This window comes from Myotis myotis, unplaced genomic scaffold (assembly GCF_014108235.1).
Source record: "Myotis myotis isolate mMyoMyo1 unplaced genomic scaffold, mMyoMyo1.p scaffold_m19_p_19, whole genome shotgun sequence".
NCBI classification, from domain to species: domain Eukaryota; kingdom Metazoa; phylum Chordata; class Mammalia; order Chiroptera; family Vespertilionidae; genus Myotis; species Myotis myotis.
The window spans coordinates 12,541,830-12,798,663 of NW_023416323.1; the positions used below are offsets into that span (position 1 = coordinate 12,541,830).

The following is a 256,834-nucleotide window of genomic DNA, read 5'->3' on the forward strand; positions in this document are numbered from 1 at the left end:
AGCAGCCGTGGGAACCTCCTGGGTGACCCACAGCTGTGAAGGATGCTTTGCTGCTTCCAGAGGAGGAGCAGGGAGGAACTGGCCAGGCAGGGGAGGAGCGGGATCGTCCTTTCGCCCTCATTTTGAGCCAGAGATTGGCGATGCTTCAGAGAAGCAAGGACTGTGCACATTTCCCCATTCCTCCTACCTGGGAAGCATTCATCGTGGTGGCTGCTCAGGAGAAGCAGGGACATCTGTGGGCTCTGGGGCTCAAGATGGGTTCATCCTGAAACCCTCAGGGCAAGACAACGCAGGCTGATGCTCGTGTGTGCAGCCTTCTGCCGTGTCTGCTTCCCACCCAGGCTCCCAACTCCAGCCCCCAGGGCCCCCAAGAACACAGGAGTTCAGGCGCACCTATGTACCCACATGAGGCACCACCTTTATCCTTAGAGATTCAAATTCAGGGCACGTTTGGAAGGTAGCATCATTTAAGGTGACTTAGAGGAAATGAGGTTTACACAATGGCTGAGAATTATTTGCTGCCCATCCTGTTTTCTACCCATTTAACACCTGGAATAGTAGAAGCCAAAAGGTTAGTCATTGATCCAGGTGGGGATCCACTAGGGCTCTGAGGGCGATGCCTCTGTTTTTCATTTAACAAACGTTTGCTGAGCCCATCCTGGGCAGGGATGGCCCCACTCCCACCCCGCACCTCTAGGGCCCACGGGGGCAGGGAGGAGCAGGTGGTCATGGCCAGGATGCAGTTTTGTCACCGGCATTCATTTGCCAGGCTCTTCTCAGATCACCCAGGCTGCCCAGCCCTCTGCACCCACCTCCAGTCCCCTTCCCAAGGGACAGTTACAAAATCCCCAGGGCCTCCAGCGCCCTGCACTCGGATCTCCACACCCTGTTCCCGAGTGTCACTTCTGTGGATACTTCCTTCAGCATCAGACTCCACGTCAGGCGCAGAGCGAGCAAGACACGCTGCCCCCACCTCCGCCCCCCCGCCCCCCTCCGCCCAGCCCGGCCAGCACACACAGAAATGTCTGCACCTCGCAATTTACAAAAGTGGATAGAGGTTCCATGTTTAAAAAAAAAAAAGGAAGAAAAATGGGCTAAATCATATTTATCTCAGGCAACCCTCTTTACCGCCAGTTTAAGCACAGTAAACCCATTTTGGGAGTATGCTCAGAAGCATAAACTTTATTTCACAGCATCATATAATCCCCTGTAATAGAAAACCAGTAATGAGGATGCTAGCAGCAGGTGCAAAAGGCAGTTTTACATCAATAGAAAATTCAATTCTAATTAATCTTTCTACAAGCAACATAACTGAGTCTTCACAGGGACCACCAGACTTACCCCCACCCCCACCTCACTGTTCCCATCAATGAGCATGTCTTGTCCACTGCTGTGCTGGAATTTGTCTGGAAACAAAAGGAAAAGCAGTGCTGATACCATCTCAGGCGAGGTGGGTTTGCAGCTGAGTCTCTTTATTTCCATCACCAAGTTATTACTGACATCCAAGGCGCTGAGCGAAGTCTCCAAGGCCTTCCCTGGGTATGTAAATAGCATCCTGCTTTGTTATTTATTTCCTAGCTCTCCTCTTTCCTCCCTTGCCCGCAGGGTTTCTGTTGTGTGTGTGTGCTGTTTTTTTCTCCAAGACATCACAAGGGTCACATCTCTCTTTGCTATCACAGTGCTCTCCACTTCCGCAGCATGAGAAAGAATTATGAGGCGGGCAAGTGCCCGTGTCCTCCGCGTGGGTGTTTGTCTTGTCGGCATCCCCTCCTCCCAGGTTGAGGTGATTTTTCATGCATGGGTGACAGCCAGTTTAAAATCAATCACTGTGAAGCCACAAGAAAATGCACAGGATTCATAAACTCCCAATATTGCCTCCTCTGATCTATTTCCTTCATCGCTTTCTTCTCCCGACATTAAACTGTGATCATCCTTAATGTTGAGCAAAGTTGCATCAGCCTAATGTTTCAGTCCAGCTCCGTTCATTAAAATGCTCGCTCTGTGCAGATTTCCACTAGGCTCTCCTCCCAGCAAGCAAGAGCCCTCAGGCACAGTAAGACTTGGGTTTTCTCTTCACACCCACCATGAACAAGAAGCCAAACAGAGAAGGGAGGGAGGAGGGCAGGGGCACTGCCCACAAGCCAGAGAGAGGAACCTGCAACCTCAGAGCCCCCTTGAAGCAGAGCTCACGATCCCATCACCAGAATGAGCCCCGGGGTGAGTGGGTTCCCACCTGATTCAGAGTTTGAGGCCTGCCCTGGATGCTTTGGAAAACTCTGGACCTTGTATTGCCAGAAGTAGATCCGAGCCCTGGCTGGGTAGCTCAGTGGTTAGACCAAGGCTATGGGTTTGATCCCTGGTCAGGGCACATACAAGAATCAACAAATGAATGCATAAATAAGTGTAATAACAAATCTCTCTCTCTCTCTCTCTCTCTCTCTCTCTCTCTCATCAATAGATAAATAACTTTTTTTAAAAAAGAAGTAAGTAGAACTGGGTTTCTGCCCTGCTCAGGTGAAGCCATGAGCACTGCCGGTGAGGCTCTGAGCATCGTCAGGTGTGGTAGGAGCAGTCACCTGTATCACCTCCAGAGACCCTTTGCCAATTACCAAATCAAAGTCTCCATCAGGAATCCAGGGCTGGGCTTGGGCAGAAAATCAGGGTTTATCTCCTGTCTACCGTTGTGCTTGGGCCTTGGTGTCCCAGAGCCACGGGCACTTGCGCTGCTTCCACGGTGAATGAAGATGATGAGGGGCAGCAGAAGCCCAGCAGAACCAGAGTGGGGCTCAGGAATGGGGTCCAGAGAGGCTCCTCACCACTAGGGCCTGGGCTCCTAGGGGAGGTTGGGCTCTCAGATGCAGAGGGCTCTCTGCTAGGGCTTGTCCTCCCCTGGTGTTGCTTTCCCTTGAGAGCTTTAAGGTGTTCCTGATTCCCCAGTCAAGCCCTCATTTTAAACCCAGTCCCCACTACCCAAACTCCTCACAGCCCTGCCAGCCCCCATCAACCTGCTTCCCCCTCTGCCACACAGGGCTGGCCCTCCTCTTCTGGCCAGTTGGCTGCCCGCCCACTCCTTGTTGCCACTGTTGCTCTGGGCTTCTCCTCTGTAGTCTCTAGATTTGGGCTCAACATCTGGCCACCTCTTGCTCTTCTGCTGCTATAATGGACAGGGAGGGTAGGAAGGAAGTCTGAATGGGCACTCGGGGGATGCTGGTGAGGACTGGAGAGGTACTGGGTCGCCATCTCCTGGGCCTGCTTCCCATTCTCACACCACACCCCCAAGGTCCAGCCATCCCCACTAATTTGGAGATGGCCACTGTGGTCCCAGACCAGGGGTGGGCAAACTTTTTGACTCGAGGGCCACAATGGGTTCTTAAACTGGACCGGAGGGCCGGAACAAAAGCATGGATGGAGTGTTTGTGTGAACTAATATAAATTCAAAGTAAACATCATTACATAAAAGGGTACGGTCTTTTTTTTTTAGTTTTATTCATTTCAAACGGGCCGGATCCAGCCCGCGGGCCGTAGTTTGCCCACGGCTGTCCCAGACACTTAGGTGGCTGAGACAAGGATGGTCAGACAACAGAGGAGGCGAGTGTGAGAACCTTGACCACAAAAGGAGATAGTGTAACCTCAGAGTGTAACCCACAGATGGGTTACACTAACGGCAGAGGCCACAGCCACAGGCCTGAAATCTTGAGTTTCTATGGATTGCTATGTATGTTGCATCCAACAACCAATAACAAAACAAAACCCTGTCCCCAGTTGGAAGTGTAACTGAGAGTGGAGACAATCTACGGAGGGAGACAGGAAGGCTGGAGACTGCCCTCAGGCCAGCCGCCACCCGGGGCTGCCCGGTGCTGCTGCACTTGAACCTCTTTGGGAGAAGCATGAGCCTTGTTCCTGGTGTGCTCCCCACGCTGCACAGGCCCCAGGGTTTTAAGACCTTCTCAGGGACAGACCTGGTGTGGCTCATCACAGAGGCATCAGAAGACACTCCCACATGGCTCCCATCCTCGTCACCTCCCGTTTGACGACTCACAAGGACTTAACTGGTCATCCTGTCTGGGTCTCACCTCCCTGTGACCTATCCTCCACCGAGGTCGGAGCTGTGCTTCCAGAACACAACCTGACCACCCCAGTCTGATGTCCACCACCTACCAAGTCCAATCCATAATTCTCACCCCAGATTTAAGACCAACTTCTTTCTGAGGACCATTTTCTAGACACTTCACTGCTTTCCTCCTGCAAACTCCCTTTCCCGCTGTTCTGCTGGATTGCCTCCCCTTCTACTCCTCAATACCCTCTCACACCTGCTGCCGCCTGTAATCCAATGTTGTTCTAAGAGTCTTTGCCTGAGCAATAAATCAAGAAAAAATATACATATAATGATGGAAAAAATAGAAAAAGGGTAATTATTTGAAGATTATATGCTTTGCAAAAAAATAAATACACAAAATAAAATAAAACCTGCCTTGGCTGGGTGGCTAAGTTGATTGGAGTATCATTCCATACCCTAAAGGGTTGTGGGTTTGATTCCAGTCAGGGCACATACCTAGGTTGTGGGTTTGATCCCCAGTTGGAGCGTGTACTGGAGGCAACCAATCGATGTTTCTCTCACATTGATGTTTCTCTCTCTCTCCCTTTCAAATCAACAAAAACATATCCTCAGGTGAGAATTAAAAATAAAAGATAAAAGCCATTGGAACATCATCAACAACAAAAGAACTCACAGCCATAGTTTTCCTGTATACAAACAGTAACTTAAACATAATGAAAAAGAATCCATTTACCATAGCAACTAAAAATATAAAATATCCAGGGATAAGCTAAAAGAAATCTGCAATACCTATAAGAAAAAAAAATCTATAAAACTGTATTGTGAGACACAAAATAAGAGCTTAATAAATGAAGAAATATGTTGTGGCATAGGAAGACTTAGTAATAACAATATTTCAATTCTCCCTAAATTAATCTATAAATGTAACTCCAATAAAAACCCCAGCAGGATTTAGAGAGAAGAACCTGATAAAATTCAATTGGAAGAATTCCAAATGACCAAGATGAACTAAGAAGCTTTTTTTAATAAGAACAATGAAGGTAGTCTTGGTTTACTGGAGATTAAAAGAGAATATAAAGGCTACTTATTAAAAATAGAAACAGACTAATAAAACAACAGAATAAAAAAGAGCCCCGAATGGATCCTTGCATGTAGAGATATTTGGGGTTACTAAGAACAATAATGATACTTACTGAGTACTTCCCACGTGCCAGTGCCCTGGCCAGGCACTTTACATATGTTAAGTCATTTAATCCTGACAACAACCCTGTGAGGTAGGTTACTCTTAAAGTCTCAAGTTACAGATTAGGAAACTAGAGCGTGAAGGGGTTAAATAACTTACCCAAGAGCAAACACCATCATATGATAGTGACAGATACCGTCCAGTGTAGGAAGAATAGCCTATAAATGCATGCCATTGGGATAAAAGGAAGAAAATGGTGTTAGACTTCCTATCTCACACCATGCACAAAGTTGAATCCCAGATATGGGAAAGATTTTAAAGTAAGAAGACTCAAGAGTACTAGATGCTCATAGCAGCAATATTCACAACAGCCAAAAGGTGAAAACAACCCAAATGTCCACCGTTGATAAATGGATAAACAAAATGTGGCTTGTCCATATCATGGAATATTATTCAGCCATAAAAAGGAATGAGGCAAAATAGTAAAAGGAAAAAAAAAAAAAGGAATGAGGCCCTGGCTGATTTGGCTTAGTGGATAGAGTGTCAGCCCGAAGACTAAAAGGTTGCAGGTTCGATTCTGGTTAAGGGCACATACCTCGGTTGTAGGCTCAATTCCTGGCCATGGTCAGGGAACATGCAGGAGGCAACCAAGCGATGTCTCTCTCACATTGATGTTTCTCTCTCTTTGTCTCTTCCCCCCTCCCTTCCACTCTCTCTAATATCCTCCGGTGAGGATTAACAACAAGAAAAGGAATGAGGTACTGATAGTAATACCTGCTGTGCTGTTGGTGAACCTGGGAAACGTCATGCTGAGTGAAAGAAGCCAGACACAAACGCCACATGTTGAATAATTCCATGTGTATGAAGTGTCCCGAACAGGCAATCTATAGAAATAAGAAGCAGTGGTCTCCAGGGCTGAGAGCAGAGAGAGTTAGGGAGTGACTGCTCAGTGGATCTGGGTTTTATTTAGGGATTATGAAAATGGGTTTGAACCAGATAGAGATGAAGGTTTCCCAACATTGTGAATATACTAAATGGCATGGATTTGTATATTTCAAAAAAGGACTAAAAGACACTGCAGAGGAATTTTAACATCTTGTGGTTGATTATTACAATAATGGCCTCCAACGGATCGCATCCTCCTGTGCCTGTGCACCTTTGCAGCGTGACTGGTGTTCTTTCCATCTCCCACCCCTTGTAACTTGCTTTGGCCAACGTAGTGCAGGGAAGTGACACTGGCCTGTCCTGGAGCCTCTGCCATAAGAGATGTTGCAGCTTCCACTTTACCCTCTCGTAGCCCTGAGACCATCACGCCAGGTGGGACAGTCTAGCTTCTGGGAGGATGAGAGTGTATGTGGTGGAGAACCGAGACATCCCAGCCAAAAGCCAGGACCAGCTGCCAGCTTTAGCTGCATGAGTGATCCCAGGTGAGACCAGCAGTAAAACCACCCAGAGAATCATCAAAAATAATAGTGGTTAATGTTTTAAGTCACTGCTTTGGAGTGGAGTGTTGTGCAGCAAAAATAAATGATACATTTAGGCTAAGGAAAACTTTCAATAAGAAAAAGATGAAAAAATAACTGCAATCAACTCCAAAAGAAATGCAAATTCACAACAAACATTAAAAGACATTCAACTTTAATGATCATCAGAAATATATATTAAAACAATATGCTTCTGATCTTTTGTATTTGCAAAGAGTAAAACAGGAGATTTACCAATGCTGATGGGCAGGTGGACACTGGAACTTTCATACTCTGTTTAGACAGATTCTGAGACGAATGTAGCAGTATGCACACACTATTATAACATGATTCAGATTTTGGAATTTATCATAAGGAAATCATCAAACAGCTTTATATAGTATGTGAGGAAGGATGTTCATCATAGGCCCATGATAAAACAATGCATCCTCAAAAAATTAAAAATGGAACTTCCATTTGACCCAGCAATCCCACTCCTGGGAATATATCCTAAAAACCCCAAAACACCAATCAGAAAGAATATATGCACCCTTATGTTCATAGCAGCATTATTTACAGTAGCTAAGATTTGGAAACAGCCCAAGTGCCCATCAGTAGATGAATGGACAAAAAAAGCTGTGGGACATTTACACTATGGAATACTATGCAGCAGTGAAAAAGAGGGACCTCTTACCCTTTGGGACAGCATGGATGGACCAGGAAAATATTATGCTAAGTGAAATAAGCCAAACTAAGAAAGAAAAATATCACATGATCTCACTTATTTATGGAATCTAATGAGCAAAATGAATTGACCAACAAAATAAGACCCCAAGCATGGAGGCAAGGAACAGACTGACATACCTCAAAGTGGGGGTGGGGGGGACAAGAAGAGATAAACCAAAGAACTTATATACTTACTAGAGGCCTGGTGCACAAAATTTGTGCACTCGGGGAGGTGGGGAGTCCCTTAGCCTGGCCTGCGTCCTCTTGCAGTCCCGGAGCCCTTGGGGGTTGTCCAACTGCTGCGGAGGCAGGAGAGGCTCCCACCACCACCGCTGCACTTGCCAGCTGTGAGCCCGGCTTCTGGCTGAGTGGCGCTCCCCCTGTGGGAGCGCACTGACCACCAGGGGGCAGCTCCTGCATTGAGCGTCTGCCCTTTGGTGTTCAGTGAGCATCATAGTGACTGGTCGTTCCGTTGTTCTGTCAATTTGCATATTAGCCTTTTATTATATAGGGCTAGTGGCCCAGTGCACAAAATTCGTGCATGGGGAGGGGGTGTTCCTCAGCCTGCCCTGCACCCTCTCCAATCTGGGACCCCTCGAAGGATGTCCTACTGCCGGTTTACAGGGCTCAGGCCTAAACCAGCAGTCGGACATCCCTCTCACAATCCGGGACTGCTGGCTCCTAACCACTCACCTGCCTGCCTGCCTGCCTGATTTCCCCTAACCACTCTGCCTGCCAGCCTGCTTTCCCCCAAATGCCCCCTTGCCAGCCTGATCACCCCCAACTGCCCCCTTGCTGGCCTGCTTACCCCCACCTTCCCTCCCACTGTTCTGCTGGCCCCCAACTGCCCCCTGCTGGCCTGCTCACTCCAAACTGCCCCCACCCCCGCTGTCCTAATCACTTCCAACTGCCCCCTGCTGGCCTGCTCACTCCAAACTGCCCCCCCACACTGTCCTAATCACCTCCAACTGATGGCCTGCTTGCCCCCAACTGGCCCCCCTGCTGGTCTGCTTACCCCCAATGGCCCCGCCCTCCACCAGCCTGATCACCCACAACTGCTCTCCCCTCTTGGCCTCTAATCACCTCTACCTTGGCCCCGCCACCATGGCTTTGTCCAGAAGAACGTCCGGAAGGTCTCCTGGAAGGTCTCCCAGTCTAATTAGCATATTACCCTTTTATTAGTATAAATAGAGGCCTGGTGTATGAGAGGGGGCCAACTGGTTTGTCCTGAAGGGTGTCCTGGATCAGGATGGGGGTTCCCTTGGGGCATGGGGCAGCCTAGGTGAGGGGCTGAGGGCTGTTTGCAGGCTGGCCAGAGCCCCTTCAGGGTGGGGGTCCCCGCTGGGGTGCCTGGCCAGCCTGGGTGAGTGGCTGATGGCTGTCTGTCAGCTGGCCATGGCCCCGGGCAACCCAGGCTCCCAGACCCTCCTTGAGCTGAGGCCACAGTGGCTGGAAGCAGGTATTTGGGATTTATTTATCTTCTATAATTGAAACTTTGTAGCCTTGAGAGGAGCCCACAGCTAGCCTGGGCAGGCAGGAAGCTTGGCTTCCTCCATCACCAGGGGCAACCCAAGCCTCCTGTTTGCTCCAGCTCCATGGCCATCACCATCTTGGTTGGGTTTATTTGCATACTCGCCACTGATTGGCTGATGGGCGTGGCTGGTGGTGTAGCAGAGGTATGGTCAATTTGCATGTGTCTCTTTTATTAGATAAGACTAGAGGCTTAGTGCACGAAAATTTGTGCACTCGGGGGGGAGGGGGGGTCTCTTAGCCTGGCCTGTGCCCTCTCACAGTCTGGGACCCCTCAGGGGATGACCACCTGCTGGCTTAGGCCCTCTCCCTGGGGGATTGGGCCTAAGCTGGCAATCACACATCCCTCTGGCAGTCCGGCAGCCCTCGGGGGATGTCCACTTGCCAGCAGGGAGCAGGCCTAAACTGCAGTCGGACATCCTTAGCGCTGCTGAGAAGGCAGGAGAGGCTCCCACCACCACTGCTGTACTGGCAGCCATCAGCCTGACTTGTGGGTGAGCAGAGCTCCTCCCATGTGAGAGCGCCCTGACCACCAGAGGGCAGCTCCTGCATTGAGCGTCTGCCCCCTGGTGGTCAGTGTGTGTCATAGTGACCAGTCATTCCCAGTCCTTCTGCTGTTAGGGTCAGTTTTCATATTACCCTTTAAGTATATAGGATAGAGGCCTGGTGCATGGGTGGGGCCAGCTGGTTTGCCCTGAAGGGTGTCCCGGATGAGGGTGGAGGTCCCGCTTGGGTGCCTGGCCAGCCTGGATGAGGGGATGATGGCTGTTTGCAGCTGGTCACACCCCTTCAGGGTGGGGGTCCCCACTGGGGTGCCTGGCCAGTCTGGGTGAGGGGCTGAGGGCCATTTTCAGGCTGGCGGGCAACTGAAGCTCCCAGCCTCCTCTTTTTTTCTATTTTTTTTTTTTTATTCTGGGATTTATTTACCTTCTATAGCTGTCACTGGAGCTGAGAGCCGGCTCCAGCTCTGAGACCCGGCTCCAGCTCTGAGGCTATGGCTGGCTGAAGGCAGGTTTCTGGAGCTTGTTTAGCTTCTATAATTGCAACATTTTTTCTTAGACTGCAGCTCAGAGGCCGGCAGCGGCAAGCGGGGAACATTGGCTTCCTCCATCACTGGAGCAAGCAAGCCTCCTGTTCACTTCAGCTGCCTGGCTGCCGACTGCCATCTTGGTTGGCAGTTAATTTGCATATCGCCCTGATTAGCCAATGGGAAGGGTAGCGAAGTTATGGTTAATTACCATGTTTGTCTATTATTAGATAGGATATGCATAGCCCATGGACATGGGCAATAGGGTTGTGAAAATCTGGGTGTGGGTGGGTAGGGGCTGGGAGGAGAGGGGAAATGGGGGGAGATGGAAGATATCTATAATACTATCAACAATAAAAATATATTAAAAATTAAATAAGTAAATATATAAATATTTAAAAAGCAATTCAGATGCCAATTAATGGAGATACATAAAGCAAAGGATATTGATAAGGGACAAAGCAGGTTGCAGAGCAAAGTGCACATAGTATGATCCATTTTTGTAAATACATATGCAGGGGAGTGTTGCTAACCACTGTCCCAGCTGAGGGGGAGGGGCTTGGTTGTGGGATGTGAATTAGGAAGCTCAACGGGGGCTGCAGATCCCAGGGATCTCTGCACCAGCCTCATCCAACCCCAGCTGACAGTTTCACTCTCATCTGCCTGATTACTGAATTTTATTTGTAAGTTGGCTCAGAACTTGATGGGGAGAGAAGGGGATTGTTTATTGCTCACCTCAAATGCCAACAAGCCCCTCATCTTCCCTCATTCTCTCACAATAGGCCTGATTTGATGAGCCATTCAGCCCATCATTTAGTAACCAAAAACCTGGTTACCCTTTCTTTTCTCAAGGCCAGGAAGGGCGTCATGTGCAAACCTTCCCAGAGGAGAGATGAAATATTTGCATTCTGTCTCTCTAAGGCAACAAGGAAAAAAAAAGGAAAAGGGATCAAATAATTTAGATTCTCCAATAAAGTAGGCTGAGCATTTATATTCTGCTACCACATATATACAAAACTTACTATAAATACAGAGAAAAAAAGACTGAACCTGAAACCGGACAACCAATGGGTCCAGGCTGCCTGTCACTACTTGAGCCAATTAAGCAGAGACGGGGTTGGATCCTGTATGAGTGTTTATTCTAAAAATGCCTACAGCCTGGGAGAGCAGGTCATCCACGGCGGAAATATGCCCTGCCTCTGCCCATAAGCCAGCTGCTTATGGGGTAGAGGGACAAAGATTACGTGGGAGAGTAGGAATACTAGTCTAGCAGGTTCTTAATGCGTCCCCTCTTCAGGGCAAACTCACCACTGTCCATGGGATGTGTTATCACTCAGCCTTCAGGTGGCACCATGGGAGTCAGGTACAGGTGGACCCCAAGGAGAGGGGCTGAGGTAGAACCCAGGGAACAACAGAGCTGAGGCCATTGGGACGGCCCACCTCCAGGGAGTGGGGGTTCTGGGGACTGTTCCCGCAGAGCTGCCTGGAGAAGCCTGGTGGGGGGAACACTAAAGGTGAAAGAGAAGCCCTTTATGAGGGGCACTGCAGCCTGTGGCTTGTTCCCCCGGAGCTTTGCTGTGGGAGGAGGAGGTTTGAGGGGGCGGTCAGCAGGCCTGAGGGAAGCAGGCTTCGGTGGGTGACTGTGCCTCTCTGGGCTGCGCAGGCCTCCGGCAGCTTTACCCTCTCGAGAAGGCTCCCCACGGAGGGCGGGAGGGCCTGGACCCAGCAGCAGGCTCCTTCCCTTGCCAGCTCCTGGGTCAGCAGAGCAGAGAGAGGCACCCAGGAAGGCCAGCCTGGCGGGGGTAAGAGAGGAGGGCTGCCCGGAGGGGTTCTGGCAGGAGGTCTGTAGGCACCACACTCCCATCCCGGTCACCTCAACTGCTGTTGCTTTTAAACAAATTGTCCAGAGCGTGGGAAATGGCAGAGCGGTGTGGGGAGCTAGGAGCCATGGACCACCGGGTTAGGTATAGTGTGCCCCCACCCCTTTGCAGATGAGGTTATGGCTGAGGACAGACAGGTGGTGGTGGGAAAGCAGGCCAGGGCAGGGCAGGGTGAGGCTGCCCAGGGAGGGCCACGCCTCCTGCACTGCTGTGGTCCAGCTGGGGGATGGGGTGGGCAGCAAGGGCTGTCCTGTGCTGCCACCATTCTCCACTCTGCCCAACACTGGGCTGAGCTTTGGTGCCTCAGGAGGACGTAAGACTTAGGTCTGGTTGCCAGGATACGGCACGGCCCTGCCTAAGCATCCCCGGAAAGCCTGGTTCCCTGGAATACCCCTGACCAGGCCAGAGTGATGGGCCGAGCTTCCCTGTCAGCTGAGCAGACAGTTTTTAACAAATTGTCCTCAGCAAGATCGACAGCTTGGCCACATGAGGAGGTCTGGGGAGGGTCCAGGCACCTGGTGCTGGGGGCAGAGGGGTATGGATGTGCGCGCCCCTCCCCACCCCCCATCAGTGCAGCGCTGGAGAGGCTGTCAGCCAGCCCAGCCCTCATTGTTCTTTCAGAACAGCCCCAGGACACAGTCCTGACTCTGAATGGATGTGCCGCCCCTCAGCACCCCGAGGCCTGCGGGAGCTGGGTGGCAGGAGCCAAGCGTTATGGATTGCGTCCCAAGCCGGGAAGGACAACTAACAACAGAGCTCTGCTCACACTGGTATTGATCCTGACCCTGCAGACACACTTGTGGAAGGAGGGTTTCCTGCCGCACAGACCCTGAAGGTTTCAATGACAAAGAGCATCTCAGAACTGCGTGTGCTCCCCCACTGCCCTGTCCTTCCGCTGGGCACGGGGGCGGCTACTCAGCAGTCACAGCTGGTGTGTTTGGGGTTCGGGCCCAGGTCCCAAGCAAAAGGGGTTCCATAGAGGATGTGGGAGTCAGGGCAGGGGTTTGCATCCCATAGGAGAGCTCTAGTGACCCAGCCCAGGGGGTGCCAGCGCATGGGTCCTGTCTCGGCGGGAGGAGGGAAGGACACGACACCAGCTGTGTGGCTGGGTTTCTGATGACGGCTGCAAGGCTGACTCGATCAAGGGAGAATATTCAGGATGTGGATGTGATTCTGCTCTCAGTGACTCCTGGCTCCCCTGCACTGACTAGGGCAGCTGTGTTTTCTGGAAGGGAGTCCTGGTGAGGCAAGGGCAGGGGGTGGGTGTGCAGAGGTTCCTCCTAAAGAGAAAACTGTTTCCAGTGACCTTCAGGGCTTCATTCGGGGAACCTTGCGCACATGGAGAAGGCTGTGTCTGCCCAGTGGGTGGGCGTGGGGAGAAGGGGCAGGCAGATTCTAAAGAAGGCAAAGCCCTGAGATGCGGCATCCAGAGGACGGGCCCAAGACGATGATTCAGATGGAGGTGGACCCGGAGCCAGGAGAAAAGCCAGCCCACCAGGTCCAAGAAGGAGCCCGAGCTGCCGAGTGCGTGCTGGCCTTTGTCTGCTTTTGTCGTCCTGGACTTCGTCCTCTGGAGTCCTAAGGGGAAGGCCATGTGTCCACACTTGGGCTGGCGTGGGAGCCAGTGTGGCCAGGCCAGTGTCACTGGGTGTCACTTCAGGGCAGGGCTCCCTTCAGTCCAGTGCTAGAGGTCCGCGCTCTTCACAGAGGCTGGCCGTTTCCCTGGAACCTCCACTGCCCTCTCCCGGCAGCCCCCTGGGCAGCTTGCAGACCACTCCAATATGGGCCGCATGAATGTGCCACCCAAAGATACAGGAGCTGGCCAGGAGCGCTGAGCCTTCCCGCAGGCCGCTCTGTCCATGGGCCAGCCACCTGGGAGGCAGCACCTCACCGGAACAGCTGCGTAGACAGAGGCTTCAGGGAGGCCAAGTGGACCAAAGCTGGGCCCTGGCCACCCCAGAAAGAGGGATTAGATCCCAGATGCCCACCCAGGGATATGGTACATGCTGCAGAGGACATGGGAGAAAAATGCAAAAATGCCGCTCTCCACACTACGAGCTTAGGCTAAGGCTGCAGGGACAGGACAAGCGTCTTCCAACTGCGATGCTTGGCCCACGTGGGAATGAGACCCTCTTCAGGGGCTGCAAGGGCAGCCAAAGTCCTTTGTCCACTATTCTTGGTGAATGAGACACAACTCCTTACCCCTGAAGCTTTTGAGCATGGGCTTCCACCAGGAGCCTACCCAGGAGCCATGTGGGACAGTTGAGATTTAAGTCGGCGCACTCTCGCAGAAATCATTAATCTTAGTGTTCAGCTGGCCACACTGCATGGCTCCCGTGTATAGACACACGAGCCTGGGGATGGCCGCAGTCAGGACAGAGCTCTGCGGCCATCACATCCTCGGACCACCCAAGTCTGAGTGCGCAGGCTTGTCATTCTTGCGCTTATCAATGTCAAGGGAGGAACGCGTGATAGAGAAGAAAATGCTGCTTCAAACCACTGCTCTCTTCTGGGAGGATGCAGCCTGGTGAAGGGAAGGTGATCATTCCAGGGTCTCTGTTGTTTTTTCCTCAGAGGGTCTCTTTGTTCTGTCCCAGCTGACCTTCCCAAGAGTGTGCACGTGCACGCACACCTGCATATATACATGCACACATGCATATGTACACATAAGTGCACATACCCATACACATATGCACACATACATGACGTGGTGGGCCTGGAACCAGCTTTGGGAATGGGAGTTGGGACTCCTAGGGGCATCCACCTCTGGGACAGGTGGATGACCAGGCCAGAACGGGGAGCTCAGGCCTGATGTGAAGAACAGCAGGTCTGATAAGCGGCCCCCTCCTCAAAGGTCCACAAATGCTCAGGCTTTGACTTTGTTTGCCTGGATGACACGGAGAGGCTGGGAAGGTGGGCTGTGATAGTAAATCACAGAGACATGCTGGAGAGCAGGGAACAAGAATTCAGCAGAGGCAGCAGCCAGAGCCTGAAGCGCCACGAGAATATAATTCATCGCCCCTCTCACATGCTCGGATTTGCAGAAATTGCAGGAGAATTATTAGACATTCTGTTGAATGTGAAATATTATCTAGATCATAAGGAGCATTTGTTAGGTTTTAATATGGCTTTGTTTCATTTGTAAATGTTGTTATCAAAGCAATGCATGCACATAGTTCAAAAAGTCTAATGTTACCCCCAAAAATTTTAATGAAAAATAGTTCAACTTCCCTACTTCCCAGTCTTGCTCTCAGAGACACTTTTAGCTCCTGTGCCTGCTCCCACCACTGACCTCCATGTTTCCAGGCTACATTCACAACCACTGCCCTTTCTTCAGTCACCACTTCTGTCATTCGATATTGATACCACACCATACGAATGACTTCCTGGCTTTCCTAGGATGCCCCCTGCCTACTTCTTTTCTACCGTCCCCACCACACTTCTGGGAGATAGAACCTGGTAAAGGAGAGATGGTCATTCTAGGGTCTTATAGTTCTCAGAGGGGCTGCTTTGTTCTGTCCCAGCTGACCCTCCTGTGTGTACATATGGTCAGTGTTCATGTTGTTATGACTATGAAACTATCGTTCATTGTTGAGTTAAGAAGCATAACATCTTTCATCTTCTTTCTTGTGCAACCTTGTTTTCCCCCCTCTAAAGTTAGTAATTGCTTCACTTTTTCTTTGCCTGGTTTTCAATATTCTTTTCATTAATTTTTTCCAAATGTTTTAAAATCTCTGCCACAAGTTTGTCAAATATCCACTGAGTGGCCAGATTATTATGACCGGCCAGATTATTATGACCACCCCATCAGTACTTCGTTGGGCCACCTTTTGCCTTCAATACTGCGGCAATTCTTTTTGACACTGACTCAAGAAGAATCGCCGCAGTATTAAGAGTTGCTGCAGTATTGAAGGCAAAAAGTGGCCTAACGAAGTACTGATGGGGTGGTCATAATAATCTGGCCGGTCATAATAACCTGGCCACTCCATATATATATATATATATATATATATATATATATATATATATATATATATATATATATATTCATCACCTGAAAATATGCTTATTGATTTTAGAGAGGAGGGGAAGGGAGAAAGAGAGAGAGAAACATTGATGTGAGAGAGAACATCAATTGGTTGCCTCTGTACATGCCCCAACCGGGGATTGAACCTGCAACCTTTTGGTATACAGGATGATGCTCCAACCAACCGAGCCACACGGGCCGGGTAACAGTATTTTTTTGATAGACTCTACCTTCACAAATCCCAAACTGCACCAAGGCATTGTCGTGAACACATGGAAGCAACATGGGGTATTTTAAATTTTAGAGGGAAACAGTGATAGTTGACTAGCTGCTTTTCTCTTACTGCTTTCAAATTTTTCTCTTTGTCTTTGGGTTTTAGCAATTTGAGTATGCCTCAGTGTGGATGGATCTCTTTGTGTTTACCTTGCTTAGAATTAGTTGAGCTTCCTAGATGTTTATATTATGTCTTTAATCAGATTTGGAAGTTTTCACCACTATTTCTTCAGATTATTTCTTTTCTGCTTCTTATTTTGTGATTTCTGTGATTTATATGTTGTCATATTGATGGTGTCCCATAGGTCCCCCGGGTTCTATTCATTTTGCTTTATTATTTTTTTCTTTTGCTTCTCAGGGTGGATAATTTGAATGGTCTTATCTTTAAGTTTGTGGATCCTTTTTTCTGCCTACTCACATCTGCTGCTGAACCCCTCCTGTGAGTTTTTGTTTCAGTTATTGTTTTCCAGCTCCAAAATTTTTATTTGGTTTCTTTTTATAATTTTTCTTTATTGATACTCTAGTTTTTTAGACATCATTTTCCTGACTTTCTTTAGCTCTTTCCCATGATTTCCTTCGGCTTATTGTTTACATTAAAGACAGTCGGTTTAGAGTCTCTGATAAAGGAAGGGCCTCTCTTCCTCAGGGAAGGTTTCTGTCAGGTTTTCTTCTTTGAACAGGCCACACTTTCCCGTTTTGTTTTGTTGTTTTGTATGTTTTGTATTTTTTGTTGTTTTTGTTAAGAACAGTTCCTTCTGAATATTATGTTGTGATAACAGGGAAGTCTATTTCTCCCACTTCCAGTATTATTATTTTTGTGTGTTGAGGGCAGGGGCCATCTATTTGTGAGTTCTCTAAACTATTTCTTCCAAGTGTGCATTCCTGGTTGCATGTGGTTACTAAAGCTTCTGTTCCTTTGTCTCTGTAGTCAGTGAGTGACCTTACAAAGATTCCCTTAAATACCTGGGGGCGGGGAGTATTGTCTCTTCAAATTCCCTCATGGTGGGGAAGCTGCTTCAGCGCATGGGATTTCAAACAGTGACTGGCCTCTGTGCCAGCCCCTCAGTGATCAAAAACAGCGACCGGCAATCAAAACACACAGTCTTGGTTTTTGCAGTACAAGGTCTCTATTGCCTGCCTACCCTGGCACCAGCAAGCCACACCAGGAACATGGGTTGGCACCAGCAAGCCACACCAGGAACATGGGCTGCCACCCCCATCACTGCCTGCCATGGGCTGGTGGCTGAGCATGGTAGCCACTATGCAAAACATGAGATTTTACCAAAATTTATCAGCCTCTTCATCAAGCTTCTCCTTGGACACTGCAGGTTTTCAGCTGCACTCCAGAGTTCTAAGAGCATTGCTTTAGGCAGCGCCTGCCAGCTCTATAGTAGTTTGGATGGGAGGACAGATTTCTGTAGCTTCCTACTCTGCATTTTGCCGTGACATCGCCCAGTTTTTAATTGCCCTACGTCCTCACTCCCAGCCCGGCTACAACTGAGCCTGCGTGGCCTGTGCTCGGTGGACTCCCGCGCAGCAATGTCTCCCTCCAAGGCACCCAGTGTTATTTTCCCTGCTGTGCCAGTCCAATTGCCCACTTCCCTCACTTTACACCTTCCAAGACTCACTGAAATTCTTCACTGCATTATTCCTTCATGTATGTTTGTTGGTTTATACCTCTTGTAATTGCTTCCCTTCCGCAGTGGCAGGTTTGGGATGGGGGAGAGATAATGCCAAGGGCAGGCCACTGGTTTCACAGAACCTCTAGGCTTAGCTACTGTTAAACATCAGGCTTCGGCGCCTGGCAGCACCGGTACCACTTGACTGTCATGTTGTTCCCCTAAGTGTTGGCTAGCATGGTCAGGAGAAATGATGGGGCAGAAAGTCTGCCAGGTTTCCCCACCAGTGTGGCTACCAGTGGTCGGCAAACTCATTAGTCAACAGAACCAAATATCAACAGTACAACGATTGAAATTTCTTTTGAGAGCCAAATTTTTTTAAATTAAATTACATAGGTAGGTACATTGTTATTAACTTAATTAGGGTACTCCTAAGGCTTAGGAAGAGCCACGCTCAAGGGGCCAAAGAGCCGCATGTGGCTCTCGAGCCGCAGTTTGCCGACCACGGCCAATGGCTGAGTAATGTTCACCCTGGGTTCAGTCGAGGGGAAGATGAGTCAGTGTGGGATGTCTGGGGCTCCCGGGCCCAGGAGGAAGCACTGAGCTCTGAGCATTTCATAACCCGTGCCTGCGGAATTACAAAGCGGCCTGCTGCTGCAGCTCTGTTGAGTCCAACCCTCCTTGAACTGAACGCATGAGTAACAGACACCTCCGATGCTGGGAGGGAGCCTGAGCCCTCAGGGTTCAAGGTGGGCCCCTCCTCTGAGCTGGGCTCGGCCCCCACGTGCTTTCTCATGTCTCACTGCAATTGGGTGTCAATAAGACTCGAGAGCTGAGGAGACGGGACTCCTTTTTCTATTCTTGGTGTTTAATATTGAGCTTCAGCCCAGCTCACGATTGCAGCTGCTGTCAAAGGACCTACAGGAAAATCCGCTTTTATTGAAGCTGAAAAGGTCAGTTTTCTTGGACGTCTCCATGGTGAAAATAATAAATGCAGCACATTCATACGCTGTATGATATTTAGGCTCGCCAGCTGGAATGACCCTTGGGAAAAGGTACCTGAGATTTTGATTATATTTCTCGTCCTTCTGGGTGACAGTTGCCACAGAGGACACTGGCTGGCGGGTGATTTCCCGGATCATAGGCTAGGTAGGTGGTCAGGGACTGGGCAACCCTGCCAGGCCACATCTGGGTGAGTTCCCAGTGGTTGCCAGCTCAGGAGAGCAGGTGACCCATTGGGTCTAAAATGTGAGCCAACAGCTGTTGAGGGTTTGTCTCATTGATGGATCTGCATTTGCAGAGGATGGGTCTCTCTCCTCTGTCTCTCCAAACCCCAGTTCCAGAAAAGGACCCTGTCTGGGAAGCCTGAATGCTGAGCTTATGGGCACTGCCATCCTCTGCTTCCTGAGGACAATCCTACTTTCCGGGGCAGCTGAGCAGCCCAAGGGCAGGGCAGGGCTAAGGGAAGGGCAAGTATATCTCACATGAGATTAACCAATGGTGCAGAGCAGGGACCAGAGGGATAATCTAGAAGGCAGAGAGTGAGACTGAAATGGCAGGATAAGACTCCACCCAAGGAGGGTAGGACGATAGGGATGCAGGGAGAAAAATCTAAGGCCAGCCTGGTATTTATGTCTCTGTTGGTGCAAGCCACGGCTCTGATTGGGCCTGCTGAGTGGCCACAGGCAGCCGTACAACCTGAGCTTCGGTTTCCCGGCCTGTGAAATGGGCTCACACACCATTGTGAGGGCACCTGTGGAGAGAAGTGCTCCGCAGATGGACCAGCTGTTAGTCCTGCCCAGTGGGCTACCTCCCCCTTTGCCTCTGGCCCAGCAGCTCCATGAGCTGTCTATACTCCTGTCCTCTCCTACTCCCCTCCCAACACTCCTTGGCCCACTAGGTCAGGCTGCAGTGTCACAGCCACACCCTGGCTGTTTTCTCCACAATTGGCAGGTTTCACTCACCTAATCACCAAATCCCTTGGCTACCCCCCAGTTCCCAGCCCCCTTCACCTCCTCCAGCATTGAGGAAGGAAGAGGAAACAGAGCTTAAATGACTTAACTATCCAAAAAAGATCCCTTAAGCCCAATAATAACCTGTAACTGCAGGCCCTTCCCTCAGCTAAGCTCCAACAGGCCATTAAGAATGGAACAGGTCTCCAGTGCGGGCCGTGAGTTCCTGTGCCACTGTGGTGGGCTGCCTGGGCTGCGTCCTATGCCCAGTGGGCAATCTCTCCAGCCCTTAGCGTGGTCTGTTTCTGGGACAGCTGTGATGTCAGCGGATCAGAGGGCCAGCATCGGGGAGGCAGGTTAGACATGTGCCCTGCCCTCTCTCCTCTGTCATCGATAGGGAAGAATGTGGCTTTGGGTAACTCTGTGGTCAACGAGATAGTTGTTCCTGGATCAGGAAGCAGGTCACCTGCATGCACATATACAAACACTAACTTACACACACACACTTGTGTACACACACCTGCACAGACATGCACATGTGCACACTTACATGAATGTACACACAGGCACCATACAGACCTCCACAGACACCCGGGCATTGGGGCACCTTCTCTGCTGCAGGGCCCCTGAGGCTGTCCTGGGCCTGGCTGGCCCTTCCTATTGTCTCTGGGGAAGTCTGCGGCGAAACCCACCTGGAGACCCTTAGATGCCCTCGCACCCCCACCAGAGCCCTCCAAACCTAGCCCAGGCTGCCCCAGGGGCAGTGCTGTTATTGAGTTTTTCATTTTCTTCCCTTCACCAAGGGGACCTCAGCACCCTGAGCCACCTGAGGGTATGTGCTCTGTGCGTAGTCTATGGGATTCATTTGAGAGGCTCTAGTGGTTGTGTCTGACTATCGATTCCAGAGTGTCAGACTTTATTTAAAAACTCAGTCTGGTCTAGGCATGGATGCTCTGGTGAGTGCACGCACACACACATACTCACACACAAGTCCTCAAATGCATGAAGAACACACATTTACACAAGCATGCACGCCCATGCACAAGAGAGACACGCACCAACACATGTACACATGCTCTCACAGACATAAACATGCCATACTCATTTTCACTCACACACGTACACCAAGCACATACAGCATATACAGTCATACACGTGCACACAGAAGCACACACAAAGTGCACACACACAAACTCATGCAGTATGTCCTTGAATAACATTTTGTTCGACGCCGTTTCATTATAACATTAATGAGATGCTGTGAGAACTTACCTCTTGTTGATACCAGTTACCTAGGGTAAAACTGGTTTTGTTGTACGTCATTTCACCACAGTTCCAAGACCTATCGATGACGTTAAGTGAGGACATACCGTGCAGAGACATGGACATTGGTAAACTCGTGCACAGAGAGAAGCCTGCGTGCACACGGTACAGTGGGGCAGGCCTCCAGGAGAGACTTGCGATTCCTACCCCATCTTCTTTTGCCTCCTTGTTCCGGGATGGGGCCTTGGCTGAATGGACAGGAGGCACTCGGCCTGGCTGACCTCCAAGAGAAGAGAAGCAGAAAACACTGACTCCACCTCCTATTTTCACGTGCCTTCCCACTGGGCCGCCTCTCTGACCCCTTCAGAGTTGCCTCCGTGACTAAACCCCAGCTCAGAGCTGCAGCAGTGCCCTCGGGGATCAGTGCAGTGGCCTGACGCTCCACCTCACTCACCCAACAACAGCATGTGCTCAAAGACCCTCTTCCTCTTACAGACCTCGAGGTGGGGGGTGCCTGCTCCAAACCCCTAAGCACCCGTCCAGGCTGGCGTGGGTGATGCCTTCACTGATGTCCCCTCCCTCACCAGGCAGAGCCAGCCCCATCCTCTGCTGTCCCTGAGCTGGGTGACCACTGTCCTTGTCACACTGTCATCTAGTGGGGCCCAGTTGTCTCTGCCATACACATTAGGTCACTCTTGGAGGCACAGGCAATATCCTCCCTGTCGGAACGTGCCAGGAGCCTGGCTCGCAGCAATCCCGCCATAAATACCTGCAGGTGGAAGGAAGACCAAACGATGCATCAATGGTGCCAAGTCAAGTCAGTTCTGTTCCATGTGGAGATGAGGACCTAGGCCAGCGAGAGAGCTCTCCCTCTCAGCTAGACTGTTCTTAAGTTCAGCTGTGTCCCCAGAGGGAAAAGACTGCAGAGGGCCCATGAAGGACATGCCATCTCTCAGGCCCACCAATCAGCAAAGGACGCCTTCCCAGAGAAAATCCATTTCCTAAGTGACAGGGGAAGTCAACCAGATGCGCTGTATTCAAATCTGTATGGATTACAGGTCACTGCATCCAAACTTTGTATTCTCATCCAGCTGTGGTTCAGGTGACATTGCTAGTCACCCAGAGCAGACATGTCGCTCTGAAGGGAAATGTTCAATGACCACAGAGAAGAAATGAGTCCCCCAGTGGCCGCTCTGGCAGGAGGATGTATGTCTCAGTTTCCATTTCCATAGGTGAGCCTGTGTCCAGTGGTCACCTGCCAATGCAAATGTCCCTAATTCATCCTTATCCCCTGACCCCTGCTGAGGTCAACCTCCCTTACCCCACCTCCGTTCCCTAAGAGCAACTCATCCCAGTCTTAGCTGGGCCTTTTGCCTTTTAAAGACACTTCGGATATTTTGGTTCTTGACTTTCCACATTTATCATTAAAACAATTATCAGCTAAAAGTGCCCCGCTCCCTAAAACAATGCAATCAGATGACAGGAACATACTCGAGGTTATAAATAACTTCCTTTCTCCCCGCTACTGTTTGCAGTGCTATATAAATCTTTAGGTGTGCGAGTTTCATCATTACTAATGTGCTCTAAAATGTAATAAAACTTTTCTCATTAAAAGAGCCAGCCAATCAAAATAAGCACCTCACAGACCCTCAGACGGAGCTGCGGTATTTGCATTGCAGAACAACTATAATTTTATTCATGGACTGGCATAGCTGCAGCCCATCAGTAATTAAACATGGAACAGCTGTCACTCTGCAGCATCCAAGGCAAACCGGGTGGGATAATGAGCCCCTGTCCCTGGGCCCCACGCAGGGTTCTGTCGCCGGAGGAGAGGGCTGCCACAGGGAGGGGCCGGTGCGGGCAGGGTTGCCATGCGTGTAGTAGGACGGCTGGGCCTGGGCTCAGGGCTGTCCCTGATCGCCCACTCCAGACTGCCCTCCTTAATTCTGAGGGAAGAGGGTTGCTGATATTTGATGGACCACATGGCACCCGGTGAAGATGCGCTGGGGTGGGGACACTTCCACTTGTCTCTTCTGTGTTGTTTGAAATAGCTTACCAAGCCAGCAGGTGCTATTTTTTGTCATCGAGGGAGTTAATTTGCAAGAAGGGTCTGGTGCCGAATGCTCCTGCTAGACTCCCGAAGACTCTGGCCAATATCCCCATTTTGCAGATGAGGACTTTGGAGAGGTGGAAAGGCACTGTGGCTGGGGCAGTCATTGGTGAGAACCCAGTGTTGACTGGGAGTTCAAAGATCTGGGTTGGGACCCGCACAGCCCACAGTGTGACCTGGGGCAGCTGCAGCCACCCCTGGGCCTCAGTTTCCTCTTCTGAACAGGGAGTGGGGGTGGGGTGGGGTGCGGTGGGGTCTTTAGGGCTGTCAGCACAGATGTCCTGGGAGCAGAACCTTCCTGGGGCACGGCCTGGGGTGGACCTATTTCTCTCCTGTGGAGCCCAGATGGGGAGCAAGGCAGTGTTCCTGTCTGTCGTCTGTCCGGTCCGCTAGCAGCCCCACCTGGACTCCCCTTGCACCCCTCTAACCCCCAGTCTGACGACAGCTTCTCTGGACACCTCTGAGGGTCTCTCCCTGCCCTCCTCCCTCTCACACTCCCTCCCTCCCTCTTTCTTCTCTGCATTTCCAGGTTGTCTGTGCACCCCCCACCATCGGGGGACAAAGACTTGTCCCCTGCTCTACTCAGGAAGGGGAGGCCTGTAAGCCAGACCCAGAGGCAGAGGTGCCTCCATCCCCTGCACCCTGAGCCCCAGGAGCTCGGCTCTGCCAGAGGCTCCCAGGCCCGCTTGTCTCCCTGTGACTGGGAGGATTTTGTGTCATGTCGGGCCTGGGGTCCTCTGCACCTTCATGTCTGAGCTATGAGGGTGGCTGGATTTTCACAGTCATCGGTGGCACATAAGGGTTGATGCCAGGAAAGAATGTTTGAAATCAGGGACCTTGGTGAGGCCCCTGGGCCGGGTGGATAGAATGTCCCACGGGGTAGGTGTGCCCAATATTCACAAGGACCAGGATGCTGGATATGACCTACCTGTCAGGCTGGGCACCCTGAGGACTGCGGAGAATAAGGATGCCCAGGAGCAGGCGGCCCCCGGCGGATGTTGCACAGTGCTGGGATGTGCAGCTGCTGTGTGGGCACCTGGGGGCATGTGTGTGTGTCCACCGAACGGTGCAGTCAGAAGGGCCGGGACCTCTGGGACCCAATGCTTCTGTTCCCTTCTCCAGGCAGTGGGCCCACAGGATAAGCTGGGAGTGGAGGCTGTCACTCCCACCAGGTAGACAGTGGACTTTCCTCGCGGCTCACTGCCATTTAAGATCGAGATGGTTTGAGTTCAGCAAAGAGAAGGCTTTCTTAGAGAAGGGAAGCAAGGCTCCCGCAACTTTGACAGGCGTGGCCTCCCAGGGGGAAAGGCTGCTGTGGGAGTGGACACCTGCCCGCAGCGGGTGGGAGCTTAGGTTTACTTCTGGCCTGTGGTACCGGGTGGTGTTGTGGGGTTGGTGGGTGCGAAGACCGAGATCCTGCTTGGCTCCAGAGGCAGGGCCCAGGGGCTAGCAGTGCAGTGGGTGGGAATGCAGGGCATCCGTCAGTCCCGTGGGGAGCTGGGAGATGCTGAGGAGGAAGGGAGCCAGGTCGGTGTCTCCAGTGACCCCGGGCCCCGGCTGAGCAGCCAGTCATGTTAGGCCCACGCAGGAGAGGCCTGATGGAGAAGGCAACGGGGCACTGCCAAGCCAGCAGAAAAACTGCTCCTGCCTCCTGTGGATGAATGTCCCCCTGGGCTGCAATGCCCCCTCATAGCTCCTCCCGTCTCCTAGTACTGGTGACAAGCATCCATGCTCCATGATGCCGCTGACAACAGCCACGCTGACTATTCATGGGGGCCCTGTGCTCAGTGCTGTGCCCGGCTCATCTCCATGCGTCCTCGTCACAAACCCACGAGGTGGGAGCTGTCCTTGTCTTTCTTTACAGAAGTGATGTCTATTAGAACACTTCGGTCACAAGGACTTAGCCCACCTCAAACAGACTTAAGCAAACATGGGGCCACTGGTTTGAGTATTCAAAAACTCTGGGGATCGGGGCAGGTGTTATTTTTTGTGTCACATGCTTAGCTCTGAACCCATCACCACAGCTGGGGGATGCAGTGCTCTGATTGGCCCTCCCCAGAGCAGGTGGGCAGTCGGCTGCTCCAGAAGCTGGAGGACAAAGAGTGGGGGGTCCCAGAGAAAAAGGGGGTGACCACAAGGCAGATGACTCGGTGGGGGGCAATGCAGGCTCCAGGGAGCGCCTCTCTGCTTCCCTACGGTGCTCTGGGGCAGGGCTGGCATGCCTGTCCCCAAACCTTTACTCCTGGAGGCCCTGGCTGTCACCTGGAGGCCCTGCTGTGGTCCAGTTTTGGGGGCCTGTTCTGTCAGCATTGCAGCAGTGCCTGCTCTCAGTTCTGAGGAGGTGCCGGGTGGGGTCCTCTAGCACAGGCCCTCTGAGCTCCAGCCCTGGGGACCCCATCGAACGGCCACTGCACTTACATGACTTAAATATAGGGAATGTAATTATTTTTTAAAATATACCAATAAAATTGTCTCTGATTATTTTAGTCACAATACAAATAGCTTCAATTAAAGCAGAAATAGGGCATGGGTTTATAGCTACCATGAATCTAAGAGTAACCTCGGTTCTGAGGTGGAAAAGCCTGCATCTCCCATCCAGGCCTGCCATGAATCCTGTGGCAAAATGTCCCCAATTCCAGTGGGGACTGCAGGCCGGAGGGAGGGAGGGAGAAGGGATACTCCCTGAGTTGCCCGTGCAAGGCCCCAACTCCAACAGCCCGTCCCAGGCCTGTTTGGGAGAGGGGTGGTCTCCAGGCCACAGGAAGGCTGGGTGTGGGGTGGGGGACACTGACCCACTCACGGGTACACACCCCTCCCTGCAGCCCTGGTGTCTGTCTGCTGAGACACCCAGGGCCTGGAGCAGCCCCACTCTGCTCCTCTCTCCCAGGCTCTCAGGGGCCTTTGGCTCTGGTCTGGCTCCCTAACCCTCACAGCCAGCCCGATACCCAGGTTCCCCTTTATAAGAGGGCAGTGTTCACCTGCCAAGAAAGGCAGCCCTTGTGGAGAGACCCAGGCCCAGAAACCCAGCCAACCCCCCACATTACAGGTGGGGAAATGAGAAAGCAAGGGGCAGGATGGTCCAGGGTCACACAACAATAGGGGTGGCAGGCCAGAGGGCTCCCGGTTCCAGGAGGCCACAGGAGGGGGTGAGGGCAGAGGGAATCAGCCACTCCTGCGTGGAGGCCAGGCCCTAACCGCCTTCCCTGCCCTGCCCTCACCCCTCCTCCTCCCCAGGGCATCTGACTACACTGAGAGCCCATTCCAGCCTGTCCTGGCAAAGCAGACCTCCCCAGGCAGCCATCCTCACAGGTCTGTGAGCCGGGCTCAGCCATGGTCCCAGCACTGGACCCTCAGCCATTCTCCTCAGGGACTCGCCTTCCCGGTGTGGATCCAGAACACGCCGCCTGCGATGGGTGACCCAGGCGGCACCGTGGCTGGAGCAGGGTGGGGGCCTGTCTGACACGGGGGGGACTTCACGGCTGCTCAGCCCGTCCATTCCTGCCTTTTCTGGTGAACTTGAGCATTTTTCTATCACACTCCAATGAAAAGGTTTGGGGGACTTTAAAAAGTGGAATTGCAAGGAAAACAGATAAACTTGGAGACAAGCGTTCCTCTCTAACCAGACTTGTCTCTTTGTCCTTTTTAATGTTTTAGAGTTTTCTTCGTCTAAGTCTTACATGCGTCGTGTTCAGTTTATACAACAGTTTCTTGTGAATGAGGCCCCTTCTCATTCATTTTCAGTCGCTAGTCACTGGTAAGCTATAGACTTCTCTTGGCAAATCTTCCATCAGAATCCTTTTCCAAACTTTCTCAGTGGTGCTAATTGCTGTGTGGGTAACTCTTTTGGATTTTGTAGGTAAACATAAACATGTTATCTGCCAGGAATGATAATACTGTCTCTTCTTTTCTAAACTCTGCACTGCTTTTTAAAAAAACTTCCAGGCTTACTGTGTTGGCCAAGTACCTTGTTTAAAACTTGAGGATAGAGGAGCCACCTCCGTTTCTCAGTGAGGCCCAGAGATGGAGTTCAGTGCCCAGCAGCGCTGTGGTGCTCCTGTCGTTAGCATGCCCACAATCCCAAAGGTCTTGCATTTCCCTGACTCTCTCTTCCCACTCAGGGCCTCCAGGGCCAGGCTGGGGGTGAAGGCAGCCAGTCCCACCTCCTCTGAGGGTCTCCTTGTGCTGGGGGCTGCACGGGATGTTTTCTTGCCTTTGTCCCCAGGAGTCCCTTCCTGAAGGCCCTTAGCCCCTGGGCACCGCCGCACTGATAAACCCATTCCTGACTTAAGGACCCTCTGGGCCGTCTCCTTGCTGGGCTCCAGGGGGAAACCCAGCTGGCTCCTCCCCTGTGCTGCCAGGGTGGGTCCTGACCCAGACCTGGCCAGTGAGAGGACCTCATTCCCTTACCACCCTGATGGGTTCAGTGATTGATAGAAACTTCCATCCTGTGTCTCAGCCCTACAGCGTAGTCCCACCTCCCAGCAGTGCCATCAGCCCCTCCACCCAGCATAGCATGCGTTAACCAGCAGCACCGGCCGCTCCCCATCCCGATTGTGCAAGGAGAGCAGATGTGGATGGGGGTGGAGACATCCACAGTGCAGTGAGGTCCCAGCACACATGGTTTAGGAATTGGGGGCAGGGGTTGCTGGGCTCAAAGGTGAGAGTGGCCCCTCCTGCTTGGCTTTGTGGTGGGAGGAGGCACCTTGGGGAATGGCCGCCCAGGCGTGTGAAAGGAGCACTGGCCACCTGAGTTCCGGGTCCAGCCAGGACAGGATTTGAGGTTGGACAAGAGAGGATACAGGCTGCGGCAGATGGGGGATTGGGCAGGGAAGCCAAAGATAATGGGCTCCAACTCTATCTGAAGGGGCTAAGGCTGAGGCGCGCGGGGGGGGGGGGGGGGGGGGGGGGGCGGGGCGGTTCTCAGCGTGCCCGTGGGATTCACCACTACTTCTAAAGTAGCCGCGTTTTCATTTGACCAGTTAGGAATCTGAGGTTAAGTCAGATCAGATTTGGCTCCTCCCCACCCAAGACAGCCCACCCTACAGTGGCTTTGGCCTGGCCTCCAGGCCAGGGGAGGGTACAGTCCAAGGGCAATTTCCACTCAGACAAATCATCATCGTGGAATTGCATCCCATGCGAGTGATATTAAGAGGAAAGTTGTACAATTTTTAATTTGGGGGAGCCCTTGGGACCTGCCACAGGCCCAGTGTTCTGACTAGTGCAGGTCTGAGAAGCCCAGCATTGTCCGTGGAGGACAGGGACAGCAGGCAGAAGCTCCCAAGGCAGACCCAGGGATGGGCCTCAGGAGGGCCTGGTGAGGGGTATCAAGGTCCCACGTAGGACTGACTGGAGAGGCCTGTGCCTGAGGCCGACCAGAGAGAGGCCGGCACAGTCTGGTCAGCTGGCTGGGCAGCTCAGGTTTAACACCCAGAAAACAGGGCGTCGTTCCACTATGATTTACTCCAGATGGGTGATCATTGAGTTAGGACTCCAGGCAGGTATGTATTCTGAAACCTGAGGGAGAGAAACATTGAGTCCAGGAGGCCCCATTTTGCATGGAGCACTTCTCTACGCCTGGTCAATTCTATAGCCAAAGCACTTTTGTCCCCTGGAGGGAGTTAGGATGGATTTGAACTAACCAGGAAGTTCTTTGATTGCTATTTTAAAACTTCTCTCTGTACCTGGCCTGACATAATAATTGCCTGCCCGTGATTTATCTCAGGCAGATTATGAGCAATGATAGGGTTTAGGGTGATAATTGAGTGTATCAGACACCTCACCTCCTCCCTCATGTTCAAGCTGAAGCCATGTGGTTTTCCCTCTAGGCCACTGGTGTTCCCGGCCGTCCTGCCAAGAGTGAGTTATGGAAGGAGACGGGCATTTTGCATTGAGTCCTGTCAGCTCCACCCCGCACCCTGCTGTGGTCGGCTGATGGGTGCTGTTGAGCTCGGTCTTGGCCCTGCACTTGGTAAGTCAGCCTTTTGCAGGAGACTTACAGCCCAAACGCTGAGCTAGACTTCTGCTCGTGCCTTCACCAAGCATTTCCTGGGCTCCTACTGTGTGTCCAGCACAGTTCTGGGGACACATCCACAAACCAGACAGAAAGAGCCCTGGCCTCAGGGATGTGGAGGGGCATAGCTCCACAGACACACATCAAATCAACAGAAAAGGAACTGCAGAAGAGACACGTGCTACCTAGAAAGTGCAACTGGCTCAGAAGGTGTGTATTCTGAAATCAGGCTCAATCCCTAGTGATGGACATGCAGGCGGCAGCCGATCGATGATTCTCTCTCATCATTGATGTTTCTCTCTCTCTCCCCCTCTCCCTTCCTTTCTAAAACCAACACAAATATTAAAACAAAACAAAACACATTTTTAAATAAAAATAAAGCTGGAGTGCCTCTCACTCTTTCCAGGCCCCATGTCTGTCCAGGGCCACCCAGGGCCATCTGTCTGCCATCACAGAGGTTCCTCCTCATTTCTACCTGTCCTCTTGTCCTCACACAGCATCAAGAGGCAATTGGTGGCTGCCTTTTCAACCCTAACTGTCAGCTCCATTACTGTCCAGAAAAGCTTCCAATTGCAAAATGCCCCTCTGAAAGCCGGCAGTGGAAGTGAGCCCAAGCAGCCAGCCTGGAGGAGCGGGAAGGCTAGGAGGAGCGGGCCAGCAAGGGCGGCACCGAGGGGTGGGGGGATGGGAAGGAGGCTGATGGGCATGGAGTGAGGGGAAAGTGGAGGACATGAGCTCAGAGATTGGCAGTGGTGGGGGTGGAGGATCCTGCTCAGTCCCTGTTAGAGTCTCCTGCAGCCCCCATCTGCTCGGACAGAAAGCCCTCTGGGATGGGCCGGTGGTGCTGTCAATAGAAAGCCCTGGGTGTGAGCGCAGGAGTGAGCATCAGCGCTATCAGCGCCCCCTGGAGGTAGGGCAGCTACATCATTGCAGGGCGCAGTACAAAAGGCCCCTTGTTCAATGAGCAGGGCAAACTCTTCCTTTCTCCCACAGTCTCTCCCTCCACGTGCTGTGATAATTTTATTTGCTTTTTAATGCCATCCTCCCTTGGGCATGGGGGATACTTGTGGGGTGAGTGCAACCCTCACAGACACCCAGGCACCACTCTACAACTCAGTGCTCAACCGAAGCTCCCATTGCCTGTGCTCAGCCCCCTCCCCACGCCCCTCCAGCAGGGAGGGTGGCAGCAGGGGGATGGGGAGCAGGTGGCTGGGAGCCCATTCTGCGAGGTGGGGAGGTGGTGGAAGGTGACACTACAAGCCCCAGCACATGTTCCACTGTCCCTTACAAAACACAAGTTCAAAGATAAAAATTATGAATTTCAAGATGAGGACTGCGGAAATTCAATCCCAAACACAGGTCCCGGGGTCTGTTCTGAGCCTGGGGGATAGAGAGTGGGGATGGGGGGCTTCGCCACTGTCCTGGTTCAACACTTGTAAAAGCTGGCCCTGCCTGGAAGTCTTTATAAATTTCTAATGCCTGAGCCCCACACAGACCAATTTTGGGGGTGAGATCCTGGCATCATGGTTTTTTAAGTGTGAAGCTAGGGTTGAGAACCACAATACCGGCCTGCTGCACGTGAGTGTTGGGGAAGCTACGGAGCAGTGGGGGGCTGAAGTAAAATCTAGTCAGGCCCCTCCAGTTGAGGGAGGCAGACCAGCCGTGCAGCCACTGCAATGGGGTGGCCTGGGGTACTAAAACCCCAGGGCTTGCTGGCTGTTCCATGGAATTAGGGAGAGGGCTGAGGAGAGGGATCAGCATGGACTTCTGAGCTTCAGGACTGAGCAGTGGGGTGGAGGGTGGGCCCCTGTGCTGAAAGGGAAAGCTGGGGTAGGCGCAGTGAGAAGACAGCCTGGGAATGGAGGAATCAAGTCACCAGGCGTCTGAGCTCCTCTTGGAGAGGAGTTCATTTTCCACGTGTAGGACACAAGGTGGGAGCAAAAGGTTTGGCTTCCTCAGTTCCGAAAAAACCAATTGGAAGCTTTTCTGGACAGTAATGGAGCTGACAGTTAGGGTTGAAAAGGCAGCCACCAAATTGCCTCTTGATGCTGTGTGAGGGCAAGAGGACAGGTAGAAATGAGGAGGAACCTCTGTGATGGCAGACAGATGGCCCTGGGTGGCCCTGGACAGACATGGGGCCTGGAAAGAGTGAGAGGCACTCCAGCTTTATTTTTTTTTTAAATATATTTTATTGATTTTTTATAGAGAGGAAGGGAGAGAGATAGAGAGTCAGAAACATCGATGAGAGAGAAACATCGATCAGCTGCCTCCTGCACATCCCCTACTGGGGATGTGCCCGCAACCCAGGTACATGCCCTTGACCGGAATCGAACCTAGGACCTTTCAGTCCGCAGGCCGACGCTCTATCCACTGAGCCAAACCGGTCTCGGCCCAGCTTTATTTTTATTTAAAAATGTGTTTTGTTTTGTTTTAATATTTGTGTTGGTTTTAGAAAGGAAGGGAGAGGGAGAGGGAGAGAGAGAGAAACCTCAATGATGAGAGAGAATCATCGATCTTCTGACTCCTGCATGCCCCCCACTGGGGATCAAGCCTGAAACCCTAGCACGTGCCCTGACTGGGAATCGAACCGTGACCTCCTGGTTCATTGGTCGACACTCAACCATTGGTGCAAGGACCACAGGCCAAGGGGTAGAGTGGGAGTAGGTGCATTTCTCAATGAGGTCTCAGACCTGGACTCTGCCCTGCTTCTGCCACTGGCTTCCTGTGTGCCCTTAGGAGAGACCTCATCAGCTCAGCTTGGCCTCAGTGTATTTATCCATAAAATGGGCATCATGCCTTCTCTGTTCCAGGGTTCTCAGAGCTGTGGTGAGGGCTGGGAAAACCCTGGGATCAAGCACTGCTGGGCTTGGGCCAGATGCTGGCTGGCTGGGTTTAGCCACATGCTTCCACTTTCCATCAGCCCTTCAGGGAAGGATAGAAAAGCACAAAGAATAATCTCCAACATCCTGGCTCTAAAAGCTGGGGAGTTGGTGGTTGTACCATCTGTCAGGGTGAGGAAGTATGGTTAGAGGCGGCAAAACCTGAAGTCCAAGTCAGGACACTCTAGGGACTGGGCAGCCTAGGGCTCTGTCTGGTCAGCATCTTCCTTCTGCATCCTCTTCCGGGGGAAGACCCCTCCCTGCGGAGCTCCAGAGGGAAACCCAGCTGGCCCCTCCCCTTTGCTCCCTGATGAGACCTGACCCAGACCTGAGCAGTGAGAGGACCTCATTCCCTTACCACCCTGATTGGTTCAGTGATGGGCACGTGACCCACGCCAGTCCTCCCTGGGGCTTTGTGGGATAAAGTCCTCTCTTTCTCTGGGATTACAAACTGGTATGTGAAAGTAGTATGGCTGTCTCGGCTGCCATAAGAAGCCAGCCAGAAAATGAAGCCAATAAGAGAAGAAAGCCAAGCCACAAAAGGGAGGTGGATGCCTGATAACACCGTGTGGTCCCCTGGATCCAGCTGTACCTGAAGCAGCGGTAAATGCCCGGTGCTGTCGTGGGCGCTGTGAAAACAGACACGCTTGAAATCCGTACAGCTTTGGGGCTGGCAGGTTGACCAAGAGCGTGTTTCCCTTGGCTGTGACTCCAACAGGAGTCTGTCAACTGGCTCTTGGCGAGGGATGAGAGCCGCACAGCAGATGGTGTCCATGAGGGAAGTGTTAAGGAAAATGCAGAGACAATCTTCACGTGTGCATTTTGTCTATCGATCCTCAGCAGAAACTGAGGGCACTGTGTTAAGATGTGGTTGGTAAAAACAGCTCTGTGTGAAAGCCGAGAAATGAAGTGCTGTGAGTAACTTGCCGGCAATCTGAGGTGAGGCGAGGGAAGTGGGGCTCGGAGGATCTGCGAATGCTCGGCTTCTCGCCCCCAGAGCAGCCTCCTCTGAATGCCAATTATCCTGGCTGTGCTCTTGACAAAAGCAGCGTGGTTGGTGATTTTTAAATGTTTGTCCTTTTAATAACAATGGCAATAAAAGCACTCTAACAAACATTTGGAAACAGAAGACTATCCCTTACAGTCCCACACCCCTAACACAACCATTGTTAGAATATTTGGGGAACGGAATGGCAGCGTCTGTGGTGTGGGTGATGAGTCCGTGCAATGTGTTCATTATTCCATTCTCGGCTCACCCGGGGCCATGACCAGCCCCAGAGGTGAGGGTGAGGTGGTAGGGACTTACTCTTTTTTTAAAAAATATGTTTTTGTATTAATTTCAGAGAGGAAGGGAGAGGGAGAGAGATAGAAACATCCATCATGAGAGAGAATCATTGATCGGCTGCCTCCTGCACGCCCCCAGCTGGGGATCGAGCCTGCAACCCGGGTGAGTGACCAAGAATCAAACTGTGACCTCCTGGTTCATAGGTCGACACTCAACCGCTGAGCCACGCCGGGCCAGGCGAGAGCAACACTGAAGCCAGAAAAACCAGGCTGGACTCCTGCCCTATCGTTTAAGAACTATGTGATTCTAGGCAAGCTTCTTAGCTTCTCTGAGCCTCAGTTTCTTCATCTATAAAAGGGGGAAAATGATGGTACCTGTTCCATTGGTACATTATGAAGCTGAAATGAGGTAGAGCTGAGCAAATATGGTTCTCTCCTCAGCCTCTTGCCTTAGCCACTGCATAAGAACAGCCATACACCCCTGATCCTGCCTGGGCTCCTTGTCCTAAATCCTCCATTGAGACCCTGAAGCACCAGTGACGTATTGGGAGGGGGACACACCTCCACACAGGAAAGGCTGCAAGTATCGGTGTGGGGTGGGGTGGGGTGGGGTGGACTTGTTTGTACTCTCTCCCTGCCCATGATGGATCTGGGGTCAACGCAAGTGTCTTGGGAATGAATCCCCTGTTTCCTCCCACATCGTCCCTGCCTCATAGGCTTCTTTGAAGGCAAGTCCCCTGATGGACATCGCACACCTTCAAGAGTCCTTGCTGTGAAGGCTCACAGCCCACCCTGTTACCAGAGGAACTGGATTCCCATGGTGTCTCATTGCATCTTCTCTGTGCCCAGTCACCATATGTCGTCTGTCACTGTTTGCAGGGAACTAGGTGAATGGGGGAAGAAGCAATTTCCATGCAGCCACGGTGAACACATGACCATCTGGGCAGTGCAGGGACTTACTTCCCAAATCTGCCGTGTGCCCAGGTGAGACCCTCCCCTCCTCAGGACACCTAGCCCCTCATTCCACACAGTCATGTGCTGGGACAGGCAGAGCACGCCAGGACCCTGAGATGCAGACAGGAGGTGCTGCAGCTCATACTCAGCCCCAGAGCTAGGGCTGCAGGAAGGCTGGGGCTCATTTCTGCCAAGAGGGGGCCTGCTTGCCCGAGGCCGCACAGCGAGCTGGGGGGCAGAACGAGGCCTTGACTAGATCTCCTGTCTCTGAGCTGAGTGCTCATGGTTGGGGAGGAGTTGACAAAGGCTGGAGGGTGTGTCTGTCAGAATGGGGGTCTCAGGTTCTCCATCCTAGGCCCTTCCACACTTTTGAGACCTTCCCTGCCCAACCCTGTCCCCTGGATCTGTCTTGTTATCTTGGAGATGCCAGCATGAGCACCAGAAACAGGGGTGGGTGCCTGCCCAGCCTGGTGTAGTGGCTTGAATGGTGGTCCTACCAAAATATGTCCACTGGGACAGAGACAGAAGGGGGTCATGCCACCATAAGCCAAGGAGTGCCCAGGGCTTCCGGCAGCCACCAGAAGCGACGCAGGGCGTGGAATTATCCCCTCAGAACCTCAGGAGGAACCAACGCACACGGCTCCATTCTGGATTTCTGGCCTCCAAACATGAAAGAATAAATGTCTGTTGTTTTAAGCCACCCAGTGTGTGGCAATTTGTTACAGCAGCCCTAGGAAGTCAGTCCACCTGGGAGCCCACCTAGGGGCAGGGGCTGGCGCGGTGGCAGGCCTGGCCAAGAACAGCACCCTAGGCAGGCAGGTGGCAGATGCTCCCTGGAGAGGGGGGATGAGCATTCACATCCTGACTGCCTTTCACTCAAACACAGATGCTGGAGGAGGTGAGAGAACAAAGCCGGACACCAGCTAAAAGCAGTAAAGTCAGATCTTATTTAGTAACCACCGCAGCAGGACAAAGACGTGGGTGTAGAACTGAGCTCAACTCTGAGTTGAGGTGGCAGGACCTTTTAAAGGGCGAATGAGGGAGTAGGGAGGGGAGTGAACAGGGGCCGGAGCAGAGTCAGGGAAGCAAAAGCTGCAGAAGTGGGGGTGGTCAGTGTGAGGAGGCCAGTTGGCTACCTGGGCTGTGGAAGCAGGCTCCTACCCTCCCCCAGAGCCAGGAAGATGGTGGCGGGGGGGGGGGGGGGAGGGGAAGGAGCTAGATTCAGGTGTTTATTGAACAAATAGTACATTTTTGGCAACCCTGAGCCCACAGTAAAAACTTCAGGGGGCTGTCACCAGTGTGGGGAAGAAGGAAATTGTTTGTGCTGAGTCAGGTCCTACAGGGCAGCGTGGAGGCCAGTTGAGGAGAAGCTCAGAGGAGCCTGAGTTGGTCAGAGAGAGTGTCTGTCAGGGAGAAGGAGGCAGGTTGGAGTCCCGCAGTCCTAGGCTGCAGTTCTGGTGGGGAAGATGGATAAGCCCACGGCCTCCAGGAGAGTGTGGGGTGAGGAAAGTGCAAGCACAGTGAGCACACAGAGGAGGGCCACCTAAGCAGACAGGAAGCGGCCCATCAGGGAAGGAGGGCCATCCTGAAGGTGGTGGAGGAGGAGGTGGCAGAGGGGGTTGCCTGGGGAGCAGCAAGCAGAAGAGCAGCATCAGGAGTGTGGAAGTGGAGGGGGCACCGGCATTGGAAGATGGCCCAGAGCTGACAAAAGAAGGCGGGTGGAGTGGTACCCAAGTTTGGGGCCGGATACCCAGAGCCCGGCCAGCCTGGAGGGATGGGGGGGGGGGGGGCAGATATGATATGTGAGGAGCACTCTAGGTGATACTAAGATGCAGCCCTGCTTGAGACCTCACTGCTTTAGCCCAGGGGTAATGTGGCATTCCAGAAGGGCTGCGAGCAGGGACAAGATCAGATCTTGTATTTAAAGGACCACTGGGCAGAAGCTGGGATAACTTTGTTAAAGTTTCTAGCAATAGCCCAGCGTGAAAGAGAGGGAGCCTGGTTCGTGACAGTGGGTGTGGGAGAAGGTGGGGGAGTTCAGAGACATCCAGGGGAGAACTGGCAGCAATTGGCGACAGATGGCATGCTCCTGTGAAGGTGAGATTTCTGTGTGGACAGTTGGCTGCAAGGTCACTGAGATGGGAATGACAATGGCGGGCAAGTAGTGACTCCTTGAGGGTGTTTGTCTTGCCAGTGATACCTGGGAGGTGCCACTGGGTCATACAGAAATGGAGCCAAGGGCTGAATCTGACCTGGAGACGAAGCTGCTGCCAGCACGGAAGCAGCAGTGAGAGGGTGGGGGGTCTGAGACAGAGCCCTGCGGGGGGGGGGGGGTCCCATTATTTGAGGATGGACCAACTGTCAGCAGTTGAAGGACTGGCTAGAGAGTCAGGAGGAAGGTCAGGGGAGGGCGGGCCGGTGGGAAGCAAGGCAAGAGAGAGTTTCAAGAAGGGAAGACTGGCCCTGGCCGGTGTGGCTCAGTTGGTTGAGTGTCGCCCTGTGCCCCGAAAGGTCATTGGTTCCATCTCCAGTCAGGGCACATACCCAGGTTGTGGGTTCGATCCCCCCACCCAATAGGTCAGGAGTTGGTAAATTTGTTCTGAAAAGGGTTAGGTAATAAATATTTTAGGCTTGCAGGCCCTGTGGTATCTGTTGCAATTTGTGGGGGAGAAAATTTTTTACTCTACCCTTCTAGATTCTTCCAGCTGGTTAATAATTAAGTTGGCATGAGGCAGATTAACAAGAGAAAATAACCACATTTGATTACATACGGATTTACAGGAACCCCACATACATGAGAGAGTCAGAGACAGAAAGGAAAATGAAGTGTATGTGGCATTCTGAGCTAAGGATGCCCAGAGGGGAGGCACCTGGCTTCAGAGGGGGATAAGAAGAGTAGATGGTCAGTAATTAGACACTTGCCCTGCCAGATAGATAGGCCATGACAAGTTATTTTTGGTAATAACTCTTATAAGCCAGGCCCCCAATTTAGATTCTTCAAGGAAGAGGTAAAAGTTTCTCTTGGGCCCGCAGGGTCTCAATTGCTTTCAACTCAAAATAATCCACATGCTGCCCAGCCAGCATGGCTCAGTGGTTGAGTATCAACCTATGAACAAGAAGGCCACGGTTCGATTCCCGGTCAGGGCACATGCCCAGGTTGCAGGCTCAATTCCAAGTGTAGGACTTGCAGGAGGCAGCCAATCAGTGATTCTCTCTCATCATTGATGTTTCTCTCTCTCTCTCCCTCTCCTTTCCTCTCTGAAATCTATAAGAATATAGTAAAAATTACTCAGATCTTGAACAACATAGACGCTCTTCCGCATCTGGCTGATCTCATGCAACATCATGCTTCTGAGATCCATCCGCCTGGTGGTGTGGATTCCATGGTATGAGAACACCTCTTTATTTATCCAATCTATCACAGATGGGCATTCCGGTAGTTTCAGTTTGGGACTTTTCTGACGAGTGTATCTCTAAGCGGCCTTGTCCATGTCTGCCAGTTACAGATGCTCATATTTCTGCTGGGTGCACACCCAGGAGTAGGGTTGCTGGGTCATGAGCACTCTGGGCATTCAGTTCAGTCTTTGGGAAAATCGCAATTTTATCTCCAGATCTCAGAGCTCGATATTTAGGGCTGGACTGACCATCATTTCACAGTGGAAGTGCCAGAGGCAGGAGCTTCTGTACAAGGACCCTTAAGGTTGCAAATGAATGGCTTCCTTTCCGGGTTTCATGAGCCATCCAGGTTGGATGTGAAGATCCAGACAGGGTTTGGGGTGAGTGGGGAAGGGATAAAGAAGACGAGGGGGCATGGCCAGTGGGCAGCCTTCAGGGGGCAGGGGCAGAGTTGAGGGATAGGAACGCAGTGTGGAACTGGGTTCCATCTTCATTGTGGGGATTCTGACTCGGTCGGCTGGAGTGAAGCTAGGGTCTAACTGGCCAGTGCAGACCACACACCCACTGGAAACAATGCATCAAGGCTGGGCTCTTGGTTGCAACAACAAAAATGGAGTTGAGCAAATGAACACTGAAAAAGGGTATCACTGGAAGGATGTGAAGCAGTCTTCAGAGCCTGCTGACACCCAGCTGGGGAGAAACCCAGGAGGGCAGCCTGGCCAAGAGGCCCCACGGGTACTCCCTCCCTTAGCAGCCTGCTTGGCTGTCTGCCCATCTCTGAAAGCAGCTCTCCGTCAATCTTTTCTAGCTTGAGCTGGACCCTCAGCAGGGCAATGGCCTGCACACTCAGCAGCCTTCACAAGTGAAAGGGTTTGGGGCTCAAGGCAGCCACAGCGATAGGATGGGGATGGGGTGGGAAATGCCCTGCACCTGCTCTAGAAGGGGCTACACTGGGCAGGATGGACACTCCCCAGTGGATGATGGCCAGTGACTCCTCGCCACATCCTTTCTCTCCAGTGGCCCAGAGTCTGCAGCCAGCACCAGGGCACCAGAAACAGGGGTCCCAAGTGAGCTGTTGGCTGAGCTCCCTGGATCCAGCAGAATAGAGACTAGGCCCCTGTCTAGTCTGCTCGCCTGCTCTCCTCAACACCAGTTTGGGCAGTGTCCCTGCTTGCTGTGGTCACGGTTGGCATTTTCTCACTCAGCCTCTCAGCTCCTTTGGGGTCTTTTAGGCCAGAGCACAGTGTTTGGAGGCCCCTGAGCCATCCAGAAGGAAGAGGAGACATGCCAGGCCCCTAGCAAGTCCCCAGCAGCCCCCTGGGAGCTCCGGGGTCTCCAGGAGGAGGGGGGAAGCAGGTTGGCTTGGGGCTGCAGTGGAGCAGCTTCCCTTCCCTCCCCCAGCGGACTGGGCCACTCCCCTCACTTCCCTTCCCCAGGCTGGAGCTCAGGTGCTGGGAGCAATCTCGGAATCCATGGAAACCACAGAGGAGGCTGGAAATTCAGAGGGAGGAGGAGACTGAATGCCTTCTTGCAAATCCTGAGGAGGGGGAGGGGGACATTCCCTTCCGTGATGAGTAAAAGCTTTAAACACCATTTCCCTCTCACTGGCAGCCGCTCCACCTGAGGATTTGCTTCCATTTCTCTCCAGGGCTGTAGATGAGGGAGGAGTTGCTCTGGGAGGGACTAACTGACTGTGGAGTGGGGACAAGGGTCAGGGTAGAGTGAGAGGAAGTGGAGGACAGAGGTTGTGGGGACTGCAAGTCAGGTAGTGGTTGGTGTGTGAAGTTGGGGGTTAGGGGTCAGGGTTCAAGAGTGCATGTTGGCAGAGCTGGAGTTGTAGGGCTCTGGGTCTGGGAGTTGGGAGATGGGGGTCAGTAGTGGAGAGAGGGTGGGTTTGGGAGGCAGGAGGCAGGAACTGGGGAGTCGGGGGTGGGGGTAGAGGCGGGGGTGGGCTTGCCCACACAGGCTCTGGGTTCCCATGAACTAGGGTCGTCCCCCGACCCAACACCCAACTGTCCTCCTGGCCCTGCCCTGGAACACTCTGTGTGTGGTCCTCCTAATTAACAACCAGGCCTTTTCCTGCAAAACACAAACCACCCAGCCATGGTCCCCGTGGATCTAGGACATTCCTTTTAACTGGTCTCACAGCAGTGAGCTGACGAGGGTTCACGCACCGCTGAATGCACAGGTGGCTTCGGCTTTCACCGGCACAGAGAAGCTGCTCCTCCTGGTCCCAGGGCTCCCTCCAGTGCAGGTGCAGGTGATGAGAAGTGCAATTACTGCTCCGAAGGCTTCGTTGTACATTTTTTGGGTTTATAGATATTTCCAAAGTGCTTTCCAAAGTAAATGTTCCCCTTTATTTCCCCAAAGCCTTCTACCATTTGGCTTTCACTCAGCAAGCTTTCACTCAGTGTGAATCTTTGGGTGGGAGTGATGGCTAACAGGCTCTCGGGCCAGCGGGGCTGGAGCTCCGTGGGTACCACGGTCCCCTGGGCCAGCCAGTGAGCTCTCTGACTGGCTGCAAGGAGGGCAGAAGGAGTTGGCCTCAGGGAAGTAGGGTGGAAAGGGTCTTGGGCATGAAGGCCCTCACTGAGGAGAAGGAGGGTGTGTGCTAGCACTCAGGACAGATGCCCAGCGCGCAGTTTCATCCCTGGAGAGGCAGCTGACAGGGCCTGGCCTAGTCGTGTGAATAAGCTGAAGGCACTAGAGAAGTTGGGCTGCCGTGGTGGCTGCCCACACAATGAACCCAGAACCTGGCTACACACCACATGCAGCTGTGTGGGCTGAGGTGTCTGAGCTGCCGGGAGCCGGTCCATCCTTGCTGTTTCAAGGGACCTGGCATATATGGCATACTGTTCTTAATATGTTTGCTCACCTTCTTGGCACTATGTGTTTTAACCAAGGTCACCTCTCTGAGAAAGGTTGTTTCCCCAGGTAGGGATTTTCCCCTGAAGTTAGGGAGGGAATAAAACCCCTTAACTAAGTGCCAGGTGGGTAATTAATCACTTTAACTACAAACAATCATGCTTAAGCTACATAATCTTTACTCACTGGAATAGAGATAAGAAACGCCCTAACCTTTGGAATAGAGATTGATAGGATTGGAATCAACTGGTATAAATACAGATGTAACAAGACAACAGGACACAGAACCTAGACACAGAACCTAGAGACAGAAGAACTTCGCTGGAGAGAACATGGCAAAAGATCCTGGACAGAAACTGGTCACAGAACCTGGAGACAGAACCTAGCGAGAGAACCTGGCTGAAGATCCTAGAGACAGAACCTGGATATAACATGGCAAGAGAACCTGACTAGAACCTGGTGACTGAACCTGGCTGGAGAACCTGGACAGAACCTGATTGGAGAACCTAGCAAGGGAACATGGCTACAGAACCTGGCTGGAGAACCTGGAGAACCTAGCAAGAGAACATGGATACAGAACCTGGCTGGAGAACCTGGAGAACCTAGCAAGAGAACATGGACACAGAACCTGGCTGGAGATCCTAACCAGAACTTGGCTAGAGATCCGGGCTAGGCTGCTGATCAACTGAACGCTGCCTCTGTGTCGTTCCTTCTTCGCCGACTCCGTCCACACCTTTGGGGACCCCTGGACCTGCTGGGGTTGGACCTCAGCACTGAGCCACACCTCAGCCCACCAAACCAAGATCTCCAAGGGCCGGGCTGTATATGCTTGCCCCTCACTGTACCCCCACACCCAACCCCAACCCATAACCACATAGAAGAACTTGGAGCTTGCTCCTCTGCTGGGTGGGCCTTCCCTTGAGGCCTGGAACCTCCTTAGATAGGACCCTTAAGTTCACATAACAAGTGTAATTTGACAGCGGGACAAATTATACCCTTGGTGACAGCCAGGTCCAAAGATAAAAAGGGGTTTCTGAGCCACCAGTTCCGCAGCCTGGAGTTCAGGGGACATCCATCAAGATTCCGCATGCTCTTCTTGGCTCGGTTGCGGCCTCCTCCCTCAAGCAGAGGAGGTGCTGGTGGAGGTTTTGGTCTCTTCACCTCCCAGTTCCCTGCGAAGGCCTGGTGCCCACCCTTACCGGCACTGGCCCTGAGGCTCTGCGCAGCCCCTGTCAGCTGCCAGCCTTACCGGGAGGAAACAGGGAGACATCTTGCATGGGGCAGATGCCTTGTGTGGGGCGGACGCCTGGTCCTGCAGGCGAATCCGTGGTCTGGGACCTGAGATGAGTTGCTTCTTCGGAGGGTCCTTGTGCAGAAGCTCCTGCCCCTGGCATTTCCACTGTGAAATGATGGTCATTAAAGTCTCCCTCCAGCCCTAGATATCGATCTCCGAGATTTGGAGATAAAATTGTGATTTTCCCAAAGACTGAACTGAATGCCCAAAAGGATGAAGAAGGGAGTGAGACCCTGAGGCTCACCACGCTGTGGGTGAACCAGTGAACTTGGCATCTCATTCAGAGATCATGCTACTGTCTGGACTGAGCACAGCAGTGGCAACTTCTTGGGTGTCTATTAACCTTTTAAAAAGATGCTTCGGATGCAATGGGCAGCACTGGGAAGTGGGGTGGGGCTCAGTGCGGACAGTCCCAGCCTTGGACGTGGGCAGGTGTCTCTGCAGCAGCTCGGTGAGGTGTTTGCTCTGGGAGGAGCGGTGCTCTACTCTAGATCTATGCTCGGTTTGGTCTGCTCCAGCAAGGCCAGCCTGGGGGTGAACTCCCACCAACTGTCGCCTTTAGTCACCAACCCAGGCCACCCGGTACAAACCCATGCTGTATGCACCCCATGCCAGCCTTGCTGTGGGGCATGACAGTGCAGGCCAAGTCCCCTGGTCAGGCTTGTGGGCTTTTAGTGAATACAAACCTATATCAACATGATCATTTGGATTTAATTGGCTCCAGTCCCATCTGTATTACAGGGGCCTTGAAAGTCTCTTCCAGGTACTCCCGGGGCTCCCCAGAGTGATTCTTGCAGAAGCTCACAGTCTTCCCACTTCCTGCGCTACAAGTCTGCTGCCCAGCACGCCCCCTGGGGCCTCACTTCTCTGCACCACTGCTGCCCAGCCTCCAGCAACAGCACAGCTGTGAGCGTGTGGTGGGGCTGCCTCCGGGGGCCCCATGGCAGCGCAACCACACAGTGCTGAGGCAGAATCAAGGTCCCTACAGCCTTCTCGGAGCTGACGAGCTGACGTCAAGTTGTGCTCCTGGCAGAGGTGAGGTGACGGTCACACTTTCTCCCAGGGAAGAAGATGCTGGCACCCTACATCTCCCCAATTCCTTGTGAAAATAGCTGTGGGGGAGGAAGAGACTGTCCTCCACGCTCCCGGGTCCTTTCGCTGCTCTAATAGTTAAGTCGACATGAGACAGATTAACAAGAGAAAATAACCAAATTTAGTTTTATGCGTGCTTACGGGAACCCACATACATGAGAGGTCCAGAGACAGAAAGAGAAAATGATGTACATACGCCTTAGCTAAGGCTGAGGTGAGGCACGCTGGGGCTTCAGAGGGAAGGACGGTCATTCGCAGGACGATAAGAAGAGCAGATGTTCAGTAATTAGGAACTTGTCCGTCCTATAGGCAGGCCATAAAAAGTTATTTCTGGTAATAACTCTTTTTATGGGCAAGGTCCCTAATTAAATTCTTTAAGGGAGCGGTAAAACTTGCTCAGGAGCCTGCAGGGGCTCCATTTCTTTCAGCTCAAAATAATTCAGATGCCCAAGTGGCACATGTTGGGGAGGCCTGTTCTGGACCCCTTCCCAGCCCCTATGGCGCCTGTCCTCAGCCTCCTCTCTGGGGAGGAAGGTCTCCTCTCTCTGCTCCGCATCAGCTTTGATAACCTGGCACAACAAACCAGCCAAGGTAATGGTCCAAACAGCCATTTATATAGCTCAGGGTTCTGAGGGCCTACCCAGCTGTCTCTGCTGGACCCAGGTTGGCTGAAACCTGATATTCTAGGTCTGTCTCGCCTGTGTGTCTGCTGGTTGGCAGGCTGTTGAACAGGTGTCGGACACTCTGGCAAGTTAGCTAGGGCATCTTCACATGGGCAGGGAGCCCAAGAGTGGCCAGAGGGTCAGCCCAGGGCATGAACACCTCCCAGGACCTTTGCTTTTGCTAATGTCCCACTATCCGAAGTGAGTCTCGTGGCCAGCCAGATTCAAGGGCTGGTGGAAAAGACTCCTCTTCTGAATGGGAAGGGCTACAGCATCACAAAGCAAGGATGTGGGCACGGCAAGGACCAGAAATTGCAGTCACTTTTGTGATCTATTCTATGTCCCTTACCCCTCTCACAAACCTCCTTGCAGCTCTACATTTGCCTGGCGTGTCAGCCCATGTGCAAGGATCGCAGCTGGCTCGAGGCGGAGTCCTCTGGAAGGCAGTGAGCACTGACCACTTGGGCGTGGGGTTGTGGGCCCACCCCTTTCTGTGGAAGTTGCTCTGCAGGTGGGCAGGGCTGAGAGTGAGCTCACAGGGCATCTCGGTCATCATCACACCTTGGGGATAAGGGTGTTGGTTCTTCCTGCTGCCTTACTTCTCATAGGACCGCTGAAGTAAGGACGACGGCACAGGAGCCAGGGGCTGTGCTGAGTGCCTCATGGGGCACCCCATCTGCTCTTCTCACCACGGTCGGTGGGCGGTTTCAGGGAGGGCTGAAAGCATCCTCCTGGCAATGCTACCCTGACACGACCTCACGAGAGGGGCAGCTGTGAATGTCTGCGGGAACATCAGAGATGCTCGGTACTTGGAGCTGGGCAGGGGAGAGCCCATCCCCGGGGAGATTTCTTTCCAGGACATGAGCCTCGGAACCAGATTCCCCTGCCCCAGACCTTTGCACTCACACTTTGGATATTAGGAATATCTTTCTTTCTTTCTTTCTTTTTTATCAAGATCTTGAAATGTGGTAATAAAGTTACTCCAATGAATAGCCCTGCACAACATGGGAAATGTAATAAAGGTGAAAGCAATAAAAGGTGGGGAGAGGAGCCGCTCTGCACCAATATGACCATGACTTGTAAGAAATAAAAGTAATTATCACCTGCCCAACCTGGCCAGCCCACTCCACGTGCGCAGAAGAAAACCATTTCAGAACCTTATTTCCTATATTGAATGTCAATAATTGGATATATTTATAAGTCTCTCTGGAAGAAAACAGCTTGTGACTTCAAGATGAGAAAACAGTCTTCCAAACAGTGAAAAACAATATATTCCCCATTTTCACACACACACAAAGAGCTTGTTTCGCTGATGTTTTTAAGGTGCTGTTGGAATGATTTGCCTTTCCGAAGCCACCGTGCCATTTCTCATCTTGAATTGCCTCGCAGACCCTGGCAAAGCACTCAACGGGGACCACTTCATCTGAGGCGGCGACGGGTGCTTCCTAGGGAGGCCCCTCAGCTGCTGCCGCCTCCTTCCTGCAGGACGATGGGCCAGGGAAGAAGGGCAGGGGGAGAATGATGTGCTGTGGGCTCCTCGGGGGCCTGACGGATGGTGGTGACAGCTGTGGTGTGGTCCTGGAGGAAAGAGCAGGCCACGCTGGCCTCAGGAGTGGGAGGGCGATGGCTGCCGCTGCGGACACTGCAAACGCTGAAGGAGGCATCTGCAGAACCGTGATGGAGAGGCAGCCTCCGGGCACTTCATTCCCATCACACTCCTTCCTTCCCCACCCAGGATGAGGTCAGGCTAGATTCTAGCCACTAGAATATGCCACCTGCCCCCACCTTACAACCGCACACCCACACCCCTCTATCTTTCTGTTCAGCCTATTTGGTGCTGGTTTTCTTAGCCCAGTCTTGTTCTCAGCAAAAGCAAAAAAGCGATCACAGAAACCCCAAATGACACTCCCTGTGGGGTTTCACCACCCAAGCCTGGGGCCCCCATGTGGTTGGTGCAGAGTCTTGCTGGCTCTTTCCAGATCTCTCCTCCAACCCTCTTGAGGCCCCCTCCCCTCTAGACATGGGCCTGGATTCCATGCTTTCCTGCCTAGAATTTCTCAGGAACGCCCTGCTCATCACAGTAAGAAATAGTATAGGCACCCCTGCTATCGGCCTTCCCAGATGGGGGCTCCTTGGGAACAACCCCTGCTGTAGGCCCTCCCAGATGAGGGCTCCTCTTCCTCTTCTGTCCCTAGATCTCTAGGGTAGGGTCTAGACCCCACCCCCTCCCTGTGCGGCCAGTCACAGGGTGGTTTCATGAGCGACAGCTCGGGGCCAGGGCAGAGCAGGCATCCAGGCCACCTCCAGTGTGGTCCCACAGAGCCTTCCCGCAGGCCAGTGTACTTGGTGTGCAGCAGAAGATGGCTGGGCCCATGTCATGGCTCTTCTGGGGACACCCCTAAACGGCCCCAAGGGCGGCTCATGAGTCAGAGTCTGGCTGGTCATCACCTCTGGGCCTGCCATCTCCGGGCACCGGTTGTCAGCCCTGTCCAGGGAGCTGCAAGAGCAGGTGGCCAGATTGAGAGGGGGAAGCGGAGCAGGGAAGCCTGGCAGGACACAGTGTCGCAGAGACACAGGGAGCTGCATTTCCACGGGGCCTCTGGCGGGGGCAGGGCACTACCCGGAAAGTTATGATACTCTGGCTGCAGGGTCCGCTGAGCACAAACATCTCCCAGCCATTTGTGGGTCACTAGAGGGGAGACTGTTTCAGCCACGGGCCTGTGACCTCGGAGGTATCGCCGCATGAGGCCCGAGTATGCTGCCTGCCGCTCTCCTGTGGATTTACACACTCCCGCTCCAACTCTCTAAAATCAATCTTCCCCCAACTGCCTTCTGGCTCCCAGCAGTGTCCAGGGTCTGCCCTGCATGAATAACTATGCAATCTCCTACTCCCAGGGCCACTTCTCCTGGTGCCCCTGCCAGAGCTCTGATGGGGAGGGCGGAAGGGTTGTGGGCAGCCTCTGTGCCAGGCTCTTTAACACTGGCAGGAACGGCCCCTGGTCCAGAGGGGCCGGAGGGCAGGCGGCCTGGGCAGGGCCTTCCTATTATTGCTCACAAACAAGAGTGCTCTGCTCAGTTGGTAGGTGCCCTCCCACTTTATTTTGTGGATGTTTAGAATAATTACTTCTTTCTCACATTAATAAATACTCAGAGCTGGCAATTAGCTTAATTTTGACATATTTTATGTAAAAAAATGTCAGAGGGGCTGTGATTATCTCCCGAGCAGTTTTTCCTTCCATAAAGTGAGCATTCTGCTCACTCTTGGTTATTTTTTAAAAGTGTCTCTCATTAGGGAATCAAGTCTCTTTAGGTGAAGGTAGAACATCTGCTTAATGGGAGGCTCAAGTTCTTGGGGACCCAGGGCCAGCAGTGGGGTATAGGGCCTTGTGCCTCTGGTTTCCTCCCTTGACACTGGCGGATAGACCCGCTCTGGGGTCCTGCCTGGAGGACAGGGACCCCTGAGAATTGCTATGTGTAGTGGAAAGGGGGAAGCAGGATGGGGAGCCCTTCTTCCATCCCCTCTCCGTGATCTTATCTGGGTCTGTCTGGAAAGGCCACCTTCCTCCTGACAGCTTTGGCCTCTTCGGCTGTGCCCTGGGCTAAAGGTGCCTGGGTGTTTGCTCAGGAAATTCTCAGGCAGTCCCATGAGGTGGGTCCCATTAGCTCCCACCCGACAGGTGAGGAAACCAGGGATGGTATTGAGATTTGAAGCAGCCGTGTGGTGCTACCCACTCTGCATATGGTCTGGCTCGATTCCTCTCCCTATCTCAGGGGACTGCTCTCTTCCCATCGTCGGGGGGACAAACAGCAGCTGCTTCTCCATCTCATAGGCCCTGGTGCCCTCCACCCCCCAGCCCAGCCATGGAGACCCGCATTCTTGTCTTGATAAAGAAACAAGAGACAGCCCACACTCAAGCCCTTCAACTAGAAGCTACTTTCAGCTTTGAATTGGCTGGGGGTTGGAGTTAGGAGTCCAGGGACATGTGCTGGGACCCACCTCCTGTCCACACACACTTGCACACCATCCTATGGCACAGGACCCCAGCAATGGGCCCCTTTCCTTCACAGAGCCAGTGTGGGCCACTACTCAGGGGTGTGACTAATAGCATGAACTTGGCCCCTGTGTGAACTCAGGCTAGTTACCAACCTCTCTGGGCCTCGGTAAAATGGCATTCAGGACGGAGCCTACTTCACAGGGCTGTTATGAGGATTCAATGAGCTAACAGTTGCAAAGGATTGGGGCACAGTAAGCTGGCAGTAGTTGTTAATATTACTGTTGCTCTAAGGCAGCAGTTCTCAACCTGTGGGTTGCCAACCTGTGGGTCGCGACCCCTTTGAGGGTCGAACGACTCTTTCACAGGGGTCGCCTAAGACCATCGGAAAACACATATATAATTACATATGGTTTTTGTGATTAATCACTATGCTTTAATTATGTTCAATTTGTAACAATGAAAATACATCCTGCATATCAGATATTTACATGACGGTTCATAACAGTAGCAAAATTACAGTTATGAAGTAGCAACGAAAATAATTTTATGGTTGGGGGTTACCACAACATGAGGAACTGTATTAAAGGGTCGCGGCATTAGGAAGGTTGAGAACCACTGCTCTAAGGCACCTGCAGCCCAGGTAGCTCTCCTGGAACACCTACTTCCCACCCCCCTCCCTGGGACCCCTCCGCCCAGCTTTCGGGAGGACCCTGCACCTAACACCAGTGTCCAGCAAAGCAGAGGAGAATGCCCTCTAGTAGCGTCTCCCTCCTGAACTGTACCCTCTACGTGCCTACTTCTCCCCAGAGACCCGCATTGGCCTTCCTGCTCCAGGTCCTCCTTCATCCTGCAGTTGAGGAAGCTTGGAAAGTTCCTACCAGACATAAAGCCCAGCCCCATATTCAAAGCCGGGCAGGATCTGAGCCTTGCTCTTACCTCTGAGGCCACCCTCTCATTCCCACACCCTCTCTCCTGGACACTGAACTTTTCTGTTATTCCAATCGCCCGGGCTTTTGTCCAAGCCATTTCCTTTCGTAAGCAATAGCTGTCACCTCTGGCCCACCCCTAGCTTGGGTCAGGGGCTTCCTACTAGGTGTCCTTCCCAGGGCGGGCAGAGACTCCAGGTCTGGGGCTGCTGAATCAAGGCATCCCCGCCCCCCAGACACGCCCGCCCGCTGGAAAGGCCTCCGCCCGCTTCGGCCCCGCCCCTCGCTTGCAGCCAGAAGCCAATGAGCAGAGAGATGCTCCTCGCCTCAGGGCTCCGCCTCCCGGGGTTCCATGGGGACCCGCGCTGGAGGGGGCGGGTCAAGGGCTCCGGCTCCCCCAGCCCCGCCCAGGCCCCGCCCAGGCTCCGCCCCCCGCAGCGGGACCGGTCGGGCCTCAGCTGATGCCGCACTTCACGTGACGCCGGAGCGGAGTGAACATGGCGACTGCCAGCAGGTGAGTGCGGTTCCAGTGCCCGCCTTGCCCGGCGGCGCGGGGGCTCGGGGCTCCTGGCTGCACAGTGGTGACAGCCCCCGCCGGGCGTTCTGGGTGGCGGCGCGCAGCGCGTGTTCGCTCGGGGAGGCGCGCCCCGCCCTCAGAGTCCCTGGCGGCGCTGTGCCCGCAGCTCCGCTGCCCGCTCCCCTTGGGTCCTCGGGGCAGGGGGTGGGGGGCCTTCGTCCCATTGTGCGGCCGAGGTGGGGGCTCGGTTGGACGCGCGCGTTCACGGCCCAGACCTTCCGATGGGAAGGCGGCGCGTTGCCAGGGCGCCAGGGCCCCGGGCGCTCGGGGAGGAGGCAGTATTTGAGATGGGGGCACTTGCCCACTTCCTTCAGGGCCCAAATGTCCCCTCTTTAGAGAAGCCTTCCCAAAGCACCTGTTCTACTAAAGTATACAGTACATATATTTTTATGTTTCTTGTCTTCCCATTTAGAATGTAAGGTCAGGGCCTTTCTCTGGTTCACTCCTGGGCATCACTAGTGCGCGGTGCATTGCGCACACAGTAGGTGCTTCATAAATTCTGCTGCATGAAAGAATGAGTGAGTGGTGTTAGTGGGGGAAAGTATGGACAGACCGGGTCACACTGAAGCGTTGGTGATAGTGTCCCAGGTAAGGGAACATTTGAGCAAAGGTTGAGAGACAAAGGTTGAGAGTTCAGAGTGTTCCCGGGACAGGAGTGAGGGGTGTGAGTCTCCATGCTGGAGGGTGTGGTGCCCAAGAGGCTTCTCCAGACTTTGTCCTGAGGGCTTGGAGCCCTTCAGGTGTTTTAATCTGCTCATGTCTGCTTTTTAGATGCTCACTGCCTTGGGCTGTGTGTGAGTTCAGGGGGAGGACAGCATGTGGGCCTGGTGGTGCTGGGGCCAGGAGGGGCAGTGGTAGAAGAGGGAGGACTGCCCCAGATGCAAGGCTGGGTGCTGAGATCAGAATGGAGGAACTGGGAGACCGAGTGCATCTTTATTTTGGGGAGGTGGGGAGAATGACAACAGAAAGTGGCCCCCTCTATTGGCCTCCAAGGTTGGAAGAGTAAGCTGCTGTATTCCAGGAATAGTACTGAGCCTACCCTTAGGTGTTCACGCACCACTGGGGCAGGTGGACACATGGGACTCTGTCATCCATCTGCCTGCCTCTGGTCTTGGTGTGTGCCATGGAGGGGCATGGGTCTGAGAAAAGGGGGACTTCCTCTAAATTGTCCAACAGGCCGATCCACTCTCCGGGAGGCTCTTAGTAATTGAGGAAAGGAGTTGTGGGTGGGAGAGGGACATCATTTTGAGTAGGATGAAGAAATATCTTCAATTCTTTAACTGAGTGGCTCCCAGGGATCTGATGCCCAGAGAACCTTTGCCCAGAGAGAAGTAGCAGGTGAGCTTCCCGGGGTGTGTACCTGTTGGGTCATAGGTCACACTGGAGTCAGCATTCTTCTGGAGAGAAAGTATCTGGAGGAGTCAGGTTGTAGATCAAATCTCGTTCCCACCCTGATATGGACCATATACTCCTGGAGAGGAGGCATCAGGCTGACCCTGGGCTAGGGTAGGGGTGGGTCTGTGTACTGGCCACTGAGTGCCCCTTGCCCTCCCCAGCCCTTCCCAGGCCTGGTCCAGACTCCACACAGCCCTCTCCCAGTTGTTTCTGCTTAGCCCCCTGGCCCTCCTGTAGAGAGAGGGAGACTGAGTGGGAGCTGTTGACCAGCTGCCTAGAGGCCCCTCTCACCAGGTGAGCAGGCTGGCCTGGCTGACAGCCAGCCAGTGGGCTTGGTGCCAGGCCTGTGCTAGATGCTGAGGGCGAGGGAACAGACTGGTCCTTGGCAGTGTGGCTCCATCCAGAAGTGGTGACATATTCTAGGGCAAGAATCTTGTCCTAAACTGTGCCGTGGACTGCGTGGGCATCAGAGAGACCTTTGCACCCTCCTCAGCATGATGTTTTTAAATGCATGAAGTAAAATGCAGAGGATTACAAGGAAAACCAGTTATAGTGAAATACAGTTATCAACATGTTAAAAAATAAATTTGTGTTATAGTAATATATACTTCTTTATCAACACATTAAATAATAAAAGCAACAGGTCCAATACCCACCTTAATTTTGAAGTAGTGAGAGCAAAAGTGATATTTTGAGATACCATGACATCAATGATATATGAAAATACCTGTGATTTTTGTTGGTGACAGTCATACACTACTGATGCTATTGTGGTTAGTTGCTTACATTAAGAAAATTTGAGAGGTTAGAGCAAATAAACATAATTTTTTTCCCATCCAAGTAAATGGAGTCCTAAAATTCTATTGGTGAATTCCCAGGGGTCCATGAGCCTTGAGTAAGAACCCCTCAAGCAGGTAGCCATTGAGGGCAAAGGAAGAGGTGGCTCAGAACCGATTTTGGGAATGGGTACAGTTGGGGGGTAGGGAACTGGTTGCAAGAGCAGGAGGATCACCCTTTCCTGGGGCTGCCCCAATCCTGGCCACTGGCCGCTTCCTGGGCCCTGGTGGTCAGTCCGCAGGTTGTGTGCTGGCCTGTGGGGGCCAGAGCTTATTCTGTGGAGGTGTTTGATGCCCGGGAGCCACTGTCTGCCAGCCCCTGCCAGCTCCCCTGGGCACTGCCTGTGCCCTCGGCTGCCTGCAGAAAAGTATACCTATGCTGGGACTTCAGGATGACCTGGCTCTTGCCTTTTGAATTCCGGGTGCCTGTTAGAAGTTCCAGCAGAAACCAGTTGGAGATGTTTTATGAGTGCTGCCTTTGCTGAACTTGCAGAGAAAAGTCACCTGCGTTGGCTCTGGGCCCAACATTCTCTCCGGTGGTTTGGTTTATGCCATGAGGAATCAAAGGGCATGTCTCTATAAACCTTGATTCTGGGGGTGCCCTGCCGTAATGAATGCCTACAGCTCAGCAGCCTGCCTGCTGGCTCAGGCCGGGCTGCCTTCCCTGAGCTGCACAGGATCGGGCAGTATTGTAGGTTCTTGCAGTAGCAGCAGAACTCACAGAGGTGCCTTATCGAGTTTTTTATCTCAACCTGGGCTGCTTGGCCCTCGTGCCAGAAGGCCATAGTCTGGATTCCTTGGGGGGTTTAGGCCTCTCAGAAGGTTCTAGACTAGAGGAAGCCCAGCCCTTCTAAGAGCCTTCCAGGTGGGGGTGTGGTGGCAGGCCCAGTGGTGGGATGGAGCTGGCACCTGGTGTGTTTGAGGAGGGAACTGAGTCAGAGGGGCCAGGAGTGGTGGAGGATGAGGTGGGTGGCACTGGGCTCTGCAGGCTGAGGTTGGGATTTTCAGCCAGTTCTGCTGTTGAGGCCTCTTGGATCTGGGCACCTTTGGCGGGGCATCTATGGCAGTGCCTCAGTGTCATTCCCTTGGTGTTGCTGGGGTATCTGTAAAGATGAGGTTCTTCTCTGTGCCCACCCCACTCCATGGGCTTTGCTGAGTGGGGGAAAGAGTATGCGGGACCCTGGGGGACACTGCAGGGATGCTGACGGCTGCACTTTCAGTTCCTGACAGTGTGGCCAGCTGGGATGCAGGCATTATGACAGTCTCCTCTGCCCTCTCATCCTTGTGGCTGAGCCTGACAGGAAATGGTCTTACTTACTGGGAGCCTTAGCCCCTTGTGTCCACCCTTCTGGGAGCGGATGGAGGGGAGGAGACAAGGGAGAGGGGAGGGAGGCTGTAGTCCTGTCAGCATATGTAAGCTGTGCATGGCCCTCCACCCATCCCAGCCTGGCGGGGCCCCAGGGTTCTGCTTCCTGCCCTGCTGAGGCTGAGGCTGATGTGGCAACTTCTGATCTGCACAGCTTTGTGTGTGTGTGTGTGTGTGTGTGTGTGTGTGTGTGTGTGTGTTCCCATGTTGTGACTATTGTTTACTCAGCAAATAACTATTGAGCACTTGCTGTGTGCCAAGCAGGGTGCCAAGTACTGGGCATAGTAGTGAGCAGAGCAGACCGGGTCTCTGTTTTCACAGGGTGTACAGTGGGCAGAGGCAGACCTCACCGATGAGCCTCAGTGAACACAGGCTGCATGTGTGTTAGCAGGGGAATGTGTCCTTGCAGCTGGGGACCTGGCTGAGCCTTCCTCAGGGGTGACTGAAGAGAGTGCAGTGCAGGGTCGGTTTATAGAGCTGTGGGCAGGTTAAGGGAATCGGCGGAGAAAGGGGAGGGAAGCTGGTCAGGAACCATCAAAGGCTGTGCTATAGGAAGGGCAGCCTGACAGGACTGTGGCCCTGTGTGAAGGGCCTGCCAGCCGTCACAGTTCCAGACTCCGCCAGGGAGGGGGCTGGGAGTGGATTCTCTGTTCTCCCCGTCTCCTCACCTACTGTCGTCTCCTCCTTCCTGCTCCCTCGGTGCCTCTCCCTGGCTGGACCCACCTGGATGCCAGAGGCATGGAGAAGCTTGCTGATGAAGAGTCCTCAGGCATTCCCTGGACTCAGAGCTGGGAGAGTGGAGGAAGCCCAGCTCATATTGGGGGGGGGGGGGGGGGAGGGGAGCGGGGGTTGGACAGGGGAGGGATGCCAGGGAAGACTGTCCTGAGAAGGTGGCATTGGAGCCAAGACGTGAGGAGTGTTTCCGCCTCTGAGGGTCCCACTGTCCATGAGTGGGTCTGCCTTGGGCTGGCCAGTAGCCTGTGGGTTCTTGCCGTCGTGCAGGAGAGATTTCACAGCACGAGTCCAGGTGATTTTGAGAGCACGTTTATTAAAGCTGGGGACACTGGCACCAGGAAGGGCTTAGGATAGAAGAAGCAACAGGAGAGCCTAGGCGGGGCTGCTTGGCCTGCTCCCAGGAGGGAGAGAGGACCCTGAGACCTTTGTTTTGAGGGATTTTAAAGATTAGAAGGTTAGGGGAGGTCTTAAGGAAGGATCTCAATAGAATATTCATTCGCTTTTCCAGGTGTAGCCTTTCAAAGTCATGGTCTCCACTAATTGGTTGTTGCAGCTGGTCCTGGCCTGTGCCCTGGTTTTGCAGCTTTTCTGGGCCTGGAGCTGAAATACAACTGAGGCCTAGATGTTACCTGTAGGGAGGTGACCTTCTGTACCTGCTGTAAGTCGCTCTGCAGTTTGTTCAGCATCTGTCTCCGTTTCCCTTTCCGCTTGTCCTGGCTCACTGCCCTGTCTCACCACAGCCAGGTGAGTGCATGAGGTGCCCGCTGCCTTCCTGAAACCGAGAGAAGTTCCATGTGCCTGGCTTGGCTCTCTCTCATGCCGTTGCAGGCAGAGCCCTCACTCTCACCTCAGCTCAGGCCTGCGCTCTCGCTTGCTGGACCTCCACACCCACCCTCCCCCAGCCCCCTAGGCCCAGCCCATCTGCTGGGGCTGCCCTTCCTTCCTGCACTTAGGCATTCAGCACTCTCAGGTGCTAGAAGAAGGCAAGGTCCCTGCCCTCCTGGAGCTTATATTTTACCTGGGGGGCCAACAGCCCAGTAAACATGTGATGTTAGGCAGTGGCACATGCTCTAGAGAGGAATGAAGCGAGTAGGGGATACGGTTTAGGTGGGTTTTTGGAAAAGCTTCTGGGAAGAGGGGCATCTCTTCTGGGAAAATGAGGGCGTGAGCACTGGGAACAGCAGCGCAAAGGCCCTTGCGGGGTAGGGAGTGTGCTGGTGTTCAGGGAAGAGTGAGAATGCCTTGCAGGCAGACTTTGGGTGTTGGTTCTCAGCTCCTCAAAGCTGGGGATTAAGCTTGACTGTGTTCCGAGTGCACCCGAAAGCAGGAGGCTTGAGCAGGGGCGTGCCTGCTCAGATTTGCATTTTTGAAGGGCCCCTGTGGGTGGTGCACACCAGGCTTCGGGGGACTCTGGGACTGAGAGCTGTTGAGAGTTCCATGCAGTGGTCCAGGTGGAAGATGGGTTCCAGCATGGAGGGCGAGCGGAGGATGGAGGGAGCCTGGTGTGGCTGGAGCTGGAGCTGGGCAGGGTTTCAGCAGAGAGTGTGGCCCTCAGTGTGCTGGGCACCCAGAGGCCTGTGGGTGCTGCAGTGCAGGGAGGAGCTGGGCTGAGCCCTGATGGAGCGCCATGAGAGAGCATGGGTGGCCAGGACATGGGGATGGTGGGCTTAGGTGACTTCAGAGGATGTTTACTGCACAGGGGAGAGAACTAGACTGCTGGAGGAGCATGGGGGTCAAGGGAAGGGCTTTTATTTATTTCTTTTAAAGGCAGGTGAGGTTCCTGTGTGTCTGGATGCCGAGAACGCTCCTGAGAGGGGAGAATTGATGCTGGAGCAGTGCAGGGGATAGGCATCGAGGTGGGCAGCCACGCCAAGTGGAGGAGCTGTGGGAGCAGGAGTGGGGAGTGTCCAGAGGCAGGTGGGGTTTGGGGAGTGGGTGCTGGGAGGATAAACTGTGTTTCTCAATGAAAATGGAAGCCAGTGTGGGGGATAGAGGTGGGGGTACACACCCACCTGCCCTGCCAAGCCTGGCTCCTCCCAGCCCCAGTGAGTCTCAGCAGCCAATCCCTTGCTGGCTGCTCTCCTGAAGGTCAACACCCCTGGGGCTGCCACTCCCAGGCCCATCTTGTCATGGTTCCCCGTGGTCACTCAGCACACACTCCTGGGCCTGGCGCTGGGTGTCCTGGGGGTGTGTGTGTGTGGGGGGGTGTATCCTGAGTGTGTGTGTGTGTGTGGGGGGGGTGTATCCTGAGTGTCTGTGTGTGTGTGTGTGGGGGGGGTGTCCTGAATGTGTGTGTGTGTCCTGAATGTGTGTGTGTGGGGGGTATCCTGAGTATGTGTGTTGGGGGGAGGGGTTGTCCTGGGGGTGTGTGTATGGGGGTGCTGGGTGTCCTGGGTGTGTGTGTAGGGGGGGTTGTCCTGGGTGTGCATGTGGGGGGTGGGTGTGAGTGTGTGTGTGTGTGTGTGTATGTGTGAGGAACGGCCAGCCCGGCTGCAGGTCTGATTTGCAGAGAAGATGGCAGCATGCAGGCGCCTGGGCAGGGACGCAGTGTTGTTTGGGCCAGATCGTGTGGCTTTAGGCATGGATGTAAGGTCCTTGAGGGCAGGAATTGAGTATGCTGCCAAACCATTGCAGGCTTTCCCTCCCTGCGCCTCACCTGCCCTGGTGACATCACCCCATGTGGTCCAGTGCTCGGGGGGCAGCAGGGGAGGCTGCGGTTGAAAAGCCCCTGTGGTCTCGCGAGGCCGGTGAGGAGCCTTGTGCTAACGGGGTCCCATGTCAGGCTTACCCCTCTGGTCACCTCAGACAACCGCGGTGGCCGTGCTTGGCGGTGCTAACAGGCCTGTGTGGCTGTGTGTGCTCTTGTCTTTGCAGACCTTGGTTTTGGCTGGGGAACGAAACCCTGAAGGTGCCTCTGGCCCTCTTTGCCCTGAACAGACAGCGCCTATGTGAGCGTCTGCGAAAGAACCCGGCTGTGCAGGCTGGCTCTGTTGTGCTGCTGCAGGGTGGGGAGGAGACGCAGCGCTACTGCACGGACACCGGGGTCCTCTTCCGTCAGGTGAGCCCACCCCTGCAGCTCCCCCACTCCAGGCCTCCGGTGGCTGCCTTCCTCCTCCAGCATCCAGCCTCGAGGGTCTTGGGGAGCTTTGTTTCCTGAGGGACCCTGAGAGGCTCTCTGAAGGTAGGCCTGGGCCTGGGCGCCAAGGAAGCCTGCATTCCTGGGGCAGAGCTGTGACCAGCCAGTCTCAGCTCTCTCAGGTCAGAGTACCGAAGGATAATATTCCCGGGGGAGCAAGCAGGCTAGCTTCACGGAGGAGGCAGCGTTTGGTGTGGTTGCTGGAGGCCAGGGTGAATTCTGACAGGTGGTGCTGGGGGTGGGTGTTCCAGGTTGGGGGATGGTGTCCATAGGAGTGGGTGACAGAAGGTGGGCTGGGCAGCTTCCCAGGGCCAGAGAGAGGTGCAGATGGGGGGGCTCAGTCCCTTCTGCCTGCAGCAGGGAGGACGGGGCTGCAGAGGTCAGGGAGGAGGCTTGTGAGCAGTGTGCTGAGCAGGAGCCAGAGGCCCAGGCATTCTTCCCAGCTTGGCCAGTGCTGACCCTGAGACCCTCACCTGGGAAGTGGTCCAGGAGCTCCTTGAGGTTCTGGAAACCTGTGGGGTGGCAGGTGGCCCAGCTGCAGGAAGCCAGTCTGGATGTGGAGGCATTGGCTGAGAATCGCTGACATCACCCAGTTCCCAGGAGTAGGAGCAAGGACACTCAACAGAGGAGCTCACTGAGAAAACCAGGGAGGCCCTGAGCTGGCCCCACTCTCGTTGATCCTAGCATTGCAGCTACTTCACAGATGAGGAAATCAAGGCTCCAGGAGTGAAGCTGGGATTAATTAGAACCCCATCTCCAAACTCCAAGTCTAGTGCTTTCTTCTCCCTGCCATGCCCAGAGCTGGGGCCTGACACACTGGGAACTCCAGGACCTCCCTAGGGACAAGCAGAGCCTAAGGGACAGACCACCCAGCACCCAGGGGCCTACGGGACAAGACCACCCAGCATCCAGGGGCCTAAGGGACATGGCCACCAGCATCCAGGGGCCTAAGGGACATGGCCACCCAGCAGCCAGGGGCCTAAGGGACATGGCCACCCAGCAGCCAGGGGCCTAAGGGACATGGCCACCAGCATCCAGGGTCCTAGGGACATGGCCGCCCAGCAGCCAGGGGCCTAAGGGACATGGCCATCCAGCATCCAGGGGCCTAAGGGATATGGCCACCAGCATCCAGGGGCCTAAGGGATATGACCATCCAGCAGCCAGGTCGGGGAGGAGGCAGGGGAACGTGAAGGGAGCTGAGTGTGGAGAGGAGGTGGCAAGGCCTGGCCTCCCCAGCTGGACTGTCCACTGCACAGGGCACAGACTGGCTGAGATCCGCTTCCGGGAGCGATGACAGTGTTTTTACCGAAAGCGCCTCCTGCTGGAAGGCTTCCCTCTGTCTCCTTGTTCTTGTAGTCACAAGCCTGCAGTGCCCTGGTTGCTAGACATGGAGGTCTAAATTTTTTTCTGACTTGTCTTGATGCCTCTTGAAGTTTACATGTTCTGTGGTTTAAAAACTGATCTCCTAAATTCAGCTGTTGGCTCCATCACTGACGTTCTGCAAGGTTAATTTTAGAAGAGTTCCTCCTCCACTTGCTATACCTTTCTGCCGATATTTTAGCTCAGTGTTTATTGCTAAACACGGAAGTCAGCAGCAGCCCCGGGGGTGGGAGAAGGAAGTAAGAAGTCCTAAGTGGAGGCATCCATTTCCGTGCAGATGTCCAGACTGGGGTCTAAGGCACAGTGGCATCTTGCCTGCTTGCGGCATTGAGGCTGCAGAGATTCCGGTGGCAGAGGGGCATGTGCAGGGCTGAGCTGGACCTGTAGTGCTCATGGGTACCCTCTGCCCTATCAAGGGCCAAGGGGTGTGGCCAGTGAGGTGGGGGTACAGATGGGCCTGGGGCATGTGTGTGAAACATATCATCAGAAAAGGCTCAAAGCAGTGCCAGAGGAGCCAGCCAGGCTGCCCCCTGCCAAACCCTGGAAGGAAGAGATAGGCAGCCCGAAGCCGGAGTGGGGGCAGAGAGCTGAGATGGAGGGTTGTGTGAGGCTGGGGGCCAGTCTTCGAGGGCGGCCAGCCTGAGGCAGGTGCCCCAGCTCCCTTGATCCTCGTGTTTCTGTCCTGCTGACTGGGTAACCATGGTCCTCGTTCCTGCCACAGGAGTCCTTCTTTCACTGGGCATTCGGAGTCACTGAGCCCGGCTGCTACGGCGTGATTGACATCGACACCGGGAAGTCGACACTGTTTGTGCCAAGGCTTCCTGCCAGCCATGCCACCTGGATGGGCAAGTAAGGAGCAGTCTGGGTGATGTCACTGTGCCCACTGAGGCCGGCTGGCCAGGGGTGGGGGTGCAGGGCCCTCTTGTGGATTGCAAGGAGGGGAAGAGTAGCAAAGGGTTGGGGGGTTAGTGGTCAGGCCTGTTGACAGCCTGCTCTGGGCCAGAACCCTGCACCCTCGGTTGGGAAGGGGTGTCAGCGCCAGAGCCATAACTGTGGTCTCTTTTGTTTAGAGATACTGCTTATTAATCTTAAAATTCTGGATTCCCGGTTTTGTTAAGGTGCCTGAGGCTCTGGCTCAGTGGACCAGCACTCCTGCATGGCTTCTGTGGAAGGTGGCCCCGCAGTGGGTGTGGTGGGAGTTGGCTCCAGTCAGAGAGGACAACCTAGGGCCCTTCTCTGAGGCCCAGCACTAACAGCAGGGCATTACTGGATGCCTGCTGTGTGCCCGCCTCTTGGCTAAGTTCCAAGGGCCACAGATGTGTAACCTGCCTTAGCCAGCTCACCTGAGACGGGGTAGCAGTGTGTGAGAAGCGCGGGAGCAGAGGCCTGGGCCTTGCTGAGACACCCCTCCCCCATCACCCATGGCCCCTGCCAGCCCAGGGCCCTGTCCGTGTCCACCTCTCTCGGCAGCCATCCCTCTCAGCAGTGGTGCTGAGGCAGAAGCTGTACTTAACCGGGGACACTTGAGGTGATCAGAGGATCCCGCTAAATGGTTAGTAACCACCTTCCAGCCTGTCATTTCTGCCTGGAGAGTGATTATTGTGGGCTAATGTATAAATTGCAGCCTTCACTGCCGCGTGTCCCTGAACGCTCATTACCAGGTGCGCAGGCCTGTCTGTGGCTGGTTTGAATGACAAGGCACTTGGCTGCTGCAGGGACATGCTCTGTGCAGAGGGCCAGGGCAGGCCCCTCTGCACGCCTCTGCTTCACGTGCCGCCCTTCCCCACCAGCCCTTCAGTGCCAGCCCCATAGCCTCCTTTGCTGGCCTGGCAGGTGCCTCCTCTGCTGCCTTGAGCTGAGGGTTCGCCTCATGAGCTGGTAACAGTTCTGCTCTGAGCCCGCTTGGCGGGATGCCTGGCCCTGGGCCTTCGATTGTGCTGTAAAGACTCAGCTCCAAGCAGAATTGGCAGTGAGAGAGAAGCGGGTAGGCTTTTCCTGGCAGCGTGTTTACCTGGCTTGGCCCTGGGGAAGGAGTGGACATGCCCAATCTCGTTGGCCTTTGTGGTGGATGGCTGGGCAACCACTTAAGTTTTGCCCTTTCAGACGTCCCTGGGCAGATGACATAAACGTTTCCCTGCTTTTTCATGTGTTGGGCGGAGGGGGCACTGGAAGGTCTGCTGCCTTCTTCCCAGAGGGAGGGGCAGGGCACTGGGCATGGCTGAGCAGGGCCCAGTGAGAGCCCACGCACTGCCCCAGCCCTGGGTGGGGTGTGGAGGGGGACTTGGAGGAGGCCTCTGAGGTAGACTGCCTGCCTTACCAGAGTGAGTCTTGTGCCGGCAGAGAAATGGGCCTCAGGTTTGGCCTGGAGCAGGCTCTCCTCAGTCCATCGGGCACTCTCCTGCTAGCTCAGCAGACCCAGGCAGGCCACGCACGTGCTCCTGGGAAGGCGGCTCTGGCCTCACCCAGCTCTTGCCTCCCCCTGGTGTTGTGACCTCCACGGTCAACCTTTACTCCGCTCCTGGCAGAATCCCTACGGCTGCCTGCTTTAGAGAGGAAATGGGGTGGGCCTGTGCAGTCCACGGCCTGTCTTGCTGGAAGCCTGCTGGCGGCTGAGTGTGGTCTCTCCGCAGCGCAGGCCTGGCCACTGCAGGGCGTCTGATTTCTTATCTGTGGAACTGCGACAGCACCACTGGTGAGGCCTGTCACTGTGGAGGTGGTTACACTTGTGACCCTGAAACGAGGTGGTGAGGACGCCAGGAACAGACCCTTTATAATTTCCAGAAATGGCCACTCCCTGTGGAGAGGTGGAGTCTTCTCCCTCCTGCTTGACTCGGGTCAGGACCTGGTGGCTGCCTTGAGGCGGGAATGTGGCAGGGTCACCGTGTGGCCCCTGAAGCTGACTGTCAAGTGAACTGTGGCTTCTGCCTGGTTCTCGTTCGTGGGACACTTGCCCTGGACACAGCTGCTGTGCTGTGAGGAAGCCCAAACTCGCCCCTGTGGAGAGGAGCAGAGGCACCTCCCACCAGAGCCGTGACTCCAAGCCCAGCCCCCGAGTCCTCCTCTGAGGTCCCAGGCCCTGTGGAGCCATGCGCCTCTCTGGGCTCTGCCATGAGTTCATGAGCGAAGTGCATGTGTTTGTGCTCCCCCACATGCCGGGGCGTTTGTGCCGAAGCCCTGGTGCCTGGGACAGTCTTGGTGAGGAGTTTCCTGGTGGGAGCTTGGGTCTGGTCTCCTCAGAGGGTTCTCCCGGAGCCCTTCCTGCACCTTGAGGGGATCACAGAGCTGAAGCCTCAGCCCCTCTTCCCAGTGACACGTCCAGGATTAGCCGGGGCCCCTGTGCCTGGTGGCGCCCATGCCCTCAGCCTCCCTGTGGCCCTGCCTCTTGGCTCCTCCATGCAGTGTGGGCATGGATAGTGGTGGAAGGCCGGCCTGACCAGGGTTTCTGTCTGGATGTGGGGAGGGCTCTGAGTGCCTCTCCTCATCTGTCTGCCTCTTTACACAGAAGTCGTAAAGACTTCTGTCCTGGAGGGAGGGCATCCCCCAGGCTTGTGGGAGGAGAAACCTGGACCCAGCCTTCCAGTGGGAAGCCTGAGGGAATCTCACCGCAGCCACCAACTGGGGGCCACGGACACTTGACTGGAGGGTTTATGCCCAGGACCTGATTGGTCAGGGGACAGCTATTAGCAGTTGGCTCTTCCGGAGGGTAATCTTCAGTGAAACAGGAATAATGTTCTGTGTGTGGCCATGGCTGGGTTTCAGAGCCACTGTTACAAGTTCTCCTTTAGTCTGCCCTGCTTTGTGTATTGCGGACATAGAGGCTTGGCTGGCCTTTGAGGGTACAAAGGGTCTGCAGGGTGGGTCCGCCTGTCAGACAGCTCCGTGTGCACACTGGGCAGCCAGACGGAGCACGGTGGTCCCAAGGGTGTTCGGCTCTGGTGCAGAGCTCAGCCTTGTCTCCTGCAGGCCTGGCTCCCCACAGTGGCCTTCTCTTCCTCTGCTCTGGCCGTCTCCTGGCCCTCCTGTCCTGCGCGTTGGGGAGAGAAGGCATGATTGAAACAGGGCACCACTAAGGGCTTGCTTGTTTGGAGCTGCAGCTGGGGAGAGGCCGATCTGATGTGCGGCCGTTTCCAGGCGCTCTCATACTCAGTAGAGCTCGGGAGGTGTGAGGCTGATGGGATTACCTGCCCTTTGCAATCAAAGCCCACCAGACGGAACGTTTGACCTTCAGCTCCTCAGCTTCCTTTTGAGCCTCTATCTGATGGCTTTTGAAAATCCATCTGGCAGATAAAGTTGCCCAGGGAAACAACACCCCCATCTGCAGATCTGCCACTTCCTGCATAAACAGCCTGTCCTGTTGTCTGGCCACAGGCGTTGAGGGGCATGTGGGCAGCCTGGTGCTGGGTCTGTTCCTCACCCCAAGCCTTTTTTGGGACAGGAGTGTGGTAGTTTCAAATTTGTTTTTATGTGGAGTCTGCTTACATGGGTCTGTGCCTTTCTGATGCGAGAGTGTTCCCATCATTTTTGTCAGAGTCAGGCTTAGCTGACAGCAGCTTTAACTGGTGGCATATCGGGTTCTCGGAAAAGGCAGAAAAAGCACCCTGGACAGTGTCAGCACCCACAGAGGGTAAGTGACTTTGGGCAAGTTGGGGGACCCTCCTAGAGCCTTTGCAACTTGGTTGCGTTCTGCTCCTGTTGGGAACCTGGGGCTTTGAGCTCAGGACAGTGAGCCTGGCTTGGGGTTTCTAGGGAGGAGGCACTGCCCAGGGTGTGGTGTGAGCGAATGTCTCCAGGCCTGAGGCTCTGAGCACTGCTCTTTTGAGATGGGAACTGATGTGTGTGTGTGTGTGTGTGTGTTTTGTATGTATGCCTATGTGGTGTGTGTGCATGTACAGTGTGGGTGGTGAGGTGTGTGTGTGTATATAGTAGGGGTGGTGTGTGTGTGCATGGGGGGTGTGTGTGTGTAGTGGGGTGGTGTGTGTGCATGAGGGTGGGGGTGTGTGTAGTGTGGTGGTGTGTGTGCATGAGGGTGGGGGTGTGTGTAGTGGGGTGGTGTGTGTGCATGAGGGTGGGGGGGTGTGTAGTGGGGTGGTGTGTGTGCACAGGAGTGGAGGGGTGGGGTGAGGGTGGGTGATGTGTGTGTATGGTGGTGCATGTGGTTTCGTTGTGTATGATATCTGTAGTTGTATGTTGGTTTTTCACAGCCACTTCCCCCCACCCTGTACACACACCTGGGTCACAAGGATCAAAGCTGCTTCAGCCTGACTGATGGCTTTGCTCTGTCTTCAAGGGAGAGTGTGGGGCACTGATGGCGGTGCAGGTCTTCGTGAGGAGGGTTGAGGGAGTTCCTCTGGCTCTTACTCCCAGTGGTTTGGAGGAGCCTGGTCCCGGCAGCCTGAGGCCTGGCCAGGGGTTTGCCAGGATCCTCTCCATGGCCCCCCTACTGATCACAGGCATCATTTTGATTAGCCCTCCCTCTGGAGCCTGGGCCTTCCCCCTGGAGCCTGGGCCCTCCCCCTGGAGCCAGGGCTCTCCACCTGGAGCCTGGGCCCTCCCCCTGGAGCCAGGGCTCTCCTCCTGGATGCCTCGGCTCTCCCTGTCCCGCTCTCTGAGGAATGCTGCCTGTGGTCCACTCACAGGCATGGTCACCAGGAGCAGGTGCACGCATGGCTTCGGAGAGGTCTGCTTTTCTCTGACAAGCTGATGGGATCTTGAAAAGGTGCTGCCTGCCAGTCCAGAGCAGGTGCTTCCTGTGCAGAGGGCAGAGGGAAAGCAGCAGCACTGTCTGCCGCTGAAGGCAGGCTCTAGTCTAGGCATTGAGAATTGATGGTAACTGCTCTAACTTCGAGGTTATTTTTTTATTAACCGCATGCAGGTGATCAGCTAGCCAACCAACCTGCGCTCAGGAATGTCATTCTCTAGAACAGGGGTCCTCAAACTACGGCCCGCGGGCCACATGCAAATACAAATATTGTATTTGTTCCCGTTTTGTTTTTTTACTTCAAAATAAGATATGTGCAGTGTGCATAGGAATTTGTTCATAGTTTTTTTTTAAACTATAGTCCGGCCCTCCAACGGTCTGAGGGACAGTGAACTGGCCCCCTGTTTAAAAAGTTTGAGGACCCCTGCTCTAGAAGTTGAACCATGGGCATTAATGTTGTCTCCTTCCTGCTGGAGGCCTGCACAGGTGGTGGCACTCGCTGCATCAGCCTTGACCCTGGGATCTGGGAAAGGCCTCCCGTCACTCCAGCTGCTGGCAGAGGCCTGCACGGCATTCCCTGGACACTGGCTGCACCTGGATGCAGGGCCTCCTTTGAGTGGGACACTCCTCTCTCCGGCAATTAGAAGGGACAGTGTCTGGGGTGGGCCGGCTTCCCTGCCGAGCCACCCTTTTCTAGTCCAGTTGCTTCTGTTTGGATCTCCCATGAGCTGCATGAGCTGCCTTCTGGACCCAAACTCCAGATAGCAGGGTGCAGGCCATCTGTGTGGCCACCGCCAGCTGGCCCTCAGCGGGCTTATAGCTGCCCAGTGACCTCTCCGGCCAGCTCTGCGGGGCTCGCGTGGATGTGCCACTCCTCCCGACAGCCCCACCAAGTCTTGGCTGCCAAGCCTCCCCTCACTGGCTTGACATGGTGACCTGGCACACTTATTCCTCAGGGTGATATTTAAGTGGTTTTTTACTATAATTAGCTCTAAAACATGAAAAATAGTACTATTCAAACTTAATTATCTTTGCCCTTTAGAGAAGAATAATGTGCAAAGTGCCAGAAAAGATGCTTACAGCCTTTCAGGTTGTATTTGTCAAATGGGTCTTCCTGTGGAGAGCCAGGCCTATCGATAGTTGGGGTTTTGGGCTCTTGAAGCCCATGTGTGCTCTGGACTGTGTCATCCAGCTCTTGAGAAGGACAGAGGGCATCTGGTGGGGTGACACCTGCACTTCCTCCCAGACATCAGGATGGCAGCGGCAGGCTCTCCCGTGGGCTGGCTGGCCCTTGGTGCTCCTTAGCTTCTGTGGCAAGTGGAATGACTTGTGGTTGGTAGGTGAAGGGTGGATAGTTGAGCACACAATCCTGGGAGAGCCTGCCATGTGCTCACCTTCCTTTTGCCCCTTACTTCCCCCCACCTACTCTGGTTCCGCATTGTTACAGCCTTGACCAAAGGATGAGTGCACAGAAATGTCAAGTCTTCTGAGGCCTGACCACCAAGACTCCCAGGCACATTTCCTGGGCGTCCCTCTGCTGAGGGGCTTGGGTGAGCTAGGAGGATTAGGGTCCCCGTAGGGATTGGGGGTGAGAGTCACCCTAACACCAAGGTGCTTGTCTTAGGGAGCATTGAGGCTGGTCTTGAAAGCAGGTCCGTGGCACTTCCCCAGTCTTTTGGGAGTTTGCGTTTGATGCTGTCACAGCTGGAGGTGATTAAGTGGCGAACCCAGAGGTGGTTTGGGGACTTTCTGAGGACACAGATTGTTAGTCCTGGGGCTGGGACTGGAGCCAGAGCAGTGAGTGGGTGATTGGTGACGCTGCCAATGGCGCAGCCTCTTGTGCGGCCTCTTGCGCTCCTGGTGTGCACTTCTGCACACGTCTGCAGCTCCAGCTCTGCGGAGAGCGTCACTCACCCCTGAGTAGCAAGGGGTCAGCCAGCTGTCTGGTAAGCTTGGAGCTGGGGCCTCCAGTGCCCCAGCAAGTGCTTGTCGTCAGTTCCTGCTGTAGGTGGTGCTGATGGAGGCACCGGGCTCTGGCCACTTAACTTTGAGTCCTGGCTCAACTGTGAAAGCTAGTGTGCCTGCCTGGATTGTGCAAATTTAATCAGCAGTAGGAGCTTGACACCCATTGCCCACTTTAGAGAATCCAAAGGGAAATGAAGCAAATAGTGTTCAGGGGCCCTGAGCAGCCCATTGCAGCGAGACCATCGTCTCCTCGGCCCAGCTTGCTGCGTGTGGCTGTGGGCTCCCTGCTGCTGGTCCCTGAGGCCACCTGTCCATCTCAGGTCCTCACTCTGTGCTTTGTGATTACAGTCTGGGCTGGGATGCTTGCTTGGGTAGAGAGGGAAGTGGTGCAGGGCTCAGAGAGGGGAGGGATTCTGCTTCCTGGGTAGTGATGTCTGAGTGTGTCTCAAAGGCACATGGAGCCCCCTCTTCGAGGTGGCCACCTCCGAGTCCTGAAGTGCCCTCCCTGCCCTGTCCCCTCTGAGCCTGCCCAGCACCCCTGTCATCTACTCACCCTTGAGAGCCCAGGAAGCACAGTCTGAAAACCATCTGCTGTTTTCCTTTGAGGACTCTTTTGGCTCTAACACTTGGTGGCTAGAATACCATGCGATCCTAGGCAGGACCCGTGCTGATGTGGTGCCTGGGCGTGGGATGGTGCATGCGTCATTAGACTTGGTTTTCAGCACCCCCCGCCCCCCTCCATGTCTAGTGCTTCTTCTCATGAGAGCCTTGTCACAGGCAGTGACAGTGACTCATCCCCTGACCTAGAAGCTGGGGTGGCGTGGTGTTTGCCGGGACCTGCCCAGAGCAGCCGTGACCAGGAGTCCTCTGTGAGGTGGGCAAGGGCTGCCCAGCCTCCTCTGTTCTCTGTGTTCTCACTGGCTGACGTCTCAGGGCTGATGAGTAAGCTTGAACGTTTCTCATCACAGTGAGTAATGCTGATATTGACTTCTGTAAGATGCTAAATCTTTAACTTTCCTTCAAAGAGGCTCAGTGGGGCCTGGGAGGCAGCTTGCTTCATGCCCCAAAGGGTGGGAGTGCTGGCTGGTGGGCTTATTCCAGGCGGCCAGGGTGCGGACTCGCAGGAGGAGCAGAGGTCGACTGGGTAAGGTTGAGGGGTCAGGTGTGGTTCAGCAGTGACTTTGTGGCCCAGTACTTTGCCCCTGAATCTGTGATGGGCAGACCCATCTGGTGTCAGGTGCCAGTGGACTAGGGATGGGCCAGGGCTTCATAACCTGGGGTTGGGGGCAAGGAGGTGCCCAAACCCTGACCCTGGTGTTCCTTGTTTTTGTCTTTGAGGATCCACCCCAAGGAGCACTTCCAGGAGAAGTATGCCGTGGACAACGTCCAGTACACAGACGAGGTCAGTAGCCGCCGCCTCCTCTCTGAGCAACTCAGGGCTTCAGTTACCCCTTTGCCCTGGATTTCCTCCTCTCCCACTGCCGCAGCCTAGTGGATGTCTAGGATGCCACCACTCGACCGCTAGCCCTTCGGCAGTGCCCCCATTTGGAGAGAGCAGGTGGGAAACATGTACCTCAGATCTCCCAGGAGACATGCCCCTCCTTTGCAGGGCAGTGCCCTGACTCAGTGATGGAGCTGAGCTGCATGTGGGAGGATGTCACTGGCAAAGTCTGATCTATGTGCCCTCCTGGCTTGGCCTGGGCCTTCCTGTCACTCCAGCCCACACTGGCACCCTCCCCTGGCTCCTGGGACCAGGTGTGGTCATGGTGGACACTGGTGGTGTTCTGGTCTGTACCCTGCCCTTGACTGTCTGTATTTGTCACTAAGGCCTGGTTCTTTCCCCTGGCTTTACTGTCACGCTCTTTGCCTTCCCAGTCAGGGTTCTGTGGGCATCAGAGCTGGTTGAGACCCAGGGCTGAAGTCAGCAGCCAGGGGCAGGGTCTGGTGAAGAAGGTGACCGCATGGGTGAATCATCACCAGGGTGTGATGGTGCCTGACCAGAAGGGCCTCGGTGAAGCAGCGAAGCTCACATCCATAGGGCTGCGGGGGCCTGCTCTGACAGCGCTCTGCCTGGTTGGATTGTGGAAAGGGGGACTTTTGATGGATCTTTATGTTATGTCATGTGTTTTCAATGCCAAATTATCCAGGAGTGACTCTTAGCATCTAAAGCAGCGGTTCTCAACCTGTGGGTCGCGAACAATGAAAATACATTCTGCTTATCAGATACTTACATTACGATTCATAACAGTAGCAAAATTACAGTTATGAAGTAGCAACGAAAATAATTTTATGTTTGGGGATCACCACAACATAAGGAACTGTATTAAAGGGTCATGGCATTAGGAAGGTTGAGAAGAGTCTGTTAATACTCCCGTGACCTGATGTATTGATCTCTTTGGATATAGAATCTAAAGTAGCCTGAACATTTATTTGTATGCCCTTAACAAGGTCATTGCCACTTACCTTGTGTTTCCAAGTGCTAGAGAAGGAGGGACCTGCTCATCCTGCTCAGCCCTGGGTCTCAACCAGCTCTGATACACCCTCCCCTTTGGCATCTGATTCCCTCCTGCCTCCATCAAGTGCATCTTAACATTACTGCCTTTTGGGAACTTGACCTTCCAGGTCTCCTCAGTGCGAAACCTGGAGGGGCAGCCTGAGACGGCTCCTGGGACTCAGCCCACCGCGTCGGAGCCTCTGTGCCTCAGCCTTCCCAGCTGCCGTCAGGCATCTTGTGACTGGGGGGAACTCAGCCTCATTCATGCTGTCATTTCTGAGGAGAAAAGAGAACTGGCCTCCAAACACAGTAAAACAGGGGAGGTCTTGAGGGTCAGAACAGGAAAGCCCGTAATGACAGTGTAGAATCACAGCCCGCAGCTCAGCTCACGGAGTCTGTATTTGTGAAGCAGGACCTTACACGAGGGCTTTGGTGGAGTCCAGGGAATGGGCCCTCCTTCAGGCTCAGGCGCCTTCACAGCACCCCATCATTGTTGCCGGTTCTCAGTTTGGTCACACTGTTGCTGCTGTGGTGCCATTGGACACGAGGGCTAATGTGGACCGTGAGACAGGTCTTCACTCCAGGGTGGCACCTTCAGCTTCAGTATTGCCAGCTCCTACAGATCCCCTCGTTCCCCTCCCGCCCCACCTGTCCCATGGTGGGCCACGGCTCTCACCCCATCACAGGGAGGAGGCCGAGGCCGAGGCTCAGAGGTGAGAAGGGCCTCATCCACGGCCCTACAGCTGGGGCAGCAGAGTTGGGATGTGGCCCTAGGACTTTTGGACATCTGAGGCCTGGCCCTTCGCCTCTGCATTTGCCCTGTCAGAAATGAGAGGGTGCTGCAGGACACGTCTACGGAGGTGATGCAGGTTGTCAGGTGCCTTTGATTCTCTGGCTCAACATGGAGTCTGACAAAAATGCAGGCTGCTGGATGGACTGAGACACCTGGGCCGAGGCACTGGAGGCCCCAGGCCTGCTTCACCGTGGAAGGTGACAGGAAGCCTTCTGCTGGGGCTGGGCCAGGTCTCCGGTGCTCAGGCCCATGGAACTTCAGGCAGCCTTGGTCTGTGACCAGCCCCAGCCGGGAAGCAGCTGACACTTGTCTCCTGCAAGAGGACAGGAAGGCCCCAGCCCCAGGCATGACTGGTCACCTGATAGCAAGTATAACATGCAGGTGTCTGACGTTGCGAACCTGGCTGTCTAGTTCCCTTCATCCCCATGATGATCCTGAGTTTCATAATTGAGAAGGTAGAGCGAATGGTGGTTCCTTTGAGAAGGGGGCACTCAGGAGAACCCTGAGGCTCTTCGAGGCATTGCTGTTGAGGTGCTGTGCAAAGGCTGGTATTCATGATGGGGTGGGAGCTGGCGAGGCGGAGGGCACATGGAACCCTTGTTCTTCTTAATGGCTGCGGGCAGATGTTGGGAGGCACGAGGGTCACCGGCTCCGATGCAGGCAGGATGGATGTAAGAGAATCCACTGTGGTAGCACAGCGATGGATGCTGCCTCGGTGTGGAGAGGCATCAGGGAGGGGTGGGGTCTATGGCGGGACCTCTGCCGAGGCAGCTGCTGTGTGGAACTGCTGGCCCAGCCTTGTTAGATACTCTGATTGTTCAAGAGTAGCTGCAAATAAATCCATATTGTTTGTGATCTTTCCTGATGCTTAAATTTTAGAAACAAATTCAAAATTTAAATGCATTGCCAGCCAATGTTGTGCACCCCTGTTTCAGACTGACATGAAAAAGTTCATTCAGGTGCTTACATTCTTGTGGTGACGCCCAGATCCCCGGAGCAGTGTGGGCTTTGTGATTGTCCAGCCCCCTTTTCTGGCTCACCCGTGAAGAATGGCCTGCAGGGCTGGTTGGAGCTCTGGACATGAGGGCATGTGAGGTGTCCACAGGGAGCCTTTGATTGTCAGCAGGGGAGGACCCTTGTCCATGGGGCTCTGATGAGATCTGTGTGTGCTCTCCACCTCGACCTGCTGGAGAGGCCAGGCTGCCTGGGAAATCGATGTGGCACTGGTCTGTGAGACCCGATGGGTCCCTGGTGACCACACTCCATGGAAATGAGGCCCTGTGCTCGGCTAGTGTGGCTCAGTGGTTGAGCATTGACCTATGAATCAGGAGGTCATGGTTCGATTCCCAGTCAGGGCACATGCCCAGGTTGCGGGCTTAATTCCCAGTGTGGGACTTGCAGGAGGCAGGTGATCAATGATTCTCTCTTGTTGATGTTTTTATCTCTCTGTCCCTAACATCAACAAAAACGTATTTTTTAAAAAAGAAAATATATTATTAAAAAAAGAAGAAATGAGGCCCTGTGTTGACAGAGCTGTGCTGTCCTGTGTGCCCAAGCAGCATTTCAAGCCGGTAACACATAGCCGTGTCATGTCCCCTTAATTTTTGAGGCATGGAATCAGGCTGTGTTGATGAGAGTGTAGCACTAATGGGTCTCCACAGGGAAGGGGAAAGGCAGATGGAACTGCTAGGCTGGGGGAGGTTTGGCAGCCGCAGAGGTAACCAGGACCCACTCAAGCAATTGTGATCAATAGACCATGTGGCCCTGCCAGGACTAGCAGGCACCCGCCTCCTCTGTGGGCCGAGCGAGACTCGCCTGCACGTCCGTCCGGCGGCACTGAGAGGGCTGCTTTCTCCTCCGTTGCTCAGCAGCACATCCTGAGTTGTTGCTAAGAGAAAAAGCATCAGCTTACACACTTGTTATCCTACCCCTTTCTCCCAAGGACAGTAGCACATGCATCCCCAAGTGCCCGCTGCTATAATTGACAAGATGTTCTGTGCTGATGAATGGAGACCCTTCACCAAGGTGACAGCACACCCAGGGCTCAAAGCGAGGCTCTCCCTTTTAATGAACCCCTCCCCCCACACACTCCAGGAGGGCCTGGGGAGTAGCAGGGACTGCGCCAGGCCGATCCTTTGTGCAGCAGAGGCTCTCTGAGCCGTTACTGAGTCAATGAGGGGGTGCCAGGGAGATGGAGCCTCAGGCACTGCTGGTGGGAGGTGGTTGGTTCAGTCTGGAGGGCATCTGGCGTTGAGCATCAGAAATCTTGACAAAGTATATGGCTTTTCATCTAGAAGTTTCACTGGGTTGGATTTGTTTGTTTGTTTTAAGGAAATAAAATGTTTACGGAATTTATCTAAGGAAATAAAGGCTCATGTACAAGGATGCGCACCAGGGCATTATTTATCATAGTTAATCCTTAGAAATAATTTGTGTCCAACAGAAGAATGAATGACTTATGCCATATCTGGTAAGAGAATATTTCACAGCTGTAGGTTTAGCTCTGGGCGCTACTCTTTTTTAACTGGAAACCTGGGCAGGTAGTCGAACCTGTAAGCCTTTCTCATTGGTGAAGTCTGGATGTCTGCAGCACCGGCTCATGGTGGTTAAATGAGACGACGTCTGAAGTGCCGGCACAGGCATGACCAAGGGCTCACTGGACATTCACCATCCCCAGTGGTAGTGACCATAAAACCGCGGGCTTGGAGAATATTTAATGATGGGGAATAAGCGAAGCGTGTAACTTCGTATGATCCAAATGTCATTACAGATCTCTGTTTTTATGTGCAGAGATAAAAGGTCTCTGGGGATGGGATTGTAGATGTGTTTTATGTTTTTATAGTTTTCAGTATCTTCCAGGTTTTCCCTGTGAGCCTCTCAGTATTAAAAAGCACATATATACACATGTCAAAACTATCAAAATGTGCACTTTAAATATGTGCAGTGTAGAATATGTCAGTGACAGCTCAGTAAAGCTGTAAAACAACAAACAGCAGATCCTCCTCACTCTCACCCTATGTCGGGCACTAAAGCATTTCGGGTGGGTATGTGGGGAGGGGCAAGGGCTGCAGAGAGGAGAATGTTCTCTGCCCTGGGGGCCCAGATCCAGTGGGGGCTGCAGTAGCTAAGGCTCGGAGCAGACTGAGGGGTGGGGGACCAGGAGAGGAAGAAGGTGCTCCCACCAGGGTGGTTGGCACCTCTGGTTGCAGACATCATGGCTAAGGCAGCATGATGGGCACTTGGCCAAGGGAATGATGACGATCAGTGGGGCCAGAGAGGAGGGAGTGAATGAACCTGCCTGGGGGCAGGGGCCCCAGCCCTGAGTATGAATTGATGAAGTGGCTGAGATGGAGGAAGGCATGGCAGGCAGAGGCGAGAGCCCTAGGAAGGCATGGAGAGAGGAGTTGACATGGTGTGCTCATTCAAGGGGTTGGGGTAGGAAGCAAGCAGCACACAGGGCATGAGGTCTGAGTGGGCCATGGTGGAGGGATACAGATCGGGGATGCAGGCCAGGGAATGGGAGAGGATTGGGGATGGCTGACATCCCACAGGCTGGGGGACTGATGAGGGGCAGGAAGGAAAGTGTCTAGTGTCTGCCCTGGGACGGGAGGCTAGCGGGGCCAGTGCCTAAGACGTTGCCATACAGGTCTTTCGGGAGGGACTAGTCAGATGAGCGGAGGCACTGGCCTTGGAGGGTGGGCGGGTCTGGCTGCTTGGAGCCCAGAATCCTTGTGGAGCCTGGAGGCAGGATGGTATGGGGGGAAGTGTGCCTGGCTTAGGTTTGAATTCCTCTCTGCCACTTTACAGCTGTGTGGCTTTCAGAAGCCCCTTCTTCCCTGTGAGCCCCAGCTTCCTCGTCTGCTGGCTGGGGGCCACAGCAGCAGCTCCTGTTCAGGGATCTGCTCGGTACACCTGAGCTGTCCCTGGGTAACGGTGGTGTATCATCTCCGTCCCTCCTTGGTTGCTCTAAAGTGGATTTTTCTTTCTGACCTTTCAGATCGCCAGTGTGCTGACCTCACAGAGTCCCTCGGTCCTCCTCACTTTGGTAAGTGTCCAGGGTCTGGGCGTGTTTGGGCGCAGGAAGGGGTTTTAGGGAGCCACCTGCCCCTGCAGAGGTCGAGGATTGAGAACCTGAGAGGAACGATCCACAGTGATAACTAATGACACCTTCTCAGTCTGAACAGAAAGACACGTCCAGGACCACATCCTCGATTCTCCGGTCTCCCTGGGATGTGCTGGGATGTGAGGCCACTGTGGACAGCACACCATACCCACCCCAAGGCTTAAACCCCAGCTAGAGGATGTGTTGTGTTAGGCTGAGCTCCTGGGATTTGTGGATGGAGAATATCAATTTGCTTCCATCCTATGTCTCCTCTCTTGTTAAAAGAATTTGAAGAACACACCATGGTATCTGCCTGTGAGGACACTGGGCGATGGGCCATCGGATTTTGAACCCGGGCACTGAGTGACCAATGGCCGGCCGCAGCCTGGGGCGGCCAGGCTGCACGGTGACCGCTGCTGCCGTTGTAGCCTGTGGGGCGCTCGGGCTGTGCGAGGGCGCAGGGAAGGAGGCTGCTTCCTTGTGCTTCTTTGGCCTTGGGGGGCTGTAGGCATGAAAAGTGTATAACTCTTCTTTCCTCCCAGAGTGACCCTTCTCTCCTTTGTTAATTGATTTTTACAGAAATAGCTTTTCTTGGTTATTTTTGGTAGCACTTCCTGGGGTCTCTCTTTCTCGCTCTGCTGTCTGGATGGCTGAGAAGGAAGGTTGTGTTAGATGACTGTGGTCGGATGGTCCAGTGTGTTTCATTGGAGGGATCCATTAGACACTGACCTGCCTCTCCAGGGATGGCACGTTTCTCTAAATCTTTTGTTTTGTCTTTGCTCCTGTCCAAGTTCCACTTGGAGTGTCCTCACAGCGAGGGAAAGGAGAGGACTGTACCAGCATCTCTGGAAGGGCTGGATTCGACAGTGCTCTTAGCACAGTCAGTGGGGAGCATTGGTGTGCGTGTGTGCATGAGATGGGGCTAGCATGGGATAGCAGGTTGGGGTAGAGGGTGGTCTTAGTCCCCGCTCTTGCCACCCACCCCCCTCAGCTGAGCGGCCTGAACTGGTGTCTGCAAAGAGCGCTGACAGAGGAGGCCTGTTTTCTCTGCTTTTCAAGATGCTGCAGAAGGAGGGCCTGCCTTGGGTCGGGGTCTAGCTTGGCGTTAACCTGAAATGCAGGGAGGAATGGCTTCACCAGACTGGGGTGCGAGCTCCAGGTTCTTCCCTAGTCTGAGCCTGGTTCTGAGCCTGGCTGGAGGAGGCAGGCCTTCAGTGCAGGCTGTGGGGTGCCATGCAGCCCTGTGTGACGCATCTGTGCCCTCACTCTCCTTCTCTCTCCCCAGCGCGGCGTCAACACCGACAGCGGCAGTGTCTGCAGGGAGGCCTCCTTCGAGGGCATCAGCAAGTGAGTCCTGGGGCCCGGGAACTACTTCCTCCATCCTCCACAGCTCACATCTTCGCCAGCAGGCCCTTACCAGTCTACAAACTAGACACGAAATACACAAACAGGAGGAGGCCCTGGGGGGTCAGACTGGACACTTTGATGAAATGCTTAGAAAATAATTTGCCTAAACTCACTTCAACTTTGTTGAATCCCATTCCCTGGCCTGCATCCCCGATCTGCATCCCTCCACCATGGCCCACTCAGGCCTCATGCCCCTGTGTGCTGCTTGCTTCCTACCCCAGCCCCTTGAATGAACACACCATGTCAACTCCTCTCTCCATGCCTTCCTAGGGCTCTCGCCTCTGCCTGCCATGCCTTCCCCCATCTCAGCCACTTCATCAATTCATACTCAGGGCTGAGGCCCCTGCCCCCAGGCAGGTTCATTCACTCTCTCCTTCAACTTTTACTTTAAGGAACAGATGCCACTTCTCTGTTGAGCTCTATAGTGAGAGTGCAGGCCCGCTGAGTGCCTGGGGAGCACTGGCCGCGGTGTAGAGCCCTGGCCGCGGTGTACGCACAGGCAGGCCCCCACTTGTGCACCTGCTTTCCCTCTAAGCCAGTGATGGCGAACCTATGACACGCGTATCAGAGGTGACACGCGAACTCATTTTTTTGGTTGATTTTTCTTTGTTAAATGGCATTTAAATATATAAAATAAATATCAAAAATATAAGTCTTTGTTTTACTATGGTTGCAAATATCAAAACATTTCTATATGTGACACGGCACCAGAGTTAAGTTAAGGTTTTTCAAAATGCTGACAGGCTGAGCTCAAAAGGTTCGCCATCACTGCTCTAGGATCTGCTCTGAGCTCGTGGTCTTTGTTCTTATCTGCCCACTTTCCTCACTACTGGCCTCTGACTTCTCCGAGTCTGGCTGGCAATAACTCCCCCATGTCTCCTGCTGCCCTCGCCCTAGGTCTGGACCGCCTTACCTGCCCTCACGCCTCATTCGAGCTCCAGGCCTAGTCCCCTGTTTCCCCTTCTAGGTCTCTCCAGGCAGGAGGGCAGATTTTAGGCACACAGTGCAGCACCTCACCCTCCTCACCACTCTCACGCTGTGAACACGGAGGTGCCGGGTCTCTGGGCTGGGGTTGGCTGGCCCTGGGGGTCTGTGGGGTCTGTGTTGCTAGCCCAAGGCTACAGCAGACAAGCCCTTGGGGTGCGCACCTGCTCCTCCAGGCTGCTGTGCCTTGATCACAGCCCCTCCCCCACCACACTGCACTGCCACGTCCTCGGTCGTCCTTTGGTGGACTGAGGCAATGACAGAGGAAGTGCCTTATAATTATGTATGAGCCTGAGCCACGGGAATTTGTGTGTATGTGTGATTTCTGGGTGATTAGGAAGGATTATGAGCTCATAAATATGCAAGACTCCCCTCTCTCCCCCCACATAAGAGAGATGGGGCAGGGGGAGCAGGTGTCAGGTTTGCTTCTTTTCATCGCTCAAATCTCCGCATCCTCTTGGGAGTTTTCCCAGAGCAACCATATCTCCCACGCTGGCAGCAATTAGCTCAGCTCGTTGAAATGCTGGCCATGGAGATGCTGTCTTTCCTAGGGCCTTGGAGGGCGTGTGTGTCGCAGGGCATAACCCGCTGCCACCTGTCCTAAGTCAGGCCTCCGCTGGTCACTCCAGCACTGCCAGGTGCCAGTGCTCAGCGTCCTGCTCACCTGCCTCCACCTACACCAGGGGATGGCTCTGTGGTCCCATGGGCCGGCCCCTCCAGCCTCTGCTTCATTCTCTGCTTTGCAGGGAGGGCCCTGAGCTAGGAGGAGGGAGCCCTGATGGCCCCTTGCTGGCCAGCTCTGTGACCTTAGCAGAAATTGTCCTCTGAGCCTTGGCTTCGCCATGTGTGGCATGCTTAGACCTGTCGGGATAAAATGAGATCCACTCATCTGGAGCCTAGCGTGGAGCTGGTGTTCGGTAAATGGTCACTCGTGAGCAGACCCCATCAAGTCCCGTTGCCCCTCTGAGCCGCGTCTCAGTCTCTCTGTGCAGTGGGCCAGGGAGACTTGAGGATGGCTGATTACAGAACTCTGGGTGTGGGTGAGCTGTGGGGCTTCGGGCTGTGTGTCTTTGCTTGCCCTCCAGAGGTTTCTGCTGCAGATAATGCCTGCTCAGCACCGCAGAACAGGTCTGGTGGGTGGTGTGGCAGGCCTGGTTCTTGGGGTAGCTCAGGATGTAGCCCCTGAGAGCGGAGCACTGCTGGCTGCTCCCTAAGGTTTCCCGGAGAGAGGTGGGTTGCGGTGGAGGCTCAGGGACATTATCACTGTCATCCTTACCCCCCTGGCAGTCGTCCCGCTGTGAACCCAACCTCTCCCTCCATGAGCAGACCCCAGCTTCTGTTTCCTGTTCCTCCCCGAGTCTCTGCAGCCCCTGCCAAGAGCCCAGAGGATCCTGTACTTGGTCAGCACCACCGACATGGTCAGCATTTGGGAGGCTTTTTAGAGAACCAGGGGCTGCTCTAACTTTGCACATTTTCCCCCAGGAGCTGGGGGGTCCCTCTCCAACCCATGATCCTGTCCAGAGGGGGGCTGACAATGAGGTGCTTCCCAGGCCCCTCACTGCTGAGCATGGCATTCCTTACCATACCCATGAGTGGGGCTCAGTTTCCTGGCCTGGCTGATGTATTGCATGTGAGAGCCTTCCTGTGTGTCTCTCTGCTTTGGGGTCCTTTGGCCTGCTTGTGGTTCTCCCTCCCCTCCTGTCCCCTGGGGGCTTGTCCCCTATGCCTCCCTCTGGGCCTCCCATCCTACTGTGCAGTGTAGTTCACCCCACTACACGTCCATGGGCACTGACCCCGGCCCAGCCTCTGCCTCCAGCCGCCCACAGTGCTTTCCCTGCAGTCACATATGTTTTCCTGGGACATAGTACAGCCCAGCCCCCTGCCTTCCACCCACACTGGCTGTTGGCACCTTGACTCTGCCACTTCCTGGCCTCAGTGCCAGCCTGGGGAGGCTCTTGTCCTTCAGGGCTACTGCAGTTCAGTGGAGCTCACCTGTCTGCCCTCAGCAGCTCCAGCTGTTGGTGGGGATAATTATAGCCTGATTCCTAAGCAAGAGGAATCTTGCTGTTGTCCTACTTTCTAGTGCTCAACTGCTTTTTATCACCAGTGCTTCTTGCTGCCCTAATGAAGTGCCTTATTCCTGGAATTGTGGGGTGTGGCCCTTTTGAACTTTCCTGCAACACATCCCATCTTGGATCCTGATTGACCTGCTTTAGCAGAAGTTCAGGTATGCCCTCTCAGTTTGTGCTGATGGCCGTCCCAGGCTGCCTTCAACCTTTGGCCTGGGAGAGGAGGGAGCTTGGCAGAACAATGGTCTCACCATCCACTTATGCCCAATCCTCTGGGTCCTACTCCAGCTGGGTGAGCAGCCCGTGACCCCTCCAAGTGTGGCCTCTCGGGGTTGGCCGCTCAAGTCTGTCACACTGTGGCTCAGTGTTGGTAGGGCTGTGGGTTTGTTCCTGGGAGACCTCAGAGCTCCCTCCCCCTTCCCAGATCAGGGCCAGGCCTGCTGCCCGCAACAGGGAGTGTGCCAGGTCTTGCAGTGGTGGAGTTGGTAGAGGACCAGGAGCAAGGGGAACAGGGAGCCAGAGATGGGGTAGGGATGGTGGATGTGCACTAGGGTCTCCCCATGGCCTGGGCTCCCTAGACTCAAGGGGTGTGGCTTTGTCCTCCCTGGGGAGCCAGGGTGAAGGGAGAGGTGGGGATGGTCTGCCAGGCCTCTGGCTGAGTTTGGGCTCTGGCCCAGGCCCTGGATTGGAGCAGGAACAGTTCCCGTAAGAGGTGTGGAAGCAGCAGGCTCCTCTGTGGGCTGTGACCAGAGGATGGGGTCAGTCTCATGGTCAGGTCCTGGTAAGGGCATGGCCGGACTGGGCTGGGGCTGGGTGAGGCGCAGCTGAGATGGAGGGACAGCTCTGCAGTCAGGAGGACACGAGGCTTCTTCCTGTGGGCTTTGGCCACCACAGCTGCCTGAAGGGTTGGCCCTGCAGCCTGGGGGCAAAGTCAGACTTGCTAGATCTGTGTCCGCCTGAGGAAGTGGACTTTTGAGCCAATTGTTCTGAGAGAGATGCTGGCTGGGAAGGGAAAGGGGAGGTCTGTGGGGGCCCAGGTGGCCTTAGCCAAGGGTCACTCATACATCACATTCATATAGCTTAATGGGGAACGTTCCTGACAGGAGAGCTCCCCTGAAACCAGGCCGAGGGTGTGCCCAGGAGCCAGGGGTGGGGTGGGGTGTGAGGTACAGAGGGCTCTGTTTCATACTGTTGCCCGACAGGAATATGGTTGATACTTGACATCAGTTGCTTAGTCAGGATCTACTTATTTCTTATCTTTTGGCATTTACTTAAATTGCTTTGCATATTTGAAGACCATCAGTTACAAATTAATTCCATTAAATAGCAGTTAAATATGAAATTGGTGGATTTGGGGATTATTATTTCAGGAATATTAATATTTAAAGATGTGAATTTTGCAAACCACGAAGTAGAGGGACATTATTAAAACATGGCAATTACAGCAAAATACTGGTCTGTGGCGTGGGGACCTTGGCTTTCTGGTTACTGTTAACTTGTGTATCAAGTTAGTATTTGGGATTGGGCTTCTAGTTACGGCCCTTGGAATCTCCAGAGAGAGATCCTGCAGGGACAAGCACCTGCCTCAGCCCCTAGGAGGGGCGGGAGTGGGGGCTCTTCCAGGGCTGGCTTTCCAGGCAGGCCTCGCTGTCCTCCTTGGTTAGAAACGGCAGGAGGAGGCCGGCAGCTGGGGCAGGGGTGTGTGGGCCCACGCTACTTACCCTGCATCACCCAGCCCGCAGGTGGAGCCCACCGGGGAATTAGCCTGTGCTAGGACACGCCCCCCACCCCACCCCACCCGCTCAGGCACTGGTGGGTTTGTGTGTTTTTTTTACACAATTACATGCTCATCATAGAAAATGCTAACTAGCACAGTGGCAAAAGCAAGGAATATCTGAATTTCATAGCCCTGACTTAAAGCCTGTCAGCATTGTGGTGAATGTTTTTTGAACCCTTCTGTGTGTGTCTGAGTGTGTTTCTCTGTCTTGGTGTTTTGTTTCTGTGTGTGCATTTGTGTGAGTGTATGTGTTTCTGCACGTGTATATATTTGGGTGTGGATCTTTGTGTGTTAGTCTAAGTGTATGTCTGGGTGTGTGCGTCTGGGCGTGTATCCATGTCTCTTGAGTGTATGTGCCTGAGTCTGTGTGCATGTATGTGTTTGTGTTTGTGAATATACACCTGTGTGCATTTGTGTGTCTCTGAGTGTGTGTCTGTTGTATACACATCTGTGTGTGTCTGTGTGGCCTCTTCTCTAAGTATACTGCCTTTGTGTGAGTTCATCTTGTCTGTCATGTTAGCTGTGTTTGTTTATGTGCTGGGTCACTTTGCTGCTTGGGGGTATGTGGGTGGATGTGTGTATACGCACGTACATTTGTACAGCGAAATTTTACTGGTGCGTTTGGCTGTTGAGGAGATAGGCCATTGCTTTTCCTAATGTCAAAGTGACATTTGGCGAAATGGGAGGCAGAGTCTGTGTTGTCGTCTTGATTTATGTCATCTGCTGCTCTCTCTGTTCTTCACGCTGAAACATGTTGGCTGCCTGTGTTCTCTGATATTTCACAAGTAGGGCTTTGATTCTACAACGTTTTGGTTGACTTTGAATTAAGTAGTCTTACATGCTTATTAGGAATCCAAAAGCTTTGGCCATCTACCCGCCCATACCCCTTCTCTCTTTTCTCCCCTGTCCCTAAGCGTTCTCATCGGGCTTGGCCAGGAGTGGGTGTGACAGCCTCACAACATGGCAGTAGATCGTTGTTTTTAAACACCAGTAACGAGGCCGTGGAGAGTCCCTGGTTGGTCATAGCCTGCATGCCCTGTGTGTGATATCCTGACCCAAGAAGCCACAGGGCTGAGGACGCAGGGGGTTGAGGGCTTGCCAAGCGCTCTCTGCTGAGGCCTGTCACATGTCGTGCGCTCTCAGCTGTCTCCTGATAGCTTGAGCTGCGGATTGCACAGGACAGTGTCAGGGATATGCCAATCTGATCCTTCTCTCTCCTGAGGTCCCCTTTTCAATAATGTTCATCCCAGCAAAAAACAACTTTTGGCTTTATAGATTTTTCTTTACTGTATATTTGCTTTTTATTTCATTAATTTCTGTTCTTTTTAATTTTCTTCTCATTTCTTTAGGTTTATTTGTTCTTTAGCTTCTTGAGAAAGAAGAAGGGGACATTCTTATGATGGGAACTTAGGTCATGCTTTTCAGTGTTCTTTTCCACTAAATACATTTAGAGCTATACATTTTCCTCTAAGCACTGTTTTAGTTGCATCTCACTTGTTATATTTTATGTTTTTATTTTCTAATTCCATTATTTCTTCTTTGAACAGTGGCTTAATTTCCAAACAATTTGGGATTTTATATTCTTTTTGTTACTGGTTTCTAGTTTAATTCTACTGTAATTGGTAAACATGTTCAGGATTTTAATACTTTGAAGTTTATTAAAACTTCCAGCATATGATCATTAAGATAAATGTTTCTTGGGTACTTGAAGAGAGCATGTTGTTAGCTGTAGTGCTCTGTATATGTCAGTTAAGTCAGGTTGATTAATTGTAATTATTCATATTTTCTGCATCTTTCTTGATTTCTCTGCTTGTTCTATCACCACAAGAGGTATGAGAAAATGTCAAACTGTGCTTTATGAATTTATTTCTTTTCTCATTCTGTCAATTTTATAAATGGACTTTATTGAAATAAAATGTACATGTAAGATTCATTATATACGTAACTCATAAGTTTAAAAGAACAGCTTTATTGGGATACAATTTACATACATTACAATTGACCTGTTAAAGTGTACAGTTAAATGGCTTCTGTATATTTACGGATTTGTGCAGTTATCATCACAATCAATTTTAGAATATTTTCATCATCCAAAAAGAAATCCTACCCACTAGGAAGTCATTTCCCATTCCCCTAGCAACCACTAATCTACTTTCTGTCTCCATGGATTTGCCCACTCTAGCATTTGATAAAAATGGAATCGTGCAATATGTGGCCTTTGTATCTGGCTTCTTTCATTTAGCATGTTTTCAGAGTTCATTCATGTTGTAGCATGAATCAGTTTTGCTCATTTTTATAGCTGAAAAAATATTCTAGTCTATAGATATATACCATATTATGTTTGAATGTTTATCAGTTGGTGAACTCTTGGTTGCTTCCACCTTTTAGCTGTTAAGAATAATGCTGCTGTGGACATTGATATACAAGTTTTTGTGTGAACATATGCATTCAATTCCTTTGTATATATTCCTAGGAATGGAATTTCTGAGACTTATGGTGACTCTGTGTTAAATTTGTTGAGGAATTGTTAAACTAGCTTACATTCCCTCACCAACACTTGTTATTATCTTTCTTTTTTATTGTAGCCATGTAAGTGGCTGTGCAGTAGTATCTCATGGTTTTTATTTGTGTTTTCTTGATAGCTAACAATGAGCATCTTTTCTTGTACTTATTTGCCATATGCATATCTCCTTTAGAGAAATGTCTATTTAGATCCTTTACCCATTTTTAAATTGTGTTGTAATTTTATTGTTGTACTAAAGGCCCAGATTCGTACACAGGTGGGGTCCCTCGGCCTGGCCTGCGCCCTCTCACAATCTGGGACCCCTCGGGGGATGTCGGAGAGCAGGTTTCGGCCTGATCCCTGCAGGTGGGGTCCCTCAGCCTGGCCTGTGGGGATGGGGCCAAAAACAGTAGTCCGACATTCCCCGAGGGGTTCCAGATTGCGAGAGGGCTCAGGCTAGGCCGAGGGACCCCACTGGTGTACCGAACCTCTAGTATGCATATAAGATCTTTGGTTAATCTTTTCCTACCCTACCCTCTCCCTGCTTCCCTCTGAGATTCATCAGTCTGTTCCATGTTTCCATGCCTGTGCATTGAGCAACTGACCCCTGGTGGTCAGTGCGTGTCATAGCTACCAGTTGAATGGTCAAATGGTCGGACACAGCATATTAGCCTTTTACATATATATAGATCATAAAAGTTCTGTATATGTTCTGGATACTACACCTGCACAGTTTGTGAAAAATTTCTTTCATTCTATGCATTGTTTTTTCACTTTCTTGACATGTCCTTTGTTACACAAGGTTTTATGAAGTTCAGTTTATCTCTTTTTCTTCAGCTAATTGTACATTAGGTGTCATTGTCTAAGAAACTGTTGCCTAATACAAGGCTATAAAGATTTATACCCATGTTTTTTTCTTAAGAGTTTTATAGTTTTAGCTCTTACATTCAGGACTTTGGTCTAGTTGGATTTACCTTTTGTATATAATATGAGGTAGTGATCCAGTTTCATTCCTTTTTGTGTGGATATCCAGTTGTTTCAGCAACATTTGTTTAAAAGATGATCTTTTCCCCTATTGCATTTTCTTGGTAACCTTGTCAAAAATCAATTGACCAAGATCAAATGTTATATAATTCCACTGACATGAAATAGTCCAGTTCATAGAGACATACAATAGAACAGTGGTTACCAGCAGCTGGGGGGAACGAGGAATGGGGTGTTGGTGTTTAATGGGTACAGAGTTTCAGTATGAGATGTGGGAAAAGTTCTGGAGAAGGATAGTGGTGATGGTTGCACTGGTGTTTGTTGTACAACAGCGTGAATGTACTTAATGCCATTGAACTGTACACTTAAAAATGCATAGGGAATGTAGTCAATAATATTGTAATAACTATGTATGGTGCCAGTACCACCCTGTCTTTATAGTTAATAAAGCTTTACAGTTAAGCTTTACAGTAAGTTTTTAAGTCAGAAAGTGCAAATTCTCCAACTTTATTTCTCTTTTTCAAGATTTTTTTGGCCCCTTGAGTTTCCACATAAATTTTAGGATCAGTTTTTCAATTTTTGTAAAAAAGTGAGCTGAGATTTTGGTAGGAATTGCATTAAATCTGTAGATCAATTTGGAGGGTATTGTCATCATTAAAAAAATTAATTCCTCCAATCCATGAATATGGGATGCTTTTCCATTTATTTAGACCTTCTTTAATTTTTTGAATGGTTCACAATTTAGTGTATGAGTCTTGAACTTCTTTGTTAAATTTAATCCTAAGTAACAAATTTTTATGCTATTGTAAATGGAATTGTTTTCTTAATTTCATTTCCAGATTATTTATTGCTAGTTTATAGAAATATAACTGATTTTTAATGTTGATCATCTATCTTGTAAACTTGCTGAACTTGTTTACTAGCTTTAATAGGTGGTTTTTATGGTGTATGTGTGTGTGTGTGTTTGTATTGCTTAGATTTTCTAAGATCATATCATCTACAGAAATAGTTTAACTTCTTTCTGTCCAGTCTTAATACCCTTTATTTCGTTTTCTTGCCTGATTGCCCTGGCTAGAATACCTAGTAAAGTATTTAATAGAAATGGAGAGAGAGGACATCTTGCCCTATTCCTCATTTTAGGGGAGAGCTTTAAGTCTTTGACCATCAAGTATGATATTAGCTATGAGTTTTTTGTAGGTACACTTTAATCAGGTTGCAGAAGTTCCCTTCTCTTCCCAGTTCATTGAGTTTTTGTTGTTTGTTATATATATATATTTTATTGATTTCAGAGAGGAAGGGAGAGGGAGAGAGATACAAATACCAATGATGAGAATCATTGATTAGCTGCCTCCTGCACACCACCCCCCTCCCAGTGGGGATTGAGCCCACAACCTGGGCATGTGCCCTGACCAGGAATTGAACCATGATCTCCTGTTTCATAGGTCGACACTCAAACACTGAGCACGCTGGCTGGGCTGTGAGACTTTTAATTACTAATTCATTCTCTTTACCTGGTATAGGTCTATTTAGATTTTTTTTTTATTTCTTCTGTCAGTTAAGTTAGTCATAGTATACCCTCTTTTATTACTTATTTCCATAATTTGAGCCTTCTCTTTGTTTCTTTGTCAGTTTTGTTGATCTTTTTCAACGAACCAACTTTTTATTTTCTCTGTTGGTTTTTCTATTCTCTACTCTACTTTTGCTCTAATCTTTATTATTTTGTTTTTTTGTCTTGCGTTGGGTTTAGTTTGTTCTTTTTTAGTTTCTTAAGATAGAAGGCTAGGTCATTGATTTGAGATAACTTTCTTCCTTTTTAATGTAGGCATTTACAGCTATAAATTTCTCTCTAACCACTGTGTTAGCAACTAATAATACACTTTGGTATGTTGTATTTTTGTTTCCATTTGTTTCATAGTATTTTTAGTTCCCTTTGTGATTTCTTCATTGACCTATTTATTGGTCCACATTTAGGAGTGTATAATTTGATTCTCACATACCTGTAAATTTTCCTTCTGTTATTGATTTCTAGTTTCATTCCAGTGTGGTCGGAGGACATACTTAGTATGATTTCAATCCTTTTAATTTTGTTGGAAGTTATTTTATGGCCTAACATATGGTCTGTTCTGTAGAATGTTCCATGAGCACTTGAGAAAATGGATTATGCTTTTGGATAGTCTGTTAGGACTAATTGGTTTATAATGTTGTTCAAGTCTTCTGTTTCCTTGTTGATCTTCTATCTAGTTGTTCTATTCATTACCACAAAGTATTAAAGTCTCCAAGTATTATAAATTATCCATTTTTCATTCATTTCTGTCAAGTTTTAATTCATCTATCTTGGAGAGATGTTGTTAGGTGCATATATGTTTATAATTATTATATCTACTTCATGAATTTTCCATTTTATCAATATAAATGTTCTTTCATTGTGTGTAGTAAAAGGCTTATTTTGTCTGATGTCTTTTTTGGTTTCTGTTTGCATGATACAGATGCAACTTGACTTACAATGGGGTTAAATCCTGGTAAACCAGTATAAGTTGAAAATACATCTAATACACTAACCTACTGAACAACATACTGGTAGCTTAGTCTATCTTAAATGTGCTCAGACCACTTACAGTAGCCTAAAATTGGGCAGTTGTCTTGAGTTTTATCTCAAAAAGTAATTGCCTTTCTCCTTTTCTTCTCATCAGGAAGCAGTAGACACAGATGTGGGTTTTGTAGACATGATGGGGGGCAAAACCACAAAACACAATTTCCAAAAAACAATGGCAACACAGTACACTGTCGAGTATCAATTGTTTACCCTTGTGATCATGTGGCTGACCAGGAGCTGTGACTCACTACCAATGCCCAGCATCATGAGAGATATTGTACTGCATGTCAGTAGCCTGGGGAAAGATCAACATTCAGAATTTGAAATACAGTTTCTACTGAATGCTTATTGCTTTCACACTGTCATAAAGTCGAAAAATCATGCCAAACCATTGAAACTTGGGGACCATATGTATATCTTTTCCCATCCTTTCACTGATTTGTCTTTGAATCTATAGCCTCTTTAGCTCTTTACCGCATCTATTGTGAGGATGAAGATCATTCTCAGCAGTCAGACTGTCGACATTTCAGAAAACGTGGACATCACTCTGAAGGGGGGACACTCAGTTATTGTAAAGGGTCCCGAGGCACCCTTCAGAAGGACTGCAATCACATCAGTGCAGAACTCAGCCTCCCTGGAATGAAAAAGAAGAGGCTCTGTGTTGACAAATGGTGAAGTAGAATGGCTACTGTGCACTATCTGCAGTCATGTACAGAGCATTACCAATGGTGTTATACTGGGTTTCTGGTACAAGATGAGGTCTGTGTGCAGCCATGTCCCCATTAACATGATTATTCCAGAGATTGGTTCTTTTGTTGAAATCAGAAATTTCTTGGGCAAAAAATACATCTACAGGGTTTGGATGAGGTTAGGTGTTTCTTGTTCAGTATGTTAAGCCCAGAAGATGAGTTAATTCTTGAAGGAAATGACATTGAACTTGTATCAAATTCAGCTGCTTTGATTCAGCAAGCCAGAACAATTAAAAAAGGGTATCAGAAAATTTTGGGATGGTATCTATGTTTCTGAAAAAGGAACAGTTCAGCAGTCTGATGAATATAGAGATCTAAGTTGTCTAGCTATAGAAATAGCAAGGTGATCGTTCCTCAGACTTATCTGTGATATTTTAAAGATGCAGTAAGAAGCCATATATTGGGGGGAGGGGGATAATAAAATATGTCTCTTTAGAGCATGTAGTTGGTTCATATTTATTTTTATCCATTCTGCCAATCCATGCCTTTTAATGGGATAATCTAATCCATTTACATCTAAAGTAATTACTGATAAGGAAGGGCTTTCTTCTGCTACTTTGTTATTTTTTTCTGTATGTCATATGTTATTTTGTCCCTCAGCTTCTTCGCTGCTACTTTCTTTTGTATTTATTTGATTTTTTTGGTAGTATATGGTTTTGATTTCTTTCTCATCTCCTTTTCTGTATGTTTTAGTTATTTTCTCAGTTGTTACCCAGGAGATTACAAATGACTTCTTAAACTTATAAGTAACAATCTAGTTTGCATTAATGTCAACTTAATTTCAATAGTATATAAAAACTTTGCTCCTATATACTTCCATTTCCCCCTTCGTTTGTGCTGTTATTGCATACAGATTACATCTCTGTATATTTTGTGCTTATCAACACAGATTTACAATTATTACTTTATGTAGTTGTCTTTTAAGTTAGATAGGAGAAGAAAAGGTATAAAAAGAAAAAAAATTCATTTATACTGTCTTTATACTTGTTCATGTAACTACCTTTACCAGTGCTCTTTTTTACTTCATGTTGATTTATATTACTCTCTATTATCCTTTCATTACATTTTGAAAGGTTTCCTTTAGTATTTCTTGTAGGGTAGGTCTCCTAGCAATGAATTCTCTTGGTTTTGTTCATCTGAGACTGTTTTAATTTCTGCTTCATTTTTGAAGCACAGCTTTGCTGAACATAGAATCTTGGTTGACAGTTTTTTCTTTCAGCATTTTGCATATGTCATCCCACTGCCTTCTGACCTCTGTAGTTTCTGATAAGAAAGCAGTCACCAATCTTTTTTTTTAAAAAAAAATATATTTTTATTGATTTCAGAGAGGAAGGGAGAGGGAAAGAAAGAGAGAAATATTAGTGATGAGAGATAATCATTGATCGGCTGCCTCCTGCATGCCCCCTACTGGGGATTGAGCCCGCAACCCAAGCATCTACCCTGACTAGGAATTGAACCATGACCTTCTGGTTCATAGGTCGACACTCAACCACTGAGCCATGCTGGCTGGGCAGCAGCCACCAATTTATTGAAGATTCCCTGTATGTGATGAATTACTTTTCTCTTGCTACTTTTAAGATTCTCTCTTTGTCTTTTGTCAGTTTGATTATGATGTGTCTAGGTGTGGAGCTCTTTGAATTTATCCTATTTGGAGTTCATTTAGCTTTATGCATGTGTAGATTAATGTTTTTCATTAAATTGGCAAAGTTTTGGGTCATTATATTTTTCAAATATTCTGCTCCTTTCTCCGTTTCTTCTGAGACACCCTTTATGCGTGTATTGCTGTACTTGGTAGAAGAAGCTAAACTGTCTGCCTAGCAAGGATGGAAGATGGCAGCTTGTTTCCCAACTGATTGCACTACATGTCTGCTGCAGGAATATGGGCCTTATATGGGCCAGCGAGTCATTAAATTAAAGTTTGGGGCCCCCTTTTGGTCATGTATTGAATGAGGTATTTCTTGCTGGGAGATGATAGACCATTGCACTAATGAACTTGATTTGCTTTTCCTCTGTAGGTTCAATGTCAACAACACCATTCTTCATCCGGAGATTGTGGAATGGTAAGTACAACCTGTGGCTACCTTGACTGTTCATTGTGCTCAGCTCAGGAAGGTGAGAGCCCCTGCTCTTCCTGCTACTCCAAGTCAGAGAGCCCAGCAGACAAGCCAGTTCCCAGATCTTCTCTCAGAGTCTTATGTCTTCTGTCTTCTTTGGTTTTTTGTTTGTTTGTCAGTTGGTTGTTTTTTTGAAAGAGCATGAGTCCTTTGAATGTCAATTAAATTTCACTTATCTTTTCCTTTATTTTCAGTCTTTTGAAGCTCCTACTAAAAATAAGCCAACCGTTTGTAGCTCAGTTAAAGTAGATAGTGAAAAGACTAAAAATAAATATCTTACATATGATCAGAAAGGTAAACATGTTTTCCTCATGTCATGCATCTATCTTGAGTAGTTGGCATCCTATTATACCTACTTTCTTCCCTTGGTGATGTTGGCAGCCTCTACCTGCAGCATAACTGGTTTCTGGCAGGTCAAAGCAGGACAAGCTTCCTCAGGTTGGGCATTGCCTTTGTGGACTCTGGAAGTGGCCCTCCAACCCTAACCCTACCCTAACCCTGTGCCATTAGTTTTCTTCCTAACCGTCAAGTTGCTCTTCGATAGCACCAAAATGTTTTTATTTGCTACATGTCTGCACTCACTCTGAATGTAGGAGAGTAGTAAGGCAGGGCCTTTGCCACCTCATCACCTGACTGGGAGGTGTGTAGACTCCTCACGTCTGATCCTAAGGCCGTATGGTCACCTTTCCTCATCTGTTTGGGAGGGCTTTCTCACCTAGTCTTGGAGCTTGGGAACGCTGTGGTTGGTGAGGTTGGGGAAGCATGGAGCAGGGGAGGAGAGAACTTGTTCAAAGGCTGGAGATGAGAAAGGGAAATCGCCTTGCGTGTCCCACGTAGAGCCACACACTGGACAAGTGCTTGGAGGGTGGTTGGAGAGTTGGGCAGGGGCTGGGTCGGCTGTGGTGCCAACTTGGACTTCGTCTTGAGAGAAATGGGAACCAAGGGAAACCTTTGACATATTTAAGCAGAATGGTAGGATCAGGTTTGCATTCTAAAAAATCATTTTGGCTTCAGGCTGGAGACTCAATTGTAGGGCAAGGGTGGGGACAGGTTGCCAGATAAGAAGCTATTGCAGGTTCTAGGTGGCAGTGGAGGGTGGTGGGACAGAGTTGAGAGGTAAAGCGTCAGTCAAGGGGAATGTTCCCGAGAGGAATCTACTGTGACAGTTGCGTGAGGGGGAAGTTGAAAGTGACTCTGGGTTTTTGTCCTGAACAGCTGGAGACTAAAGATGGTGATGGCTAGGAGGGGCAGGTTCTGTGGCGTGTGTTGATTTTGAGTCAGGGGCCAGTGATTGGGTTGGAGGTGAAGGCCTGAGGGCTGTTGGCAGGCATCACTACTGATCCTGGAGGAGCTGGAAGGCAGGCCTGCCAGCTTAGTGCTGTCAGCAGCCCTGGCCCAGTGCTTGTCATGGCCACACATTCTGAGGGTGGGGCCTGTGTTCTTCAAGTACATGGCCACCTCTTGTTTTTATAAAGTAACAAATGCCTGGCTCGTCTCTAGCCCCCAGTTGACAGAAGAATAAATCCTGGATACTCGGGAATGGGCCGAGTCCACTCACGTTCTACATGTGGCGTTCCCTCATGGCTGCTTACAGTCGATGCTTTAGAGACGATGGCTGAAAGGCATGCTCCAGCATCTCCTAAGGGATAAGTCATTAGTTCATCACTTTGGAACAAACACTTTAATTCTAGTGACATTTCCAAGGCTCTGAAGTGGATTCTGCGTTCATAAGAATACCTCCCAACTTTATTAAAGCCAGCGGCAGAAAGGACTCATTTGGCATTTGATGGCAGTAGAACCATTTTAGAAATGTCACATCGTCCTCACTGCCGCAGGGGTGGGTTTTCATTGTGTGGGTGCTGGCCTCTGTAGGGACTGCAGTCATGCTCAGTGCGAGCCCGGCAGTCAGGATCATTGCCCTCCTAGTCATGAAGGAAGGAGTCTCCGTGGGAGGGGGGCAGGCCCCTCATTTGCAGGAGAGAGGGGCCTTTTCTGAACTTTAAATTATGACTCATTGATGTATCTTTGGGCCCCTGGGTCCTGAATGTTTTTAACACAGTCTGTCTCTAGGCCCCGTAGAGAGAAGCTGTCTGGGGTAACGGATAAACCACCCAATCGGGCAGATACAACCTCTAACCCCAGCCCACTTTGCTTGGAAAGTCACTTAATATTCGGAGCCTCCGCTTCCTCCTTTGTAAGATGGGGGTGGAGGGGTTCCTAACTCCCAGTGTGGGAGGGGCCTCAGCCTCTTCTTCCGTAACATGGGGATGGAGGAGCTCCTAACTCCCAGTGTGGGAGGGGCCTCAGCCTCTTCTTCTGTAACATGGGGATGGAGGAGCTCCTAACTCCCAGTGTGGGTGTGTCTTAGAGCATCGGACTGCCCTCACTAAGTATCACCTCGTAAACAACAGGAATTTATTGCTCCCAGTTCTGGAAGCTGGAAGTCCAAGATCAAGGTGCGGACTGGCGTGGTGTCTGGTGAGGATCCACTTCCTGGTCCAGACATGGCCGTCTTCTCTCTGTGTCCTCACATGGCAGAGGGGACAGGGAGCTCTCTGGGGCCTCTTTTGTAAAGGCACCCAACCCCATCCATGAGGGCTCTGTTCTGATGACCTGATCATCTTCCAAGGGTCCTGCTTCCTATAGCAAGACATAGGAGATTAGATTTCAGCAGGAATTTCGGAGGGAGACAAATATTCAGTCTAAAGCACTGAGTATCAGTTTCCTCCTACAAAGCAGATGTGGTTTTCCTTGCTGGGTGGCTGAAGAGTCCAGTGAGAGCATAAGTGCTGTCACCTTTAGAGACTTCCTGTGTGCAAGATATTCTGCTAAGCCAGTGGTTCTCAACCTTCTGGCCCTTTAAATACAGTTCCTCATGTTGTGACCCAACCATAAAATTATTTTCATTGCTACTTCATAACTAACGTTGCTACTGTTATGAGTCATAATGTAAATATCTGATATGCAGGATGGTCTTAGGCGACCCCTATAAAAGGGTCGTTCAACCGCCAAAGAGGTCACGACCCATAGGTTGAGAACCGCTGTGCTAAGCCCTTGACATGTCACCTTATTTAAAGAGCTATTTTGTATATGTTATAAGGTAGTTCTCTGAGAATCTCCATGCTACAGATGAGAAAACACTTGATTTGCCCAAGAAAAAGCCAGGAGCTGGGCCCAGGCGCTGGCCCTTGCAGCTCTGAGGAGCACCTGTCGGGCGGGGGCCTACCTGTGTGCCAGCTTTTCTCTCAATGCACTCTTGGACATGCAGGGCTGTCAGAGCCCCAAAACAAGTCTTGTGTGAGGCCATGGACTAGGGGTGGTGGAAGGACAGGGCCTGTCAGCTAGCACCATGCCTCCTGCCACAACAGGCACCCCAGCTCCTGCTTAGCCACTGGGCTGGGCTTTGGGATCCCCCGGAGGCTGTCTGACTGGGAGGCAGCGAGCAGCCTCTGCCCGTGCTCCCGAGCTTCCTTTCTCATTTTGTTTGGGTGCCATTCATTTCCTCTTGGTGACTGCTTTATTGTTTTCCATTCTCTCAAGCAGCGCCTTTTTGATTTCCTGTAAATCCCTCTATAATCATACTCTTCCCCACAAACATGAGATCATAACTGATAATGTCTCTTCTTGTGCTGGGTATTGCAGTTTGAATGTGGAGGTCAAAAGTTGAAACTTAATAAGAGCAGGCATCTCACTTCCATAATTTAGGTTGTGTTTCTCTTTTCTTGTTCTGCAGATGATGAAATTGATCTGTAGGTAGGCTGGGAAATGAAAGGAGATGCTTTTGTACTGTCTGATAGCACCGTGCTTGAATCTGAGTTAAGTTCCCCCAGAAGCATCACAGGAGAGCTAGCATGTCAGCAAGTGCCGTGCGCCTCCTTGGTTTTGAAGTGAGACTGTGAAATTGAGTCATAGGCCGGTTTTAGAACTGGTGATTACACCGAGCAAAGGTGTCTTGTGTGCATTAATCAGGCAGTGGGGTAACAGATCTATTTGTACCCCGTTTCTGTGTTCCAGAGATGGTGAGGTTCAGGGGCAGAGCACACCAGGATCCTGCATCCCAAATTAGAAAAGGCACGTAGGTGATGACCTAGATTCTCGATACATATGTGAAAACTATTTCAGTAAGAATACTTTTTGCTGTTTTTGTCTCCAAACATATACTAGTAGGCATTCAACCCAAAGTTAATAAACCCAAGGAAAGTGGGATCCTAAGCACAGTGAGAACTTGAGATATGGTGTGCCAGAAGGCAGGAGCCGGGCTGTGGGAACATCAGGGCCTGGTCCCGGGCGCCTCCCCTGCATGTGGCCCACGTCTGCCTGGCCCCACTCTGGTCCTAGACACGCTGGGCTCACAGCTGCACTGAGCCATCACTACTTCATGGCTCTGGTTTCTCTGAGAAGACTCATTCATTGAGCCTCTTGGAGATTTGTAATTCCAGCCAGCTCTTTCTTTGCTGTCCCTGCTGCTGTTCTGGAATTTTACCCTTTGCATCTCTAGGGGTGGAAGGAATGGTCTTGGGGGTCCTGTGGAATTGAATTCCCACCCACCTCTCCCACAGAACCATCCCCCATACATTCATCTGCAGGAGAGACGGAATTCCTGTCCTTTCCGGTGGGTTTTGTTGAACACTGTGGCACTCTGATGCTTAGAAACTGATTTTTGGAAATACTTCAGCTCATCTTGCTACCGTTTTCCTCCATGGGGCATTCAGACCTCAGTTAATTGATGTCTTCATCCTGGGTTTAATGTCCAGAGGCAGCTTTGTGACCTGTGAATATTTAAGGGGGGAGGGGGCGGGCTGACTGCACAAATGAATCTCTGCCTAGTCCAGTTTTTGTCGTTTCAGGCCTGAGTCTTGGCCCTGCTGCCTTGTACTTGAGCAGCCCCTGGGAGCGGTGATGCTCACTGGCATGGCCAGGAGCTGGGGGCTGTGCACGAGTGCCTGTCTCCACACACAGCAGGACCTCCTCTTGCTGGGGAAGAGCCCCCCTGCCTGCTGTCTGACCTCTTAGGTGGCATCTGTGAGGTCTTGTCTAGAGCCTCGATCCTCGATGCTTCATGGAGGAGGTGACCTTCTCCTCTCTTAGGGATAGAAACCTTGCAGATCACATTTCTAACCGTGACTTGCCCATCCTTTGGGGCTGAGTGTGACACTAAGCATCCCTCACTCCAGAGGCCACTGGGCCTGCAGGGCGGGACCATGGTGCAGTCCCCCTGCCCTTCCCTTGTTGTGCTCAGGACTAATGGAAGTTGCCTCATCAGGTTCAGGGCAGGGACTTTCTCCTCAAGATGGGGAGAAACTGCAGAATGCCGGAAAGCCCTGTTCGCTGCAGTAATCTGAAAAGTTTCCGGTGCTTGTGTCATGGAGATACTGGGCCAGGCTGATATGCCTGGCGCCGGGGGCGACATCAGGCCCAGAGTGCCCTGTGGGCCGGTGGGAGAGCCTGTGCAAGCAGATGGCTATTTTCAGGGCCTTTAAAACCTGGATTAAATGGACCAGGCCAGGGCTCGGCCAGGCCAGTCTCTGGAGAACTACTTTTGTGGGATAATTTGCCCTGGTTCAATTTGATTTTTTTTTTTTAACATGACCAGAAAATCAGTCCTCTAAAGAAAAAGAAAAAGAAAACCAGTCCCGAGAAAATCAGCTAGAGGCCTGGCTTGTCATCTTCCCCAGAGTGGAATTGGAGGAGAAAGCGGGGCTGTGGTCCTCGGCCTCAAATGCCTGAATCTCTGCCAGGAAGAGAGTGGTTTGGACTCTGCCTCCCTTCTCCCTGGGCTGACTGTGAGCTTCTCCTTGCTCGGTGCTCAGGCGGCGGGGAGAGGCCAGTGGAGAGGCCAGTGGAGGGTCTGTGAGGTGGGCTCCTGGGGTCGAACCCTGGGGCTGCTCTTTCCGACCTCTGTGGCTGGGGATGAGGCGGTGGTGGTGGGAGTCTGGGCTGCTGTGCCTCGTCCTGCTCAGGGCATGCAGCACACTGACCTCCCACACTGACCTGGTGTACCCCCCTGGGGAGGCCTTCTTTTCATTTGAAAGGAGGCCATTATCACCTTGCTGAAAGGAAGGTGTTTCCAGCTTTGGTGCAATGCCCAGAGACTATTTCTAAGCAGTTACTGTGTCTGCTCTAGGCCAGGCACTGTTCTGGTCCTGGGCTGCCTCTGGGGAGGAGACTCAAGTGAAGAAGAGATTACAAGTGTGATTGCTTACGGAGGATTCCTATAGAGTCCCGTGGTTCTCAACCTTGGCTGCACATTAGAATCACCTGGGAATCTTTTTAAAATTCTGATTTCTGGGCCTCATCCTCCGGAAATTCTGTTTCTTTGTTATGGGGTGGGGCCACAACATTAGTAACAAAGAAACAATTTCCGGAGGATGAGGCCCAGAAATCAGGATTTTAAAAAGATTCCCAGGTGATTCTAATGTGCAACCAAGGTTGAGAACCACTGGTCTAGACGGACTGGGAACAGAGAGAGCCGCTTAGCCTGTATGGGGGATGGAGGGAGCCCTCCTCCACCTTGAGAAAAGTGCCTTTCTGTGGGAGCTGGAGAATGAAAGGTCACCGAAAAGGCACTGGCAAGCTCCAGGCAGAGGCGCCCTCTGTGGGGGAGCGGGGGTGGGGGCTGGAGAGCCTCAGGAGTCACCTTGTAGTTTTAACTTCATCCTGAGGACATCTAGAGGGCACTGAAGATTTTGAGCAAGGAAAAGCAAGGTCAGGTTTGCATTTTCTAAAGCTCTGCCCTGTCGGGGAGCAGACAGCCTGGAGGCTTGAAGGCCAGCAGAGGCAGGAGAGGTTGTGCAGGCTGGAGGGAGTGAGGTCTGGATGGAGAGAAACGAGGGTCTGAGAGAGGTGGTGGTGGTGGATTGACAGTCTGTGGTCATCAGCTGGATGTGGGAGCAATGAACAGACCAGAGGGAGGTGTCTGGGAGGATGTTGGTTAAGTTTTAAGCAGCAGGGGCTGGCAGAGCTGTGATTGAGATGGGGCACATGGATGGGTGGGAGTCTCTGTCACTGAGCTGGAGGCGCCTGGGGGACCTGTGCCAGAGGTGCTGTAGGAGCTGGGAGAGGGGAGGGCCTGTCAGGGACAGGAGGAGGGGTGCCAGGGGAGGCACTTCCTCTGGAGTCACTGATGCCTCTGGGTTTGGCAGCTGGGGTGAGAGGGCAGCTGGCAGAGCGTGGGGCAGGGCAGAGGGAGAAGAGGGGCGGGGAAGAGGAGGGGAGGAGATGAGGAAGAGGTTCCAGATAAGCCAAAAGCTGCTCCCACTCCTCTCCCAAGGCAAGCACTGTTTTTGTTCCCTTTCCAGAACTGTGGCTGGGTAGTGGGGGGTGGGGGGGGTAAAGCTTGGCGAGAGGAGGAGGAAGTAAGCGGGTGGTCATGGAGCTTTCAGTAATAGGGACCAGGTGGATGGAGGGGTTGAGGCTGGGAGCTGAGCCCAGGTGTGTGTGGGAGGAGGGGCTGAGCCTCACCTGGAAGAGGACAGGCCTTCCCTTGTGAGAGGGGAGGGAGGAGGGCATGAAGGGGCAGGGGAAGGGTTGGTTGTTTGAATAAGAGGTGAAAGTGTACCCAACTGCTGGCTTCTGTGTTCTCCGAGTAGATGAGCTCATTCATCTTCTGAGAAGGGGAGGGAGACCTTGAGCTGGGGAGGGGAGAGATCTTAGCAAGGTGGAGAACGTTAGAGTAGGCCTCCTGCATGCCCCCTTGCAGCTCATGGCAGAATTGGGGCCAGGTGGAGGCTGTGGGGCTGGAGACAGAGCTACTGTGCCATCCACTCCCAGACAGGATTTCCCTGCAGCCCCTGTGGTCCTGGAGCAGCACTCACAGGCACGGGCTCTGGTTTGACTCTCACGGAGGTTTGGCTACGCCTGTGTGGGTAGGTGGGCACAAGGCCTAGAGGTCTAAATTGTTGGCTGGAAGGATGGACCAGGGATCTATGCTGAATACAGAGGCACTTACCAGTTCCTCCGGCTGGTGCGCGCAGGGCAGCAGTGGGGAACAATACACCAGGGCTGCTGGGTCATCCTGTGAGTGGGTTTGGATCTCAGGAGCCGAGCTGCTCACCCGAGTCCTGTCCATGGCTCTGGACCCTCACCCTCCGGAGCACAGGAACATGCGTCCTGTTCCCCAGGCGGGGTGCTCCCAGCAGCCCGGTGCAGGCACCTTTATGATGGTAAAGAGCAGACTTTTAGGTTCAGTGTCTGCCCCTCCAGGAAGAAAGCAGGTCCATTTGGAAGAAGCTTCAGTGGGCTTGGGGTTGGCCTTTGCTCCATTTCTCTCTGGCTCTGCTGCTCTTGAGGGCGTTGAGTGTGTTCCCTTTGAAAGAGGCAGAGGTGGCTTTGTTGCAGGTGGTCACCCTGAGTCAGAGTGCAGGTGGCCATGAGGGATGGCTGAGGACTCCGCTCCTCATGACTGGCCCAGCTGCCACTCTGATGCCCGGAGCTGCGGTTGCTTGTGTGACATGGTGGAGGTAGAAAGCAAGCATTTGTTTAGCTTCTCTGTGTGAGTCTTACTTAGGGATGAGATTGATTGCAAAGACCAGAAACCTAACCATATTTGGGCAAATGAATATGAGTTTATTGTGAGGACTCCCTGGAGTCCAGTTGCAGGGAGTGCATTGGGTCTCTCGTGGTCAGCAGGGTCTCTTGGTTGCGCCTCCTCCTCCACATGTACCCTCTCCCTTTCTGTCTCCCCTTGTCTGCTCCTCGTCCTGCTTCTCTCTGCAGACCGCTCTTCCCACACTCACTCCTGCCCCATGCCGCCCCTCCCGCCCTGCCCCAGTCTCGGGCGGGTCTGACCCACATGGTATTTCTGGGCTGCCGGGAAGGAGAGACCTCTTCAGCCAGCTGGGCAGAGCCCTGGGAGGCACACACTGAAGATTCAGGTCTAACAGCCTCGCCGTGTAGATTTTTCCTCATTTTTATGGATGAGGAAACTGGGTCTCTGGGCTTCTTCTACCACCCACAGCAGCTTCCAGATCTTGGAACTAGAAACGCTTGCATACCCGAGGCTGGCATTAGGTGAGGACGGGCAATGCTTAGTGTAGCTTTCCCTCCTGCAGTTTAGTGACCCACCCAGCCGCCAGGCAGCCCATTTGCAGCCTAACTGGGCATGACCTGGCCCTGTGATCCTTCCCAGGTTGTGCGGTTGTGGCAGCCCCAGGTCTCCCTGGAGGGGTCCAGCCAGCTCCTGCTGAAAGTCACTGACTCTCCCTCTGTTTTTTCCCTCCCTGAAGCCGGGTCTTTAAGACGGACATGGAGCTGGAGGTTTTACGCTACACCAATAGGATCTCCAGCGAGGCCCACCGGGAGGTAAGCAGGGCCCCGCTTGTCGGAATGCTGTCTGGTTGGGCTGGGCGAGCTGCATTGCTCTGTGTGAGGCCAGAGGGCGGCGTCAAGATGGACCGTCTCAGGGCAGCTGCAGTCCCGAGTGCCAGTGGAGCAGGCAGGAAATGTCGCTTCAGCCAGTCTCTTTTCTGTTCCCCAGTGGGGACAGGGCAGGGAAGCAGAGGTTAAGGCACCCACCCCCGAGAATTTACCAGCAAGAAGTCCTCACGTCCTGGGGGCCGGGGCTTTCCCTCCTGGTATTCCTAAAGGCCCAGCTCCTTTCAAAGAATCTTTTGTTCTCTCGGGTCCAAGCACACTTATTACTGTCCTCCGTTAACCATCCTCACAGGTCCTTTTCCAGTTTGCATATGGTAAACTTTCATTCTTTCTTACGGATGGCCAAGTAATGTTCCACTGTAAAAATGCACCACAACTTTGTTAGCCACTCATCTATTGATGGGCACTGGGTTGCTTCCATGTCTTGTAAATAACGCTGCAATGAACGTGGGGGCGCGTATATTCTTTTAATGGCAGTTAAACAAAGGAAGCCTTGTAGGTTAGTCCCCGTAGCTCTCTGAGTGTTACATGTTCACAGATGTCCTGATCAAATCTTACCTGCCATCAGCCCACTGCAGATCTGTGCTGGGTATTGATCGGCTTCCGAGTGGAGGTGCGCCAGAGTGGTTAAATAAGCTGTGTAGCTTTTGGAGCTTTAAAAACGTTCTGATTTATCCCATTTTTGCACCATTGTGTGCACATAACGTTCTTTTCTTTTTTTGAAGAAGAGATTCTTTTGAAAAAGTGCTGTCCCGTGTTTATCAGGCGGTGCCACTTCTCTCCTTAATACAAATGTCTTTGCTTAATATCCACCCTCCAGGTGATGAAAGCTGTAAAAGTGGGAATGAAAGAATATGAGCTGGAAAGGTAAGCTGCTGTGTCTCTCTGGGTAAAGATTAAAATGTAAAAACAGTAATTTATGTTCCCTGAGCAAATAGCAGATGAGGTGCCTCAGCGCCGCGGCAGATTGAATGGGGACTATGAGCAGGGCTTGGGCACCGTGGGCAGAGGCCTTCTCCGACTGTGGCCACTTTGCTGGCACTTGGTAGAGTGTTTGATGGTAATGGTCTGTGATTACTTCTGAGGCTGCTTTAGTGCCTCATCATTTCACTCCCTGGACTTTGTTTGTGCAATTTGTAGGAAACTTTACCAAAGAGCTGCTATTGTGACTCTGAAGGGCCCTGTGAAACAGCCTGTCATTTATGTGTAAACACGGTCATTATGTCTGCTGCTAGGACAATGGGGTCTCAGGATGGCTAAGTGGCTCATAAAGTGTTCAGAAGAGCTCCACTGGCCTTGGCCTGCCTGTGCAGTGCGGGCATCCTGGGCTGCCCCGCCATGTGGGTGTGGCCTGCCCAGTCCTCACCTGCTCCAGGGCCCGGGCTCAGCATGCTGCTGCCAGTGGCATGAGGAATCCCTTGGTCAGACCCGAACTGCTCCAAGGGCTCCTTCCACCCATGTCCTGGGTCACCCACCAGTGACTGTACCAACTGGAAGCTCCCCTGGGCAGAGGGAGGGAGAAGCTGCCATTCCCCCCCACACCCATCACATAGTAGGAAGTCCACGTTTCCCCCTCTGTGACATAGTAGGAAATCCATGTTTCATTTCTGCCCCAGTTCCTGGCACAGAGCTTCTAAAACCCTCAGAATTCCCCCAGTGACAGAGTCTGTTGTTCATAACTAGAAGCCCAGTGCACGAATTTGTGCATAGGTGGGGTCCAGCTGGCCCAACCCAATGGGGCTGATCGGGGCCAGGCCAGCTGGGGGGAGGGGCCACCCAGCCCCGCCCTCAGTCGGGGTTGGGGGGGCTGATTGGGAGTGGGGCCGGTCAAGGGGAAGGGGCCACAGGCGGTTGGGGGGTACCGATCGGGGCCTCCATCGGCCAGTTGGCCACCGCAGTGCACATCATAGGTACCAGTTGTTCGGGCCGTTCCTTCATTCCAGTTGCTTGGCTTTTATATAGATAAGCCCCTTTCAGCCACACCTGAGTTTATGCTAATGAAGTGCTGGTGACTGGGAGAGAGGCTGGAGATTGAGTTCTGACCAGTGATTTTTTTCAGTTGTGCCTCCGTATGGAACCTCTATAAAAACTTTGACCCACAGGGTTGGTGAATGCAGTGGAGATGCTGGGAGGAGTGCTCCTAGAGGGCATCTAAGCGCCACACCCCTTGCCCCATACCTTGCCCTGTGCATCAGTTCCATCTGGCTCATCCTGAGTTGTAATCTTTATAAGAAAGTGGTAATAGTACCTGAAGCGCTTCCCTGAGTTCTGTGAGCCATTCTGGCAAATTATCAACCCAAAGAGGAGGTCATTGGAACCCCAGATTTAAAGCCAATGAGTCAGAAGTACTAGAGGCCTGGACTTGTTATGTCTGAAGCGGGGATATACTTGTGGGATTGAGATCTTAACTCTGGCAGTTAGCGTCAGAAGTAAGGGGTAGGACACCAGTTGGTGCCCACAGAGAATTAGAGAGCGGGTGGTTGGAAAACCCACACATTTGGTGTCAGAAGTGTTGTGAGTACAGAAAAAAGAGTATTACCTTTTACCCTCGGCCCCTGTCCCGATCCTGGACTGCCCTTTCCTACCTGGCCTTAGAGCTTGGCGCTGCCTCCCCTTGCCCACCTTGCAGGGCCCAAGTCTGCCTGGGGCACCCTCAGGGCCTGTGCTGCTTCCATGTCCCCCTCCCAGCCTTTCTGGCCTGCCCGCTTTGTCAGTACTGGATGAGGGCGAGGTGCAAACGGAGTCAGTGGTGGACAGCAAGGGCATTAATGGTCACCATCACATGGCTTGGGAGTATGTGTCTTTTTCAAAGTCTAACCCTGAAAGGAGTCCTGAGCAGGGAACCTCTGGGTTTTTCCCCTCTTCCCCCTGGGGGGATGGAGCAAGTGCTTCGTCGGGGACCCAGGAGGATGGGGAAGGGCAGGCAGAGCGCCAGCCTTGGCCTCCCTGCGGTCTGCTGCAGTGCAGTATCTGCTCAGGATTCCCAGCGTCCTCACCCCCAAGGATCTGGGCAGGAAGAGGTCCGCCCGCTACCAGGGAAGCGGGGTGGGGGGGGGGGGGGCGCGCAGGGGTCTCTGAGATTGGCACTGTCCCAGGAATCTGGTCTCATCTTTATTGGCCTATAGTGACCCACAGCTGATGCCCCAGTGTGGAACCCTGCCGTCCACTGCAGCTGGCCGCCGTGTGCCCTATGCTGCAGGGAGCTGAGCTCCAGAGGTGACTCTTAGGAGGAGCCTGAGCTTTCTCCCGCACCGTGTCCCAGAGCCCAACCCCGCTGCAGCCAGACAGGCCTGCATGTGAGCTCTGGGTCAGGGGCCTGTGGGAATACTTCTTCCAACTCCTTACCCTCCACCCCCTCAAGGTAATGCCAGTCTTTTTTTTTTTACTTTTTAGTAGGAAACGGCAAATACTGCTGCCGCCCCCAGAATAGTGTAATGAACCTCAAAGTTCCCTCCAGGATTTTTGTTTAGTTTAGTTTTGTTGGAATATTTGAGACCAAATCCCAGGTATGTCATTTCTCCTGTAAATGCATCAGTGGGCGGCTCAGTTGATGACGATATATTTTTCCTTTACATAACCACCTTGTCATTATCACATCTAACTACGTTAGCAGCAGATCCTCAATATTACCAATATCTAGTCCATATTGGGCCAAAACTATCTTTTTTTGAGTTGGTTTGTTCAAGTCAGGATCCTAAGTCTGTGAGTTGCATTTGGCTGTTGTTTGAAGGCTGGCTGTTGTTTGAAGGAGGGTCTCTTTTAAGGCCAAGCCCTGGGAGAATACTTTGTCTTCAAACCGCTCAGCCTCTACCCCCTCCCCCATTCCTGGACTCAACTCACTGCTGCTGCCTCTGGACCCAGGGCAGCTTTCAGAGAAATGAGATCGTGGCCAAAAGCAGCTGCCCTGAGGTGCTGTGTGGCATTAGTTCAGCCCGATGTGCAGGTGTGTGCACCGAGGTGACCTGCTGTGCCTGTGCCCAGCTGTGGCCGGTCATGGGCGACACCGAGGGGAAGCAGTGCCTGCCCTCAGCTACGATCTGAGGGTCCCTGAGAGCTGAGAGCAGGGGGCTCCCGGGGTAGAGGGTGGGTGGAGTTGGGGACTGCTCTGGGGAAAAGCTGAAGTAGACATGATAAGAGCAAGAGACAGAGACTGTTCCTGAAGGACAGGTGGGTGGGGTGACCTTTTCAGACAGAGGTGTCACCCCCTGAAGATGGTAGGTTGTGCTAGGACATTGTCACATCCTGGGGTGTCCCTGGCCCTGTGAGGTGGCACATTGCTCTGTCGCTGCCGAGAGCTGGGTCAGTTTTGTGGTCTCTGTCCTTGGGAGCCTGGAGGTTTCTTCTTGGAGGCTCCACCTCGTTTACCTGCAGTGTCTGACCCACAGCTGGTGGCAGGACACACATGTGGGTGGGTTGGATGGATGGACGAGAGAAAGAATGAAGTGTCCTGAGCTAGTTTCCTGCTGTCGCCTGTGCCACTGTGAACGCGCCTTTTCTTGACCAGGTGAAGAATATAAAACCTCATCCGAAGCGCTAGTTCCCCACGGGGTGCGGCCCTGTAAGCGCAGGCTGCACTGATCCCTGGGTTAGAAGAGTGTGCCTAGAACCTGCTGGACATTCTCCCGGGGGCATGGCCACCCCAGCCCCAGAACGGGGCCGCGGGCAAGAATGGCAGGGACTCCTGCGGGTCGGGACTGGAGCGAGGGTGGGGGTCGGGGAAGGCGGGCAGGAGACGGGCTGGCGTTCTCCACGGCGGGCACACCGCCACCGGCACAGGGTGCTCAGACTCACTCAGACATGCTGGCTACCAGGAGACCACTTCTAAGATTTATGCTTTTAAAAATTTTATTATTGAAAGTTTGTTATAAAATCTTGAGGGCATGTTAAAAAAAAAGAGTGAGCTGATGGCAGTTATTAAGACACCTCCTCCTTCGTGCTGTGCCTGGGAGTGGGGTTTCAGAGGGAATGAAAATCACTTTCCACAGTTGAGGTGCAGTAAATTGTGTTAAACCAATAAGACATTAATGTTTGGGTAAATCGGGCGCGAACAGCATCGGACTGCAGGCCCAATCAGGCAGGCCATTCTGCCGCTCATATTATTTAATGTTAGTGGCGTAACCAGCTTGTAGCCGGCTGGCATGGGGCTGGCAGCTGAATCAATTACCTGCAAACACTAATTTAGAGCATGCTCAATTGGCTGTGTAAGCAGGTCCCGGTTCACATTTGCCACAAGGAGATTAATAACTTGATGTTTTTGACAGCCTGGGACCTTAATTGAAATTACGCTCCTTCTCTCCAAGCTGTGAATGGGGCATTTCGGCCCTTCCCTGACAGCTCCTATGGGGATTGTGCGAGTCGTTTGAAAGGCAGAGGGACTGTGAGGTGTGCTGGGGACAGCATGGCGTTGTCCTCCTCCCTGGGCTGGGATCCTTCTTGGCAAACACCCCAGGCCCATCTGGAGACCATCGCATGGCTTGGCCTCGGCTCTGTTCCAGCCCAGGCAGCAGCCCACGGGACGCCTCCCGCTGCCTTTCAGTCCGTTAATGAAGAACTTGCCCAGCTGTGCTCCTGGGGGATCAAAGTCTCCTTGCCTTTTCCTGCCCTTTGGTCCGATGGAGCGAGTCATGATTCTGTGTGTTCTTGTGCCCGCTGGACCCTGATTGGGGGTGGGGTATAGAGACCCAGCCTGGGGGTTTCTTCCAACAAATACCACTGCTAGACACACCACACACACACACACACACACACACACACACACACACACACCCCTCTCACCCATACCACATGTTATAAACATTACCCACACAGACACATGCACACCCCACATACACCACACACACTCATTCCCCATACATATTCACACACACCACTCACATACCCCTCACACACTACACATACATTTATACACAACACACACACCTGCCACACACAACACCTACCACATGCATCACACCACACACAATAAACACCTGCACCCCACACATACACTCATTCTCCATACATATTCATACACACTACTCACATTCCCTTCACACACTACACACGCACCATATACAATGCCTGCCACACACACCTACCACGTATATCACACCACACACACATAAGCACCCTCTACACATATGTACCCCACACATACCACACCTCTCACATACCTCTTACACACACATTCACAAAACACAATACACAATACCTATTACATACTAGTACACCACACACCACACATGTACAATACATACATATACTCCCCTACACACATACACACCACACACATACCACTCACCCCATTCACACACTCACACATACCGCATCACTCACACGCTCCGCGCACTCACACATCATATGCACACAACAGGCACACACTCCACCCAAGCCACACGGTGCTGGGTCAGATGGTTGGTCTCTCACTTCACCCACTCCAGGCAGCAGGTTGCAGAGCCCTTGCTGTGTTCTTGTTGAACAAGGCCTTCTTTTTCTTTTTTGAGGATTACAAAACTTAACTCCAGTCAGCATAATTGGAAGGTGGGAGAGTTAAAGGAAACCCACAACCCCACTGGGCCCTGGTGATTATGGCTGCGGAAGGCACGGGCAGTTGAGGCAGACAAGCTGCTTCTGTCCGCTCCCCCGCCCCGCCCCCACAAGGCCTTGCCCTGCACGGTTGATGAGCTTATCCCTCACTCTACTCCCGCCCCCCCCCCCCCCCCCGCATCAGACTGGCTGCATCTCCAGCTGCCTCTCAGCTTAGCACCCTCTTCTTCCACCAGTTGGTCCCTACTAGAGCCCTGTCACCACTGAAGACCATCTCTCAGATGCCTGGGCCCTTCTCACTCTGGGTCTTGCCTAGAGCTCTCCCTGTGGGGCATGCTGGTCATACATGTCCCTGACCACAGCCCTCATGGGTCCTGCAGAGGATCCAGTTTTCATTGATGATGGACATCCGCAAGAGGCTCTCATCTCCCTCCTTCCTGGAGGTTCTGGAGATGTACAGCCAGCTTCCAGCCACTTGGGAGTGGGCAGCCGGCAGCCTGGGCAGTCCTGGGCACCAGTGAGGCGCCCTCAGTTACCTGTCCCCATGAAAGTGCTAGAGTTTTACATGGGGCCTTTGGGGGCTTTGGGGCCTCTGAGACCCACACCCCTGGGTAAGAACAGATGTGATAGGCCCTCTCTGTGGGCCTGGTCACTGTCCGTGGGCAATGCCCTGTGACCTCCATCGCAGACACAGCCTCTCTCCGTTGGCCACTTTGAGGGGTGAGCTGTGGCATGGCTCATTCAGAAAGGGCCCTGATGCCCTGGCCCACGTGGCTTAGATGGTTGGGCATCGTCCCATACGCTGGAAGGTTGCCAGTTCGATTCCTGGTCAGGGTACATGCCCACGTGTGGGCTCCTTCCCTGGTAGGGGGTGTGCAGGAGGCAGCTGATAGATGTTTAGTTCTCACATCGATGTTCCTCTCTCTCCCTCTCCCTTGCCCTGCTTCTCTCTCTAAAAATCAACTAGAAATCCTATAAAAAATAAACAAAAAGGGGCCCCCAAGACCCCAGGTCTGGGTGTGGTGAAAGCCGCTCTTTGCCTGTGGTGTGAGCTGGTGCAGGTTTCCTGCCAGCGCTTCCTGGACTGTTGGAGACAGGCCACACGTTGCCCACCGCGGGAGGGCTTAGGAAACCCCCGTCTGCGCGGTGCCCCTCAGGGAGGCAGCCCGAGTCCTGCACCGCGGCCACCCCTCAGTGAGCTGAGCCCTTTCAAAGAGCCTGGGTCGCCTCGGTGGGCAGTTCCTTGGAGTTCAGAGGAGGCTGCACCACCCCATGCTAGCAGAACCGTACCGGTGCCCACCAGCCTGCTCTGTCCACACCACCTGGCATGAGGGAAAGGAGTTGCTCTCTCCAAGAAGTTTGGCAGAGGCTCGTGTTGGAGAGTGTAGCTGGGGCCTCGGTGGTGGAGAGGATGTGGGACTCTGGCTCAAAGCAAGGATAGCACAGTTTGCCTCTAAGAGTAATTGAGAAATGGGCACATTTAGGGTGCAAACCAGCCTGGCATCCAGCCAGGAAGTGAGCAGAGGACCAGGGGGAAGGGCTTCCTGCAAATACGTACCTGGTCATCGCAGCTGTTGAGGACAAAGCCAATGGAAACTTCCTTCTGCAGTGCCAGGCCAGGGGGTTGCCCTTGAGAGAATCCTGTTGAGTGACGGTGCCAAATGGCATCGTAGTGATTTGACTCTAGTGCAGCCGTGGGCAAACTACTGCCCGCGGGCCAGGTCCGGCCCGTTTGAAATGAATAAAACTCTTGAAAAAAAAGACCGTACCCTTTTATGTAATGATGTTTACTTTGAATTTATATTAGTTCACACAAACACTCCATCCATGCTTTTGTTCCGGCCCTCCGGTCCAGTTTAAGAACCCATTGTGGCCCTCGAGTCAAAAAGTTTGCCCACCTCTGTTCTAGTGTTTTATCTTGGAGCCTGATTCTGACTGTTGATTTCCAATAAGTATTTACCACCAGCTTAAGGAAGGAGTGTGTTTTCTCTGGCTTGCTAAGAGGTTTTCTTAGGAAAGGATGTTGAATTTTATCAGCTGCCTTTTTGGCATCTCCCGTGTGTGTGTGTGTGTGTGTGTGTGTGTGTGTGTGTGTGTGTGTGTGTTTTAAGCAATTAAAAAAACTTTGTATTTTAGAACAGTTTTAGATCACAGAAAGGTAAAAGGAATACTAGACAGCTCCCACAGACCCTGCACCCATATTCCCCTACTGTTAACATGCTTATGATGCATTTGTCACAACTCATGAACTGTATCGGTACATTGTTATTATCTGAAGTCCACACTTCATTCCAGTTTCCTTAGCTTTCACTTAATGTCCTTTTTTCTGTTCCAGGTGCCACGCATTACATTTGTCCTGTGCCCTTAGGCTTCTCTTGGCTGTGACAGTTTCTCGCTTTCCTTGCTGTTGGTGATCTTGACAGTTTTCAGGAATACTGGTCGTGTATTTGGTAGACTGTCCTTCCATTTTAGTTTTTACGATGTTTTTCCACCTAACCCCTGTCTCCGTACTGTCATCTTCAGAGGGAAGTGGCTGCACAGACTGCACATAAGGAGTGGGGTTACACTCTGTCTCCCCGGGGGAGGGGGAGCTACACACACTATTGGCTCTTCTTCCCCATTTATTTATATAGTCAACCATTTATTTACTTAAATCTATGTAGATATATATTTTATACTTTGGATTGTAATTTGATATTATGCTATTTATTTTGTTGCTCAGATCACCCCAGCTTTGGACCCTGGGGACTTTCATTTGGCTCCTGTGTCCCTCTGACATCCCCTTCTCCCCTGCATCATTTTGCCTTTTGAACACATCCTTACTTTCTGCCACCACCAGATGCTCCAGGCTCATCTTGTCTATTCCCCACTCCAGCCCTAGAATCAGCCATTTCTCTGAGGAGTCCTGGTTCCTTCTATTGAAGAATGGTATTAGACACCAAGATTGGGGACTGGTATACCTGAGATGAATTTCATGACCAGACTTCTTGGTGTGTGGCCAGCATGGCTTCCATGGCACACACTCTCCTTTGTCTTGGTGGATTACTATTTTAACAAACTGCAGGATTGAAATGGAGAGGCAGTGTACGCTAGTGGTTAGAGCATGGTCTCTACTAGAGACTGGTGTCCTGAGTTTGAGTCCCAGTTCTGCCACTTGCTGTGCCTCAGTTTCCTCATTGGAAAAAGGATAATGTAGCACTTCATAGATGGTTAGGAGGATTTGGTGAGTTAATGTATGGACAGTGTATAGAACAGGGCCGATGACATCTAGTAAGCATTATAAATGATTGCTTTGTTGTTCATACTAGCATTTTACGTAGACTCAAATAGGGGATTGAGCTATACATTTTAAACTCTCTTTGCCATATTTTGAGATTATGATGGGAAAATCTCCACAGTGTTATGTTTTCTAGGACAATTTAGAAAGCATAGGTCTGTCTGTTCCTTGATGATCTAAAGAGGTCCTTTGATCCCATCAGAAATTGTGTCTTTGAGGAGAAAGTCTTTAGTAACGTTCCAGATTTTCCTGGGGGGTTGTTGTAATCTGACTCCATCCTCTTAGCATCAAAACAGTACGTTTTCCTGGAAGTTTTTATTTTCAGCAAGAATTTTAAACTTATTAGAATGGAGTTATTTTATTTTCTGCAGTACCTCCTCTTTATCTGTTATTGTGTTTCCTTTCTCATTCCTAATATTATGTGTCTGTGTTCTTTCATTATAGCTTAGCATTGCCAGGCTTATATCAGTTTTGTTGGTCTTTTCATAAAATCAGCTTTTAAATAAGCATTTATCAGCTCTGCTGCTTGTCCGCTTCATAGATTCCCTGTTTTATTAACTCCTTTCTCCTCCCGTCCTGACCTTGTTTTGAACATCTGTCTTTTACTTAATTGAATCTTCACTTATTTTCATTCTTTTGCAAGAGCTGAGTTTTGCTAATACATTTTCTAATGCTGCCTCGACCACATCCTGAGAAGTTTGGATTGATTTGATATTTGACCTGAGGAGTGAACTAAGAACATTTCTTCCAATTCCCAGATAGCCGTGGTTGTTTAACTGCCTTGGTTAACTTTTTGTTGTTAGTTTCTGGCTTTGTCACCACTGTAGTTAGAGAATGTAGTGTGTGTAAATCTTATTTTTCTTAATTTTGAGATTTTTTTTTTCTTTGTGGCCTATTTAGAAATGTTTTTGCCAGTATTTTATGGAATAAAATTAAACATTTTTTGGTTTATTTTTAGAGCACATACTTTGGTGTACCTTAACCAGTTAACTGCAATGCGTCCAAAACGGAAGCCATCCCTCTACACGTCACAATATTTTGAATTTAATTTAAAAATCAATTTACATGGGGGATAGGGGAGGCTAGGGGACTGTCTAGGGCGGGGGGATAAAATGGACACATATGTAATACCCTTTGTAATACTTTAAGTAAAAAATAAAAAAAAATAAAAATAAAAAAAAAATCAATTTACAATGAGTATTATAAAAATAAATATATTACAATTCGGGTGTTCTTGGATATTTTTAGCTAAAAATTCTCACGAAAAATGATTTTAAAATCGGTCAGGGCTGCCACTTAGGGAAAACATTTTTTTTTAATAGGTGCGCATGACGTGTGGGGAAGGTTCGCCGCTTGCATCTACGGACGCTTATGGCGCACAATGGGTTAAATCGTGTTCCTTACCCTATTCCAGTCGTCTGCCTCCTCTCTTTGTTTTGTACATTTACTCCAGTATTAGGAGAGATGGTTTAGTGCATCCTCTTTGTGATTCCCAATAGGTTTTTGTTTTATTCATTTCCATACCAAGTTGTTTGAAGCATTCAGGTTATGATCATTACATCTTCATTGTGCATTTTATCTGTTTGCAGCTTACACGAATGAACCCCTTTTGACCTAACTAACCCTTGTGCCTGGAATCTGGCTTTATTAAATGTTCTTTTCGTTGCATCCTTCCTGGTGCACCTTGCTTACTCCTCTGTTTTCCACTTTGTTTGCTGGGGACAGTTAGTTCCCTTGTTCCAAACCGAGCGCCTCCCAGCGCTGAGCGAGCTGTGGTGCATTTGTCCTGAGGACCAGCACGCTGGCCTCTCGCCCGCATCCCGCGTGGTGCTTTCTGGTTTCTGTTCTGCCTTTCTGGCTTTTAAGCTTTTGTGTCGTTAGCAAGTTGGTGAAGTTTCCTTTGTTCTCTTTTATATACATTCCATTTTTGTTGTAGAATTACTTTTAAATTAAGAAAATACGAGCTGTATTTCTCTACATTTTCTATCTTTGTTAAAAAGTTAGGTTATTGATTTCTCGCTTTGAAAAGTTAGAAGTTTAGCATGGTTTTACTCTTCTTCTCCTTCTCTGTCTTCCAGTTTTTTATTGAATAACTTCTCTTTCCACCATTTTCAACATTTGCGTTGTTTTAGAATCATTTTAGTAGCAGTTATTTAGAGGTAGCCCTGTCTTCCTGGGTCCAGTGCGAACCCCTGGGTTGTACAGTGTTTGCCTTCCTCCAATGCAGCGATTTGCAGCCTTTTCCGTCTCACGGCACACATGCACTAATTACTAAAGTTCTGCGGCACACCAAAAATGTATTCTATTTTTTGCTGACCTGACAAAAAAATTCAGTATAATTTTGACTCATTCACACCAGACAGCTATTGTTGTATTGTCTGTTGTCATTTTTTTTATTTGACAATCTAAGGGGAAAGAGGTCAGTGCCCCTGACTGAATAGTCAGGTATTGCATGTTTTACGAATTCTTGCGGCAGGCACACCAGGGTGCCTGCTATGGCTCATGGTTGAAAATCCGTGCTCTGATGCTTTGCTTTGACCTTGCACGTTGAGAGTCCTTTTGTTGCTGCCTACATGAAGGATGGCTTCACTGGGGGTTGAGTCTTTGTTCAGTGAAACTATTCCCTCCATTGTTGCTGGGGATCTTAGGCAAATTCTCTTCATTCTTTTTTCTAGGGAACTTTTTTGTTTTCTTGCCTTGATGTTTAGAGAATTCTTTCTTTATTCTTAAGAGTAACAGGATTTTCTGAGGATCTCTCTTGGTACTTTGGACAGCGAAATCCTGCCAGCCTCAAAGCCAGGGAAGTGGCCCAGGTGAAGATGGCCCCTTGAGAACGGGTGTGAGCTGGGTGGTGTTAACTCAGAGTTCTTTAGCTCAGCGGGTCACTAACCTTTCGGACCTCACAGGCCACCGCAGACCACCGGTTGGCGACTGCTGCTTTAGCCAGTAGGCGGTGCTGCGGAGGGCCATACACCTCAGGTGGCCAGACTCAGATCGGGTGCATTCTGACGTAGGCCAGTGAGGGGTAGAGCAAAGCAGTCACACCTGACAACAGACCAGATGAGGTGAAGGAGGGCACAGGTAACGGGTCCAGGATGTTAGCAACAGCCTGTGGAGGCAGGAACAGCTTGGCCACCAGCGAGGCTGGTCTGCCCACAGAGGACAGGCTAGTCACAGGGGCCACTTGTACACCTGAGTGGGAGTGTCACACGCTGTGTTTCCTGTCTGTTATCCCACTGGCCACTCCCTGGGGGCAAGCATGTATCCTCTTGGGCCGTGTTATCTGAGACTGTGATATAATTATCATGTCTCCCTGACAGATTCCACTCCCAGTCTCTCTGTGGCTCCCTCTCAGTTACAGGAGCGAGTGTGGTGACTCGTTGGGGGACAGAAGCTGTGCAGACAGGCTTGGGGTTGCCCCTGCGAGCTCCCGTGAACGGGAACTGGCTTTTTAGTCAGAACAATGACACCTTGAGCCTTTTCTTTTCTTTTGGAAAAAAAAATATTCTTATTGATTTCAGAGAGGAAAAGAGAGAGAGACACAAACATCAGTGATGAAAGAGAATCATTGATCGAATGCCTCCTGCATGTCCCACGCTGGGGATCGAGCCTGTAACCTGGGCATGTGCCCTGACCAGGAATCAAACCACTACCTCCTGGTTCATAGGCCCGACGCTCAACCATTGAGTCACACAGCTGGGCTTGGAGCTTTCTTTTAAATTCCTTTTTCAGCCCTGGCCAGTGTGGCTCAGTGTTGGCCCGCACACCAAAGGGTCTCAGGTTCGATTCCCAGTCAGGGGCACATACCTGAGTTGCAGGTTCATTCTCTGGCCTTGGTTGGGGTGTGTGTGAGGGGCAACCAATTGACCTGTCTCTCTCACATCAGTGTTTCTCTCTGTCTCTCTCTCTCTCTCTCTTCCCCTCCCTCTCCCTCTCCCCATCCCTCTTTCCCACCCTCTCTCTAAAAATCAATGGAAAAAATATCCTCAGGTGGGAATTAACAACAATAAAAATAATTCTTATTCCACATGTTCTGGATCCCCTAGATGCCTGCTCCAAGCTCTTTTCTCTTCTCTCGTAATTCTCCCTCGTGCATCAGTGGAGTTCTCAAGCTGACTTCCCGTCACTCCCTCACACCGGCTCTGCTGCCCACCGATTACGCCCATTTCATAACCTCGTCACACCTTTCACCTTAGAGAGCCCTTTCCCATCGTGGCCTGTTCCGTGTGCTGTCCGTCCTTATGGACCCTATGAAACATGGGCTAGAGCAGGGGTGGGCAAACTTTTTGACTCGAGGGCCACAATGGGTTCTTAAACTGGACCGGAGGGCCGGAACAAAAGCATGGATGGAGTGTTTGTGTGAACTAATATAAATTCAAAGTAAACATCATTGCATAAAAGGGTACGGTCTTTTTTTTTTTTAGTTTTATTCATTTCAAACGGGCCGGATCCGGCCCGCGGGCTGTAGTTTGCCCACGGCTGAGCTAGAGACTCTCCTTATGTTTCCTCCCATTTCCTAGTAGGAGGCTTGTTCTGGCTCCTTCTGCACGCGGACCCAGCGCTGTCTGATCATCCCCAAGATGCAGGGTACTGTTGAAATTGCTCAGGCCCAGAAAGGGCAAGGAGAGTTTGGGCTTCCTGTGGATTCACTGTGCAAGGGGAGCCACCCAGAGGAGCTGAGGAGGTGGGGGTGTGAGCCACACCTGGGGTGTGCAGGCATCTTCCCCACAATGGGTTCCCTGCTTTGGCCACAGCCCATCAGATGGTCTGCCTTCCGCTGGGGTCCCTGTGGGTCTCCAGAAGCTTCTGTCAGGGTAAGGACTTGGTGTGTGTGTGTGTGTGTGTGTATGTGAGGGGGACCCCTGAGGTTCCCACTTCTCAGTCCCCAGGAGGAATTTTCTAGCAAGACAAAGGCCAGAGGCCATAGACTGGTAGCCTCTGGGCTGTTTCCAGTGCACAGGCCATGGCGTTTTTGGCCCATGCAGTGGGGGTTTTTCTGTTCGTTCTGAGTCAGTAATTAAAAATCGGGAGGCTTTTCCCAGAAAGTGAAATAGTAACCTGGGGCTGGTTTCTATAGAGCATCAGCCAGGGAGCTGAGTACAGGCCTTGGGGCAACCGACACAGGTCCCACCCGTCCCTGCTGCCTCCCTGGCACTGAGGCAGACCTTTTAATCACCCTTTCATCCCTCTCATGCCATTTGTAGTTGAGTAAGATTTCTCATACCAGTGCTTTATCAAAAGAGAGGGAAATAAAGATGATTTAAGGGCCATGCAGTTCAAGAAGAATGGGAGAGCCATGGGGAAGACCGCTCCTCATGCCCCCCCACACCCCCCCCACCCCGTTCCCTGCCAGGTGCCCTGCATCTCGGCTGGCCCTGGCCTCACTCCCACTCTGGAATGGCCTTTCCACTTTCCCTACACCCCCTCCCCCACAGAACCCCGTGCAGATGGGGGGGGTGGGGGGCGGGAGGAGAGTGTGGACCAGGTGCCGTCTCAGAGGGGAACCTGTCCAGTTTGGTTCTGACCCACAGCGGGCCCAACGTCTAGTGAGGAATTCCGTGGGAGCCGTTACTCGGTTTGGCTCCCAGAGCAGGTTTGGTACCGGTTTTTAGAAAATTCTCATTCAGATCTGTTACATTCTGGTGCAGAATAATGTTCCCTGTGGGAGCAATTATTCTGGGCTGGGAGTTTTCCCTCCTAACTCTGAATTCTGTAGGTGTTGTGGAGGGTTTAATCTCGGAACTCTGAAAACCCGTTTCCATGTCTGCCAACAGGCATGTCTGCTCCTGAAGCCTGCAGGTAATTTGTGATGGAGCCACAGAGAAGGTTTCCCATTCAGAGGCCCCGGCACAGGCTCCACGGGGGCTGCTGTGAAGTCAGGCTTGAGCCCCACGCAAGCCTCCTGGCCAGGCCAGCCTCTGCCTGTGCCCTGGCCCCCTTGGTCCGTGGTGTGGAGGATGGGTGGTATGGGCCTTCGAGCTTCCTCCAGCAGTTGGCAAAGGGCAGGCCACAGTCCCAGCCATGGCCTCCCCACAGGGTGAGGAACGGTGCAGGGTCAGGGTGGCGGTCAGGAGATGGGCCCTGGCTGCTCTGCCCACTTAGCTCTCACGTGGATATGGGACTCTCCACACCCTGAGCTTGAGGCTCAGAAGAGATGAGGATGCCCAGGGAGCCAGGCTGCTGATGGCTGTGGGCACGTCCAGGGTTGGTCGCAGGCCTCAGGCCAGGGGTCTGGGCGAGCATGTTGTCACTGTGTAGTGTGGGGACCCTTCTAGGCCCCTAGCACTGCCGTGCCCCATGGTCTCCTCCTGTCCTCTGCTTCTGTGAGCAGAATGAGACAATGGCCTCTTCCCTTGGGTGAGGCCTTGGCCCCAGGCTGGCCTCTCTCTGCTCCAGCCCCTGCAGGAGCCTGGCAGGGGGGCTGCAGGAAATGGGTCTGGGTCTTGGTACTGCAGCTCACAGACCCAGCTGTGTTCGTGTTGATTCCATCATTTTGTTAGAAAAGCCAGTTCGCAGCCACGGAGCACCGGGGCGCACACCTCCTCACGCTGTGCGGCAGTGCCCTCCTGGACTGCCCTCTGTGAGTGTGCCACACACAGTGCCAGCCCGGTGGTCAGCACTGTGACAGCAGTTTGGGGCCCCATTTGTGAGTGGCAGTTGCTGACCTATTCTGGGTCTGGGCCTGGGTCTGGGTCTGGGTCTGGGTCTGGGTCCGGGCTTGGGTCAGGGTCAGGGTCTGGGATGGGCCTGTGCCATGCCACGACCTTCAGGAGCAGCACTGTGGCCAGCTCAGGTGTCTCTCCTGGGCACCCTGCCTAGGGCCAGGTGCACGATAGCATCTCTAGCCTGGGGTGTCTAGGGCTTGGCGGAGGGCCCTGCCTGTCCAGCCCTTTCTCACAGTAGATGCCTGGTGGCCGTAGGGTCAGGGTCTGGTGGGCTTTGTATTTGCTGTTTTACTTTGTCTTGCTTTCATCCCAGTAGGAGAAGTGGGGTTTGACTGTTCTTCTTCCTGGACCTCAGCTGGTGGCTGTGGAGATGAGCCCACCAGTGGGTGGGCCCTGCCCCGTTGGGTGTTAAGTAGGTCTTCTGGGGGCAGGCGGCCTTTAGAAAAGTGGTACCAGCTACAGGACTGGGAAAGGAGTCCCTTCTGAATACACAGTTTGCAAACGGGGTACCTCCTTGCTCCCATTAGCCACAGACACTGGCCTGTATCTCAGGGGCCCTCGGCAACATTCTGCTAAGAGGTAGGAGGGGCTTGACCATGACCTAGACAGCTGGTGCTGGCTGAAGCTGGACAAGTGTCACTATCCCACAGGCGAAAAGACGCACGAAAGAGTGCCCAGGTGCCCGAGTGAGCCTGGGGCCCCGGCTGCTAGCAGGACCCATCCAATGAGAAGGTGCTTTGCTCCCCAGTGTGGGGTTATTCAGAATAGGCTCCAAGCACTCGATATATTTTCAGCATGAGCTGGAGTCTTTGAACCATTTATCTTGGCAGCTCTTCTTGAAACGGGAAAGATGGAAATTCATCTAGGTGCTGAGAAAGGAGCCTGGGAGAAAAAAGTGTCTGGCGCTACCGTGATGGGTGGTGTGCCTGGAGATAGTGCTGGTGGCTCAGGGATCAAACAGCTGAGCAATGGCTTCCCAGGAAGGACTCGGGGAATTCTAAGTAGGTAATGAGGAGTGACTTTCTTTTGATTTACAGCAAGACTTGGCCATCAATCTGTAATCCTTTGAAGAGGACAGAAATGAATCTCCGAGAGGCTGCGGTCTGGATGCCTCGGACTGGCAGTCCTCCCTGGGGGATGGGGGGCCTAGAACCTCAGCCAGGGACGGTCTGGGTGGGCATCTGCTTCTCTGCCAAGAGGGCCCAGACCTCCCCTGGCCGGTGAAAGGGTAGGACCCAGTGGGTAAAGAGAAGTGGGCAGCAGAGCCAGGCTCAGTAAGGTGCCCCTCAGGTTTCTGCAAGCTGAAGTCACTTGACCAGCTTTGGGTGGCGAGTGGATGGAGATGCCAGCAGGGGGCCAGTGAGGAGGCTGCTGGGCCAAGCTGGGCAGCCTGCTGTGGGAGGAGAGGGTGGGGTGGAGGAGGAGTTTGGAACTGGAGCTGAGGACTTGCTGATGCACTGATGGTTGAGGGGGAAGGAAGAGGAGGAATGGCGGTGAGTCCCAGGCTCTGACTCGGCTGCCTGGTGGTGTTGGGCCGCGCTCTGCCGACCCTGTCACGCTTCCCCCAGCGTTCCCTTGTAGGCGGGTGTGGCACTGTATTCTCCTACCGCTTACTTCTTTCTCTCCTGCTTCCTGCCTCCCACTCACTGTGTTTCCTGCCTAAAGTGCAGCGGCTCTGCCTTTGGGCTGTGTTTTTATGAGAATGGGCAAGAGACCCCTAGGACCCTGGCACTGCACTTGGGGCTGGCTGTATTTCATGTTCCACCTTGAATGTGTGTGCGGTGTGCATACTCGTTAAGAAGGCCCCTTCACTCTGCCTGCCTGTGGGGACGGACTCACACACACACACACACACAGAGAGAGAGAGAGAGAGAGAGAGAGAGAGAGAGAGAGAGAGAGAGAGAGATGTGCACGCTGGTTAAGCAGGCCCCCTCACTCTGCCTGCCCGGGGCACATGGGGTGTGTGTGCGGGGGGGGGGGGGGGGTGTGCACGCTGGTTAAGCAGGCCCCACACTCTGCCTGCCTGAGGGCACATGGGGTGTGTGTGCGGGGGGGGGGTGCACACTGGTTAAGCAGGCCCCCTCACTCTGCCTGTCCCGGGGGCACATGGGGTGTGTGTGCGGGGGTGGGGGGGGGTGCACGCTGGTTAAGCAGGCCCCCCACTCTGCCTGCCTGAGGGCACATGGGGTGTGTGTGCGGGGGGGATGCACACTGGTTAAGCAGGCCCCCTCACTCTGCCTGCCTGGGGGCACATGGGGTGTGTGTGCGGGGGGGGGGGTGCACACTGGTTAAGCAGGCCCCCTCACTCTGCCTGCCTGGGGGCACATGGGGTGTGTGTGCGGGGGGGGGGGTGTGCGCGCTTCTTAAGCAGGCCCCCTCACTCTGCCTGCCTGGGGGCACATGGGGTGTTTGTGTGTGGGGGGGTGCGCGCTTCTTAAGCAGGCCCCCTCACTCTGCCTGTCCCGGGTGCACATGGGGTGTGTGTGTGGGGGGGGTGCGCGCTTCTTAAGCAGGCCCCCTCACTCTGCCTGCCCGGGGGCACATGGGGTGTATATGTGTGGGGGGGGTGTACGCTGGTTAAGCAGGCCCCCTCACTCTGCCTGTCCCGGGGGCACATGGGGTGTGTGTGCGGGGGGGTTGCACACTGGTTAAGCAAGCCCCCTCACTCTGCCTGTCCCGGGGGCACATGGGGTGTGTGTGCGGGGGGGGGTGCACACTGGTTAAGCAGGCCCCCTCACTCTGCCTGTCCCGGGAGCACATGGGGTGTGTGTGCGGGGGGGGGGGGGGTGCGCGCTTCTTAAGCAGGCCCCCTCACTCTGCCTGTCCCGGGGGCACATGGGGTGTGTGTGTGTGGGGGGGGTGCGCGCTTCTTAAGCAGGCCCCCTCACTCTGCCTGTCCCGGGGGCACATGGGGTGTGTGTGTGGGGGGGGTGCGCGCTTCTTAAGCAGGCCCCCTCACTCTGCCTGTCCCGGGGGCACATGGGGTGTGTGTGTGTGGGGGGGTGCGCGCTTCTTAAGCAGGCCCCCTCACTCTGTCTGTCCCAGGGGCACATGGGGTGTGTGTGTGGGGGGGGTGCACACTGGTTAAGCAGGCCCCCTCACTCTGCCTGCCTGGGGGCACATGGGGTGTGTGTGCGGGGGGGGGGGGGTGCGCGCTTCTTAAGCAGGCCCCCTCACTCTGCCTGTCCCGGGGGCACATGGGGTGTGTGTGTGGGGCGGGGGTGCACACTGGTTAAGCAGGCCCCCTCACTCTGCCTGCCTGGGGGTACATGGGGTGTGTGAGGGGGGGTACACACTGGTTAAGCAGGCCCCCCCACTCTGCCTGCCTGGGGGTACATGGGGTGTTTGTGTGTGGGGGGGTGCACACTGGTTAAGCAGGCCCCCTCACTCTGCCCGCCTGAGAGTCCACAGGCCCAGCCCTGGCCGTCAGTCCCCTTAGGCCCAGAGCAGGCGGCAGAGGAGCCGGGCCGGGAGATGGAGTGGTCTCATGACACCATCAGGGACAGGGCAAAAGCATGTTGTCCCCATCCAGGTAGAGGAGTGAGGAGCCGGGCAGGTTCTGGGATCTGGGAAATGACAGGTCAGGAACATGTGCAGACAGGAAGGTGGTGGTTTTGAAAGAGGGCACAGGGGCAGTGGGGACTGAGCAGTTCTTGGCCCGGCGTGTAAGACACAAAAGCCCTGAGGCCAGGCAGGTTCCCTCAGTCAGACCACTCCTCTGTCAGCCCCTGTGTTTTGTTCAGCAAGCATTTATCAGGCGCCTACTGTATGCCAGACCCAGTTCCGAGCTCTGCAGATGCAGCAGTGTAGGAGAGGCCCTGCTCCCGTGGAGCGCAGTTCCTGGGGAGAGAGGCGCCAGCAGCAGTGCCCGCAGGCTTCCCTGAGATCAGACCACACGCCAGGCCGCCTGGGCCCTGCCCACTGCTGCAGTCAAGTGAGGTACCACCCCCTTCATCCTCATGGCCACCCTCTGGGCCTAGGGGACTACTGTTACGCTCCTTTTATAGGCGAGGAAAGTGAGGAACCAAACAGCTAAGTAACTTGGCCAAGGTCACACCGTTGGCAAGTGAGGGAGCCAGGATTTGAACCCTGGCCATCAGCCCTCTCTCCCACGTTCCTCACTGCTCTGTCCTGGGGACCTTGTGTGATAGAAAGGGGCCCGCCTTTATCAACCTCGCAGTTACAGTTGTACAGTGTAGGGTACCGGAAGGCATGGTTGTCTTTGGGGAAAGTTCTGGTTTTAAAAACAGCTATAAAGATACAGGACAAATACCTGTCACATAATGAATATGGTGACATATAACCTAATGCCATCATCAGGACAGAACCGGCCACCTCGAGGCGCGGAGGGAGATTCTGCCTCCTGGAGTGGAAAGGCTGCCTAAGAATGGCAGGAGGCTCAACTGACAGCCCCCCACCCCCACCCCCACCCCCATGGTCAAGGTCAGCCTCAGGCAGGAAGCCCTGGACAGCTAGGGACGCAGGAGGGGGTGCGGGCAGCGGTCACTGGCAGGGAGGGATGCGCACAGGCGCGGGGCCCCGGGCAGCTTGGCGGGCACCCAGTAAATGCTCCCAAGGATGAGAAGGAGCAGGGCTGTTCCTCCCTCAGGTGGAAGGAGGGCTCGGCAGGCTCCTTACTTAACACTTGGAGGATTTAGGGTCCAAAGAGCATCCAGCCCGGCTGGGGTCAAAGTTGTGCACATCAGAGCAAGGTCATGTGCCACCCCGCCCCACCCCACCCCAGGGCTGTGAGCTTTTCCAGGCGGCCTCGCTTCCTGTGGATGTGGTCACCGGCCCTGGGGAGCCCGGTGGCCCAGTGGTTATCGGGGAATCAGGCTTATAGCCCTGGGCTGGCAGATAAGGGGTGTGTGTTAGTGTCGCAACGTGGTGCATGTGGCAATCGTTCACAAGTGTCCTGGGTCAAAGGCCAACCTCACCAGAGGATGTTAAATGGCAGGCGTTTCTGAAGGCAGGCTTTGGTGCCCTCTGAAGAGGGCTGATCTCTGGGCGCGGTGTGCCCTGCAGAAAACAGTCATCTCTTCAGGACCAGGACTTTCCTGAATGGTGCCCAGGTGTCCACACGGGCTAGGAATCACCTTTCAGGTTGTCCATTTCTAGAGCTTCGATTTGCCCCGGTTCAGCAGGCGGATAGATGCCCCTGGGCACCGCCTGTCCTTGCCAAGCAGACCACCGTGGGCACCCCACACTCTGGCCAGTCTGCCGTGCCATTACATTGGATTACAAATGGTTGTTGGGTGCCGGCAGGTGCCCAGAACTGTTCCAGGAGAGACAGGGCAGAGGACACCCTGTCTGTGAAGCTCTGGGGGAGAGAGAAGTAAATTAGTAAAGTGTACAGCATATTTAATGGTGACAAATACTACAGAAAAAAGAAGGCCAGGAAGGTAAGAGAGGGAGTCTTGGAAGTGATTTGCAGTTTTGAACAGGGTGGCATCGAAGGCCTCTTGTAAGAGGAGTGGCGTAAGTTCCGGAGGGGCCCACGGCCCAGGCTTGGGGTGTCATGGGAGAGGAGAGGAACAGCTGAGAGTCAGGACAGGGACGGGGATGGGGTTGAGGTCCGAGAGGCGGGGGGCAGGTCCCAGTCTGGTGGTGGTGGGGAACAGCCTTTGGCTTGTGCTGAGGTGAGACTGTAGGGGGCAAGGGCAGCAGCAGCTGGAGCCCAGTAAGGAGGCCCTGCAGTGAGAGGTGACGGGCTCAGTGTTTGGGTGAGAAGTAGGCAGGTTTGGGCATATTCTGTGCAGGGCCTGGTGAACCCAATGGCCCCGTGGTGATCGAGGCATCTGGGCTGCACCTGATTTTGAAGGTAGAGCCAGCAGGACTCACTGTCAGATCGGGGGTGACTCCAGGGTTTTGGATATGAGCACTGGGAAGGATGGAGTTGCTATGAAATGAGGCAGAGAAGACTGGGGACCACCTGTGCCTGAGGTTGAGGCAGCAGTGGGAGGGCAGAGAAACCTGTGGGGAAGGAGTCACCTCCGGGCAGGTCGCTTCCGGGTCGCTTCCAGCCTTCTGTGACAGGTCCCACGAGATGTCATTGGGAGTCTCTGTAAGTGGACCATTGCTGTGCTTGGGGAAAAGCCAGCATGAAATCAGAGAATGTTTCTTGGAACCCTGGCTTGTGGCGTTTGCTGTTTGCTGTGGGGAGTTGATGAAAGGCATTAATCAAGGCCCAGAGTGGCAGCACCTGTCAGGTAGTGCGCTGATTTCATCATAAGTAGGCCGACTTCCCAAGGATGGGGCTGGGCTGTGACCACACACCTGAGCAACCAGCTGTGGTGCTCCTTGTCCGGTCGGATTTTCTCATCTGGGGAGTTCTTTTTGCTGAGCGCCCCCAGGAAGCTAAAACCAATGCATGTGCCCCAGGGCTGTTGCCAAGCAGCCCTGGTAGGCCCAGTTGCTGGGGAAGGCCTGATGGGTATTCCAGCCAGCCCACCCAGAGGCCAGCTTGCCCTGTGCCGGGCAGGTTGCCCATGCCTGGCCCCGGGGGAGAAAGGTGACCCGCCTCTACCTGAGGTTCATCCTCTTTAAGAGAGGATTTTGAGGGTCTGGTGCTCGGGGGCCCCTGGGCTTAGGTGCCAGCCAAAGAGTGCGGGGCCAGGAGTGCTGGAGCCCGGTGCTGCTGGTGCATTCTGGGGTGAGAGGTGCCCAGGTTATGGAAGCTCCAGACACGCCACGCTTTTCCCCACTCGGGCCATGACCAGTCTGGAGCAGCCCTTCAAACTCCACTGCCCTGTGCGTTGCAGAGAACTGTGCCTGGCCCCTACTGGAGCTCCCCAGACAAGAAAATCCGACCATTCCTGAAACAGTGGGGAGGGACCACACTCAGACCCGGAGCTGCTGCTGGTTGAGGCTCCACCGTTCAGCTCCAGGAGAGCACAGCTCGGAGAGAATATTTTCCTCCGAGACAGCTGTGCTGCCACTGCTGTCAGCTGCGGGCGGAACCCTGTTTCCACCTCCATCACCCAGAAGCCACTCCGATCCTGGCCTGGCTGGCTGGACAGTGGGAGAATTCACCATCAGGCAAGGCTGGGGGCATAGTGGGCCTGGCATAGGTCTTGGCCTTGCATGTAATAAGGCTGATGGGCCAGTGGAACCTTGATCTGCCTCTTCTCTTGACGCCCTGCTGTCTCTGTTTTCCAGCAACCAGAGAGCCAGGTCAGTCTGGCCCAAGAGAGGAAACAGCAGAATGCTGTCAAGCTCTGAGCTGGGGTTGGATAAGGCGGGCGTGGTTCCCCTGCTAAAAGGGCACAGAGTGGGTCCTGGGAGAGTCGGGGGTGGTGTCCTTGCCTCTTGGCCCGTTCTCCAGGTCCAGGGAGCAGATGGATGTGTTCCCTCGGTACCCGGCTGAGTGTGCCAGAAACCCAGTGCCCCACGGTGGCCCTCGGAGATTCTGGTTCCCAGACTATCCCCAAGTCTATTGGTAACATCCTTGGGGCGTGCGTCTGGGCGCTGGGCCAGCTGTGAACTGGAGAGTTATTTCCAGCTGTCCAGGCGGCTCACCCACTGCCTTAAGGCACTTCTCTCCTCCCAGTTCATGGTTAGATGCTTCACTACATTGTTCTTCCTGCATTCGTTTTTCTGCCCCTTTCACTGGCTCTTCTGTGACTTGGTTGTTGTTGGGGAGAGACTGGTTACACCCCATGTGTTATCGAGGGTTTGGAACCCCACCTCTTTCAATGATGAGATTACATGACAGGAAGTGGCGAGGGTCAATGAGAAAACAGGCCCCTCACTGCACCACCTATGCACCTCCGGAAATCACTGTCCAAGTCGCTTAGATAACGCTTCCCCTTGGCTTCTCCCGCTAACGCCGCTGCCTGCTCACCTTAGTGGGCAGTTTAGTTGGATTTATTCTGACGGGCTGTATGCACTTAGCAGTAGAAAAGGATATTTGTCATTTTGCTATACAACATCAAACACAGTGACCTAAACGATTATGACAACAGAGATTCAACCACAGTCTAAAATTTCAGCATTATTTATGACGTCTAGGGGTCCAGTGCCTACAGTGTCTCCTTAATCCAGTCTGTTGCTGGAGCCCTGGCTCCCAGGCCTGCCTGTGTCTGCGATGGCTGTTAATAACAGCTCCTCCCGGCTTCCTGTTTGCCGACGGAAAATCCATCTGAAGCTTTTGCATCTCATGTGGCTGTTAAAAATTGATGTTCCTTTATTGATGTAACTGGTTCCTGCCAACTACTTGGGGACAAATAAAAGTGGCTGAACTCAGAGACAGGCAGAGAACCATTTGTTCATGGAATTGCTGGCCAATTGATGTTGGTAGTTAAACAAGCTATCATTTAAAAGAATCTTGAAAGAAAAAGAGTAGACTGTCTGAGAAGTTCATGTTCAGAGGGATTGTGCCAGGAATGAGATACAGCTGTTCTGAGGGTCAGGCGGGAGGGTGTCCCTCCTCCAGCCTCAGGGCCCCTCCCACTTTGCCTTCCCTGCTGCTGCCCACACGCCGGCCGCCTCCGCAGGCCTGTTGCTACTCTTCTCACATGCCTTGCTTCTCCACCTCTGGGTTGACCACTTGCTCTGCCTTTTGCTGCCGGCCCCCTCCTCCAGGAAGTCGGCTCCTGAGTCCCTTCCCTCTCTGTGGCTGTGCTTTCCCAGCACGTAGCTTCTTTGTCCAACTTCACACCGTTGCAAATAATTAGGGGATCTCTGGCTCTTCGAGGACTCAGGGCCCAGGTCTGCCTTGCTTGTCCATCCTGTGATCACAGCACTTCACAGCTGGTGCGCAGTGGTGTGCGATGGTGTTGCTGACAGACCTGATGAACAAGCCCCAGCGGCCTCCTGGGCACCCGGAGAGCTGGGTGTGACAGATTTCTCCCAACAGCTTCTCTTCCCAGCCCCCGGGATGCAGGGGGGGCGCTCCCAGGAGCACCAGCCCAGGCTTGTCTGCCTGCAGAATAATTACTTTGGACTAGCAACAAGTGTGGACGATCAGGAGGCAATATCATTGATTTTCCCATAAGGGTGCAATTTGTAGTAAGTGAGAGAACCTTCCTGACAATATCTCTCCCGTCTTCACTGACAGGCCCTTGCACCGCCTTCGGGGAGAGAAAAGAGTGTCTCGGGGTGACTTAAGCTGTGGCGGCCATTGAGGCCTCCCTAGTCCCACTGGGCTCATGGCCCAGCGTGGAGGCAGCGTCTCCTCAGCCTTGGGAGGACTGTGCTGTCTTGGTCAGGCAGGAACACCCGGGCCTGGGTCAATGGGAGGTGCTTAACTCCAGGTGGGGTGCTGGGAGCCCCTCCTCTCTCCGCTCATTCTCTTCCCCACCTCCTCCTCTTCTTCCTCTACCTCCTCTCCCCTCCCTGCCCCCTTGGAGCATCTGGAAAACAAGCTGTAAGCCTACGGGTCAGAGGGAGCTCTGGGCCGGGTCAGCCTCAGGCTTTTGCTCTTCTCCCCAGCTCCAGCACCTTTCTTTCTCCTCACCACTTCCTGGAGGCCAGCCCTTTTCCTCCTTTCCTGCTCTACCTCCTCTGACGTTTGTTGAGTGAAAATTCATTGCCAGACACCAGGCTGGCAGAGGACCTGCTGAAAGCCTGGAGGGGACCCCCATGTGCACACTGGCTTTAGACTAGCACATGAGCACTTCAGCAGGCTGGTGTCAGAGCCGAGCAGAGGCACTGTGGGAATGCAGTGAGGGGCCCCGGGAACCCTCTGCCTGCAGCCTTGGAGATTCTGCCCCCCAGGATGCTGCTGAGAGATCAGCGGGCCACAGGAACAGCACGGTGTGACATCCAGTCTAAGTATGACCATCACTCCCATTTCACAGCTCAGGGCACTGAGGCCAGACAGGCATGCCTGGGGCCAGGAGCCCTACCACCAGGGTGAGCCCTGCCCAGAACTGAACAAGGCAGGGTGGGTTCTGAGGGCCTTTGTCCCCCAGCTGGATCCAGGCCCTGAATGCTCCTTATCCTGGGCTGTGGCCAGGTGAGGCCTTAGTGTCTCCACCTCCTGGGACTGGGCAACTGGAAGTGACAAGGGAGGTGACCTGGTGAGTCACTCGCTCTGGGTCCTCAGCTTGGCTTCCAGATTCTGTTTTCCATCACGGTAATTGCATTTATTATTCATAAACTTCTAAAACTGGCTTGTGGGCCTCAATTTTCCAAGCCCCCTGGGCCGTCACAGCTGAGGCTCCTCTGTGTCAGGCTTGCCAGGGTTCCCCCTGTGGCTTTGAGTCAGGATCAGACGCTCAGCAAGGGCCCTTTGAGTTTGGAAATGAAAACAAAGGGTTCCCAGCTCTGAGGCTTTCCGGCTGCCCTGGGAGGCTGGCGTTTCTCTCCTCTGGGAGTGCAGGGCGATGAGGGAGCTGTCCCCTCAGCCACCCCCACTTGGCCACCTCCTTTGTCCCACCTCGACCTCAGCTTCCTAGTGGCCACCTCTGTCTCCCGTGTGTGCCACAGGGCCCTACGCCCTGGGCGTTCCTCGCGCTCCCCCCCCCCCCCCCCCACACACACACCCCAGCTTGTCTCTCTCTCCTCTGCAGGCTGCCCTCCTCTGTCGGTACCGGTCCAGGGTGGGTGCCGCCTGTGTGCTCTCTCAGTCCTTCCCTCGGAGCAGGGAGGGCAGCCTGAGGTGGGCAGGCCCTCACCTGTGCTTGCTGGGCTTCTGACTGCTCCGCCTGGCTCCCTCCTGGCCCTGTACCCACCAACCGCCCAAAGGCCAGGAGCTTCCGCAGCCGCCTCTCACGCCCCAGCTGGCAGCTTCTCCCCCCCCCGTTGAAGGGGTTTGTGTTTTTCACCGCCCCTTCCCCATCGTCTCTGGTAAAGTCCCATTTCTGCATAGATCTCTATTGTACAAAGACAGTTACCTCTGAGGGCATCAGCATCCGTCTGTGGCTCTGGCTCTCCAGAATCTCATCCCTGCCCTGGGGCCTTGGGAAGGCAGATGTGCTGTGTCCCACGGGTAGGTCTGACATGAGGAGAAGGCCCTTTCTGCCTGATGGTGGAGGGCGGTGTGTGCCTGGGAGGCTGCAGGCCGGCAGGAGGGCCCAGGAGGCTCCAGGCCTGATGAGGCACTCTGGACCCTCATGCTCGGGTTCAAGTCTCTTGTTCATAAAGTAATGGGCTCGAAAGGTTTGTCCCTGCCAGGAAGAAAAGGCAAACAAAGACAGGTGCTGGGACAACCTCTGAAGACAACAGGCAGTAGCCCCAAAGCTGAGCCGCTCACACCTGGCCCACAGACACACAAAGGTCACTGGTGAGAATGTTCTGTATGTGGGCTGAGAGCCATCTAGAACTGGGGGCCCCGGAGTCCACCCATAGAGGTAGATAAACTCTGGTGTTTCATAAAGCAAGCACTTGGAGGAGTGAGAACAAACAGGTTTTCACTGGACCCGGGAACATGGGCGGTGGCTCTCCTGAAGGCCAGTCAGCAGAAGAAGCCAGACTCAAGGGCATGCGCTGTGTCATTCCACCAACGCAGAGACCCCGACGGGCAGTGGTGACGGGTCAGCGAGGGCAGGGTGGCAGCAGCGATGGCGCCTGTCAGAGGACTAGAGTGTTCTGGATCTTAATCTAGGGGGCACGTTGGTGAAATTACAACAGTCTGGAACTAATGTGTATGCACCTTATGTTCATTTCAATAAATAGGCTTAGGAAAAAACACACACCGCAAAGCAGGGCCGCTGCAGGGACAGTCTGGACAGAAAGGCTTTGTACCTTTGAAATTCACAGGCACCTCAGGAGCCACAGGCTGACACGGTGAAATGGCCACTTGCATGCCTTCAGAATTACTCTGCTGGCCGGTGACAGAAAGAAAATGAGAAGTTAAATGCAATTTAGGGAAGTACCGCCTGGGCTGTCTATTAAGGCCAGGACCTGAATATTGAGTCGATTAGAAGCAATTATAAAAGGGGACAGCATTTCTTAATGTTTCTCATTTGACAGGATGGTTTTTAAATATGGGGCATTAGTTAATAAAAAGTCTCTGAAGCCTATTGTAATATATCACCTAATTCCCAACAGTTCAGAGCCACCGAAATAGGTAAAAAGGGAATGTGAAGTTAATATATAGTTATTATTAAAATTGCCTTATAAATTAGTTAAGTCCCCTGGAGGTACAAAGTGGGCATCATTATTCTGAGACAGTCTCAGGGCCGTGGCGTGCCCTGTGTGCTTGTGAGTGGGAGTGCCCCCTTCGCAGGGAAGGGAGAGCTCCGGCTCTGTCCTCTAAGGATAAAACACCTGCTCACGTTGGAAGAGGCGAGAACTAGCAACAGACTACAGCAACTCCATAAGGAAACCTCTTCCCCAGTTATTGAAATTTCTGGGGAGGGTGGCGCCCTGACGCACCACTGAGCTAGTCCTGTGCCCTAGGTGAGGAAGGCTAGGATAGATAGTTGGAGTCACAAGGCTTGGAATTGGTTGGGGCCACGTGCAGGTAGGTGTCTGCGTAGCTTCTGGGGCTCTGGGGGCCACTGGTTCCCAGAGCTGGTGGGGAGAAGCAATTCCCTTAAGACATTTCCCCCAGAACACCCAGCTGCAGGCATGGATGTAGGCCTGCCGCAGCGCCCAGCCACAGCTGCAGGCGGTATGTAGAGGGGCCAAGGGGCCTCAGGCAGTGTCAGGGCCACTGTTTCCAGGCTGCATGTGCAGGGAGCCCCGATTTCCCGCCTTTGCTGTGTAGCAGTGCGTTTCATCTAGGGATTTAGAAGCTACGAATGGAAATCCATTCAGATCCAAGCTCTTTGCTGAGCCCAAGTTTTGTGTCCAGGGGCATTTAGTGAAAATCGCTTTTTATACCTTCTAGGTGATGTGCCCTGTACCTGTCAAATCCATTCACAGTGGCAGGTCCCCTCCCCGGCAGCCACACTTCCTTCAGCTTCCAGGGCAGATAGGTGGCTGGGGTTTCCCAGAGACAGGCTAGAGCAGTCGTGGGCAAACTACGGCCCGCGGGCCGGATCCGGCCCGTGGAGCCAAAAGAGCAGAGGGTTCTCTTGCTCTCCCCTCCGCTCCTTCACCAGCAGCAGTGTTAACATGTATTAGTTCACACAAACACTCCATCCATGCTTTTGTTCCGGCCCCCCGGTCCAGTTTAAGAACCCATTGTGGCCCTCGAGTCAAAAAGTTTGCCCACCCCTGGACTAGAAGCAAATGTGCTTCTCAGCTCGGGCCTTTGGAGCTGCATGTTTGGCCCCATCCTGTGTCTGGCCCCCTCCACTCCAGTGGGAGCCGAGTCGGTCATGTTTCCCTGGTGGGGGGTCGGGGGGTGGGGAGCTGGGGCGAGTCCATGGAGGCAGTGTGTGTGGAGCCAGAGGAAAAGGCTGACATCTCACATCCCACTCACACTACAGGAGGGATACTTCCTGTGCAGATGGAGGTTTTGCCACCAAATCTGATGGAAGATAAGTGGGCTTTTAATGCAGAGCTGAGCCGGTATCCTCATGGCTTGGATTCTGCACACGCCATACCAGAGAGCCTTGCCTACAGAGTTGTTTCTGATTGTGGTCTCTTAAGCCAGGCTGAGTTTCTCGAGGTTCTTTGTGTGGGTGGCCGGCCGTGTGCACTTGCGACCCCTTGTGGAAGCTCTGTGGAATGGTCCTGGTTGCGGCTGTGTACCCACTTGGGACATAAGAAAACAGGCCTGGTGAGGCCAGTGGGACAAGGCTGGGTCCAGGGGAGCCGGTTTTTAACAGATAGCTCTTATTTATTCCAAACAAATATTTTCAAAGTGAAAATAGCTTTACACTGATGAAAAGGATTGCATACACCAGTAGGGAATCGTCAGTACAGAGCATTATAAACAAGATATGAAAAATAACCTGTGATGCAGAAGACCACTAACCCCTGTTGCTGTAACAAACAAGCTTTCTGGATCCCTGCAGGGGCCCAGAGAGGCTTTGATCTGCTGGGATCCCACTAGGCAGAGTCCGTTCCTCCCCCTGTGTGAAGTGGAAACCTCTCTCTGGCAGTGAACTAGGGCACCTGCATCTGTGGGCGCCACCATAATCCTCTTAACCAGCCCTCCACTGGGAGTGGCTTCCCACTGGCCACTGTGACAATCAGCCTTATCCCTTCACCTCTTCGGGATAATTCCTGAAAATGGAATTGCTGGGGGAATTTCACTGCAGAAAACCAAACTGCCCTCCTGACGTTCTCTGGCACCGCTGTGGATGTGAATGTCTAGTGAGCATGTACTGCATGCTTCCTGGGGGTTTTCTCACTTAATCCCACGAGGTGAGAATGGCATCCTTTCCACTGTATAGGACACGGTCAGGAGGGCGTTAGGAACTGGCCCCAGATCCCACAGCGGACAGATGGGACTTAGAGGAGCCAGGTGGCTCTCTACAGAAGCCACACACTCAGCCACTGAGCTGGACAAGCAAGCACATGCACACTCACACACATGCACACACATACGCACCCCGCACCCGCCTCCCATTCGTGAGTGACATCTTTACCAATCTGATAAAGGAAAAGTAGTACCCCACCTTTTTTTTCATCTCTTTGATTCCTGGCAAGGTTAAACTCCTGCAGGCATTTCTTGGGCATTTGTCTTTGTAGCCTGTCTGTGACACCATTGGCTATGGGGACATTTCTGGTGGACTAACTGATCTACAAGCCCACGCTGTATAGGACTCTTCATGTTAGTGTTCTGGTTACCAAAATATTTTTCCCAATTTGATATGCAGAAATTTTAAATATAAATAGTCAAATTATTCCTTTCCTGTATAATTTGTCTTTTGCATTATCACAAAAGCCTTTTCTAACTTCAGTTCAGTTCAACTGTACGCATATGTTTTATTCTCTATCTATGATTATATGAATTTCTTTAAAAAAATATTTTCTGTATAATTATAAAATATTTCAAACACTGGTATGTATAGGGTAATATATCCATGTATCCCCGTGGATTCATTTTTTATAGGTAACTCTATCTAAAATGCATTTAAGAGTGATGAGTAAGCAAGGATTCTGGCTTTTTTGCCCCTCAAAAATGAACAGTTGACCTACTTTCTTTGGAATAATAATTTTACCCCACTGACTTAAAACTCCACCTTTACCACATTCTAAATTCCTATTTGTATTAGTCAGCATAGGGTAGCCTTTGACGCAGTAACAAACCCCAAATCTCAGTGGCTTAGTAGAGGGACCGTTTGTTTCTTGCTCATGTTGCTGTCTGAGGCAGCCCCATGGCTCTCCTCCAACAGTGTCAGAGCTGCCTGGCTGTGCTCTTTGGGAAGGAGGAGAGAAAGCACAGAGATCTGACATCTACTCTTAAAGCCTTGCCTGGCAGTGGCACACATCACTTCTGCTCACATGCCCATTGGCAGCAGTCAGCTACCTGCAGGGTGGCTGAGAAATGTACCCAGAAAAAGGAAGTGGAGTGGTGAGCACACAACCAGGGTCCATTAGGGCTTCTCGTGGATAGATGGGGGTTAAGACTATGTGGATGTGTGTGTGTGCGCGTACATATTTTGTGTGCATGTGCACACGTGTGTGTGTGCACGTTATGTTTTGATTATTAGACATGTTCAGGCCAACCATCCCTGCCATCTGTTACCCTTTCCTTGATGTTTACTGAGAACCTACTGTGTGCTCATCACTGTGCCCAGCTGGGCACAGGATGACCTGAGCCTGTCTCTAGAAGTTCCCTTTGAGACTGGTAGGGGAAGGGTCAGGTGCTGTGGTACAGCCGTATGTAACACTAAAAGCCATGTGGGGTGTGTGTGAGAGGGGGGGGGGCGGGGAGGAAGAGGGAGGGAAGGAAGGAAGGCCTTACCTCTGAAGGGCTTTTGATGGTGAGACCCCCCTCCAGCCACCACCTCCTGGGTAGGCAGGCAGGCCATGAGGGAACCTGCTTAAAAGCTATCCGGGCAGCCAGGTGGACTGGGGGAGCAGTGAGGAGGGGCTGCAGTGATCCTGGACCTGACAGGGTGCTGGCAGTGGGTGGTCTTGGGATGCTGTTGGGGTGCAGTCCGGAAAGGAGCGCTTAGGGCACGCTGGGTGGTATGTGGATGCCAGGCAGATGGGAAAGCATGCCTTCACGCTGTGGCCCCTCTCCCTCCTCCTCCAAGCTCTCACTGTGGTTTCTGGGCTTTCAGAATTTTAGTGGGTGATTTGGTTGCTTACACGGGTCTCCCCAGTGAGATACTTCAAAGAGTGTGCAGGAGGGGAGTGGAGAAGTCTGCCTCGTGGCGGAACAGAAGGGGAAATTCGTACCCTCATCACACAACCAGTGTTTCCACCGTGGAGCGTGACTCTCAGGCTGGAGCCAGGAGCACGTATGCAACACTAAAAGCCATGAGGGGTGTGTGTGTGTGGACCCTGGTCGTGTGCTCACCACTCCTCTTCCTCCGGACCAGGCGAGTCTGCATCCGCCAGGACGAGGGCAGACAGCTCCGGCACAGCCCTCTGAAATGGGATTTCACACACGGAAGAATTCCTGCTGGTTGTCTGCTGGCTTTGGTTAGCAGTTTTAGTACCATAAAGGAAGAATATTAACTTTGCATCAATAGGCAAAGAATAATTAAAATATAATTAAAAGCATGAATTCTTCTAATGATTGGCTTTATATAATGTGTATTTAAAAGCAAGACATCTGTTAAGGCTCTCTTTTGAAGCTCTCCAGAAACCAAGAGAGGATTGCATTTTAATTAAAAATGGATTATTTCAAAAACAGTTTAATCACCCTGTCATCATAGGACTTAGACCTTGTTAATTAGCTATTGATAAATAGGTTTAGGTTACCAAAAATTTAAACTCATGGGGGTTAGAGAATATATTTTTGGGGACTTGGCCTACATCTCGGGGATGTTGGCAGGGGAAATGTTCAGAGCAGGTGAGTTAGTTCTTAAATCTCCTCTCCCGTCCTCTGTAGACCCAGTGTGGCCCTCCCACAGCCGCAGGGGACACATGCGGGCACCTGTGGCTCTCCCCCCCATCTTTGACCTCTGAGGCAAGAGGGTGTGCGGCCCTGGAAGGTGGCATCACTCCCTGAGTGTGTTCTCGCCGTTCTGAACTGTGGCTGAGGTCCCACTAAGTACCTGGGGGACACAGATGTGGCCTCCACTGTGCTGGAGAGGCCACTGGCCAGACCATGCCCCTGCCCCCCTGCTCCCCCACCCCACCCGTGCTTGGAGCGTCCCCACCAACAGCACCTGTCTTCAGGGCCGATCTTTCTGCAGGGGCAGTTGAGTGTAACCCCCACTTATCATCATAAGTGGATGAAGCCTTTCTAAGTGGTAAATAGCATTCCTGACGTTCCTTCAGGGTCTTCCGCAGCTGGCAGGTAACAGCCCGTGTGCTGCCATGAAACGCAGGCGCACGCAGGGTGGAAAGGGCTTGGCCCTCCATTCAGTGTCTGGGCCTCCCTCCCCACTGATTGACTTGGACCTGAGCTTTGTAGCTCCTGGGAGCTCAGGAGAATCTTCCCCTGGGAAGTGCGCACCTGGTGATGCAGCCATGGTCCTCGTTTCCTGCAGGCGGCCGGGAATCCTGGCTGCAGTGGCCCAGCTCCCTTGGGTCCCTCCAGCAGGGAGTGTCCCTGGCCTCCTGCTGCACACTGACCCCTCCCCCGCCCCAGCTCATGACCAGTTCCCTGTATTCGTGTCCTGGGCTTAAAATGCCTGGAGTGGTTCATGTGGGCCTGGCTGGTGCAGCGCCTGCCTCCCCCTCAGAACCAAGAGCAGAGGGCAGTTCATAGGGAATATGTGAACCGAGACATGAGGCAGCATGAGCTGTGGCCCAGGGGCAGCTCCCTGATGCAGAAGAGGTTCATGGGCCGCCCAGGGCTGGAGCCAAGGGGGCGATGGGGGGGGGGGGGGGGGTTGGTGAGCCAGCGCTTCAGACTGCCACGTTTGAGAGGCATTGATGTAAAATGGTGCTTTCCAGAGAATGCTCTGTCTGAAACGACACACAGTGAAATACTTTAAGGTCATAAGGCCGAGGGAAAGGAATGTGATGTTTGGAGATAAAGGAGCCCTGGAGTCTAGAAACAAAGCACAGCACCCTGGAGGGACTCCAAGCAAAGCCTTCGTGTCTCTGGAAGGAGTGGCTGCGGCTCTGCCCGATGCTGCTGGTGGAATCGCCTGTCTCCTGAGGATGGTACTTAGGAAACACCTGTTCGGTGGAAGATGCCAGGTTTTGTGACTTCACTGGAGATGGGGTAGAGTTTGTGGCAGGGCACACCTCCAAGGATGACCCTGAGAGGATGGGGGCGGGGCAGGGGGGGGGCGGAGCTGGCACCCACGTGCTGTACAGTTGTGGTTCTGCGCGGGCATCCCAGAGAGGCAGGCATTGCCCTGACCAGGCTCCATGTTGTTGCAGAAAACCAGAGAAAAACCAAGCAACGCTTAGAGAAATGGAGTCACACTTTATTTTTATTACGTGGGGGCCCAGAGAAAAAGGACTTTCAAATTCTGGGCAAAGAAACATGGAGGAGGCTTCCCTATTTATACTTTTTCTAGCTCTTTGTCTCCCAAATAAGGGTTTTCCGGTCCCCTTTGCAAGTTCTTAAAGAGCCCTATGTGCTGAGGCTTTGAGACTTCAACCAAAGGCCTGGCCTGGCGCCAGCACTGATAACTTCATCCGGGAAGGTTTATGGCCTCTCTGGAACAGGAGTAGTCTTATGTTCCTTATTATTTAAGCAAGCAAGCATTTACAGAAGCCAAATTAGCAGGTTAAAATTTCAAACAGCAGTTTTTATATAAGATGGATGTTTCAATGTAACCTGAACTGAGGATGAGCTGTGAATTGAAGGGAGGTGCGGCCAGGTTCTGGGCCGAGGGGAAGCGCTTGGTAGTGGAGCAGACTGTCGCGCTAAGCGCTTGGCACCTGTGTCAGGCCCAGCAGCCAGGTCTGCTGGGTGGTTTTGTTCCCTCAGGGGCCTGTTTGGCCTTTTGTCTAAGGGTCCACACTGACCTGGTGTCCGAGGCTGCTGAGCGGGGCAGGTTGGGGCACAGGAAAGAACCTGGGCTCGGGATCTCTCTCACCAGCTGTTTGCCAAAGACGCTCATGCCATCTGCGGGCTGAGGAGCTTCTGGATCAAAGTGTGCCCCCAGACTAGAAACCGGCTCAGTGTGCCCCCAGAACTAGACACCGGCTCAGTGTGCCCCCCAGACTAGAAACCGGCTCAGTGTGCCCCCAGAACTAGAAACCGGCTCAGTATGCCCCCAGACTAGAAACCGGCTCAGTGTGCCCCCCAGACTAGAAACCGGCTCAGTGTGCCCCCCAGACTAGAAACCGGCTCAGTGTGCCCCCCAGACTAGAAACTGTCTCAGTGTGCCCCCCAGACTAGAAACCGGCTCAGTGTGCCCCCCAGACTAGAAACCGGCTCAGTGTGCCCCCCAGACTAGAAACTGTCTCAGTGTGCCCCCCAGACTAGAAACCGGCTCAGTGTGCCCCCCAGAACTAGAAACCGGCTCAGTGTGCCCCCCAGACTAGAAACCGGCTCAGTGTGCCCCCAGACTAGAAACCGGCTCAGTGTGCCCCCCAGACTAGAAACCGGCTCAGTGTGCCCCCCAGAACTAGAAACCGGCTCAGTGTGCCCCCCAGAACTAGACGCCAGCTCAGTGTGCCCCCCAGAACTAGACGCCAGCTCAGTGTGCCCCCCAGAACTAGACGCCAGCTCAGTGTGCCCCCCAGAACTAGAAACCGGCTCAGTGTGCCCCAGAACTAGACACTGGCTCAGTGTGCCCCCCAGAACTAGACACCGGCTCAGTGTGCCCCCCAGAACTAGACACCGGCTCAGTGTGCCCCCAGAACTAGACACCGGCTCAGTGTGCCCCCAGAACTAGACACCGGCTCAGTGTGCCCCCAGAACTAGAAACTGGCTCAGTGTGCCCCCAGAACTAGAAACCGACTCAGTGTGACACCCAGAACTAGAAACCGGCTCAGTGTACCCCCCCAAATGATTCCTGGGGCAGCCTGGGGCATTTTTAAAGGGAGAGTTTTCAGTTTGGGGCCAAGAAAGGGGTTACTGCTGACGTCAGCAAGGACTGGTGAGACTGGGTCTGATGTGAACAGCGTTGGTCCCAGCATAAGGCGGGCAAGTTGTGCCCATGTTACTCAGCTCTTCCAGAGCCGGGCCTCTCGCTTACTCAGGCGTCAGCTCCAGAGGGGTCTGGGTTCAGAGGTAGAATTTCCCGCTTGAGCCCTGTGTGTGGTTGCCATCTGGCCCCCTCATGTTCTGCCCTGTCTGCAGCTCCTGCCCCAGGTGCCCTGGGGGAATTAGCAGAGAAGGTACTAGAGGGGTCGGATGTGGCCAGCCACCTGTTACACAGATGTCAGTGAGAACCACTCGTACCCTTTCATATATAAACCCCTTAAGGACCAATAAGGTAGGTAAACATTCAGTTTTCTAAGAAAGAAACAGGCCATTCAGAAAGGAAGCAGTATGAGGACAGAAACACAAAGCATGTTCACACTTGCCAGTTAGTGATGAGAGAAGGAAACAGTGTTTTGTTTGCCTGTCAGACTTGCTGTCCGGTGGGCAGACACGTCCCGCAGTGCTGTTCTGCGCAAAAGCCATATGGGTTTTCTTGGGTCCTTTTGGCAGAACCTGCCCTGAGACTCAAAAATGTGCACATGCTCCGCAATTCTACTTTTAGCAATTTAGCCCGCAGACAGTGAAAGTTATGTGGCCATGGGGTCAGTGGGAACACGGAGGTGGAAGCCACCTACGTATCTAATGGTGTGAAGTGAAAGGAAGCCACCTAGGTATCTAATGGTGTGAAGTGAAAGGAAGCCACCTAGGTATCTAATGGTGTGGAATTGGTCAAGTAAATTGCAGGCTGTGGTACTGCCCGCACTACTGTTCACTTGTTCGGTCAATCAGCAGAAAAGCACTGAAAACCTCCTGTATACCAGGCACTATTCCAGGCTCTGGGGCTCCTACAGTGAAGGAAATAGACAAAACCCCAGCCTAATGGGAGGTGAGAGAGGACGGACGGATGGACGGACGGACAGACTAATGGATGGGATAATGTGTTCGATAGTGGTGAGGGCTAAGGGGGCTCAGGACAGGCATCCCTGAGAAGGAGACAATGAGGGGAGACCTGCAGGGGAAGCTGTGGACCCCTGGGACAGACAGTCGGGCAGAAAGAACGGGGTGCGCCCCGTGGCCCTGCGAGGGGAGCTGGCCTGGTGGTCCGAGGAGCAGCAAGGAGACAGACTGAGAAGACGAGAGGGGGTCGCAGTGGGAGTGAGAGGGAGGCGGGCTGCTCATGGGAAGCCAGGGTCGAGTTTGGTCAGAGGAGTCCCTTCAGTTGTGAAATGACCCCTCTGTGGAGCACGCTCTGTGGGGGACAAGAGCTGAAGCAGGGGGACCAGTAGACCACTGTCACCATTGACCAGCAAAAGGATGGCAGCTGCACCAGGGACAAGCAGTGTAGTGGGAGAAGTCGTCTGATTCTGGACACAGTGAGAGCTTTGGAAAGGAAAATAGTATGAACCTATGTCTACTGTTTCTAGGAATTTTAGCAACAACCTTCCCTGGAACATCCAGACGGGTGGGACCATTTGTCCTTACAGATTCTTGTGGGCTCAGTTGGCCCCGTGCACAGGTATGAAGTAGAAGGTAAAAGCCGATGAATAAATCGATGCAATTACCTGGAAATACTGGCTTTATCTCCTAAGCTGAACCTACACAAAACGCTGGGACACTGCATTTCCTCTCCTGGCTACGTGCTTGATGGAGACACATGCACACGTGTCCCCAAAGACTGGCAGGAGCATCCACAACAGCACTGCTTGTGCCAGTCACAGTCCGGAAATAACCAGAATGCTCGCCAGCCGAGGCTCAGTGGCACGCCCTGAGAATGGGAAAGCGACGGCCCCCCACCTCCCGGGCTCCGGGGGCAAGGTGCAGAGCAGCAGCCAGACGCAGGACCTGTTGGGTTCCATTTACATCAAGTCAAGTTCGTGAGGGGAGCTGACCTGCAGTGTGAGAAGTCAGCCTGTCTGTGGGAGGGGAAACTGCCTCAGAGCGGCTTCTGGGGACACAGTTTGTGCAGATCACTGTGCTGGGTCCTTATGATTTCAGGCCCTTTCTGTATGTGTGTCAGAGTCCGTTAAAAGGTGACTTTAAAAAAATGTTTACAGTATTAAAAATCTGTGCTCATGCATAAAAAAGGCTTGGAAGGATGGTCGATAAAAATTGAATAGAGGTTATCTCCAGAGAATAAGGTTATGGGTGATTTTTATTTTATTTTTACTATTTCCTTTGTGTAGAGAATTTCTAGGACCTTTCATGCGTGCATGTGTCTGTGTCTGTGTCGGCATACACACATGTATACATGTATTAGGTTTACTAGCAGTCTGATGCAGCCAGGGCTTCGACAACTACCCAGTAACCGATACCAAGGAACTCAAAAACTCCACCCAGTCAAGCATGTCAAGAATAAAGGGGATTATTTGTTAATTGAATGTCATGTTATGTCCTCAGTTATGCTTAATACAAGATAGGCAATTTAGAATTCCCAATTATCCAATTAAAATGCTAATTATCTCCTACCTTGATAAGCCGCTCTCAGGGACAGAGCAGAGCAAGTGGCTTCTCTCCCATGCTCCGCATCTGCCTGCCGTGACCACCATCATCTTTCTGCTGTCCTTGCCTCTGGTTGGTGGATTCTCCCCTTCCAGGGCCTCTGCCTCCCCAGGCCTTACCCTGGGCACCAGCCCCCCTTTCCACCAGCCCGCCTGAGGCACCGCCACCCTGGGAGTGTGCAGGGCCCTTCGTCCTAGCAGACCCGTCTTCGGCTTAGATGTGAGGCCCACGCTCTGGAAGGAGTAGCAGGGCAGCAACCACCCCCAGTGCTTACGGAGCAGGAGCCTTGTCCTGCAGGCCTGAAACCTTGGAGCCATTGGAGTCAGAAACCGTGCATGGACTCCAAGCTCCCACACAGATTCTAAGGGTTCCCTGACCCCCGCACATGGCCGCTCTGAGTGGAAGTTTCCTCATCTGAGAAGTAGGAAAATGGCTCTTCTCCTGGAAGGATTGTTGTAAATGCTAAATGTTGCAGGTAGCTGTTTGGTTTTTCTTCTTGGAGGGGCCGTGTCACCTGCCCCAAGTATCAGACAGAGTAGGAAGCAGGGCCTGCATTGGCTGAGTTCTACATGAGCCCCAAGGCCTGCTCCCCCCTCCCCCCCCTGCCGTCCCCTCGATCCGGGGTGCTATGGATGGGACCTTGGCAGCAGCTGAGGAGTCGGGAGAGTGGCCTGGGCAGGGAGTGGGGCTAGTGAGTCTGTTTTCATCCAGTTGTCACTCAGGCCCAGCACCACATACCCTCCAAGCCCCCGAGGGAGGTCTTGGGTCGTAAGATGATGCTGGCCCTGGTCCAGTACTGGGGCAGCGGCGGGGGTGGGGAGGTATCAGGGGGGGACCAGGGAAGGGACTCAGGGAACATCAGGAAGGAAGAAAGCTGCCGCTGGTGGAGACGGCCACTGCAGCCTCGCAGAGGGTCTGGCTCCTTGGTGGTCCCCGTCGGTGCCGTCTCGAAGCTGTGCCGTGAGCACTGCTTTATTAATAATGCATTTCTGAGTTTAGTCCAGGGCTTTAAATCAGTCCCTCTTGGCAACAGACCATGTGATTGCTACTTGCTTATCTAAAGCATGCTCGGGCCGAAACCGGTTTGGCTCAGTGGATAGAGCGTCAGCTTGCGGACTGAAAGGTCCCAGGTTCGATTCCGGTCAGGGGCATGTACCTGGGTTGCGGGCACATCCCCAGGAGGAGATGTGCAGGAGGCAGCTGATCGATGTTTCTCTCTCATCGATGTTTCTAGCTCTCTATCTCTCTCCCTTCCTCTCTGTAGAATATCAATAAAATATATTTAAAAAAGAAAAAAAAATATATTATAAAGCATGCTCGGAGTCTCAGTGGGGGCTCCCTAGCGTTCTCTGAGTCTTTCCTTACCCAGAGGTCTGGGGAGCGGAGGGGCAGGGCAGGCCCCCACCCCCGCCTTTCACCACTCCTCAGAAGGCCCACAGAGAACTCTGTTAAAGGAGTGGTACTCTGGGAATGTGGGGGGTGGGTAGAGGCATCTGGGAAGGAATCGTGGGCTGAGCTCCCCTGGGTCAAGGGAAGCCCCGTGTGCACGTCAGTTTATCCTGGAGATGCTGCACCCTAGAGAGCCTGGCTGTGCTGGGATGGTGGGTATGGGTGTCCGGGCCGTGGATCTGCACATTAATGGCACCTGTGTGAGGTACGGTTATCCCATTATACAGATGAGGAAACAGGCACAGAGGAGCCATACGTACCGCTGGTAAGAGGCAGAGCATCCGTGTTGGCTTTGGCGTCAGTGTTGAGCAGTGCCCCAGGAGGCTGGGTGTGAGGCCCAGGGCAGGGCAGTGGGGAACCCACAGGCCCGAGGGCATCCAGGGAGACTGCAGTGACAACGGCTGGGCTGCCGCCCGGGCCCAGGAAGACACTGCATGTGGCTTCTAACACCTCAGCCCCCACGCTCTGGCCCCTGCCCAGATTCATGACCCTGTGTCCTAACTGTCTGCTCTCCTAGGCCCTCTGCTCAGCCCAGTGGCTTCCACCACACTGCCCACCTCCCTTCCATGCTGATGTTCCTGGCCTGGCCTCCTGGCAGCCTGACGTGCATCCAGGCCTGGCCTGGGAGGGGATGATGTGGCCCACTGCCGCTGATGACCGCCCTGGCTGGCTCACGCTTGTGCTGATAGCTGGGGATTCTTGCTGCCAGGGCAGCCCTTCTGCCCTTATCTTGGGCAGCTGATGTGATTGTATAGGGCTATGTCTATCTCCTCATCAGATGATCAACCTCAGAGGCAGGAGCTAGGCCCAGAGGAAAGATCTCGCTCACAGACACCCAGCCATGAGGTTCATAAGGCAAATATGAAAGCCGAGCAAACCGACCAACAACTGCTTCATACCCGATCGATCGTAACAATTATGCATAATTTCTGTTTACAGTGCCTGGAAGGTTAGACTCCTCCGTACAGACGTTCTCTAAAACAGGCCTAGACTGTCAGAGCAGACTCACCACAATGCTCCTAGGGCAGTGATGGCGAACCTTTTGAGCTCGGCGTGTCAGCATTTTGAAAAACCCTAACTTAACTCTGGTGCCGTGTCACATATAGAAATTTTTTGATATTTGCAGCCATAGTAAAACAAAGACTTATATTTTTGATATTTATTTTATATATTTAAATGCCATTTAACAAAGAAAAATCAACCAAAAAAATGAGTTCGCTTGTCACCTCCGACACGCGTGTCATAGGTTTGCCATCACTGTCCTAGGGCCTCTGTGCTCTGAAGACCGGGAGGCGGGGTGGGGGCAGCACAGCCCTGTGATTGGTCCCCCTGCCTTGGTGGTGGGCAGGGCAGGGCCTGAGCTGTTGCCCAGGCCTCAGGAGGGGTGAGGGCAGTCCCCACCATCACCGTGTCTCCAGCTGGGTTCTGTAGAGCCTGGGCCCATGGAGTTCTGGGTCCTACGAAGAGACAAGCCCCCCTCCCAGTTCCTAAGGCATCTGGTTGAGGGAGGGGCAGCGTCCTAGCCTCCCCAGAGTTCTTGCCATCTGGCTTCCAAGGGTTCAGCACTGCTGATGTGATGTGGGTGTGGGTGTGGGTGTGGGTGTGGGTGTGGGTGTGGGTGTGGCTGGTGGGGCTTGTCCCAAGTCGGGAGAAGCAGGACCTGCCCCACCCAGGCCCTGCCTCTCTCCACCTTCCTTGAGACCACCCTGTCCTGCTCCTTCTGCATGTCCCTCGCCCCCATCCTCCAGGCCAATGCCCAGCCACTCCTGCTGTCTTTCCCCTGCGCCCCTCCCTGCAGTCAGGCCCACTGCCCCCATCAGCCCAGGTGAGTCCAGCGCAGGGGCTGGGAGAGCTTTTATGTTCCTCCCTGGCCTTGTCCAGCCCCTCCCAGTGGCTGGCAGGGTGTGGCCACTGGACTTGGGAGTCACAGGAAGATACTACCTCCAGCCCTGCAGAAACTGTGGCCCCTACGTCAGCCCATCTCCCCACAGGGCCAGGGCTGTCCTCGATGGGCCTGGCAGGCTGGGCAGCGCCGCAGTGTTGCAGGCAGCAAGCTCCTCTGGCCTTATTCCCTCCGCACTGACCTCTGTGCTCTGTGGCTGACCCTGGACTTCAGCTTCAGCCTCATGGAGCGATGCCGGGAGCTCAGGCCTCACAGGGGCCATGCAGGCTGTGATGACTCAGCACCCTGACTCGTCTCCCCTCTCCTGCAGCCTCTTCGAGCACTACTGCTACTCCCGGGGCGGCATGCGCCACAGCTCCTACACCTGCATCTGCGGCAGGTAAGTGGGCATCCTGGCCGCGTGGGGATGATTGTGGAGGGATTACGGGAAAGGGAGGGGTCCCACCGTTCCCCAGCTTAGATGCACCTGCTCACTCCCATGCGCACGCCAGTGCCCACCTGAGCTTGGAAATTACTTCCCCTCTGAAGGCCCCGGGAGCGGAGGTTGACTCTGCCTGCTCTGGGAGTGCTGCATGGAGGAGGGAGCCTGGCCACCATGGCCTCCGCCCCCCTCCCCCACAGGCACACGCCCGGCATGTTGGGCTTCTGTGTAGAGTGTGTGTGTGTGTGCGTGTGTGTGTGTGTGTGTGTGCGTGTGTGTGTGTTTATAGGTATGTGTTTGAGGGGCATGTCCTGGCTGTGGGTGGCCCCCTTATCCCCTGCCTCTCTGGTCAGATGGTCTGGCCCCACTCAGCCAGGACGGAGCCGGCGATGCACGCGTCCTCGGCACATGAATAATACATGTGAACGTGTCAGTCCTTGGAAATGTTCTCTGGTAGATAGAGAGAAAAATCATTATTTCTACTTTTATGATTCCTGAGACTCCCAAACAGGGCCATAAATATTACACCCAGGTGAGTTTCTTTCCTTTGGACAGAAGAAAAGTCCTTTTTTTCTTAAAGGCATCGCTCATGAGGAACGTTCTCTTGAGCAGAGGAGCGCGAGGCCGGGTGCCGTCTGCATCCCAGCTGGACTCCCGGCGGCCCGACCGCACCCAGGCCCCTCCCAGGGGACCTCCCCTGTCCCTTCAGCCACCAAGAAAGGAGGCTTCCCCGGGCTCCCCATTCTGTTCTTCACGCGTGCTGCCCGCACCAGACCCACCTCCAGCACCGGCCCGAGCAGTGCCAGCAGGGCAGCCCTGTAGGGGGGGCTCTCAAGCCGAGAGGCTGCCCCCCAGTGTGTGGCTGTAGTGACCGCAGGCTGTGGGCCTGATCCAGCCACCCTTGGCCTCTGCGTCCGGGCATCGTCCTGCCCATGGGGCAGGTGTGGGGGCCCAGCCCTGGGGCCTGTGGCGAGGACCAGCTGTTGACCTCCTCTCCCCTCTGCAGTGGTGAGAACTCGGCCATACTGCACTACGGACATGCCGGGGCCCCCAACGACCGGACCATCCGGGACGGAGACATGTGGTGAGTAAGGCCGGCCTGAGCTGCCCTGCCTGCTCTGCGTGTGAAGGGCGGGGCCACGTGGGACCCAACTCAAGAGTGACTAACCCGGGCCTCTGGGTTCCACCCTGCGAGGGCCGACCGCAGCGAGGCCTGGCCCTGCTCTGGGCCCAGGCTACCCTGCCACGGGCACCGGCCTGCGTGGTGCCCCCTCTCCAGGAGCAAGGGAGCCCCGAGGGGCGGGGACCGGTGCTGCGGGGCTTGGGGACCTGGGAGGCGGGCTCTCTGAAGAGGGAGCCCTCTGACCTCTGCGTTAGCGCCAACACACTGACGCCTCTGTCTCGGTGCCGGGGGTGGGGGGGGGGCACCTCTGCCCTTCTGAGACTTGGCAGCCTCGGCCGCAGGACATTAGTTCAGGAGGTTGGAGGTGCTGCTTCGCCCCACAGCTGTTCACGCGCCTTTTCTGAGCAGTTTGATGTGCTCCCAGCTCCTCGTGGAGCCATGACTAAGCAGTGTGGGTGAGACCCTCGGATCTGGGCCTTGGGAGGGGTCTGTGGGTGTCTCTCAGACCTGGAACAGGCCCCCATCTCCTGCCCTCTTCACCACCCAGACGTCAGGCGGGCCAGTCCCGGCTGCCATAGGGCTTCTGAGAGCCGCCCAGAGGCCACAAGCCCCACAGGCTGGCGTGTCGTGGCCTTTGACATCGTGCTGTGGCCATGGACCACAGGTGAGGGCAGCGTGGGGCATGTTCACTGTCCCTCCCGGGTCTCTGGAGCCTTTCCCTCCTGCTGCTGAGGCACCTGAGCAAGGCTCCCCCTGCCGGCTTCCAGGCAGCGCCGGGCTTCCTCTCCGTGTGTGCCCTGCTCGTCTGTCCCCGAGCTGGAGTTCCAGACCCCTGCCTCATGCACGTGTGACCCAGCCCTACAGCAAGGAGTGTGGAGCCTGTGCCCGGGGACCCCCAGCCATGTCCATCGGGGGCATGAACTGAGAGGCGTGCTCTGAGTTGTCACTGCCAAGTGTTTTGGGGAACCTACTCTGTCCCAGGGTCCCCCTCCCACAGGGCATACCAGGCTTTGTGACTGGCCAAGGCTCTTCAATCACCCGGCGTCAGTAGCTGGACGGGATAGTCTGTCTCAGGCCACAGTTGGTAGGAGCCCAACTCAGCCCTCAGGAAGGAAACAGACCACTTAGTTCCTTCTCTGAGCCTCAGTTTACGCATCTGTGAGTGGAGGTAGCACACACCTCTCGGGACTGCGTGGTGCAGAAACCACGTGTGCCCTCTCCTCGGGGGCCTGGGTCAGGAGCCCTGCTGCTCTCTGTGACCCTCTTTGAGTGTCCAACAGCCCCGGGCCGAGGGCGTGCAGCCTGGACAGGCCCTCCCCTGGACCTGGCACCAGAGGCACCCTGCTCCCACAAGTGACCACGTGCAGACAAGGTCACTGAGACACAGGAGAGGACCAGGTCCAAGTGCAGGGCCAGGGGGTTTGGGAAGGGTTGGCTGCCTCAGACTTGGCTCAGCTGGTGACTGAGGAAACGGAGGGGCCGGCCTTGCCCCCTGGGCCTTGGCTGAGCACTGTTGGCCCCAAGGAGAGACCGCCTGGCCTCTTCAAGGACTCTTGACTCCTGCAATGTTTCCCGATGTTCTTTGACTCTGCGGCCCATTCTGGCTGGGAGGACAGAACGTGGGAAGCCAGGCCCCAGGCTGGTTCTGGGTCCGGCCACAACAATGGTCCCAGCTGTTCGGGGGCAGCCCTGGCCAGCCGGAGGGCGGGAGTGTTTCTCTCTGAGCCCGGCACACCCAGAGGAAGTGGCTGCTTCTCCGCTCCCGTCTTGATTTGCCCCAGGGAGTGTCTTCACCCGGGAGAGCCGATCCCAGCTCTGATCCTGGGGTGGCCCCTGCGGGGTGGGCCTGGCTGACCAGGGCTCAGCAGACATCACGCCTCCTCCCCCCAGCCCAGGTGCTGTGCCCTCAGTCCTCCTGGGCAGCACTGGCACCTGCGTCTCCTGGTCACAGCTTTAGAGACAGAAGTGATCCAAGGAATCCCTTGGATGTTAATGCCAAGCCCAAATTGGTGATTTTATTTTTCTAGTGCCAACTTTGAAATGTAGCCAGTAGAATAATTATGAGTTTATTATAGTCAATTTATTATGAAGCACTTAGAACAACATGTTTTGTTGATTACTGCTTTGGCCAGATTGCTGGCAGCGTTTATAAGCCATTGTTTTATTGAAATTGATCTGTCGAGCGCCCACTGCATTTGGTAAATAATAAATCACTCTGTTATCCCAACATAAAAGCCATGGCACTTCGTCATAAGGTATGAAACCAAAATATGAGCAGAGCGCAGAATGCTTCCTGAAGCCGAATCTCCCAGAGCAGGGACGCTCTGTGTCCCAGCCCCTCAGTGTCTGCCAAAAATGCCCCCAAAATACCTTAACACACGGGCTGTTTGGGGGGGCGGAACTGGTCCAGGGGAGTCAGACTTGACCGGATAAGGTGGGGAGTGGGGAGTGGGTGCTGAGTGCACCAGCCCTTTCTATCCCTCTCCCCAGAGTCCTAGACACCCTCCCCACCCCTGCCCCCCCACACCACACACACACACACACACAGGGAGCCTGAGAGGGGCAGGGCTGTGTGATAATGAGCACAGAGGGTCCCCAGTTCAAGTCCCTGCCTTCCCCAGCTGAGTGGCCGTCCCTCAGCCTCAGTTTCTCTGTCGTCATTGGGGGTAACATAGCACGTAGCTCTGGGAGGATTCAGTGACAGTCGTGCTGAGCGTGGAGCTGCCCAGCGGGGCCTAGGCAGGTAAGAGCTGCAGCACAGTGGCCATCTCCCCCGAGCCAGCACGTCGGGGCCGCTCCTGCCTGCGCTCCGGCAGCTGGTTCCAAGACAAGCTGGAGGTGAGAGCCACCAGGCCCCGTGTGTGCAGATAGCCCTCGAGTCACGTGGTGTGCCTGCTTTGTGTTTTCAGCCCCCTAACTGTGCTCTGGGTGCATGCCAGGTGGAGCCTGAAGCTGGCCAGGCCCACCTCCCATGCCTCTGTCCTTTCAGTACCAGGAGCTTCCCTGGAGCCGGGCCATGGCCCCTGTCAGCCTCAGTCAGCACCCTGGAGATGGGGGCCTGTAAGTTCTTACCCCACCACAGAACCTCAGAATTGTCACCCGAGAACTGCACAAAGCATTTCAAGGCCCACACCTCACGCCATGCCAGCTCCTTATCGCCCGCACCATCCTCTGCGCCCTCCTGCACTTGCCCAATCCTCCCAAAACAGCCTGGCCTTTGGAAACTGGAGCCTCCAAAGTGGGTGGAGGTGCCAAGCAAGAACTGGCATGCTGCCCGTACGCCACTAGGGGGCGCCAGTGTCCATGTTTAAATCCACTGGGAAGCAGTGCACCTAGAGTTTGGCCCACTCTTGTGCTGGACTTGGGGGTTCTGAGGCCATCCTGGTGGCATCCTGCCTCTCCTGGTCCTGTCAGCAGGTTCACCCCTCGGGACAGGTGGGAAGGTGTGCTTCCAATGGGCTCTGATTTGGAAAACAGCTGGGACACCCCTCCTCACCTGCCCCCTCCATCTGATCATGCGGAGGAGTGGTCCCTGGGGTAGGATGCCCTGTGGCCCTTCTCAGAACCTTCAAAGCACCATCTAAGGATTCGCAGGCCTGGGTTGCCCAGCTGCAGGCAGGATGTGGCTGGTGGGTAGTGAGCCAGACCTGCCAGCACTGGCCAGAAGAGGGCAGCACAGCACAGTCTCGGGACATGTGGGCTGGGCCTTCTCCCTGCTGGCTTTGGTCTTCTGTGTCCTGGGGGCTGGGAGGGGTGCAGCCAGCCCAGTTAGGGGAAGAGACCGGTCCCAGCCTCACACTTAGCAGCCAGCCTTTCCTGCTCTAGCCCTGTCGTGGGACTAGGGCCCCATCTGTCTCCTTGCCCCAATTATGGCAGCCTGAAGCCCAGCTCTCACATGCCTTGCCCTGCTGACCAGAGAAGAGGGGGGCACCGCTCACGTCCGCCAAAGCCCCACTTCTCTTTGCCCAGACGCGTAAGAGCTACCAGTTTCCTCCCTTGAAGACACCTGAACCCTGGCCGGCATGTAGGTGGTATGTGCTGCTCCTCCCGCTGCCCATGGCACACCCCCGAGCTGAGGTGGCACCAGAGCCCTTCTCTACCAGCTGCCCCGAGCTGTCTGCCCTTCCCTCCAGCACATGAAGGGTCATGGCCAGGGCAGGCTCTTTTCCCAACTGGCCACCCTTTTCCTGCTAATAGCGCTGTTACCAGCTGGTTCCTTCCTGCCTCTTCTCTCAAGTTAGTTCCCTGCTAATTCCACAGCTTTTATGTCGCCTGGGCATTAGTTTAAACTGCTTGGGAAGCTCACCCTCAACTTGCCCCCTCTGTCTGTGGACAGCAGCCTGTGTCTCTGTCACAGACATCCATCACCCTGTCAGCCACTCGGTCTGATATCTGCCTGGTGTCTGCACACTGCGGCCTGCAGAAGTGCAGATCTGGGCTGGGGCTCCAACCCAGCTGGCCAGGGGCTAGGGTGGGGGGCCTCTGTGTCCCTCTTTTCCTGGTACCTGATGCCCCAGTGGGCTTTACAGGACGAGTGTCACCCCCAGGCCAGGCCAAGTCCAGCCCAGGCCCCTCCGCCTTCCTTTCCTTCAGAGGGACACCTGATTGTCCCCAGCCACCCCATCCTGAGGATCACAAGATCTAAAGGAGACACCCAGTCCTCAGGAACACTCTCAGGTGGGCACAGGGCATGGTCAGCCATCTGTCCAGCCCCGTGGCCGTTGCCTGCAGGGTTCTGTCTGGTGAGCAGCACCATTCGTGCACACACGCACCCTGACCATGTGCTTTCTCCCCATCCATTTAGTGTATGTTTCTTACCCACACCCCACTCAGATGACTTCGCAGCCCAGTGTGAAAAGCTCTGGTCCAGACGGCCGGGTGCTCACAGACACCACGGGACACTGCTGACCAAAAAGTGAAGCGCAGCATGTGCTGCCCGCGTGACGCCGACTCACTGCCGCCCCCACGGAGGCCGCTGCCCTGCTCCCAGCCCTGGCCCCACTGTGCTGTGGTGGCAGCAAGCCCTCGGGCTGGGCAGCCACTGGGTCCCACCCACACACCAGGCCAGGTGCCTGCAGTGTCCTTCCTGGGACGTGGCCCATGTAGCTGCTCTGCTCCTGCCCTGTCCCCTGTAGAACAGACCGCAGTTCTTTCCAGACACTCAGGAGGCCCCAGCCCGCACCTGCTCTTGCCCCCAAATGTGCTGGGATTGCTGGCCGTGGGAGCTGCTGCTTGGCTTTCCTGTCTTCCTGCCCCTCGAGGGCACTGTTGCGTGGCTGGGTTGGGGAGCAGGGATGCCCGAAGGCACTGGGGAGAGGTCTACTTGGTGGTCAGCCTGTGGCCCAGAGGGAGCCTCCAGGACTCCAGTGATGGTCTTTGCCCCATGGGCACACCTGGGCTTGGCACTCACAGAGCGTCTGGCTGGGAGTGGGCGGCTGGCTCAGGGGCCTCTCTGCAGGGGCTGCCCACGGCGGCCCACAAGCTGGAAGTGACCGGTACGCCTTCCTTTCTGTCTCACGCTAAGGTCTGTAGGGAAGCGAGGGTTTCCTGCTGTTCAGAAATCCCCTGGCCTGGCCTCGAACGCGCACTGGGTGGCTGCAAGTTGGGGTCTGAAATGCTCCTGTCCTCAGGGCTGGGTGTATGCGTGCACACACGTGCGTGTACGCATCAGTCTTGGGTGAGAGGTAGCGAGTGTTGGCCACAACTCAGGAGGTTAAAATGCAGCTACATGCAGAGTGCAGAGTGGCCCTTGTGTAAGCACTGCAGCCTTCCCCCAACTGCTCCCAACCTCGTCACTGGCCAAGTCAGCTTTTAGGCCGCCTGCCTGTGGGCTGGCTGGTCCCTGCAGTGGGACCGAGGGAGCTGAGGGGCTGGGGAGGGGCTGGGTGGGCCTGTGGTGGCAGGTAGCCCGGGCATGAAGCTGCCCGGGAGGAGCCAACGGAAGACAGAACCTCTCCTCCCAGCCAGAAATAGAAGCAGATGAACACATGTGAGGAACGGGAGGCCAGCATGTTGCTTGGAGATGTGTAATATCTCCCCAGATGTCTTACATTATCACACACATTCACGCAGCCAAGGATGGTAGGGTTCCTGGTGGTGTCTCCAGGCAGCCAGGGAGGAGGGACCCTGCATCCTCAGCTGAGCCAAAGTATGACTGAATTCTCCATCGTCAGCTTGCGTTCAGAGGACGGGTGAAGTGGACACAGAGGAGTTAGTGGGAGATGATTTATAAAAGAGATGGCTTTCGTCCCTGGTTCCAGAATGGCTTGAATCTGAATAACTCATATGTGCAGGAACTCCGGGGGGGGCAGGGGGTGGATTTTTTTTTTTTTTTTTTTTAAGCAGAAAGATAGGGAACTGAGAGCACGAAAATAGACTTGAGCCCCGTGCTTGCGCGTCGCTGGGCAGGATGGAGCTGCCGGCTGCTTGTGCACTTCCTTCTCCAGAAAGCGGATGATTTTAAAACAAAATATACAGCTGAGGCCCTGGAGAATCTCAGTGATAAGGCCAGGCCGGCCGAGTCCCTCCGTGCACCCGCACCCCGTGTTCTCTGGGTTGTTGAGCAGAGCGGGGGACTCGGTCGTCTTGTCCGCCTGGGAAGCCTCGTTTTCACTGTTAGGTGTCTGTAGCATCTGTGTGCTCTGGGGCTTCCTGGTTGTTTAAACAGTGCAATTTCTGTGTTTCTTTGAGATCCACGCCTGGGGTGCTGCTGCAGGGCACCTTCTGATGTGGCGGCCCCGGCATCTGTGTCCCCCACGCTCCTGTCTTACATCCATTCCTGCATGTTCTGAACAACAAGCCACAAACCATTTTCCTTTCTTGCCTCCGAGGAACCCGGATGAAAATGCTCTGCTCCCGGGTGACACTGGCCCAGGGCCCCACACAGCTCTGTCCCATGCCTGCCTGCACGCTGGCCCCGAGAGGACACAAACCTGCAGCACTGTGGCTGTCCCCATTTTAAAGGCGGGAACACTGAGGCTCTGAAGGCCAAGTGCTGGAGCCAGGACAGAAGAACCCACCTCTGTCTGGTCGCTCAGCTGATGACCCCCGACTCAGAGCCTCAGTAGTTAGAGGAAAGATGTGCCCATCTTCCCAGCCAGCCCTGGGCAGGAGTCAACCTGCAGGGAGCAGCTGGCCCAAACCTGTTGCATCTGCAGCCTCCTGGCGAACAGGTGCCCGGGCGTTTCTGTTCAGGGCCTCTCTGTTTTATCATCCCGGCTCCCACACTGGGCGTGGGCGGGCCACCTCAAGTGAGGCCCAGGGCCCCCTCGATCCTGTGACTTTGACCTAACCCACAGTTCCCCTGTATGCTGCTGGGGGCTCTTCCCCACCCCTGAGAGTCACCTGAGGTGTTATCTGGTGGTTTTTGCACTGTTGACACTGCTTGTGGTGTTTTGCAATTGGAAAAAGACGGGAGATTAAAGGGTGCCCAGCTAGGAACTTTGTATTCCAGCAAAATACCCAGGGATCCTGAGCTTTCAGTGTTTTCCTTTAAAAATCTGTTTTGGTGCTGCCTGTCACGCCATGTGGCCTGCCCCCTGCTCCATGAGCTGGGCTGGAGTCCCCCACTCTACCGTGGGGTAGGGGCCCCCAAAGACACAGGCAGCTTCTAGAACATTCGTTGAGTGGCTGTGTTGACCTTTAGAATCTGGGTTTGGGTGAGAGGCCCTTGTAGGAGTGGAAGGCACGGCTCTGCCCCTGCACTCACTCAGGTTCCCAGAATATGTGTGGCTGCAGACCGGCCCTCACGGGGAGCTGGCAGCCAGGCACCAAGCCGAGCAGGGCTCCAGCCGGTCACGCACGCCAGCCCCTCCATCTCAGCTCCACCTGACTCTGTGGTCCGCAGGATCTCAGGCCTGGGGCCCAACCATGTCCCTCAGCTTGGTCCCAACCCTGTGAAGGGTGAGGGGCTGGTGGGCGCCCACCCTGTGCTTGCCTCGAGCAGCCTGCCGAGTGCTCTGGTGGGACAAGACAGGGAGGGTCGCTCTGTCTGAGCACCCTGCTCCTTCCATCCGGGGCCCTAGTCAGCCTGGTGGCCCAGTGGGAGCCATGCCTGGACCCAGCAGCCCCTGTGTGTTCTGTCCCACTCCACTGTGGAGGGGCGAGGGTCCTGAGGCCTGGGGGCCCTGTGTGCACAGTCTGGCAGCAAGGGTGTGGGAGTGCGGCTTAGCCTACTCCTGATGTCGGTGCACCAGGGCCCTGTCATGGGATGTCCAGAGGGCAGGTCATCGCGGCCTGTCCTCCTGACTCGGCGGCTGGCCCATCTGTCCCAGCACCGACCTGCCACTGCTGGCTTACGCCACCAGCTCCCGGCCCCATCTATCCTCTCTGTCTCCACTCCTTCCCTCCGGGCCTGCTGGTCCCGCTCTGCCCCTGGGAACGCTGGGGCTCTGGGAAGCCCAAGGGTGGTGTACAGCTGGCCAGGCCCCGGGAAAACCCTGCTGGACGCAGCGGCTCTCCCTCTGTCAGGCCCTGCAGAGCACATCTGTCCATCCCAGCAGGAGAGGGACACTCTGCTCTGGCCAGAGCTGAAGCAGACCTGTTGCTGGGTTTTCACTGAGACACTGGGCCTGCGAGAGGCAGGCGGTGCGACTCAGCCCATGTTCCTTGTCAGACAGGTGCGTCCATCCTAAGGGCCCTGTCCAGGCCCATGTACTTTGCCTCTGGGCTGCAGCCATGCCCTGTGCTGGGAGCAGGGCAGTCCTGGGAGGGTCTGTTGGATGCTCACATGGAGGCCAGGTGGTGGAGGGTCCTGGGGACACCTCTCTCTCTCCCTCATTCTCCAAGTGAGTCTCCACAGCCTAGCATCCAGTGGCCTGGGCAGCAGAGGTGCTGGAGGGCGGGGTGTGCCCAGGGTCTTCCTGCTCTGGGGTCAGAGGTCTCCCGGGACGGGCAGGTTCCTTTGCTGCTCGTGCACCGTAAGAAGACATTGGGGTAGGAGGCCCCAAGCTGCTGCCCGAACTAGTCATAGCGTGAGACGGCTTGGGCTCAGCCCCCTGATGTGCCCTTGAGCGCCGGGTGGGAGGAAAGCGATGGGCAGGGGTGTTCCCGAGCACCCCACTGGCCTCATGCCCTCTTCTCCCCACAGCCTGTTTGACATGGGCGGCGAGTATTACTGCTTCTCTTCTGACATCACGTGCTCCTTTCCTGCCAATGGCAAGTTCACCGAAGACCAGAAGGCCATCTACGAGGCGGTGCTGCGGAGCTGCCGTGCCGTCATGAGCTCCATGAAGCCAGGTGAGGGCAGGGGGCCTGCGGGAGGGCCACCTGGCGTGGGGTTGGAGGTGGCGATGTGCCTGGCCCTGCTCTCTGATGTGGGGGGCACCAATGAGAAGCAGGTCTGTCTCGCCTCGCATGAGCAGCCAGTAAGGCTCAGGTGGTGTCGGGTCCCCAGGGCCACACCTAGAAAGGGGGCTGGCTGCCGCGCAGGGTCAGAGCTGCGAGTCAGAACTCAGCCCAGGTCGCCCCGTGTGCCATCTGACCTCCACCTGCACATCCCCTGCCTGCCCTGGCCACTGGGGTGTTGGCACGTTCCCTGTCGTGTCCCAGCGCGGAGTTCACGGCAGGCAGGGCTTGGCCAGTTCTGGACACTGGCACCTGGGTGAACGTGCAGTGCCCTCTTGCTCAGGGCCAGCAGCTGCACTGGGTCTGGCGGGCACCGAGTGTCCCTCCAGTATTCAGGGAAACAGGCAGAGGCTGTAGGGCCAGGGGGGGCTTGGCCATGACAGGCCTTGAAGACCCGGCTCTGAGCTCATACTCAGTTGAGTGGGACTGTGGCAGTTAGATTTGCATCCCTCTGAGGAGACTTCATTTTAGAAAGGAAAGAGAGGAGGAGGTCCTGAGCCCGAGTGTGAAAGCCCCACTGGGCTTCCTGCGGCCCCGCACCGGCGGCTCAGCATTTGCTCCACGGCCCCTGTGGCCCCACAGACAGTTGCTGGGGTGACTTACAGCCGAGTGCTGCTTTTGAGGGGCCCTCGGCAACTGTCTTCCGAGGAGGCGCACTGTGAGCAGGATGGTCCCTGCCTGCCCTGGGAGCCCTCCTCCCCCCTTGTTAGAAGCTGGGGAGCCAGGGAGGGGTGCTGGGGGGACGCCAGGCCCCACTCCACACCCTCACTTGTCCAACGAGAACAGAGCTTGGTGATCAAATGAATCCCAGGACGGGCTCAGAAATGTCCCAATGGAAAGACAAGGAAACCTAAACGTCAGCTTCTGTGGGGGACAATGCTGACGGGACTTGCCTGGTTTCGCAGCTGCATAAGCAGACAGCATCTGTGCTAATTGTCTGTTTGAAAAGCAGCAGTTTGTCCTCATTACTGCGGGGTAACTCCCGGGGGACTGTCGTGTGAAGACAAGTGCAGGATGGGGCGGCCAGGGCCCTCTCCTGCGAGAGGAAGGAGGCAGTGAGAGGCAGATTCCCGTGTGCTTCAGTCCACGGAGGAGGTGCAGGACAGACCACGGGTCAGCGGCTTGGGGAGAAGGAAGTGCTTGCTGTGACCTTTCCGTGCTCTGACCTTTACTAGTAAGCCGGCATGCACCCCATTGCCTGTAAACACAGCCTCTGTGAAGCCGCCACCCCAAGTGCTGCTCTCCTCTCTTCACACCCCAGGGATGAGCACATCACTAGTCATTTGTGTAAGCATTTCAGATGCAGTGAGAGGGTTTGCCTGGGCTGTTCGGCAAACCCAGTCCCTACAGTCACCCTAGAGCACTGAGGTTCCCCTTAAACACCCAGGTCTCTTGCAGCCTCACCTCCCACTTCCCAGCACCCAGTGCCCCTCCCTCTCCCTCCTTGTTCACCACCCACCCTGGTCACCTTGGCCTGGGGCTGCAGGGCCCCCCTCCTGAGCCCCGCCCCCCAGGCTCCCACACGGGTGGTGCAGACCACGCACTGGGCTCTGGGGCCCTTCATGGTCTGTAGAAGCAGTTGTGTCTCAGTGTGCGAGAGCAACCCCTTTGTCATTCCACATACAGCCTGTGCGGTTGTGTGCAGCTGCCCCCACTTCTGGCTCTGCCCCTGGTGTCAGGGTTCTGGCTGCCTATGGGAAGTGCCTTGGCTCGGAGTGGGCCAGACTATAGGAGAGGATGCTGTGAGAAATGAGGTGGCCAGGTAGGAGAAGGGCACCGGGACCTTTGCTGGCTCCCATGGCTCCTGTGGCCTGTGGTCAGGCACCTTTGCAGGCTCTGTATCCCTCAGTGGGGCAGGGGTTGGACTCTCCTCAGGCCTCTCCTTAAAGATGGCGGGGAACGTGGGGGTCGGCTGACAGAGGTATGGGGACAGCGCACACCCAGACCACGGGTGCCCTCTGCGGCAGGAGGGCTGTCTCTGGGCGCCGTGTGGTCCCTCTGGCCTAGGAAGCCCTCCTGCTTGCTATGGGACAGCGGGTGAGTTCCCGCCCACCCTGGCCTCATTTACTCCTGCGGGGCGTTCGGCCAGGGTGCGGGAGGGGGGAGGAGTCGGGGGGGGGGACCCCGAGGACACTGAGCAAGGCAGCCACGTTCAACTCAGCATCCAGGCGCCTGCAACTTGGGCACACACTATCCTGCCCTTCTGCAGCGAGAGGGTCCCCAGAGATCCTGGCAGCAGGCAGGGGTCTGAGGGGGGCGGGCTGGAGGCCCTCATCCTGGGCCAGCTGAGCCTGCCAGGCAGCTCCCTGCAGCCCACAGGGCCTGCCTTGGGACCCCTGCCCTAAGCCTCCCCTCCTGCACCCCCCAGGGCCTGGCTCATATATCATCCCTGGAGGGCCATTGTCTTAGGATGAAGTGAGCTCTCTGTCTGGAAGTGACTCTGAGGATGCAGCTGAGGAGCTGGGGGAGGGGGGGATCTTGGCTCAGGGCCTCCAAGCCCCCAGGCTGTCACACTCTGGGCAAGAGGCCCCAAGGCTGTGATGGATGCCGCTACGGCTCTGGGAACCAGCCCCAGCAGAAGGCCCAGCAGGCTCCCAGCTCATCAGGGCAAGGTGTGGTCTGAGGGGGACCAGGTCGGCACAGAAGACCAGCTGGTGACCTGGGGCTGCACTGCATACATACTGGGGGCTGGTCCCTCTGAGCCAATAGGCAGGTGATGGGGCACCCACCTAGAGGTTACCCTGCCACCTGGGGTCTGAGTGCACAGAGGGGTGGGGTGGGTGCACATCCAAACCCTGGCCCACGAGGTGACAGCGCTGGCTGCAGGAGAGCCACGAAGACGGCTGGGGTTCATACACAGGCCACACGTGTACCTGGCATGAAGCAGGCACAGGTCCCGCCTCTCAGTGCTCAGAGGCTGTAACCAGGGCACAGCTCTGCCAGTGTGCATCGAGAGGGCAGTCTGGGAGGGCTTCCTGGAGAAAGCTTCCTGGAGAGGCCCACAGGAGGAATGAGAGTGAGTCTGGGAAGGAAGGACCCTTGGAGGGTGGTCCCGGCTAAGGAAGCAGCAAGTGGAGGCAGCACTGTTGGCCCGGGAGTGGATGAGGGTGAGGCTAGAGACGAGAGCTGGGCTGAGGATCTCGGGGCTCTGTCCTCGGGACACGGACTGGCCCCGTCTGACCTGTAGTCTAAAGAGGTGGCCTTGGTGTCCAGGCCTTAGGCAGGATGAGGGGGTAGGGGGCGTAAGGCACTGCAAGGGATAAGAAGGAAACAGCAGGGGTGCAGGAGGGGTGGGGGCTTCAGATTCAGATGTCCGGGACGACAGGACAAGATTTGGTGTGTGCTGGAGGCAGATGGCATCTGTCTCTGCAGTGTGACCCCCCAATGTGGTGTCCCAGTGTGAGCAGGCTTGGGGACCTCTGATGGCTTCTGGCTGGGCTGTGTGAGCTCCGAGGGGCCTGTGAGCTGCTGAGGCACAGGGAGCCCGGGAGTCAGGGCATGGGCCTCGAACTGTGGGCTGGGCTGTGTCCCCAAATGTGGGGACCCCCTCCATTTGTGCCCACCCCACCCCTGCAGCAGCCTCCACACACTTCAGGGACCCTTGCCTTGGCCATGGGTGTCGTAACCACCATCCGGGCCAGACGCTGGGCCAAGTTGCTGGAGGTTTAGTCACTGTCACAACCCTAACCACACACAGGCAGAAACTCTCGCTCCCGGCCAAGAGCGCAGTGTGCAAGGCCTTCCCGAGGGCCTGCAGGCGAGGAAGACTAGAGGCGCCGTGGGGACCGCCTGGGCCCACACGTCCGGCCCCACAAGGGGCCAGAGGACAGGAGAGGAGCCGAGCTGCCAGCACGCGCATGATTTATACCTGATCCCCCTCTGCCGGGGCCAGGCCCACTGTGGGAGCTGCCGGGTCCGAAGGCAGGCTGCTTCTGGGGGCTCTCCTTGGGCATCGGGAGAAGGCCCCGCCAAAGAGACGGCGCTGCACTGGGGTCGGGGCATCGGCTGCCACACAGGATGCCCTTCAGCCCAGGCGCTGGCCTTCCAAGTGTGCAGAGCTGCTTCGGGGCCCTTTTAAGCTAGGAGCCTCTGGCGGGAGAGAATAGGCGGTGCAGTCTCCCCTGAACTGGCACTCTGCCAGGCCCGGGGGCAGGGGGATAGGAGGGGGGCATTGCTCTCCTGGAGGACACAGGAGGAGCGGGAGGCAGCCCTGTCTAGGGGATTAGGAGCAAGGAGAGAAATCACTGGGACAGCGAAGAGAGTGACTGGGGAAGGACTCCAGGGCGGGGCTGACTTTTATGCCAAGTCCCCAAGGATGAGGAGTCTCAGGTCAGGCCCAGCCTGCAAAGGGCCTGAGGCAGGAAGACCTTATTGTGCTTCTGGCACAGGGTGGCCTTGCCTGGGGAGCGGGCGGGGGAGGGAGGTTGTCTGTCTTGGAGAAGAGCCGTGGTCCAAGGCTGAAGCAGACCCAGCTGTGGCCCATGAGTGAACAGGAAGTGGACCCAGGGTCTGGCTGGACACAAGTGATGGGTGAACAGTGGCTTATGGCAGTTTGCGGGGAAGGTGACCCAGTCCCCTGGAAGGTGCTTCTGCGGCTAGCTCTCCAGGCACCAGGGGCATGTTGGCACAGAGGCCTTGGAGGCTCACAGAGGCCAAGGCTTGCCCTGGTCACAGCGCGGAGCAGCGGAGCTGGCATCGGTGTCCCGGGTCTTCGTTTCAGGATGCCATCCATTAAGAAAAGGCTCCCACCCCGGCTCCAGCTGGGGTGCAGGCTGGGCTCTCCCTCCACAGAGAGAGTAGCCAGACTCCAGACCCCAGGACACCACCCCCACCTCAGCACCTCGTGGGCCAAGGTGTGTAGAACAGGGCTGGGCTCCAAGGAGGCGCTCTGTCTGTAGGGACAGGCCTCGGTGTCTTCCACCCTGATCTTTCTGCACCTCAGGCCCTGGGCTGACCACTGCCGTGTGAACTAGCCAGGGTGCCGCCCCACCCACCTGCTCAGAGCCTGGATCCTGGGGACCCAAGAGGTTGGACTAGCCCTTGTGCCTACACCCACCCAAGACACCAACTGTGGGGCCTCTATCTCTAGCAGGGGAGGGACGCCTTCTGGGTGACTGGTGCCTAGCTCGAGTGTCTGAGAGGTGATGGCTTGTGTCCCATCTCCCTCTACCCCTCGAGCCATCGTCTGCCCTCTGAGGTTCAGAGTCCTGAGACCAGCCAGATCCTGGGGGCCCAGCCGTGGCCAGCGAGCGACCAGGGCAGCTCTCACAGTCCAGGATCCCAGTGCTGCCCTCCTACAGCGGAGATCGGCAGTGATGGGTTGTGCACAGAGCAGGGTGGGGTGGGCGCAGAAGAGGGGAGTCTTGGGAGCCAGGGTTGCCACATGGAAGGGGTTATATGGACCGGTGCTGACAACCTCTGTGGCCAGAGCACAGTATAGAGGTGTAGGCCCCCACCCTGTCCACCTGGCCCTGGGTGCCCTGGGGCCACATGGCCTGCCCAAACAGCCCTCGTGAGGTAGGGCAAGGAGCTTCACTGGCCTAGGTCCCTATGTGGTGCTTGTGCTGAGTGCCTAGCGCCTTGAGCAAGGCTGAAGGTGGACTCCATGGAGCCCATGGGCAGGGCTGAGTATGCCTCTCCAAAAGCCCCAGGCTGCGGCCCTCAAAGGTCCCTGGGGATCCAGGCAGGGCTGAGCCACAAAGCCCTGGAGAGCCCGCTCACCCCGAAACTCAGTGCCTGGGAATGCTCTCCACAGTGACCTTTGCCCCAGAAATGTGGGGCAAAGATGAGTTTGATTAGCAGCCTGGGGCTTGGATGTTTGGGCTGCTGCAGAGATGGTCACCCAGAGCTTGTAGCAGGCGGGGCCACAGACCCCTGCCAGCCAGCCCGTGAGGCTGTGCCAGCTGCACCTTCACCCCAGAAACCTTTGTTCTCCTACAGTGGCTCCCAGGGAGATTCAGCCCCATGGAGGGCAGGGAGGAGGGGGCTGCAGAAGAGCCCCTCTCCCCAACCATGGCTTCCTCTGGCCCCACAGCCTGAGGCTCTTGAGCAATGTTTGGGCCTGAGCCTTGCTGGGGTTCCCTGCAGCCCCTCTCCCCCACATCCACTGATGGGGACATTCAGTTCTCCTTCTGATGCCCAGTGATCTGGCTGAGATCCCATGGCCCCCAAAGCACACACTGGCCAGGGACAGGGACAGATAGCATGGCCTGGGAGCACACCTGTCTAGGCCCCTGGCCATGGGTGACAGAAGCCTGCCTCTGAGGACCCAGTGGAGAAGGTGGGGTTAAGTTCCAGAGCTGTGGCTGGGAAAGCCCTGCATGGAGGGCACCCAGCCTCATCACCCCTGCCCCTCACCTCAGGACATCCCGCCTCAGCCAGTGAGGGCTTTGTGTCCCCCAAATCTTGCCCTCGGGAGCCCTGGCCAGGCTGCCAGTCTCCACAGCTTACTGCAGCCTCCATCTGAGCCGCAGGCGTTTGGTGGCCTGACATGCACCGCCTCGCTGACCGCATCCACCTGGAGGAGCTGGCCCGCATCGGCATCCTGAGTGGCAGCATCGATGCCATGGTCCAGGCCCACCTGGGAGCCGTGTTCATGCCTCATGGGCTCGGCCACTTCCTGGGCATTGATGTGCACGACGTGGGAGGCTACCCAGAGGTCAGTGTGCACATATCGGCCCAAGTAGCCTGCCTGTGGGCTGTCGCTGAGCCTGAACTCCCCGGGGTGGGTTAGGGCTCTGAGAGACAGCTGCAGTGCAGTGAGTCAGGCAAGGCTCATGCCCCTCCTCCCCTTCCACCTATTGGTTGGTCCTGGTCCAGGCTGCTGCCACAGTGTCCGCACCCCAAGGCCAAGGCGGGAGTTTCTGTGAGCATGCCTCCTCCAGTGGCTGCCTCACAGGGCCTGCCGGTGTCTGCACAGTGAGCCCTGGGCCACTGGGTGTGGCCTTTCCTGAAGGCTGGTAAGTGGTCAGTGTGCCATGCATGGGGTCCCCACAGGGCAGTGGGAGCCCCGAAGCCGGGTCTTAATGATGGGACTGGCACTGTACTTGTCATGCTCTCCTGCTTCTGGCTTCATTCAGACTGGGGTGATAGGGCTCCACCAGCTGGTGGCTGGCCCTGGTTCCTCCTGAGACTAGCTGAGCCCAGTGCTCTCACAAGCCAGCAGCAGACCCCTGACCCTCCCTGGAGCACCCTCTGACCAATCAGGCCCCTGGGCGAGCATGTCTCTGTGGCCTCCTCCTCTCCTTGGCCAGCGGGGAGGCTTGTGTGGGCGTCCCCAGCTAGGCTTTCCCATCCACCTCCTACCGACTGATCCTCGAAAGGACCACCCAGAGGGCCCTCAGGAGGCCCTGCCCGGCAGGTGGCTGCAGCCTCTCGGGCCCCAGTGGGTGGGGGCGAACCCGGCCCTGCCGCCTGGCCTGGTGCCCAGGGCGCAGGGGCTGATTGTGCAACCAGTGCACGCCCTGGGGCCCACCAGCCAGTTAGCCAAGACTAGGCTTGGCCTGCTGGCTGCAGGGTATTTTGAAAGCACTAAGAACGACTTTGGGGGGGTGGGGGGTTAGGGGGGATTGCTCAAGAGAAGCATTATTATTCAATTATTTTTTCCTCAAGTGTAAACAGTTAAATTTGGAGAAACAAAATCAGTTTTAATTTCCTAATTTCTATCCATCACATTGTGTACAGGGAGCCAAGAGCAGGGCCTTCCAGACATTGTTAACTGGGGTTCGTTATTCATTAGTCGCCAGAGCACTTTTTTTCCACCAGAGAAAATTGGCAGCAAACTGTTTTCATCTTTTCCAGTAAGCAGCCCTTTGTGCTCAGCCTATTCTTCTGACAGATAAACATTGTGGAAAAAATATGGCTTTTCCTATAAAAGTCATTTGTTTTACTTCAGGCCTACAGACACATCTGGGTCTCCTCTGCTCGGAGCCCAGTAAAAGTTGAGGCCCTGTCAAGCCCTCTGTCTGGGTGTAACCCCGTGTGGGCCAGGCAAAGGCCAGCGCCCCCCACCTCCAACAGGCTGGAGCCCCTGGGCCAGAGGGCCTGGAGGCTCGGCCTCTCCCTAGCGGGATCTGCTCTGCACTCTCTGTACTCGGCCCAGCCTTGTCCTCCCAGCCCTGCTCTGGCCGGTCCTGTGGGCCCCGGGGCAGACTCCTGAGCAGGAATGCTCTGAAGGCAGCAGGTGGTGGCCTGTGTCCCCAGCGATCCCTGCCATTCTTCCCTCTCCTCACCTGACATTTGGGGAAGGAAGCCTGCCTGAGCACAAGCTCGGGAAATCACCCCTCCCCTCCGCAGTCCGTGGGACTGCTCTGCTGACCCAGAGCGACTGAGGGGAGCTGGGACATGACGTTGTCGGGTCTTTGCCTCTGCCAGGCCCCTGGCTTTGGCAACCTTGGAGTGAAAAAGAGGACAGACACGTGGGGGTAGCATGAAGTTAAGGGACAGCAGCGGGGGAGCCCAGGGCAGGCACAGACTTCAGATGGAAGGAGCAGGGACCCCGACTCCTAGTTCTGACAAGCAGTTTCTGGGCAGGAGATACCCCCCAGTCACTTGGCACCGGGATTGCCATTCCAGACTGGACCCTTCCGGGTCCCCCACCCTCCTGCCTTACCCCCTCAAGGCAAACAGTGTTGTGGGGCTGGGTACCCACCAGACAGGCTTCTGTGCCCAGAGCATGACCCACAGAGGTCATGGTGCCTTGTGTCCCTTCCACACCTCCATCCCAGCATGGCTCATGCCAGGTCAGAGTGGCTGTGTGCCCCTCTGTCCCCACCCTCATGGAATCATGGTCACAGCCTTCCCCGCTGTGCCCAGCCATGGAGGCTGAGCCAGCCTGTTTCTGGTTACCTTACATGAACCACTAATTGAAGTCTGATGTTCTTGGCCCCCAAACAGTCAGAAGTGACAGCTCTGTCTCCAGCAGCTGGGCTGCAGGGGATTGCTGCGAGCGGGGCCGGGCACGTTCACAGCTGACCAGAAAGCTTGCTTGCTACCCACTCACTCCCAGGCCTTGCCTCAGGGACCTGGGGAAGATGGGGGAATTCTGCAAGTGTCCTAGGCACCACCTGCCCTCGCAGCCACGCAGCCCTGTCAGCTACACCCGTGTGAGAAGACGGGCCCAGGCTGGGTCATGTCGGGGAGGAGATGCCTCTGCAGGGAGCAGCTGCCGCTGCTGCTCACTCCTCCTAAAGGGCTGGGAGCCATTGCCCAGGGCTGAGCTGGGTAGCCCCAAGTCTAGGCAAGAGCCAAGTACATGGGGTACGCGTGCATTTGTGCAAATACACGCCAGAGCTGGGGCTGGCAGGCCCATCCTGATGGCAGCACCTGCCCCTCCCCCTGGAAGACCACATGGAAAACCCACTTGGCCTGGGGGGCCAGGCCCAGCACTTCTGGGGCTGGTTTCCACTGAGCTGCCTGAAAGAAGGGATGCAGCCCAGGCTGCCTCGCAGCCTCCTTAAGAGCTTTTTTGGCTTCACAGCTTTGGCTTCTGCTCTCCTGGTGCGGAGAAGGCCCAGGTGAGGGCCGCCGGACAGCCAGCCCTCTTGGGCCGCTTGCCCTGTGTGTGCATGTGGTGTCCACAGGGCTCCCGCAGGCAGTTTTTCGGGTAACTGGCAGGGCCACTAAGATCTGGGGTGTGTGCAGAGAATAGGGTCTCCTCTGAAGTGCCTGTGCCCCGTACTGCAGGGGGGCTGAGCTGCAGACCCCGTCCCAAAGCCTCCCCTGCCGCTGCAGCCAGACCACAGGCTGGAGCCAGCCCTCAAGAGGACACCTGCATGGGCAGAGGGGAGCTTCGTTAGGGTGTCCCTCACCTGCCCTCTCACCACAGGGCGTGGAGCGCATTGATGAGCCCGGCCTGCGGAGCCTGCGCACTGCCAGGCACCTGGAGCCAGGCATGGTGCTCACTGTGGAGCCGGGCATTTACTTCATCGACCACCTCCTGGATGAGGCCCTGGCTGACCCAGCCCGCGCCTGCTTCTTTAACCGCGAGGTCCTGCAGCGCTTCCGCGGGTTTGGTGGGGTGAGTACCAATCAATGGGCCCCATGTCCTTGCTCCCAGAATACCCCCCTGCTGCTGCCTGCCATCTTTGTCCCAGCACAGGAGCCCTAGTGAGAGGAGGGACAGTCTTGACTTCCCCACTTGAGAAGGGCCTGGCTTGCCCTTTCCTGTGGTCTGTCATGGGACGGGTGCCTCAGCCCTCAGCAGAAGAGACAAATTCTGCAAACCCCTGCCCACTCCGGGAGTTCCTATCCACCTGGCAGGATGCAAGGGCAAGGACAGGGTGGGCAGGAGGCATGAGCACATGTCTCAGCTCATGTCCAGGGGATGAGCCTTCCTCTCAGCTGTCACCCAAAGGCCTTTGAGGCCAGCCCCTTTGGTCCCCTGAAAGGGCTTCTCCCACTCAGTGATGGTCAGCCTGAGCTGGCAGGTCTGGCCCTCTAATCTTGTGAGGCCAGCTTAGAAACACTGAGTCCATCGGTCTGACCCAGGTCCGCATCGAGGAGGACGTCGTGGTGACTGACAGTGGCACAGAGCTGCTGACCTGTGTGCCCCGCACGGTGGAGGAAATTGAAGCATGCATGGCAGGCTGTGACAAGGCCTTTACTTCCTTCTCTGGCCCAAAGTAAAGCCAGCTGGGAGTGCCCAGGGGGCAGCCTGCTGACTGGCCGGCCAGCAGCGAGAGATGGAGCTGAGAAATCACATGCCAACACCGAAGTCTGATCACACCAAATAGTGCTGTGTCCCAGGAGGAACACTTTCATTAACTTTCTACAAGATTACACCCTAATCTGTTAATACTTTGTTTAAATGACAGTGGCTTTTAAAATGCTAATTACAAAAAATCCAGCCACTAAATTGTGTCTTACTGTCATTTGTATTATGCTCAGGAAAGACAGATTTCCAATGTTTTATTTTGTTTTTCTCAAAAATCAATGCACAGAATGGAATTTGCAATTAAAGGTTTCCTAAGAATGGCCTCTTGTGCATGTGTCCTCTGTCCTTTAACCCCTTGCAGATGAGCCTGTTCACTGAGACCTGGTTACAGAGACCCCAGGCTCAGGTCAGACACACATGGAGCTGTCCCACACCACGCCATTGCACACACCGAAAGGTGAATCGGTGGCCTTTTTGATGTGGTTACTGCCTCACGGCTAGATTTCTGAAATGGGGAGAATTATGGAGCACTTAAAACAGTTATTTAAAACTTAAGACTTGCAGAGACCCTTGTCCTTGATTTCCTTTTCATGCGGGACATGCTAGCAAAGCCAGCATCTGAAAGGTGACAGCACTTAAGACAGAGGCAGCACCGTGCAAAGGTGAGCTTTCTCATTCCTTCCATCTTTGTGGAAACCATCTGTCTTCCATAAATGTAAGCCCACTGACCAAATGCTACGCTGAGGCTGAGCCATCCAGGGCCAGCTGGGCCTGGTCCCTGCCAGCAGCAGAGTCCCTGTCCTTGCCTCCGCTTGCCCGGTTCTCCCATGGTCCCACTGAGCGACCCAGCCCCTGGAGCTGGCTTCTAGAATTCTGTGCACCATTCCAGGTTTGTCTCCTGAGAGCTGTCGCCCAGGAGTTCCCAAGCCCAGTGAAGGGCAAGTGAGAAAAGACATCAGAGATGAAACCAGGATGCAGTGGGAAAATGTTGCCCAAGCTGGAGACGTTTAGAGAAGTCACTGAAGGGTTTAATACAGTTTAATACAGATTGACTTTTCCAATGGCAGTGACACAAAAGTGTCTGTGATGTGGCCAATCTCAGTTCCAAGAAACCACTTATCTTGTTTCTTAGATTTATAACATCCATTCTTAAAGTTTTCTGCTAGTTCACAGATTACATTCCCTAAGTTATTCGTGAGATTGAGCAGGATAACCAATGACTGCCTTTCTGAATGTCCGGAGTTTTGAGTTTGCCCCGTATCTCTCTACCCTAGCTATGCCTGTGATAAACACATTCTGGTGTCTAAGGTTTCAATTTTCCCCACGCCCAGGATAAAACCAGTTGAAGTTAGGTTAAAAGTCTAACTGAACCACTTAATTAGAAAACTTAGCTGAGTTCATATATCTTTCTCCTTTAGACATTTTATAACCAAACTGCTCGTTTCATATAAATGTTTTCTCTGATTATCAAGCAAGTAGACAAAAAAGAACAAGGAGAAATCTCAGTAACTCCATGCTTTGTCCAGGAGGGCCACTGGGAATATAGCTGTGACTCTGGTTCAGCCCAGGTTGGAAAGTCAAAGGGCACTCTGTGAAGGTGCTGTTCTCAGATGGCCAGTGGTAGCCACCTGCTCCACCCCACATTCCAAAGGAGGTAGCCAATTCCTATGTCTCCTCTAACCACTGCAGAAACTTGTACAACTTAATACGTTAGAGACCCTTCCAGAAAGCTATGTAGCACGAAGTGCCTTTCTAAAACCCTGGAAGGGACTACATATCCATTCAATAAATAATTGAGCATCTCCAATGTACCAGTATGTGATAAAAAACATGCTTTCTGGCCGTGGCTGGGTAGCTCAGTTGGTTAGAGCACATCCTGAGACACCAAGGTTGTACGTTCAAATCCCTGGTCTGGCACATACAAGAAGCAATCAATAAATGCATAAATAAGTGGAACAACAAGCCGATGTTTCTCTAACATCAATAAATTAACAACAAAGCATGCGTCCTACTCTCAGAACCACTGGTCTCCAGAGGTTGCATCTTAAACAACCATGAACAAACTTATTGTCTGAAACATTGACAAGGGCCATGAAGGTAACAGGACTCACCTTGTCTAGAAAGCCAGGGGTCTGAGACAGGAAGGGCTGGAAGTGAAAAGCAAGAGATGAGGCTATCCAAGTCTAAGGAAAACTGTCCTAAGGTGACTCAGGATAATGAGCTTGGGAAAACCCAGTAGCCAGAGCAAAGTGATGTGAGACAGAGAATGGGAGGAAATGAAGTCAGCAAGAACAAGTAGAGCCACACAACCAGAAGGCTGGACCTCACCCTGTGTGCATGAGGAACCAAAAGTATGGAGAGCATCCAATGGTCCAGGGAGACCAAGTCCAAGCAGAGAAGAGGATGGCTCTACAGAAGGTTGGGAGGGGAGGGGAGAACAGACAGGTGCAAGAGAGACATTTAGGAGGTAGAACTGACTGGTGGTGATATTGAAGGACATCAGGCTCTTACGCTACTTCAAAGGGAGTGGCAAGACTTGGATATTTCAGCACAAAAAGGGCTTAACATGTGACTATCTCACTAACAACTCCATTCTCAAGCCCAGTTCTACAACTCCAAATTCTCTAGATCAGTGGTTCTCAACCTTGCTAATGCTGCGACCCTTTAATACAGCTCCTCATGTTGTGGTGACCCCAAATTTCATTGTTACAAATTGAAAATAAAGCATAGTGATTAATCACAAAAACAGTATGTAATTATATATGTGTTTTCCGATGGTCTTAGGCGACCCCTGTGAAAGGGTCGTTCTACCCCCAAAGGGGTCGCGACCCACAGGTTGAGAACTGCTGCTCTAGATAGTTCTGCGTGACTTTCAGGCCTAGAACTCTGTGAGGAATGGGCATGTTGCCGTAAAAGGATATTCAGGATGGTGTTCCCCTTTGAGTATATGTAAAGTGCATTTGAACTTCAGATACTCAGAAGCAGTAAAAGAACAGTAGGTCTAAAAGTGCTTTTATTAAAAAAGAGTTGGCAGTTTCCTCTTAAAAAGAGGTCAAGATGGCAGCATGCATAAGCGCCTGTATTCAATGCCTCCCACAACCACATCAAAATTACAACTAAAATACAGTACCATCATTCAAAACCGCCTGAAAGCTGGCTGAATGGAAGTCCTACAACTAGAGAACTAAAGAAGAAAGCACACTGAGGGGGGGAGACTCAGACCGGGCTTGTCTGACACCCACATATGCCATTTTATAATCAGGAGGGAGATCGTCTCTGCGGAGGCCACCCATGAGGAGCAAGGGGTCCCAGCCCCACACCAGCCCCCAAGCCCAGGATTCCAGAGCTGAGAAGTCCCCGCAACCATGGGCTATAAAAACCAGCGGTGACTGTGGCTGAGAGACACAGAGACTGCTAGAGTCCGAGGTGTTCCATTTAACCCTTTTCGGTCCAACGTGGAGGCTGACTCGACAGACCAGGCACTAGGAGCAGGTCCAACGTTGAGGCTGAGGTCGACACTGCAAACCGGTTCAACATTCAATCCTGTCAATTAATTTGGACCAGACTGTTTGAATTCCAAAAATAAAATTGGACCGCAAAGGGTTAAAGAGCTGGCACACACTCTTAGATTCTCAGCACCTGGCAGCTTTGGAGGACCCAGACACATACAAGGAGGAACTGGATTGTCTGACATTAGGGCAGGAACTTAGGGGTGGCTTTCTTCCAGATGGGGGTGCTCACAGGGATCATTATTCCTGTGCTGGTACCTCCCCTGTCCCAGACCTGACTAGCAGCCATATCTGAGTCTCCATCAGCCTGGAGCACACTGTTTGCTCCATCCTGGTGATTCCCTGAGACCCCCCACCCCATCCAATTTGCAGGCCCACCCACACTGTCTGCAGCAGCATTTCCATAAGAATGACCTGTCCTGACTCAGGCTTCAGACTTTGCTAAAATCTCTCAAACAAGCTGCAGCTGATGACAGTATGCCCCAAACCTATCAATAAAAGGCCCAAGACCCAGCATTAGCACCAGCCTGCCTTACTTCACAGCTGGTCCTCACCTGGGCACCTCCAAGCTCAATACAAATACAAATAGCAGCTGTCAGCTAATGCCTCTGTAGCTCCTGCCAGGTGACCCCAGGCAGTGGCTGACTTTGCACCTCCTTGGAGGCCTTAGAGCAGTGGTTCTCAACCTTTTAGCTGCACATTAGAATCACCTAGGAATCTTTTTAAAATCCTGATTTCTGGGCCTCATCCTCTAGAAATTCTGTTTCTTTGTTATGGGGTGGGACCACAACATTAGTAACAAAGAAACAGAATTTCCGGAGGATGAGGCCCAGAAATCAGGTTTTTAAAAAGATTCCCAGGTGATTCTAATGTGCAGCCAAGGTTGAGAACCACTGCCTTAGAGCCAGTGCATCTGGTGGACAACTTCAGACCATAGCAGATTACAATTCTACACATCCACAAACAACACACTCAAGAGGCAGATTCAGTGAGCACCAAAGCCTCACTGAAGCAAGTCCTGCTCCATAGGGATATTTCCTATACAGCAGCTCTCCCACTGCAGTCACAACTGGTCCTCACAGCCAATTAGCCTGGAGTTCAGCTCCTCCCAGTGATACCAGTAGCAATCAAGGCTCAAATACAAGACTGTACACAAAGCCTAGACAGGGACGCACATAGAGTGACTGGGGAGGCTGAGCCACTGAGCCCTACAGGACATCTACTACACAAGGACACTCTACCAATTCCAGGAGACATAGCAGCTCTACCTAATACAGAAACAAACACAGGGAAGCAGCCAAAATGCAAAGACAAAGACAAAGAAGTGTCAAAAATGGAAGCAAGCAAACAAGTACGTATGGAGTTCAAAATCATGGTTATAAGGTTACTCAAGGATCTTCATGAGACTTTCAAGGATCTTAGTGAGGATGTCAAAGACATGAAAAGGGACCAGTCAGAAATTAACACGTTAAGCACTATACTTTCCATCCGGAAGACAAAACAGGCTGGGCGCTTAACATGTTAAGCATACACTGCTGAAATAAAGAATAATTTACAGGGAATCAACAGTAGAGTAGAAGATTCCAAGAATCAAATCAATGATTTGGAATATGAATAAGAAAAAAATACCCAATCAGAAGAGCAAAAAGAAAAAAATCCAAAAAATATGAAGATAATGTAAGGAGCCTCTGGGAAAACTTCAAGTGTACCAACATTTGCATTATGGGGGTGCCAGAAGGAGAAGAGAGTGAGAAAGATATTGAAAACCTATTTGAAGAAATAATGACAGAAAACTTCCCCTACCTGGTGAAAGAAATAGACTTATCAGTCCAGTAAATGCAGAGTTCCAAACAAGAGGAGCCTACACCAAGACACGTCATAATTAAAATGCCAAGGGTTAAAAACAGAGAATCTTATAAGCTGCAAGAGAAAAGCAGTTAGTTACCAACAAGGTAGCACCCATACGACTGTGAGCTGACTTCTCAACAACACTTTGCAGGCCAGAAGAGAATAGCAAGAAATATTCAAAGTGATTAACAGTAAAGACCTACAACCAAGATTACCCAGCAAAGCTCTCATTTAGAATTGAGGGTCAGATAAAGAGCTTCACAAACAAGAAAAAGCTAAAGGAGTCCATCACCACCAAACCATGTTGAAGGGTATTCTTTAAGAGGAAGAGGAAGAGGAAGAGGAAAAAGAAGGGATTAAAAAGATGAACAATAGCAACAAATACATATCTATCAACAATTGAATCTAAAAATCAATATAAATAAACAAGAAATCTAATGAACAAAATAAATGTGAAAAAAATAAAATCGGAGGTATGGAAGCATGGAACAGATTGACAAATCTCAGAGGGAAGGGGGTGGGGTGGGAAGAGATTAACCAAAGATCTTACCTATGGACACAGACAGTAGAGGGGTGAAGGCCTGGGGTGGGACGGAAACCGGATGGGGGCGGTGGGGGGGGGCACTTCTATATTACTCTCAACAATAAAGATTTAAAAAATAAAATAAAAAAGAGCTGGCACCTTCACAAATTATGTCTGTGAAATTCCCTAAGACAAGATACTGGATTCTAAATTACAACCAATTCATTAAAATAAGATGGGACATATTACCCATAGAAATAATTACTGTACTATAATTTTTATTAAGATGCCATAAGTAGATATTTCCCAAGACACAAATAATTGAAGGATCATAGAAGAAATGTATCTAAATGAATCTTCTCTTGAAACATTCAAGCCAGCTTATTGGACTCAATATTTATGAATTCATTTCTATTGACACTCCATGGCATCATGTTAATGAAGACTATATATACACTAGCGGCCCAGTGCACAAAAATTTGTGCACTCAGGGGGAGGGGAGGGGTCCCTCAGCCCGGCCTGTGCCCTCTAGCAGTCTGGGAGCCCCTCGGGAGATAACGACCTGCTGGCTTAGGCCTGCTCCCGGGTGGCAGAGGGCAGGCCTAATCCCTAGGTGCAGCCCCTGGTCGGGCTCAGAGCAGGGCCGACTGGGGAGTTGGGGCGCCGCCCCCTGTCATGCACAGAGCAGGGCGGATTGGGAGGTTGCAATGCCACCCTCAGTCACGCTCAGGGTAGGGCCGATTGGGGGGTTGGGGCACCGCCCCCTGTCCCACTCAAGGCAGGGTCGATGGGGAGGTTGCGGCGCCACCCCCTGTCACGCACAGAGCTGGGCTAATCAGGGGGTTGGGGCGCTATCCCCAGTCACACACAGAGCAGGGCCCATCAGGGGGTTGGAGAGCTCCCCCCTGTCACGCACAGAGCAGGGCCCATCAGGGGGTTGGGGAGCTCCCCCCTGTCACGCACAGAGCAGGGCCGATCAGGGGGTTGGGGCGCCGCCACTGTCACACTCAGGGCAGGGCCAATGGGGAGGTTATGGCTCTACCCCATCACACACAGAGTAGGGCCCGTGGGTTGGGGGGCGGGGGGCGCCGCACCCTGTCACACACAGAGCAGGGCCGATCAGGGGGTTGGGGCGCCGCCACTCTCACCCTCAGGGCAGGGCCGATGGGGAGGTTATGGCTCTACCCCATCACACACAGAGCAGGGCCCATGGGGTGGGAGGGTTGGGGCGCTGCAACCTGTCACACACAGAGCCACAGGGCGATCAGGGAGTTGGGGAGCTCCCCCCTATCAGGCACAGAGCAGGGCCGATCAGGGGGTTGGGGCGCTTTCCCCTGTCAGGAACAGAGCAGGGCCGATAGGGAGGTTGTGGCCCCGCCCCCTGTCACACACAGAGCCACAGGGCGATCAGGGGGTTTGGGCGCTGCCCCGTCACGCTGATCCCGGTGCTGGGAGGCATATTACCCTTTTACTATATAGAATAGAGGCCTGGTGCATGGGTGGGGCTGGCTGGTTTGCCCTGAATGGTGTCCTGGATCAGGGTGGGGGTCCCCACTGGGGTGCCTGGCCAGCCTGGGTGAGGGGATGATGGCTGTTTGCAGCTGGTCACACACCCTTTAGGGTGGGGGTCCCCACTGGGGTGCCTGGCCAGCCTGGATGAGGGGATGATGGCTATTTGCAGCTAGTCATACACCCTTCAGGGTGGGGGTCCCCACTGGGGTGCCTGGCCAGTCTGGGTGAGGGGCTGAGGGCTGTTTTCAGGCTGGGACTGAAGCTCCCAACTGCTCTTTTTCTTTCTTTTTTTTTATTCTGGGCCAGCTTTAGCTCTGAGGCTTGGCTCCAGCTCTGAGGCCTCAGCTGCTGAAAGTAGGTATCTGGTTTGTTTCGGTTCTATAATCGAAACTCTGTATCAACTCCAGCTCTGAGATCCCGGCTCGCTGAAAGCAGGTTTCTGGGGTTTTGTTTAGATTCTATATTTGTTACAATGTTCAAACTGCAGGCTCAGAGGCCGGCAAGGCAGGCGGGGAATGTTGGAGTCCTCCGTCACTGAAGCAAGCAAGCCTCATGTTCAGTTTAAGCTGCCTGGCTGACGGCCGCCATCATGGCTGGCAGTTAATTTGCATATCGCCCTGATTAGCCAATGGGAAAGGTAGCGGTCGTACACCAATTACCATGTTTCTCTTTTATTAGATAGGATACCATAAATTATATCATTAAAGGAAAAGCCTCACTTTGACATTCCTATGTTATGAACAAATTTCCTACCACTCTGGAAATGGGAACCAGAAGGGAGTGGCAAGAAATATTCAGTGATGAATAGTAAGGACCTACAACCAAAATACCTGTGTCTCAGCGGGAACACCCGTTATTGCTTTCTCTAGTCTAATATACGTTTTTAGATTAGACTAGGTGATAAAGAATATAACTAAAGAGGCATTCACAGGAAACTATATTCCTATCCATTAAGCGAAATCTAATCTTGGGCAAAACACCCCTGCTTGTCCCTCCCACCCCCACTTCAGCCCTGCCCTAGGCTGGTAACAGGAGACATCAGGGTACCTGCCTGCTCTTCAGAGCTGTTTAACATTTGGACATTTTCTTGGTATAAAGAAACCCACAATGAAATAGTCATTATTCCAAAGTTTTTTTATTTCAAATTCATTGAAAGAAATAAAATTATATTTAAAAAAATAGAGTATTCTCACAAACTGAGGAAAGCCAGGAACAAAAAGAACAAGTACTTTTTCCTGAGAGGCAGGTCTAACAGCTGTAGAATGGACTTTCTCCTTTCTAGCTTTTGTCAAACAAAAAAATTTTTCCCCTATTTCTAAGGCATCAAAAAGCACTTGAGTGCTAATTGGGTTGTTCAGGTTCATAGCTTCAAACCCTCTAATGGGGATTAAGAAATATCAAAAACTATGATTTCCTTTATCATCAAATATTATATTGTACATACTTCTACTTTTTAATGTAAATATGAGGCTTTCACATTCATGACTGGTCATGTGACCATTTTCCGGTCATATTTTATTAAAATCTTACCACTTCTTAGTAAGAATGTCCAAAGTATCTTAGCTCACACCCCAAAAAACTGAAAGGGGCCAGACACCAGAAAGAGCTGCTCTTGATCTCACCACCTGCAGCCAAGACCAATCAGAAAGCACCCATCCTTGGAGACTCGGGGTACAGCTAGAAATTTATATACTGAAGCCTAATTCCTAAATGACAGGACCTGCCAGCAAAGGCAGATCAAATCCTAATGGTTCAAGGTAACCTACAAAACAAACATTACAAAAGTCACTTTATAGTTCCCAAAGCTCTAAACTTACCATTCCCTATACTTGATTAACCTCAGTTTTATACTGATAAACCTATCAAACTAAAAACTTTCATTCCCAAACACTTCAGTAATATAGTTGACAATGGTTAACATTTTTGTCCTATGCACAAAGGACTGCTTGTGCTCAAGTTTTAATTTTGTATAGGTAACAAGAAAGCTTGAACCCATTCTTCCAAATTTCCAATTTTTGGTTCTGATTTGAAATATTGAGTACACACTCCTAATGATTTTCCTAAAGCTTCTTTTCTAAGAGAGTTAAGTCAATTCATGTAACTGGTAACCATTAATTCCATGGTGACATCAATTTCTGAAAGATATTTTTTAGTAAATAAGAGATTAAAATGTAACACCTATTATAGGTGCTTAAGGATTCAAGTGACCTAACTGCATCTCCAATTAGGTTAATTATATAACATTGATCAGCTATTAAAGATTCAGTAGGATCTGTGGGTATCTCCTAGATCAGCGGTCACCAACCTTTCCGACCTCACAGACAGGTGAGGTGACCTCTAGGTGACTAGGACAGGTGACCTCTGTCCTAGTTCGTAATTCAAAACACCCATTACCAGTAGGTCACTACTCCAACCCAAAGTAAACTGGTGTTGGACCCTAATGGAAGCCCCTATTCTGTCTCCTGGCTCTATAGGGAGTAAACCCTCTTGGGACAGTGGCTCTCATGGAACAACAGTAGGCTCCTGTCACTTGCAAAAGGACTCATGGCCTTATTAATTGCCAAGTTTCAGAGCACTGTGATGTCTTCTGCCCAGGAGAAGAGCACAGACAGCACGCTTCCATCAATCCAAGGGGACAACTTGAGTTACATGCTGGTTACATTGTCCCAGGTCCTAGTATGAAACAGCAATGTGCTCAAAAATAACCAAGTTCAAATGAGATACCTGGTAACACTAACTTTTTAATCAGACAGGACTCAGTCTCTTGTCACGAGCCCAGGTACGTGTACACACACTCAAACACAAACACACACATACACACAAAAAAGAGAGAGAGAAAATAACTCAAAAGAGCCAAAATAGTTTAGCTAGAATTGTGCTGATTAAAAAAAAAAAAAAGTCGACAAGGACAATAAAAAACTACCAACATTAATACAAACCAGACTAGAGATTCCCGACTTGAGTAACTGCCATTTTTTTAGTCTCAATAAAAATGTCAATATCCTGAGTTTTATCAGTATTTTCTTTCTAAAATAATTTATGGGATATAAAAGTATACAAATAACTAAACAGAAGCAGTGGTACAAAAAGTGTGGAAGAACAGTTCACTAACTAGAAAAAGAAATATCACAAAAATATAAAAAGATGCATTTAAGTGAAATAAATTAAAGGTTAAACCTTACACTTTCAAGTTTTCTTAGACTATAGTTTTGGGAGTTGATGATGCATTTTTCTAATAATCACTTGGTTAAGTTCAAATAATCCTTCCAAGAAGTTTTTGCCTTTAAAACTCATGGCCACATGGCAGATATTTCAACACAGGTGAAAATACCTGCTGAATTGTTATTTCCAAATACTAATCAGTAGCTTCTGTGATCAAACTACTAAGACTTTATCTATACTAATTTGGCTGTCAAAATGGTATTTTTTTTTAAATGCTTCCTTTACTAGCATCTGCAAAAACTAAAATTTTAGTACATAAGTTTCCCTAAACTACTGAGTTGTTTGGTGGTGTTTATAAAAATACTAAAAAATGCCAATCCAATAACCCAAAGGGTATCCCAAAAGCATAATTCTAATATCCTTTACTTTTATTTCTTAAAAACCTATTTGCTAAGTGTTATATTTTTAAACCAAATGGCTACATACTGCCTTTAAAATGCAATGGGGTTTCTTTACTTAACCTGACACTGCTACTCAAAAACTTGTACTTGTTGGGGAAACAGTACTACCTATGCTAAACCAAGGTTTATACATAACATCATTCCAAATTACAAAGTGGTTGGTTTCTACAGCCCTAAGGATTTTTAATACATAATTTAGAATGAAATCACAAATAGATTATCACAAACAGCATTCAATTTTTCTTAATCCAATTAACCATTTCCATTAAAATCCAGAACCTTCTGAATGACCTGCCAATTCTTCATTCCTTTTGTCAACCTTTAAAAAAAAGCATTTCTTGGGAAGTCAGGATTTATTAAGAACATCCAGGTCTGGGACTTTTTTTTTTTTTTTTTTTTTTTTTTTACCATATACCTTAAAAATTTGTTTCTTTATCCCAATATCATTTAAAACCAGAAATTTTAACTACATGGCTAACAATTTTAGCTAATTAACTCTTCAGTGCTGATCCTAGAAAACAACCTTCAATGGATCTTTTGGGTAATGGAACAAGACAATGTTCAGCCATTGATATGAGTGGTGTAGGTTGTCAACACCTTTCATGTTCAAGCCACAAGTTGTGAAGTTGGGAAGAGGTGCAGTCTACTGTCCTGCATTATCAGAACTTGTCATACTTTCAGTGTTACTAGGTTGCACGTTGTCTGCAAGGTTGTGCGCATGCTCAAGAAACAAATCTTTCAGTACACTTAATTCCTTAGTCAGCAATTTAATTTTTGCTTCCAACCGTTCATTCTCTTCTTTGAGCTGATTCACTCTCTGCAGGGTATCCTGTGCTTTCTGCTTGCTTTTCAACCTGCTCTTTTTCACAGCCATGTTGTTCCTCTCTCTGCGTTGACGATACTCATCACTGTTTCGATCCATGGGTGAACTCTTTTTACTTTGCTTGCTTGGAGGCACAGCCTTACCTCCTCCCCCAGGGCCAGCGGGCACCAGCTGAGGAACCTGCTGTAAGCCGCTGGCATGAGCCGGAGTATGAATAACACTTATTCCATTCACTCCTGGAGTACTGTTCTGCTGCGATATCTTGCTCATTTGGGCACTCTCTCTTGCCAACACAGAACAGGCAGAAATGAGGGCACGACAATCAATGGTTTCCACTCTACACAGCCAAGAAATCTTCACATGTACCTAGTTAAAGAATAAATTGCATTAAAATATTTGAAATGACAAGATCAAATGAGAATAAACTTGCATGTACCTAACAGCAGGCCAACATTAATTATGCTGGGAAAAGTCTACAGTGACTGCCAACTGTTCCAATGTTTCAAAAGTCTAAACCAGTATTAAGAAAGGTAAGTTACTACAGAAACACCATAAGGCCAAATGCAGCCCACCTGAATCCCTGAGGGCATTGCCCATCTGTGACTATTTTCAAAAATGGGAGGAAAAACACAAGAACACCACTAATTAGGCAGCACATATGAACTAATAGTACTCGGCAATCTGCCAGAGAGAAATTTGAGATTTTGATTTGAACAGGGAATAGCTGAGTTCAATTATAATAGAAGAGACACCTGCAATGAAAGGGGGGGGGGGGGGGAACATTTCAATTGTTGGTTGAAGTCAAAATAGAATGCTGCAGCAGAATGCCCCCACTCCAGTATTCATCAGGAATACTGTCCTAGGATCGATGCACGTTCCTTATTCCAGTATGCAGAGAGTGAGTCATCAAGGACTTGACTTTTCTCCCAGAGGATGTTTTATGGGATATTTTGAAAAGGTGGGGTGTTTGGTGTGTGTGTGTTTTTTTTTAATGATTTCAAATATTAGTAGTTTACAGAGATTTCCTAAGTTAGTTTCTTGAATCATAAATTAAGAAGCTTTGAGACACCCAATATTCTTCCCCATTCCACCATGCTTCTAATAGTGGTTTTTTTCTTCTTGACATAATTAAGAAATACATCTAAACATAGTCAAACTAAAACCACCAAGAAAAAAACAAAAGCCCTAAAGTACAAGTACGGGGGCTCAGGCTAGACAGAGACGGAGCAACTGCAGTGCCTGCACCCACTTCACACTGCCGGAGGAACCAGAGGACATGCCAGTTCTGAAATAACTGTAGTGCTGCCTGCAGAAATGAAGCCAGTTTCAAAAACTAGTCATATTTGGACTACTATAAATTCAACTAGGTCACTACAATTGCCTCAAGATGTGTCAAAAAGCATACCTATCCTATCATCACAAAGCCACTTCAAGACAAACTGGCTAAGCTGAATGAATCGTGTCCACTAAGAAGTCATAACATGCTTAAAAATTTAGAACATAGTATTATGAACCATAAAACGATCTTGTTCTCTTTTCACAAAACTGCTAAAACTGTATCATAGAGAAACCTGGAGCCAGAATTAGGAAATGCCTGAAATGAGACCATCTCACAGTTCCTCAGAAAAACTCAGTAACATCAGTAAAGGTTCACCCAAACCTTTAGCCAGGCACTTCTATGTAAACGCTGTCTATATGTTTGCTTTTTTAAATCTTTACTTTTAAAAAGTCCATATACCCTTTCGGTTTTTGACTCGGAGGAAGCCTATAAGCCTTTCTTCAGTCATCCAGAATCCAGGTTCATCCAACACCAGCCATCTGCCCCATGCTGCCAAAGTTCAACCCCAACAAGATCACAATCATATACTTGAATTACACCAGTGAGGAAGTCGGTGCCATGTCTGTCCTGGTCCCCAAGATAGACTCCCTGGGTCTGACTTCAAAAAAGGTTGATGATGGCATCACCAAAGCAACTGGTGATTGGAAGGGTCTGAGGACTACAATGAAACTGACCATTCAGAACAGAGAGGCCCAGATTGAGTAGTACCTTCTGCCTCTGCCCTGATCATCAAAGCAAGAGGCAGAAAGAAGCAATTAAACATTAAGAACAGTGAAAATACCACTTTTGATGAGATTGTCAACATTGCCCAATCTTTGGGTTGAGAACGCTCTGGAATCTTAAAGAGATCCTGGGGACTGCCCAATCTGTGGACTGAAATGTTGATGGCCACCACCCTTACAACATCATAGATGACATCAACAGTGGTGCAATGGAATGCCCAGCTAGTTAAGAACTACAAAGAAAGGCCCTGGTCGGGTAGCTCAGTTGGTTAGAGTGTCATCCCAATATGGCAAGGTTGGAGGTTTGATGCCCATTCTGGGCACATACAAGAATCAACCAATGAATGAATGCATAAGTAAGTGGAACAATAAATCGATATTTATTTCTCTCTTCCCTCCCCCTCTCCAAAATCAATAAAATAAAGAACCACAAAGAAAAATATTTCAGTTAAAGATCATTTGATAACCAAAAAAAATTTTTAAGTCCATATAGCATTACTTTCAACTGTTTTTAAAGCCACGCAGGCAGCCTTGAGCTAGTGGGTCACCTGTTTCACTCCAGTACTACAGCAAGAAGAAAGCTTCCTTCCAACCCATAATGGATATCTACTCCAAGCATATCTTTAATAATGGACACTTCACAATTTCCCCAGATAATTATCTATTTGGTAGAAAGTGAACATAAGTGTTTTACTCGATTTTTAAGAACTAACTTAACACCTCCTGGGATCATCTCAACAATCATAATCATGTTCATCTTATCTTTTTATTTTGCATATACCACTTATATTTTTATGAGTCTTTAAAGCTAATCTCTACAGTCAACTCAGCAATAACAATGGGATACGTACAATGGTAAAATGCCTTCTGACTGACAATACACCACCAACTGCAGTCACTAAAAACTCTTATTAAAGGCTCCAACCTCAGTGACGTTCGTGCCCATTTTCTTTACATATTTTTATTGATTTCAGAGAGGAAAGGGAAGGGAGAGAGATAGAAACATCAATGAGAGAGAATCGCTGATTGGTTGCTTCCTGCACGCCTCCCACTGGGAACTGAGCCCACAACCTGGTCATGTGCCCTTGGCCAGGATCAAACCCGGGACCCTTCAGACTGCAGACGGACACTCTATCCACTAAGCCAAACCGGCAAGGGCTGGGCCCATTTTTGTACCCAAAGATAGGAAAGGGCTCTTTTACCTTAGTCTGACTCATCTTGCCAAGCAAGGTACTAAGCTGAACATAGTAGGCGAGGTTTTGAAAAATGAGCCCTTTGGCTTGAAAAACAAAGAGTAAATCATCAAACTGTTAAAACTGTAAGAAGAGGAAATTTGGAGATAATAAAAAGAACTAAAAAACTGTGTTGTTGTTTTTTTATGTCCTTCAACTAAAGCAAGCCAAGAAAGGAGCTCTTAAAGTGAAGAGCTATCCATTAAGGAAAATGAAGCAAGTGAAAGGAGCCAAATGGCCTTAAAGACAACTCCTAACAGATTATCAATTTTGATTTTATACTGAGCAAGTAACTGCCTCTAAAATTTACACATTTTACAGTTCACACTGTCATTTATGCTTTTGTTCCTTCCACAAACATTTGAGCACCTACAATAGGCAAAAAAATACATTTATTTCAAATCTGGATATTCAACCCTAGATGAAAGTCTGCTCCTATGTGGACAAACACTATTCCAGAGTTCAGTCAACAGGAAGCAGGGTGGCGCCTTGTTTCCTTGCATGTGAATCACTCAAGCAGGAAGCAGCAGAAAAAGTGAAGAGCAGTAATACTCAAAGTGTGGTCCCTGGGCCAGCAACATCATTTTGGGAACTTGTTAGAATTACAAATTCTCGGGCTGTCCCAGATCTAGGAATCAGGAGCTCCAGGAACAGGGCTGAGCAATCTTGTTTTAATAGGACCTCCAAGTGATTCTGATGACACTGAAGTTTGAAAGCCACTACTGCCGAGAATGGATCTTTAAAAACAAAAAAAACACTGAGCCCACCTGGTGTGGCTCAGTGATTGAGAGTCAACCTATGAACCAGGAGGTCATGGTTTGATTCCAAGTCAGGCCACAAGCCTGGGTTGCAGGCTCAATCCCCAGTAACGGGCGTGCAGGAGGCAGACGATCAATGATTCACTCATCATTGATATTTTTATGTCTCTCTCCATCTCCCTTCCTCTCTAAAATCAATAAAAATATATTTTTTTAAAACGAACACTAAGTGGTAACATTTTTTAAATTCAAGTAATGTTCATTCAAATCAGTAACACACTGAAAACTCATAATGTTAGAATGAGTTAAAACAAAAATCAAATTTTTTCATTTGGGAAAATAAACATGTCAAGAATTTTCCTAACCCTCATGTCATCCCTCCTCCCCACTACCACCACATATGTACAACCACCCTGGTCCCCCAAATTAAATTATTCACTCACATTTCCTCAGTGAAGGTCTACACTCCAAAATATTTACAGATGTTTCACCCTTGCTCCAAATCTGTTCAATCACTGATATGTGACAATTCTATCCCCACCCCAGCGGAAAAAATTTACACCCACCATCCCTCTCCATCCCAATGCCACAGAATTACCTTAGGCTGACATCATGTCTCAGGGGCACTAGTCTGCTCTGCTTTAGTAATGTTCCCTCCAACCACTGTCTCCAGAGCAATCTAACACTCAATTCTGAGTGTGTCACACCCTCTTGTTGAAAATTCTTCTGTGGCTCCCACAAACAAAATCAAATCCAAGGTATTAACCCTCCCTCTAGTCTAGCGCCTGCTCCCTTATAGTTCACACCTCAACAATACTGAATCACCATCTGTCCTCTAAATGGTCCTTGCTTTCTCTTTTCTTTGTGCTTCTGTCCAATTTGTTTCCTGGTTTCTTTGTCAATACCAACTCTTCAGTGTCTCCCTAGAGACCCAGAGGCAGGACTCTGTCTTCATTTCCACATGCCCAGCATCTAGTGCAAGGCTAGGCATATAGTGGCGGTGCTCAAGAAATACTTGTTGAATAGAGGCTCAAAAGGCTAAGAGAAAACATTTTTTAAATAAATGTCTTATATAAAAAAAGGACACCCTAGCATTAAAATCTCTTCAAATGACCACAATTACATCAAGAATAAGATATCATGGTCTTACTACCTAAAGTTCAGAGTCTTTCTTAAAGTGTAGGGTTAATATCTTGGATTTGATACTGGTTGTGGGAAAATAAAGTTCCATTGGCTACCTGAAGTCCCAATATATACAGTGAACATCATTCTTATCTGGTCTTTGCTTCATTTCAGTTAAGAACCTTCATTAATTTCTACTTAGTCCCATCGTTTTCCAATTAATAATCTAAAATTCTTAGGCATGTTGGCCAAGGTCTGATAACTTTTACTACAAGTGAAGTCAAGGTGAGCGAAGTCAACAGACACTCATATGAGCAATTATTTCTATTTAGTTGTATTGCTTGCTTCATGAAAAAAAAACAGGGGTCCATGAAGGAGGGTACAGGGAGTATATAAATAAGAAAAGGAAATGTATATTCATTTGTCTTTTTTTAATGTCATTTTAAAATACACAAAGCAACAGTACACACCCATTGTTTATAAATACAGCTCTATTAGGAGAGCAAGCTAAAAAAAAAAAAAAATTTTTTTTTACTGCTAGGACTGGACAGCCTAAAAGGTAGAACACGCAATAAACCTGGAATTGTGGCTACCTGCATTTATCATTTATCATGCATGATCAGATGAGGCAATCTTAGACCATAAGTCCAAATTCAGTCCCCATGAGGTCCTATTTACTAGTATCTTCACCAGGCACTCACCAAGTGCTGTTAAAATCCCTAGGGAGGAAACCACCTCTCCATGATCAGATAACCTTGCTGATGTGTTTTTGTGAATTTAAAGGATATTCTGAAAAAATGAAGTTTTGTTCCCATGTTTTTTAGGCAGGTATTCAAGGTGACTGAGTCAGCCAAGGGTGCCACCAGAAGCAGGCATCAAGAAATTGAAAAATTACTCAGCTCATCTGCATCCTGTAATTATTTAACCTTGTTTGCAGTAAATTCTTCCGAAAACAAGGAATTAACTTTAAGAATCGCTTATCCCAGATACCACTCAAGTGGCAATAGCTGACCAGATTTTAACTTCTAAATATCAAAAGCTTGGATGCAGAATTTCTTGGTAAAGCAAGCCCTTATAGTATTTTACTTCAAACACTTTTGTGGGAGTTGCATATCCTACCTGAATTACGGGACACGCTCTTCAATAAGGACTCAACGGGGTGTAGGCTCAGAGACAGAACTACCAATTTTTGCGCAGCCCCTCACTGTTAAAACCTTTCTGAAACACACTGATAAGATGCCAGAGCAAGCATAAGCCTCAGACAAGAGGAAAACCAACACTTAAACCTTCTGAAGGAAAACATACAAGCTTACTCAGAACAGGTGATCCTCCCCCTCAAACCTGCGATTCCATCCTCTCCACCTTGGACACCTCGGCAGCTGCTTCCTGCTGAGCTCCCCCCGCCACGCTACGGAGGCGCTTCATTTCTTGCCCTTTTCTATTCAACTCGTGGTTGCTGCACATTCATCTTACCTACGTTCATTCGTAAACAGCGGGGTATTCAAGCTACAGCTCCCTAAGTGACACATAGTATTTCTGTAAAGTCACTACGTAAAAATCAGCCGCTTGCCCTGGCCGCTTTATCACTCTGAACAGAATCCAGCACGACCCCAGACGGAGCGGTGCTGCGGGGAGGGAGCCATCCCCTGGCACTAAAATAGGATCCGGTCCACCGCCTGCCTCCCTGGGAACACCCTTTATCCGCAGGGGCCAATGCGAGCCGGACTTGTCACACCGCACAGTTCGCACAGAGCTGGGTTCTGGAGGGGGCGCATCTCGCCTTCCATCCCGTCCCGGGCCCGCGGCGAGGGGCGCCCGGGGGAGCGCGGGGGTCCGCGGGTGGCGCCGTGGCGCTGGGCGGCAGCCAGGGATGAGCTCACAGGTCCGCCGGGTGTTGCCCGCAGGTTGCATCAGACGCCGCGCGGGGCCGCCGCCCGCGACGCCGGCTGCGCGGGGCCTGCCCAGCCTGCCGGCCGCTCTGGGTCTCCTCGGGCTGGGCCCGCGCCCACGCGAGCGGCGGGCTCCGCCGCGGCCTCCGCCTCGTCCTCCTCCAGCCCGCCCGCCCGCGGCCTCCTTACCTGCGCCTCCAGCCCGCCCGCCCCCAGGCGGCCTCCACTCCGAGCGGCCCCGCGCGGCGCGGCCCGACCCGACCCAGGCCTCGCAGCGAGGAGGAGCGACGGTTACGAAACCTGCAGCCTCCGCCCGTTCCGCAGCCACCAGCTTCCCTTCCTCGCCGGGGCCGCGCGCGCTACCGCCGCCGCACGACCAATGGGAGCGTCGACCTGCAGGCGACGCGCCCGCCCCTCGCAATGGGCAGCACCACCAGCCAATCACAGGCGGCCTGGCTGCGGGAGGCGGGCACGTGGCGGAGGCGTTGGCCAAGGCGGGGCGGGGCTGGCGGGCGTGGTGGGAGCAGATGGTCGCTGGGCCCGCGGTAACCTCGCAGTTCGCGCGGGGCGGCCGCCTGGAGCTGTGGGTTCCCCGCCGTGAGAAAGGTTCTGTGGAAGTTGGAGAAGCGTAGCTTTGTGCAGGCAGCGTTCTCTTTGGAAAACACGATGTCCTGAGGTGATTGAATCACCGAGCTCTGTTTTGCTTTCACCGCGTCCTCCGGCAGTACCCCACCCCACCCCCCACCCCCGCAGTCCCCCCTCAGCGCCCCTGCGGGGACAGCCCCAGAACCGCTCATCAGACTCCCCTCCTGGGACGTGGGCGCTGCCGACGCCAGACCGCCCAGGGCCCGCGCCCCTCGGGTGGAGCCTGGAGAGAAGTCCTGGACCTCAAGGCAGTGAAGGCAACTTCGGACTTGAAAAATAAATGAAGCAAAATTGTCCCGGCGTAAGATTAGTGTGGATGTCACCTTGGTGACCGCTGCAGACTGTGGTTCGTTGTTGGGAGAAACGAATTGACGTTTCACGAGGATTTCGGTGTCGTATCTGAAGGGGAACAGATTGAGAGACGAGATCTCAAAAAATGAATGGCAGTCCACTTTATCGAAGTCGATTCACTGGAGGATCTGAGAGCGTCTTTACACCAGGAAGCGCGCCCGGGAGAACGGAGCCCTCACGATGGGTTTGATTGCTTCCTCTTTAGCAATTCTTATCGTCCAAACAGTAGAGTCTTTGAAAGAGGAAACGTTTCTTCATCGCCCAGGCCATAGGGACCAACCAGCTCTCCGCATAAGACTGTTTCGAGGAATCGGGAAAGAGATGATAAAACATTTGCAAAAGTAAAGATTAAAAGGGGCTGCAACTAAAGGTAAACAATGATAGCCATAGAAGCACACTTGGCAGAATGACTCATCATTTCACTTATTTCCATAGAGTGGAGGGAAAATTTTGTAATTTGAAATCTCTTGTTTGAAAGCCGGATCAATAAAAGTGTATTATGCAAATCTGACTTTATCTTCAGTGTGTCTTAAATATTTAGCATAAATGTGTATTTGGAAAACTTCAGAAAAATTAATATACCCAATTAACCACCTTTCACAGGAGATCTGAAACGTATCCATAATATTTTGAGAACTGAGATATCTGTCCGTTTTGAGTCTCAGTAGATATTTATTGTGGTACATGAGCAATAATAAAGCAGTAGTTGTCAGTCATTAGTAGGACACTTTTGACTAGAAGTAACTGAAAACCATCCCTGACTAGAGTTAGCATAAAGAAGGACTTGGTCAAAGATTTTAAGACGCACTTCATGCAATACCCAGGAGGCATCAGGACCACGAACTCAAAGGCTCAAGTGTCTTCATGTTCGTCTGTGTGTGCATGTGTTTGTGTGCCTATTGGTTTCATTATTCTTTCTGCCTGCACACAAACTTTCTTCACATGACCCCTGACTAAATAAAGGCTAACTCTCTTTTTAGTTCTTGTTACATAGTCCTTCCAGCGGTTCTCAACCTGTGGGTGGCGACCCCTGAAAATACATCCTGCATATCAGATATTTACATTACGATTCATAACAGTAGCAAAATTACAGTTATGAAGTAGCAACGAAAATAATTTTATGGTTGGAGGTCACCACAAAATGAGGAACTGTATTAAAGGGTCGCGGCATTAGGAAGGTTGAGAACCACTGCTAGGCAAAGACTCTGGGATTGGGTCGGCTGGGCTAAATGCTCCTACCTGGAATGATCGAATGGCTGGGAGCATGTCACGATGTACTAACCTACCCGCTATGGAGGTGATGGCAGAAGCACTCCCCAGAAAAGGGAGTGCTAAGCAGACAAATCCATCAATACCCATTTCAAATGTCAGACCACACTGTCGTCACTGACGGAGCCTTAGTCACTCTGCTGATTGATTTGTTCTTTCACATGTGATATGATCCCATCCTTGAGGGCAATATTTAAACCTTCAATTTTGCCTGTGGAACCACTATTGGAATCATAATAGCTAAGAGGCTAGATGGTTGTCTTAGGACATCCCCAAATTTCATAAGTGGGCCCTATTCATGAAAGAGAAAAATCTGACATAGTTTAGACTTGAACAGTTAGCAAATAACGGTGAATGTCCATTATACAACACTTTTCCATGTGTCAGATTTTTGTGATCCCATGAGTTAAGACATACGATCTGTGCACTTACGAATAATAATAGTACATGACATCTGTGCACAGGAGAATCGCTGTGTGCTGTGTGAGCAGATGAAGATAGGTACAGCTCGTTGCTGCATCACCTGTGCATTGGAGGCTAGTGCCTATAGTCTGTGCATACAAGGATAGGTACATGTCATCTGTGCACCTAAGAGGGTTGTGGCATCTGCGCACATCAGGAGAGGTCATTTGTATCTTTTGTGGGCCCAGAAGGGTCATATTCTTATATCTTCACTGAATAAGCACTGATTACCTGTTACAGAATTATTGTAATTCAAATTATTCCAGTGCCTATGAAGAACAAAACTGACAATAAAAGAGGGTGGGTTTGGAGGGTTTGTTGTTTGTTTGTTTGTTTGTTTGTTTGTGATATATACCAAGTGTACCGGTTAATAATGCAGATTTTGTAATAAAAGAAAACACAACATTTAAAGAGAATCATCAAAAGTGCTTTATTCAAAGTAATGTCCATCACTAGCTACACATTTCCCCCATCTTTCAGGTAATTTGTGGATACTGTCCCAATAGAACTTTCCTTGTTTTGAGGCAAACCATTCAGAGACCCAATTTTCTACTTCTTCGTACGTTTTGAAGTGCTGCTCAGAAAGTGCATGTGCCATTGATCGGAACAAGTGGTAATCTGAAGGAGCAAGGTCTGGTGAATACGGCGGGTGGGTTAATACTTCCCAGACAACAGCTTTTAATGTGTCTTTAACTGGTTTTGAAGTGTGTGATGGTGCGTCATCATGAAGCAAAATTACTTTGCATGTCTTCTGGCCCATTCTGGTCGTTTTATGATCAAAGCGTGGTTCAAATTGATTATTTGTTGTCAGTAGCGATCAGTATTAATGGTTTTACCTGGTTTTAGAAGCTCATAATACACCACACCTTCCTGATACCACCAAACACAGAGAATTGTCTTCTTTCCAAAGCAATTTGGCCTTGCAGTCGATGTTGATGGTTGACCTGGATCAACCCATGATTCTGTGCGTTTGGGGTTCTCAAAATAAATCCACTTTTCATCACCAGTCACAAGTCGATGCAAAAATGACTTTCTTTCGTGCCATTGAAGCAACATTTTACTGATGCCTTTTCAGTTTCCCATTTGTCTTCCGTTCAGTTGATGTGGCACCCATTTTCCTTCCTTTAAAATCTTTCCCATTGCTTGTAAACGATCGGAAATTGTTTGCTGAGCAACGTTTAATCTATCTGCAAGTTGTTTTTGAGTTTGACACGCATCTTCATCCAATAATGCTTGTAATTATTGGTCTTCAAACTTTTTCAGTTAACCTGGACGTTCTTTGTCTTTTACATCGAAATCATCACTTTTAAAGCATTTAAACCAGCGTTCACAAGTATCTTGAGATGGAGAATGTTCACCATAAGCTTCCTGAAGTATACGATAACTTTCAGCAGCACTTTTCTTCAAAATAAAGTAATGAATTAAAACTTCCCCCAAATGCTCTTTTTTTGGCACAAAATCCGACATTTTTAAGCGTAAAAATATCTATGATGTTAACACCTTCAGCAAATTTGACATGTGAAGTTTTGAAGCTTGTTGTCAATACAACAAAATAGCATACACATCAAATTGCAACTTCATCCTTAAGGCCTTGGCCATTGCACTTGTCCACTTACCATCAAGATTGGACAGGGAATCCCCCTTGCAAAAGAAATACAGAAAAAATAAACCAGAAATTAAGGAGACTGGTTACCTACACGGGTTGGAGGGGAGTTGGGTAAAAAAGAATGGGGAGCTGGTTTGGCTCAGTGGATAGAGCATCAGCCTTCGGACTGAAGGGTCCCAGGTTCAATTCCAGTCAAGGGCACATGCCCGGGTTGTGGGCCCGATCCCCAAGGTGGGCCTGATTCCCAGTGGGGGGCGTGCAGGAGGCAGTCAATCGATGATTCTCTCTCATCTTTGATGTTGTTATCTCTCTCTCTCTCTCTCTCCTCTCTGAAATCAATAAAAATATTTTTTTTTAAAAAGAATGGGGAGTGGGAAGAGGGTGTGAAATCAATAAAAATATTTTTTTTAAAAAAGAATGGGGAGTGGGAAGAGGGTGGAAGGGATGAGGGAAGAGTGAGACCTCTGTGAGTGCAACTTTTTGTGTAGCTTTGACTCTGAGAACCATGATAAGGTTTCACACACCTCCGAAATAGTTAACACCAACTGGGTGTTACGTGGTTATGGTAGCAATTCTGAAACTATCTTATGTATGTGTTAAGATTGAGCAAATAAGTAAATACATTTGGATAATAACGGCAAGTTTCTTCTTGTTGGAGAAAGGAGTTACCAATAGGAAAGAGGAAGACTAAAATGAATCCTGTGGTGTTGGACTGGAATCAGAGGTTATCAGAATGAATGTGGTTTGTAATATATGCACAGACTGATAGAGAAATAGATGGATGTGTGTAGGTGTGTGAGAGAGTGTACATATATATATGTGTCCACTGAGAGGACCTAGATGCAGTGACAACCCAGAAGCAATGGTTCCACCAAGAGACCATATCATGGTTTCTGAAGGACTCTCTACAATGAAAGGAACCAGGGCTCATTAGAGAACTGGTTGATTTCCAGCACTGGGCAGGGAAAAGACAAGAATCTGGCTGTCTTCTGGTGCCAAAAAGTAAAGAAATGCTCAGAAAATGTTGGGGATACATAGCAAAAGAACATAGAAGTTACTTGGGAGACGTTCCCAATGGCTAGATCTGGGGCAATTGGAGTAACAAAATAAATAATAGTTAATGACTAAGCTTGCAGAATAAAATAAATATATATAATATATATATATATATATAATATCTCTCTATATATATCATACTATCATAAATAAATAATTAAATAAACAAATAAATGCCAGAGAAAAAACAGCTCTTCCTTCTGGCAAATTCCAATTAATAAATGTAGAAAAAATGATTAAAATAGCAAATCATCTTTAGACAACACTGCAGTGATAAGTGTTGCAAGCATGAATGTTAAAACCAATGGGCGAAAGTACAATGAAAAGTAGGATATTTACATATCTCAAAGTGTCTCCTCACAAGATACTTACTAATTACAATGGGAAAAATAATAATAACGTCAGTACAGTGGAGAAACCTGGGAGATACCACTGTAACCAAGTGCTCAAAGTAAACATCAGCAGGAATATGACATATATAGACATCGTGACCCCTGTTATGATGCACGGAGAAACGCACATGATTCCTGTGGCATCCTTGCCAAATGTATGACCTCAATCTAATCATGAGAAAGTATCGGATAAACTCAAACAGAGGAACATTCTATGAAATAACTGACCAGTATTCTTCAAAAATATTAAGCTCCTAAAGACAAAGAAACATCAGAAATTGTCTTGGAGTGGAGGCTAAGGAGACATGATGATTAAAGGCAACTCAGGATGTTAGACTGGATTCTGGATTACTGTAAAAAGACACTAAGGGTTTAACTGGAGACAATCAGATTGGGTCTTTAGATTTGTTGACAGTGTTGTGTCATGTTAATTTCCTAATTTTGATCATTGTTCCGTGGTCAGATCAGCTTCTGCTGGGGCTTTGGGCATGGAAGCAGCCCTTGTGCAGAAGGGACAGGTACGCCTCCCTCACCCCTGCACCATGCTTTGTGTTACTGGGCAGATCCCACTGGTTATGGCCTGCAGCAGGTGAGATTCTCCGTGCACACAATGCAGTAGGAAACGTTTCCCTCGTTAGCACCTCACTCTTGCCCCAAACTTAGCAAGTTGCTCCCCTATGGGATAGGGACGTGCCACTCAGTGGTTACTTAAGCTTGACTTACAAATCAAAAAGACAAAAGAAACAATTGCTAGAGTTGATAACATAAACTTTTGAAATTTTTGGATGTAAAAATACACATAAATAAAATCATTAACAAATGAGAAACTGCAAAAATATTTGCAGCATATTACAATGTAGATGGAGAAACCAAGATGGTGGCATAGGTTAACGCCGGAGATTGCTGCCTCGAACAACCACTTCAGAGATATAACTAAAGGACGGAACAGACATCATCCAGAACCACAGGAAGGCTGGCTGAGTGGAAATTCTACAACTAGGAGGAAAGAGAATATCATACCCAGACTCAGAGGAGGCACAGTGCTGAAGTGAAATACTCAGGTGCGGAGTGCACGCACGGAGCGGGCTGGCAGCGGAGGGTGCGGTTGTTGTTTTCAATCGGGAGGGAGTTTCAGACTCTGAGCTCCAGATCTGGGCGAGTCTCTGGGGACCCAGACTCAAACGGGAGAAGCGGGACTGTCTGGCTTCGGTCGGAACTCGAAGGCAGCTTTCTCTCCGAGGTTTGCAGCAGTTGCTGGGACTCTGAGAGGCAGAGCCCCTAGGGACGGAACTGAGAGCAGCCATACCTGCTTGCTCCGCCCGCCCTGTAGATCCCCGGGGACCCGCCCCGCCCAAGCCCTGCACAGAGCCATTTGCCGGATAGCCTCAGGCAAAGGCTAGATTAGCACCGCCCTAGAGATCCAGCACAGAAGCTCTCCCACTACAGACACAGCTGACTCTCATAGCCAGTTAGCCTGGAGGTCAAATCACCCCTGGTATTACTGACAACAATCAAGGCTTAACTACAAGACTGCGCACAAAGACCACTAGGGGGTGCACCAAGAAAAGATAAAAAAATGCGGAGACAAAGAAACAGGACGCAAATGTCAGAAATGGAAGATATAGAGCTCAAAACCACACTTTTAAGGTCTCTCAAGAACTGTCTAGAAGCTGCCGATAAACTTAGTAAGGCCCTCGAAAAGACTGGTGAGACCGCCGATAAATGTAGTGAGATCCTCAAGAAATCTAATGAGACCCTCAATGTTATGATAAAGAACCAACTAGAAATTAAGCATACACTGACTGAAATAAAGAATACTATACAGACACCCAACAGCAGACCAGAGGAGCGCAAGAATCAAGTCAAAGATTCAAAACGCGAAGAAGCAAAAAACACCCAACTGGAAAAGCAAAATGAAAAAAGAATCCGAAAATACGAAGATAGTGAAAGGAGCCTCTGGGGCAGCTTCAAGCGTACCAACATCAGAATTATAGGGGTGCCAGAAGATGAGAGAGAGCAAGATATTGAAAACCTATTTGAAGAAATAATGACAGAAAACTTCCCCCACCTGGTGAAAGAAATAGACTTACAGGTCCAGGAAGCGCAGAGAACCCCAAACAAAAGGAATCCAAAGAGGACCACACCAAGACACATCATAATTAAAATGCCAAGAGCAAAAGACAAAGAGAAAATCCTAAAAGCAGCAAGAGAAAGAAACCCATTTACCTACCAGGGAATACCCATACGACTGTCAGCTGATTTCTCAACAGAAACTTTGCAGGCCAGAAGGGAATGGCAAGAAATATTCAAAGTGATGAATACCAAGAACCTACAACCAAGATTACTTTATCCAGCAAAGCTATCATTCAGAACAGAAGGTCAGATAAGGAGCTTCACAGATAAGGAAAAGCTAAAGGAGTTCATCACCACCAAACCAGGATTATATGAAATGCTGAAAGGTATCCTTTAAGAAAAGGAAGAAGAAGAAAAAGGTAAAGATACAAATTATGAACAACAAATATGCATCTATCAACAAGTGAATCTAAGAATCAAGTGAATAAATAATCTGGTGATCATAATAGAATCAGGGACATAGAAAGGGAATGGACTGACTATTCTTGGGGAGGAAAGGGGTGTGGGAGATGCGGAAAGAGACTGGACAAAAATCGTGCACCTATGGATGAGGACAGTGGGTGGGGAGTGAGGGCGGAGGATGGGGCGGGAACTGCGAGGAGGGGAGTTATGAGGGGAAAAAAGAGGAACAAATGTAATAATCTGAACAATAAAGATTTAATTAAAAAAATATTTGCAGCATATTACAAAGTATGAATATCCTTATCATACAAGAAACGCTTAAAAATCAGTAATCAAAAGATGAAGAGCACAATATTAAAAAGGTCAGGGCAGCCCTACTAACCGGTTTGGCTCAGTGGAAGGAGCGTCAGCCTGCGGACTGAAGGGTCCCAGGTTCAATTCCAGTCAAGGGCATGTACCTTGGTTGCGGGCATATCCCCAGTAGGGGGTGTGCAGGAGGCAGCTGATCAATGTTTCTCTCTCATCAATGTTTCTAATTCTATCCCTCTCTCTTCCTCTCTGTAAAAAACCAATAAAGTATATTTTGAGAAAAAAAAAAAAGATCAAGGCACATGAGCAAGCATTTTTACAAAGAAACATTAATGGCCTGGGACGTGTAAAAATGTTATTATTAAAGACATACAATTAAATCAATGAGATCCTATATTTTGTCTATGACTATAAATCATCAAAGAGAATGTTAATGGCTCTGGCCAGTGTGGCTCATTTGGTTGGAGCATTGTCCCATACACCGAAAGGTCACAGGTTCTATTCCTGGTAAGGGTTCATACCCAGGTTGTGGGTTCAATCCCCATTTGGAGTGTGTACCGGAGGCAACCAATCCATGTTTCTCACATCGATGTTTATCTCTGTTCCTCTCCCTTCCTCTCTCTCTCAAAGCAATTAAAAAAAAAAAGGTCAAGGCACATGAACAAGCATTTTTACAAAGAAACATTAATGGCCTGGGACATGTAAAAATGTTATTATTAAAGACATACAATTAAATCAATGAGATGCTATATTTTGTCTATGACTATAAATCAAAGAGAATGTTAGTTAATGGCATTAGTGAGAAGGTAAGGAAATTGGCAATTCCTATATGGTCAGTGGGAGAGTAGTTTGGTGAAAGCTTTTCTGAAAGGTTATTTGGCAATTTGCAATAAAAACCCTAGAAGTGTGCATACCCTTTGACCCACCTATTCCATTTCAGTCACTTATTTTAAGAAGATCATAATACAAAATATATAAGGAAGTACATTATATCATTGTTTACAATAGCAGGAAAAAAGAGAGAATTCACCTAAATGTCCATTTGAATGAGCCTCAACCAGTGGTGAACAAATTCTCAAAATTAACAGGAAAAAATATGCCTAACATAAGTTACTGCCTTAAAAGTAACAGGATTATGACTAGGACTATTATTGGATTTTTTGACACCTTTTTTCCTTTAGTCTTCTTATCCCTCTAGGAGCTGAGTGCCTATTTGTACGGATTGCACTATAATTTGACCATTAGTGCATAGAACTCTATCCACCCCACCTGCTCTCAGGTGTTGATTAGAAATGTCTCCTTGGGCTGTCTGTTATTTGAACCGTGAATGAAAAGGGGCTCCTTAATAAATCAGTGTCTGAAAGTAACCTCACGGAGTAATCTGATCACAAATTCCTAGCTGGACAGGTCATGGTGAGTAGTCACACTCCACGCCTATAATTTCTTTCTTTTTTTTTTTTTTTTAAATATATTTTATTGATTTTTTACAGAGAGGAAGGGAAAGGGATAGAGAGTTAGAAACATCGATGAGAGAGAAACATCGATCAGCCGCCTCCCGCACACCCCCCACTGGGGATGCGCCCGCAACCAAGGTACATGCCCCTGACCGGAATCGAACCCGGGACCCCTCAGTCCGCAGGCCGACGCTCCATCCAGTGAGCCAAACCGGCTAGGGCGCCTATAATTTCTTTAGTAAAAGGTTTATCTTAATTAAACAAACCCTGTCCATTGTTCTTGCACCTCTTGGCCAGCACACCTTTGAAATGCCAGAGTAATCTTTTCCAGACCTCTCAGCGGCATAACCACCCTCAAGGAAGCCATGATCTTGTTAACTATCTTTTACCCAATAATAGAGGTTTCCCCACCTTGCTCTCTCTCCCACCTTCATGTAATCTTCCTTATGGTCCCTTCTTAATTCCAAATTTATAAAAAGAACTGCGAAACTGTCCTTCTCCAGAGCATTTGAGATCTTGTTTCCTGGTGTGTTGTCAGTTTGGCTCAAATACACTCGTAAAAATTCCCTACAGCTTTGGACATTCTGAACAAAACCAAAATCAGTTGTGTTCTTCCTTCTTTAAAAAAGAAATATACTTAGCTTTGGAAGAGATACATAACATGTTATCCTATACAATAAAAGCTAATATTCAAATTGTCCCTTCGACCAGGAGTTTGACCAGGGGGCAGGGCTGGCTGGCCAATGGCCTGCGACCCCTCCCTCCCACCAACGCCCCCCCACTGATGGGGGGCAGGGCCAGCTGGCCAACCTCCCTCATCCCCTCCTCCTGCCAGCCCAGCCAGATTGGCCCCAATCGAGCCTGGCTAGCCGGACCCCACCCATGCTCAAATTCATGCACTGAGCCTCTAATATAGAATATTATACTCCTAAGTTTAAAAAGTGATCTGATTAGATTCATTCTTCTGTATAAATTAAACTTGTACCAAATCCTACACATATTTCCTTTTAAAATGAGGATTTATACAATAAAATATATATTAAAATACATACATTTTAATGGCAAGAGTTTTTTTAGAATAAGTGTGGATAACTATTTAATAGCAACAGAAGCTTATCTATAATAATAAAATGGTAACATGCTAATTAGACCAGAAGGCTGAACAGCAGAAAAACTGTCTGGATGACCTTCCAGATAACCTTCCAACCTTCTGGACGAAGCCAGGGCTGCACGAATTTCATGCATCAGGCCTCTAGTGTTTTAAAAAGCCTTTCATATTTCTAGAAAGCATATATTTGCATCTGTAATACTGTATTTAAATATTGTAGAATTAGAAGCTTGTGAAAAATGAGAATTATAATATCATAGAAAATTGCCCGGCTGGTGTGGTTCAGTGGTTGAGCATCAACCTACGAACCACAAGGTCATGGTTCCATTCCCATCAGGGCACATGCCCTGGCTTTGGGCTCAATCCCCAGTGGGATGGTATGCTGGAGCCAGCTGATCAATGGTTCTCTCTCATCATTGGTGTTTCTCTCTCTCTCTCTCTCTCTCTCTCTCTCTCTCTCTCTCTCTCTCTCTCTCCTCCTTCCTCTCTGAAATCAATATATATATATATATATATATATATATATATATATATATATATATATATATTAAGCCCTAGCCGGTTTGGCTCAGTGAATAGAACATCGGCCTGCAGACCAAAGGGTCCTGGGTTTGATTCCAGTCAAGGGCCGGTGCCTGGGTTGCAGGCTCCTCCCCAACCCAGGCCCTGGTCAGGACTTGCACAAGAGACAACCAATCAATGTGTTTCTCTCACATTGATGTTTCTCTCTGTCTTTCCCTCTCTCTTCCACTCTCCCTAAAAATCGATGGAAAAAATATCGTCAAGTGAGGATTAACAACAACAACAATAACAATAGTCATACAGAAAATCATGAAAAAGTCACCAATGGGTGGAAGCATCCCAAATGTCCATCAGTAGACAAATGGGTAAGCAAAACAGCGTATACATACAATGGGATGCTATGCAGCCTTCAAAAAGGAGAACGCTGTGCTAAGTCAATAAGCAGTCAAAATGACAAACACTGTATAATCCCATTATATGAGGTATCTAAGTAGTTACTTCATAGATATAGACAGCTGAATGGTGGCTAAGGCTGGGGGTAGGGGAAAAGTAATTATTGTTCTAGTTCTGCAAGACATAAAGTTCCAGAGATCTGTTTTACAACATGTAAATATACTTAATACTACTGAACATGAACTTAAAAAATGGTTAAGATGATACATTTTATGATTTTATTTACCACAAAATAAACAGCCTTCTTCAGTTACAAAAGTCACAGATGATGCTGAGCTATTTATTCATTCATTTCATATCTATACACCGTCTGCTATATGCTAGACACTTCGCTTAATGTTGAGGTTGTATGGCGATTAAGACATTATTCCTGCTCTCAAGAGTTTTCAGTCTAGCTGAAGACAGACACAAGTAAGAAGTGTGATACGGGCTGCATGTGATCTGGATGAATACCTGGTGCCAGGGAAACACAACGTAGGGGTGCTTCATCTAGTCTTAGAGTGCTGGTCAAAAAAGGCTCCCCATCTTCTTGCTGGCGTACTACAGTGCCGGAGTCCAACCCCAGCAGGTCCAGGGGTCCCCAAAGGTGTGGATGGAGTCGGCGAAGAAGGAAGGACACGGAGACAGCGTTCAGTTGATCAGCAGCCTAGCCAGGATCTCTAGCCAGGATCTCCAGCCAAGTTCTGGTCTGGATCTCCAGAGAGGTTCTGCTTAGGATCTCCAGCCAGGTTCTGTGTCCATGTTCTCTTGCTAGGTTCTCCAGGTTCTGTAGCCATGTTCCCTCGCTAGGTTCTCCAGCCAGGTTCAGTCACGAGGTTCTAGTCAGGTTCCCTTGCCAATTTCTGTAGTCAGGTTCAGTCCAGGATCTTTTGCCATGTTCTCTCGCTAGGTTCTGTCTCTAGGTTCTGAGGCCAGTTTCTGTCCAGTATCTTTTGCCATGTTCTCTCCAGCGAAGTTCTTCTGTCTCTAGAGAACGTTCTGTGTAGGTTCTGTGCCTAGGTTCCGTCTCTCTTGGTTCCGTATTCTAAGTTCTGTGTTCTAAGCTCTGTATTCTAAGTTCTGTGTTCTAAGTTCTGTGTCTTGCTGTCTTACTACATCTGTATTTATACCAGTTGATTTAATCCTACCAATCTCTATTACAAAGGTTAGGGCGTTTCTTATCTCCATTCCAGGGGGTAAAGATTATGTAGTTTAAGCATGATTGTTTGTAGTTAAAGTGATTAATTACCCGCCTGGCACTTAGTTAAGAGGTTTTATTCCCTCCCTAACTTCAGGGGAAAATCCCTACCTGGGGAAACAACCTTTCTCAGAGAGGAGACCTTGGTTAAAACACATAGTGCCAAGGTGAGCAAACATATTAAGAACAGTATGCCATATATGCCAGGTCCTTTGAAACAGCAAGGATGGACCGGCTCCCGGCACTACAGTAAGTCTGAGTTAGCCAGGCCAAAGAGAAAATAAAACCGGGGAAGAAGTCAGGGACATAGTGAGTAGCATGGTATCATCAGAGTCTGTGGTCGGAGAGGGCTGAGGAGATTGAGGAGACTTAAGATGGAGACTTGTCAAGGAGTTTGGATCTTATCTTGAGGTCAATAAAAAAATCATGAAAGCTTCTGAATGAGGGAACTTATATGTCCAAATTTGCATCTTAAAGGATGGTTCTGGCCACTACAGTGAGACACAGATTGAAGGAGGGCAAGATCAAAGGGAGGAATATTAGTAAAGATTTAACAATAAGGAAGTGACAGGTTACCTTTATAGTAGACTAAGAAATAAGTGGGAAGAGAATAAATCATGAGTTTAAACAGTTTTTTTCTAGATTTGACTTTAAACAAGAGGAGATGTCAGGGAAATCTGGAGTAAAAGAGAGAGAGAGAGAGAGAGAGAGAGAGAGAGAGAGAGAGTGAGTGTGTGTGTGTGTGTGTGTGTGTGTGTTAAAGTGAGAGTGATAGGCATGTTCAAACACAGATAGGACAAAAAATAACTATTCCCTCAGGGGATAGGGCCAGATTCCACTTAATAGAACTTGGGAGGGGAACTCTCCTTCCATTTTAATAGGAAGGAAAGAGGAAAGGATGGGTTTAGGTGCTAATTTGTAGCTTCACCACTAGGAACGTGAGAAGTTTCCGTATTATGGTTTGTTTTTACTCTGTAAAATAGAAGGGAAGTTCATTCTAGAGCAGTAAATGAAGAGATGGTGCTTTATGGATCTGTTTAAGTGTGAAATTGGAGCTAAGACAATTAGAAAAGAGAAAATTATCTGGAAAAGTGAAACTTCAGAGCAGCATGGGGCCCAGTGGAAGCTGGAGAGTATCGTTCTGCCCAGTGTGTTTTTGTGGTTGTTTCTATGGAGCCAACCTCAAAAGACATTTCTTTAGAATCAGATCTAGGTGCTCTACCTGGCCCCAGCCTGTGCATCCCTAGACCACTCCATCTGGACTCAGAATACTTAAAGATTACTTAAACACTTGTCCTTCCAGAAATCAAATATAGTATTCAGTTATAGCTATTAAAACAGTATGATATTGGGCCAAGTTTTACAAATAAACCAGGAGAACAGAATAGAAAGCCCCAAAGCAGAGATAGTTGTATGAGGGAATTTAGAATGTGGCCTTTTAAATTACATGGGGAAAGAAAGGATCCGTTAATAAATGTGACAGTTGCTATTTGTTAAATGCCTACCACACACTATTCATGAATATAAGTTCTAGATGAATGAGGGATCTAAGTATAAAATAATTTTTTAAATCACTAGAAGAAACATTTTTTATAAACTGGAATTGGGGAAGGTCCTCCTAAACAATTCATGAGACCTAAATTCCCCAAAAGAAAATATTAACAGACTTGGCCACATACAGATTTAAAAAAAAAAAATCTACATGACTCAAAAAGGAAAAAGTTTAGGATAAACTACAAACTGGGAGAAAATATTTATAACATACATAACACACACAGGGTTACTATTAATATAAGAGCTTTTACAAATCACATCTACTGCTCTGCATTTGTCACTTTTATTATAAAGTAAGTGTCTATATATGTATGAATCTATTTATAGACTCTCTGTTCTGTTCCATTAGTCTATTTGTCTACCCTTGTGCTAATACCACACTGACATTTTATAGTAACATAATGTTTTTATATCTGATAGTATAAATCTTCCAAACTCATTTTTCAAAATGAAAAGTAAAGCAATTAGTGATAATGTCCTTTTTATTAAATTTGATAGGTATATATTTGTTATATCATTATTTATAATTCATATTTTATAAATGTTAATTTATAGCTGCTCAATATTCAATAACATCATAATAGTAAAAAACCTTTATGTGCCTAATAACAGTATCAAAATTTATAAAGGTAAAAGCTATAAATATAAGGGGAAATATACAAAACCATATTTTTAATGAAATACTTTAATATACATCTTATCCTTTGACAAGTCAAAAAGATAAATATATCTAAAGACATAGAATTGAAGGAGCCCATACGGTTCAATAGCAGACAAAAACTTTAAAGCAGCTATTATAAATATGTTCAATGAACTAAAGAAAACCATGCTTCAAGAATTCAAAAGCCCTAGCCGGTATGGCTCAGGGGACAGATCATCAGCCTTCAGACTGAAAGGCCCCAGGTTCGATTCTGGTCAAGGGCATGTACCTCAGTTGCAGGCTCAATCCCCAGTAAAGGCCATGCAGGAGGCAGCCAATCCATGATGTTCCTCTCTCATCGATGCTTCTGTCTCTCTGTCTCCCTTCCTCTCTCTCTAAAAAACAAATAAATAAAAACGTATTTTTTAAAAAAAGAATTAAAGAAAAGTATGATAACAATGTTGCATCAAATAGAGAACATAAAGAAAGAGATAACATTACTTAAAACAGCTTGGCCAGTGTTGCTCAGTGGTTGAGCATCGGCCCATACACCAGGAGGTCATTGGTTCGATTTCCAGTCGGGGCATATGCCCCAGTTTTGGGTTTGATCCCTAGTAGGGGCCGTGCGCAGGAGGCAGCCGATCAATGTTTCTTTCTCACGTGGATGTTTCTCTCTCCCTCCCTCTTCCTCTCTCTCTCAATATCAATAAAAACATATTTTTAAAAAATTACTTAACAGCAACACATAGAAATTTGGGAGTTGAAAAGAACAAAAATCAAAATAAAAACTTTACTGGAGAGACTCAACAGAAGATTTGAGTTGGCAGAAGTAAATTTAGTGAAATTGAAGATAGATCAATATAGGTTCTCCAATCAAAAGTATCGAGAGTACAAAAAGAAAAGAAATGAACAGAGCCTCAGAAAAATGTGAAACACCATTATATGCACCAAAATATGCATAATGGAATTAGCAAAAATAGAGGAGAAAAGGGACATTAAAAGTATTTGAAGCAACAATGGCTAAAATTTTCCAAACTTAATAAAAAAACACACACATTGGCATATATAATCAAGAAGCTCAACAAACTTCAAGTATGATAAACAAATAGATCCATACTCAGACACATTATAGTGAAAATGGTGCAAGTTAAGACAAGATAAAATCATGAAAGCAGCAAAAGAAAACAATTCATCAGATACAAGGAGTCCCTAGTAAGATTAACAGCAGATTTTTCATCAGAAACAATGGAGGCCAGAAGCCACTGGGATGGTATATTCAAAGTGTTGAAAGTAAAATATTGTCAAATAAAAATCTTACATCCGATAAAATTAGCTTTTAAAAATAAAGACATTCCCAGATAAACAAAACCTGAGAGAATTTGTTGATAGCACACCTATCTGACAAAAAACATTCATACAGAGAGCAAGTGACCCAAACAGTAATTTGAATACACACACATACACATACACACACACACACACACACACACCACTGATAATGGTAATTATATAGTAATCCCAAAAGATAGTATATAACTTTGTATTTCTTTTGTATTTCCTAAACTGATTTTAAAAACAATCCTATATAATAAAGAGCTAATATGCAAATTGTCATCACACCCTCATGCCATCACGCCATAAAGGCTCAGACACTCAACACTGGGGAGAGAGAAATGGGGACCAGCCAGGCACAAATGAGCTCGCAAGAAAGGAATGGGGACCAGCCTGGCTGCAGCCGGGAGAGGGACAAGCCGCCCGCCCTGCTGTCGCAGGCGCCAGCGGCTGCACCTGCGCCTGTGCCTGAGGCCCCGGAGAGGGACAAGCTGCCCATCCCGCGGTCCCAGGTGCCAGTGCTTGGGGCTGCAGCCCGGGAGAGGGACAAGCCGCCTGCCCAATGGTCCCAGGCACCAACGGCTGCTCCTGTGCCTGCAGCCCAAGGGAGGGACAAGCCGCACACCCCATGATCCCAGACGCCAATGGCTGCGCCTGCAGCCCAGGCAAAGCTGCTCACCCATGGTCCCCTGTGGCTGCAGCAAGCCCAGGCGAAGCTGGCCTAGGTCCTGGGTGCCTGCGGCAGGCCAGAGGGAGGGAAGCCTGGGTCCCGGGTGTGGGTGAGGCAGTGGCGATTAGGGGCGATCAGTCCAGCAGGGGAGCAGTTAGGGGTGATCAGGCAGGCAGGCAGAGGTGGTTATACGGGCAATCAGGAAGACAGGCAGGTGAGCGGTTAGGAGCCAGCGGTCCCGGATTGCTAGAGGCAGTCGGACATCCCCCAAGGGGTCCTGGATTCCAGAGGGTGCAGGCCGGGCTGAGGGACCTCTCTCTCCTGTGCACAAATTTCGCGCACCAGGCCTCTAGTGTATATGTAATTGTAATATATAGAAATACAATGTATTTGACAACAGCATTATGTAGAAAAAAGGTTGGAGCAAAGCTAAATGGAATAAGAAGGATATAAGATGATAACCCAAATCTACAGTAACAAATGAAAAGAATCAGAAACGCCAAAGCCGGTTTGGCTCAGTGGATAGAGCATCGGCCTGCGGACTGGGGGGTCCCAGGTTCAATTCCGGTCGGGGGCATGTACCTTGGTTGCGGGCACATCCCCGGTGGGAGATGTGCAGGAGGCAGCTGATTGATGTTTCTCTCTCATCGATGTTTCTGACTCTCTATCTCTCTCTCTTCCTCTCTGTGAAAAATCAATAAAATATATTAAAAAAAAAAAAAAGAAAAGAATCAGAAAGGGTAAGGAGGTAATATAACAACTACATAAATATATACATGCTTTCCTTTCTTCTCTGTTTCTCATATACATAAGACTATATAATGCATTAATTATAACAATGAATTATTAGCTTTCAAGCATATAGAAACATAATATTTATAACAATAATAGCATTAAGAGGGGATAAGTGGAGCTATTAAGGAATAAATTTCTATATTTCATTGAATGTAAGTCATTATAAATCTGAAGTAGATTTTGACAAGTTAGGCTGAAATTAGAATATGATGACTGTTGTACAACTATGTAAATACTAGAGGTCTGGTGCATGAAATTTGTGCACGGGGGAGGGGGGGCGACCCTCAGCCCAGCCTGCAGCCTCTCCAATCTGGGACCCCTCAGGGGATGTCTGACTGCCAGTTTAGAGGATCGGGACTAAACTGGAAGTCGGACATCCCTCTCACAATCCGGGACCGCTGGCTCCTAACTGCTCACCTACCTGCCTGCCTGATTGCCCCTAACCACTTCTGCCTGCCAGCCTGATCACTCCTTAACCACTCCCCTGCCAGCCCGATCGCCCCCAACTGCCCTCCCCTGCTGGCCCAGTCAACCCTAACTGCCCTCCCCTGCTGGCCTGGTTGCCCCTAACTGCCCTCCCCTGCCAGCCATCTTGTGGCTGTGGATGCCGCCAGCTTTGAGGGCAGGGCAGTCAATTAGCATATTCCCTCCTTATAGGCTGTGGGCGCTGCCATCTTTGTGATGGTGTGAGGGTCAATTAGCATATTCCCTCTTTATTAGATAGGATATCAAGAATGTGAAACATTGAATTGTATACCTTAATTCAGTGAATTGATGGTATATGAATTATATTTTAACAAAGATGTTATTTAAAAAGACATTCACAATCTGAATAGCAACATATAACTGATTTAATAGGTAAAATATATCAACACTCCTAGTATATTGACTAAAGAACATACATTCTTTTCAATTGTCCATGGAACATTCACACACACAAAATTACATTAGATAATAAAGGAAATGTGAATATAGTCCCAAAAGTAGAACTTCTATTGTCCACAATGCAATAAAAGTAGCTGTTAAATAAAAAAGATCAACTAAATAATAAAATGATTTATAAATCAAAAGAAAAACAGTTTTTAAAAAATTCTTTTGAATTAAAAATACAACTATCATATGACATAGCAATCCCTTTTCCAGATATTTATCCAAAGAATATTCAAACACTAATTCAAAAAGTATATGTACCCCTATGCTCATTGCAATGTTATTTACAATAGCCAAGATATGGAAACAATCTAAGTATCCATCGATGGATGACGGAAAAAAGGTGATGTAATCTAGTTAGACAGATGATTGAAAGATAGATAGATAGATAGATAGATAGATATAGATACACACAGCACAATGAAATACTATTTGGCCATTAAAAAGGATGAAATATTGCCATCTGAGACAATATGGATAGATCTTGATGATATTACGTTAAGTGAAATAAGTCATATGGAAAATGGCAAAAACTATGATTTCACTCATCCTATCTAATAAAAGAGAAACATGGTAATTAGTGTACAACCGCTACCCTTCCCATTGGCTAATCAGGGCGATGTGCAAATTAACTGCCAGCCAAGATGGCGGCCGGCAGCCAGGCAGCTTGAAGCTAACATGGGGCTTGCTTGCTTCAGTGATGGAGGACTCCAACGTTCTCCGCCTGCCTTGCCAGCCTCTGAGCTTGCAGTTTAAGAAACATTGTAACAAATATAGAAGCTAAACAAAACCCCAGAAACCAGCTTTCAGCGAGCCCGGGATCTCAGAGCTGGAGTTATACATTGTTTCGATTATAGAACCTAAATAAACCAGATACCTTCTTTTAGCAGCAGAGGCCTCAGAGCTGGAGCCTCAGAGCTAAAGCTGGCCCAGAATAAAAAAAACAGAAATAAAAAAAGGAGCAGTTGGGAGCTTCAGTCCCAGCCTGAAAAGAGCCCTCAGCCCCTCACCCAGACTGGCCAGGCACTCTAGTGGGGACCCCCACCCTGAAGGGTGTGTGACCAGCTGCAAACATCCCCTCACCCCGACTGGCCAGGCACCCTAGTGGGGACCCCCACCCTGAAGGGTGTGTGACCAGCTGCAAACAGCCATCATCCCCTCATCGAGGCTGGCCAGGCACCCCATGGGGACCCCCACCCTGATCCAGGACACCCTTCAGGGCAAACAAGCCAGCCCCACCCATGCACCAGGCCTCTATTCTATATAGTAAAAGGGTAATATGCCTCCCAGCACCAGGATCAGCGGAGCCGCGAGGCCTCCCGGACTGGGATCAGCGTGACGGGGCAGCGCCCAAACCCCCTGATCGCCCTGTGGCTCTGTGTGTGACAGGGGGTGGGGCCACAACCTCCCTATGGGCCCTGCTCTGTGCCTGATAGGGGGGAGCTCCCCAACACCCTGATTGCCCTGCGGCTCTGTGTGTGACAGGGTGAGGCGCCCCCAACCCCCACCCCACGGGCCCTGCTCTGTGTGTGACGGGGTAGAGCCATAACCTCCCCATCGGCCCTGCCCTGAGTGTGACAGTGGCGGCGCCCCAACCCCCTGATCGGCCCTGCTCTGTGGGTGATAGAGGGCGGCGCCCCAACCCCCGCCCCGCCACGGGCCCTGCTCTGTGTGTGATGGGGTAGAGCCATAACCTCCCCATCGGCCCTGCCCTGAGTGTGACAGTGGCGGCGCCCCAACCCCCTGATCGGCCCTGCTCTGTGTGTGACGGGGGGCGGTGCCCCAACTCCCCTATCGGTCCTACTCTGTGAGTGACAGGGGGGAGCTCCTCAACCACCTGATTGGCCCTGCTCTGTGCGTGACAGGGGGGAGCCCCCCAACCCCCTGATGGGCCCTGCTCTGTGCGTGACAGGGGGTGGTGCTGCAACCTCCCCATCAACCCTGCCTTGAGTGTGACAGGGGGCGGTGTCCCAACCCCCCAATCGGCCCTACCCTGAGCGTGACTGAGGGTGGCATCACAACCTCCCAATCCGCCCTCCTCTGTGCATGACAGGGGGCGGCGCCCCAACTCCCCAATCAGCCGTGCTCTGAGCCCGACCAGGGGCTGCACCTAGGGATTAGGCCTGCCCTCTGCCAACCGGGAGCAGGCCTAAGCCAGCAGGTCGTTATCTCCGGAGGGATCCCAGACTGAGAGAGGGCACAGGCCGGGCTAAGTGACCCCCCCGAGTGCACAAATTTTTGTGCACTGGGCCTCTAGTCTATATATATAAAAGCCTAAGCAACCATTACAACCAAACAACCTGAACGACCGGTTGACCAGTTGCTATGATGCACACTGACCACCAGGGGGCAGACACTCAATGCAGGAGCTGCCCCCTGGTGGTCAGTGCGCTCCCACAGCCAACCTCCCCCAGCTGGCCAACCTCCCATTGGCCCCTATCAGGGAGCTGGCTAGCCAACCTCCTGCGATCCCTACCCCCAGGCTGGCCAATCTCCTGGGGTCTCTCCCCCAGGTCACACACCCCCCCCAATAGGCCACGCCAAGGGACCCCACCCATGCACGAATTCATGACTGGGCCTCTAGTATGGAATATAAAAAGACAGACACAAACAAAACAAAAATAAATTCATAAATACAGACAACAAATTAGTGGTTACCAGAGGGGAAGGGAGGTGGGGAAAGGGAAAATTGGCAAAAGGGAGTCAAATATATGAAGAGGAATGCAAACTAGACTTTTGATGGTGAGCACACTACAGTATGTCCTCGGGTTACGTCAGAGATCTGTTCCTTCGAGCGACATAGCACAATTTTCTCCGTAAGTCAGAACCCACCTACATAAGCACCTGCATCACTCCCATGGAGCACATACACAGCAGTAATGAAGTGAAACAGTAAAACAAATTTAAAAGAAAGATAACAATTCCTGACCTTTACTTGTGGTAAATCTATATATATAAAAGCCTAAGCAACTGAACTACTGAACGACCGGTTGACGGGTCGCTATGATGAGCACTGACCACCAGGGGGCAGACTTAACACAGGAGCTGCCCCCTGGTGGTCAGTGCGCTCCCGCAGCCGACCTCCCACAGCCGGCCAACCTCCTTCAACCCCGCCAGCCGGCTCCCATTGGCCCCGATCGCTGGCCAGGCCAAGGGACCCCACCCATGCACGAATTCGTGCACTGGGCCTCTAGTAAATAATAAAAAACATAAACCATATATGTACATACATCGAAATGACGGAACTTTTTTTTTTATATATAAGTAAATGGAAGATGGCAACGTAACCACAAAACGACGTTCGTCGAGTCCGAAGTAACCGGAGGACTGCCTGTATAGTGAATACAGATATCAAATTATAATGCTGTACACTTGAAACATATAATGTTATTAACCAATATTACTACAATAAAAAATATTTGAGGTTTAATACATTTTGAATATAATAAAAATGTCAATTTCAGTTATGTTTAGAAAATTATTATGAGAACAGTGTATATTAACTTTTGAGACTATAGTCCAGTGGTTCTCAACCTGTGGGTCGTGACCCCTTTGGGGGTCGAACGACCCTTTCACAGGGGTCGTCTAAGACCATCGGAAAACACATATATAACTACATATTGTTTTTGTGATTAATCACTATGCTTTAATTATGTTCAATTTGTAACAATGAAATTGGGGGTCACCACAACATGAGGAACTGTATTAAAGGGTCGCGGCATTAGGAAGGTTAAGAACCACTGCTATAGTCAAAGCTTTAGTTACTCAAGAAAATTTATGGTTTTAAAGGCTTGTATGATTGGAAAAGAATAAATGGAGAATCATACCATTCTTGGAAGTAAAAGGAGATTTTTAAAAATCTGAAGCCTGATATTTACAAAGTTGTTCAGGGAATACAAGGTAATCATAACATGAAAATATGAATGGCCATGATTAATGAATTGGCCATGGTTAAAATTAACCCTCACTTATACATCTCCTGACCCAAGAGGGAAGTCATCTTGCCTTTCATGTATGTGATCACTTTGAGGCATCAGTCTTTTCGTGGCAATGAAATGAGATACACCTGCAATGGATCTACCATGAAATGAAATTGCCCAAAAAGGCCAGATTTCACACAGTCTGTGAAAGTCATACTAATTGCTTGTATCACAAGCAGAGCCATTGACAGAAGTAGATAGGGCAAGATTCAACAACTGAGGAAGGCAAATCAATGGATGATATGAAAGAGGGGTTAAGTAGCAAGGGAGGTTCCTGGGAAAATTAATAAAGTGGTCCTCTTTGTCATCACACCATAACAGCCTACCGGGAACTCTATAGAATATCATCACACACCATAAACAGAATATCTTCCATCAACGTCTGGCTGAATTCTTTGTTCATTTTAAGAATTAAGCATTATTGCAATTATAACCAAGTTTTCTGAAGTATAAAATTGACTTTTTATAATGCTTGTTTAATTTTCAAGGCAAAGCCCCAATCATTTTTTATTTCACTACGCTATAATTTTGGTTCCTGTTTTAAGTAGATTCACTCCAATTTATTTTTATTTTATTTTATTTTTTGCTGCTATTTATGCCAGGATAACCAGGGCTTCCCACAAATTAACCCTCCGTCAGCAATTGGTTCTTTAGTGTGATTTTCTTTTTCTGATCACTGAAAAGAAAGTCAGGAGGCAGACTTTCTCGAACTTGTGGAACAACTCAAAGATGGAGTGAGCTGCTGCTGCCTTGGCCCCTCATCAGAAGGGCGTGGTGCTGGTGGGGCCTCTGAGTTGGGGACACCCACTGTCAATGCAGTTTGCCTGGCCCACCCAGCCCTGGAAAAGGGAAGATCCGCCCTAGGCAGTCACAGGTTGACAACACTGCAGTTAGTCTCAAACATTCAAACCCAAACACTTGATTTTCATCAAAAGACCAATGATAATCAAGTTGAAGTCACTGCACTGTCCAGCTGTTGTGCAAAGTAAGGCCTTACTGTAATTTGGCTGCTCCCCTCTCTCTTAACTCTCACGGGGCATCCTCCAAAGAAGCCAGCTCCTCTTGATTCCAGCAGGAACCTGTGGGAAAGAGGGCCGGAAGGTGCACCGTTGGCAACAGCACCTGAGCCTCACAAGGAAGGGTCTCTTGCCTTTTAGGAACCAGTTGAGACACACGTGGAGATGAGTCTGAGCTGCCGCCGGCATTGGTGTCCAGGGCTGGATTGACAAGCAGTTTTTTCCCTCGGGGCAATGAATTCCAAACTTCTGTGCCAAAGAAAAGACGAGTCTGATGGTGCCCGTGGCATGTCCTGGCCTGTTCTAACACTTAGTTTATGTTTGTACTCCAGACCCACATACCACTCAACGGTGACTCTGATAAGGCTTCCGGTGTTTTTAAAACCTGCTACAATGTGTCCTTGTGTCGGGGAAATGGAGAGGGTTTGGCTCTCAACAATGATTGATGTGTGGCTGCCATATTCTATCCTTGGCTTTGCCACGGGTACCCTAAGTAGCTTTTCCAAGAGAGGCTTCAAGGTAAAGTATTTCTGTCTTATCTTATTTTTTAAAGTTTACCAATGCAAGGAAAAATAAAGTGTTTTTTAAAAAATTAAATGCAAGTTTGAGTCATAATGTGTGCTCATTTTTTGGATGCATGCTTTAGTGCAGTAAACAATCCAGGTGAATGTCGTTCGGTGTGGGTGGACCTCCCCAGTGGCCGAAGCTGACCGGCCTTCAGCTTCTGGTTGATCATAAACTGAAAGAAGCCCCCTTCCCCAGCCTCCCTGGCTTTGCTCACCCATGGACTCCGGAGCCACACCATCCCTGGGATCTTTCCACTATTGCTCTTTGCAGCTGTGGGATTTCTAATCTAATTTATGCTACAAAACTATTAATGAAATTGGTTAAAACAACTCAGGTATTTTTGCTTCAAGATCCTACCTCGGGATTTTAATGTTTTACATCAGATATTGAGTATTTAATTCTTGGCTACATTGATGAGTCACCAACAAACAAAACTTGATTTCCCTCTGGGGGTGTGCCTTCCCTTCTTGTAATTCACCCTGTACATATATCTGTCATTGCCCAAAAGGGCGTGTGCAATTATTTCAGTGTGGGAGAATTTCAGGTGATTAGCTACAACCTCAGAGTTTTGAAGGTGTGACTGTTGTGGGCAAAACCAGATAATTAATTAGACTTGAACAGTCCGTGTGCCCAATGTTTGTCCTTGAGGTTAATTGAAGCCCTTCCAAAAAGAAAAAAGTAAGAAAAAGAAAAAAGGATTACTTATGTCCTTTAGAACATAAATCACAAACTTTAAGATGTTTCAATAATTCTTAAAATGTCAGTAATTGCCTTAGTTCCCCGTGCTTAAAAGGATTTATTAAGAGTTATTTTCCCATGACAACTTATACTAAAAACCTCCGAGTTGAAAAAAAGCAACTGGAATGATTGGCTTTGATGAATTCAAGTTACAGTTGCGCACTAACTATGGGTGCAGAGAATGTAAAGGGGCAGATGTGCTCTGAAAATAGACTGTGAATGAGCCCATCACCCCGTAGAGCACTCACCAGGTAAATGGGTCATCCCAGGCTTAATTCTGTCAAGGTTTCAGGACCAGGCACAATGCTGTGACTTTGCAGATAAGATCTTTTGCTCTGAGCCAAAATATAGGAAAGCCTCTCCCTGCATCATCCCACAGAGCAAAACCTGCAGGACACCCAGGGCCCTGGCTTCACACCCTGGCTGCCTCCGCCAGACCCCTGCTCAAGCCGTGACTCCATGACTCCTGCTGGCTTCCGGTCTGATTATCAAGGTAACTTAGGGGAATGAAGAAAACACTGAACTTGCTCAGTTTTATGAAGTTAGAAGCAGACATTTCAGCCTGCGGGGAAAGCATCAGAGAAGACGAACAATTTCCTAAATGCAGGCTTCACTCTGACTCAGTGATGACTATCCCTAGAATGATTTTCATGAACGAGATCCATCAATGTTAAATTCAGGTCAAAGAGTAAAGGGGAAAAGACACTTTTCCAGTAAAGACCAGACAATAAATTAAGGATTATACAAACTGCAAAGAGGTTTCTGGGAAGCTCTCCCAGATCCCTGGGACTTGGGTCACTGCCTCATCCCCAGAGCAGCCCAATCCAGATATGGCTGCGTCAGTCTTCTCGCCATAGTCATTGCTGCCAGCAGATGGTCCACCATCTTTATGTCATTCACTGGTCCTGACCATGGGCCTGCAATGGACTGAGTCCCCATCAGCATCCTAGAATCTGCCTCCCTAGCTTCCACAGAGGGTGCGGAGGGGCAGTGGAATGCAACAGACCATGCAGTGGGGGGAAAAGGTCCCTTCTCATGAGAATTGAGGTGCACTGTGAGGGGAGCTAGGGGCGGGCAGCCAAACCCAGACAGTGGCCCCCGCCTGGCCTAGAAGGCAAGGGTGCACCTGTGATTAGACTGCAGCAGCCTGGCCCTGGGGGTTCTCTCTGGTCAGAACTCCCACAGCATCCCCATGGATCCCACTCTCTTGTCACATCACATAGTCTGCCTGGGGTTCATAAGTACCTCCCAGGGAGATGGCAAGCTTCTTACAGTGATCTCCAAGGAAGCCAGCACAGTGCTATGAACATAACAATTACTCAAAACATGTGTTGACTAAAAATATGAAACCAATGACATATGGGAATATCACATGACATCACATTGCACTATTTTCTGGAGAATGAGCACCATGTCTGGGAACAAACCCTGGAGTTGAGCAAACCCTCGTTCTCATCTGAGCTCTGTGTGGCCTTGGGCCCGTGATTTCTCCTTTCTGGGCCTCAGCTTCTTCATCTATAAATGTGGATCATAATGCCCACCTGAAAAGGTTGTTGGGAGAATTAGAGACAATGCAGGCCAAGCATCTGGCACCTACCAGGCATCCAAAGCACAGGTTCATCAATTACAATCGGACATGGACTTTTTCATATGGAGTTCCTCAAACAGACACTGCATGCCGTGATTAAAGACAAATGTGTTGTCTTTGAGTTTGTCTTTAAAGAATCCTTGATTAACCCTAAATTTGCCTTATATCATACAGTGCATATGTATACATACACGATTTTTTAAATTTCCAGATTCTTGTGCCTTGACATTCAAAGATTAACATTTATTAATAATTTGCTTGAAATGATATTATGAAAAGGAATAATGCAACCGGACCCTGTGTCTGGAAAATGTTACAATACCCTTTGGGGTAACAGCGAAGACTTTTTAATCAAAGTTTTTGGTTTCATTTGAGCAAGAAGATTAAAAAGCTTGGCACTTGGTTAATTACGGTACTGAATTTTTAAATGTCAACAGGTATTTACGGCCCTGGCATTCAGGATGCACAGGGCACAAACCAGGGGTGATCCCCACCTTCCTGGGGTCCCATTCTAGCAGGGAGGCAGACCACCAACTAGAGACAGAAATAAGGGATAAACTGAATACTACATTAAAAAGTGGTAAATATTGTGGGGAAAAGCAGAGGCGTCTAAGGCAGACTGCGTATGGGACTGCGTACGTTGAAATAGGATGCTCAAGGTGGGCCTCTGTGGGAAGGCCTTATGGGAGCAAACACTTGCAGAATCCAATTAAGAAAACTAAAGCCCCGAAATGTGCCATGAAAACAAAATGACCTGGAGTGACTTTCTGCAGGTGTCTCGTTACTCTGAAAACTGCCAGGTTCGTTTTTTTCTCTTAGGACATGTTATTGTAGGCATCATCACAGCCATTCCTTTGGGAATGGTCTCCTCCCTTCTCCCTGCCTTCTTTTCAAGAATTACATATAGGCCAAGGGCTCCAAGAAGCAGCCAGGCATGCTAAGGAAAAAGGTAAGTCCCTTCTCTTAACAAGAAATTTGCCCCTGCAGGAAGATGTTTGTAAATTTGAAACTTGAGTAAAACCCACCCAAATTGCATACTTAGGGAATTATTTTTTCAAAGGGGCTTATCGATTCAAGACATGTCCAAACAAGAGCGAGTGGGATCCACCTGGGAATAGAATGTGTTCTCTTGTACACGGGTTTAGTAACCACCACACCTATTTCCAAAAGCTCCCTTGAGACCTGCCAGGATTTTGCTCTCATTAGCCTGGAAGAGCAAAAGAGTCATGGCATTGGGCCAAGGAGGCACCTCATAGGAGGAAATCCTCACCTGTGATTCCTTGGGTGTGCAGAAAACGAGATCAGCATGGGGAAAAAAAACCTGGTTTTGATACAGAATTCCTCCAGGATCACATGAGGGACACAGATGCCAACTCTTGGGAGTCCAAGGGTAACTCTCCAGTTAGCTCCATTTGTTTCCTCGAGATCGAACTAGAGAAACCCAAGGCTGTAGCTCTGGTGCCCCGCTCTGCCCCTGGGAGGAGATGAGGAAGAGGAGGGGAACTGGCTCTTAGATTACACATCTCCACGGTACCTGGGAAGAGAGAGGTTTGGGAATGGTAGGTGCAAACTCAGCTGGCTTCAGGACACCTAATGCCCAGATTCAGCTAACTAATCAGTTGGGAGTAAAGAAACTCCACCCTTAAGAGGGATCTGTGCCAAAAATGAGTCTTATATTCCTCTGGGATCAAGACACCATCTGGGTCCATTTGCTGGGCTCTTTTCTTGTCTTGTTTATGCAAGTTGTTTTCTGTCCTGCATCCCTTTTTCTCAATTCCATAATAAAAAGCAGTTCCTATCTAAGCTCCTCTTTCTAAGAATAGTCCATTTAATGTTCCTTTGACCATGAGAAGCCTAAGTCTTTGGGAGAAATTTTCCAAACCATCGCTAAGGGAATGAATTACAAACGCTGTGAGCAGCTCAGAGGGGACAACGCTGATTTGACTTCAGGGCCTCCCACCTGGCATGGACTGAGAACAGGGACATTGCAACTGTCCTGACAAAGGTGGTTTTTAAAAATCATTTGCAAACTGGTATCAGGCTGGGCTGAGGTACTTTACTTTTTAAAATGGACCGATACACTGAGAAAAATTGCACAACTTCTAAGCACACGACTCAATGAAATTGCGCAGGTGAGCACCCAGATCACAGACCAGAAGCCCCCTCGTGGTTCTTGACCCTCAGTCACTGTCTACTTCCTCCTGAACACCTTGGAGTAGTTTTGCCTATTTCTTTTTTTTATCCTCACCCAAGGAGGATATTTTTTTCCATTGACTTTTAGAAAGAGTAGAAGGGAGGGGGAGGGGGACAGAGAGGAGAGAGAGAAACATCGATGCGAGAGAGACACATAGATTGGTTGCCTCCCAAACACACCCTGATCGGGGCTGGGGATTGAACCTGCAACCAAGGTATGTGCCCTTGACTGGGAATCGAACCGAAGACCCTCTGGTGTGCAGGCTGACACTCTAACCACTGAGGCACTGACCAGCGCAGCTCTGCCTATTTTTGAACTTGATGTAAATGCAAATCTATAGGATGCACAGCATGTATGCTTTAATATCTTGTTCCTTTCACTCAACGTTATGTTCGTGAGACTCACCTATGTTGGGAGTAGCAATAGGTAGGTCATTTTTTTTATTTTATAGAATTATATTGTATGAATATACCAAAATTTATCTATCCATTTACCCATTGTGGATATTTGGGTCATTTCCAGTTGGGGGCGATTATGAATACCTCCATAAATATTCTTTAGATGTCTTTTGATACTCTTGCATTTCTGTTTCATGTACATCTAGAAATGGAATCCCCTGTAAGTCACAGGAGGTGGGTCTCTTCAGCTTTCATAGATGTTGCCAAACCAGTTATATCAATTTATACTTCCAGTATAGGACAGATCCAGTAACTCCAGGTTGTGGGCCAAACTGCATCGTCCTAAAATTCATATGTCAAGGTCCTAGCCCCCAGTACTTCAGAATGTGACTATATTTGGAAATAGGATCTTCAAAGAGGTGATTAAATAAGGACATTAGGGTGGCCCATAATACAATATGACTGTCCTTATAAGAAGAGGAAATTAGGACACACACACAACAGAGGGAAGATCATGTGAAGACACAGGGAGAGGCAGGCCATCTACCAGCTGAGGAGGGGCCCTCAGAAGAAACCACCCCTGCTGATACCTTGATCTTGGACTTCTAACCTCCAGAACTGTGAGGAAACAAATTTCTGTTGTTTAAGCCACTCAGCACATGGAACTTTGGTATGGCAGCCCAAGCAAACTGACACACACACCACTCCACAACTTCACCAATATGTGGTATTGTCAGTCATTTTAATTTTGGCCATTCTGGTGGGGGAGAGGGCTGTAGTGATATTTTATTGTCCTACTAATTTTAATGTAATCCAATTTTTCAATCTTTTTCTTTGTGTTTTCTGTGCTAGTTAAGAAAGCTTTGCTGTCCTAGCCGGTTTGGTTCAGTGGATAGAGTGTTGGCCTGAGGACTAAAGGGTCCCAGGTTCGATTTCAGCCAAGGTCACATGCTCGGATTGCAGGCTAACACCCTCCCCGCCCCAGTAGGGGGAATGAAGGAGGCAGCCAATCAATGATTCTCTCTCATCATTGATGTTTCTATCTCTTTATCTCTCTCCCTTCCTCTCTGAAATCAATAAAAAAATATTTTTTTTAAAAAAGAAAGCTTTGCTTACCTCACGGTAATGTAGATCTTCTCCTATATTTTCTTCCAAAAGTATTTCTATTCTAATTTTCACATTTAGAGTACTGACAGGACAGGAATCCATTTTTCTGTATGTTTGAGGTAGTGGTCAACATTCACTGTTTCTCCCGTGAAGACATTCAATTGATCTAGCACCATTTATTTAAAAAGCCACTCTTGCTTTGGCTGTTGTGTCCAGTGGTTAGAGCATCAGCTCAAGCACCGAAGGGTTGCAGGTTGGATTCCCGCTCAAGGGCACGTACCTGGGTAGCAGGTTCCTTCCTGGACTGGTCGGGGCATGTGCAAGAGGCAACCAATGGATGTGCTTCTCTCTCTCTCTCTCTCTCTTCCTCTCTCCCTTCCTCCCACTCTCTCTAAAAATCAGTGGAAAAATATGTTCTGGGTGAGGATTAACAACAACAACAAAGCCATTCTTCCCTTACTGCTTGGCATTTCTCAGCTTTATTATAAGTTATAAGTTAAATATTGCAGATTCAGTTCCAGACCACCTCAATAAAGTGGACATTGCAATAAAGCGAGTCACGTGAATGTTTTGGTTTCCCAGTTATGTTTACACTATACTGTAGACTATTAAGTGTGCAATGGCATTATGTCTAAAAAATATATATACCTTAGTTTAAAAATACCATATTGCTAAAAATGGTAAGCATCACCTTCAGCTAGTCTTAATCTGTTTGCTGGTGGGTCTTGCCTCGATGTTAATGGCTACTGACTGATCAGGGTGGTGGTTGCTGATGCTTGGAGTGGCTGTGGCAATTCTTAAAATAAGACAATAATGAAGTTTTGCCCCTTCAGTTGACTTCCTTTCACCAACAATTTCTCTGTAGCATGTGATGATGTTTGATAGAATTTTAGCAACAGTAGAACTTTCCAAGCCATGCTGCTGCCTTAACAACTAAGTTTATAAAACACTAGAGGCCCAGTGCACAAAAATTTGTACACTCGCGGGGGGGGGGGGGGGGGGTGTCCCTCAGCCCGGCCTGTGCCCTCTCACAGTCTGGGACTCCTCAGGGGATGACCACCTGCTGGCTTAGGCCCGCTCCCTGGGGGATTGGGCCTAAGCTGGCAATCAGACATCCCTCTGGTAGCCCGGGAGCCCTCAGGGGATGTCCACTTGCCAGCAGGGAGCAGGCCTAAGCTGCAGTTGGACATCTTTAGCGCTGCTGAGGAGATGAGAGAGGCTCCCACCACCACCGCTGTACTGGCAGCCATCAGCCTGGCTTGCGACTGAGCAGAGCTCCCCCTGTGGGAGCACATTGACCACCAGGGGGCATCTCCTGCATTGAGCGTTTCCCCCTGGTGGTCAGTGTGTGTCATAGTGACCAGTCATACCCAGTGGTTCTGCTGTTAGGGTCAACTTGCATATTACCCTTTTATTATATAGGATTCTAAATCATTTGCTGCATAGTTTAGTTGGTCTGTGTTTCTTTGGGTTTCCTATATATACCATCATATTATTTGTAAGTAATAACAGTTTTATTTCTTCTTTTCAATCCTTATAACTTTGTTTTCTTCTCTTATCTTGCCACATTGCTTAGACCCTGAAGAATAATATTGAAGAGAAGTGGTGATAGCCAATATATGTTTTTCAATATCAATTTCTGACAGAGGTTCAGTATTTTGCCTACTTTCTCTAGGTATTTTTAGATATCTTATGAAGGGACGTTTCCATTTATTTATAGCTTGCTAAGAATTTTTATAATGAATAATTGTTGAATCTTATTATATGACTAGAGTCCTGGTGCATGAAATTCATGCACTCGCTGGGGGGTCCCTCAACCCGGCCTGCGTCCTCTGGCAGTCCAGGAGTCCTTGGGGGATGTCCGACTGCCACAGAGGCGGGAGAGGCTCTTGCCATCGCCGCTGGACTCGCCAGCTATGAGCCCAGCTTCTGGCTGAGCGGTGCTCCCCCTGTGGGAACTCATTGACCACCAGGGGGCAACTCCTGCATTGAGCGTCTGCTCCCTGGTGGTCAGTGTACATCACAGTGACTGGTTGTTCTGCCATTCAGTCGATTTGCATATTAGCCTTTTGTTATATAGGATTCTTCTGCATCTTTTTATTTGATTCTATGATTTTCTCCTTCATTTTGTGACTCTGTGGAATTATATCAATTACTTAAACCATCCTTTTCTTCCTTGTCACCATATATTATCATTTTTCTATATTGCTGGATTTAGTTTATTGATGTTTTGTTTTAGGATTTTTATACCTAAATTCATGGGAAAGATTGGCTTATACTTTTCTTACAATATCCTTGTCACTTTTGGAACCAAGGTTATTTGGTCCTCATGAAACAAGTTGGGAAGTCCTCCCTTTTGAAGTAGTCCCTGAAAATAAGCATTCTCCTTGACTCTTTAGTCAAATTCACTACTAAAGCCATCTGGACTTGGAGGTTCATTTCTTTGTGGGAAGGTTTTTTAATCATGGATTCAATTTATTAAATAGATTTTAAAATTTTCTCCTTTGTTATTTTTGGTTGCTGGTGGTATTTTTCTAAATTTTATTTAAATTTCCAAATTTATTGGCATAAAGAATTCCTTGCTTATCTTTTTAATGTCTTTTTAAGATCAGCCGTGATCTTAGCTGTCAGTTTCATGCTGGTAATTTTTTCTTTTTCTCTCTTTTCTTGATTCATCTTCAAGGAGTTTATAGATTTCAATATTCTTTTCAAAGAACTAATTTTTGTCTTTGCTTTTAAGTATATGTTTGTTTTCAATTTCATTGTTTTCTATTTCCTTCCTTCTACTTTTTTGGTTTACTTGCTGTTCTTCTTCTCACACTTGAAATGAATACTTATATCACTGATTCTCAGCCTTCTTTTCTATCATAAAAACATTTAAGGCTATAAAAAGCAGCCTTATCTACATCCAATAATTTCATTATGTCATATTTGTTTTATCATTCACCTTAAAATATTTTCCAATTTTTATTGCGATTACTTCTTTGACTCATTAGATTTTTTTAAATGTTTCTTAATTTCCAATATTTGGAGATTTGGGGTGTTATTTTTATTATTGACTTGTAGCTTAATTCCATAAGAACATATTTTGTATGATTTTAGTCCTTTAAAACTTGCGCAGTCTTGCATTATGGCCCAAAATATGGCCAATTTTGGTAAATGGTACAATAATCTTGAAAAGAATGTGTGTTCTGCAGATATTGGAAGCAATATTTTATATTTAATTAGATTAAGTTTGTTAATCTTGTTGTTTATATCTTATATATCCTTATTGGTTCTGTGTGTCCTATCAGTTACTGAGAGAAATGTGTAAAAATTTCTCACTATGAATGTGAATTTGTTTGTTTTCCCTTCAGTTCTGTCCATTTGCTTTATACATATTGAGGCTATGTTAGGAAATGCATACAAATTTAAATTGTCATATATTCTTAGTGACTGACTATTTTATCATTATCTCTCTTTCGTCCTAGTAACACCTTCTATTTTAACGTCTAGTTTGTCTATTAATATAACTGCACATGCTTTGTTTTGGTTGATGTTTGTATGGCCTATAATTTTCCATATTTTTATTTTCATTGTTTCTGTGCCTTTACATTGAAAGTATGACTCTTGTAAACAGCATTCAGTTGGGTATTTTATTACTCAATCTGATATCTTTGTCTTTTAATAGAATCCTTTTACATTTATGTAATTAGTGATACATCAAGATTAAAATCTACCATATTAGTATTTGTTTTTTATTAATTTCATTCTTCTATGTTCAGTTTTAAAAATTTGTTATCTTTTTTTGGATTAGTCAACTCATTTTTATCAATCCATTTTCCCCCTCTCCTAACTTGTCAGATATATATTATTTTACTTTTGAACTCTGGAGATTACAGTATGTACCTTCTACTTATTGGAGTCTAAAAATTGAGTGCATTTATTTCTTACTGGACAATTAAAAATAATGTTTGCATTTTTAACTCCCTTTTTTTCTGAAGTAGATGTTTTCAATGCCCCACCTAAACCCTCTTGGCACTCCATTTCCATGCACATCAGCTCGATTGACAGCTCCCAGCACCGTGACTCAGCTTTGACTGAGGGCTCTTTAGATGATGAGTGCCAAGCAGGCTAAAACTACTGGGAAATAAAACCTCCTTGTAGTAGTTGTCAACCAATTAATTGCTGACCAGAGTTGGTGGGTAAATCTCTCAGCTTCTTTGCGCCTGAGGTAGGATTAACTCTGAGATGCATATTCTTTCATTCCAGAGTTTATAAACAGGATTAAGCTCCAATTACCCATAGTGACAATTTGCAGAATTATGCACACTTCATTGTTTTCTTTCCCTTTCCTACCTCACTTTTCAGTCCCATGCTTATATTACCTGGGTTAACTTCCCAAATAAATTGTTTAAACTCAGATCTTTGTTTCAGGGTGTGCTCTGGTACACCCCCTCCCACCTTTTGTGATATTATTATATATTTTGATTATATGTGTACAGCAAATTCATAAGTCACTATTACTTTTGTGTTATACAGCCAGTATTCACTTAGATTTACACAACACATTTTCTCTTTCTGCCACTATTTAACCCTTCCTGAATTTCCATCTTTAACTCTGGAATTTTCATATGTTTGAAAAGTTTCTTTTAGTATTTTTTCTAGAGTGGTGTACAAGTAACTCATCTTATTGGTTGTCTAAACATTTTTTTTTAATTTCACCTGCATTTCTGAAGCACGTTTTCAGTAACTGTGGAATTCTAGGTTAGCAATTTTCTTTCAGTACATTAAAAATATTTCATTTTCTTCTAGCTTCCATCCTTTCTATCAAAAACTCATCTGTCAACTTTCTTTTTCCTTTAAAAGATAATGTCTTTTTTTCTCTAGATACTTGTGAATTTTCCCTTTGTTTTAAATTTTTAGTATCTTGACTATGATGTGCTGAGGTGTGGCTTCCAACCTGGGATATGTGCTCTCTTTCCTCTTGATCTGGGTCCTAATTATGTGATGTTAAGCATTTTTAACATGTCTTTACATTATTTTCTTCATTTTGCATGTTTACCCTTTCTGCATAGTTCAGTCTAGATCTATCTTCTAGTTCGTTAACCCCCTTGTCTCTCCATTCTGCTTTAAATCCACCTGTTTCCAGCTTACTGATCTCTCTTAGTGTCTTCTATTGTTAACCCCATTTCTTGTGTTCTTTTTAAAAATATATATGTTTATTGATTTCAGAAAGGAAGGGAGAGGGAGAAAGAGAGATAGAAATATCTATGATGAGAGAGAATCATTGATCAGCTGCCTCCTGCACATCCCCTACTTGGATTGAGCCCACAACCGGGCATGTGCCCTGATCAGGAATCAAACCATGACCTCCTGGTTCATAGGTTAATGCTCAACCACTGAGCAACACCAGCCTGGCATCTATTCTGTTCTTAATTGCAGACTAGAATTTCCATTTTATTTTAATTTGTTTAAATGAATCTTGGCTGCTGGTGAAATTTTCCATTTTCTTATTTTCACATTAACTAGTATAATAAATTTATTACTAAAGTATAGCATATTGAATACAGTAAGTCAGGGATTTGCAGAGAAGCAGACCAATAGGAAGTGGGGGGCAGGGGAGAGAGAGAGAGAGAGAGAGAGAGAGAGAGAGAGAGAGAGAGAGAGAGAGATCATAAGGGATGGCTCATGCAATTACAGATGTTTAGAAGTCCAGACCCAGGAAAGTCAATGGTCTAGTTCCAGCCCAAGTCTCAGTATGAAGGCAGAGAAGACTGATGTCCCAGTTGAAGAGAGTCAGGCAGAGAGGAATTCTTTCTTACTCAGTCTTTTATTCTATTCCAGACTTCAACAGATTGGTTGAGGTCTATCCACATTGGGAAGGGCAATCTGTTTTACTCAGTCTACTAACTGAAATGGTCATCTCATTCAGAAACACCCTCACAGACACACTCAGAAATAATGTTTAACCAAGTATCTGGGCACCCTGTGACCCAGTAAAGTCGACACATAAAATGAACCATCACAAGTACATACAGAAAAGTATACATATCTTAAGTACACATCTCGGTGAATTTTATAAATTTAACACACCTATTATCCAGCGCCCAAATCAATAAATAAAACATAATCAGCACCCAGGAAGCCCCACTCATTCTCCCTTCTAGTTGTTAACACTCATTAAGGGTAACTATTATTCTGACTAGTTTTGCCTGCTTTTGTATTTGCCTATCAAATGGAATCAGATGGCACATTAGTTATCTATTTTTGCATAAAAAATTAACCCAAATTTTCACATCTTAAAACAACGAACACTTATTATGTTACAGTCTGTGGGTCAGGAACCCACGCACGCTGAGCCAGGTCGCTCTGGCTCAAAGCCTCTAACGAATTTGCAGTCAGGCCGTCAGCTCTGACTGTGGCCTCATTTGAAGGCTCAGCTGGGTGAAGAAGCTTGTTGACGGGACTCAAATCCTCGCAGGTTGTTAGACTGAGGTCCTCAGCTCCTCAGCCACCGGATCCTCTCCGTTAGGCAACTCACAATACGGCCACAGCTTTGCTCAGAGTGAGAAAACGAAGAGAGAGAGAAAAAGAGAACCCAAAATGGAAGCCAGAGCTTTTTGCAACCTAATCTCGGAATTGATTTATCACTTTTGTCATATTCATTATAAGTGATTCATTAGGTCTAGCCATACTCAAAGGGAGAGTTTTATTTATTTAATTAATTTATTTATTTATTTTTAAATCCTTACCAGAGGATACGTTTTACTGATTTTTAAGAGAGAAGGGGAGAGACAGAAAGAGAGAGAGAAACATAGATGTGAGCGAGAAACATTGATCAGTTGCCTCCCGTAAGCGCCCGGACCGGGGATCGAACCCGCAACCTTTTGCTGCACAGGATGATGCTTCAACCAATGGAGCCACCCATCTGGGACAAGAGGAGGATTTTAAACAAGGGCAGAAATACCAGAAGGCAGAAATGATTGAGGGCCATCTTAGATTCTACCAACCATATTATGTTCTCTTTTATATCTGGCTTCTTCTGTGCATTATTATTTTTATAAAATTTGTCCATATTGTTTGTCTGGTTATAGATCATTTATTCTTATACTATATAGTTTTTCGTTTATTTAACTATGCAATGATTGATGGGCATTTGGTAGTTTCAAGCTTGGAGCTGTTACAAATAATGCTGATAGGGAATATCTTAGTACACATCTTTAAGTGAACACATATGCATTTCTGAGCTAAGAGCAAACTTGATGCATATGTTCAGCTATAGTTGATATTGCAAAAGGATTTTCCCAAAGTGGTTGTTATAATTTATACTTCCACCAGCAGTAAGTGAAAGCACTGCTTGCTCCACATCTTCATTAACACTTGGTATTTTCTCCCTTTTTCATTGTAGCCATTCTGGTGAATATGTAATATATCGCATTATGGTATTAATGTGCATTTCCACCACGGCTAATGTAGTTGAGCATCTTTTCATATGTTTATTAACCATTTAGATATCATCTTTTATTAATGTCTTTTCAAACATTTTACCCACTTTTCTATTGAATTGTCTGAATTTTTCTTATTGGTTTGGAGGAGACCATCATATAGTCTGTGTATGAGTCTGTTAGCTTTATATTTTGCACATATCTTTCCATACTTTTATGTGTTATCATTTTCCTAATACTGTTTTGATGAACAGAAGTTTCAAATTTTAATATAGTTAATTTCCTCAATTATATTCTCTTATAATTACTGCTTTTCATGCCTGTGCTTACTTTGAAGTTATAAAGATATTCTTGTATTTTTCTTTAAAAGCTTTATTGTTTGAAATGTTTTATGCTATTATAGGTGACTTTTAAATGTATTTGTTGCTGGTATACAGAAGTACAAAAAATTTATATTGAGCTTGAACTTTCTTTAAATTCATATGTGAATTCTAAGTTTCTATGTAGATTCTTTTGGATTTCCAACATACACCATCATATTGTCTATGAATAATAAGAGTTTTATGTTTTATTTTCTATAGTTATGCCTTTAATTTCCTTTTCTTGACTTATTGTTCTAGCTAGGACCTCAATCAGTTATTTTTAAGACCATTTTTGATCCTCACAATATATGGATCACTTGAGGGTCTGCTTCTACTATTTTTTATCTACTATCTATTTTCTCTTTATTAAATTTTATTTATACTATCTATTTTTTATTTAGTATCTATTTTATCTTGGTTTTAATTATTTCATACTGTCTCCTGATCATTTTAGATGGAATACAAGTTATTATGTGCGACAAATCATGTAGATAATTTGGCACTCTGTCAGATATTCTCTTTCTTCAAAGAGGACTTAGTTTTGCTCCTGGCAGACAAAATCAAGAGCTAATTACCTTAACCTAATTTGAGAATGAAAGGAGTCTTAGGGTGTGTTCAGTTTTTTGAGAGGGGAGTCTATTTCCAGTTTACTCTTCATATATATAGGCCGACGCTCTATCCACTGAGCCAAACCAGCTAGGGCCAGTCTACTCTTCCTAGATTTTAAGTGAAAGTCTAAAATTTGACGAAAGTTCTGATTGGTTTCCCAGCTTCCTAGATTCTGCTTTATGTTTGGCAACCCACCTTCACACTATTTCAGAATCAGGAAATGTTTCCAAGGAGAAAAGAACTGCAGAATGTGCTGCTCATCTCAACTTACTTCCCTCCTCTCTGGGGTTCAGACCCACGTTCCCAAAAAGGAAATGACGGACATAGTTGTTTGGCTATGTACGTGATAGGCTTACTGTAATGGAGAGAACAGCAGAAATTATAAAGTAAGGTGGTAGTCATGGGCCCACAAATCAAAACCACCTTGTAAATGATTTGTATTATGGAAATTGTACATGCCTATTGAAATATTAATATAATGCAGAAATGTGTAGAGTAAAAAGTGAAAGCTCACCATCCTTTCTGCTTCTATATGCCAATTTTTATTGGGGTAATCACTGAACTAATGTGAGTTGTGTGTGTGTACGTTTGCATATTTGTGTTTCCAATTTTTAAAGTGGGGATGTGTTCTGAAACTTCTTTATTTTAAATTAGCAATATATTCTGGATACACTTACATACCATTGTATATATATCTACTTCATTTCTTTTAACAACTTTACAGTGTTTGTGGTAAAGAAGATATCATAACTTATTAGAACATTTACATTATTTTCAATACTTTGCTTTTAGAAATAATGCTGCAATGAATATCTTTTTTTAATACATATCTATTGATTTCAGAAAGGAAGGGAGAGGAAGAGAGAGATAGAAACATCAATGGTGAAAGAGAATAATTGATCGGCTGCCTCCTGCACGCCCTACAATGGGAATCGAGCCCACAACCCAGGCATGTGCCCTGAGCAGTAATTGAACTGTGACCTTCTGGTTCATAGGTCGACGCTCAACCACTGAGCCATGCCGGCTGGGCTGCAATGAATACCTTTGAACATATATAATTGTTATGTTCTGTGTGTGTGTGTGTGTAATTGTATGTCTCTGTAGAATAGATGTCTAAAAGTCCAACGTGTGAGTCAGAGGGTACGTATTTCACATTTGGATAGATAATGGCAAATTTACCCTGTAAAATTCATGATATCTTTTTAATTACATTTGTTTGTTATTATGAGAATATACCAGGTAACTGGGTGACCAGAAAGGGCTGCAGATTCTTTTGCTCTTTCGGAAGTTATGATCTAGACAGAGATTAGCAAACTATGGCCTGTGGTCAAATGTTGCCTAAGCCTGTTTTTGCCAAATGTGGCCTGCAGCCTGCTCCTGTATGGCCCGTGAGCTAAGAATTATTTTTAAGGGTTTGTTTTTGTGGCCCACGGAGCCTAAATATTTATGATGTGGCCCGTTACGGAAAACGTTTACTGACCACTGGCCTGGAGCCTCCTTTTCCACTTTAATGCGCACTTGAACGCTGGGAGGTAGCCTCAGGAGTCTGGAGTGGGCTGTATGGCCTACATCTCTAACAAGGGCCCACGTGGTGCCTCTGCTGCTGACCCCGGACCACGCTTTGAGTAAGGGTCCAGTTCTGCACTGTCCAAAACCCTGGCACTTGAAAGTTGGTTGGTACAACTGAGGAGCTGAATTTTTTATTTTATTTCATTGTAACAAATTTATATTTAAATTTTAAAACAAATACTTGATTAATCAAGTGAAAGAATTTTAAATAGTATGTGAATCTACTTTTCAACTGTCAATTTTATTAAACTAAAATAAAGATCAATTATTTCCAATAAAAATTTAGTGTCCAAATTAAGATGTGTTCTAAGTACAATCAGATTTTGAATACTTTGCACAAAGGACTAAAAAATTTGGCAATATATACATAACAAAAATTATTTTGAACAGCTTAAACTTATACAATGTTATGTGTCAATTTTATCTCAGTAAAACTGAGGGGAAAGACTATAAAATAGCTTGGTAATAATTTTTATATGATAACATGTTGAAATATTTGTATATACTTGTTTAAATTAAAATTACTTTTAATTGCTTCTTTTTGCTTTTTAAATGTAGCTATCAAAAAATTTTAGATTACATGTGTGCCTCACTTTCTGTTTTTATTTATTTATTTTTTAAATATGTTTTTATTGATTTCAGAAAGGAAGAGAGAGGGAGAGAGAGATTGAAACATCAATGATAAGAATAATTGATCGGCTGCCTCACACACACACACCCCTCCCCCCCACTGGGGATCTAGCCCGCAACTCAGGCATGTGCCCTTGACTGGAGTTGAACCCAGGACTCTTCATTCCATAGACCAACCCTCTATCCACTGAGTCAAACTGGCCTGTTATAGAACAGGTCTAGAGTGGCCCAGGCCTGTGTTCTTAAATGCATCCAGCTGCCAAAGGAATCAAATTCTATCAGGCAAGGTGTGGGTGGCACAATGGGTGAAGTAGCTCATGAAAAAAATGTAAAAAATAAACTAATGTATTGATGAAATTTATCACTTGTCTAGACATTCTCAGGTGAATAGGAACTCTTTATCCCAGCCCCTCAGAACCTACTTTTCTCTCCAATGGCATGGTATTCTTACCCTTCATGGAACTAACATCATAATGCTGTGCATTTCACTGTATTCGCCTTTGTATGGTGGGTAAATTCTAGGCCATCCTGGAAATGCTAAGCATATTAAGTATTGAATAAAGTAATAGGATTAGAGTGAGTTTACCTATCTAGTTTAAAGTCAGGAGAATATAGCAAATGTGTCCTAAGAATGTCTACAACCAGAAGATTTGAAAATACTTTGAAAGTGAATACCTATAAGCAAAGAGAAAATAGAAAAGAAGCAACAGAATAAGATTCTGAAAAATAGATTCTACCACCAACTTAGACTCTTCTTTGGGATGATCCCAAATTGATGGGGTAAATGCATTCCTAACATAATCGCAAGTGTGTATTTAATCCAGTTCATAGAAGTTTAACTTAAAGACCATTTAAGTTCTGAAACCTGAAGGACTCAAATCAAATGTAGCAGTGATATGGGGAAAAATGGAAATTTTTATATTTATTCTACTAATTCAGCTTTTTCTACAGGCTTTCCCTAAAACATTTATTTATAAGTGTTCTTTTAAAAAATGCACGAAGCTCAAACCAATAGTTTTCTTGGGAAAGAGTGAGACGAATGTTTCCCTTTACAGTACAGTTTTGCCTTACTATGTATTCATGTTAGGATTACACATGGAATGGTTTTTGAACAGAGCCTCTCATTCTCAGACACCCATCGTCATGACCACAAGAGAAACATGGTAATTAGCGTACAACCGCTACCCTTCCCATTGGCTAATCAGGGCTATATGCAAATTAACTGCCAGCCAAGATGGCGGCCGGCAGCCAGGCAGCTTGAAGCTAACATGAGGCTTGCTTGCTTCACTGACGGAGGACTCCAACGTTCCCTGCCTGCCTTGCCGGCCTCTGAGCTTGCAGTTTGAAACATTGTAACAAATATAGAAGCTAAACAAAACCCCAAAAACCTGCTTTCAGCCAGCCGAGATCTCAGCGCTGGAGTTGATACAGTGTTTTGATTGTAGAACCCAAACAAACCAGATACCTGCTTTCAGCAGCAGAGGCCTCAGAGCTGGAGCCAGAGCTAAAGCTGGCCCAGGATTAAAAAAAAAAGAAAAAAAAGAGCGGTTGGGAGCTTCAGTCACCCGTCAGCCTGAAAACAGCCCTCAGCCCCTCACCCAGACTGGCCAGGCACCCCAGTGGGGACCCCCACCCTGAGGGTGTATGACCAGCTGCAAATAGCCATCATCCCCTCATCCAGGCTGGCCAGGCACCCCAGTGGGGACCCCCACCCTGAAGGGTGTGTGACCAGCTGCAAACAGCCATCATCCCCTCACCCAGGCTGTCCAGGCACCCCAGTGGGGACCCCCACCCTGATCCAGGACACCCTTCAGGGCAAACCAGCCAGCCCCACCCATGCACCACGCCTCTATCCTATATAGTAAAAGGGTAATATGCCTCGCAGCACCGGGATCAGCGGAGCCGAGAGGCCTCCCGGCACTGGGATCAGCATGACAGGGGGCAGTGCCCAAACCCCCTGATTGCCCTGCGGCTCTGTGTGTGACAGGGGGCGGGGCCACAACCTCTCTATCTGCCCTGCTCTGTTCATGGCAGGGGAAGGCGCCCCAACCTATTGATCAGCCCTGCTCTGTGCCTGATACGGGGGAGCTCCCCAACCCCCTGATCGCCCTGTGGCTCTGTGTGTGGCAGGGTGCAGAGCCCCAACCCCACCCCCCCACGGGCCCTGCTCTGTGTGTGATGGGTTAGAGCCATAACCTCCCCATCGGCCCTGCCCTGAGTGTGACAGTGGTGGTGACCCAACCCCCTGATCCACCCTGCTCTGTGGGTGATAGAGGGCGGCACCCCAACCGGCCCCCCCCCCCACGGGCCCTGCTCTGTGTGTGATGGGGTAGAGCCATAACCTCCCCATCGGCCCTGCCCTGAGTGTGACAGTGGCGGCGCCCCAACCCCCTGATCCGCCCTGCTCTGTGTGTGACAGGGGGCGGTGCCCCAACTCCCCTATCGGCCCTACTCTGTGAGTGACAGGGGGGAGCTCCTCAACCCCCTGATGGGCCCTGCTCTGTGCATGACAGAGGGGAGCTCCCCAACCCCCTGATCGACCCTGCTCTGTGCGTGACAGGGTATGGAGCCCCAGCCCCCCTGATGGGCCCTACTCTGTGCATGACAGGGGGTGGTGCCGCAACCTCCCCATCGACCCTGCCTTGAGTGTGACAGGGGGTGGTGCCCCAACCCCCCAATCGGCCCTACCCTGAGCGTGACTGAGGGTGGCATCGCAACCTCCCAATCCGCCCTGCTCTGTGCATGACAGGGGGTGGCGCCTCAACTCCCCAATGGGCCCTGCTCTGAGCCCGACCAGGGGCTGCACCTAGGGATTAGGCCTGCCCTCTGCCACCCGGGAGCAGGCCTAAGCCAGCAGGGCGTTATCTCCCAAGGGGTCCCAGACTGCGAGAGGGCACAGGCCGGGCTGCAGGACCTCCCTTCCCCCCCGAGTGCACAAATTTTTGTGCACCGGGCCTCTAGTCCTATCTAATAATAGACAAACATGGTAATTGACCGTACCTTCACTACGCCTCCCATTGGCTAATCAGCGTGATATGCAAATTAACCACCAACAAAGATGGCGGCTAATTTGCATACTGCAGGCAGGGTGGGACAGCGCCATCCCGCCTGCCCTGCCGCCATCTGGGCCTGCTATCTGCAACCCGGGGCGGCAGGCATCCCGTGTGCGACCCGACCCGGGGTGGTCGGGCAGGGCAGCAGCGATCCACCAGCCCGCTCGGGCACCCTGTGTGCGACCTGACCCAGGGCGGTCGGGCGGGGCAGCAAAGGCTTGAAGGCGGCTCCAGCCGGAGCGAAGGCCTGGGTCCCGGGTGCCAGAGGAAAACCGGTCCCGGCAGCCAGGGGAAGGGAAAGCCTATTGCACAAATCTTTTCATTCAACAGGCCTCTAGTTCTTTTAATAATAGTACAAGATTCTTTATTTTGGGAACCAGCCTGGGCTAGCCAAATCAGAGTCATAGTGATTGGTTGAACATGCTCATGGGCATATGACCCAGGCTAGAGCAACTGACATTGTCCCTTGGGAATACGAATAGTGACAGGAATGACATGGTTGGAGCTGATTCATCTTAAATAGATTCTCAGCTAGTTCCTGCCCTCTGGAGCCCTGGAGTTGCCCAGCTTGCTGTCCTTTACACGGGTATTCTCTTTTTCCTGGGATTCTATGAACTACTCCAAATCCTGTCAATAGATTATTTGATTTAAGTTAACCAGACTCAGTTTCTGTTCTTGTATACAAAGACCATGATGCAGTCTGGATTTACGTAATGAGGAAATACAGTAAGAGGTCATTTAAGCCATCTCTAGATAATTATTAGGCAGAATTAGATATGAATGATCTCAAAGAGGCAAAATCTGGCCTGGCTATGCAGAAACAGTGCATGCCACAATGTCACCTACTAAGAAACTGAACGTATCTACGAAGAAATTCTTCCAAGAAGTTCTACCTTATGTCTGATCTAAAATTCTCAGTTTTTGGACTGTATCCATTTAATGCTATTATCTCATTTCAGATTTATTAAATGCTTATTAGGTAACAAGAATTGGCAAAATGTTGATGTAGAATGATGAATAAATACATGAATGTTCATTATACTCTTTTCTCAACTTTGTGAAGTTTGAAAATTTCTGTAAGTTGTTCTTTTTAAATGTCAATCATATGTATAACATGGTGGCAATATTGTATATAAGACAAGGTCCTACTTCAAGGAATGCATAAGGTAAAAGAAAATACAGAACTCTTGGTCGATGCAGAAAAGCTTTTGTGAGCACAGGCGTGGAATAAGGGTCCCTCAAAGGGGATGAAAACTTCAAGCAACTTATACTGGCATGAGGGAGCCAAACAAGCACACAAATAAAGATGCGTGAACTCTGGGGGGGGGGGGGGGGGGGAGGGTGGTTACGAGGGCTGCATGTTAACCATTCACAAGACTCCTACTTTAATACATGTTAGAGGACGTGTTGCTTTTGTTAAATCTGATTGAGTGTGGCTCAGCCAGCTGGCTGCTGGGACACCAATCATGAGAGGACAAATGGAGATAGAGAAATGGGTTTTACCAGACACCCCTGGGCGGAGTGGAGGAGGGGGACAGGGGACATGCTCTGAGTGTATATATAAGGAATCCATTGATAAGCTGCTTGGGTTGGGGAATGAGACCTTCAAGGGACATGCTCTGGCAAGAGTAGGTGACAGATAATCTTATCTGCCTTCTATGTAGCTTACTGCTAAGAGCTGGCACTATCGTTGAATGACCTAGATTTGAATCCTAATTCCCTCTTTTTCCTTTTTTTTTTTTTTTTTTTTTTTTTAGTTTTTCAAAAAATTTTTGATTGTGGTAAATTATACATAACATGGAATTTACACTTTTATACAGTTCAGTAGTGTTAAGTGCATTCACATTATTGTTAACCAATCTCCAGAATTCTTTTCATCTTGCAAAACTGAAACCCTATATCCATTACACTACTCCTCACTCCCTCCTCCTCCCAGCTCCTGGCACTCACCATTCTACTTTGTCTCTATAAGTATGACAATTCTAGGTGCCTCATATAAGTGGAATCATGCATCACTTGTCTTTTTGTGACTGACATTTCACTTAGTATAATGTCCTCAAGGTTCATCCAGGTTATAGCATGTGTCAGAATTTCCTTCCCTTTTAAGGCTGAAGCATTCCACTGCGCAGAGAAACCACATTGTGTTTATCCAATTATCCATCAGTAGACACTTGGGTTGCCTCTACCTTTTGGCTATTGTGAGTAATGCTGCTGTGAACATGGTGCAGAAATATCTCTTTGAAACCCTGCTTCCAATTCTTTCGGTTATGTTTACAAAAGTGGAATTGCTGGATCATACGGCCATGCTATTTTTACGTTTTTGAGGAACCACTACACTGTTTTTCGCAGCAGCTGCACCCTTTTACGTTCCCATCAGCAATGCATGAGTGTTCCAATCTCTCCACATCCTCGACAACACTTGTTATTTTCCTTTTTCAAAGTATTAGAGTCATCCTCACAGGGTGAGCTTGGAAGTTGGGCCACTCATGTCTGATCTGAAAATGTAAAGCGATAGCCTGCGGCGAGAGCACTGAAACCCCCATCGTTGGTGGAATTGGAGAGGTCGCTGCAGAAGGTCGCAGACCAGGGCCAGAGAACCCGAAAGAGCCAGTGAGAGCCATGGCTGCCCAGATGAGGGAAGTACAGTAGAGCCACACCCAGAAAACTGTGCTTAGCGAGGGCTGCTTTCTACCACAAGGATGTAGAGAAAAGGCTGGCAGAGTACAAAGAGGAAGCAAAGTTATTAAAAGAATGGAGGAATTGGTCCATAGCAAAGACGAAAGCTCCAAGGGGTAGTTTGGGTCATCTGTATCCACTGGTTACAAATATATGATGAGCAAAACCAGCAAGGGCATTCTTTTTTGAAGAGAAGAGATGTGCTAAGTGGAGAAAATGTGCTGGCAATATTGCAAAGACTTAAAAGGAGAATCTGGGTTCAACATTAGACAAAAAATATTAAAATAAAGCTATACGAAATGAGGAATAGTTTTACCAGAGAGGGAGGAAGTACTATTTTTAGAACTCCCTCAGCTGAAAGTAGTTTGTCTTATTGGAGGGAAAGTTCAATCTTTCTACAGATCAATCAAGTAACAGAAGAATGTTCAATCTCTGGCATCTTTAATTTTTCTTTTAACTTTGCCATTCATCGTGAACATTTCCCTATTCCCAACTGATTCAGAAAACTTTCAACACTCCCATTCAGCATGTCTGATCTCAAACTAGTCCTCCTCCCATGCCACCTCTTTAAAAGCGTCCCTGACCTCCATGGCTTTCCCTGCCCAGGTGAGCGGCTGCCATGCTGCCCGCCTGCACTCTCGGATCACCTTGGCGCCTCCTCCTCTTCACTCACCCAGTGGCTGGTTTCTTCTTCTGAACTGCTCTCTGAATCTGCCTCCTCCCTTCACTCTCAGCTGCCTCAGATCTGATCCTTGTCCAGCCTTACCTGTAGTGTGGCAGCAACTTCCTCACTTCGAGTCTCCCCCTCACCCCTCACTCCATACCCATGTCCAGCCCTCCTGAGCCCCAAGACCAGCCCACTCACTGCTCTTCAGCTAAGCAAACCCCAAACCCACCCACAACTCCTGGTTTCCCAAAAAGTAGCCTGAAAACCTTAAAGTGGCCCTCAAGGCAAATTAACCTCCACCCCACAAACAATCACCTCTTCCAGGACTCACCATTCATGCTTTATAAAGTTACATTATTGGCAAAACAATGTTAAAATGGTGGCAAAAATCCCCCACAATTCCATCAGCTCTTTCTCTCAGTGTGTACCCATGGTACCGCTGGTCCTTGTCCATGCGCTCAGTTCATGTTTACAGAGTTGCAGTAGTGATATTGGTAGGACTTGGAATCCTCTTGTCTTACTTAACATGATATCATGAACAATTTCCCATCCCCTTCCAGTCTTTTCTGATCTCCACTTTGACTTTTGCCATTGAAAACACTGCAAAAATGCCATCCTGGGGTAAAACTATACTGATAGGCTGGTAAGTTTATATCTATAAGATACTAGTATATTCTCCATAGTTTCAATTCTGGGTCAAGGGAAACATGTGCTTTGATTATTTTTATACTATGTTTTTATTGATTTCAGAGAGGAAGAGGGAGGGAGAGAGAGAGAAACATCAATGATGAGAGAAAATCATTGATCGGTGGCTCCTGCACACCCCCACTAGCGATCAAGCCCGAAACCCAGGCATGTGCCCTAACCAGGAATCAAACAGAGACCTCCTGATTCATAGGTTGACAGGACCTCCTAGTTCATAGGACGCTCAACCAATGAGCCATGTTGGCCGGGCTCTGATGATTTTTAAAAAGGAGAAATACCTGTTTTTTCACAAGTTTCTTGGCTTTTTGGATTTCTCTCCCTGTGAAAGCCTATTAAGTTCTTTTTCCATTTTTCATTGGGTTGTGTTTTTCTTCCAAAGTTGAGGATTTTGTGTATGGTGGGTTTTAACCTGTCATTGCTGTGTGTGTGGTACTTTCCCACTACAGATCTCTCGCCCCCCTCCCCCGCCCCGCCCTTCAGTCCTAAGTCAGAAAACTAAATATCCTTTGTCATGTCACAGAATGCATCCAATTCGCTGTCTCATTGGGCACCTTGCACCATCGTCCATCTCCTCACCTGGCTATTTCCCTTCAAAATGGAGCGAGGCTTAAGTGTCTTTGCTTTAGCCTCTTAACATGAATAATGATGAATATCATGAATAATGTGGTCCGGGTGAGAAACAGTGGTGGTGTGGGCCCAGGCACTGGCATGGGCATACGAGAGGTTGATAGATACACTTGAGTCATAATGAAGGGTTAATATAGTCAATAGATTACGTAAGAGATTACACGTGGAGCACTGAGAGCGAAGGAGCCATAAAGATGGACCCCTGGGATTCTGGTCTAATAGCTGGAGAGGAGAGCAAATCGGGAGGGCAATTCAGCAAAAACAAGACTAGTCTTAGACGTGGCAGCTCTGAGGTACCCGAGAAATAACCCAGGGAGGTGAGATGTTAGATGCTCAGACTTGGCGGCAGATTTGGAACTAACAGCAAATAGATGGTATTCAAAGCCAGGGGAGAAAATGCATCCCCAGGAAAAGAGTGTAAAGAGAAAAGAAGGTGACTGAGGCCTGCACCTGAGAGAGGAGGAGCCGACAAAGGTGTCTGAGAGCAGTGGGTTGAGGCCAAGAGAATAAAGTATTTGAACAAGGAGAGAGCGTGAAATACTGCCCAGAAGGAGAGTGAGGTGAGGACTGAGGGCTGACTGTTGAATCTGGGAGCCCGGAAGGCACCTTACCAGGAGCAGTTTCAGTGGCGTGCCCGGTGTGGGGAGTAGGTTGGGCTGAGTTGGAAAATTAATGAAAGGCGAGGAAGAGGAGACAAATCTGCCAAGAAAGTCAGTTGTGAATGAAGAGTTGAGATATAGGGAGGTGGGTAGAAAGGGTGTGGAAGAGAGAGAGAGAGAGAGAGAGAGAGAGAGAGAGAGAGAGAGAGGTTTTGTTTTCGTAAGTAGGTGATATCTGGGCATGGCAAATGCTGATGGCGTGGGGCCATGAGATGGTGCGAGGACTGGGTTCAGAGCATGAGAAAAGGGCTTGACCTGGGGCAGGAGAAGGGCCACCTTCCTTGTCACAATAGAAGGGAGCGTGGAGAAGATGGTGCAGATGTAGGGCGTCTGTAGATTAGATGGTAGGAAGGTGGAGGGGTCCTATCCAGTAGGAGTAGAGTTAGGGGTGCTGGGAAAGTTAAGAGGCAGGAAGGGAAGCAGGAGGAGAGAAAGATTGAGAGAGAAACATTTACAAAGTGAAATAAAGTGACCCTTAGATTATTAAGAAGAGTGATGAAAAGGGGCATCTCACAAGTTTTCAGAATACTGCCGTGACCTGTTTGGCTCAGTGGATAGAGCATCGGCCTGCGGACTGAAGGATCCGGGTTCTATTCCAGTCGGGGGCATGTAACTTGGTTGCGGCACACGTACCTGGGTTGCGGGCACGTCCCCAGTGGGGGGTGTGCAGGAGGCAGCTGATTGATGTTTCTCTCTCATCGATGTTTCTGACTGGCTATCTCTCTCCCTTCCTCTCTGTAAAAAAAAAAAAAAAAAAAAAAAAAAAAAAAAAAAAATCAATAAAATATATTTTTTAAAAAAGAAAAGAACAAAGAAAAAGAATGAGTAAAAAAAAAGAAAAAAGAAAGAAATGGTAACTCATTTAAAAAAAAGATTTCAGAATACCAAATATAAAAAGAAAATCTTCAAAGAGAAAAAGAGAGAGAGAACCAGATTACCCACAAAGGAATGACAAACACATTAGCATCATCTCTCTCATCAGCAACACCAGATTCTAGAAGACAATGGAATGCCATATAAATAGTTCTAAAAGAAATCTAACTTTTGAATTCAGAAATATATACCAAGTCAAGCTACATTCAAATGGAAAGCATAAAATAAAGACATTTTCAGTCATCCAAAGATTCATAAAGTTTACACTACAGACATCTCTGAAAATTTTATAGAACATGAATTCCAGCAAGTCAGAAAATGAGTCCATGAGAAAGATATGTGATACTAAAAACAATGACTAGCAAAGAAATGGGGCCAAAGGGTGCACTTATAATAATTGCTGGCTATTTTTTAAGGTAGTCTGAAATTCAAGTTCAAGTGTGTGAACTTGAGAGATGGTAGAGAAGAGAGGGAGAAGGGGAATGAAAGCCCAAGATGTTCTTGGTCTTGTTCAGGGGTGTGGCTACCGAAACAGAAACCAATTACCTCTGGATATTAACAGAAAAATGAGTGTTAAAAAAAGGTAAGCATAATCCTAGAAGAATAGATGATGGATAAATTCTATGTATTTTAATTCCTGTAGGGATAAAAATGTAACAAAAAGAACCCTATTAACTCAAATAAAGTAAAATATTTTTTAAAAAGAGAAAAAAAAGAAAGAAAGAACTCCATTTAGAAATAGAAAATCCCAAAGAAGATGATATAAATTGTTGTAAACCTATCTCATCAAGGAAAGTGGAAGCGTGAATTACTAGAAAAACATAATAAACTATCTGAGTAAGGCTGTCTTCTCTTCTCCATCCTGATAAGAAGGTGTTAGGAAATATGTCTAAAATTATCTTTATTAATACATATACTAGTTACTATGACTGCATAATTAATTACCACAAAATCAGTGGCATAAAACAACCATTTATTTTGCTCATGGATTCCATGGGGGAGGAACTGCGACAGAGTCCAGTGGAGACGGCCTGTCTTTGCTCCTGATGTTTGCGGCTTGGGTTGGAAGACTCAAAAGCTGGCTCCCTCGCGTGTCTGGCAGTCAGAGCTGGCTGTTGACTTGGGGCCTCCTTTCCTCTCGGTGTGGACTGGGCTTCCTCACAACATGGTGGCTGGGTTCCAAGGGAAGCATCCCAACAGAAAAGGAGCCAAGTAGAAGCTGGAAGTCACACAGCATCACTTTATTCTGTTTGTTAGATGTGAGTCACTAAGGCCGCTCATATTCCAGAGAAGGAGAATCGAGCTCCATCTTTTGGGAGAGAAGAGTCAAGGAATTTATGGACATATTTTAAAAACATCATAATAACCAAGGGGAAATATCTACAATAAAACTAAAACATTCAAACTTGAATTCTACAGCAAAACATGATAATATGTTAAACAAAGATAATTGACAGACAGACTTTTAAACAATATTAGTCTTAGTGATTCGTTGTTTTGTTGTTAAACAATCCTTTGTTAAGTTTTGTAAGTTTCCTTTTTTCTAGCTCTCACATCATGTCAATCTATCAGTATTACAGCAAGAAAATCTAGCTACTTGCTGTTTACAAAAGATATGAACAAAACAAAATCAAAGAATAAATTTAAAGGATTAAAAGTTTTTAAAAGGAATATATATAATCCTAAGAAATATAACTCAGGATGAAAACATTAAGGCATTTCAAATTCACTAACCTTATATGTAATCAAGCAAATAAAAGTTAAAACAATGAGATAACAAACAAACAAGATTTAAAAGAGCTAATGATGTCCATTGTTTGCATGGGTGTAGGAAGAGAATATGCATTCACTATTGGTGGGTGTGTGCAATTGTACAGCCTTATAAGGACAATTTGCAGTATCTGTCAAATTTAAATCCCATACACTTTGGTCCAACAATTCCACCATTATGTATTCAGCTTACATACATCTTTACTAATGCATTACTATGTGAATACTATGCAGTATTTTTTAAAGGGAGATTCATATATAATGATATGGACAGACTTTCAAAAACACAATGTTAAGTGAAAAAAAGTAAGCAGGAAAACAATACATATAATAAAGCATGAAGCCCTCTTATTTTTTTAAATTACATGACTAAATTATGTATCTACATCTTGTTTATGTTCATACATATGCAAATGCAGACAAAAGTGTGAAGAAAGATTTACACTAAACTGATAACAGTGACTTCCTCTCAGGACTGCAGTAGAATTAGAGGTTTGGAATAAGATGGTATTTTAAACTTTTCCCTCTACACCCTGCTATATTTTGGATTTCTTAAAAGCAAAATATACATATACTAGAGGCCCGGTGCAGAAAAATTTGTGCACTCGGGGGGGGCGGGGGGCGTCCCTCAGCATGGCCTGTGACCTCTCGCAGTCTGGGACCCCTAAAGGGATGACCACCTGCTGGCTTAGGGCTGTTCCCCGAGGGATTGGGCCTAAGCTGGCAATCAGACATCCCTCTGGCAGCCTGGGAGCCCTCAGGGGATGTCCACTTGCCAGTGGGGAGCAGGCCTAAGCTGCAGTCTGACATCCTTAGTGCTGCTGAGGAGGTGGGAGAGGTTCCCACCACCACCGCTGTACTGGCAGCCATCAGCCTGGCTTGTGGCTGAGCAGAGCTCCCCCTGTGGAAGTGCAATGACCACCAGAGGGCAGCTCCTGCATTGAGCATCTACCCCCTGGTGGTCAGTGTGTGTCATAATCACCAGTCATTCCCAGTCTTTCTGCTGTTAGGGTCAGTTTGCATATTACCCTTTTATTAGATAGGATAGAGGCCTGGTGCATGGGTAGGGGCTGGCTGGTTTGCCCTTCAGGGTGGGGGTCCCCACTGGGGTGCCACTGGGGTGCCTGGACAGCCTGGGTGAGGGGCTGATGGCTGTTTGCAGCTAGTCGCACCCCTTCAAGGTAGGGAGTCCCACTGGGGTGCCTGGCCAGCCTGGGTGAGGAGCTGATGATTGTTTTCAGGCTGGTCAAGCCCACCCTATGGAGGTTTGGCCAGCCTGGATGAGGGGCTGATGGCTGTTTTCAGGCTGGCCACAGACCCTTTAGGGTGGGGGTCCCCACTGGGTCTGGCCAGTCTGGGTGAGGGTCTGAGGGCCGTTTTCAGGCTGGCCAAGCCTCCCTGGTGATGGAAGCTCCCAGCCTCTCCTTTTTTTCTTCTGGGATTTATTTACCTTCTATAATTGAAACTTTGTAACCTGGAGTGGAGCTCAGAGCCGGCCAGGGCTTGGCTTCCTCCATCGACAGGGGCAACCCAAGGCTCCAGCTCCAGCTCCATGGCCACGGCCAGCTGAAAGCAGGTATCTGGGGTTTATTTACCTTCTATAATTGAAACTTTGTTGCTTTCAGTGTAGCTTAGAGCAGGCCATGGCAGGCGAGGAACCTTGGCTTCCTCCATCACTGGAGTAAGCAAGCCTCCTGCTTGCTGCAGCTCCATGGCTGCCGGTCACCATCTTGGTTGGTGGTTAATTTGCATATCTCACTGATTAGCCAATGGGAGGTGTAGCGAAGGTATGTTCAATTACCATGTTTGTCTATTATTAGGTAAGATTAGCTGCATAATTTAAAAAATTAAAAATAAAATGAAAGTTTTTTTCTTGTTTTGTAATTTTATTGGTAACTGCTTTATTGAGATATAATTCCTATATCATACAATTCATACATTTAAAGTATACAGTTTAATGATTTTTTTGCATATTCACAGTTATACAGCCATCATCAAAATCAATTCAGAGCATTATCTTCACTCTCAAAAAGAAACATGTACCACCTGGCCAGCATGGCTAAGTGGTTGAGCATCAACCTATGAATCAGGAGGTTATAGTTCAATTCCTGGTCCGGGCACATGCCCAGGTTGCAGGCTCAATCCCCAATAGGGGTGGTGCAGGAGGCAGCTGATCAATGATTCTCTCTCATTATTGATGTTTCTATGTCTCTTTCTCCCTCTCCCTTCCTCTCTGAAATCAATGAAAATATATATATTTTTTAAATGGCCATGTACCCTTTAGTTACCCCTCATCCTCCCATGCCCCCAGGCCTAGTCAACCATTAATCTACTTTATGTCTCCATAGATGTGCCTATTCAGGCACTTCATGTAAGTGGAATCACATATGTCGTTTTTGTAAGTGGCTTCTTTCACTTGGCATGTTTTCAAGGTTCATCTGTATTGTAACATGTATCAGTACTCCATTCCTTTTTATGGCCAAATGATATCCCATTTATGGATACACCACATTCTACTAGTATTTATCCATTCTGCATGTGGCAGGCATTTGGGTTGGTACCACCTTTTGGTTACCATAAATAATGCTATTGTAAACATTCATGTATAAGTTTTTGTGTGGACTTATGTTTTCATTTCTCTTTTGTATATACCAAAATGTGGAATTGTTGACCTATGTTTAATTTCTTGAGGGATTGCCAGACTGTTTTCCAAAGTGGCTGTACCATTTTACATTCCCACCAGAAGTGCATGAGTGTTCCAATTTCTCAACATCCTCACAATATTTATCATGTCTTTTTTATTATAGCCATTCTTGTGGGTGTGATGTGGTATCTCATTGTGGTTTTGTATATCTCTGGTGATTACTGATGTTGAGCATCTTTTCATGTACTCATTGGCCATTTGTATAGCCTCTTTGGAGAAATGTTTATTTAGATCCTTAGCCCATTTTAGTAGGATTAATTTCATTGTTGGGTTATAAGAGTTTTTTTTATATATTCTATATACAAGCCCCTTATCCGATTTATAATTTGCAAATATTTTCTACCATTTTGTAGGTTGTCCTTTCACTTTCTTAATAGCATTATTTGAAGAACAAAACTTTTAAATTTTGATAAAGTCAAATTTATTCATTTTTCCTTTGTTGCTTGTGCTTTTGGTATCATATTTAAGAAATCATTGCCTAATCAAAGATCATAAAGATTTATCCCTATGTTTCTTCTTTGGAGAAATGTCTATTCATGTCCCTGGTTTTTTTGTTTGTTTCCTCTGCTCATATTTAATTGGATTGTTTTCTTTTAATTTTTTTAATTTTTATTAAATTATAGTTGGTATGTAATATTATATTAGTTTCAGTTGTACAACATAGTGATTCAACATTTATATACCTTACAAAGTGATACCCCAATAAGTCTTGTAATCATCTGCCACTATACAAAGTTATTAAGATATTGACCATATTCCCTGTGCTTACATCCCAGAGATAGCATGTTAAGTAAAATAAGTCAGACAGAAAAAGACAAGCATTTCATTTCACTTACATATGTAATTTAAAAGAAATAAAATGGATTTTTTGATTTCTTGATGTTGAGTTGTATGAGTCTTTTATATATTATAGATATTAAACCCTTTCACATATATCATTTGCAAATGTATTTTCCCATTCAGTAGGTGGACTTTTCATTTTGTTGATGATTTCCTTTACTTTTTAGTTTGATATAGTCCCATTTATTTATTTTTGCTTTTGTTGTTCTTGTCTGAGGAGACACATCTAAAAAAAACCATTGCTGCCCTAACTGCTTTGGCTCAGTGGATAGAGCGTCAGCCTGCAGACTGAAGGGTCCCAGGTTCGATTCTGGTCAAGGGCATATACCTTGGTTGCGGGCACATCCCCAGTAGGGGGTGTGCAGGAGGCAGCTGATCGATGTTCCTTTCTCATCGATGTTTCTAACTCTCTATCCTTCTCCCTCCTCTCTGTAAAAATTCAATAAAATATATTTTTTTAAAAACACAATAAAAAAATCATTGCTAAGACCGATGTCGAAGAGTTTACTGCCTATGTTTTCTTCTAGCAGTTTTTTTTGGGGGGTTGTTTGTTTGTTTTTTAATCATCACGAGAGGATATTTTTTCCATTGATTTTTAGAGAGAGTGGGAGGGATGCGGGGGAGAGAAAAAAACATCGATGTGAGAGAGACACATTGATTGGTTGCCTCTTGGATGCGCCCCAACCGGGGCCAGGGATTGAATTTACAATTCTGGTATTGAACCCATGACTCTTCAGTGCACAGGCTGACACTCTAACCACTTAGCCACACTGGCCAGGGCACTTTTAAATGTTTTATGGTTTCAGGTCTTATATTTAAGTCTTTGATCCTTTTTGAGTTAATATTTGTATATGATATGAGATATGGGTCCAACTTCATTCTTTTGCATATAAATATCCACTTGTCCCAGCACCATTTATTGAAGGGACTATTCTTTCCCCCACTGCATAGTCTTGGCACTCTTCTCAAAAACACCAAAGTACCATAGATATAAAGCTTTGTTTCTGGGCCACCAATTTTATTCTGTTGATCCATATATCTATCCGATACCAGGATCACACTGTCTCAATTACTTTTCATTTGTAGAAAGTTTTGAAAGCAGAAAGTGTTTGCTATTCTGGGTTCCTTGAATTTCATATGAATTTAGGGTCAGTATGTCAATTTCTACAAAGTAGCCGCTGAGTTTCTTACAAGGATTGCATTGAATAAAATGAACTTTTAAATGGTAGATATTATTATGCTTCTATTATTGTTCTATGGGAAATGATAATAAAGTAGCATTCACCAAGCGGTTTCATCAACTCAACTTTGAGAGTTCATAGATGTCAGCTGTGTCATCATCTGGATTCGGAGTTGCCAGATTCTCACTATAGTGCTTCCTCTGGGACCTTTTAAAACCATGCTTCCTTCTCTCTCCCTGTTCTACTCGTCCAGGTCAGCAGCCAGCATTTCTAATCTACTTACTGAAGCATCTTCCAGAAGTCACTCTAGTCTCCTCTAAACCTTATCGAACTTGAAGTCAGGATCACCTCTCTAAAGCCCAAACATGACCTTATCTCTTCTTTTGAAAAACACTTCAATAACTATTCATGTCCATCATGATAAAGTTAAAACTTCTTAGCAAATTTACAAGGCTCTTTTAGTCTCACTTCCACTCACCTGCTGTTACCCCCTATCCCTCCTCAGTAGTACAACCCAACCCTGGAGGTGAGGCATGCCCAAAGTCTACAGTCCTGAACACACCAGGCACTTCAATGCCTCTGCACACGTGTGACCTTTGTCTGGAATGTCTTCCCTTCTCATTTCTCTGGAAACTTTGATTCGTCTTTGAAGACTTGGCTCAAACATCATTTCCATTCTTTTGTTGATGTGATGATGATGATGATGATGATGATGATGATGACGATAGAACAGGCATTGGATTAAAATTTAAACCATAAGAAGTAATTAAAATTAAAATAAATCTCATGCTCTCAACTTCCAGTTTTGTTCTATCAGTTTTTCTTTATATATTATTAGGTGCATGCACATTTATGATTATTATATCTTCATAATGTAGTGTCTCTTTTTATCATTATGAAACATCCTCTTTTCCAGTCAGACTCTTTGCCTTGAATACTATTTTACTGATTTTTTTATCGCCACTCTAGCCTTCTTATGCTTAAGGTTTACATCATATACCTTTTCTCATCTACTGAGGAGACAGCATATAATTGGGCCTTGCATTTTTTTAAATCCTCACCCAAGGACATGCTTATTGATTTTAGAGAGCAGGGAAGAGAGAGAGAGAGCATCCACATGAGAAAGAAACATCAGTCAGTTGCCTTCCTGTAGGTGCCCTGACCAGGGATCAAACCCGAAACCTAGATATGTGCCTGACTGGGAATCGAACCCACAACCTTTCAGTGTACGGGACGATGTTCCAACCAACTGAGCCACACCGGCCAGGGCTGGGCCTTGCATTTTTGTCCATTCTGTCAACCTCTTCCTCCAATTAGAATATGAGTCCTTTTCATTTAATATAATTATTTATATAGTTAGATTTAAGCCTATAATATTACTACAGTGGGGCCTTGACTTACGAGTGTCTCGACTAAGGAGTTTTTTGAGTTACCAGCTGTCTCTCGTAATTTGAGTTAATGAGCTCCTTAATGAGCTCCTTAACGAGCTCGGTCTCAGAACGAATTAAACTCGCAAGTCAAGGCCCCACTGTACTTGTTTTTCCCTTCTGTTATTTTTTCTGCTTCTCTTTCTTCCTTTTAATTAACTGAATGTTTTATGATTCAATTTAATTTTTCTATTGGCTTTGTAGCTATCTCTTTGCCTTATATTTTATTGCCCCAGGGTTACAATATACACCCATAACTTTTCATACTGCTAAGAGTTTGTATTGCAACACTTCACATAAATTGTAGAAAGCTTGCAACTACATTAAGTTCATTGATATTGCTTGGGCTCCTGTCTCCTTTCTTGGATTCCCCTCCCCACTTTCCAGTGACTGTGGTTGCCCTGAGCTGTGTCCTCTGGTTCATCAAGCCAATAGAATTGCAGATTTTTCTGCCAGAATTTTAGCTGTCCTACATGCACAGACTGGGGCCTGCCTTCGGGCTAAATGCTACTTCAGAAGAAAGAAATTTACTCTGCGATGTCCTTTTCTTCCAAATGTCAACTTCCCACCAGTATCTGCCTGCTTGTTTTTCATTCTACAGTATCTCCAGGTAGCTGATTTTAAGATTTTTGTCTAGAGTTTATGGTTGGATTTATTATTAGATATTTATGGATTTATTCTAAAGAAGTCTATGGCCAGAAAGAAAATAGCTAGGATTCCTTGATCCTGTTGTTAATGGGGTTTTTATTTTTATTCCATACAATAAGGAATTTTCTAACTCCCCACATTAGTCTTACTTTGTTTCCTTATTGGGAGAACTAATCCTCAACATTTATCCAAGTGCTATTAATGGGTTATTCTATTTAATCCTCACAACTCCTCTGTGGGGAAGATGGCCTTATTATACCCGTTTTATAGATGAGAAAACTGAGCACGAGAGGTGAAGCTACATATCAAAGCCACTGTGCATGAATGGTATTCAGATGGGTAGCTCACTCCACAGCCTGTTTTCTTTCTTAATCTGGCTAAGAGACCTGGCTTGCAAAGAAGGTAAGGAATCAGGACCAAGGCCGTAGCTGCAGAGAGAAGATGGAAGGAGTCATCTGTGACTTTTATCTTGGCCTAGTTCTCATTAGTCATCCAAGTCAAAGGCCTATCCCAGGTAGGCATAACCGACAAAATCCACGCTAACTACAGAGAATTAAGTTGAAGAAGAGCTCACGAGGACGTTAGGAAGTCGGCAAAGTTCCTAGGAGGGCCAGAGCATCCACGTGGAGGCTATGTGGCTGCTTACAATGCTCACAGCACCCCGGACACTGGCCTGCCCTTCGCCTCTCTCGCTCATGCCCTGATGGCTCTCACCAGTGCGTGTGTCAGATCCTCAAGTCTCTCACCCAGGCCTCATCCCAGCTGGGAGGGAGGCTGTGAGAGAGCGTTCTGGGGGGACATCCCTGGACGGTGGAAGGGCGTTCAAATGGTGCCGGGCAACCAGAGACTTCAATCAATGTGCACATTCCATGTCCATGAGCCACTGGGCAGGTCCCGTGTGACCTGCTTTTCTCATAATAATCTCTCCCAGCAAGAGGCCAGGACAACCCCTTCCTCTGCTGCCTGACTTCAAGTTTCCCCCGTTCAGAGAAAGCCAAGCTCTGTAAGCAGACAGTTTTATAGGAGCATGACTCAGGCTGGTTTTCGTTTAACTGTTATTGCACCTTGGCGATGATTAGATGACTGCATGTGGAATGTAAGCTAGATTTTCTAATCAATTATAATAAAAATTGGATTCTAAAGATATGTTTGTTGAAACTCTCAATTTGTTCAGCATCACCTCCAATTGCTGGCCAAGTAGACAAGGGTTTTATAACAGCGCTTCCCTGGTTCCCAGGACTCTGCACTGGGACCTGGGCCGTGGGGGGTTATCTAGCCAAAAGGGAGTGCCTGGCAGCTTAGTGGGTTACGTGCTTTCCAAGTGACCTTTGGAATTTTGACTGAAAATGGTGGAGACGGAACCAATTGGAGGGATGTGAGAGGGGATAACCCTGCCCTGCCCGAAGTCCCTGAACTGCTAAATCAATATGGACAGGAAACTCAGTTCCATATTGGAGGGAAATGGGCTCTTGCTGTATAAGAGTTTTACAGGAACTGGCTGGCTTATAAATTTTATTGGAGATAACAATGAAAAAAACAGTGTTGTTTGGGTTTTTATGATTATTTAATTGTTTAATTATATAAAAACTAAACTCCCTTCTCATCCTAAGGCTAGTGTTTTCAGGGTATATTTAGCAATCATATGTTTTGGAATTTTTGGAGCAATCCCCAATTCCTTATTTAATTATTGTTTAATCCTTTTAATTTATCTTAATGTATAATTTAAAATTTTATAAAAATTGTATTTATTGATTGATTTTAGAGAGAGAGGGAGTGAGAGAAAGAAACATCGATGTGTTGTTCCACTCATTCATGCAGCCATTGGTTGATTCCTGCATGTGCCCTGACTGGGGATCGAATCTGCAACCTTGCCGTATCAGGATGACACTCCATCCAACTGAGCTAACCAGCCAGAGCTATAATAAGATTTTCTGACCCAAGTCCTCTAGTTTCCCTGTTTATGTGTCCCTCTGAGATGTTCTAGGCAGAGATAAGCATGTAGGTAGAGCCTCCCCCTTGTTACAGAAATGGAAAAGTACTCTGCACTGTGTGTGTGTGTGTGTGTGTGTGTGTGTGTGTGTGTGTGTGTGTGTGTATCGGAGCTCTTTTCATATGTGTTCACACAGATTTTCCCCCTCCTGTTTAACAGAAACACAAAGGATTATTAACCAACTATCTCATGGTTATTTAACTAGTCTTCTATTAATAGACAGACATTCCATTGTTTCCAGTCTTTTGCGATTATAAACAATGTTCTGGTCAATATCCCTGTATGGACCCCTCCATGTACATATGAGAGCTTCTGGGATTAAATTTCTATAAATGGAATTTCTGGTGAAAGGCAAATCCACCTTTAAATTAGACAGGTATTGCTAAAATGCCCTCCAAAGAGGATGCTTCAATATGCCCTACCTGTTTGCTGTACCTATTTATCAGGATGGCACATTATCAAAGGTTTTCAACTTGACCTGTCATATTAGTTTAGTTTTAATTTGCATATCTTTTATTCAGAGTCTTCGCACTTTTAAACATGTTTAAAATCATTTGCATTTACTATTGGTTAAAATAAACTGTGTACACCCACTTTCTTTTGAATTATGATTCTTTTTCACGTTGATTTATAGTTCTTTATATATAAATAAATGAGCTTTTCTCATTTAAAATAAAGATGACTTGTTATCTGTAGAACAGAATGTGATTTAGTGTCTATAACTAGGTATGGTTCCCATATGAGCAAATTCAAATTCACAAATCAGAAAACTATTCATTCTTAGACCATGTTTCCAGATTTTTTAATTTAAAAAATATGGCCATTAAAAAGTATTTTGAAGTTATTTACAAAGCTATGGAATCTATTGTCACATTATATATTTGTAGAGTACATTAAGGTGACTTTAAAGCATTTTATAGTTTATAAAACTATAAAAATTATAAAACTATAAATTTAATGTGATTTAAAATATTTTTATAGTTTATAAAGCTATAAAAGTAATAAACACATACTTGTCTGTTTAAAAAGTCCAATATACGCCCTAGCCGGGTGCTCAGTTGGTTGGAGCCTTGTCCCGTACACCAAAGGGTTATGGGTTCAATTGCAGGTCAGGGCACATACCTAGGTTTTGGGTTTGATCCCCAGTCAGGGCACATGCAGGAGGCAACTGATAGATGTTTCTCTCTCCCATCCTCTCTCTCTTAAAATCAATAAAAACATATCCTCGGGTGAGGATTAAAAAGAAAAGTGCAATATACGTAAGTGTATACATTTAAAGTGCAAGTTTTCTGCCTTCCTACCAGGGCAGCACCATTGTTCACAGTTCGGTGTGTATTCCTCCTAACTTTTTTCTATATACCCATAAGATATATTTTAAAAATCGGTTCTCAAAAAGTGGGAGCTGCATGTTGTTCTGCAAGTTGCCTTTTTTTCCGTTAAGGCTTTATCCTGGAAGTCAAGAATGGCACATTAGCCATTCTGCTTGTTACCTCCATAAGCAGACAGTCTATTAGCACAGACCATAGCGGGACCTGATATCAGCTTCCTTTGGGAGGACTCGAACAGGCTGGAACGGATAGGAGTCTGGAGACATGGGCAGCCCGCTGTGGGCAGCTTGTTTCTCCTGTAGCTCCAGTGTCTGCACTCAGGGGATGTTTTACCCGGCGTGGCGGGCATGAGACCGGGGAACAGCACAATCACAAGGGAAGAGGGCTAGAGCTGAGCCCTCCATGCGCCGGCACCCAAAGACTCTTGCTTTGATTTGCAGTTTAGTTTCTTGCCTTCTTTAAATTTTATTTGTTTGTTGTTTTTTAAGATGCATCTTGAGGGATAAATCCTTGGAATCAGCAAAGAGAAGCAATGGGATCCAAATGGTTGGTGCACAAAAGTGGGCCAGGAGCTCGGCCCCACCTCTTGAGCAGTAGGGCTGTGAGGTCGACATGCTGGGGCGGCCACTGCCTCCCACGTGAGCCTGCAGGAGGCAGGCCTGTTCTCCCAGGTGGATCTGATGCCTCGTGTCCAAGGACTAAGTCTTGCTCTCCTGGGCACCCTCCCAGCAGTGCCCTACAGATAGGGGTGCTCTGGAGCCAGAGTGGGAGGAGAGGGGGTTCCAGAGCTGTCTTGTCTGGCTGAGAAGTTGTCGCTACACAAACGAGCCCCATCAGGAGGCCTCCACTCACCTAGCCTTGTGTCCTGGCTGGGCTGCACCTCTCCAGAGAAAGGGGCCCGTTTCCTCCTGACAAAGGCACTTTCTGCTCAGCCAAGCCCCAGGGGCTGCATCTGCCTGAGGGGCTTCTTTCCAGTTAGCCAGGAGGCACTGTGTAGACCCTCCAGGCCCTGGCAGTATTGCCAGGCACGGCTTCAGAGGCTCCTGATACCCAGGGGGTTGGGTGTTCCCCAGCATCCTTTGGGGCCACCCTTGAGCACCCCTCCTAGGCTTGGGAAGAAGCTGAGTTCTGGGAGGATGGCCGGGTAAGGGTTTTCTTGAATAGAATCCATTCCTGTCCAGTCAACAAATATTTGAGGCTCTTCCATATGCCAAGGCCTGTTCTAGCTCTGGAAATAGGCGGAACAGGACAGACAAGGTCCTGTCTGTGGAGCTGGCATTCTGGTGTGGGAAACAGGGAACAAGTTAAAGAAGTAAACAAGACCATTTTCCAGAGAGTGCTATGAGGAAAATAAAACACACAATGGCCTAAGGAGTGGGGGAGGGGTGGCTAGTGTGCAATTCATACCTGAGAGGAACCTCTTCAAGAAGGGGAGACTCAAATGACAGGAAGAAGGAGTCATGCCAACATTTCGGAAGAACATTCCAGGGAGCCAGCACAGCAAACTGAAGCACCCTGAGGCTGGGAGACACTAGGCTCTCCAAAGAGCATAGTTCGGAGCCAAGAAGAGTCTGAGGAGTAAGAAGAGGTGAGGGACAAATTATGCAGGCCTTGTGGCCAGGTTGAGACATCACCCGTCTTCTTCCACATGCAGTGGGAGGTCACAGGAAGTTGAAGTAGGTGAGTGACATGATCCCAGCACATGTTCAACGGGTAACTCAGGCTGCTTTGTGGAGATGCTTGGGGGAGGGGGAGGCAAGGAGGACTGCAGGGACACTGGTTAGAGGCTGCTGCAATGGTCCAGGCGAGAGAGCATGGTGGCTGGAACTAGGATATCTGTGGAGAGATGGAGAGAAGGGATGAATTGGGGGTATAGGTTTGAAATTATTGCTGACACTTCCTCCAAAAGAAGCAGGGCCATGGGCCCCTAGACAAGGCTGGACGCAGTGGTGTCACTGTTCTCCTGCTTGCACTGAATGAGAGCTGGCCCTGCCAGGGCACGGAGTCCCTGCCCAGCAGACCCTCATACCACCCTTAGACTCAGGGACCCCCACGGTAGAGGACCCTCTTCATGCCTTCCTCTGGCCCTTCCCTTCCCTTGAAGTGAGGAGCTTATAAGGCCAAGGAACTTCCTGCTCAAACAGCCCCGAGGCAGCTGCCTGGGCCTACATGGGCCATGTTACCAGGCACTTGGCAGTGTGCACACCCCTGGCCCAAGAGGAGATGGGAGGGGGCAGTTTTCAGTATGGGCAGCATTGGAGCCGTGTGCTGGGAATCCACACCCACCTGACTAAGGGAGCTTCTGGTGGGGGGTAGCCCCAGGGGTGGGTCACAGTGCTCGCCTGCTAAAAGCTGCTTGGCAGAAGCCTGTGAGGTAGGTTCTCCCCTCACCTGGAGTGGCCTTGGCCAGAGACCCAGCTCCATCTTCGGATACAGCCTTATCTAGGCCCCTCCCTGGCAATCCCTGCACTCCAGCCGGGCAAACATCTTGTCCTTTGTTACCAGAACATGCCATGCACTCATAGCCTCTCCACCTTTGCACCTGCCGGTCTGTCCACCTATCCTTCTAGCCAATTCCTGTTCATCCTTCAAAGTGCAGCTCAAAGGTCCACTGCTACATGAAGCCCTCTCTGGCCTCCTTAGTCAGCTCAGGCTGCCATAACAAAGTGCCACAAATCAGGTGGCTTAAATAACAGAAATTAATTTTCTCACAGTTCTGGAGGCTGGAAGTGTGAGGTCAATGTGCCAGGATGGCTGGGTTTCAGTGAGGGCTCTGTTCTCTGACCTGCAGACACCGCCTTCTCCCTGTGTCCTCACATGGGTGCCAGTGCATGTGCTGGCAGGGCGGGGGTGGGGGTGGGGGTGGGGGTGGGGGGGAGCTCTCCCTCTCTTCTTGCAAGGGCACCAATCCTATCTGATTAGGACACCACCCTTATGACCCCGTTTAACCTTAATCACCTCGTTAAAAAATACTATCTCTGGATACAACACATTGGGGGTTAGGACTTCAACATATGAATGTGTGTATGGGGTTGGGGGGCACACAATTTAGCCCATAGCACCTCCCCAAACAAAATTTGTTGATATCTCCTCCAGAGCCCCGCATTCACCAGGGCAGGGTGTCCCATTATCAATCACACAGTACACCAATCCTTCATCCCCATGTGTGTCTCCTAACAGACCTTCGATGAATTAATGGATGACATCCCTCTGCCCAGGCCCATTCCCTGCTCTTTTGGTGACACCTCCTCTGTGAGGGGGCCCTTCTCTCCCCGCAGACTGTGTGATGGCCTGTCTGTCCCCCCAACCCCAAGAGGGCAGAGGCCACTTCTCACTCATCTATGGGCACCAAGCACCTTGCACAGAGCTGGCCTGTGGGAGAATTCTGGTTCTGCTGTGGAAAGACCTGGGACCCTGGGTGTGGGCCCCTTGGGCGCCTCTCTCACCCCCACACACCCTATTAGCAAAGCCTGATTCCACAGCTCCCCAGCCCTGGGAGCCTCTGACCCTGGCAGGAAACCAGGTGTAGACGCTGTGAACAGGATCTTCCAGGAGCCTTTTCCTTGCTCCTCCCCGGGACTGCCACCGTTCGTGGCAGTGCGGAAAAGCTGAAAATCCCACTCCGAGTTTCCCTGCAGGCTCCACAGGTGCTGGTGTGCTAATGGGTCCTGCCTCTGGCCAAGAGAGCAGCTCCTCGGGTCACATAGGTTATTTATTTAACGTATCTAGTTTTACTCCCTGGCCAAAAATATCAAGCTAAAAATATTTTGTGTCTGAGGTCTGGACTAAAAAAAAATGAAGCAGTTGGGTCATTAATCATTGAAAATATGTTGAATAGGAACTTGATTAAAGCACAAATTGCTTCTTTACTGTGACCACAGTGGAAACCAGGCCGTGTTTTTGGCGCTGGCCTTGAGGGCTCCTGGGAGGGTTGTGGCGCCTTGCCAAGCCCTGGAAGGCCGCTGTCTGGGAGGGGGTCTTGAAAGCCCAGTCGGGCACTTCTCAGGCAGGCCCACCTCCAACCAACACCCAGGCAGCATCAGACTTGAGAGCACTAAGTCGAAAGGGCGAGGGGTGGGGGGGTAGTGGCAGGATCGACTTTCGGCCCCATGAGGCCCCCTGCGAGCCCTCCTGTCCCCACGATCCCTACATAGAAGGCGCGAGGCTCCACGTGGCTGGGGAGGCGTACAGCCATAAACCCCTTCAGCCGGCAGCAGTGAGTGCGGAGGCAGGCGGCGCAGCGCCCAGAGGGCAGCTGCCCTGGCCGCCTGGCTCCCCAGGATCTCGGGGAACTCCGCCCTGCAAACCACCCAGCAAGGTTCTCCCTAGGCGCTCCCTCGACACCTCTGCGCCCGCCTTGGAGCCCACCTGAATAGGGATTCGGGGAGAGGTCAACGGATTCCAGCCCGTTGACAGCCAGCCCGCTTCGGGATCCCCGTTCCGGAGGCAAGTTCGCCTCCCGCTTCAGAGCGCTCCCCTCGTCCCGGTACCCCAGCCCCGGAATCCAGCTCCGCCCGTCGCACAGGGAAAAATTGGCGGCCCCGCGCAGGGTAGCCGAGCCAGCCCCGCGCGCTTAGCAGCCCTAGCGCTCCGGCGAGGAGAAATAATTAAAAAGAAAAAGTTTTCCAGCCCAGGCGGTCAGACCGGACAAGTCCACCAGGCTCCCTGACCGCGGCCGCCTTCCCTTCCCTCTGCTCCCCGCGGGGTCCTAGTGCCCGGCGCCGCGGAGTCCGTGAAACCCCGAAGTACTGCCAGAGGCAGAGCAGGGAGAGGTACCACACGGAATCGGCGGGGTCGCCCGGTGATCAGCGATAAAGACGCTCAATCACCGCGCTCCGGGCCTCTCCACACGGTGGTGTGCCCTGGGCCGCATCTTCAAAACTGTTCTCTGCCTCCCACCCCCACCCCGGCTCCTTCTCCACGTCGCCGCCTTCCAGAAACCCCGATCCCGGACAAGACTGGTTCTAGCTTTTAAAGCGAGCCGGCGCCACAGTAGCTCGGAGACCAAGGCTGCACGCCACCAACCCCCTGCGCGGCGGCGGGGTGCTGCTGGAAGGCCGGCCTTTGGCTGGAAGTGGGTGTCTTGGGGAGGCTAAAGAAGGGGGGCCCGCCACCGACCACGTGCGTGTGGGGGCGACAACTCGGCCGAGGATGGGGCCCCGCGTGCGGGTCACGGTTCTGCTCGCGGCTCAGGGGCCAGTGGGCGTTGCGGCGCGGCCTCTCCCGCCAGCGCCGCGCTCCAGCCCCACTCGCCGGCTCCTCCTGAAGGCAGGCCCTAAGACCCAGGAGGCGCCACTCGCCGTCGCCGATAGTCGGACACTAGAGGGCGACAGCTGCTCCTATATAAATGCGGGGCCCGCGCGGGCCTGGCCATTCGCGACCCGGAGCTGCGCGGGCGCAAGCAAGTAGGGGCTCCCGGTGGGCTGCGGCAGCATTGGTGCCCCGCGCCGCCTGGAGGCCGCCGAGGCTCGCCATGCCGGGAGGACTCTAGCTCCCCCATGGAGTCGGCCGACTTCTACGAGGCGGAGCCGCGAACCCCGATGAGCAGCCACCTTCAGAGCCCCCAGCACGCGCCCAGCAGCGCCGCCTTCGGCTTTCTCCGGGGCGCGGGCCCCGCGCAGCCCCCCGCCCCACCTGCCGCCCAGGAGCCGCTGGGCGGCATCTGCGAACACGAGACGTCCATCGACATCAGCGCCTACATCGACCCGGCCGCCTTCAACGACGAGTTCCTGGCCGACCTGTTCCAGCACAGCCGGCAGCAGGAGAAGGCCAAGGCGGCCGCGGCCCCGGTGGGAGGCGGCGGCAGCGACTTTGACTACCCGGGCGCCCTGGTGGGACCCGGAGGCGCTGTTATGCCCGGGGGGACGCACGGCCCCCCTCCCAGCTACGGCTGCTCGGCCGCCGGCTACCTGGACGGCAGGCTGGAGCCCCTGTACGAGCGCGTCGGGGCGCCAGCGCTGCGGCCGCTAGTGATCAAGCAGGAGCCGCGCGAGGAGGACGAGGCGAAGCAGCTGGCACTGGCCGGCCTCTTCCCCTACCAGCCGCCGCCGCCGCCGCCACCGCACCCGCACCCGCCCCCCGCGCCCTTGGCTGCCCCGCACCTGCAGTTCCAGATCGCGCACTGCGGCCAGACCACCATGCACCTGCAGCCCGGCCACCCCACGCCGCCGCCCACGCCCGTGCCCAGCCCGCACCCAGCGCCCGCGCTCGGCGCCGCTGGCCTGCCGGGCCCCGGCGGCGCGCTCAAGGGGCTGGCCGCTGCGCACCCCGATCTCCGCGCTGGCGGCGGCGCGGGCAAAGCCAAGAAGTCGGTGGACAAGAACAGCAACGAGTACCGGGTGCGGCGGGAGCGCAACAACATCGCGGTGCGCAAGAGCCGGGACAAGGCCAAGCAGCGCAACGTGGAGACGCAGCAGAAGGTGCTGGAGCTGACCAGTGACAATGACCGCCTGCGCAAGCGGGTGGAACAACTGAGCCGCGAACTCGACACTCTGCGGGGCATCTTCCGCCAGCTGCCCGAGAGCTCCCTGGTCAAGGCCATGGGCAACTGCGCGTGAGGCGCCGCGGCGGGACCGCCCTGGGCCGACCCCCGGCTGGGACCCAGGGAGTATTTTCGTGGTCTCGGGATCTCAAGACTGCCCACGCCGCGCATGCCAGGACTAGGAGATTCCGATGCCGCCTGAAAGCCTGGACTGTCGCGCGTGCCCCTTGCCTTCTTCTGCGCGGGACACGGTGCGTCCAAGATAAAGGGTCAGGCAGTAGTTTCTTCCTGTAAGAGAGAAGTGCCCGGGGCCAAGCCGGGAGCCTGGCAACTCTAGTATTAAGGAATAACCTTGTGCCTTGGAAATGCAAACTCACTGCTCTGATTCCTACCAAGTAGGGGGAGCAAATATGTGCCTTGTCATTTTATTTAGAGGGTTCCCTGCCTTGGTCCCAAGGCTGCAAGGCTGCAGCAGGCCCCCGTGAGAGAGGACGGGTGCAGGCTTCCGGCTGGAGGAAGGTTCAGGGAGCAGAGATCCTATAAGCCAGTCCCAGCTGCTCCTCAGCTCCTTGTCCTTGGAGAGGAGGAAACAGGGATGTGGGCTTTGTGAACCTAAGGCTGTTCCCCTAGTTCTACATGAAGGTGGAGGGTCCCTAGTTCCTTGTCTCTAACCTCCCAGCCTACAACGGACTGGGCTTCCAGGGCAGAACTCCCGGAATGGGAGTCACCATGCGACCAGTGGGAGACCTCACCCCGAGTCAGACCAGAAAGCTAGGTGTGGATTAGCTATAAGGACATATGTACATGGGAGTGGTGGCCTGGTGGAAGAGGGGAGCCTACAGGTCTGGTCTGGGGGTTGGGAGAGGGGTGAAGGGACTCTGGGGCCATCAACCATGTCTGTACTGTATGTTGCCAGCGTTGCCATACAAACATGAAGCACAGTCAGCCCGTCCCGGAGGGACCCAAGTTATGAGAAGATTTCCAAATATTTTGCTTTATCAGCCGATATCAACATTTGTATCTGGCCTCTCTGTGTCCCAGTGGTGCCTTGTGCAATGTGAATGTGCATGTCTATGCTAAACCACCATTTTCTTTGGTTTTTGTTTTGTTTTGGTTTTGCTCAGATACTTGCCAAAATGAGACTCTTCGTCAGCAGCTGCAGGGAGGGTCTGCGGCTCTCTTTCCTTTTGGTTTTGGGATTGCTTTTGCTCCCGGAGGAACCAAAAAGGCAAGATGGGCTTCCCCTTTCCCCTCAGCTTTCCCTGGGGGGTGGCTGTGGACCTTGGTCCCCTCTGGCCCCAAGCTGCCCACAGGCTTGTCCCCCACAGAGGCCTGGCTCCGGGTCTGGAAGGGAGGCGGCCTCCAGCCAGCACACACAGATCGCTGGGCTTGGGAGCAGAGGACAGCTTGGTTCTCTTCTTTGGAGGAGAACGTAGAGTTTCATGCTAGATGTTTTATGTATTATATCTATAATATAAACATATCAAAGTAAATGTTGGTGTTTTTTTAAAACCAGAAAAGCTACTTCCACGGTTTTCTGTGAGCCAGGTCACATTTGTAAATAATCACAGCATATGTTCTGGCTGAGATCCTGACTTCCATTCACTCTGTACCCATGCTGAGCCCCTCTGTACATTAAAGGGGTGACTTCTCCCAACCAAGACAAATAAATGGCAGAAAGAGGACAAGGCTCCAAGCTAAGCATGCCAAAGCCTGAAGAACATCTCCTGGTCGGAGACTGTTTTGGGGGGCAGGGGGCAGGGGGCTCATGGGACCTTGGTGTGGCCTCTCATGGCCCTTTGGGAGAAGAGAGATTCGGAGAGGGAGCCCCCTGCCTGAAGTTGCCGCAGCCTCTTTGGAACTCGGGCAGGCCTTGTGCAGCAGCTTCAGGCTCCAGGGGCCCTTCGGCCACACTCACTTCCAAACACTCACAGTTCCAGCTCTGGAGCAGCCTCGCCCACACCTGCCTTGGCCACAGCAGGACCCTGGGTGGGCAGGGAGAGGCCTCTAGCTGTGGGGCCCTCACCCCTTGCCCCTTGCTCTGGGCCACGTGGCTGCAGCCTACTCTGGCAGGGCCCTGAAAGGCAGCCCTAAGACTGAGTACCCCTCCACCAGCCTCCCACACCTTCCCTGCCAGCTCAGCCCACCCAGAAACAAAGGGCCCACGGCAGGCCTGAGGTTGGGTGTCTGGCCCTTCCCCACGCACCACCCAGCAAGGAACCAGCCCGACATCCATGCTGCCCACTGTGTCCACCCTGCATCAAGCCCCCCACCTGGACAACTGCCCTAGGAGGACAGGCACCCCGACACCCTCTTAGCAGCAGTGGTAGCCACCAGCGAGGGTGCACCTCCATGCCTGAAAGAGCAAGGCCTGAGAGGAAGTACCCCAGGAGGCTAGCAGGCTTTCAGAGTTGACTCTTTCTGAGGGCAAAAGGCAAAAACACTTCTTACCTTCTGTTTCCCACCCTCCCCCAGAGTGTTCACTTGAGCAGCTGATAGTATATGCCATTGTGGGCTGCGACAGTTTCAAGAAATTACACATTCTTCTTAAACTCTGAAAGCTTTGGGTTTACCTGACTGTGCTTAATAAGGTGACCTACCCCCTTCCCGCTCCCGCTTTCTGTCTTGTGTCTTGCCGCCTCCTCACCCATGGCCGCCCTTGGCAGAGGAAAGGCCATCAGCCCATTGAGGAGGCGGTGGCCTGCCCTGCTGCCTGGGAACCAAGGAGGCAGAGCCCCACCGCCTGCCTAGAGGCCTGGGGCAGGCCACAGCTTGCTAGGCCCCAGCAAACCCTCTCTGAGTTCAGTGCTAATTCCAGTTTTTCTTGTTTGAGGGGGCCAAGCCTTGGCTTCCCCCTTTGCCCCCAGAACAGATCCCAGGATGAGTGGGGGAGGGGCACCCCTCCTACCCTCACTCCTTCCCCTCCCCTCCCACAGTCCCATCTCCAGGGATTTCCTCTTTCAAAGCTGTCAGCTCCTGAAAGGGCACCCGTCCTACTGCAGATCCTTAGGGCCAGGGCTGGCTTTGTTGGGGACAAGATGATCCAACCACAGCCAGCCCCAGGAAAGGAATTGATAGAGTAGCCTGTGGGGGGCTGGGGGCAGCATGGGGGAACCTGCCTAGTTCATGCTCTGTGCCCAGCCAGAGAGGCCCTTGGGGAGAGCCACTCTTCACCACCCACTGCTTCCTGCAAACCCCCCCACCACCACCACCACACACACACACACACACAGTTCCCCTCCTGACTTCAGCCGCATGAAGAACTACTCCAAGAGTCTGGCACCAAACACACCCCAAGTATTTATTGGATGCCAACTGTATACCAGGGCCTGTGCCTAGGACGAGGCATTCGGCTGAGAACAAGCATACTGGACTCCTACTCTTGAGCATCTCAAAGCCTTGTGACATCCAGATGTGCTCTAAGGTGATAAGTGTCACGGGGCGGGGGGCTCACAGTGTGAATAGAGGCACCAGGGAAGGCTTCCTGGAGGTAGCAGCTTTAACCCAAGGCAGCCATGGACCCAGTGCCTCTGCCTTGCACTCTCCCCTGAGAGTTAGCAGCGACCTCACCCCCTTGGTGGGCCACCAGAGCCTGGTGTCACTGAGAGCACTGTCCCCGGGAGCCAGCCTCCAGGGAAGGAGCAAGGGCAGAAGGGAGAAAGGGAGGCGCTCCTTTGCTGTCAGGTGCCTCCTGATGGTTTAGGTTGTCACGAATGTCACCCTTATCTCTTGGATCTCCTGGGAATCTGTGAACATGGCATTGGGCCCTGACACCTGTGATGAGCCACTGGGACTGGCGAGGAGTATCTGCCCCTCCCAAGTCTCCCGCCCCCTCCTGCCCAGGCAGAAACCTGCCAGGCCTCCTCCACGAGCAGCTGATTTCATGGGAGGGGATGGGGCCGTGGGGAGAGGAAGAGGGAGGCCACGCCTGGTGCAGGCCAAGAGGGGGCAGAAACCCCAACCTTGCTCAGCCAGAAGCCCTCCTTCCAGGCACCACAGGCCTCCCGCAGACATGAGCAGGGTCTGGACAGAGGGGATACCCCATCTGGTTCTTTCCTATGTTGATGGGTAGGGGTAGGCCTTTCCTTTATTTTCTACTTAAATTAAACTAAACCACCAGGACCTTTCAAAGATTGTCCTTGTCTCTGTAAAAGACTTGTACTATCTGCCATCTCTCAACCGCCCCCCTTCTTCCCTCCTCCATACCCCTCTTCATGGATGGAGCATTTGACGTAAGCAGAGACATAGGAAAGATACCAATTCACTATCAAAGCATCCTAGCCCCATCCCAGAACAATTAAAAAGCCAGATGGAATCTCTGGGAAATCGGCATTAATAACGCGAACAATCTGTGCAGGCCGGCAGGGACCCAGGAGCCTCAGGCGGGGGCGGGGGGGGGGGGGGCGGAGAAGAGGGGGAGCAGGCAGAGGTGCTAGAGCATGAGCTCGCTGCATTGTGGTCAGCCTGGGGGGGTGAGGCCATCGCAGGGTCTGCCTAGGTCTGTCCTCAACTGGGCTTTCCCCTGCAGCCCCTGGAAGGCCCTCTGTGCATCCTGGATCCTGGTCGCTGCAGACAGAGCCAAATAAATGTGGAACCCATTACTCAGGCAGCCACAGCCTTGGCCAGCCCCGTTCTGGCACCCAAGAGCTTTGCTTTCCTTTACTTTGTTTTTATTTATTATTTTTCTAGCCTTCTAGCCCCACCCACTGGGAACAGGCCTCCCTGGGTGTTAGCTTCTACAGTGCCCTTTCTCTTCATTTGCTGTGCTCAAGCCATACCTGAGAACAGCAGAAGATGGTATTGGGGGCCCTGTGGGGTCTGCACCCTGAGGCTCCCCTTAGATTTCAGACTGGTGGGCACTAGCAGCAAGACTAGCCGAGCTCTCTGAAGCCGGTATGATTGCTAGAGGAGCAGGGCACAGGGGTCCGCACTGCCTGGCTGCCGTGAGGGGCCCAGAAGGGGCTCAGCCAAGACCACAGGAAAAGACTCTTTTGCTGTCCTGGGCCTTTTTCTAGGTATAGAGCCGAGAAACCAGATTCTTCCGTAGCCCCATTTTTCAGACCGTGGTCTGGAGGCCCGCCTGAGATGGACTTAAAGATGTAGTTTTCTTATATCCAACAAGTTGGGACAGGAATTGGATTGTTTTAAAAGCAAGCTTTGTGATTCTTACATACCCAAAGAGTCATTTTCTGACCTTCAATCCTCCCTGTCTCCTTGTCCCCGCTCTTCACCCTCACCCTCGGCCTCCCTGGAAACTGTCCTCCCCAAGGTCCCCATGAGCTCCTGGAGCCAAATCACATGAACTCCCCGGGACCCTGCTTGTCTGCCTCCTGCTGAATTTGGCCCCAGTGGACGTTCAGTGTCTGGCCCATGGCAGGTCTTCAACACGTGTGTGAATGCATGATCTCTCTGCAACTCATCTCTCTCCTCTTTTAAGAACCATCCTCCGCCTCTCCTTCCCACTCAAGGGTTCATTGGATCGGCCTGAGGTGCACCAAGCAGGGGCTTGGAGGACCGGGGTCACCATGTGGAAGGAACACAAGAGCACCGGAAATAAGGCTCATTCTACATGAGTCACGGCTTCTACGAATTTCATGTTTTAATGCAAGAATCCCAAGAAAGGTAACCAATCTGGTTCTAGATCATCCTCAACACCTCTGTGTGAATCTTTTACTACCAGAACCAGGGTCTAGCCAGGCCTCACGAGATGGCCATGCTCTGGGGGACAGTGTACCCGAAGGAGGTGAGATTTCCAGGAGAGGGGAGGGGCCCAGGAGAGGGGAGGGGTCCAGGAGAGGCAGCGAGGTGCGCCCAAGGCTGCTGGCTTGGAGCCGCTCCCAGGCACGGGGCAACTGGGATCACGTGTCTCTGCTGTAAAGGTCTCTCGAGGTTGTGTCTCTCCAGGATGACTGACGAAGTCTTTATGGCCCACGGGTGGGAACACCAGTGGCCAAATGTGGTGGCCTAGGACCAGGACATGTCACCCAGGGACCCAGACAGGTCTTAAAGGGAACCATCATGGCCTGTACCAAGCCCTCCAGATCCAAAGATATTTCTGCTGCTTGGCCAGTGGCAGCCAATCTTTCCCCAGAAAGAACACCTCTTCTTCCCGAGCAGCCACTGGCCTCACAGAGCCCCCACCTTCCCCTCAAACCTCCGGAGCACTCTCCTTGGTGCCCCCCAGGAATCCATGCTGCTCTGGCTGGTGAAGAAACTTGGCTGGTTATGCGGCCTTTCTTCAGGCTTTGGGCAATGGTCTCAGTTGGACGTGGAAGCACAGCCTCTGCCCATGAGTGGGGGCAAGGGAGTGTCAGGGATGGGGCACCTGCCCCAGAGGAAGCCCCTGTGACCTTCAACATCAGGTTAGGACCCGTCTGAAATGGCCTTGATGATTTACAATTTGCAAACACATTTTATTTGATTCCTCAGTTTTGCTAGAGCAATTACAGTGACTAAGCATGACAAATCGCTCCCCACACCGTGTCTCTGTGCTGTTAGGAAATGTGTTTGCTTCATTATTTTGCCTGGTACAGTAACATTTTAAAAATAGACTCATTCACTGTACTTGAAGGCAATTTGTTCTACATTTTCCCACTAATTTGATTTTAATCTGATATTTAAACTTCATGTGACCACATTCCCACTGATTTATAGGGAATAAACCCGACCTGGCAGCAGTTTAATTGGCCTTAACCCAGGAGTCCACAGGACAAAGGACTTACCCCAGAACAATTTGAAGGCACTGGTACCTGGAATGCTTAAGACTATGTCTAATTCAGCAATGCAAGTGCCACTTGCCTATGGGCAAAAGGCCACCGCAGCTCTGCAGAGCCCGGCTCCTAGTAGGCCAGCAATCACTGTCAAGCAGGCGTATCAAGCCCAGATGCCCTGGTGTGGTACACGTTTGAGATGTGCACTGCGCTGGGTTCTGGAAGGGGACAATTTGCTCACAGGTGATAAACGGAAGTCTCCTCTTTCTCCCATGATCAGGATGGCCCACCTCCCACGGGCCATGAAACACTGCTACCAGCTGACTCCTGGCCGTGCCTCTTACTAATTCTGTGACCCTCACCAAGTCTCTTCAGCTCTCTGAGCTTCCGTTTCCTTCTATGCAAAATGTATGCAAAACTAGTACATGTCATCAAGTTGTTGTGAAAGGTAAACTGGCAAAGCTTGTGAGACACTTGGCTCTAGCTAATGAGGTTGCCATGGCTGTGGGTTGGGGCAAGAGGCAGAGCGGGAGGGGATGGCCACCTAGGTCCCTGCAAACTTCCCTGGAAGGCGACAGTCGTCTGAATAATTTAGGGCAAAATCCAGTACCCAGAATAATCAAGTTACTAAAGTCATTTTAATGTTGCTTAGAATTTTTTTTCCAGGATGTCTTTCAGCTGCTTAAATGACACTTAATGCGCTTCTCCTGGATGCAGAGCCCTCTTTGCCATAACCTTGAAGGCTGAGTCTGAGGTCAAACCCTCCCTCTCTGCTC

The 256,834-nt window shown here is 50.4% G+C and overlaps 3 protein-coding genes, 1 long non-coding RNA gene and 1 pseudogene across 6 annotated transcripts; 3 read left to right on the top strand and 2 right to left on the bottom strand.

Annotated features, from left to right (window-relative positions):
* Positions 1-48,874: 48,874 nt before the first annotated feature.
* PEPD (peptidase D) lies at positions 48,875-161,696 on the top strand. The gene is made up of 15 exons (XM_036345892.1): positions 48,875-48,981; positions 56,251-56,434; positions 58,614-58,741; positions 66,894-66,957; positions 72,840-72,887; positions 74,230-74,291; positions 88,026-88,070; positions 97,349-97,424; positions 98,317-98,363; positions 140,142-140,210; positions 141,259-141,336; positions 150,464-150,612; positions 157,194-157,378; positions 160,547-160,738; positions 161,209-161,696. The coding sequence occupies exons 1-15, from the start codon at positions 48,965-48,967 to the stop codon at positions 161,344-161,346; spliced, it is 1,482 nt and encodes a 493-aa protein (XP_036201785.1). The 5' UTR covers positions 48,875-48,964; the 3' UTR covers positions 161,347-161,696.
* Positions 161,697-172,547: 10,851 nt separating this feature from the next.
* On the bottom strand, positions 172,548-180,658 carry CEBPG (CCAAT enhancer binding protein gamma). Of its 3 annotated transcripts, none has more exons than XM_036345708.1 (2): positions 180,464-180,658; positions 172,548-173,578 (listed from the first exon to the last, which is right to left on the bottom strand). In XM_036345708.1, exon 2 carries the CDS (start codon positions 173,480-173,482, stop codon positions 173,033-173,035), a length of 450 nt encoding a protein of 149 aa, XP_036201601.1. In that variant the 5' UTR covers positions 173,483-173,578; positions 180,464-180,658; the 3' UTR covers positions 172,548-173,032. The 3 variants fall into 3 exon arrangements, with proteins under 3 accessions (XP_036201601.1, XP_036201602.1, XP_036201603.1); XM_036345709.1 differs by lacking the exon at positions 180,464-180,658 and adding an exon at positions 179,505-180,406; XM_036345710.1 differs by lacking the exon at positions 180,464-180,658 and adding an exon at positions 174,951-175,429 and having other exon boundaries at positions 172,769-173,578.
* On the top strand, positions 175,023-175,503 carry LOC118674221 (annotated as a pseudogene).
* A 61,786-nt stretch (positions 180,659-242,444) lies between the features above and the next one.
* LOC118674316 lies at positions 242,445-247,753 on the bottom strand. Its single transcript, XR_004973616.1, has 3 exons — positions 247,236-247,753; positions 244,275-244,703; positions 242,445-244,147 (listed from the first exon to the last, which is right to left on the bottom strand). It is a non-coding gene; the product is annotated as an uncharacterized LOC118674316 (long non-coding RNA).
* A 469-nt stretch (positions 247,754-248,222) lies between these two features.
* CEBPA (CCAAT enhancer binding protein alpha) lies at positions 248,223-251,033 on the top strand. Its single transcript, XM_036345935.1, has one exon. The coding sequence runs from the start codon at positions 248,366-248,368 to the stop codon at positions 249,422-249,424; it is 1,059 nt and encodes a 352-aa protein (XP_036201828.1). The 5' UTR covers positions 248,223-248,365; the 3' UTR covers positions 249,425-251,033.
* The last annotated feature ends 5,801 nt before the right edge of the window (positions 251,034-256,834 follow it).

Bases quoted from the DNA above. Each gene is read 5' to 3' on its own strand.
- PEPD (XM_036345892.1), top strand. The intron at 72,888-74,229 runs GTAAGTGTCCAG...CTCTCTCCCCAG, and splicing joins CCTCGGTCCTCCTCACTTTG to CGCGGCGTCAACACCGACAG. The intron at 160,739-161,208 runs GTGAGTACCAAT...GGTCTGACCCAG, and splicing joins GCTTCCGCGGGTTTGGTGGG to GTCCGCATCGAGGAGGACGT.
- CEBPG (XM_036345708.1), bottom strand. From the start codon at position 173,482: ATGAGCAAGATATCGCAGCAGAACAGTACTCCAGGAGTGAATGGAATA.
- CEBPA (XM_036345935.1), top strand. From the start codon at position 248,366: ATGGAGTCGGCCGACTTCTACGAGGCGGAGCCGCGAACCCCGATGAGC.